The 278,952-nt window shown below is 37.1% G+C and overlaps 35 protein-coding genes, 2 long non-coding RNA genes, 1 other non-coding gene and 3 pseudogenes across 41 annotated transcripts in view; 23 read left to right on the top strand and 18 right to left on the bottom strand.

The window, feature by feature from the left end:
* LOC137710665 (protein EDS1-like) overlaps positions 1-1,638 on the bottom strand; it is a 2,872-nt gene extending 1,234 nt beyond the window's left edge. The window contains exons 1-2 of the mRNA XM_068449753.1: positions 1,258-1,638; positions 1-611 (exon numbers count right to left, since the gene is read on the bottom strand). The exon at positions 1-611 is cut by the window's left edge and continues 142 nt beyond it. Of these exons, the coding sequence (XP_068305854.1) occupies positions 1-611; positions 1,258-1,602 (956 nt within the window). The 5' untranslated portion in view covers positions 1,603-1,638. The remainder of the gene's footprint in view (positions 612-1,257) is intronic.
* A 10,250-nt stretch (positions 1,639-11,888) lies between these two features.
* LOC137710743 (two-component response regulator ARR5-like) lies at positions 11,889-14,593 on the bottom strand. The gene is made up of 5 exons (XM_068449856.1): positions 14,265-14,593; positions 14,087-14,163; positions 13,899-13,976; positions 13,706-13,776; positions 11,889-12,470 (listed from the first exon to the last, which is right to left on the bottom strand). The coding sequence occupies exons 1-5, from the start codon at positions 14,425-14,427 to the stop codon at positions 12,176-12,178; spliced, it is 684 nt and encodes a 227-aa protein (XP_068305957.1). The 5' UTR covers positions 14,428-14,593; the 3' UTR covers positions 11,889-12,175.
* A 7,396-nt stretch (positions 14,594-21,989) lies between these two features.
* Positions 21,990-24,536, top strand: LOC137711564 (uncharacterized). Its single transcript, XM_068450816.1, has 6 exons — positions 21,990-22,719; positions 22,899-22,950; positions 23,064-23,153; positions 23,634-23,698; positions 23,815-23,976; positions 24,072-24,536. Exons 1-6 carry the CDS (start codon positions 22,072-22,074, stop codon positions 24,126-24,128), a joined length of 1,074 nt encoding a protein of 357 aa, XP_068306917.1. The 5' UTR covers positions 21,990-22,071; the 3' UTR covers positions 24,129-24,536.
* An 869-nt stretch (positions 24,537-25,405) lies between these two features.
* On the top strand, positions 25,406-25,477 carry TRNAD-GUC (transfer RNA aspartic acid (anticodon GUC)). The gene has a single exon. It is a non-coding gene; the product is annotated as a tRNA-Asp (tRNA).
* A 181-nt stretch (positions 25,478-25,658) lies between these two features.
* On the top strand, positions 25,659-27,262 carry LOC137711563 (uncharacterized). Its single transcript, XM_068450815.1, has 3 exons — positions 25,659-25,789; positions 25,907-25,995; positions 26,889-27,262. Exons 1-3 carry the CDS (start codon positions 25,760-25,762, stop codon positions 27,040-27,042), a joined length of 273 nt encoding a protein of 90 aa, XP_068306916.1. The 5' UTR covers positions 25,659-25,759; the 3' UTR covers positions 27,043-27,262.
* Positions 27,263-27,442: 180 nt separating this feature from the next.
* LOC137711561 (anaphase-promoting complex subunit 8-like) lies at positions 27,443-30,572 on the bottom strand. Its single transcript, XM_068450814.1, has 4 exons — positions 30,353-30,572; positions 29,963-30,272; positions 27,841-29,091; positions 27,443-27,718 (listed from the first exon to the last, which is right to left on the bottom strand). Exons 1-4 carry the CDS (start codon positions 30,436-30,438, stop codon positions 27,629-27,631), a joined length of 1,737 nt encoding a protein of 578 aa, XP_068306915.1. The 5' UTR covers positions 30,439-30,572; the 3' UTR covers positions 27,443-27,628.
* A 936-nt stretch (positions 30,573-31,508) lies between these two features.
* Positions 31,509-35,792, bottom strand: LOC137710186 (protein SUPPRESSOR OF GENE SILENCING 3-like). Its single transcript, XM_068449133.1, has 3 exons — positions 35,726-35,792; positions 33,348-33,501; positions 31,509-33,137 (listed from the first exon to the last, which is right to left on the bottom strand). The coding sequence occupies exons 1-3, from the start codon at positions 35,790-35,792 to the stop codon at positions 31,592-31,594; spliced, it is 1,767 nt and encodes a 588-aa protein (XP_068305234.1). The 3' UTR covers positions 31,509-31,591.
* Positions 35,793-35,970: 178 nt separating this feature from the next.
* On the top strand, positions 35,971-37,881 carry LOC137711589 (pentatricopeptide repeat-containing protein At1g74900, mitochondrial-like). Its single transcript, XM_068450842.1, has one exon. It carries the CDS (start codon positions 35,971-35,973, stop codon positions 37,432-37,434), a length of 1,464 nt encoding a protein of 487 aa, XP_068306943.1. The 3' UTR covers positions 37,435-37,881.
* Positions 37,882-38,595: 714 nt separating this feature from the next.
* On the top strand, positions 38,596-42,012 carry LOC137710617 (E2F transcription factor-like E2FE). The gene is made up of 11 exons (XM_068449687.1): positions 38,596-38,938; positions 39,030-39,097; positions 39,180-39,232; positions 39,329-39,406; positions 39,519-39,572; positions 39,669-39,774; positions 39,908-39,975; positions 40,077-40,149; positions 40,242-40,306; positions 40,440-40,794; positions 41,211-42,012. The coding sequence occupies exons 1-11, from the start codon at positions 38,814-38,816 to the stop codon at positions 41,297-41,299; spliced, it is 1,134 nt and encodes a 377-aa protein (XP_068305788.1). The 5' UTR covers positions 38,596-38,813; the 3' UTR covers positions 41,300-42,012.
* Positions 42,013-42,829: 817 nt separating this feature from the next.
* LOC137710616 (uncharacterized) lies at positions 42,830-46,134 on the bottom strand. The gene is made up of 15 exons (XM_068449686.1): positions 45,861-46,134; positions 45,527-45,624; positions 45,337-45,437; positions 45,143-45,221; positions 44,923-44,983; positions 44,761-44,807; positions 44,564-44,656; positions 44,382-44,472; positions 44,110-44,158; positions 43,882-43,998; positions 43,644-43,791; positions 43,437-43,529; positions 43,288-43,356; positions 43,161-43,203; positions 42,830-43,057 (listed from the first exon to the last, which is right to left on the bottom strand). The coding sequence occupies exons 1-15, from the start codon at positions 45,916-45,918 to the stop codon at positions 42,957-42,959; spliced, it is 1,248 nt and encodes a 415-aa protein (XP_068305787.1). The 5' UTR covers positions 45,919-46,134; the 3' UTR covers positions 42,830-42,956.
* Positions 46,135-48,425: 2,291 nt separating this feature from the next.
* Positions 48,426-53,278, bottom strand: LOC137710376 (aminoaldehyde dehydrogenase 1, peroxisomal). Its single transcript, XM_068449334.1, has 15 exons — positions 53,032-53,278; positions 52,499-52,641; positions 52,114-52,194; positions 51,887-52,035; positions 51,518-51,610; positions 51,302-51,425; positions 51,097-51,162; positions 50,929-50,995; positions 50,682-50,758; positions 50,270-50,383; positions 49,442-49,519; positions 49,203-49,354; positions 49,042-49,102; positions 48,837-48,943; positions 48,426-48,647 (listed from the first exon to the last, which is right to left on the bottom strand). The coding sequence occupies exons 1-15, from the start codon at positions 53,138-53,140 to the stop codon at positions 48,557-48,559; spliced, it is 1,512 nt and encodes a 503-aa protein (XP_068305435.1). The 5' UTR covers positions 53,141-53,278; the 3' UTR covers positions 48,426-48,556.
* A 901-nt stretch (positions 53,279-54,179) lies between these two features.
* Positions 54,180-57,859, bottom strand: LOC137711430 (aminoaldehyde dehydrogenase 2, peroxisomal-like). The gene is made up of 15 exons (XM_068450673.1): positions 57,574-57,859; positions 57,065-57,207; positions 56,786-56,866; positions 56,541-56,689; positions 56,339-56,431; positions 56,114-56,237; positions 55,931-55,996; positions 55,781-55,847; positions 55,557-55,633; positions 55,337-55,450; positions 55,121-55,198; positions 54,882-55,033; positions 54,701-54,761; positions 54,470-54,576; positions 54,180-54,330 (listed from the first exon to the last, which is right to left on the bottom strand). The coding sequence occupies exons 1-15, from the start codon at positions 57,680-57,682 to the stop codon at positions 54,216-54,218; spliced, it is 1,536 nt and encodes a 511-aa protein (XP_068306774.1). The 5' UTR covers positions 57,683-57,859; the 3' UTR covers positions 54,180-54,215.
* Positions 57,860-66,302: 8,443 nt separating this feature from the next.
* Positions 66,303-67,849, top strand: LOC137709712 (protein JINGUBANG-like). The gene has a single exon (XM_068448692.1). The coding sequence runs from the start codon at positions 66,303-66,305 to the stop codon at positions 67,500-67,502; it is 1,200 nt and encodes a 399-aa protein (XP_068304793.1). The 3' UTR covers positions 67,503-67,849.
* A 2,282-nt stretch (positions 67,850-70,131) lies between these two features.
* Positions 70,132-71,820, bottom strand: LOC137711674 (uncharacterized). Its single transcript, XM_068450936.1, has 7 exons — positions 71,606-71,820; positions 71,312-71,504; positions 71,126-71,235; positions 70,966-71,044; positions 70,802-70,869; positions 70,468-70,534; positions 70,132-70,330 (listed from the first exon to the last, which is right to left on the bottom strand). The coding sequence occupies exons 1-7, from the start codon at positions 71,816-71,818 to the stop codon at positions 70,218-70,220; spliced, it is 843 nt and encodes a 280-aa protein (XP_068307037.1). The 5' UTR covers positions 71,819-71,820; the 3' UTR covers positions 70,132-70,217.
* Positions 71,821-83,773: 11,953 nt separating this feature from the next.
* Positions 83,774-86,076, top strand: LOC137710518 (U-box domain-containing protein 38-like). Its single transcript, XM_068449562.1, has one exon. It carries the CDS (start codon positions 84,128-84,130, stop codon positions 85,715-85,717), a length of 1,590 nt encoding a protein of 529 aa, XP_068305663.1. The 5' UTR covers positions 83,774-84,127; the 3' UTR covers positions 85,718-86,076.
* Positions 86,077-92,451: 6,375 nt separating this feature from the next.
* LOC137711081 (putative DNA glycosylase At3g47830) lies at positions 92,452-100,318 on the top strand. 2 transcript variants are annotated; one of them, XM_068450284.1, is made up of 5 exons: positions 92,452-92,840; positions 93,316-93,516; positions 93,861-93,917; positions 94,007-94,181; positions 100,183-100,318. In XM_068450284.1, the coding sequence occupies exons 1-5, from the start codon at positions 92,460-92,462 to the stop codon at positions 100,251-100,253; spliced, it is 885 nt and encodes a 294-aa protein (XP_068306385.1). In that variant the 5' UTR covers positions 92,452-92,459; the 3' UTR covers positions 100,254-100,318. The 2 variants fall into 2 exon arrangements, with proteins under 2 accessions (XP_068306385.1, XP_068306386.1); XM_068450285.1 differs by lacking the exon at positions 100,183-100,318 and having other exon boundaries at positions 94,007-94,736.
* Positions 94,957-96,472, bottom strand: LOC137711080 (peroxidase 41-like). The gene has a single exon (XM_068450283.1). It carries the CDS (start codon positions 95,932-95,934, stop codon positions 94,957-94,959), a length of 978 nt encoding a protein of 325 aa, XP_068306384.1. The 5' UTR covers positions 95,935-96,472.
* Positions 97,320-98,741, bottom strand: LOC137711423 (peroxidase 41-like). The gene has a single exon (XM_068450661.1). The coding sequence runs from the start codon at positions 98,644-98,646 to the stop codon at positions 97,669-97,671; it is 978 nt and encodes a 325-aa protein (XP_068306762.1). The 5' UTR covers positions 98,647-98,741; the 3' UTR covers positions 97,320-97,668.
* Positions 100,319-116,859: 16,541 nt separating the features above from the next.
* On the top strand, positions 116,860-121,871 carry LOC137711076 (calmodulin-binding protein 60 A-like). Its single transcript, XM_068450280.1, has 7 exons — positions 116,860-117,069; positions 117,207-117,285; positions 119,362-119,414; positions 119,527-120,017; positions 120,316-120,476; positions 120,678-120,881; positions 120,981-121,871. The coding sequence occupies exons 1-7, from the start codon at positions 116,978-116,980 to the stop codon at positions 121,596-121,598; spliced, it is 1,698 nt and encodes a 565-aa protein (XP_068306381.1). The 5' UTR covers positions 116,860-116,977; the 3' UTR covers positions 121,599-121,871.
* A 1,534-nt stretch (positions 121,872-123,405) lies between these two features.
* LOC137710185 (mogroside IE synthase-like) lies at positions 123,406-124,071 on the top strand (annotated as a pseudogene).
* A 5-nt stretch (positions 124,072-124,076) lies between these two features.
* Positions 124,077-126,228, bottom strand: LOC137711082 (uncharacterized protein At5g50100, chloroplastic). Its single transcript, XM_068450286.1, has 8 exons — positions 126,027-126,228; positions 125,495-125,637; positions 125,226-125,333; positions 124,987-125,043; positions 124,822-124,887; positions 124,651-124,711; positions 124,514-124,560; positions 124,077-124,324 (listed from the first exon to the last, which is right to left on the bottom strand). Exons 1-8 carry the CDS (start codon positions 126,175-126,177, stop codon positions 124,280-124,282), a joined length of 678 nt encoding a protein of 225 aa, XP_068306387.1. The 5' UTR covers positions 126,178-126,228; the 3' UTR covers positions 124,077-124,279.
* A 257-nt stretch (positions 126,229-126,485) lies between these two features.
* On the top strand, positions 126,486-128,678 carry LOC137711087 (succinate dehydrogenase subunit 7A, mitochondrial-like). The gene is made up of 4 exons (XM_068450292.1): positions 126,486-126,625; positions 126,724-126,795; positions 127,110-127,212; positions 128,338-128,678. Exons 1-4 carry the CDS (start codon positions 126,572-126,574, stop codon positions 128,430-128,432), a joined length of 324 nt encoding a protein of 107 aa, XP_068306393.1. The 5' UTR covers positions 126,486-126,571; the 3' UTR covers positions 128,433-128,678.
* Positions 128,679-129,156: 478 nt separating this feature from the next.
* On the top strand, positions 129,157-146,274 carry LOC137711089 (uncharacterized). Its single transcript, XR_011065033.1, has 7 exons — positions 129,157-129,560; positions 129,747-129,768; positions 135,209-135,350; positions 135,441-136,181; positions 136,437-136,483; positions 142,981-143,057; positions 143,740-146,274. It is a non-coding gene; the product is annotated as an uncharacterized lncRNA (long non-coding RNA).
* A 797-nt stretch (positions 146,275-147,071) lies between these two features.
* On the top strand, positions 147,072-151,212 carry LOC137711086 (alpha-mannosidase I MNS5-like; annotated as a pseudogene).
* Positions 151,213-152,787: 1,575 nt separating this feature from the next.
* On the top strand, positions 152,788-155,827 carry LOC137711083 (LIM domain-containing protein WLIM1-like). The gene is made up of 5 exons (XM_068450287.1): positions 152,788-153,142; positions 153,889-153,985; positions 154,090-154,124; positions 154,267-154,350; positions 155,395-155,827. The coding sequence occupies exons 1-5, from the start codon at positions 153,005-153,007 to the stop codon at positions 155,605-155,607; spliced, it is 567 nt and encodes a 188-aa protein (XP_068306388.1). The 5' UTR covers positions 152,788-153,004; the 3' UTR covers positions 155,608-155,827.
* Positions 155,828-159,309: 3,482 nt separating this feature from the next.
* LOC137711408 (uncharacterized) lies at positions 159,310-161,321 on the bottom strand. The gene is made up of 3 exons (XM_068450645.1): positions 160,862-161,321; positions 160,416-160,585; positions 159,310-159,767 (listed from the first exon to the last, which is right to left on the bottom strand). Exons 1-3 carry the CDS (start codon positions 161,178-161,180, stop codon positions 159,666-159,668), a joined length of 591 nt encoding a protein of 196 aa, XP_068306746.1. The 5' UTR covers positions 161,181-161,321; the 3' UTR covers positions 159,310-159,665.
* A 6,898-nt stretch (positions 161,322-168,219) lies between these two features.
* Positions 168,220-173,408, bottom strand: LOC137710300 (nucleobase-ascorbate transporter 6-like). The gene is made up of 15 exons (XM_068449232.1): positions 173,052-173,408; positions 172,591-172,737; positions 171,657-171,754; positions 171,363-171,539; positions 170,958-171,058; positions 170,738-170,813; positions 170,588-170,647; positions 170,281-170,465; positions 170,007-170,103; positions 169,825-169,911; positions 169,508-169,566; positions 169,309-169,400; positions 169,116-169,193; positions 168,849-169,009; positions 168,220-168,749 (listed from the first exon to the last, which is right to left on the bottom strand). Exons 2-15 carry the CDS (start codon positions 172,706-172,708, stop codon positions 168,531-168,533), a joined length of 1,608 nt encoding a protein of 535 aa, XP_068305333.1. The 5' UTR covers positions 172,709-172,737; positions 173,052-173,408; the 3' UTR covers positions 168,220-168,530.
* Positions 173,409-183,416: 10,008 nt separating this feature from the next.
* Positions 183,417-185,682, top strand: LOC137711623 (uncharacterized). Its single transcript, XM_068450880.1, has 4 exons — positions 183,417-183,555; positions 183,823-183,995; positions 184,647-184,804; positions 185,351-185,682. Exons 2-4 carry the CDS (start codon positions 183,836-183,838, stop codon positions 185,456-185,458), a joined length of 426 nt encoding a protein of 141 aa, XP_068306981.1. The 5' UTR covers positions 183,417-183,555; positions 183,823-183,835; the 3' UTR covers positions 185,459-185,682.
* Positions 185,683-188,257: 2,575 nt separating this feature from the next.
* LOC137711134 (uncharacterized) lies at positions 188,258-195,889 on the top strand. The gene is made up of 4 exons (XM_068450341.1): positions 188,258-188,733; positions 189,941-190,312; positions 190,397-195,082; positions 195,574-195,889. The coding sequence occupies exons 1-3, from the start codon at positions 188,611-188,613 to the stop codon at positions 195,041-195,043; spliced, it is 5,142 nt and encodes a 1,713-aa protein (XP_068306442.1). The 5' UTR covers positions 188,258-188,610; the 3' UTR covers positions 195,044-195,082; positions 195,574-195,889.
* Positions 195,890-196,154: 265 nt separating this feature from the next.
* On the bottom strand, positions 196,155-198,940 carry LOC137711135 (rac-like GTP-binding protein 3). Its single transcript, XM_068450342.1, has 8 exons — positions 198,644-198,940; positions 198,274-198,361; positions 197,965-198,074; positions 197,797-197,860; positions 197,363-197,427; positions 197,219-197,284; positions 196,663-196,760; positions 196,155-196,493 (listed from the first exon to the last, which is right to left on the bottom strand). Exons 1-8 carry the CDS (start codon positions 198,746-198,748, stop codon positions 196,454-196,456), a joined length of 636 nt encoding a protein of 211 aa, XP_068306443.1. The 5' UTR covers positions 198,749-198,940; the 3' UTR covers positions 196,155-196,453.
* A 5,015-nt stretch (positions 198,941-203,955) lies between these two features.
* On the top strand, positions 203,956-208,206 carry LOC137711075 (protease Do-like 9). Its single transcript, XM_068450279.1, has 8 exons — positions 203,956-204,755; positions 205,660-205,859; positions 205,960-206,140; positions 206,306-206,497; positions 206,793-207,025; positions 207,381-207,533; positions 207,639-207,743; positions 207,840-208,206. The coding sequence occupies exons 1-8, from the start codon at positions 204,158-204,160 to the stop codon at positions 207,936-207,938; spliced, it is 1,761 nt and encodes a 586-aa protein (XP_068306380.1). The 5' UTR covers positions 203,956-204,157; the 3' UTR covers positions 207,939-208,206.
* Positions 208,207-208,332: 126 nt separating this feature from the next.
* On the bottom strand, positions 208,333-211,377 carry LOC137711077 (WAT1-related protein At3g28050-like). The gene is made up of 7 exons (XM_068450281.1): positions 211,083-211,377; positions 210,913-210,975; positions 210,706-210,822; positions 209,993-210,242; positions 209,746-209,904; positions 209,485-209,636; positions 208,333-208,650 (listed from the first exon to the last, which is right to left on the bottom strand). The coding sequence occupies exons 1-7, from the start codon at positions 211,271-211,273 to the stop codon at positions 208,482-208,484; spliced, it is 1,101 nt and encodes a 366-aa protein (XP_068306382.1). The 5' UTR covers positions 211,274-211,377; the 3' UTR covers positions 208,333-208,481.
* Positions 211,378-212,913: 1,536 nt separating this feature from the next.
* LOC137711088 (uncharacterized) lies at positions 212,914-214,711 on the top strand. Its single transcript, XR_011065032.1, has 2 exons — positions 212,914-213,183; positions 214,367-214,711. It is a non-coding gene; the product is annotated as an uncharacterized lncRNA (long non-coding RNA).
* Positions 214,712-216,372: 1,661 nt separating this feature from the next.
* Positions 216,373-220,291, top strand: LOC137711084 (ubiquitin-conjugating enzyme E2-23 kDa-like). Of its 2 annotated transcripts, none has more exons than XM_068450288.1 (7): positions 216,373-216,523; positions 217,967-218,039; positions 218,248-218,327; positions 218,588-218,702; positions 219,021-219,073; positions 219,278-219,406; positions 219,966-220,291. In XM_068450288.1, exons 2-7 carry the CDS (start codon positions 217,996-217,998, stop codon positions 220,094-220,096), a joined length of 552 nt encoding a protein of 183 aa, XP_068306389.1. In that variant the 5' UTR covers positions 216,373-216,523; positions 217,967-217,995; the 3' UTR covers positions 220,097-220,291. The 2 variants fall into 2 exon arrangements, with proteins under 2 accessions (XP_068306389.1, XP_068306390.1); XM_068450289.1 differs by lacking the exon at positions 216,373-216,523 and adding an exon at positions 217,751-217,818.
* Positions 220,292-221,933: 1,642 nt separating this feature from the next.
* LOC137711074 (probable inactive receptor kinase At2g26730) lies at positions 221,934-224,041 on the top strand. Its single transcript, XM_068450278.1, has 2 exons — positions 221,934-223,260; positions 223,479-224,041. The coding sequence occupies exons 1-2, from the start codon at positions 221,934-221,936 to the stop codon at positions 224,039-224,041; spliced, it is 1,890 nt and encodes a 629-aa protein (XP_068306379.1).
* A 2,089-nt stretch (positions 224,042-226,130) lies between these two features.
* LOC137711079 (RING-H2 finger protein ATL46-like) lies at positions 226,131-227,768 on the top strand. Its single transcript, XM_068450282.1, has one exon. The coding sequence runs from the start codon at positions 226,522-226,524 to the stop codon at positions 227,602-227,604; it is 1,083 nt and encodes a 360-aa protein (XP_068306383.1). The 5' UTR covers positions 226,131-226,521; the 3' UTR covers positions 227,605-227,768.
* Positions 227,769-233,292: 5,524 nt separating this feature from the next.
* LOC137710184 (uncharacterized) lies at positions 233,293-233,718 on the bottom strand. The gene has a single exon (XM_068449132.1). It carries the CDS (start codon positions 233,716-233,718, stop codon positions 233,293-233,295), a length of 426 nt encoding a protein of 141 aa, XP_068305233.1.
* A 3,446-nt stretch (positions 233,719-237,164) lies between these two features.
* LOC137709895 (probable alpha,alpha-trehalose-phosphate synthase [UDP-forming] 10) lies at positions 237,165-242,502 on the bottom strand. Of its 2 annotated transcripts, XM_068448875.1 has the most exons (5): positions 242,139-242,502; positions 241,878-241,930; positions 238,624-240,664; positions 238,246-238,519; positions 237,165-238,154 (listed from the first exon to the last, which is right to left on the bottom strand). In XM_068448875.1, exons 3-5 carry the CDS (start codon positions 240,609-240,611, stop codon positions 237,813-237,815), a joined length of 2,604 nt encoding a protein of 867 aa, XP_068304976.1. In that variant the 5' UTR covers positions 240,612-240,664; positions 241,878-241,930; positions 242,139-242,502; the 3' UTR covers positions 237,165-237,812. The 2 variants fall into 2 exon arrangements, with proteins under 2 accessions (XP_068304976.1, XP_068304977.1); XM_068448876.1 differs by lacking the exons at positions 241,878-241,930; positions 242,139-242,502 and adding an exon at positions 241,207-241,831.
* Positions 242,503-253,878: 11,376 nt separating this feature from the next.
* LOC137711145 (uncharacterized) lies at positions 253,879-256,074 on the top strand. The gene is made up of 4 exons (XM_068450353.1): positions 253,879-254,367; positions 254,825-254,905; positions 255,289-255,428; positions 255,526-256,074. Exons 1-4 carry the CDS (start codon positions 254,059-254,061, stop codon positions 255,773-255,775), a joined length of 780 nt encoding a protein of 259 aa, XP_068306454.1. The 5' UTR covers positions 253,879-254,058; the 3' UTR covers positions 255,776-256,074.
* A 1,744-nt stretch (positions 256,075-257,818) lies between these two features.
* On the bottom strand, positions 257,819-261,356 carry LOC137709702 (spermidine synthase-like). Its single transcript, XM_068448683.1, has 9 exons — positions 261,131-261,356; positions 260,823-260,899; positions 259,932-260,054; positions 259,697-259,801; positions 259,550-259,622; positions 259,238-259,309; positions 258,942-259,143; positions 257,986-258,112; positions 257,819-257,881 (listed from the first exon to the last, which is right to left on the bottom strand). Exons 1-9 carry the CDS (start codon positions 261,354-261,356, stop codon positions 257,819-257,821), a joined length of 1,068 nt encoding a protein of 355 aa, XP_068304784.1.
* Positions 261,357-270,536: 9,180 nt separating this feature from the next.
* LOC137711594 (probable cyclic nucleotide-gated ion channel 16) lies at positions 270,537-274,326 on the top strand (annotated as a pseudogene).
* Positions 274,327-278,952: the final 4,626 nt, after the last annotated feature.

Genomic DNA, 278,952 nt, shown 5'->3' with positions numbered 1-278,952 from the left:
GTTGCCCTTTCAGTTTCGTTGTTTAATTGACAAGTAAAGAACAAGAGTTGCAACACAGCTTCGGGGTTTTTCAAGGCAAGCGGTTTCCCATTCCCGGTACAGAAAATATAAGTGCCAAAAGGTTTGTAAGGGCTTAGGTTAATGAACTTCGTTACAGTTTCGAGTAGTAGATTTGGACTCCCCATCAGTTTAGAGGCGGCACTGCTTGCAACAGATGATGCACTGCTCATCACCTTTGTAAACAGATCCAAGGCCGCCTGGGATGATCCAACTGATTGACTCTTGTACTCAGAGGAGTTTGGATCGAAGAAGGGGAGGATTTTCTCGAATTCTTGTCGAATGGATGACAGAGGAGCAAGCAAAATCCGAGGGACAATGTCATATCTCATGACAAAATGTATGAAGTATTCAGACCAATTTTCTCTCCTAAGAGCATGAGAAATAATGTGGTCACCAATAAGGGGAGATCCGAAAGTCACACAGAAGAACGATCCACTGTTTTCTTTCGAGAAATTTTCCAAGAACCATATTGTGACAAACGCAGCAATTGCACCGCCGGTAGAGTGGCCAGTAAATATTATTCTCTTCTTTGCATTGATAGCCTCTTGCACCTGAAAAAATTAAGATTTAAGAGTGAATGACAACACGAATTACAATTGAATTGGCCCACATCACATCGTATTTATATGCCTCAAATTTTGCTGTAATATGCTCAACCGAAATCCGGTCGGTTAATTTAACTTTGTCCAAATATATAAATCCAAACTCCTTCGCAAGTTTTTCCACGACTAGACATATCGTTTAGATGTATTTTTAAAATGATTGAAAGTGTTTTTAGAGAAAATGGTTTTAGTTTCTAAAATCACTTGAAGTGCTTTCTGCAAGAAGTACAGTTACGTGCTTCTTACAAGAAGCACTTTAAATGTTTTTCCAGGATATATTTTTAAAATGATTAAAAGTGTTTTTAGAGAAAATGGTTTTAGGTTCCAAAATTATCTGAAGTGCTTTATGCAAGAAGCACAGTTACGTACTTCTTACAAGAAGTACTTTAAATGTTTTTCCAGAATTCACTTGCATTTTTACTAAAAATAGGTTCTAAAAACATTTCCACAAACGTTTTCAGTTATTTTAAAAACACATCCAAACGAGTTTAACAACTATAATTGCCTACTCCGTAACACAGAAACAATATCTAATAGCATTATGGCAATTCAAATTTTAAACAATTGCCAAATGTATTCAAATTTTAAACAGTACCTTAATTTTCAGCTGGGAATTGTCCAATACTTGTTTAACTTTGTCAACGAATGCTTGGTTGATAGTTGCAGTTGCAAAGTCTCTCTCTTCTGGCTTTGCAGCTGGATCATAGTTTCCAACACTTTTCAAGGAAGGAAAGAGTTCGAGATCGACTTTTGCTTCTCCAAATGGACTTTCTCCAGAAAACAAACTCTCCACAGACCAAGTTCCTGCGGGAAAGCTGATAACAACATCTGATGATCCTGCAGCAGAGTTCTCCACAAGAAACGGATCACCTGGGGATTTGTGTGCCTTGAAGGCAAGAGAGCAGCTTTTCTTGACAGTCTCCTCCCCTATATCCAGCATCTCTCCAAGCCTTTCACTTCCCCTTTTTCTGAATTTAATTTGTTGTTTTTGGTATGTTTCTTGTTGCTCTTGCTTTTATAGGAAAGCTGGAGAATGCATGGTGGACTCAAATTACAAGAATGCCCTTGAAGATTGACCAAGACTTTAGGCTTGTGCTGATTTTTGGGTGTATAATGATGGGCTTTATTGTCATTAAACCTTTTTTTTTAAAGGAAAACTAATGAAAATGACTTGAAAACTTTGAGTTTTAATGATAAAGAAAATAAAGGATAAAGTGAATAGTATTAGAATTGACTTTTTAGTGTAAAAATATGGTTTTTCGTTAAAGTAAACAATACCGTAGCTTTTCGTTAAAACTCTTTTTTTTTTAAAGCAAACGATATTATCTCTACATGCGGATGCGGGAATGGGTTAAGTCTCATAATGGCTAGCAATAATATGGTTCAAATCCGTCTTTGGCAATAATCGAACATAAGACTTTCAATTACAAATGAAGAGAAATACTATTAGAGTATAATAATGAGTGGCATCATTAAAATATTCTTTTATTGACTTTGGTTGACGCGGCTTAAATTTTATATTCTTGTACCGTAAGCGACCACAATTTCTAGGAACTGTCCTAAAAGTGATTAGTTTTTGTTTAATGTCCTAATTAACTTTTAAGGTTGCGAGGATCTTCCTGGGTGTATTCCTGCTATTGGTGAAAATTGAACTGCTTTGTTTTCTTTATTGTCATTTAGCATTTCCTTTTTTATTGACTTTGGTGGACGCGGTTTATTGACTTTGGAAGACTCGAAAAAATGTTGAATTATATTCTCTATAGACTCTTTGTCTCGTCATAGTTTGATGTTAATTTTTATGACATATTATAAAATATTATGTCAAAAACATGAGATGACAAAAATTTTTATAGAAAATCTCACTTTTGAGAGTCTCTTTAGCATTTCTCTAGACTTCTAGGAACCGTCTTAAAAGTGATTAGTTTTTGTTTAATGTCCTATTTAACTCTTAAGGGTTGGAAGATTTTGCAGGAAATATTCCTGCTATTGGCGAAAATTAAACTACTTTGTTTTTTTTATTGTCATTAAATAATGGCTTATTATATTAACACCCCACAAATTGTTGAATAAACCATACATACTTAATACATCATACATTTGATTTTTCAATTAAAAATTATCTTAATACACCCCCACATAATTCCCCATAATACCCTTACATCCCACATTCTTAATATACACCTTACATTTTCTATATGCACCCCATATTTTCTATACACCCCACATTTCTCAAATCTTATAAAGCTTTTAATTTGGACAAAAAATGGTGACTAAAATTTTGACAAAAGATGCCACCTGGGATTTAAAGCATATGTGGGTTGTTTTCAATTCCACCACTAAAACCCATGTCCTCTATTTTTAATATTTGGTGGTAATTTTTGGTGTTCTTTATGTAATCCATGTGATTCCTAAAAGATGAATACGAACATAGAAGCTTGAATAACGCATCAAAAGCAAGATTAAATAATTATCGATGTCGTCAAAATCACTAAAATAATAAATAATATGAAGTCTTACCGTATGTGAAGCTTCCGAAACATCGATTTCGTGTTTCATTCGTCAAAAATAATTTTTTCTCAATCAACATGTTTGTAATTTCATTGGTTAGGGTTTTATTCAACAATGGGGGGGTCAGAGGGGTTTTGATAGTTGAAGAAGATAAATAATACGTTAAAAGTGATTTGGGGTGTATATATAATTTTTTTTTAACCTAATTGCATAGTAGGATAAATAAGTTATTTAATATTAAATTTTAATATGGAGTGCATTCAACATTTTGCGGGATGCTAATATAAAAAGCCTAAACAATTCCTTTTTGTTAGAATTTGGTCGATGCGGTTTATTGACTTTGGGAGACTTGAAGAAATGCTAAGAAGACTCTCAAATTGAGATTTTCTATGGATTCTCTATCACATCACAGTTTAACGTTAATTTTTATGGCAATATTATAAAACAATGTGTCAAAAACATGAGGTGACAGAAAATCTCCTACTTTGAGAGAAAAAATGCTAAAGAAACTCTCTCAAAGTGAGACTCTTTGCCAACTCATAGTTTAACATCAATTTCATCCTGACAATTTAAAATATTGTACCGAAAATATAAGGGGACAGAGAGATCATAAACATTTGAGAGTCTCTCTTTAGCATTTCTCTAAATTTCTAAGAACTGTCCTAAAAGTTAGTTTTTGTTTAATGTTCTATTTAACTCTTACTGGTTTGAAATATTCTGCAGTAAATATTCCTGCTATTGGTGACAATCAAACTGCTTTGTTTTTGTTGCTTGCTGCAAGGTCTTTTACTTCCATTTTCTTTGAATGTTCTCTTTCCTCGTCTTTGAAGGAAATGTTTGTGCTTTCAGATTTGGGAATTTTCTGAGAAATTGAGCCCGAATGAATAGTAGGAGTCAGAGACCAATGATTTTTGTTTTTTAAGCTTTTCAGATTTGGGAATTTCCTAGAAATTGAGCCCGAATGAATAGTAGGAGTCAGACCAACAACTTTTGTTTTTTGTTCTACGGAAATAAAACTGATTACAAAATTTTAAGATCTAATTGGATAAATGATCTCCATGATCATAAAATGTTCGAAAAATAGCTGTTATGGTTAAAAAATTCGGATTTAAACCGCCGTCTAACTCGATTAGGTTTTATGCCCAAATTAGAACTTCCGTTCCGTTAGCAGCTTGCAGGTGCTGCCACCTTTAACCCTCTCTCTCTCTTCCCTCCCTAATGATGCTTCCTCTGCAACAACCATGGCGCTCAGAGTCTCCTCCTCCTCCTCCTCCTCTTTCAAGCCCAACAAGTTACTCCCTTTCAAGTTCAGCACTTTGTTGGATAGTGGCCAAATTAGGCTAGGAAACAAAACAATATTGATGAGGGAACATCATGATGAAGATTATGTTTCCTTGTTTTGTGGCTTGATTTGTTCCTTATTTTGTGGCTTGATTTGTTCCTTGTTTTGTGGCTTTTTCAAAGCCATAATTATTTGGCTTTCGGGTGGAAGAAAGGAGGAGAAGAAAAGAGGCTGATTTTTATTTAAATGATTGCCGAGGGAGAAGGTTTGAAAGAGGGAAAGCATCCAAAGAGATGGTGAGAGAATTTGGCTCTACCATGGGCACAGGTGAGAGAAATCAAGAGAGCTAGAGTGAAAGATCTCTTGTGAAAGAACTCTTGGGGTAGAGTGAGGCTCTTGGGAAAATTCTGTGAGTGGGTGTACAAGGGATATGGGATTGGGTTATGTCGACTTAACTCATGTGTAACTTGTACTGTTTTTCTCATAGTGAAGAGCAATATCTCTCCGACGACGTAGGCAGGTTTTTGCCGAACCTCGTAAATTTCTCGGTGTCTTTATTTCTCGTATTTTAAACTATTCAACTGTGGGTTTGTATGTTGGTGAAGATAATCAGCCAAGGCACAACAATTGGTATCAGAGCTTTGTTGGAAGCTTTGGTTCATTGAAGGTTCAGATTTATTATTCACCATGATGACTACAAACATATCGTTTTCAGTTGAGAAGTTTAATGGGAATGGCAGTTTTACTCTCTGGCAGATGAGAGTAAAGGATGTCTTGACTCAACAAGGCTTGGTTAGAGCTTTGAAGGGAAAAGATGGGAAGCCTAAAGAAATGACAGATGACCAGTGGGAGGAGCTGGAGTCGCGTTGTGTTAGCACGATTCGACACTGCATAGCTGATAACATTATCAACAATGTTATGGATGAAGATTCTGCGCCTGCACCGTGGGAGAAGTTGGAAAAACTCTATATTGCTAAGAGTTTGACCAACAAGTTACATCTGAAGATGAAGCTGTACAAGCTGAAGATGGATGAAGGCGGGAATCTCATGGACCACATGAAGTGTTCAATGGATACTTGGATCAATTGAGGAAAGTTGATGTTAAGGTTGAGGAAGAAGATAAAGCCCTCTTACTTCTTACCTCACTTCCAGATTCGTATGAGAATCTTGTGACAACCTTATTGCATGGAAAAGATACAGTAAGTTTGGAGCAGGTGCAGGCTTCTTTGGTGTCTTATGATACACAAAAGAGGAAGACCATTGTTGATGGTGGGCACGAGACTGCTTTAGCTGTTCAAGGTTGGAATCATGGAAGAAAATTGGGAGGAGGATTTGAGAGAGACAGCAGGTTCAAGTCAAGCTCCAAAGGCAAGGGACCACAATGTTATGACTGCAAAGAATTCGGGCATAAAAAGATAAATTGTCCTTTGAGAAAAAGAAAGGATGATCTTGGTCCAGGTAGCAGCAATTTTGTGGCGGAAGACTTCGAGTATGCCCTCTAGGTACTCGAAGCAACACATCTCCTGGTGATGTATAGTCTCAAGTGTTGCAGGGGTTTTGCAGCAGGTGGAGCTATGGGATTCACAGGTGATGAGATGGTCCTGAAGAATGAGAAGTGTGAGGAATGTTTGTCTGACTCGACGGGTGTTGCTGGAAATGGGTGCACTGACAAGTTTCCAAGTTGCAGACAATGAAGAGGAGGAAAACCGCTGGAGGAGACGAGGATGTGTCGAGATCCTGTCTGAAACTAAATGTTTTTTTTTGCTTGCAGCAGCTGCACATGCATTGGCAGTGACTGAATCGGAACAGGACCAACGAGGTTGATTCAGAGTGTGCATGCTGGTATGTAAGGCCAATGGACTTTGGTACAGTTTGAGTCGAGGTGGAGATCATTATGAGTACCAGAAAGTTTGGGGAATTTGATTTAGTTACCGTTGTCCTTAGTTTGTACTTTGGGTGCTTATGGTGAGTGTTGATTCGAGTCTCTGTGATGTTTTCGAATTTGGCCAAAGTGGAGATTGTTGGATAGTGGCCAAATTAGGCTAGGAAACAAAACAATATTGATGAGGGAACATCATGATGAGGATTATGTTTCCTTGTTTTGTGGCTTGATTTGTTCCTTATTTTGTGGCTTGATTTGTTCCTTGTTTTGTGGCTTTTTCAAAGCCATAATTATTTGGCTTTCGGGTGGAAGAAAGGAGGAGAAGAAAAGGGGCTGATTTTTATTTAAATGCTTGCCGAGGGAGAAGGTTTGAAAGAGGGAAAGCATCCAAAGAGATGGTGATAGCATTTGGCTCTACCATGGGCACGGGTGAGAGAAATCAAGAGAGCTAGAGTGAAAGATCTTTTGTGAAAGAACTCTTGGGGTAGAGTGAGGCTCTTGGGAAAATTCTGTGAATGGGTGTACAAGGGATATGGGATTGGGTTATGTCGATTTAACTCATGTGTAACTTGTACTGTTTTCCTCATAGTGAAGAGCAATATCTCTCCGAGGACGTAGGCAGGTTTTTGCTGAACCTCGTAAATTTCTCGGTGCCTTTATTTCTCGTATTTTAAACTATTCAACTGTGGGTTTGTATGTTGGTGAAGATAATCAGCCAAGGCACAACACACTTTCCAGCCACCTCCCCAGCCCGCACCCTTCAAATCCCTCAAATGCATCCAAACGCCGCCGTCTTCCAATCCCAACCCATTAAAGCATCCGCCGCCGCCTCCCCAAAACCTTGGCTCCGCCTCCCCCTTCTCCTGCTTCGCCCTCACCCTCTCCCTCTCCTCCCAAACTGCCGAGCTCATCCCCTTAAAACTCCAAACTTTGATCTCCGAGTTCGAATCTCTCCCTGAGCCGATCGACAAAGTTAAACGCCTGTTGCACTACGCGGCTCTCCTCCCGCCGTTTGATGACTCGGGTCGGGTTGATTCGAACCGGGTCATGGGCTGCATCGCCCAGGTGTGGCTACGGGCCGAGATGGACAAGGAAGGCAAGATGAGATTCGCGGTTGACAGCGATTCCGAGATCGCCAGGGTCTTCTGCTCCTGCCTAGACGCGTCGGAGGAGGTGTTGCGGGTCAAGACCGATGAATTGTCGTCCCTCAATGTGGGATTGTGTGAGACCCACCTAAGCTATTAACGGAAGAATGACAGAAGAGCATAAATCCTAACAGACTTAGACCAGGAGTTTAAACGAATACCCTATGACCACGAGGACCATTTATCGGATTAAGCCAGTTTTTAATTAAATGGAACCCGGGAGGGATACTAAAGAGGCACTTAAGCGTGGTATATATAAGGGTTTTTTTGTCGATTTAGTATCTCTCTACTTCTATTTTTAATTAAAGTTTTTAATTAGTTCTAATTGTTGAAGAATGTAAAAGTCTAGTATCGGTTTTACTACTAATTGCAGTAAAGCCGTGATACAACCCCACACATTCCTTGCTAAACATTGGTACGAAATGAAAGCTTAGAGAGCTCATAACCAAATTGAAAGTTCGTCGCACTTCACAGGGCATTGCTAATGCTTTTTCTTTGGCAATTCCCCTTGGGAAATTGGGACCTGGGATGTTCTTGCCATTGGGTTGCCGAGCAGCTTCAGGGAAAGGAAAAGAACTCAAAGAATAAAAATCAATAATTTTAGAAAACTATATTACATCAGGTTCAGAATTCATTTTCTGATTCCCCGGAAGATGTCCATGACACATCTGAAACAATATGTGAGTGGAAAGTTCATCAACTTCTTTGATGTTATGCTTGAAGGTTACAGTGGAGGTGACCATGATCCTACCACTTTCGCTTTCGTAGAACTCTTCTTCTGTAGTTTCAGCACAAACAAGAGAAACCATGTCTAAAAAATCTTTCACAGTAACAAACAATTGAATGGTGCACCTCCTTTGTCTCTCGAACCTCCTGCTTGGTAGTACTCGGTTATTTTCCTCACAAGCTCCATAACCCTCCTCTCTCGGCATTGCCGTTCTCTGTCAAAAGCTTCTTGATTTCACTGACACGGTTGCTTAGAGTAGAGCTCATGTGGATTAAGCTTTCATACTCGATGGTTGCTGCTAGTTCCATTGCTCAACCCTTCTAGCTTTGACAACCTTGGATTAAGTACTCTTTTCTTCGTTCTTCAGGCGTTAGATTATCTGAATTCAGTGTACTAGTTTAGCTTCTTTGAGTACTGTTTCTTCCAAAGCTGCGGTTTTGATTTATCACAAAGCCTCTTCCCTCGGATTGAGCTACTTGTTCAACCACAAAGTGAAGTAGAGCAGCGTTTCCATCAGTATTTTTTATATCGGATATGTTTAGAAGAGCACTTAGGTTGAAGCCTTGTGCATTGCCTCTATTGGCGGCTTTGAGAATTGCAAGAGCCCGCGGGTTCTTAGCTCCTTGCACCCAATTTCAAGTGTTTGCAAGGACTCCTTGAGGTGAAGGACTTCAGGATCGTAGTTTTCTGAAAGAGCATCACATTGAAAAGTGTGAATGCCGAAGGAACAGCCTTCAAAATGTGGTAGAGGAAAGATTCAGTAAGTGCTAGTTTACTAGGGTTTCCATTGAATTGGAGGAGTTTTGCTTCTTCCTCTTTGGTTGATGAAATTTTTGTGAGCTTTTCTAGTACAGCAGCACCAAGTCCTTGTCCATCAAGGAGAGCATTTACAATTTCTTTTCGAGAGATTGCGAGAGACCTTAGCACTATCACGGTGTTCAGAGATTTTCGAGTATCTAGGATGAAACCTGAGGTGTTGGGGCAAGAGTTTGGCTTGCTTGAAGCTGAAGTCAAGTGGTTATTTCTCTCAGAGGATTGGGTTTTAATCGTGGAATATCCAAGGAGATTTTCCACAAGCTCATCACCAAATCTGCGTATAACATACACAATTGTCTAAGTTATGATTAGAGCCATGACATAAAAAACAAGATAGTACGCTCATTTAATAACCATTTTAGTTTTTAATTTCAAGTATAATATAATAAGAGTGAGATTTGGTTACCTAAATTATCCGTCATTGAGTTGATCCGAGACCATTGAATGATGAACAGCTGCCATAACCTTATCCCAGTGCAGCGGCTTTAGCTTCGTTTGCCCGCCACCGATTGCTTTTAAGCCCTCCTCCCCGGTTGAAGCCTCTTCCCTACTCTTGTTGCTTGCTCTGCCTTTAGGCAGAGTCGGCGGTTTAAGTGACAAAGCCGAACCACCTGCCTTAGGAGGCAAAGGAGGCAGTAGAGGATTCTTTTTTACCACAATAGGTGGCGGCGGTGGTGGTAGTGGTGGTGGTGATGGTGATGGTGGAGGTGGTGGCAGCGCAGATTAGCTGGGGTGGTGGAGGAGGCTGTGATTCTAGAGCATGCTTTTCCAACACTATAGGTGAAATTGTTCTTCGAGATCTTGGAGGATGTAGAGAAAATGGTTTTTTACCAACTGATTATGTTGATCAAATCAGACGGCGTAGAATCGACCTTTTTTTATTCTTCATAACTAGGGTTAAACATAATCTTTAGAGAAATTGTATCAATTTGTCCAGCTTCCAATTTCCTCAAGTTACAACCACCCCATTTTCACTAACAATCAACCCCCTCACATTCCCACCACATTGCCTAAACTCCTCGCGATTCATCTCAACTTCTTTGCGGCGAAAACTCCCATTTTCCTTGCCTTTTGTGCTGCGGCGAGCAACGAGGAATCTGTAGAGGAAGAACAAGATTCCAGCAATAGCAAGCGTGGCTACAGCTACAGCTGCTGCTGCAATTGTCTCGGTAAGTACTGTTCCATTGGACTGTGGCATCGCCAGGGTTACAAACCGGAGAAACCACAAGAGAATAATCCGGAAAACAACTTCTCAGAAAAGTAGTTGGGTGACAAGTGCTTTTGTAAAAGAATAGATTACGCCAAATCCAAGGAACTGGAGATGTTGGTGGGATTTTTTCAATTCCATGTATGGAATATGGATGCTTTAAATTTGGACTCTGTGCAGAATTCTACTCCCAGCTGATGAATTTAAAAGTTTGTTGACATCATAAATAGAAAGAGTTTCGAAATTTTAATAAAAATAAAAGCCGATGAACACTAAAACGTCAAAAGATGAGCACTAGATGATAGTTTATATAAAGTTTCTTGTCGCTTTGGTATTTTTATCGTTGTGTGGTAAGTGACTTATAAATCAAGTAACTAAGAGTATTGATTTTTGCATCTGAGATTTTTTTTTTCTTTCCCAATTTCATTGTTGGTATTTTTATCATTGCCATATTGCTTCAACAAATCAAAAGCTCTTGAGCTCACCATAGATGTATGGATTTAGAGCTTGCAGTCGAAGTATATATGATCTGCATCTTTAGCATTTGAAATAAGAGTGCTACGGCATGTGCATGAGCGACTGTAAGTTGTTAATGCAAGGTGAGTCCCACAACACATAATCAATGAGCCAACATACTCAAAATGCATTCAAGGTTTACTCTCATAACAGATCAATGGTCCATCAATTGTGGAGCTAAAAATTTATACAAGAATGGGATAATATTTTCCTTTTGTTATCAAAGCATGGAGTGTAAAATAAGTTTATACAGGAAGCCTATAGTTGGCTCCGCCCTTGCGGTCCACAATTACGAATGCACAAATAACCCACTTTGCAAAGTCTCATAATCACATGCAAATACTTGAGCGACTGATACTAGCATACTCTCGTAACAAACGCTTGACCTCATGTTCAAAAAGTAGTAAGCCTTCATGGACATGGAAATCTACTGAACCGCGTGACCGTGTCCTCTGTGGACCTGAAAAAGGAAAGAAGGAAAGCATCGAAGAAACCTCATAGGTGGAATCTTATATATGAATTGGGTCCCTTTTAATCAGTGAGGCTAATGATTCAAGGGGTCTGCATCTCTCCACATGTTTACTTCAAACCTTTCCATCCTGACCCCATTGACAAAATATTTGGCACCAAAGTAGGGTTTCTGGAAGCAGCGTGCATAAACACACCACGTGAAGTTATTCCATTGTTCCAACACACCAAAGGGGAAAAATGACACAAAATCGGATACTGAATCATTTTGAATGATTGTACACCATTAGTTGGTCTAGAACCACGTTTCCCTTTAGTTATAGAAGATTGTTCGATTCACATGAATACAAGAACGATATATAATGAGTTTGATATTAAATTTTCAGATAATTTATCGGCACTTGGTATAGTTGTAGAATAGCGTTAGTATTCACATAGATGCAGAACAAAACATTAAGTTTGATATTAAAATTATCAGTCATTCTATTGGTATCCAATTTTAATTATGTTGTAGAATATTATTGAATTTATACAGATGTAAGGATGATATATATATATATATATATAGTGAGTGCAATATTAAGTTAAATCGATCATAAAATTATCTTTGTAAATATCACATCGTATGTAAATATACCACACCAAAGAAATAAAGAATATTGAGACAACATAATATTCCCCCTCATATGCTTGGGATTTTCTTTGAATGTATTGAGATTTACATATGCAAAATCAACAGAGTTCGAAGCAAAAAGACATTTTAATCCAAGACTTTCATGCATGTCTGCTCTTTCCCCCCTTCTTTTTCCTGGTCCAAGTGAAAGTTTGGTGCTGGTATTTACATATGGCAGTGGAAGAAAATTAACATAACACACAGGCAACAGGAATTTCTCTATCATACAAAATGGGGGACGGTGTGTGTCAAAAGTGAAGTTCCAAAAACCCTGATGGCAAAGACATAATCAATCCATCGTGTGCAATCTCGGTCTCTTTGATGACGAACATGGCAAAGGCGATGATGGCGACAAAGGTGGCAGCTGAGACGATGCTAGATTGCAAGCGAACGGTTGCGAAAGCTGCGGTAAAGGGGAGGGAGTTGATGATGCATTGTAGTCAACTGAAAATGTTCTTTTGTGATTTTTTTTCTCTTCAGTTTCTTTTCTTTCTCCTCCTCCCATCATGAAGTTTTTCAACCGGTTCACGTCGGAAAGCTTCACCGGCTTCACTATATAGTCCTCAGCTCCTTCCTCTAAGCATCTGTAAAACAAAGTTGTAAGAAATTGATCAGTCAAAGAATATACTAAAACACATTAAGCACCAAAAGAGAGATTATAACTCATGATTGTCCCAAAACTTAGTTTAACAAGAGACGTTCCGGCAACTATGGGATGCCACTATGGTGTCCTGAACTAATAGTACAACAACATGTGAAAAAGTAAAAACACATGACACTGTATCATCTGTCCGGGACGTTCCGCTGACATGTTAATAGTTGAATCTAATATGCATTTATATAGGAAATGTTGGGTAGGGCAAGGCAATCATGCCCATAAAATCTTCACATGGCAGATTTTGCCCATTAGGCTCCATGAAGGGCCACATGAATTGAGCCATATAACATGGGAGCTTTTATTAATTAAAACTAACATTTGCCTACACACTATGTGTGTATAAACACATTTTTTTAGAAAATGAGAAGGAGAAAGAGGGGGAGAGAACGTGAAGGAAGTGGAAGGTTTTTGTTTTAGATTTTTTTTTATTTTATTTTAATATTAAAGATATTTTAACATTGTAAGTAAGACTTCAATAAAAAACAGTAAAATTTAAACATAAAATTACATTATTGTCCATCATTTTTTTTTATGTGATAAGAAGATTAATTTGTATTTTTACCCAAAGAAGATTTTATTAATTAGTAGAGTTATGATTAATACCTGGAAAATATTAAACAATAAAAGAAAATATAATAATAATTGTTATTGTTAATGTAATTGAACCAACCATGTGAAGACTATTTTATAAGATTAGGTTGATCCCCAAAAGATTCTTGAGGAAAATGACATCACATTATTTGATGGCATTCTCATGTGGTGCCTAACATATTTTTCATAATTTAGGATAAACACCAATCTTTTTTTCCTATTATTTAAAATTTGGTCCATTTTTTTAAGAATTTTCATATCAGGTCTGCAGATCATGAAGATCAGAAACCAGAATAATCCATACTGATCTGACAAAAAGATAAAAACAATGGTGTAACATCAAAATCTCAACCGAAATTAATTACCAAATTTCCTAGGTTATAAGTCTAATTCACAATTTAATCATTCTGGCTTATGATTTAAAACAAATCAAGTAAAAGTGCGAACCCAAGCCAAAAAAGCTCTCCGCTTTGCAACGACCGGGGAACGTCATCCTTAGTCCGAAAAATTTTAAATTTAAACTAAAGTATTAGTAAAACATAAATAGACATTCTTAGTCCGAAAATATACCTATCAATTTGAGTCAGGATGTTCTCCGATGACATGATCACCACCGGAACTTTTCGAAAAGCCGATGATTCCTGTTCATATGCAAATCAAAAAATTAATCTCCAAGTAACAGCCATGATATACTCAGAATTCAATTGTAAATCATCTACTTTACTCCTTAATCGTGATTAAAACAAGATTAAAGGGCGCTAACCTTGATTTTCTTTAGCAGTTCATATCCTGTCATCCCTGGCATTGAGTAGTCCGTTATGATCAAATTCACCTTCATGTTCTGCAACCACAAAAAGACGTTTCATTTTCCGTTGGGCAACTGAGAAAATGTCAATCTTTTTCCACCATTTTCTCGGAAACCAAACAGATTCAAGGCAAAAGTTTTCTTACATCAAACCCAACCGAGCTCTTCTCTCCATCCAAGCCCAGATATTGCAGCGCTCTCGTCCCACTGTCAACAGCCGTCACTGCAAAAACAAATATCAACTCAGTTCATAAACCTACCAATCAAAAAAGATTTCCAAGAAAAAAAAAAAAAATCAAAGACTAATCCGGGGTGCACGCGTACCTTTGCAGGATGATATCTTGAGCAGGCGTTCAATGACCTTCCGGTCCACGTGGCTGTCATCCACAGCAAGAACATGCAGCTCGCCGGAACCCATCTGCGAATCACCGGAAAGATCAAAACTTTCGGTCAGATTCCGCCTGAGAATCTCGCCTGCCGTCGCCATTGAGCTTCTGAGCGGTTCAGGTGAAAATGGTCCGCGTGGAAACAGCGAAAAACACAGTGGAGATGAAGAAGATGTATGAAGAGTTTGTTGTGGCGGGTGAGAGGAAGGTGTGTGATATGTTACTGTGGGGGGAGAAGGCGTCCGAAATGGAAAATTAGAAAGAGAGGTGGGTGGGTTATGCTTTAAATAGGTAAAAGGCTAAAGCTGAGATTCTGAGGATCCGATATATCTATATGAGATTTTGTTTTCTCTTTGCAAATCTAGCAGAGAGGATCATACCGCCCCACTTGTCTATTGTCCTGTCAATCCTTATTTATTGTATATTTACTCGAGTTTAATGGATGACTTTTCTTAGTGTGGCCAGATTGTTTTTATTCGTCGACGTTTATAACACGAGTAAACAACATAATATAACACGAATAAGCGACGTGTTATATCAAGAATACATGCAAACCAATATTAATTTACACGATATAAGAATTGAATTATGGTGCAAAGGATACGAGTACATTGTCCTGATCCTCATTTTTTTACATCATGGTCGAAGTGTCCTAAATTTACGTGATCCGTGTTAGTGAAATTAGCAATAAACAATGCGTGTTTATTCAAGTGGTAATCTTCATGTACTCAAATTCGAGTTTCTAACCCTGTAATTTAAAATAATTTGACGCGGCACAAGTGCAACAACATGTGGGTAGCCTTGGTTTTGCTTGTGTGGTCGTAAAAATTCTAATCCGAGTGCTGGACATAAGATTTTTTTTCCAATCTATCTTTGAAGGACTGTAACTCATATATAAAAAATAAATCTATTGACTCGACCGACTAACCTTAATCTATGTATAAATGTACGTCAATGAAATAAAATATAGGATTGATAAATAGATTAATAATAATAAATGTTCCAAAGCAAAATTACTTATGAAAATGGCCACCGTCAAAGAAAATGTATAACGTTAACTTTGATTTGGAAGATCTGTATTTAGATTTGTGGGGTTGCAGTGGAAAGGTGTAGTCTTTTGACTTGGTTGAAGTTTCTCGGTTTCAGATTTAAATATTTCTGTTACAATCCAGTGTGCTGAATCCAACGGTCAAAACCTTAGCCAAAATGGGACCCAGTGGATTCAGACCCATGGACCCATCCATGCCTAGTGGCATATGGACAATAAACATTGTGATTACTTGTTTTGTAGCTGAAATTTCAAAGCAACTTGGTCCATGGCAAATCTTTCTATAGTGCTTGTGCTATATTTTATTTTCCATCAAATTTTCTTACAAAATCTTGAGAATCTACCGATGAGCTGCTTTCTCAATATTTTCAAACTCCTTGTTATATATGTTTTTTAAGGGACAAGCAGGTGACTTCGTCATGAGAGTCGATCGTTTCGAGAGTGACAAGTGACAAGAATCAAATTCATGACGTGCTGTGTGGAATACGGATATTGAATTCGTCCCTAACTAATGAGACACTCCGTAATGATTCCTTGTTATATATGTTAATATATCATCGTATGTAAGAATGTTTAAGATGAATAGATAATAGAAAAATATAATGTTTGAGATGAATAGTGCGAGTATATCACATTGACGGTTAGGCCATAATCACAAAGGGATAAATGACTCAAAACGCTATTAGAGAAAATGATTTTAGTTTCAAAAGCATTTGGAATGCTTTTTGTAAGAAGCAATTCAAGTGTTTTTTCAGGATTCACGTGCATCTAACTAATAATTGGTTTCAAAAATATTTTCACTAATGCTTGAAAACTTTGTAGCCAACCACCTGATGTCATCAATAATGGCAAGAAGGTTCCAAGGGACAACACATCAACCTTGGATAGCATGAATTGTAAGCCAAGATTATGGTTAGGTGATCCAATAATATCCGTCAGGTAATGGCTCGTTTGAGATTTGTTTTTTTTTTTTTTTAAATGACTCAAAACACTTTTAAAAAAAAAAAAAATTGGTTTCAAGAAGCACTTTAAGTGTTTTTCAAGATTTACATTCTAAAAATATCTTCACTAAAAGCCTTTCAACTATTTAACAACGCTTTCCAAACAAACCCTAAGTATAGCTAACCTAAATCTGTCAAACAAGTTTGAGTTATCTCCTCAATATCTTGAATGGATATGACAATGCTCTTAAATCAATCAATTCCAAAAGATATAAGATGCCATACAGTTCAACTTTTTTTCATTCCAGCACATTTTTCCAACTCTCTCATGTGAGAAAATGTTTGGTACGGCAATCTAATCACGCAATATATCAAGTACTTTTGAAAAGAATGAAACCCGTGATTTGGAGATTCTACCCACGCAAAGCTTTACGAGATCAGTATTTTATATATACAGGTCCTTTAAGGAAGGGATCCTCATTTAAAAAAAAAAAAAAAAAAAAAAAAAGAAAGACACATTCTTGATCGTTGGATTTGGTTTTAATGAAATTCTATGTTTGAAATTAAATCATAGGCTACTAATCTGAACCACAAAATTTCATTAAAGTTAAATCTAATGTTCAAAAAAGTGTCCCTATTTAAAAAAAAAAAAAATGGAAATCCTCCTTTAAATTCTTGCTTTATACATATGCAATTCTCAAATGAGCCATTACTTTGGCGGATATTATTGGATCATCTAACCATGGTCTTGGCTTGCAATTCATGCTATCCATGGTCGATGTGTTGTGCCTTGGAATCTTCTTGCCATTATTGATGACATCAGATGATTGGCTATAAAGTTTTCAAGCATCAAATGGAATCATATTTTTTCAAGAGACGAATTTTGCTACTCACCAGTGCCTTATTGTTTCAGGCACTCATATTTGAGAGTTTTATATTCCAAATTTTGCTCGGAATGCTTCTCTTTAATTGTATGGAGGTTTAACAAAACACTCCCAATAATATTCATTTTTAACGAAAAACTAAATTTATACATTTTTCTAGTACTATTCACTATACTTTTAAAAAAGAATTTTTATTAAATTTTTTTTTTTTTTTTTTACTTTTCGTTACTTTTTTAAAAAATAAAAAAGCATAAAAGAAGATATGCCTTTGCAGTTCTGGGTAAATTTGCCGATAAATAAGATAGTCATCCATTAAAATATTGGATTAAGCACCTGTGTTTCTCGAGGAGGATCATATTGATTGTTCTTTATTATAATCTTCTGTGTTTTTTTTTTCCTTTTTAATTCATGAAAGTTTGAACTTTTACGACTAATGCTGCACTCTGCTTTTTTGTTTCTTTTCATAATTTAAAAGCGAGTTTGGTATCCTGTAGTGCTTAAAGATACTTTGTCAGAAAAGAAGGCATATTTTACTTGGACTCAAAACAGCTCCCAAGTTCATTGGTGCTTGCAATGGATATGCATAAGGGAAAGGAGCCTATTAACTAATAGAGTAAATTGGTGTATTGTTTTCTTAGTAAAACGATTGCGTTAGGATGTTAAATAGTTAGTTATTAAATAGAGGGAATTAAATTTACACTAGAGTGTATAGACATTGATTTTTGTCACTGAATATTGATCTATGATTTAATTGTAGTGTCAATCTCTAAATTATTAATTTTAATAATTTCAATTTAACAAAATGTTCAACATTGGTCACCAGGACTAGGACCAACCTCGTGAGATGGCATGAATAACCAATGCTCTATTACGTCGAATTCATATATTTATTCTAATAGATTTTTAATTAAGCGGCTAAAGTTACAATTCAATCATAGGTCAATGATAAACACTCCATTAAAATGTAACCATATAAAAATTATCACTACGAAATAAATTCAGCAATTGAACTGAACATTGTAAGTAAATTCAATGGTAGTAAAATTGTAAACTTTATCACTATTAGATAGGCAAATATTTACCTAATATAAACCGATTGACTAATTTATATTGTGTCAATCGATCAACCATTCTCATTCCCGCTTGAAACTTTCAAATGTGTCACAAAAGGAAAAACCCAAATCCCTTCAGAAGATACATATTCTCAACAAAAGTAAAAGACAAGAAAGAAACGTTGTTCATCATCATCATAATTTCAGTCTGCAAATCTGAGACACAACCAAACCCTCTGATCTCCCACTCAAAAGCTTCCATATATATATATATATATATATATATATATATATATATATCTATATATATATATTTTACAGTTTTGACCAAAATCTCGAGAAAATTGAGTCAAATAATAAATTACATTTTGGATCGACCCAACTTTATAAATTAAATTTGATTTTCTTTTGGGTATTTTGATGGGAAATTGAAGGATTCGATGACGTTCAATCCATATCGCAGAGTCCCACACCGGCGGCATCAAATATGGGAAGAAATCTATGCCCAAGGGTCACTGACCCCAAATATGTATAGATATATTTATATATATTTGGTAGGGACACGGTATCTTTTGGGTGATCGATGTGGGGCCCACTTTTTCTTGCAGAGGAAATATATAGAGAAAGATTGATTATATCTGTCTGTCTTTCCATGATCTCTTTGACCAACCTCCCTCAGCATGAACAGTCAAATCTTAAATTAATAATAGAAAATTTTAACGGAAAATTATCGGTATTGTTTATTTTAATGAAAAATCATACTTTTACATTAAAAAATTAATTCTGGTAATATTCATTTTATCCTTTATTTTGTCCTTATAGTTAAAATTCAAAATTTTCAAGTATTTTTCATTAGTTTTCCTTTAGTAATACTCTACCTAAAAAAATTAATAATAATAATAGACAAGGATTGTCTGTCCTCTCAGTTCTGGTGTCCTCCTGTAAGTCACGTCAACATTTTATATTAGTATTCATTTTTGTCTTATTATCTCTATAAAAATATAATTTTATATTACTATTTTTTTTTATCTTATTATCTCTATAAAAAAAATAATATAAAATATTAACCTGATTTAATCGTGATCACATAAAACAATAAGGTACCAAAAGTGAGAATTCAGAGAATCCTTATCCAATAATAATACTCTGTTTTATGTTTTATAAAATAAAATAAGTAAATAATAATATATGGCTTGAATAATCTGATTTAATAGTGATTTGGCAAGCACTGTGGTGGGCTTTGGAATTTGAGCAGTTCTTTTTTTTTTTTTTTTAAATAACAACCGACGGTAAGTTATAGTTATTCATCCTTTTTAAGAGTCACAAGCATATTTTAACCTCTCATTCATCACAAATCTGATTCTCGGGCTTTGGAATTTGAGCAGTTGATGGACCTTGATTCTTGCAGCCGGTCGATTTTGGATTCACAGTCACAGCTGTTGGAACAGAGTCATCATCTACAATCCCTCTTACTGTTTATATTTGTGCTTTTCAAAAACGATGCAGCAGATATCTAGAAAGATACCAACACTGTTGTCATATTTAAACAAGGATAAGGATTGTTTGCCTTCCACTTTCAATGTCTTCTCGTGCTCTCTTATTTTGTATAATTACGGTTAAGCCATGTTAATATATTATATTATTTTTTTTATAGAAATAATAAGATAAAAATAAATAGTAATATAAAATGCTGACGTGACTTAACCATGACTATACAAACAAGAAGACACAGAAAGATACCGGAAGTGGCAGAACATACAATCCTTGTTCTTTAAACAAAACCTAAAAACTATTAAGGCTATGTTGGAGTGGGGATTTTGGATAGGGATTCTCTTCCTCTGTTTTTTTCTTTACCTTTTCTTTTTTTCTATTTGAACGTTCATAATTTTATCCTTTTAGACAAAAAAAGAAGAAGAAAATAAAGAAAATGTGAGATAAGGAGAGGGAAAAATAGAGGGAAGAGAATCTCCGTCTCGAAATTTTTCAAGATCTAAAGGATTGATGCCAAGTAACTAAAAAATAGATCATAAGACGTTATATAGAGTGGATTAAGAAAGCTTTTTGTGAGCATTACAAAAACATGACAGAGAGATTAACAAATCCCTCTCACATGTCTTTCTAATGCTCACACTATATTTTATAGGCTAATTAGTCAAAATGGTTCCTAAGATTTCCATAATACATCACTTTGGTCCCTAATATTGAAAATCAATAGAAATGGTCCCAAAGATTGTCCACCATCCATCATTTTGGTCATTATGTTAAAAACTTCGTTAAGTTAAGTGTCCCGGAGCTCTTGGCCTGAAGTTTAGGCAATTTTTAAAGCTTCGTAACTCAATTGTTTTTTAACCAAATTTGACCCATAATATATCGAAATGAAAATAGGAAAGTGTAGAATAAGATTATACCTATTTGGAAGCCCAATGATTGCTTGAGATGGCTGGAAAATAGTCTCAAAGTTAACTGGTCCGTGGGAAAACTGGAAAACTCGCCTGAAACTGGGTAAATTTTAAACGTTCATAACTTCTTCAATACTCAACAAAATCGAGTGATTCAAAAACTAAAATCATACTTCTTGACGAGACGAAGAGAATGGTACCTTTTTAGATGGCTAAATCATTGTGGTTTTGCCATAAAACTGCTCGAAAATGAGTTAGCCAATTTCGAGCAATTTTCTGGTCAAATCATGGCGAGTTAGTCGTCAAGAAAGGTACCATTCTCTTATTCTCTTTGATAAGTACGATTTTCATTTTGGAATCAGTCGATTTTGTTGAGTTTTGAAGAAGTTATGAACGTTTAAAATTTACCCAGTTTCCGATGAGTTTTCCAGTTTTCCCGCAGACCAATCAACTTTGAGGCTATTTTTCGGACATCTCTGGCAACCATTGGACTTCCAAATAGGATAATCTTGTTCTACACTTTCCTATCTTCATTTTGATATATTATGGGTCGAATTTGGTTAAGAAACGATTGAATTACGAAACTTTGAAAATTGCCCAAACTTCTGGCCAATAACTTCGGAACACTTAATGGAGTTTTTAACAAAATAACCAAAATGATGGATGGTGGATAATCTCAGGGACTATTTCTATTGATTTTTAATCTTAGGGACGTGATGTGTTATGCAAATCTCAGAAACCATTTTGGCTATTTAGCTTATTTTATATTTTGTGGCCCGTTCCTTGCAACACCCTCGTCCAAACATAGCCTAAAAGAATTAACCCACGTAAATCACAATGCACGATAAATAAGGTGCTCACAACAACAAGATGCTCAAGTAATAGGAAGGGGACACTGAAAAATATAGTGTATTAACATGTGTTTCGGATACACAAAAAAAGCTCTCCAAGCAATATTGTTATGATAGATTAGTAAAACAAGACACATCAACATTACACGTAATTTGTGAGGAGCCCAAAAGCCAAACTTTGCTTCAGCTAGGGAGAATTTGTTTAGTGTGCCGGAACACAATTCGGTATATTAAGTGTAATAATATAATTGTTGAAAAGTTGAAAAATAAAATTCCAACCAATTACATTATGCCACTTAATGTACAAGACGGTATTTCCGGTACATTAAAAAAATCTCCCTCAAATGGGTTCGAGAAGTCAGCCTAGCGACATTTTTCAGTCGCAAAAAGAAAGGCTAGAAAGCCCAAACTCTTAGGAAAACTAGGCCCGTTAATACAACAAGCACAAAGCACAGATATAACACAAGGGCCCTAAACCGTTGCGCAAACCGGCGTTAAGCGACGTCGTTTGGTTTGAACAGGCAAAAGAAATCAGCGCCCCGAACCGTCGCACCAGCAAGCGTTGCAAAAATGGAGGAGGAAAAAGCAGCGGCGTACTACGACGAGCTGACTCGGCGCGGCGAAGGAGCCGCCCGATTCAAACAAGGCCTCGGCTTTTCTTCCGCAAACTCGGATTCCGAAAATACCCCTGTGCGCGGCTCAGCGCTGGCGTATTCCACCTCGTCCTCCTTCCTCAGTAAGTTCGTCAAGGCGTCCAGCCCGAAGAAAGAGTCGGAGCTCCGAAATCAGGCCCAAATCGAGTCCATACAGAACAAGCTCAAGAGGAAGAGGCCCGACGCGGCGGAGGAAAGAGAAGAGAAACAACCGGCTAGGGTTTCGCAGAGAGAGAATAAGCATTCGAGGAAGCGGAGCAGGAGCAGGAGCACAGAGAGGCATTCGAGGCGGAGAAGTAGGAGCAGAGAGAGATATAGAGAAAGAGATAGGGATAGAGAGAAAAGGAAGAGGAGGAGTAGGTCCGGGAGCGATTCCGATGGAGGTAGACGACGGAGAGGGAGGAGCCGGAGTCGGTCGCCTCGGGATCGGAGAAAGGAGCGGCGGAGGAGTCCGAGCTCGTCGCCGAGGGAGAGGGGTTTGGAGAGGACCAAAGGTAAATCCGGGAAGGAGAGGAAAGGCGGCGGTGCTGATTATTCCAAGCTGATTGAGGGCTATGATAAGATGGTATGATTAGTTTGGTGATTGAAATTTGTCAGTAATCAAGCTCAAGTCTAATGGAACACTGATTTCTTAAGATGTTTACTAATTTACTTGTGAAATTCTTTATAAGATTGCTAATTACGCGTTATTTTGGATTTCGATTCTCAAGAACGATTAACAAGCTGTTCTTTTGATATGATCAGTCAGCGGCCGAGAGAGTGAAGGCGAAGATGAAGGTTCAACTGGCCGAAACTTGTGAGCTATCTGATGTTATAGTGCATTATAATCCTGTGTTATTGTTAATTAATCTCTAAGATATGGGTTTGCTTGGAGCTGTGCATTATAACATTGTGTGTTCTTAAATGTAGCTGAGAAGGATATGGCGAAAGGGATGGGCTCAGGTTGGGAAAGATTCGAGTTCAACAAAGATGCACCACTTGATGATGAAGAAGTTGAAGGTTAAACATCTATAACCACCACTGTATTTTATAAAGTGAAGATTGAATTTGTCGCTTTGCATTACTTCTGTTTTCTCAATCAGTTGGACAATCGTCTTTATGTTCATATTTTGGTGAGAAAACCTGGATATGTTTGCAGCCATAAATGCCGCTACATCTTCTAACTCGGCTGTACTTGTAACAAGAGATTATCGTTTTAGGCTAACACTCCGATTGCTCTATAGCCTTACGAAGTAATTTAGTTTTTTATATATGGCATAGTAATTATTATCCAAGATCAGAAATCTAGAGCATTGGATCAATCAGTCATCATAGGTTAGATTCAGAAAGAAAGTTGTGATTATGTTGCTCATCGTTGACATGAGAATTAATAATCCTGCCACACTGATTTATGTAGCTTTTAAGTTGTAATTGGCATATATCTTGGCCGTCTGATTAGAGCAAAGTGAGCTGATTGTGCATGTTTACCTTTTTGTGTAGCTGCTGATGATGATGCAGCACTGGTTAAGCACATTGGCCAAAGCTTCCGGTTTTCTGCAGTTGAGGTATGTCTATCTGCGATCTTCCTGCTATTTACGCATTTGAGTTCCAGTTCTGGCTTGTTAAAGATGACGAAAGTTCCGTGGTTTCTGACGTTACTCATTCAACTGTCACCGTGTAGACAAAAAGGGAGGAGCAGCTCAGATCTGCTCATGACGAGGCTATGTTTGGTGCATCAGATGATCGACCGACCATTGTGATGGATAGTGAAATTGAGGAAGAGAACGACACAAAGGATAGCAAAGAAAGTGAGCCTACAACTACAGTCCTCTTGAGTGATACGGTAAGTTGAAGATTGCTTGTTGCTAAGCGACATTTTGCTGTGGGTTATTTTTCGGCCTGTACATTATATCTGAAACGATGCTGCCATTTCTGTAGGTACTTGCAAAGAAACAAGGTTCCTGGCGTGATCGTATACGTGACAAAAGGAATTAACATGATCTGAAGCCGTAGACAAGTTGAGGGTCTGGAATGGTGACCGAAGGGGGAGACATGTATTTTGGCATGGAACATTCTAATACTAGCACTTGGATTTTGATATGAAGTTACATGATGGAGTTGACAATGAAGAAGCTTCTGCATTGAAGTTCGAGGCCGTAGGAGCTTCCATTGTCGAATCATTTATCCTGAGTCATCCCTCTGTTCGAAAACAGCATTTCTGGAGTGTGTCCCCGAGCTCACGCTCCTTGATGAAAAGAGTTCGAGCATGTTGCGCTGTATTTTGGCCGAGGAAAACAGCGGCATTGTAGTTGTATGAGTAGGCCACTAGTTGTACTTGTATTGTACGTGTGTTCGTGTATAATGTTTTAGCATGTTCTAATACAAAATTTGATTGCGAGTTTAGAGACGTGTCTGTTGAAGAGCTGAGTTCTTATCCGACATTAGCCGCTAAACGAGATCAAAATCTTAATCACGATTATCCACGTAATAATCGTGATTGTGCTATAAAGGGTACATGTTAATTCAACTATCCTAGTTTGGTATCAAAAGAAAAATCCAATTGTACAAGTGGTAATATGGACGTATTCCAGTCAAGTAAACTTGATTAGTTTCGCTTTGTGAATGAGAAAAACTTGGAATTCAACCATACAAGTGATAATATAGACTTATTCAAGGCAAGTAAACTTGATTAGTTTTGCCCTTGTGAACGAGAAAAACTTGGAATCCAACTATACAAGTGATAATATGGACTTATTCAAGCCAAGTAAACCTGATTAATTCCACCTTGTGAACGAGAAAAACTTGAAATCGAACTATACAAGTGATAATATGGACTTATTCAAGCCAAGTAAACCTGATTAATTCCACCTTGTGAACGAGAAAAACTTGGAATCCAACTATACAAGTGATAATATGGACTTATTCAAGCCAAGTAAACCTGATTAATTCCACCTTGTGAACGAGAAAAACTTGAAATCGAACTATACAAGTGATAATATGGACTTATTCAAGTCAAGTAAACTTGATTAGCTAGGCCTTGTGAACAAGAAAAACTTGATGCAATTGTGCAATGATATGAACAACCTTAATGCAGATTCTTTAATTTCTTCTTTATGTTCAATTAATTAAGGGTTGTGTTATCCACCCCACTCATTTTTACATCTCATACACCCCTGTTAATTTTTTTCGACGGCTGAAAATTAAAATTGTGTGTGAAAGAAGAATGGGAGCGTAACCACTAATTAAAAACTAACAGCACCAGATACCAACAAGTCGTTGTAGTATAGTGGTAAGTATTCCCGCCTGTCACGCGGGTGACCCGGGTTCGATCCCCGGCAACGGCGCTTATTTTTTTTCTCTTTTTTCATACGTATTTTAAGTCAGACCTTGGGGAGCTCAATCAAATTACGTGTCGCAATCTTATTTGCTGAACGGGAACTGCAAGTGGGGCACCCCAGTCCCGAGACAGCCAATCAAAATCGAGCCCTTCCAATTAGTAGAACTTATATAAACGAGGGATAAAAGTGGCGGCTCATCTTCGGTCCTCCCTTCGTTCCTATTTTCGCATTCTCAAGCCCTCATCGCATCTTTCTCTCCGGGAATCTCCGTACGGTGCGTTTCGATCAATGGCTGCGAATCGCTGGCTGAGGCCCGAGGTGAGCGCAGATCTACCTCTGATACTTGATCTTTTCCTTTCGTTTTTGGGTCAGATCGGCTTGATTCTGTTGGTTGGGCTTTTAATCCGGCGTCGTATTGTATGTATGTGTGTGTAGGTTTATCCACTGTTCGCTGCCACAGGGGTCGCCGTAGGGATCTGCGGGTTGAGTCTTTTCCGCCATATCACCATCAACCCTGAAGTCAGGTATCTCTCTCTCTCCTCGCTTTCTCTCTCTAAATTTGGACTGCAAAGCTTAGTGCTTTAGAATTAGGTTGTTGCTAATCTGTGTGTTCTATTAGGCCAACTAATGTTTTTTAAACCAAAATAAACCGATTTTGTGATGGATGTCTGGACGAAGAAAAAAAAAAAAGGAAATTTGTTCGTTCCCGCAAAATTGTAGGATCAGAAGGGTTAAGTTTCCTTCATTTATAATATTTTCTAATCCCCTCTAAATGATGAATTTTGAACCTCTCCCGAACATTTGGCAATCTCAGATGTGTCTATATCAATGGTGACTCATTATTTCGATAAATCATTTCTTCAGACAGAAGAAGATTATGTAAACACTTACTCGAAATATCAATAATCAAATTCCATTGTGGAGGACACAATTTTTTCTAAAGAATTCGCCATGATATATCCAATCCATGCATAATATCATGAAAAATGGATACAAATTTTTGGCTGCTACCTTCTAATGCATTTTGAATTTTATGAGATATCCAATGCAATCCTTCTTACCAAATGAGCCCTCAAAGTGTTTGTATACAACATGATCAGTTTGGGGTTAAAGCTCTTAAAATCCTTCAAGCTAGTGCACTTGGTAAATGTGAAGAACAACTCATGCATATGTGTGGTATTTTCATCTTGCTCAGTTGGTTCCCTTCACTCTTACAAGTTGAAAGAATTATGAATTGGATGTGGAAATAAAGGGATGTGGTATCATCCTTCTGTTTTGCAATTATCCTGGACGTCAATACCGAGTGTACTTACGCTCTAGGATTGATAAAGCCTACCCCACTTAGTAGAATAAGGCTCTGTTGTTGTTGTTTGTTGTAGCGTATAGTGATACCATCTCTTTTTTCTTTCTAAATCAGAGTGACCAAGGAGAACAGAGCTGCTGGAGTATTGGACAATCACGCCGAGGGAGAAAAGTACAAAGAGCATTTCCTGAGGAAATTCGTCCGCAACAAGGCGCCGGAAATTATGCCAGGCATCAACGCTTTCTTCACGGACCCGAGCAAGAACTGAACTGATTCGAGTACCGGTTAAGCGCTGAAAATGCCAGAGATTGAGACTACAATTGCTGTTAGTCATTTGAAATAATCTGAGTGGATGACAATGTGCACTTAAATTTGGTTTTCTTTGTGATGATTAACTGTCTTTCGAGCATCGGATAAGCTGGATGTTGCCTTCTGTATACCAATTGGTTGGATGATTTATATTGTTTTAGCATTGGCAGATTTTTATACGATTGTTTCGTGAGACAACATACGAAAAAATTATATATTCCGACTGAAGTTTTAATGAATCAAGAGAAAATTACTCCGTATGTTGATCTTGTTTTCGCACATCAAAGCCTGCTTCGTGCCTAGTTCAACAATACACAGATAGGCAACCCAGTGCGGAAAAATAAAGAACGAACGGAAGATTAAGGAAACACTCTAGAAACTAAAGCCATACATTAACAAATTGAGTTTTTCTACAGAAACATAATTAATTAACATTAATAACACAAGAACACGCTCTCAAATGTGACCGATCCACTTCAAGCTTCTCGCAAGATGTTGTGCCGAATCTGATAGAGAAGGCATCTGCCTTATACATCACGACTAAATTATGGAGGAAAGTGCTCAACATCCATTGAAGGACCACCGGCTTGTTCTATTCTCATTCCTCGAAGTAAGCTTTTTGCTGTTTCCTTTTCCTGCAGTGAAGCACAAAGAATTAAGTTACTTTCTGTTGATTCGAAACGTTTGCATATAATCCATTAGATTTCAATGTCACGTCTACGTAAGCATATATAGAGAAAGAGAAGTTGCAACTCACTGGGCCAGTATAATCTAGAAGACGGGTACAATAGATCTCTGATTCTTCAAATCTTTTCTGCTGCCTATAGTATTGAGCAAGATATAGCAAGGTTTCTACCATATTTGGTCCTTCCCTGTCTTCGGCTTCCATCCTCTCCAAATCCTTCTTGTAGTAATAAGCCGCCTCTTCAGAACGTCCAAGTTCAGAATTTAGCTTTGCTAATTGGTGCAGGGCAATCGCTTCCCTGTCATTACAATTAACTGCCCTTTTGTAACACTTCATCGATTCCTCAGTCATGTGGAGCTGTTCAGTTTCATAACACTTGGCCATAGCAATCCACAACCGAGAATCATTTGGCTGCAAGAATACTGATTTCTTGAAGTAATACAGAGCATACAAGGGCATACTCATCATCTCATAAGCTTGTCCTAATCCATACCAAGCTCGATAATCACATGGATTTATATCTACAGCATGGCGATATGCCTCAATAGCAGCTGGGGTGTTTTTCATCTCAACATATTCATGGCCCATAAGGGTCCAAGCAGACAAATAATTTCTGTTCAATTTAAGTGCCCTCCTAAAGTACACAACCGCCTTCTCATGCTGCCCTTTTAAGCTGTAGTAATTTCCGATAATACAACAAGATTCAGGCCTGTATTTATCAGTGATAAATACTCTATGGGCAAGATAACTTAGTGCAGAGTAGCACTCCTTTGCATATAACACATTGGAATACATGTCCATGTCTTCCACTCGGTAAGGGTCATTCCTGAGAAGTTCTTCAAAAATTGCTTCAACTTGTTCAAATTCCCGGAGATTGTACTGTGCCTTTGCAATTTGAGCCTGAATGTAATTACTGAAAACAAAAGTGCCCTTAAGATATTCATACTTTTTTAAGGATTCACTGTGCTTCCTCAGTTCTTGATAAGCACTTGCGAGAAAGAAGTCCTTCATCCAATGGTTATTGAGCTTAAGGCTGTTCAAGACGTCAACTGTAGTGCATAACGACTGCAGCTCCGACCAGGCACTCCAGTTCCAAGGGTAGCTATTGACAGACTCTACAAGAACTGTAAGAGCAAGACTCTTGCTGCCTTTGTCTTTGAGCACAAGACCATACAAGTAGAGTCCAAAAGGATCAATAGTCCCATTCTTGCGAAGGGTTGATAACTCCCTCTCGAGAGAAACCAGTTCACCATTTACAACATCGCTCTTTCCTAGTGGCCCCTCAAGTTCTATCATTTCTTCCTCTTTCCGCTTTTCTCCAGCCTTCATCAAGCAATAAAAAACAAAGAAAAATATACAATCATAAATTCTCAATGAACTAAGTAGGTTCTTAAAAATCAAAGATTTCTGAACAAAAGAGAAGCTTCTACTACCGCTATATGTAGCATTAAACTGACATAGATTTCTTAAAGCACCGATCAACCAAAATGTAAAATCTCAACAGATTCCTAAATCCACTTGGAGTTGTCTTTCACCCGTTTTGTTGTATGTTTAATCCTATTTGCCACATTGGATTCCTATATCTCATTATATTTCAACTAGTTCATTCATACTACATACCTGTTGACTAATTTGGCTTCAATCTGAATGTTTCTGGTACTCGAGTCTTGAGACCGTTCCATAGAAAAACTTGTTTTCTCGCATTTACGTCTCAAGCTTGTTTTTTGCAGAAAGCCCTGTGTGGCTTTCAAGTGGCACGTCAGTCTTGCTTATGGGATGTTCTCAGCCTAATTTTTTCTTTGGCTTTATGGATACACTTCTCCGAGAGTGTTCTTTGGTTATTGTGGATGCTGCACAGCTTATTTGACGTGCAGAAACAAGAACAAAATTTCTCGTTTCTCATTTGATTTTGTGCGCGAGTGAGTGAGCTTGGGTGTAATTGGGTCATAGGATTCTCGAGTGATAAACACTCGTGAGTGCTCTCTTGGAAGACTCCGTCCTCCAAACTGGACGTAGGCTTGTTAACCCTAGAGCAGTATCATCTATTGGTGCTCTTGGTTAGATTAGCTATACACTATGCATCCTCAACAATTTCAAACTTGTGAAGATTCAAATTTATGGCGAAACACACCTAAAAATCAAAAGACTAAAACTTTGATTTGCAGAGACTGAAAGACGAGAGAAAGTTACAAACCAGATATAGAGCATAGGAGCGTAAGAAGACCGACTTCTTTCCATCCTGATCTCGAAGCACATGGGCAGCTCTTCTGTACTCCCTGCAGTCAAAATACGACTTAGCAAGTAGGTAGAAATCGCCGTCCACAATGTCGTCTTCCTCCATCACCGGAGTGGACACATACGACAAGCCGGAAGCCGGCGTCGAAGTGATGTCGTTGGTGCGGAACCTGCGCCGGATGCTGGAGCTCCCGCGCTGGAATCTCGTGTTCGCAGGCGTAAACTTTACCGGGTCCTGGTCGATGATGCCGACGAGCTGCTCCGCCGCCCTGCAAATTGAAACGACGACATATCATTTGGATGTAAAGAATTGAAATTTGAATTGGGGATTTAGGGTTTTGGGAGGTACCATTTGGAAGCGGCGTAGAGGCAGCGATCGCTCAGCTGTCGAATCGCAGTCCGAAGCTCGATTCTGTAGTTCTCTTTCGAACTCATCGAATCGATTGACTCGGGTCACTCACTGGCTCAGCCAATTCTGCAACTGTTTGCCGGGGAATCTAACGACCGCCGTGAGTGACGGTTGCTACTGGCTGCCGACCCACCGCGCGCTCTCTGTTTTCAGATTTTTCAAAAACAGGAATCGAAATGTTTTGGGTTCTGGGAGGGCTTTTTAGTATTTTAACTTGGATGGGCTGGGCTGGTATTTTTGATTCTTGATTTTACATTATTACGATATACCACATCAACACATAATGTATTCTTTAAAAAATTATGATGGATAGATCACATCGATTTGTGGCACACATATTCAAGGACTAAATTGATCGTTTTTCAATTTCAAAGGCTCATGAGGCTCACATATTCAGAAACTATATGGATCGTTTTTCAATTTCGGACACCATTTTGATGGAGTGAGTCAATTTCAAAGATTATTTGGGATGAAATCCCCAAATTTATTTACTAAGTTACTACTTTCACTGGATAGTTCATTTTGTTCTAGTAGCATGGCAAATTTAACTTTGTTACTCCATTGTTACCTTCCTCGTAAATGCGCAATAAGCATTTATGGTTGGCATGAATCTTAATAGAATGGGTTAATTTCAAAGGTCATCTTAATAGGGTGGGTCAATTTCAAAGATTATTTGTGATGAATACCCTAAATTTATTAACTAAGTTACTACTTTCATCAGATATAGTTAATTTTGTTCTAGTAGCATAGAAAATTTGAAATTGTTACTTCATTGCTACCTCTGTCGGAAATGCGCAGTAAGCATTTACGGTGTCTTTTAAGGTGGGAAAATTATTGCAAATATGTAGGTTGGTAAGAGTTTGGCAGGTCGCATAATTGGATTGAATGATTCTCACATACGAGAACAACTTGCATAGAACAAGTACATCACGTGACGTTCTAATCGAATAACACAATATAATATGAAGAGAAACTTATAGTAGCGATGAACTCGTTCATGCAAGTTCTAACGCTTAATCAACCAATATAAAAGCAAACATTGAAGTTCAAATAAGATTAAGTTCTTACCAAATAAAACGAAAATCCCAACAAGAAAAAACAGAAACGAAATGTAACATGGTTCTCGACCAACAAACAAAAGAGAAATGTAAAATACTTCAGAAGTCTTGAATCGAACTTTTAATCTCGAGGAAGAGATATAACACCTTTATAGAATTCTTCCTGCAGAATCATCTCTTCCTTGTTCTCTTCCAACTGCGTTGTGATCCTCTTCCTCAAAATACGATTTTCGTCTTGCAGCTTTTCGATCTTGCCACGAAGTATTGCATTAGTTGCCTCAGCATCTTTCCTGAGCCTCATTTCTTTCGGGAGCTTGTCCTTCAGCCGAATAACCTCTTCGCTGTCCAGGCTCATCTGCCTTGTCGGCTGCAAGACCATCTCCTGGTAAGATTTTATATCGAATTTCACCCTCCCTTTATCATCGCAGTGCTGGTTGAAAGTATCCAAGTCTCGCTTGGTTGGAAAGAAACCATAGAGCTGTCGGATAAGACCTGGACGAAACAAGGCAGGATTGCGCTCCCACGCATCCCTACCAAATCCTTGTTCGGAAAAATGCCTGTGCAGCCGCTCCGCCTCAAAATGTCCCATCGCTGAGGCCTCAAAAATCAACATGCTCATCCCACAATGTCCCTGCGGACCATATGAGTGTCGAGCCTTACTAGCGTGATAATCATCAAACAAATCAAGAAGTTCCTCGGTCCCCATTCCAATCCACTTGTCAAATTCATCCTGTTCGAGTTTTGTGTTCATGATAAGCACCATCGGAGGCCAGATAACTTTGATATTCTTTTCCTCATCTTTCAGAGCTGCCCATCTGCCAAATACTTGGCCCACTGGTGTGACAGAGGCTCCCTTCAGCTGCAACTCCGCATCTATAAGTTTTGCAAGCTCTCGATGGAGCTTCACCCGCTTTGCCCCTTTAGTTTCTGCATGCCTTTTGAGGGGCTGCAGGCCATCGTACCAATCAATTGCTCCGGGACCCTTTTTGCACGCAGGGCAGTGCCATCGCCTGGCAGGATCAGCAACCTCATCCACACTTAAACGATCAAACTCATCGAAGAATTGTTTGAACCAGTTACTCTTCTTTCGAGTTTCATGACTCTTTTCACTAGAGTCAGAGTCAAACTCATCACTGAAGAGATCCTCATCCGAGTCACCAAGATCACTCAGAGGATCAGAGTTGTCCTCGTCACCATAATCTTCGGCAACAGCAACAGGAGGAGCCACATTCTTATCTTTCTTGCCAGCTCTGGATTGCCAATTCCATCCTTGGTCCAGCGGAGGGGGAATCACATTTTTCGGGGCCACAGAGTTATCTCCGAAACCACCAGTGCTGTTATACTGATTCCTTGCATTTCTACCTCCAGCAGGTTTTTGAGAATGAGCAGCTTGTGAACCACCAGCACCGCTACGCATGCCTGTGATTGGAACACCTTGGGGTGGTGGTCCCCAAGCCTTGTAACTAGAATTTTGAGGACCAAATCTGCCACCACCTCTGTTCTTCGTTTTCTTGCCAATTACCTCCCATTCTACATTGTCCTGTGCCGACTCCAGGCTAATGTTTGCTACATTCTGACTCAATTGCTTTCCTTTTGGATTTCCGCCGCCTCTTCTTGAACTCATCTTGGACAGCAATCCTCTTCCTTGACAAAGACGGAAACCTAACCTTCAATAGAGGCACCTGATGTTAGTGCAAATACCTACAACGCAATCAAAGCAAATGATCTAAATAGCCTAATGGTAGACAAGTAACTTTAGTCCTTACAAACTCAGTCAGTTGAGACTTGAGAGTTCATATCGAAACTTCATCGGCATCCAACTGTGTTATGTTTTAAAAGCCTTTCATTTCACTCTCAATTCTCCCAATTTCAATGACCAAACACATATGTAGGCCTGCACATAAGCACCCTTAAACCCCGGCAAAATCTCGGCTGTAACCGGGGTACATCCCTCAGGCAGAGGTGAAACCAGAAATTTAATGAAGAGAGGCACCTTGTAAAATTCAAAGCTCCGTTTTTTGCATATCAATGCTAATCCGTATTAACAAAATATATGCACCTTAATGAGGTTATACTCGAGAGAAAGTTTGCAACTATTTTAACAAGATTACTATCATCATTTCTCTAATAAAACAAAGGTGGGAGGGGCATGCGCCACCGCGGGGCCTGTGCTCCCTCCCCGTCCTTGTCTCTACGTCACGTGATGAGAGATAAAAAAGGGGCATACACGCCGGGTTACGCATACAATCTCTCGGAAAAACACACATCATAAATCACAAGCTAGAGAGAAAAGCTGTGAACTTTTGTAGGAAATCGGAATGCAAACCCATAGAAACTCACATTCTTCATGAACTTCTGTAAAAACTTTCACAAATCAAAAAGACAAAAATTCTGTAAACCCATCAAAATCCAATTAATAAAATTAATGAAAACAAAAAAATCCAATTGAGAAAATCTCTTCCTAACTCTGCAATTTTTAATCCTACGAACAGAATTTTTTTGATTACATAATGCCACGAACTCATGCAACAAAATTCATAAAAAATTAAGAAATTAATAAATAATAAACAAGAAATGTACCTGAAGCCAAATGAGACGATGAAGACGACCTTGGAGGAGCTCAGCAGGCGTGGTTTTTGTTGCGAGATGGAAGCCCAACAGTCCACCCACCACCTCCTGGGACGAGAGTGATGGGAAGAGTCTGTTGTGTTTATATAATGTTTGGAATATTAATTCACTCTTTTGCGTGACTGTCTCTCTCCTCACTTGACACACTCTTATTTCTAATAAGTATTTCTCAAAACTTCGAGAAAAGTGTGTCTCGACTACTTTTTTTAATATACTATGTCACGTCAAATAACCATGTAGCAAGGTCCAATGACACAAAGGCACGTCATATTAATTGCCAACGTGGAAAAGTGTCATGATGCCAAGTCATCTTTGATTGGCATAAATAACAGAAAATTTCTATTCGGACCTCGAAAAATAGCCCGCTTTGTGTGCTGCGAATCCAGTGTGTAACGTAAGATTGACCACGTGACTAGGACCAATAACATAGTGCCACGTCGATTGACAATTGGCTACGCTCCCTTGTAGGTAGATTTATTTCCTAATTTAGAGTGAGAGATTATATTCACATCCCAAATTATTTTTCACACCTTTTTAATTTTTTAATATTTTTCTATAAGTGTTAGTGGTATGTCAAAAAATATTAAAAAAATTAAAAATGTGCGAAAGAAATAATTTGGTATATATGAATATAATCTTTCTTTAAAGGAAGTGGTTTAGCTTATGTGCAACCGCGACAAGTTGTAGGACTAATGACATAATGTCAGAGCTACATTGTGCCCAAACGTGGCACATGGTCCACCTTATTCTTTCTCATTCAAGCGATAAGATAATCTATACTAAATTTATTCAAAGAATATAAAAGAGGAATTAAATACAGGACACTCGGGTACAATGACAAAGCCCCAAATCACTTATTCATCCAACAAGCTTTTGCTCTTTTGCCATTCTAACCAGTAACCATCTTCTAATCAGTGTTGGTTCTTTTTCATCCAGTCAAGATTTTGTTCTTTAATGCCCTTTAATCCGTTATATAGAAAAAGCAACCAAAACATGTACAAACAATTTCTGATTAATTGTTAACCTTTATTCCCTATTTTTAATTCAAATTTCTTAGGCGTTCCAGCATATGTGGCTCACATTTTTATTAAAAAGATGATACAAATATGGTAAGAAAAATATGGTAAGTGTAATATTTTTGGATAAAAACTTTCAGGCTTTCTATCTAGTAGAATTGATACAATGCAAGTTTGAGATTTATATATTTTCTTTTTCTACTATTTGATTTCTTGTATATTTTCTTTCATCTCGGTCGGAGACCCGTATTTAATCCAATAAGAAATGAAATTATTTCAATATCATTAATTCAATATGGATCGCATAACGTATATATTAATACATATTTATTATACTTATATATGCCCATATTCTTATGATCTAGATTTGTGCTTTATCTTTCATATTGTTCTTATTCTTAGACGACTTGAAGGTAAATTAAACCACAATTGCCCCGACCACAATTACACTACAAAGACTAGAAACATGAGAAGAGATCCTCATTTGATTTATTCCACCAAAGCCATCGTATCAAGTGATTCGGACTTTTGAAATTTCATCGAACGGCTAAAAATTATTATAGTTTTTAAGGGGTCAAAACAGATGGACCGTTGGATGAAATTTAAAATACCTGAATCATTTGATCCGATGACCTTGATGGAAGAGATCCGGAGAGGATATCTTCTCCATAAAGTCATGAACATGATTTGATTTTGACCAATGCCTTTACAATTAACCTGGGACGGGCTGGGCTCATATAGTGAAAAAGACAAATGCCAAGCCCAATTAAATTGAGCCCGCGAAACATGTTTGGCTGCCGAGAAAATAACGACGGAAAATTACCCACCCGAAATCCCCAACTCCAACCCCAGAAAAATGCTCACTTTGCAACTCAAAACTGCCGCACAGAAAAACCCAAAACCCAGTTTTCCAATTCTGCATCGGAGCCTCACCACCTCACCGTCACATCCCTCTCAAGACTCTCACTTGGCGAACCTGATTCTCAAATCCGACCCGCAAACCCTAACCCAGATTCTTCACAGCCCCGAAATCGACTGGTCTTCGGATTTTGTCGACAAAACCCTGAAGAGGCTCTGGAATCATGGACCCAAAGCCCTCCAATTCTTCAAAGTCCTCGACCACCATCCGAACTACAGGCACTCTTGCTCCTCCTTCGACCACGCCATCGACGTTGCCGGCCGCCTGCGCGACTACAAGTCCCTCTGGACCCTCGTGGCCCGAATGCGGTCCCGTAGGCTCGGTCCCGGGCCGAGGACTTTCGCTATCATCACGGAGAGGTATGTGGCTGCTGGTAAGCCTGATAGAGCCGTTAAGGTGTTCCTGTCAATGCATGAACATGGTTGCTCTCAGGATTTGAATTCGTTTAATACAATTCTTGACGTGCTTTGTAAAGCTAAGCGTGTTGAAAAGGCGTATAATTTGTTTAAGGTGTTTAGGGGCAGGTTTAAGGCTGATTGTGTTAGTTACAATATAATTGCGAACGGGTGGTGTTTGATTAAGCGAACCCCGAAAGCTTTGGAGCTTTTGGGGGAGATGGTGGAGAGGGGATTAGACCCGAGTTTAACGACGTTCAACATAATGCTTAAAGGGTATTTCAGAGCTGGTCAGATTAAGGAAGCTTGGGAGTTCTTTTTGCAGATGAAGAAGAGGAAGTGTGAGATTGATGTTGTTACTTACACTACTTTGGTTCATGGGTTTGGTGTTGTCGGGGAGATTAAGAAAGCTCGAAAGGTTTTCGATGAGATGGTTGGGGAAGGCGTGCTTCCTTCGGTGGCAACTTACAATGCTTTGATTCAGGTTTTGTGTAAGAAAGATAGTGTGGAAAATGCTGTTGTGGTTTTTGAGGAAATGGTGAGCAAGGGTTATGTGCCTAACGTGACGACTTATAATGTATTGATTAGAGGATTGTGTCACGCGGGAAACATGGATAGGGCGCTGGAGTTTTTGGACAGAATGAAGGATGATGAGTGTGAGCCAAATGTTCAGACATATAATGTGGTGATCCGGTACTTTTGTGACGCCGGAGAGATTGAAAAGGCGTTGAATGTGTTTGAGAAGATGGGTCATGGTGATTGCTTGCCTAATCTGGACACGTACAATGTTTTGATTAGTGCCATGTTTGTGAGGAAGAAACCTGAAGACCTGTTGGTGGCAGGGAAGTTGTTGATTGAGATGGTTGATAGAGGATTTTTGCCGCGAAGGTTCACCTTCAATCGTGTTCTGGATGGGCTTTTGTTAACGGGTAATCAAGGCTTTGCAAAAGAGATTTTAAGATTGCAGAGCAAATGTGGCCGTCTTCCCCGTCAAGTAAAATTGTGAGCCATGTTGGAATTCAGATTGGCTCATGAACCATGTAGATTTGAGACTCCATTCCAATCTTAACCCCAGCTACTACTGCTCCAAGGGGTTTCTGTTCCTGTTGAAGTTTCAACACGATGTTCTCGTATCGCCCGGTGTTGGAAGTCTACAGTTTGGAGGATCAGATCAGGTGGGCATTTTAGTGAAATACGATTGAAAGAGAGAATTTTTTGGGCACCCGACTTGAGAGGCTTTCACTGCTTTTGCAAGCAGTCAAAAAACAGGACTGGCCCAAGAACGACCCTCTCAGCATTTTAGTTGGAAATGAAATATCACGGAAAGAAGAACGAGAAATAAACTTGAGCGCATATCTTCTGTTTTCAAATTCGTTTTCATATAACCAGTGTTTAAAAAATCGATAAATGTGGGAATATCGATATGCAGTTTTATAAAAATATTGATATAGATTGCGGCAATTTACAATGGGCTGGATATATCATCTCATTCAGATTTAGTTGAAATTAGAGAAAAAATTCCTTAAAAAATTTGAAATTTGCAAGGGGTTATGGTAAATTTTTTTTGGTGAATCAGTAATTATCATTGATATTCATTGATTGTCTTATATTTCGTTGATATCAGTTGAATTTTGCATTTCGCCCTTTTTATATATCAATTCTTAATTTTTTGGATATTTTGATGGAAATATCGACAATTTTATGAATATTTTAAATACTGCATACAACAAGTTTATTTCAATACCACACAAAATATACAAGTGAACCAACTGCTAGTTTAATGGTACCTTCCCTTCCGTTGTTGAAGTAAGCTAAATTCGAATCCCCCTCGTATCTACAAAAACGAAATTTGAATTAGGATAAGAATTATGGAGAGGAAAAATAAATGTTTAAGCAAATTTGGCCGAGATTTGGGACCTAAATTGGGCAAAATTAGCAACCCAGTCCAAATATGAGGACGTAAAAATGAACAAAAAAAGGGAGGTAAAAGACGGTAAATTTGGCTCCATTTACAAAAAAAAACAAAAAACCCGAAACCATAAGATTTCCCGCTCATTCAAACATTTGAAAACAGTCGCCCTCTCTCTCTCTCTCTCCTCTCTCTTTCTCTCTCCTCCCCACTCATTTTTAAAACTATTTGTTCCGCAGACAGCTACGCTCCACCGCTTCGGCGCTCCCTCCCGCTGCCGCCCTTCGGATCCCCAAACGCTCGCAAATATTTCAAATTTGTAAACCCCACCCCGCCTTTTACTCCTCAAACCCCCCTTTTTCCCCTCTTTCTTAACGGTCCTTTCTCTCTCTTTCTCTCTATATCTCTCCCTCCTTCCCCCCTCTCTCTCTAGTCTTTCAGTACCTTCGCTTCCCTCCATTTTCTCTCCCTCAACCATGGCGGCTCCTCCACCCCCACCGCCAGCCCCAGCGCAATCCTCCGCCCCGGCCCCAACAGGTCCTTCCGCCAGAAACCACGGCTACAGCAGAAAGCAGAAGTCTCTCGGCCTATTGTGCTCCAAGTACTTTCTCCCTCTCTCTGTCTGCAATTTCTTGATTCTCTAATTTTCTCTCTCTCTCTCTCTAATTCTTCCTTTCTTTCAAATCGTGCAGTTTCCTCGGCCTCTACAACCGCGACGGCGTGACTTCAATCGGCCTCGACGACGCCGCTTCACGATTAGGTCTCCATCTTTCCCCGATCTCCGATTCCTTTGCACTTTCTTGTATTCATTTCGTTGGATCTAATGGTTTCTCGACTTGCAGGTGTAGAGAGGCGGCGGATCTACGATATTGTCAACGTCTTGGAGAGCGTTGGGGTCAGTTTCTCTTTTTCCTTTCTGGGTATTTTTCCTTCGATTTGTTTCGATTTTTCGAGTATTGATTTATTCATTTGGGTGGATTTTAATTTCCAGGTTCTTGCTCGAAAGGCGAAGAACCAGTATTCTTGGAAAGGATTTAAGGCGATTCCTAGTGCCCTACAAGAGCTAAGGGTATTTATCTCTCACAATTCATCATTAAGATTCAGATCTGACCCAATTCTCTCTTTAATTTTGGTGCTTTTTCTTGAATTTGGTACTGATTTGGTGTTTTATTGTGCAATAGGAAGAGGGTCTGAGAGAGAATATTTGTAACTTTGACGGCAACGAAGATCAAAAGGCAAGTTTTTTGGGGGTTTTCTTTATTGGGCTGTCCATCTGTTCAAAATAAGGTCTTTGAATCCAAAAATTTTAAAAGTTTCATTATTTTCCGCAGGGTTTGCAAATTTCAGATGAAGAGGATGATGTAGAAAGATGTGGGAGTCAACAGACCGAGAACTCGAACACTAATCTTAATCTTAAACCTATGAACCCAAAATCAGGTAAGCTTTGTTTTCGGTGTTTTTGATCTTGTTCGGTGCTTTGGGCTAAATTATAGGTGGTATTCAAATTTACTATGAATGATATTTTTGGTGATGTCCTAAGATTGTTTCTTTTATATTTCTTGTTAAGCAGATAATAGAAGGGAAAAGTCGCTGGCGCTTCTTACGCAGAATTTTGTGAAGCTCTTTGTGTGCTCAACTGTGAGTGAAATAATGGATTGTTACTTGCTCATTCTATAAAACTGTGATTTGGGTTTTATGTAATTTTGGGCTATTATTGATTTTACTGCATGAACTTGTAGGTTGAAATGATCTCCCTTGATGAAGCTGCTAAATTACTGCTTGGTGATGCACACAATGCATCAGTGATGAGAAGTAAGAAATTTGTACTTGGTTTTGTTTATTCCTGATCGTATGTTAAAAGGAGCAGAAACTCTTGACTAACTTTTGTTCAAAACTTGATGAAGCAGCAAAAGTAAGGCGGATTTATGATATTGCGAATGTTTTGTCGTCCATGAACCTCATTGAGAAGGTAAAAACACTAATTTGAATCATCAGTAGAAGAAAGAAATGAAACTTTCAAATTCAGAATCCAACTTCCGTTAACCTAAACGCTTATTATTTGGCCAAGTTTAATGTTTTGCTTCTTGTGCAAAAATGTGCAGACCCACACGTCCGATACGAGGAAGCCTGCGTTTAAGTGGTTGGGATTGAGAGGAAAGGAGGAGGTTCCTCAGGAGACTAAGAAGAGAGCCTTTGGTACAGATATAACAAACGTCAGTTCTAAGAGGGGAAAGGTAGACTCTTCTGTTGGTGGGAAGTTGGATGGGCAAAAGCAGAAGGGCCTAGTAGGTGAGGCTGATAGGAGCAATTTGGAAGACTCAAAAGATGGTTCAAAGAGCTATCAGTTCGGTCCTTTTGCTCCTGTCACTATCGCCAGAGCTGGGACTGGCAGCACAAGGAAGGTTCATGATTGGGAGAAATTGACCTCTACGTATCGTCCTCAATATCAAAACCAAGGTATCATCTTATGATTCCTCATGCTTTAGATTAAAGAATTTGATTTTGATAGTAAATATAGCTGTTCTTATCATTTATAGTTAGCTGTCAGTGATCCATTTCTATAGGTTTGAATTCACATCACGACATTGACTAATTGATAAGGAACTTCATTAGTTTTTAAACCTACAGATGATTGATGGACTCACTTTTTCTCTTGAATGATTGATGACCATCATCAGCCTAGGTGAACTTGTCTGTAGGGCCAGGTGAAAATAGTGGGAGAAAGAGAAGAGAGGTGGATAGAGAAAGAAACATGACAGGAGATTGACTAGGTGTGGGAAGAACAGAACAAGGGGGAGGAAGCTAGGAAAACGTCTTATAGCAGAAATCCAAATAAAATTTTACTGAACCATATGTTTTGCTTCATGTTGCAGCTTTGAAGGATCTGTTTTCTCATTATACGGAAGCATGGAAGACATGGTACTCCGAAGTTGCTGGGAAGAATCCAATCCGAATTTCTTGATGCTTCTCCGTTTCGACATGCGCCAATTGACTTAAGGAAATCACTTCAATTCAACTCGTTCTTGACCCGGCAGAGAAGGGATGGCCCCTAGTTGGATGCATTTCTCTCTATGCACCATGTGCTATCCTCAGGAATACTACACCTAACCGTCTTATCTTGACATTCTCAGAATTCTTTTATTGATTTCCTTTTGAATCGATGACTAGTTAGAGATGTGCTGCGTATGTTTGTGCACCTTCTAGCAAAAATGGGTTGTGAATGGTGTAAGTTCATGTTGGGAATTGGAAAGTTGGGCCAATTTTACATGACAGATTCTTGTGTGCTCAAGGTGCATGAAACTTGCAATGCAAGTCATACAAAATGTTTGATGAACAAAGGCATAAACTCATGAAAACCTCCACATATCTTCTCTTCTGATCTCTCGTTCCGGATCTTCCAAGAGTATCTTCATAGGAGTTGTTAAAATGTCCAAATCAACATTAACAGTTATAAAAAGTGGCAATAAAATTTTCTAACTAAATCTGATGTGGCATGACATGGAATAGTAGCTCGTACCCTTGCAACGTCAAATATTTTTCGTTCATTATTAAACACTTTTCCATGTCACCTATCCACCTTTCAAAGCAAACTCAAAAAGACAAAAAAAAAAAAAAAAAAAAAAATTCTTCATCATTTTTAATTCCTTTCACTTGGAATTCCAAAACCTGCAAACTTCTTCGTCTCTAACCATTTGTAGAGTCCCCCCAAAAACCTCCTCATCGCCCTTTCTCCCTCTTCGTCGTCGTCTTTTCTCTTTGCATCTCCGCTCGATCACTTACAGTGTCGGCCTGTCAAGCTCGTCTCCACCGTCAAGATGGGATTTGTGGGCCTCTGAAGAGGTGGGGTGAGGTTTGGAATATCGGGAAGGGTTGGGGTTTGGGTTTGACTCCGACTTGGGCTTCGACCTTCGCTTCGAAGCTCAGAGGCACGTAGGCTAGGATGAAGCGCTGCTTGGTCGTTTCGCGCGATTGAACCACAATTCTCAGGCAACGAAAGGGCACCGTTTCCTGTCTGCCTGGCCTAATGGTTCAGGCAGTGATGGATCTAGGAAATAATATTAGGGGGTCAGTAAGAATAGTGCGCACAGCGCGCAAATTTTTTTTAATCAGAAATAGCATGCATATCGCCATTTCATCGAGTCTTGGTAGGCCTAAAATCATTTGGAAAGACATATTGCATACCTATTAATGTATGCAAGGGGCCACACCCAAGGTATCCATAGGCATTCATCGAGTCTTGATAGGCCTGAAGTCAGTTGAAGGGCATGTATGAAGCCAACTCTAATCTTCAAAAGGGCAGCACTCATGGACATTCATCAAAGTTCGGAAGATCAGCACCTAAGGTATCTATAAACGTTCACCTAAGTTCGGAGGACCAGCTGACCCCCTTGCCCCTCATTGCATCCGCCACTGGGTCCAGGCACCGAGACTCCGATGTAGCAGACTCACTACTTGATTGACGAAATGTCACCGTTTTGAGTCGTCGGACAACAAAAACATACATTTCATCTTTTTATTTAAGAAAATATATATAATTTATTTTTTATTGGCAAACAGCAGGACGTTAATTTACAAAAAAAGGAAATTTGAACAACAGCAATGACATAGAAGAGCAGCAATCACAGAATGATTTCTTCCTGAACGCTGACGTTGAGCGTCTTATGGGGCAGGACAATGCTGTTTATAACCACCACTTCATCTTCAACTGTCACTGCTTCACCTGAATTGTCAACAAAACCGGCATTCAGACGGCGCGTTATGCAAATCGATGCTAATTTTTTTCAGAACAAGAGGATTGAGTGAAAACGAAAGGATTTATGTACCAAGGATCGTAATCCCGAGCTTTGAATTGTAATCCCCAGTAGCCTGAAACCATAGTGCCGAACTTAGAAAGTCAATCACTCAATTGCAACAAAGCTTTAAATAAATAAAGAAAGTTTATGAACTTGCCTGGACGCGAGACCATCTCCCGATTGAAGATTTCCATCCAACAATTGAATGAATAACAACTGCGTTTTCCTGAAATAAAACATCGTAGAGAAGTCAACGTGAGGTGCTGTCTTGGATGCAGTCCGTAGCCTATGCTTTTTGTTATGTACCTTAATTTCGACATTGTCAAGGATGATACAACTTATGAGCCTCGCACCAGGTCCTATGCGAGCATTTGCAGATATTGAGACATTGGGACCGATCTGTACGAGGAGATAGCAGGAGATTTAATAGATGCATCACTAATGCCAACGCTAAATGATCTGGAAAGCAATAATACATCAGAGTTACGACAACCAGTATGAGAGAAAATGTACCTTAGCACTTGGATGTACTTTTGCTGATGGATGAACATAAACATCACCGGTAATACTGGCACTCTTTGTACCATCTCCACTCACCAAGAGATGTGGATTGGTGAATCGAAATTGTGCAAGATACAAACCAGAACACTTTAGCGACATTCTGCAAGTATCAACACAAAATATTTTCAACATGGCCCAGATTGATGGGACAAGGTTTATAGCAAGACAACACCTCAGACGCAAATCTTACCCAGGAGTTTTGATCTGTTCCCAGAAGTCCAAGGTTTCATATGTGTATAACTGCTTCTTCCCTGCAAGAGGTGATAGGATATCTTGATCCAGCCTTACAAAATGTGTGGGAGCGTTCCTGTGAAATGAACTCTCTATTAGCGTTACTTTTCTATTTTAGTCAATTCAATTCGTCTGTTGCTTTTAATTCGCTAAAATAATGTTGTCTTTATATGGTAGGAAGAGAAACCTTGTTGCTGAATGAAGGGATTCGAAGCTGGAGAGTCGTCTTAAATCAGCTGCAAATAACAGAAAACAGTCAGATTTCAGCATGATGAATACCAATGTTATCAAGAAGTGAAAATAAATCTTAGTAGAAGCAATCTATGTATCCAAAAATTTCCTACCGACGAAAAATTGAAACAGATACCAAGTTCTTGTTGAAAGCTAAATTTTCATATCACTAAAATTAAAGCACATTAAGAGCACAGGACAGCCTATTCATGGTTAATGTATCACTACCTCTGTCCTTCCACTGAGTGGAAACACCTTCAACGGCGTTAAAAATGTCTGGCGTAAATATGTAGACACCGCAATTTATCCTGTCGCTGACCTGAATAAAATAAGAATATAAGAAAGGTAAGAAGAGAGAAATAATTCTCCATTGAAGCACCAAAAGCTTAAAATTCCGATCTCAAACGTACAAATGTCTCAGGCTTCTCGGTGTAATGCAACAGTTCATTGGTGACCGGATCAGCTACCAGTTCCCCAAACTGACTGGCTGATTCAGCGGAAACCTACGGAAGAAGAAAACTTAGACATGGAGAACAATAGATACATGATAATCAATAAGATTAAGAGACAACACTACAAGAATTTGCTAATGCATTTATCGACTAACCTTGATAACAAGAATTGTTCCCATCCCACCATATTTTTTGTGAGCCTCTGCAGATAAACATGGCAAAAACCAGAGATTAAGCTTTCGGCCATCCCCTATAAATCAACAACGAACAACCTGGAAATATCAAACGATACTCCCAGCAACTCATGAAACAGTTACCGAGCATTTCTGGAAGCGGAAAACTGCAGCAAACATCACAATTCAACAGGACAATGTGCGACTGCAGACAAATATACGAACCAAAATCAGCCTTTTGCCTGAGAATTAGCACATGTATGCATGGACACAACGTATTTAGCAAAAGACCTAAACAAACAAACAAACAAAAACCACATAAAACCTTATCAATTGAATACGAAGAAGTTGGTAAAAGACTAACCGGGTTGTCTTCCATGATCCGATCTCTGAAATTATAAAGTCCACCAGCTGATCCATGAGGCTTGTCTTCCCTCATGTATCTAATCGCCACATAAACGCAATGAACACTCAATAGATTAAACATCAAATCCAGTTCAATATTTTCAAGATCTAATCAGTAGCTACTAACTGGAAAACAAAAGCAGAAGCTCACACCTAACAGGGACTTTAAGCTCATTGGAGATTGAGGACACATATAACGCGAATTCACGCTCCTCGTAGAAACCAATGAGGAAAATTTGAGTGAGGTTCGGAATCTGTAATCCAGAAAGACAGTGAATTCAACTAGTATGCACACTATTAAGCCAGAAATGACAGATTTATGTACATGGTAACACGAATATACCCTTTTACAAGCGGAAATCGGATGATGAACCATTGGTTGTCCTGCTAATGGAAAAAGCGGCTTCGGAATATTCAGTGACAGTGGCCGGAATCTGGTTCCTATAGAAATTGAAACTCCGATACATTAACAAATGCTTTCCAAATTCAAAGATTGTAAGAGAAATGCCATGATTCTCAATTCTTGATTGAACAACTGAATTTAAATTTCTCAAAAATGCACAAAGCATTGAACTTTGGCAGTGAAAATTCAATCAAGCATCAACATAATTGTAAGAAACTGTGAAATGGGGTCTCATTGTTCGATCCAAAGATCATCACAGTAACTTGTTGATTACCTTTAGTGGGCCCACCCACCATGATCACAGCAACCACCTTCTCGTCCGAGCTCCCCATATCTTATGCAGAAACCCAGATCCCCAGAGCCGACGGAGACAGCGGTGGTTCTGCTAGACAGCCGGAAACTTGAAGAAAATGAATGGAGTGGTAGTAAAAAAGGAGCCCGAAGGCATAATTTATACGAAAGCCAATGGTTGGAGGTTGAAGACAATGAAGAGGGAACAAGGAAGCTTCACCAATGGACAAAAATCTGTAATTTTTCACAGCTCAGAGAGAGAGAGTAAAAAAGGGTCGGTAAAATTCAGAACGTGTGGTTTCGTGCAGACAGAGCGCCAGAGGAAGTTTCCCTCTGTTTTTATCCACTGCCTTTTGGGATGGATCAGGGGGAAAGGGAGGCGGGTGGGACCGGTGGAGTGTGACCGGACCCGGTGAGGTTGGGAAAAAAAATTTCATTGTGATGGGAATATAAGTGGTACAATACGTATTTTAATAAAAATGGTGAAAATTTTTATATTTTAAATTATTAACTTTTTAGCACATATATCTCACAATTTGTATAATGACATTTGATGTACCATCCTATATACTGATCACACTGAAAAATCTCTCGAAGGTGAGAGGCCTAGTTGTTGTGGACGTGGACACCTCACTCGCTCCATAAAAGCTGGGTGGATAAATGATGGAAAGATCTCATTCGGATCTCTTCGAACAAGATCATTGAATTAAGTGATTTGACCGTTCAAATTTCATTCAATGGTTCACCTGTTTTAACTTCTTAAAACTTGTAATAATTTTTTACCGTTTAATGAAATTTGAACAACCCAGATCATTTGATCTAATGACATCAATGGAAGAAATCGAAGATAAACTGTTTCCTAAATGGATTACCTCTCCATTCCGTTTTGGGGCCCAACAATACATACTCTTTGGGTTTTCATTGTAGTAGCAAAAATGCACGATATCAGCTCTATTGACAATATATCGATACTTGATCGATGATATATCGAGACTATCTTGCTATAATTATAGTGGGATATTGTATGACGATGTTATTTGCTACTGACTTTGTAATATGAGCAACATTGGTTTGTTTGTTAAGTAAATTTTTAAATGTTTGAAAGTGTTTTTAGGGAAGATATTTTTAATTAAATTCTTAAAAAAATGCAAGTTAATTCTGAAAAAGCACTTAAAGTGCATAATTGGTGCTTCTTCAGGAAGCACTTCAAGTGTTTTTAAAACCCAAAAATATTTTGCTCAAAAAACTCTTTTAGTAATTTAAAAGTAATTCTCAAACAAGCTCTACAATCTAATAGTATTTCTCTCAATTTGGTGATATCAGATTATAACCACAAACTCATTGCGTTAAAGGTGCATATAAAAATTGGTTGATGAATTGCCCTTGGCCATTAAGTCAGCCTTTATTTTTCTTTAAGCACTGAATTCAGTGAATTGGCCCTTTGATTTTATTGAGATTTGCCACCAAGAAAGTAGAGGTTATCATTTAATTTGTAAGAAGTTGGCTTCAAGACTAAGAAGGGGAAAGGGCGATACTTCACCTGGATGTTCAAACTTTGAGAAAGATTGAAGCTTTGCCCTCCAACCATGTGACATTAACTCCCAAACTTTGTGGTCAATCTCTTGTGGAACAAGCCACCATCGAAAAAGCCATCACAATTTATAGATCAACACTATGATGACTGGTGTCTGGGTTAACCCAACAGGATCCTCTCCGGATCCTTTTGATGAGGATTCTGAAAATATGTGAATTGTGTTCGTTCATCGTATATCGTGCGGTCAATTTTTATTAAGTACTGTTTATGTTTATTTTTAAATAAAAACATTTAAAATAATTTCTAACTGCATAATGTACGATGAATGGACACGATTCACGGATTTCCAGGATCCTCACAAAGAAGATCCGAACTTTGGGTTAACAACCATGGCCCCAAGCCAAATCAACTTTTTTTTATAAAGAAAAAAAAATCCGACCAGTCGATTCGGATCGCATAACCAACTCCTTGCATTCGAGTTCGTTCCCCCTTTTCATAAATTAGAGTAGTTTAAAATTTCCATTGCAGATTTTAAAAATTTTCAAAAGGAATTTATGGTCCCCCTACTGATAAAATAATAGGAAAACTAATGAAAAAGATTTGAAAACTTTAATTTTTAACGATAAGGACAAAATAAAGAATAAAATAAATAGTACTAGGTTTGACATTTTAATATAAAAATGTGATTTTTCATTAAAATGAACAGTACCGTGGACTTTTCGTTAAAACTTTCTAAAATAATTTGACCCCTTGCCATTAGTACACACTCCCACTCCATCATGGGCAGCCATTATCATCTCTTTTATGAGATGGATATGACTAATGAGAAATGCCAAGGATAATCATGACTCTGTATGCGACCGTAATACGCCACGACTATCAGAAAAACACGTAGGTGCAACCGTGTGTATATCCTCTTGTGCCTAACTCATCACGTGCACACAAGAGGACATGTAACTGGTTGCATCCAAGATTTTAACCATGAGTAAGCTCTGAATTCAAGACATGTGAGTCTGCAGTAAAAGAAAGCTAAAGCTTGATGGTTAAACGTATATTATGCCCAGCCAAATGTTTAAAATTGACATCCAGTTTTCCAGTTTTTAGTACATCTGCAGTTTTCACCATGCTATTTCGCGGGTCAACTTTCACAGCTTTGAAGGCGACGCGTACCAACCCCATGGATCATCAGATACATATTCAGTAACCTGCTTCACGGTCAAGTAATTATCAAGTCCCCTGTTCAAAAGAGAAGAAACTATTAGTACCATCGGCAGTTCATCAATCGTTAGCTTGCAGAAGTAACTGTCTTGTAATGTTTTGTCGTTCTCTTATGCTTAATTTGGATATGGACTGTGATCATATTAGGGCAAAAACATATGCAAGATCAATGGATTGTTATAACATAATGCCGAGAAAGGCATATACCATTTCCCTAGTTCACGCCCAAAACCACTTCGTTTGTTGCCTCCCCATGGAGCCTGACAGAAGCATGGTTGTGAGCAGTTGATCCATACAATTCCTGCTTGAAGGCCCTGCAGAAGAACAAGAAACACAACTCATAATCAGATGCTGTTTTTACGAATGTTGGGGCAGGGGATCCATTCACAAAAGAAGTACAACGAAGTCTCACCTTAGAGAAACGGTCACACCTTTCTAAATCTTTTGATATGACTGCAGCGCCTAAGCCGTAACTGTCAGAGTTCAATAAACTTCATCAGTCAAAAAGGGACAAAAAAACCAGTCGAACAAATCTCCCATTATGGACAGCGACAGAAGTAAGAGTCAACTCACTGGGTGTCATTTGCTAGTTCAAGAGCTTCGTCTTCTGAGCTAAATGTTTTGACACAAAGAACAGGGCCGAAAACTTCTTCTCTCCAGATTTGCATGGAGGTTGTTACATCAGTTATGATTGTTGGTTCAATGAAGAATCCTTTCTTTAGATGCTGCCATCCACCAATAATATAACTCACATACTGAATTTGTGACAAATAAAGATGCCGAATGGGCTTGATAAAAACATATGTTTATACCTCAGGACGAGCCCCACCACTCAAAACTCTTGCGCCTTCACTCTTAGCTGTTTCGATGGACTTCAATATTTTCTCATACTGAAACAGATCCAGTGAAAATCAGTTAATATTCTAATATTTCAATCATAAACTGGACAGTGAAATTTAAAGATTTGAACTACTTGGTGTTACTAAATGTTCAACTTTTGCAGATCTTTGCCTCTGAGAGAAACGCACATGCATTATAATTATCACCCGCAAAAAGTGACACTATATGCCCTGATGCATGTCAAACCGTAGGAACTCTATTTTAATAACAAACATAAAATACAACACATCAGCCTAAATTCATCCAAAGAAGAAACTTTTCAACAGACTGTCCAGCAAGGCTGCAACGTAAATGGCTGGGGAGTTGTTTAGCATAAACACGGCAATTTTAGATAAGAAAACACTTTCCAGATACTATAAAAATGGTTCATTAGTCATTGACGGGTAAGATTTGAAATTTATAGTGAACCCAGGCCGACACACAAGACTAGCCCGAATATAACATATTTATTGATGTCCAAAAAACTACCTACATATGTTCAAAATATTGCAAGGAACATTCACTAATTTAGACAACCCTTGTTTACATGTTTTACAAGAGTGACAACTCGAGTATCATAAGTCCAAATCTTATATTTACATACTTAAAACGAGAAAAAGATAACCAGTTAGAACTTAAGTGCTTCTCAATTGTCTAATGTGTCTCAGTGGACCTGTTTCTTTAACACCCTATCCCCAAATTCTAGAAATAGAGAATTAAAAACAGAAACAAAAAGCAACTATTGTTAACGGTATACTCACTTGCCCTCCACTAACAACAGGGCCAAGCCTGCAACCTTCTTCAAGAGGATCTGCAATCTTGATGTTTTTGCACCATTTCACAAGCCTATCCAAAAACTCTGTTGCAATGTCTTCCTGAAACAAGGTGCAAGGAAATTAATACTGTAGAATAAAGCTTGCTTAAGATGGCACTATGAATAAGCTTCTAGGGGAACCACACAACTAGAAGCGGGAAAGTGGCACAATTGATGATGTTGTAGGACAAAAGTTAATTATGATGCACGAAACCACCCACCCCCCCCCCCCCCCCCCCGCCCCGCGCGCGGGTCTAGAATTGTCTGGATTTACGTGTAATATCCACTTAGTTTAAAAGATGCGCCAATTAGTTTAAAAGATGTGCCCCAGTCCAGAATCATCTTGCTATCATACTTACATGTAATATAAGACGAGATGTTGCACTGCAAATCTGTCCATTTGTCCAAAAGCAACCGAAGGCAGTCCATTCAGCAGCTGTTTGAGTCATAGAGTAAACAATTACCATTACATTACCAGGAATAGTATGTTTATCTCATTCATTTTAGATTCATAGATTTTCTTCCTGCACAACTGGATTCTGATGGAAGTAATTTGTTATCTAAAAAACATGTAAGTCTAAAACATAGCCTTCATGAGGAACTAACCTTTGTCGATATCAACATCATCAAAAACAACAATTGGGCTTTTCCCACCAAGCTCCAGTGAAACAGGCTGCCAAACCACATTGGAGATGGTATATGAAGTTCAAATGAAGAGAACGAATGTCAAAAATATAAATGACCAATCATCAGATTACAAAGACTTGACTGTACCTTCACCAATGGGGCTGCAGCTGTCATAATCTTGCTCCCGGTCATAGTACTTCCGGTAAATGCAATCTGTTGAATATAAGTTTATTGCTATTACTGCCCCACAGCTAAAACAACCAAAGATGTCACATCTAACAAATTTGCAGGATTATAACAAGATGACTTAAATAGAATTTCCAACTACAGATTAGCAAGAAAAAAACGGAACCTTATCAACATGGGGATGAGATGCCAAAGGAGCGCCAGCTTCATGGCCCAACCCAGTCAGGATATTGAGGACACCAGGAGGAAGACCGACCTCTCTACACACATCAGCTAGCTCCAAACAAGTCCTGGAATTGATTGATAACATGATGATAGGCATAAAATGTACAAAAGCAACATTAGAGCTGAAGAAAGTACATATAAACCAAAAAGAACATACACAGATGCCAACTCAGAGGGCTTCAATATTGCAGCACACCCAGCAGCTAAGGCAGGAGCGACTTTCCATGTAGCCATTAACAAAGGGTAGTTCCTTAACATAAAAAAAAAAAAAAAAAAAACAAAAAGCACTTCATCACCTTATAAATAATAAAGATGCTTCTTAAACACTGAAAAAGGCTATTTACAAGATAAACCTATAATATCCAAAGTTTGTCATTACCAACCAGACCATTAGGACAATTCAGAATCAAAATTTAAGGTTTACAAATGAAAATTTACTTTACAAACAGGTTAGTGCAACCACCAAGGAAGAAAGTCTTACTAAAATTGAATGCATACTCGTTTAATGTAAAGAAGCAGCAAGTACCATGGTGTAATTAACCCAACAACGCCAATGGGCTCCTTAAGAACATGACTCTTAAATTGCTCCATAGGAAGAGAAATAGGAGCCTTTTGCTGTGCATCCAAACCTTCAGCAAGTTCTGCATAGTACTCAAAACACCCGGAAACATCATCCTGCATTGCATGTGCGAGCACATAAGACCTTAGGCATGATAAATAAAAATTCAAATTGTCAGAGAATCACAAGCATACTATGTCCCATGCAGCTTCGTCCAATGGTTTTCCACAATCAATTGCTTCGAGTTTGGCTATCTCGGGTTTTCTCTCTCCTATCTGCAGGCAAACAAAAACAAGAATAGCTTAAGACATCTGAACAGGGCCAAAATCTTTGAAAGGACATTACGGAAGTTAGAAAATCAACATTTGTCTAAGAAAGAGACTTGCTAGAAACACGAGGCAGTTATTCAAAAATGTTCTGTTCAGGGCCATTTCTTCTTTGTTTCTTCTTGAATGTTAAAATATCAACCTCAACACATAAAGAATCGAGACAAGTATAGCATAACAAATCTCGATTTCCCCATACTTTTCAACATCCAATTCAAGACCCGATTAATTACAATGACAACAGATCCAATACCTTAGCAGCAATAGCACGCAAATACTTGGCACGAACTGCCCCAGGCGCCGAAGCCCAATCTCTCCCCTTATTCCTGGAAAGAGCTCTCCGAGCAGCCTCCACTGCAAGCTCCACATCTTCAGCTGTAGCTGCAGGAATTTCCCCTGTAGCACATTCCACAACCAGTTCACATATCGGATTCAAGTCAGATTACAAAACCCATCACTTCATTTCCATCATTTTCTGTATAAATCTGATCGCATCATACGAAGACGGAAAAAGAGACAATCTTTGGATCCCCCACTAGAAGATCAAGCAAAATTCGACTACCCAACAATCTATTTTTTACGAGTTCAATCAAATGATTCATGCAAACCAGTTCTGCGTTAGTAAACAGAGAGCCAAAGCTTCCAAATTTAGCAAAATTCATAGGTTGAGAGCAACAACCCAATACATCAAATGATCAAATGCGATGATTAAACAGTAAAACAAACTTAGAAAAACAACCCAGAAATTAATTTAATTGACAAAAATGCTTAGGGTGAAAAAAAGACCGATGATTTCTTCAGTAGCTGGGTTGATGATTGGGATGCGTTTCTTGAGGACCGGTTCTCTCCACTCGCCATCGATGAACAGCAGCCGGCTCGGTATTTGGATCGCCATTTTTCAGCTCTCTCTCTCTCTCTCTGGTCAGTGATAGTGATCAGCAGAGATTGAGCTGAGCAGGATGATCTACACGAGCAAGCTACAGTTACCGGCTCACCAGGTAGCCCGCGAAGTCTTCGGATAACTACTTCTCTACAAAAATCGTAGCTAACGACAAAATGTAGAGCGCTTGATATTTTCTAATTGACTTTAGTTATTAGTTTGAGATCCTGTCACAGTAAGACATGTTTTTAGTTGTGATAGAACCGGGCATCCGGTTACGTTTTGAAAAAGGAAAATCAAATGCAAGATCACTTAAATTACAAATCATCCACAATATTATATTCACTAACTACACATGTAAGATGTTTCATAAGAGAATGAGATCCACTCCAAACCCATATACCCCAAGCCCAAGGACGAAAAGATCGGGATCGTTCAAGACAAGAAAGAGATCTTAACTGCTCACGTTTTTGGGGTTTTATCGAGTGGGCAGTGAGATAGTCTAATAGGGGTCGTAAGATTAAAATTAAGTGATCCGGATCTCTTAGTCCACAGACTCCGAACACAAAAATCCAAAGTGAATCTCAATCATTTCGTAAAATTGAATAACAAGATTGCCTCTCAAAGTTCCAGTTAATTTTATATATATATATATAAAATAATCCTTCTTATTTTCTTCTATATAATAACCCTTCTTATTGCCTCTCAAAGATCCGCAATATTATATTTACTAACTACACATGTAAGATGTTTCATAAGAGAATGAGATCCACTCCAGATCCATATACCACAAGCCCAAGGACGAAAAGATCGGGACCGTTCAAGACAAGAAAGTGATCTTGGCTGCTCAGGTTTTTGGGGGTTTATAAAGTGGGCAGTGAGATAGGCTAATGAGGGTTGTAAGTTTAAAATAGAGTGGTTTGAATCTCTTAGTCTGCAAACTTCGAACACAGAAATCCAAAGTGAATCTCAATCCTTTCATAAAATTGAATAACAAGATTATCTCTCAAAGGTCTAGATAATTTAATATATATATATATATAATAACTCTTCTTATTTTCTTCTATATGGTTTGGGTTTTTCTTTCTTTCTAATAATAACTCATTTCCGAATCGTCCTCTAGTGGAGGTGCCTCGAACCAACCCCAGGGTTGATCTGATACGTATTCAGTAACCTGCTTGACGCTCAAGTAAAGCTCCAGTCCCCTGTTGCGAAACAAAAATACCACCATTACCCTTTTTCCCTAATCAAAATCTTAATATCGATTACACAACATTAAATCAAATTATCACAAGATTAATATAACTAACACAATGCTGAGATTGAGTGAGAAAATCCATTTACCATTCCCCTAATTCGCGCCCGAAACCGCTTCGTTTGTTGCCTCCCCATGGAGCCTGAATGAAGGATGGCTGCGAGGAATTGATCCATACAATTCCTGCTTGAAGGCCCTGCAGAACGTCACAGCAACAAAATGCTGCTATTAGTACTCTCTCTCTCGTCACGTGACATACTTGACGAGAGAGATACTAATAAAGAATATACAAACAGTTATATGTTAGTTCTTAGTCTCACCTTAGAAAAGCGTTCACAGCGTTCTAGATCCTTTGACATGACCGCGGCGCCTAAGCCATAACTGTCAAAGATCAAACAAATGTCAGTAAAAAGGAACCATAACAAGGAAACTAAAGAGGAAGAAATTAAAGTGTCGAGAAAGAACGAAATGGGGCTAACAAGAATAGGAGATTCAACTCACTGGGTGTCATTTGCTAGTTCAAGAGCTTCCTCTTCTGAACTGAATGTTTTGACACAGAGGACAGGCCCGAAAACTTCGTCTCTCCATATTTGCATTGACGGTGTTACATCAGTTATGATGGTCGGTTCGATGAAGAACCCTTTCTTCAGATGCTGTCAGTGCCATCCATTTTTTCACAAAACATGTCAAGTTTTTTTATAGGGGTTAAAGACATGTATTATGTATGGGTTAGTTTATACCTCAGGACGATCCCCACCATACACAACTTTTGCTCCTTCACTTTTAGCCGTTGAGATGAACTTCAATATTTTCTCATACTGAAACAGATGCAGTGAGGATTAGATAACACTTCCTTCGATCGTGAACTTAAGAACGATACTTAAGATCCTACTAAACGTGACACATTTTAGCTTTTCATCGCAGGCAAACGCAGAAAATGTTGACAGTTGATTTACCTGGCCTTTGCTAACAACAGGGCCAAGCCTGCAACCTTGTTCCATAGGATCTGAAATCTTGATGTTTTTGCTCCATTTCACAAGCCTGTCCATAAACTCTGCAGCAATGCTTTCCTAAAATCAATATGCAAGGGATTAATTAGTACTCTATTATAAATCTACGCAACTCAGAACGGACTAACAGAAAGTGGTGCAGCAGCAATCGTACTATCATACTTACGTGCACTATGAGACGGGAGGTTGCGCTGCAAATCTGACCATTTGTCAAAAAGATACCAAAGCAGGTCCATTCCACAGCTGTTTGATTGAATCATAGAGTAGTAGATAGTTAACATTATGCTCATTGGCTTTCTGAAATGATTCGTTTTAGACACAAACATGGATGGAATCCGCGTGCAACTAGTTTCTAACGAAAGCAATTTATTTATCCAAAGAGGTGCTAACCTTTGTCTATATCAACATCCTCAAAAACAACAATGGGGCTTTTCCCCCCCAGCTCCAGTGCAACAGGCTACAAAGAAAACCACATAGGAGAAGGTATACCAAGATCAAACGAAGATAATAAATTCGAAACACATAATCTTTGACATCTACCTTGATCATTGGAGCTCCAGCAGCCATAATCTTGCTCCCGGTGATAGTACTTCCAGTAAACGCGATCTGTTGAATATTAATCATATAGCAATTACAGCCTGGTGGCTAACAACTTGAACATCTTACAATTATCGAGTTTGCAGAAATTCGAATAACATAATTTGTTAAGAGAACAAGCTGAACCTTATCAACATTTGGATGAGATGTTAAAATAGCTCCGGCTTCATTGCCTAGTCCCGTCACAATGTTGAGGACACCGGGAGGAAGACCGACATTTATACACACCTCAGCTAGCTCCAAACAAGTTCTAGAATTGATGGATAACACAAACGATATGCATAAAAGTGAAAAATCAACATACCAACTGAATAAAATACATACATAAAGTATAAACCAAACAGGACATACATAGATGCCAACTCAGATGGTTTCAGAACAGCAGCGCAGCCAGCAGCCAAGGCAGGAGCTACTTTCCACGCAGCCATTAATAAAGGGTAGTTCCTTAACATAAAAGATAAGCACTTTTGGTTAAGCACTTTGGTTCCTTAACATATAAATCATTATTAAGATGCTTCTAAAACTAGTTTGAAACAAAGAAGCTGCAACATACCATGCTGTTATCAACCCAACAACCCCAACTGGTTCCTTAAGAACGTGAGTTTTGAATTTCTCTGTGGAAAGAGAAACCGGAGTCTTTTGCTTTGCATCCAATTCTTCGGCGAGGCCTGCATAGTACTCAAAACAGCTGGCGACTTCCCCCTGCATCGAATTTGAGTTAATTAGGTGCCATGACATCACATAAGATCTTATGCATAATGTCGTAAATAATAATTTCAATATATGTCGCTAGCATACTATGTCAGATGTTGTTTCATCCAGTGGTTTTCCGCTATCCATTGCTTCGAGTTTGGCTAGCTCGGATTTTCTCTCCTTTATCTGCACCAGAACAAAAGTACTAAACACTTAATACATCTCAATCAACCATGATTCATTACACTGCGACTGTTATTCAAAACTATTCGAAAGATTAGAAGATTGAAACACGATTAGCAATAATATTGGTTTAACTGATGATAACCAGATTTATGATTTCACTAACAGCGAATTAAATAGTGAGACTCGGAGACAACGTACCTTAGAAGCAATAGCGCGCAAATACTTGGCCCGAACAGCCCCTGGCGCAGAGGACCAATCTTTCGCCTTGTCCCTGGCAAGGGCTTTTCGAGCAGCCTCCACGGCGATCTCCACATCTTGAGCGGTAGCTGCAGGAATATCCCCTGCGTCCACATCAAATTCAAGTCTAGATTACAAAAACCACAATTTTGTTGATCGACCAAAAGCGCCTATTTGAAAATGCTTTTAAAATGGTTGGCAATACCTTCAGATAACCAAAAGCGCTTAATTGTTAGAAAAAAGTCAGAGGTACTTCTATGAAAAATTAGCTACAAGTGCTTTAACAATAAATTTTGTATCACAATATTATGTGTTCCTCTATCAAAACTTAAAAGTGCTTATAACCACAATTGCTTTTCAGAAATTCATTTTCAAACGAGCCCTAACTTGAAAAACAAGTTACATACCACAAATCAACATTTCGACAATCAAAATATAAAAAAGCATAGAGAGTCGAGGAAGAGAGAGACCGATGGTTTCTTCAGTGGCAGGGTTGATGACCGGAATGCGTTTCTTGAGCGCCGGTTCCCTCCACTCCCCGTCGATGAATAACTGCCGTCTCGGAACGCGGACCTCCATTTTTCAGCTAGCTCTGATGCTCTTCCAAACTATAACAAATTAATTGTTGGACTGGTGAGGGAGCGAGTGAGGTGAGTCGAATGGGATCGGATCGGATTGAATTGAATTTATGTTGTATTATTAGTAGTGTGGAATCTGAAAGTGCGGATCGCGTGAGGAGGATTTCAACGGCTGAAAACTCGACGGAAATTCCGGTGTTGAGAATGCTTCATTTAAAGAGAGCTCTCTTGAATTTTAGCGGGAGGAAGGAACGAGGGTCGTTAATTCTTTTTTAATTAATTAATTATTATTTGTGTTCATTACTATAGAACTAATGGTGGGGTTGTTGATAAACTTTTTTATGTATGTTTGTTGATTAAAATTTAGGGAGAAATTAGTTACTTTTACCACCAGCTTCACAACATATTTATAATCTTAAGTCAGAAAGATTTATGTGTAGCATATAGCTGTCAATTGTCCCCGATATGAATTTATTTAGGAATTTATAAATCGTGCACCAACAGGAACTGTTGGTAGCAAGACTCAAACATGGTGGGGCACTACACAAGACATAAACCTTACCAAGTTGGCAGCAAGACTTGAACATGGTGGGGCACTACACAAGACATGAACCTTACCAATTGAGCCAACCCTCGTTGGCTACTTTTTGTTGTATGCAATCAACAACTATATCTATATGAGTAATGCTACATTTACCACATATTTTACATCTCTCTAATAGAGGTAGTACTCACTAACACATGTGGGTCTCATCTCAATTAGAGAGATTGTACAAACAATGGTACAATTATGTGGTAAGAGTGACATATAGGATAATGTTAGGGAGACTAAAATTTTAAACTAAATGACGTGTTACAAATAGAAAATAAACACGTTAATCAATATTTAAATAATAATTTAATCATCAACGTCTGCATTATTTGGTTTACAAAATTTGGTTTTTCAAATCATAGCCCAGTCCAGACTTTGAACTTGTAGAACATATGCATGAATGCAACTTTGCAATTTGGGCTTAGGAATTAGCATTCCATTAGCCAAGTCCTGGGCGAATAGCTGGACTGGACTAAATAGTTCCTGCTCAATCTAAACGTGTACAGAGTTTATCCGTCTAAAACGATTGTGGAAATTTTTTCTCAAACGACAATCATACTGTCACGTGATGTTTTCATATCTGAATAAGCATGTGGTTCAGTCGTTTGAATTGTAGAATATAACCGTCTAGACGGGTTAGACCCGACCCGGTAGGAATGGGGACCTGACTCCGATCCTCCAATCTCAACTCCCAATATGAAAATGCTTTCAAATATAAAATAGTTGGCCATCCATACAGCATGATAAGCGAATTGGCAACAATCTCGAACAATTTTTCAGTGAACTCAGAACACGTTACTCATTTTTCCATTTTATTATAAGCTTTACGTGATTTTACCGTTTCATTATAAATTAACACGTAAACGACTACCAGAAACCACGTGGCTAAAATTTCAACAATGACAACCAGTAATTTTGCCTCCCAGATGAACAGAGATATATATATATATATATATATATATATATATATATATAGAAAATGATAAAATTGGATCATGACGTTATTTCTGGTAGTCTTCTACGCTAGATTTATGCCTGCAAATTAGATTCAGATTTTTTCCTTTTGATTTTTGGCAGATATGGTAAGAAAAATACTCACAGAAAATAAAATAAACATATTTATCATCAAAACGGTAATTAAAACAAAAACAAAAAAAGACCACGATCTGTAAATTCATGCAAATTAAAAAACGAAGAAATTAAATTCTGTATCAAGAAATTTACAAGAAACTTAAAAATCAACGCTTGGAGGTAGTCTTCTGGCACTTTTCTTTGATCCAATGAAATCCAGCGGAGGCGCCTACCTTGACCTTCTTAGCGCCGGTCGAAGCCACCGCCTTGGTCTTCACCAGGCCTTCCCCGACCTTCTGCTTGCATTTTGCGGCGACTCCGCCGTCGCCCTTGACTTCGACGGGGTAGGTGGAGTTGTTGTTGTAATCCCACTGATCGGCCCACGAGGTCTCGTAATTTGCTTTGTCTCCGTTCATGATTGCTCTCGAAAAGTTGAAGCCGGAATAAATCGGCGGAAGAACTCGATCGATTGGGGAGGATGAGAGAATTGGATTGGGATTTTGGGAGGGGTGGAAATTTTTGGAGAGAATTAGAAACGTGAATTTGGGAAGGGTGGGTTTAAGATATTGATTTTATAGGAGTTGGTCCAAGTTTGAAAGAGATCTTTTTCGGTCTCTTTTACCAAAGTCATCGGATCAAGTTATTCGTATCTTTAAAATTTCATCCAACTGTTAAAAATTATTATAACATTTAAAATATCAAAATAGATGAACCGTTTGATGAAATTTTAAAAGTCCAAATTACTTTATCCGGTAACTTTAATGGAAGAGATCCAGAGGATCTGTTTCCGTCCAAGTTTAGGAAATATAGAATTGATAGGTGGACTAATCTTAAATCTGGACGCGTGCTGGGAACCTAAATAGAAATAGAATATATTAAAGGTGTTGGGACACGTGGATTGGTTTGTATTTCAACGATTTCACTTTTGGCCCTTTTTGAATTTTTATGACAATAATGCCCTTATCTCATTTTTCCAATTCTATTTTATTTGAAGAGTGAATGGAATATTTGACCATGAGTATTATAAATGTAACGCATGGGAAATGGAGTGTGTGTTTATAAGTATTTTTAAAATGATTGAAACCGCGGTTAGAAAATAAAGAAATATTTTTTTGTCTCAAAGGTATTTGAAATGCTTACATTCTAAGTAAGGATTGATTGCCACTTAGTATTATGGTATAGTGATATTCTTCTTCACTTGGTGAGATATCTGGGGTTCGATTAACCATATTGTTGTTAACTCATTATAAGGTTAAGCCCACATACTTTTCCTTAATGTCATTTTAACAACACTTTCAAACGAACTTGATAAGTACACATTGTTTTCACTATCTTGCACACTATTTGACACTATTTGTTTTCGTTTGTTGGCTATATTACTTATCACATTTATAATTTATTATAAAAGGTGTGCAACTTATTTATGAAAATTGACATATAAACAACTATTCTTCTTTTATGTGTCACAATATACTTTGATTTGGTTGAAATTAGATACGTGATGGACCCTTACCATCCATCTTCGTCTACTAGGGGCCTAACTCTTGGATTTAGATCTCATCCGGATCTAAATTGTAGGGATCCTACAGATTTTCGCATTTTAATCATTCATCGTGTATCATACGGTTAAAAATCATTTGATTTTTTATTTATTTAAAATTAAACACAAATAGTACCTAACAAAAACTGACCGCACGATGTACGATAAACAGTTAGAAATTCCCGCAAAATGAATCCGGAGAAGATCTTCTTCCCTAACTCCTAACCATTTTTCGGTCAACCAACTCCTCATAAGTCCTATATACAGATTTATGGATCACTGATAATGCAACTCACAAGGGCAAATTTGTCAATCGGCTTGACCTAACTGTGTATTTCCAAAATCCTTCTCGAACAATCCAGAACAAGACTTTTAACCCATAACTGTCACACCGTCATTCCCACAGAGTCGAACAAAAAAGAATAAAGAAAAAAAAATGCCCATGAAAGTCCAAATTTCTATGCGCCCTTACTTCCCCGTTATGTGCTCATAGGCTCATAGCCTCCAAATTTCACCAATCACACCGTCCATATTTTAATATTTCCAAGTCAAATTAGGGAGCCCGTCACTCAGTACTACAATTCAGTAGTATTATTCTTTAATTATAATTTTTTAAATAAGAGATTTTAGATTTGATTCTCGTAAAAAATGAATTTAAATTACATTATTGCGAGCTCATTATGAGGTTTAGCCCACTTCCTCACTCCTTAATGTATATAATACCATTCAAAAAAAAAAAGTCACACCTGGGCTCCCATCAAATGACATGTTAGATAAGGTAACGTTGGGAAAGAAAAATCATATTACTTTTAAGTAAACAATGATTACGAGCACATTCTATACTTTCCAATGTTCTTCATGTCGATAGTTATGTTAATTATTCCTTATGCAATTTTATTTTCTAGCTACAGACTGACTACCTCAAAGTAAAATCAATTGAGATAAAATAAATAAGTGCAAAAGGAAATAAAAAAATAAAAAAAATTAAGAGTGTGAAAATCGTTAATTTTTTTTTTAAGAGATCTAATCTGGAGTCTTGGGCCTTACTATGTGTGCCCTGGGCTAAACTTAGCATTGATGTCCATGGGTCCTAACATGGACAAACTCTTATTGGGTTTTACTTGACGAAAGTTTTCTCCCTTTTTTTTTTTTTTTTTTTTTTTTTTTTTTTGTGTGTGTTTATCTGCTCTATTGTGAGGTTAGTTCATGTGATTAACATTGCATTTTTTTTTCTCTCAAGAAAAAAAAATAGTACCTTTTTTCTTTTACGGTGTATATTAACTTTGAAGTTGCTCGAGATGAGAAGTAGGAGGAGATATTTGCTCTCGAAGAAATGATTTCCAAACTCCCTCGTCATTTCTTTGTACTTTTGCTCTTGCTTCTAACCACATATTTGAATAAATCAATAGTGAATTAAGATACAGAAGCAAGCACAGTAATTTTAGGTGAAAGGTAAATGTGAAAATCATTTCCTTATTCCCGATTTGAAAAAAAAAAATGAAGGTACAACAAGGGTGTTTGAATATACATTCCACTTTCATGTTGCTTTCATCATTATATGTGTGTGTGTGTGTGTGTATGTATATATTAATAGATTTCAATCCTTGAGGTTGAGGTCCCCTCTTTCTCTCCCACTAGAAGCTTCCGGTTGGTATAATTAGGCTGTCGGAGAAAAGGGTGCTTGAATGAATGAATTTAAAGGTTTAATATGGTTGCATTATTGAAATGAAAAGAAAATGCTTCGTTTATATATTTTTCTGAGGGTTGTTATCGACACTTTAAAAAAGTTCATCTTACAATTCTGAAATCACAATTTTCCTCTTATATTTTTCGCGTTCTTTTGATACAACTTCATTGTTCATTATACACGACATGAAAGCAAGACGAGAGCATGCCGCCAAGCACCCATATATGCTAGAAAAAATTGGGTAAGAGTACCTCACCACATTATCCGTAAGGCATTTTTTTACAAAATATCATTCGACAAACTTTGATCTCATCATGTGCGAGAGCTGCCCTAGTAATTGTCTTATTACAGTTTCTATCGGTATATTGTAGGATGTACGATTCTTAGGAGTCACTCAAAAAATGTATGCACTATGTCTCCAAATACTAATCCAACAACAAGGTGTTTGGACCAAGATCATGAACCAATGTTCGATAACAAGGGCCACTACCAAGAGAGAGACTTTTCTTAGCTCATCAGTGCCAATTGGTTCTCTGCTTTTCAAAGGAACAATTTGGATTCAAAGGGACAAACATCCACTTCGGATCTTACTGTCGGAAGCCCAAAGAGGCAAAGACCATGTAATCCAGACCCCTCAAAATTGAATTTGACGGTCCCCATTAACTCATTTCGCTAGCTCACCTCACACAAACTAAGGGCTGCGATTTATCTTTCACACAAACCAAAGGTTCTGATTTCCTAGTCCTTAAGCTTCGGACATTAAAGTTCGAAGAGGATCCAAATTCGATTCAAAGGGATGACAACCACTCTTCAAATGATTTTCAAACCATTCATAAAATATCTTAATACGTTGAAGAAAAAGGATCCAACTCTAAGACATGAATAACCTAGTGGTGTTTATACATACACTAAAGTTCGACTCTCGTCTTCACTATTTCTTTAGCTTCAATCAAAATTATAGCCAGATTGACAACTAATAATTGTAGCGAAAAACACTTAAACAAGCAAATTATAGAAGGAAAAAAAAAACTTCTCACATATATTGCAACAATAGGTGTAATAATAGTTCGATTCTCATCTTCATTGTCACTCGAGTTTTAACTCAAGAAACCAAAAGAGAATTATTACCGTAGTCCGATTGACAACTGACAATACAATAACAATCGAGCGATGTTTTTTTTTTTTTTTTTTTTTTTCTCTCTGTTCAAAATAGGGCTTCAAAGTGCAATTAGAAAGTAAATGTGAAATCACACCATCACTTAATTGCCATAAAATGCGCATAAATACTAAGCTGATCATCTTTCAATATTGCATCGGATCACAATTAGCACCCACAAAACATCATTCTAGTGCTCCTACTTACTTCTTTTCTTCTACCTTTAGACCCTCCCTAAAAGCCCCATTGGAGGTCGGAGGCCAAATCTCCACCGAAGAGAACGTTTTTACGTGCGCCAAAAAGCACCATCATTTGTTAGCCCAAAAAGACGAAGTGTAAACAATTGTACCTACAAAACCAAGGCACTAATACAAGGGGAGCTCAAACACTTGTCACTCTCTGATAGCTCCAAAGGTTCCATTCATGGGGTGGGTCCCGCATGGGAGTTGAATACCGACAAAAAAAGACCACGTTGCCGGCAATGAAAGAGACCATCAAGCAATTGTGCCCTGCCCAAGGCCAATGTTGAGCTCACATGGGACTACTCTTTCTTTTTGTAGGACTTTGATTACATATTAGGGCAACCCATTAAATGAAATCGAATTGTAGCGTTCGAGCCCTGTAATCAGAGCATTAAAATGATTGATCATATAATGGAGGTTGAATTTTAAGTCCAATAACTACCTAAAAGAATGAAACCAATAGTCATAAGGATGTGTTTAAATTCACGTCATAACGACGACATGTAGGTTGTAATTATAGTGTTGACTAAATTCTCGGATCATATTATTCGTTTATCGTATTGATGAGGTCAAATTAAATGCTCAACATAAACTCGCTGAATCAAATTAAGCACACACGCCCAAACCCATTGGATTAGAGTATCGAAAAAGAAATCAAATCAGCAAGCATTTTTCTCACTCGCTTATAGAAAACCTTAAACTATTGTTGGTGATTGGGGAGTGGATGGCTCTGCTCACCTGCACATGCCCTAAGAATTAGACTAATCTTTCGGCCACGTATCATAATTAATTAGGTTGCAATCGGACCTTAAACTTGGGTCACGAACCAGATTAGTGTAGGTGGAGGGAAATGGTTGGATGAGTAGAGCTTAATTTCTCCACCATAAAGGGGAGAAATTGTTATATAAATATAGTGGAGGGACAGACTCAGTGGAAATGGACAAAACTTATCAATCAAATGGGGACCAAAATAGTTGAATCCTGCCCTGTTTTTTCATAGGTCCAAACTCTGTACACAACCATCTGATTCTGGGCTGGTTTGGTATTGCTGTGTTTTGAAAAAAAACTGCTTCTGCTGTGCTGTGAGAATAAGCAGCTGTGAAATAAAGTAGCAAAGTGTTTGGTAAACTTTTTTGTAAAAGTGCTTTTGAAAAAAAAAAAAAAAAGCAGTATTAGAGTGTTTGGTAAACTTTTATGTAAAACAGATGTGAAAAAAAAGCCGGTTTTTCAAAGCTGGGTTTTGCAGCTTCTTGTTTTTGGCTTTTTTTCATCCAAAACTGTGAAAAAAAGCTGAAGCTGAGTGTTTACCAAACACAAAAACAGCTCCCAGCTTTTTTTTATAACAGCTTTTTTCAGAATCACCTCAGTACCAAACCAGGTCTCTGTCCTTAGCTACATAGAATTGCAACGCTAATGTGACGGTGAATCAAATTAATCATGCGGCATACGAGGGAGTATAAAACATGTGGCCGTCTTGTTATTGGATTGGACAGTGGTGTTTTGGGGGGGTGTAATATGTGTTATACTGTCATGTGATGCTATTAACTCACGTGTTATAATATAGATGAACGACATAGTTAATATGTCATTGAGCTAGATTATGACATGGATCGTGTTATTCACACACCCCTTTCTATCTTTCACACACACCTCTAGATTTTCGACTATCGAATCGAATGACTTGAAAAGTATAGCGCCACCCTATAAATAGAATGAGGATCCTCTCCATATCCTCTTTGTGAGGATCCTCCAATCACATCCATTCATCGTATATCGTGCAATAAAAAATTATTAAAAATCTTTTTATTTAAAATTAAATATAAAGAGAATCCTCATTCTTATAAATAATCCCCTAATAATATGAATCGAGTGATAATAATAATATTATGAGGCAGAGCGCCAGCCACACCGAAAAAAGTCCTCTTGCATTGGAGGAAGAGAAGTATTGCATCATTTGATGAAAATCATGATGGATGCAAATCACAATGCAGAATACTAATTCCTACGCTTCACTTCCTTAGAGATTTTTCAATGTGATCGGAACACGGGATGGTACACCACGTATCGTTATATAAATTGTAGGATATGTGTGTTAAAAAGTTAATAACTTAAAAAATATAATTTTCCATCACTTATATTAAAACACGTGGTATACTATCCGTGTTCTGATCCCAATAAAAAAGTTCTCCCACATCCCACCTTCATCACTTTCGCCAACAGAATCTATTTGTTTATATTTTGCAGCTTTATACATCCCTCCTAAAAATGCTCCCATATTCTTTCCATCCTCTATATAATAACTCATTTTCTTCTCCCTCTCCCTCTCCCTGATCATGGAATGCTACTCATCCGATCAGTACCCAGCCAATGACCTCTCTGACCAATCAGAATTTCCCTACATTTCTCAGCCAAGTTTCCAGTCAGTTCCTTCGCTCAACTCACAAAACAACTTTCCAACAAACACTTACCACCACTGCCTCACCACCTTGCAAGGCCACAACTCCTACATATCCTCTCTAACCCTAGCCGGAAACTTCATCTACACCGGCTCGTCCGATAGAGAAATCCGGTCTTGGAGGTGCAACCCTTTACTGGAATTCGACAACGAAAACACTACTCATCATGATCACAACATGGTGGCGGCAGGAAAGGGTGCAGTGAAGTCCCTGGCTATTTCGGGTGATAAGCTCTTCAGTGCTCATCAGGACCACAAGATTCGAGTGTGGAAAATTGACAGCCAGGAGCCCGGTCTCCAAAAGTGCTCGCGGCTAGCCACGCTGCCAACGCTTGGTGACCGCGCTTTGAAGCTCCTGATGCCAAAGAACCATGTCCAAATAAGAAGGCACAAGAAGCGCACTTGGGTGCATCATGTTGACACAGTGTCTGCCCTAGCCTTGTCAAGCGATGAGCTGCTGCTATACTCGGTTTCATGGGACCGTACACTCAAGGTTTGGAGCACAGCAGACTTCAGATGCTTGGAGTCTGTGAGAAATGCACATGATGATGCTATAAACGCAGTAACATCGTCTAATGATGGATATGTTTACACTGGATCAGCAGACAAAAGAATAAAGGTTTGGAAAAAGGACTTCGGAGAGAAAAAGCACTTTTTAGTTGCTACACTGGAAAAGCACAATTCTGGAGTGAACGCACTAGCTCTGAGCAGTGATGGGTGTGTGTTGTATTCTGGTGCATGTGACAGTTCCATTGTGGTTTGGAAGAATAAAGATGGGGGTGGGAATATGGAAGTTGTGGGTGTGCTTAGAGGTCATACCAAGTCAATATTGTGCTTGGCTGTGGTTGCAGACTTGGTGTGCAGTGGCTCTGCAGATAAAAGTATAAGAATTTGGAGAGGGGTTAATAAAAGTTACTCATGTTTAGCAGTTTTGGAAGGGCATAAAGGTCCGGTTAAGTGTTTAACTGCTGCAATTGATGACCTTTGCAGCTCATCTGACTCCTCTTGTGTTATTTACAGTGGTGGTTTGGACTGTGACATCAAAGTCTGGCAGGTCCTTGTTCCTAGTGACCTCTAAGACTCCAATTTACTTTTCTACAAGAAGAACTTCCATGCACTTGAAATTTTACAGTGACGGTATTTAAAAACAATCACAAACTTTTTTACTGTTCATGTAAAAAATGTGTGATTGTATTGAGATACCGTCACCATGACATTCTAGATTAAGTATTGTGTTAGCTAGTGATTTGGTTTCGTTAGGGGAGCAGATTATGTCTGTACTTTCTCTTCTATAGCTCTAGAGGCTATAAACTACAATATCATAAAAGAGAGCAAATAATTTATGAGCTTTCTCTCTGTGTGCTCTAATTATTGGACGGAGTTTCTCTATCACAACCTGCCTGTGGAAGTCACATTCTTCTGTATCTGGCAAAAATATTAAAAAATCTAAATATTTATGTTTGGCCTTCAGAGGGTGACAGATAGAAAACCCACCTCACAAATGAGAAATTGGAAAAAAAATATGGGAAAATCCAAATACGGTAGAGCCAATAATTGACTAATGACCAAATTTGATGTAAATCCCAACTCAAAAGGCTAAATCTCAGATTAAAAATAAATAAATTAATGAAAACTGGAAACACTTTCTTAAAAGTGGCAGATGACATATGAGAAAAATATCACCTAAGAGAGAACACTCTTCTGCTTAGGATTGGTGTAGAGAGAGAGAGAGAGAGAGAGAGAGAGATTAGTGAAACTCACTCATTATCTTGTTAATCTCACCTTCCATTGTCCACATTCTCAATATATATCTTCCTTCTGCTCTAAGTTGGGTTTATTTAGGCAGCTAAACCAAGATTATCTTCTAAATCTACCTTCAGGCTTCTACAATAAGAAGCTTCTTTGACAGGAGCAGGTAGCCAAAGCAGTATCAATCCAAAGCTGATTAATTAGAAATCCACCTACTTTAATATTTAATTATTAATTTCGTAAAACATTTACGTGGAAGTTTAACATACTAATGTTCTACCATTATGTATAGAGTAAACTGCCGATATGCCCCCCTGAACTATCACTCAACTTTTGACTTCCCCCCTGAACTTTTTAATTGGAAAATTAAGGACTTGAACTAATTTTTTTGGCTGATTTACCCCCTGCTGTTAATTTTTCATTCATTCCATCCAAATTTCTGTTAAATGGAAGCATGTGCATAACAATTGTGGGTAGTTCGGTCGCTTCATTCATTAAAATAATTGAAAACCTTAGATTTCTAAAATATAAACCTATGCAAATATGTGTGATTCTATAACTTTTGTGTCTAAAGGTCTAGTGAAGTGACGCTTTTGTCCACAAAGGAGAGTTATGTGGTGTGCACATGATAAGAGTTAACGTTAATTTGGATGAAATCTATGAAAACCTAATGGTAGGGGGGAAATCGGCCAAAAAAATTAGTTTAAGTCCTTAATTTTCCAATTAAAAAGTTCAGGTGGGAAATCGAAAGTTGAGTGATAGTTCAAGGGGCAAATTGGCAGTTTAGCCTTACACACACACACACACACATATATTACTATATTAAATAAGTCTTATTAGTTCCAAACCTGGAACATAGGAGAAGTTAGGTAACACAGTAATTTTTATGTTCTCATGACAGAAACCACAACATTATTCTAACCTAATTAATTTTTGTTCTTCTTTATGTCTCAAATCACACTGTCTGCTAATTGCTACCCTTTAAATATTGTTGTTGACCAAAGAGATGAATAATACGTATGAGATTTACCTCCTTTTCTCTGGGATCATAACACTTTCTCAAATATAAGTATCATATTAAAGAATAGGTACGAGGATTGATGATCTAATTTGGATAATCTTGAGTACAGGTGTCTGCTGTACAGGCGAAGCAAAACGAGTTACTTACGTCAAACAAGGCCTTACAAGGTAAATCCTAAGTTTAATCTTGATTACTTGCATGCTTAGCCAAGATTTCAAGCACCCAACTTTATCTAATTTCCCTTGAGTTGTGCTACAAAAAGGTGAGGTTAATGCCCAAACTTTCAGTTCAAAAAGGGGTGGATGGTGATGGCCAAAGGTGGAGCATAACACTAAAGTACGTCTCTGGACCATTACAAATTTACAATTTACATAGACGTCCAATGTCCTTGTGTGGAGAGAGAGAGAGAGAGAGAGAGAGAGAGAGAGGCCTCATGAAGTACAGATTGACCTAAAAAAAGTTGGGGAGCAATGAGATCTGCAGGATGTGAGAGGTCGGTAGAGAAACCTCGGGTACAATTCAACCAATGTGTAGGTTAGTTTACCACCAGATGAGGTGTCTAATGACTCAGCTAGCAGTAGTGTAATGGTTTAAAATCAACAATTAGTATGGCACTGAAAAATTCATACTGAAATCTCACCTTATGAGATTATCCTAATATGTGTTCACTTCCAACTTTTCATCAGATAAGTTCTCATTCTCTAGCTCGAGTTCGATTTTTCTTTCTACTTACTATGTAGATCGGTTCAACCTCCTTTTGTGTTTCCTAGAAAGAAATAGAAACTTGTGTGAATGTTACTTTTGTAAAAGACTCAGAATGGAAATCAGGAAAGTTCACTTGGTTTATCGACACAAAATTATTTGGAGACACGCCTGCAATCTCAGCCAGAAACAATGACAGGAACTTGCAAAATATAGCATTTCATTTCCAAAGCAGAAGGGGTTACATAAATATCTGATGAATGGGGAAGGAACGCCAATCCAACTATATATAACATTAGAAATGGGGGCATCTGAATTATTTTACAGAGGTATTTTCTCTGGAGTACCTGGATCACGAGGATACTTCCTTGGCGTAGGACTAGTTTTCAAACATACGATGGCAGTTCTTTGTCCATACGGGCTGTGCGATTCCACTGGATACAAATAGAGGTTACATCAGTAAACATGTTTATCTCTCTCTCTCTCTCTCTCTCTCTCTCTCCCTCCCTCCCTCCCTTTACCATCTATACATGATAGGTTTGTCAAGTTTTCAAATAGAGATATGACATGCCTGTGCATTGTTGCAATACGGAAGCACCCAAAATCTGAATTGCTTTTTCTGCATTCCTAACTTCCTCCTGTTCAAATGTGCCAAATATGCAGAGTACTTAATATTTCATATCTAATAGTTTAATTGCAGATAGAACAAATGGGCAATTTGTCGTGCTGCTGAAGTTATTAAAGGCATAAAAACTCCCTAGATAGAATATGCACAACCCAAGATTGTTAAAGAGTTTATATAGCATAGCTCTATCAGTATCAATGGATCGGTATGGTTTTTGTGGCATTTTGTATACAATTTCAGAAAGAAATGGTTAATATGATAAGGCTTTTCGATTACATACCTGAGGATCGTGACCCTTTGCAGCAACAAACAAACCGCCAACGCAAACCAGAGGAAGACAGTATTCAGCTGACCACCAAAGTAACAAGAATCAGCAACTCACACATAGCAATGAAACTCTTGAAAATACACATAAGAGATCAAGACAGGAATTTTCTTTCCTACCTAAAACTCTCATTTCTGCAACCGCTCTGGCTACCGCTACATCAAATTTTTCCCTGAAACAAAGAGCCTGCCCCAAATTCTGTCCTATAAAAAAAGTTCATATCCTTAATTTGACATCAATAGAAACCAAATTATATCTGCGAAAAACACGAAACAATACCTCTGCTCTTCCTCTTACAACTTGAACATTCGACAAACCAATGTGACCGACAACATGCTCCAAGAAAACGCATCGCTTGTTCATAGACTCCATGAGGGTCACTTCCCAACCTACCCACCAAAATATGAAAAAACACAAATTTCCAAAAACTTCCAAAATCCGAACTTTGAAAAAACAGTTACAGACCTGGGCAAGCAATGGCTAAGATCAACCCCGGAAGACCTGCACCGCTCCCCACATCGACAATGCTGAGACTTTCCGACGGAACTTTACAGTGAGAGAAATATGAGTTTCTGATAGGGGGTATGATTGCGAGCGAGTCCTCAATGTGCCTCTCCATTACCTCATCCGCCTCCTTAACAGCTGTCAAATTCATTTTCTGAAAGTTCAAAAATTTCATCAACTGGTAACTTGTTTTGATTTTCCCACCATTTTCTCTGCAACCAAACAGAGGATAAGCGCAAGGAGAGAGAAAATGACCTGGTTCCATTGGAGGAGAGTGTCGACGTAGAGATGGACTTGCTCTTTTTGGCGGGAATCCAACGTCTCAAAGTAAGAGAAGCTACGAATTGAGGTGGCGGTTAGGGTTTTGGGTCTGAATCTGTACGGACAGAGCGTCGTCGGATTCGATACCGGAAGGTGTTTGAAGAAAGTCCCCAAAGAGAATGGAACTGCGCAACGGCTAACTAACATCTTTGCCGCGCTCTCTGCCTCGGTCTCAACGAATTGTCATTTCTTATTGCGAACCAAATTGTATATGGGCTTTTATTTATTTCATAAATTAAATAATTTAAGCCCGAGTAAGATTGTTGGGCTAAGAGACTGTAAAACTTTTATGGGCTCACTTTGGTTCGGCCCGACTACTCAATTCATTCTACTTGTACACAAAGGCCGAAAAGCTAGTATGAATGGTAGAGCTAGTGCGGAACATGAGCTCATCAAACAATTTGGATTCTTAAAATTTGATTTAACGTCTAAAAACAGGAGTCCACTTTAAAAGTGATAATAACTTTAACCGTTGGGTCAAATTTCACGGACCCGAATTGTTTGATAAGGAGGATTATGTGGAAGGGATTCCATTTTGTAAGGCTGCCTGATTAGAGCATCTTTCTTAACAACTGCATTAGACATAATATAAGAATAAAGTGGACTTGCAAAAGATATTTGGTAGGGCTATCTAATCGGAACATCCTTCATATTTAGTGGGGATTGCAAAGAGTCAGATGAATCAGAATACAGAAATACAACAACAAAAGAAATTTGATCGATAGGAATAAGGCCACTTTTATACTGAGTTAAAATTGCGTCTCATGCTTTTGTGAGAATGTATGTTATGTTATGAATGGTAGGGCACTACTACACAACTTCTACTGTGTGCAATGAGCATGCTCTGTTGTCAGAGAGATTTTTCAGTATACCCGAAGCATGGGGATGTATGCTACATATTATTATAGAATTGGAGAAACAGTTGGAAAAATAAAATTCTAAAATTATATAATAATATATGGTGTACTGCTTCATGTTCCAGTCACACAAAATTTCTCCTATTATCAGCCTAATGTTCGGTGTGTTTATAATATTTTTGCAACAGGGGCGGTGTCAACCCACTTTCTCAATGTAATGATGATATGTAGTAGGTAAGGATTCAAGGGAATAAAACGCACTTTTTCCTGCCTCTTTCACTCCAACCTTTTTCTTTTGGTAAATTTAACTAACCTAATTGCCCTACTACATGAACGTTGTGGTGAAAATTTGGTTTTTTTATGACAGATTTGTTATAAACTGCCAAGCAATAGTCATCATCTAAACTTGAAATTTACGTGAAACTGGGTGTATGTTTAAAAAGTACATGAAACTGGATGTAACTCCGTGTATCCGTTTCTATGCTCATGTGCGGATACACGCATAGGGCATACATCCGGTTTTATGTTTGTTTCACAATTCATCCGAACAAAATGGATCTTGTTTGGAAAAAATAAGTTAGAGAAATGCAAGGGGGACTATCTCAAAAGTTGGACTCTCCATAGACTCTCTGTCATCTCATGTTTTTGATATCTCGTTTGTAAGTACTTTTAAAATTGCTAAAAATGTTTTTAGTGAAAATATTTTTGGAACCAATCTTTGATTAAAGTACAAGTAAATTCTAAAAAAAAAAAAACTTAAAATGCTTCCTAAAAAAAGAACATAACTAATGCTTTTTGCAAAAAACAGGCTTGACATCCTCAATAATTTATGCTTTGTATGGGAAGGGAATAACAGAAAGTGGTGGTGACATGAAACATGCACGAAATACTGTGAACTTTTGATGTTTTGGTTTTGGACTCTGTTTGGGGCTAAAAAGATTTGAATATCCGGGGATGTCTACTTTCTTTTTGCTAGCTAGGGTTTTCTTTTCCGTCGGACTACATTGGTTGGCAACACCTACAAAGTGGAATAAAGGTTGGTTCCAGTGCAGGCTTTATCAGGGTCAAACACAAAGTCATTGTTTTCTACCATGGAATGACCCTAGCTTCTCTTTGATGTTTTAGACACGTATATTCCTAATATTACAAGGAGAACACCTTATACATAACAGAACATAACGTATTCACTGTCATGTGGCGTTCCAACCAAATCATGTTGTAAAAGACTCGCACATGACATGTACAATTAGACAATGAACGTCACATAACAGTCAACCTATTTCATGTAAACCATTCTCAACAAGGCTTCTTTGGTTGGTTAATATTACAAGTTTACAACTGTCATTTAAGACCAATGTTGTTTAGGCTCACTGTTTAAGTATTGGATAGTTTCTTGCAAAATTTTCTTGATACAATAATGAGCAGCTGCAAAACTATAATGAGTCAATTGGATCGATACATGCGAGCTCAAGCATGTTTTCAGGGAGCCGAATTGTTTAGAGAATTGGAGCTTCAAAAGTATGCTTTATTTGGGAATCTTGTACTTTGTGATCTTTACGATTTGCAATTATTACACTAAATTAGAAAAAAAAGAGTTTCAAACTCGAAAAATATGAGCAAAAATTCACATTCTATCTACTAAGATTTTAAATTACAAGGACCTGCTTCGAGCTTCTAGCTTGCAATTATAAAAATAAGAAAAGACCACTTTTGTTTTTGACAGGAAGGAGATTGGATTACCAGCACATTTCTGTCCACTTCTACTTAACAAAATGATTCTGACGGAGTAGGGCATGCATATTCATGTTATCCTCACAAGGCCACAATTTCTCCCTCAATTGTGTATATCTCTGATCACTGATCTCTCTCTCTCTCTCTCTCTCTCTCTCTCTCGTTTATATTATTTGATTCTGTTATCTCTGTCATTCTTGATCAGTTCTAGATTCCTCTACATTTTTAATTAATTTCTTATTATATATTGGTTTATATAATATGTATATGTTGGCCTGCCAATTGCCTCTTTAACCAAAACCGATAAAGCTTTGAGGGTTTCATCAACTCTCTACATACAGTCGGATACAGTCACAAACAGCCTTTTACTGTAGTTTCCCAAAAAAAAAAAAAAAACAACCTTTTACTGTAGTCAATTAAAAATGGAGAGCATGTATAAAGAAATAATGAGGATTCTTGCCGGATCCATTTTGTGAGGATCTCAGAGATCTTCAAATCATATCCGTTCATTGTATATTATACGATTATAAATCATTATAATTTTTTTATTTAAAATTGAATATAATCAGTACCTGATAAAAACTGGTCACACAATATACATGAACGAATATGATTGGAGGATCCAAAGAAAATCCTCATTATTGAAATCCTCACAAATAAGTTATGACGAGGATCCTCTGTTGTAAAGAAAAGAACTCGAAAATTTAAGATGCAATGTACACACCATCTAAGCTTTCTACTACTTTTGGAGTCTCTCGTTATATAGGACCTACTCTTTTTAACTTTCTACCAACTCTTTTTAACTTTCTTTTGTACAATAATTTTTCTGTTGAATTGTTATTTAATTAGAATTTATTATGTATATATGTAATATTACAAGACAATATATGATATTAATGTGGTGGTGAGGGTAGATATATACAAAGATATATAATTTCTTCACTAAAGCTACAATTTTTTTTTTTTAATAATGAAAAACACTAAAATTATACTATTGAAGAAAAAACAATTAGCTCATGAATCCAGTTGTTATTAGGAACCCTTTGGTATTGCATCCAAATTTAAAAATAGGTAATTCAGATTTTTTTTTTTCTTTTCTTATAGCTAGTGTGATTCTTAAACTAATACCTCATCTACACTAATTAGGTACAATCTCTTTCTCTTAGTAAGCAAGTATTAAAAGCACATCTCCGACCTTAATATCAAATTTAAGAGTAAGTGACCATACATTTTTCAGTCGGTTCCTTAATTATTAGGGTACCAAGTAAAATTTTTAGAAATGTAGAATTAAAAGTAGTCTTTGGAGGAAGTTGATTGGGGTGTAGGAACCAAGGAGTCCAACAAGTGAAGAAACTTTTCATTGTGATCGGAACATGGGTGGTATACCACGTGTTTTTATATAAGTTGTGAAAATTTTTATTTGTTAAGTTATTAATTTTTTAACACATATATCCTACAATTTATATAATGATACGTGATATATCATCCCTAGAGGGGGAGCGAAATGTGCAGTCGCACAGGGCTCCAAATTTGAAGGGACCCCTAAATTTTTGTCATCTAACATTATGTAATAACGTTATATATTTAAAAAATTACTTTTGTTAGCACTTTAAACCGCATTGTGCACTCTTTATAAGAATATTTTTTTTTTCTAAATATAAAAAACTTGGAGTAAATGAGATATTTTGAGTGTCAATAATAACATCCTGAAAAGCGACAGTTTCTTAATTTGATAATATAAGCACGTTATATTTTCAAGTGAACTTTAAAGGTTGAGGTCTGATGTTTTTTTTTTTCATGTTTGGCTGTTTAAAAAAAAACTATTTTTTATTATGTAGTGAAGGTTATGTTTGTAGGTCTTTTTACTCATCATTAAGGACAATTGTAAACATGTAATCAATGAGTGCTAAAGTTTGTTTTGATTTTTTTTTTTGTGAACAAATGATATTATCTACTCGAAGAGGGTGGGGGAGTGGGCTAAGCCTCACAATGGGCAAACAATAATATGGTTCAAATTCGTCTTTGGCAAGAATTGAACATAAAACCTCTCACTTACAAGTGAAGAAGAATACCATTAGACCGTAGTACTAATTGGCTTTATTTTGATTTAAGTGAATGTTATCTAGTATCAATACGTTGTCATACTTTTTTATAACTTAAAGGCTTTTTAGCCAAAATGATTCATGAGATTTGCATAACACATCACTTTGGTCTCTGAGATTGAAAATCAATAAAAATGGTCTCTAAGATTGTCCACCATTCATTATTTTGGTATTTCCATTAAAAACTCCATTAAGTGTCCCGGAGCTCTTGGCCGAAAGTTTGGGCAATTTTCAAAGCTTCGTAACTCAATTGTTTCTTAACTAAATTCGACCCATAATATATCAAAATGAAGATAGGAAAGTGTAGAATAAGATTATACCTATTTGTAAGCCCAATGGTTGTTAGAGATGACCGGAAAATATCCTGAAAGGTGACTAGTCCGCGGAAAAACTAGAAAACTCGCCGGAAACTGGGTAAGCTTTAAACGTTTATAACTTCTTCAATACTCAACGAAATCGAGTGATTCAAAAACGAAAATTATACTTCTCGATGAGAAAAAGAGAATGGTATATTTCTTGATGTCTAATTCGCCATGGTTTGGCCGAAAACGGCTCAAAAGTGGCTAACTCAAGACCAAGACAACCACTTTTGAGCCATTTTTTGGGCAAACCATGGAGATTTAGCCATCAAGAAAGGTACTATTCTCTTCATCTCGTTGAGAAGTATGATTTTTGTTTTTGAATCACTTGATTTCGCTAAGTATTGAAGAAGTTATGAACGTTTAAAGTTTACCAGTTTCCGGCAAGTTTTCCAGTTTTTCTGCGGACCAGTCACCTTTTAGGATATTTTCTGGCCATCACCGGCAACCATCGGGCTTCCAAATGTTCTAATCTTGTTCTACACTTTCCTATCTTCATTTTGATATATTATGGGTCAAATTTGGTTAAGAAACGATTGAGTTACGAAACTTTGAAAATTACCCAAACTTTCGGCCAAGAGCTCCGAGACACTTAACGGAGTTTTTAACGGAATGACCAAAATAATGGATGGTGGACAATTTCAATGACCATTTCTATTGATTTTCAATCTCATGGACCAAAGTGATGTGTTATGCAAATTTCAGAGATCATTCTGGCTAAAAAGCCTAACTTAAAACTATATTAAGGAGGGCTCCTTTTACAAATTTCAAACCGGACCCCCAAATTCTCAAAGATGATCCTGATCATCCTGTGTTCCGATCATACTGAAAATTCTCTCTAACAAATGTTGCAGGAGATTCCTTTTTCCATATAGAAAATGCAAAAATCTTTTCTTAGGGAACAGGAGCTGGGGGGAATGAAAAAGCAACCACACACCAAAGGGCTTCATAATAATATATAATTCCTCGATCTCCATCGAGAGAGAGAGAGAGAGAGAGAGAGAGAGAGAGAGAGAGAGAACAGCGATGGCACACAACAGCAATAGCTTGGATTTTTGTTCAAAGTTTCAACACAACAACCAAACAGCAATCATGATGCTCTCCTCCAAGCCCTTCCCTCTGACTCTCTACCACCATCATTACCCCCTCACCCCCACCTTTATCATCGTCATCATCACCACCACCACCACCATCCACCAACCCCACCACCACCATCATCTCCAACACTACTCAGCACCTGCAGGAAACCTACTTCTACCTCTGCTACTACTGCTGACAAAACAACAAGCAGAGGCTGATCAAGATCAACAGCAAGAAGAGGAGGACGAGGAGGACGAGGAGAGAGCTGGCATAGGCCTTCACTAGTACTGCTACCTCTTATATATGAGATCAAAACCCTACTTATTGTATGAGTAGGGTTTCTCGGACAAGGGTTATCCAACTCTTTGGCTGAAGGGGAATCAAGCGTCTCGGTCCGATCATTTGCTACATCAACCCTAGCAAATCCACACATACCTTGCTTGTTCTGAATTTTTGGCTACCAACGTATTCTGAATCAAGTGTTTTTCTTCACTTTTAAATCTCTCTTTTACTTAAGTAATTAAGTTCTTTTCTTTAATTACATGTTCAGATGCTCTACTTCAACTCGTATCTAATTAGGAGTCTTGCTGTGTTGATGCACTGCAAACATGTGAGAGCATGATTATTATTGCATTTCGTTTCACTTTGTTTGTAAGATTCTGTCTGCATACTGTTGAGTGTTTATAATTAATGATGTGGTCTTATTACTAAATTTATTTTATATATTCTGAAGGATCTTCCATTTCTCAGTTTCTAAATTCCGTGCACTAGCTGTTATTCGCAGTACTACAAGCCGGCCTAAAAAACAGTGCATGCATCTGTTAAACTCGCTAGGGTTTGGTTGATTTGGTTTGACTCTCAGAGTCTCATGGCAGCTGTGTGTTTAATTAGATTAATGGATTTAATTAACGTGGAGACTGATCTGGGTAGCTTCTTAACATTATAACATAATTAAGCAAAGAAAAATTATATTTGAATCCATATAATCTCACTTTACACCCAACTTAAACTTTAAACTCAACTTAAGCTTTAAATGTCAGTAATCTTGTTTACCCTATTGTATATTTATCATCGAATACAAGATGAAAATAGCAATAATTATCAACAAACTAACACCCCATATAATTAAACCTTTACCATCACACAATCTTTCTCTTGCATTCTATTTAGATGCTCTCAAAATGAAAAATGCTCTTTTTAACGGATTGATGGTGATTTTGAAGTTTTGGATCCTCTAAAAGGTATGAATCGATTTATGCAAATTTTTTTATTTGATTTCAATTATTTTTGTCTAGAATTTAAGAGTATATATTGCGTGCAAAAAGACTTTATTAGTCCAAATCAGTGTGTGAAACAAAAAGAAAAAAAAATGGATTTATGCCTAGCCTAGCTTTTACGGTGAGAAATAGGAGAGGTTGGAAAGAAAAATGGGTCTTTGATTGGTGGAATTTATGCTGAAATTAAGGTTGCAGCCATGCGATTTTCCATGGATGGCATATTTCATTCCAGATTAATGCCTAGTCAGAGAGATTAAATTTATAAACAAAATTTTGTAAATTAAATGACATGAAATTTGATAATTAGATTATTACTTAAGCGTTATTAAACATGCTCATTTTCTATCGATAACATATCAATGGGTTTACAAATTTTGTGTCCTAGCATAACTCTTCATTCTAACATGTTTTCTACTGTAAAGCCTGCGAAACTGTTCGGTCAGAAGGACTCCACCTAATGCATTTGCTTCATTCAGCAAAACTCCACTGCCGCCAACCCCTTTCTTCCCGCTCGTCCGACTGCTCATCCTTCTATCTGATTTCCTTTCACTTTCCCATCGACCATAAACCCGAATTGGGCTAAATAGGTGTAAAACTAAATTTATATGATTTAAATAAAATTATAAGGATAAAGAGTAAGTTGTGTGTAGAGAGATATTATATGAGTTCAAATAAAAATTTTCTTTAAGTAAACACAACTTAATTATTCCAGCTGTTATCCAGTTTGAATTTTGAATCGATCCATCATATTCACAACCTTTTTCATATGGGGGTTGACGATTATGAATTGATTATGTGTCTTTCACGTTAATTAGAATCTAGGGGATGAAAATTCTATGTTTCTATAGTCTTTGCTTAGAAAATAAAGAAAATCCAAGTCTACGAGCACATGATGTGAAAGTTATAGAGTCGCTTCAGCAACACGATACTAATTACACGGTTATTGTCTTCAACTTAACAACTTGTGCAATCTAATAAGTACGGAATTTATAAAAAAATAGTGAAACCGCTTCATCAGGTTTCCAATATAAGACACGCTTCAACACATGAGTGTTCAATGTTCATGTCAACACACGCGTATTTTGCTTAATTTGTTGAGGACAGAAGACATGGCGTGCTAATAAGGAAGACATTTTGCACGATTGTGGAGAAGCCTGGTTCTTGTTGGTGAAATATGCACGCCACATTCTTGGTTTATTCTGTCCTCTTGCATGTCATGTTTCTTTCTCGGCCTACCGAGGAGATTTTGTCCAAAGCATGCCCTTCACTTTCAGTCTGTTCAGAATGGTAACCAGTTTGCATACTGCATGTGGATTGTCCCTTACATATATGGAAGTTCAAAGATATGGCACATCTTTTTAGGTTACTTAATAATGAGTATGAGTTTTTTACTTAAAAATGCTCGTTGTCGATTCATAAAATTTCGTGTTTATAATTAAAATCATTCATATTATAAATTACTCTATAAAAATCGTATTTGAAAAAAAGAATCAACTAAAATTAAGGTCGTTTAGTCATTAACTTATATAAAAACAGATGAACGGAATTGATAAAAGTATTACGAATCATCTATGTATCTCCTACAATAGATTGACTAAACGACTTTAATTTTAGTTCATTTTTTGCAGAGATGACCTTTATAGGGTGATTCATAATATAAACGATTCTTATCATAGTCACAAAACTCTGTGATTAAGTAGGAGTTCCTACTCATCCTTAAGTAACCACACATTATTCGTAATTAGCTTAAAAAAAATTTGAAATGACAAATAAACGTGCATTTCATATGTTCTTATCAAAGATTTGTATAGACTTGATCATCAAAATTACCTTTCCAGATCAAAAGCAAGAGAGTTGTTTTTTGCATATTAAGAGGGGCAATGCATTTTTTTGCACAAACCCAATATAACCAAACGTGCACAAAATTTCTACAATTTCTTCATGCACGGGTGATGTGAATTTTTTTTTTTAGTTCAAGGAAATAGTACCGAAACGCAGTGAGTTAAAAGAGTAAGACAATAACTATCAGGGCAATTTTGAAAAAAAAAAAAAAAATCCTTAGATCGTTGTGAAGGTTTTAAGTATTTGTAGATAATGGTATTCCGGCAGCGCGACCTTGATGACGCTTTTATTTCATGATTTTCATGATTCGGTTTCGAATAGATGTCTGAGAAAATTAAGAGGGAGTAAGTACCAAAGCCCAAGCCCAAGCCCAAATAAAATGTCTTTGATATCCTTGTGACTTGTCCGTTCAGAACCCATTCCAATTGAAGCCCACGAATCTCAGAAAAGCAAAAACGAATTTGGAGCTCACACATTCAAGCCCACTGCAAATGCAAGCATATCATACACTTGATTTCCACGAAAATCTTGAGCTTTGTATGTTCCAGTGAACTTTCCAACCTTTTTGAATTGGTCATTTAGCATTGTTAATTGGGATCTTTAACGAAAAACTCTCAGTACTGTTCATTTTAACAAAAAATCATATTTTTACACTAAAAAGTCAATCTTGGTACTATTCACTTTACCCTTTATTTTGTCATTATCGTTAAAACTCAAAGTTTTCAAGCTATTTTCATTAGTTTTTTTTTTTGTTATTAATATTAAGAACTCATTTAGAATAACTTTTAAAATGACTGAAAACGTTTTTTATGAGAGTGCTTTTGAAGTTAATCCTTAGTAAAAATGTAAGTGAATCTTACAAACACACTTAAAGTGTTTTATGCAAAAAACACATAACTGATTTTTTTTGTAAGAAGCACTTCAATTTCTTATGAAACTCAAAAACATGTTTATGAAAAACGTTTTTAGTTATTTTAAAACTATTTTAAAACTAGCCTGAGTTGCTAATAAAGAGAGGACTTTTATTTATTATTATTATTATTTTATTATTTTTATTTTTATTTTTTTTGTAAATGTGGCGTCTGCCTTTAAACAAATAAGAAATAAAGGTCTTCTTTCACTGTCACATTACATATGTAAATGTAATTGAGGAGAATCTGGGCGTGTTCCCACTCTCAAACAAACTTGTCAACGTTTAACTTAATTTACAATTTTTCAGATGGCCCTTTGTGTCTTTGAAAGAGCTACGATTGTTTGGATTTGTGCAACCACGAACTGTAGGAGTTCATCGATTTGTCGGATTTTTTAGTTTTTTTTTTAACCTCACCTATTTCGAATCTTAAGTGTAAATGGGAGAATGAAGTAGTTTTTGGTACATTAACGTGTGTTTGGGACTGAGTTGCTAAAAGTGTTTTCTGAATTTGTTTAGTGGCATAAATCTTAAAAGAGCTTATAGTTATGGATCACATAATCGTTTTATAAGAAAGCACCTAAAGTATTACTTTCAAGATTTTTCCATGAAAAACATGGTTTTATAGAACTTTCTACGTGTTAAACATATAAACATAAGTGCTTTTTACATAAGCAATTTTAAACAAACCCTAAATTTTACGGACCGTATATATTCTATACTCATTCCCCAAACAAAAAAGTTGAAGATACGTTGCGGTGCATTAGATTGTTCCAATATCTCGTCTAATGAAACTTTCTTAATTTCTATCTAATTGTAGTTGAATGATCTTCAGTTATTTCCCAAATCCACCAGATTAGAGTTTCAAACACAGAAATAGTAGTAATTCATTAAGTTATGGCCATGTTCAACTATCTGCTTAATAGTTGACCAATAAATAAACTATCTTCTTAATCTATACACACGCACATAAATGACTATGCTCCACAGTTTATGGAGCGAGATTAATGATTGCATATCAATAGTTATACCAACAACATATTGAAACATTTCCAACACCATATTGATGTCAACTTGTCCATAATATCAATAATACGAATGACACATCGAATATCCGGCTTGATTAACGAGATCCCTCTTATAAAATTTAAGAGGGTTCTCTACTAAAGCTACATGCAAGTTTGCCTGACTTGATACAGCTCTGGTTTGACCTGGTTTGGCAGGCTCAAAAATCTGCCGACTTACAGTGAACTTTTAGGGTTATTGAAGCCACCAACCTGGCACGTGAGAGTCCGTGACAAGGACTCTTTCAAACTCCAAGCTCTCACACAATCTCTATCTGTGGATTCATAAGCTTCGCATACGTAGTATCCTACGTATGACTAGTAGTTGAAATACACAATTTGCTAGGAATTTAATTTTACCATTACAAGTTGGCATCTGTTTTTGTAAGGGATCTATTATATTGTGACATTTCATTTCTTACAGACTTTTCAAATCGATTGTTTTTTATATATCGCAACGGACGATTCTAACGTTTATTTTAGGAGTATGATTCTCTCCTATTTAAATTAGGAGTTTTAATGAAAAACCCACGGTACTGTTCACTTTAACGAAAAATCATATTTTTACACTAAAAAGTCAATCATGGTATTATTTACTTTACCCTTTATTTTATCCTTATCATTAAAACTCAAAATTTTCAAGTCATTTTCATTAGTTTTCCTTTTAAATTATCTTTCCCTCTAGTCTTCTATTTAAAAAATAAAAAATAAAAAAAATAAAAAACACACTTGCAAGTTTTAATTGCAGATTTGTTTAATGTTAATCTATAATTAATGAGATGGATTAGCCAATTATAACTTGAATAAGACTATTTAAGAGAAATATCTGGTGTTCAAATTGTGGTATGAGGCGAAGAAGACACTGCTTTACCTAATATGACTAGGTTTATCAAAATGCATCGTTAAAAAACGACACACGAAACACAAGAAAACCCCGATAACGTTTACATTTTCCCACCCCAGAAACAAAAAACAAGAAAGTGGGTTTCCACAAGGGGATAGTTGCCAACGCACTGACTGGTCAAGCAAACAGCTCACACAGCGTATACAACAAGACCAAACAAAACCCAAAGCTTCAGAGAAAAAGCAACTTAATTAATCAGCTTCCAGTACCCTACTCATGTGACCATGTCCAACACAACAGCAACACAATCCCTCAGAAACCCATCAGCCCAAAATTCCAGAGAGGTCTCGTAGCTCCGCCGCCGCAACCTCCACCGTCTCCTCTTTGGGCATGGGCGGTGATGGCAAGCACAGGTGGAAGATCTCCTTCTACCGCTCCAATTCCGGCTCAAAGAATCCCCCAAAGGAGCTCTTATGCCCCATTTCCGGGTCCTTAATATCCGACCCTGTCGTCGTCTCTTCGGGTCAGACCTTCGAGCGCCTCTCCGTCCAACTCTGCCGCGAGTTGAGCTTCTCTCCCAAACTCGAAGACGGGACCCGACCCGATTTCTCCACCGTGATTCCCAATTTTGCCATCAAGTCTACCATCCAGAACTGGTGCGACCGCAACAACGCCCAGCACCCGCAGCCACCCGATTCAATCGCACTCGAGAAGGCCGTACGGGCGCTGATGGAGAAGGATATGGAAGACCCGGGAATTAGGGTTTCGGAGCGGGAGCTGCTGAGGGGGATGGCGGAGAGGCCGCCGGTTAGGTTCATGCACGCGGCGACCGAGTTGGGCCGCCGAGTCGACCATTTCTATTCCAGTTCGTCGGAAGAGTCGGTGGTCATCCCCTCGGCGAGTCCCCCCACTCCTCTTCCCTTCGCGACCTTGCCGTCGTGTTACTCCTCGTCGTCTTCCTGCGAAATCACCGCCGAGCTTCAAACCCTAAACCTTAATTCCTCGTCGCCGGGATGCGAGGAGGAGGAGCAATTGATGACGAAGCTGAGAAGCTCCGAGGTAATCGAGCAGGAGGAGGGGGTAATTTTACTCAGAAAGCTCACGAGGACGAAGGAGGAGCTTAGGATTTCGCTCTGCACTCCCCGGCTGCTCTCCGCCGTCGGATCGCTGGTTGTCTCGCGATACAGCACTGTGCAGCAAAACGCCCTCGCTTCGCTGGTGAACTTGTCTCTGGAGAAGCCCAACAAGGTGAAGATCGTACGGTCAGGATTCGTCCCGCATTTGGTGGATGTATTGAAGGGAGGATCCAGTGAGTCGCAGGAGCACGCCGCCGGCGCGCTCTTCAGCTTGGCGTTGGAGGAAGACAACAAAATGGCGATCGGAGTGCTCGGAGCGTTGCCTCCGCTGATGCACGCGTTCGTGAGGGCGGAGAGTGAGCGGACGCGCAATGACTCGGCGTTGGCGCTCTATCACTTGACGCTGGTGGAGAGCAACCGAGTCAAACTCGTTAAGCAACACAACGCGGTGCCAACTCTGTTGGCCTTGGCTAAGTCTCCGGCGTCAACGGGCCGAGTTCTGCTGATTCTGTGCAATCTAGCGAGCTGCAACGAGGGGAGGTCAGCCATGCTCGACGCCAACGCGGTGGAGTTTTTGGTGGGGATGCTGAGGAGGCGGACAGAGTTGGATTCCGAGTCGACCCGGGAGTACTGCGTGGCGGCGCTCTATGCGCTGAGTCACGGGTCGATGAGGTTTCGCGGGCTGGCGAGGGAGGCGAAGGCGGTGGAGGTGTTGTGTGAGATCGAGAAAAGCGGGAGCGAGAGGGCGAGGGAGAAGGCCAACCAGCTGTTGATGGTGATGAGAGGGAGAGAGGATGAGCCGAATTGGGACTCGGTGCTGGACTCGGGTGCTGGAGCTGGACTCGATCCGACTCGGTACCGAGTTGTGAGGAACTTGCATAATGCCAACTCAACCACGTTTTAGTTTTTTTTTTCTTTTTATTTTTTAATTATAGAAAATGGGCTTTTTGTATTTACGGAGTAGGTTTAAATTATAATATCAGCGCAAAAAAAATGACTAATAAAAAAGAAAATGTAATCGTCGCCAAGTCGACTCGTTGAGTCGTGACTCGGTACTGAGTTTGGGATACGGCGGCGGGTGTAAATCATTGGCGGGGGAATGGTCCACGTCTCCTTTATTTTTGTGTTGTCTTTTTGCGTTTTTGTTTAGTGTTAATTAGTGTCTGTAAGTAAGGTTTAATTAAGGATTTTGGAATGTGATGTGCACATAGATTTGCTTCAAGAAAGGATTGATTGGATAAGAACAATTTAGAAGTTTGCTTTTCTTGTGGCCTTGTGCATTTCTTTTTCTTGGTTGAGGATTTTAGTTGTGCATTGCAAAATTAAAGGTAAACAGTTTCGTAACGTTTTCTTAAGTGTTCCAAAAGAAGAGATTACTAGATTTTGTAGTTTAGTTGCTCTGGATTCTATGGTCCCAAATGTGCCAAAAACATATTGTTCTTGTTAACACCAAAATATATGTTTATGTTTTCATGATTGTCATGTTGGTATTGTGGGAGAAGCGTTGTATATACCAGTGGAAATTTGCCTCACAACTTAATGTTGTATAAATTGGTGCAATTTGGCCTTGTAGCTGACTAATGGTTTATGAAGGATGAAAAAAATGGAAAAGAAAAAAGAACGGATTTTGTGTGAGAAACGTTATATAGATGGTTAAAATTTAACCTCGTAACCGATTAACTTTATAAGATGGAGGAAAGAAATGAGAAAAATAAATTGGTAATTGGCAAAAAGGTTGTGTGGTCCATAATGCAACTCTATGGAGGCATCCATGTTGCTTTTTAACTTGTAAGACATAGATATTTTCGTATTCAACTTCTTTTCAATGGTTCGGAATTACTTAATAGTAACCAGAAATGAACGATGAAAATTAACTAGAAAAAATCAAATGATAACAATTATTTAAAAGTTTGGACTACATGATAGGCTAAATTATCGAAGACAAATACGTCCATCTTTAGGCTCTTGTCCTTTGGCATATTGTCTTGCATGTTGGTTGGTGTTGGAAATGTGGTGTGTGCTCATGCCTAATTTGTTTAATTAGTAGTTGCTAAACCCTAATATATTATTGCAAGAAATGAAGAGAAGGAGCTTTCAGTTTTGGACTAAACTGTCCCTCCTTGTTTGTCTAACTATCAGATTCGTTTGTTGATTTTTTTTTTTTTTTTTGAATAACTGTTTGTTTTGACCAAACAAATTGTAAACTTGCCGCGATATTTCCCCTCCCTTCCTTCCATCGACGATTTGCTCCTTTCAATCCACCTTTTAAAATGTGGTAGTTTGCTCTTGAATTGTCAAATTTGTATCATGTTCAGTTATGTTCTACTTTCTCACTTAAATTAACAAACATAACCCTTATTTGATCGGAAATATGATTGATTTGACAGTATGTGAAAAATCGACTCTTTTTAATTTTTGCATATTAAAGAGGTTCATAATCTAAAAGTTGAAGTAGTAAAGTAAAACACTATACTAAATTTACGGAACATTGCCAAAATTTCCCTTATTGTAAGTAGGATTATGAGCCCTTCTATATCATGTTCTTTTTAAGGGAAAAAAAGAACCAACAGGTGGCTTCGCCGCGGTAATCTACTGCTAGAAAGACTCATAGAGACATTTTGTCTCCCATGACCACCATCCATGTTGCTATATCAATTTAGAATTTTGCTTTTTTGTTGCTTTTGGCGTTTCTTTTTCTTGGTTGAGGATTTGCAAAAGAAAAAGGTGAACAATTTGGGAACTTTTTCTCAAATGTGCCAAAACAAAGGAGATTATTAGATTGTAGTTTAGTTGCTTCGGATTTTATGGTCCCAAATGTACCAAAAACATATTGTTCTTTTTGTTAACACCAAAAATATATTTTTTTTTACTATTGTCAACTTGATATTGTGGGAGAAACGCTGTATATATTAGTGGAAATTTGCTTCACAATTTAATGATTTTTATTGTGCTAGTCCACTAGAAGCCTAGAATGTTGTATAAATTGGTGTAATTTCGCCTTGTAACTGATTAACTTTTTATGATGGATGAAAGAAATGACAAAAAAATGGATTTTATTATGTGAAAAACATTATATAGATGGTGAAAATATCATCTCATAACCGATTAACTTTTTAAGATAGAGGAAAGAAAAGAAAAAAAAAAGTACATTTGTAATTGGGAAAAAGGTTGTAATATGGTCCATGATGCAACTCTATGGAGGCATCTATGTTGCTTGTGAACTTGCAAGACATAGACATGTTCATATCCAATTTTTTTTCAATAATTCAAGACTACTTAGTAGTAATAGGAAATGAACGGTAAAAAATTAACTCATAGAAATCAAATGGGGGAAATTATTTAAAAATCGAACTACTTGATAAGCTAAATTATCGAAGACAAATCCCTCCAAATTTAGAAAGGGAATTGTTATTAGCACTCCAAAAATCTCATTCTACTTTCCAAACTTTTTATATTTGGAAAGAAAAGTACATTTATAAGAAGTGTAGAATGAAAATTTTGAAGTGTCAATAACACTTTCCTTTAGAAAATTAGGTTTTTTGATTTGATAGTATTGCTCGTCCTTTGGCATCTTGTTTGCATGTCGGTTGGTGTTCCCGTGTTGGAAACGTGGTGATGATGAGGGGTGGGTGCTCAATTGCTCATGCCTAATTCTTGTCTTTCTATATGTAAAAAGAAGATCAGTTAATGACTTCGTCACGGCAGTCTACTATTTCGGAAATCAAAAAGACTTATAGATGAATTTTAACCTCTTCATGCCCATTACCTACTATCATGTAATTCACTAGTATAAAAAATCGAACCTAAAACGTGCCGTGTAGAATTCGTCCCTGACCTCTCGGATACCCCATGATGATTCCTAATTCTTGTCTTTTGAGTCTTAATATTTTTATTTAATATTAGTTCATTATCAATCCCATGCCTAATAGATTGCTTAACAATGAAATTTGTTTAATTAGTAGTTTTTTGTATTGAAAGAAATGAAGGGGAAGAGCTTTCCGTTCTGGACTAAACTGACCCTATATGTTTGTCAAAATATCAGATTTGTTGCCCCCACCCCCAAAACACAAAAAGTCAAATTCGTTTGATGTTAACTGTTTGTTTTGACCAAACAAATAGTAAACTTACCACGATATTTCCCCTCGCCCTTCCTTCGATCGATCATTTGTTCCTGTCAATTCACATCCATTCTCCATTTTGCCTTCTCGTCATTCAATTTGGTTTTCTAGTTTACATAATCATTTTTTTTCTTTTAAAATAGAAAAAAATTAGACAAAATTAGTTTTTGAACAATAATCGTGAGCGATGTACCCACTTTCTCCTGAATGAGTGAGGACCATTACATCCAACTCAGTGAGCTCATCTCGGATCCCAGTGGACGCCTCAGAAGCGGAACTATTGGAGACCGGGGGGGCCCCTATAGAACAACTTCCCTCAGATGGAGAAGATTCCGAAAAGGAAATCTCAATCCAATCGTATGTCCCTCCTCTACCAAATTTATTGATAATAAATGTAAGTAAATAAAAAGATACAAGCGGAGGACTATACCAATACCTACAAAGACAAAGACGATCAACCAAAATGATAATAAAGACAAAACGAAATATCACGAGCATGAATAAAGGTTACAAAATCTGAAATCGTAGACCACTAATAATAATCATAACTAATTGCTCCAAATGAAGCTAAAACATGAACAACAAACATAATCAAATGCGTCAATTGACTCTTAAACTGTCATATTTATATCATGTTCAGCTAGTGTTCCTCTTCCTCATTTAAAAACATAATCATTATTTGAACGGAAATATGATTGATTTGATGTTATGTAAAAAACTAAAAATCTAAGAAAGATGATCCTCTCCGGATCTACTTTGTGGGGATCCTAGCATTCTAGTTATTCATCGCACATAGTGCGGTCAGTTTTCATTAGGTACTATTTGTATTTAATTTTAAATAATAAAAAAAGTCAAATAATTTCTGACCACACGATGCATGATAAATGGTTAAGATGTGAGGATCCTTAGGATCCCCAACCTCTCGGCCATCTCGTGGTGATTCCTAATTCTTGTATTTTGAGTTTTAATATTTTTTATTTAATATTAGTTAATTATCAATCCCATGCCCAATAGAGTGCTTAACAATGAAATTTGTTTAATTAGTAGTTGCTAAACACAATAAATTATTGAAAGAAATGAAGAGGAAGAGCTTTTTGTTTTGGACTAAACTGGCCCTATATGTTTGTCAAAATATCAGATTTGTTGCCCCCACGGTCCCACCCCAAAAACACACAAAGTCAAATTCCTTTGATGTTAACTGTTTGTTTTGACCAAACAAATAGTAAACTTACCACGATATTTCCCCTAGCCCTTCCGTCGATCGATGATTTGCTCCTGTCAATTCACATCCACTCTCCATTTTGCCTTCTCGTCATTCAATTTGGTCTTCGAGTTTACATAATCATTTTTTTTTCTTTTAAAATAGAAAAAGATTAAGCCAGATTAGTTTTTGAACAATGATTGTGTGCGAGGTAGCTACTTTCTCCTAAACGAGTGAGGACCATTACACCCAACTCCTCACATGTCCCTCCTCCACCAAATTTATTGATAATAAATAAAAGTAAACGAAAATATACAAGCGGAGGACTATACCAATACTTGCAAAGACAAAGACAATCAACCAAAACGATAATAAAGACAAAATTAAATGTCAAGAGCATGAACAGAGACTACAAAATCTGAAATCGTAGACCACTAATAATAAGCATAACTAAGTGCTCCAAATGAAGCTAAGGCATGAACAACAAACATAATCAAATGCTTCAATTTACTCTTAAACTGTCAAATTTATATCATGTTCAGCTAGTGTTCCTCTTCCTCATTTAAAAACATAATCATTATTTGAACGGAAATATGATTGATTTGACGGTATGTAGAAAACTAAGGAGGAGGATCCTTTCCGGATCCATTTTGTGGGGATCCTAGGGATCCCCACATCCTAGTCATTTATTGTACATCGTGCGGTTAGTTTTCATTAGGTACTATTTGTGTTTAATTTTAAATAAAAAAAAGTCAAATAATTTCTGACTGCATGATGCATGATAAATGTTAAGATGTGATGATCCCTAGGATTCCCACAATTTGAATCCAGATAGGATCCAAATCCGAAAACTAACACTTTTTATTTTTTTATTTTTTTATAGATTAAAGAGGTTTATAATTTGAAAGTATTAAAAGTAAATTAAAACACTATACTAAGTTTACGGAACATTGCCAAATTTTCCCTTATTGTTAATAGGCTCATGAGCCTTTCTACATCCTTTTTTCTTTTTATTTTTTTTATTTTTTAAGAAAAAGGGGACCAGTTGGTAGATTTGTCAGGGCAGTTTACTTTTTCGAGTGTAGGGAAGACTCACATAAACATTTTAGCCTCATTGGCCACTATCGTGTGATTCATCAACGCTAAAAATCGAACACAAGATGTACAATGTAGAATTTGTACCTGAATTCGTCATCAACCACTGAACCACCTCATGGTGATTTTTCTCTATCATGTTCTAATCCATTATGATGTCTCTAAAGCCTAGAAGGGATTGAGAATTTTTGTTTGGTCAAAAAGAATGTTTGCGCATGATTTCTCTTCAATTGCACATTACATTATACATGTCAAAGATATGGATCTTTCTGTTTGGCTATAAGTCAATGGTTGGATTCCACAAAATTGTTGGTGAGTTTATGACTTTTGGGGTTGTATAGCCATTCCTAATCATTAATTTAGGGCCAGAGACTAAGATAAATAAATTACAAAAAATGTGTTTAGTTCACGAATTAACAATTTATTTGGGTTGAGGTTTTCGATGTCAGGGATGTTCTTTTTAGGTATATATTTTTTTTCTAAAATTGTTGATAATCTATTGATAAGAAAAATACGATTACATCACAATTATAGGAAGGGTGTCGATTAAGCACATATTAACAATATATAGTTCGAAATTGTGAAAAAGCAAACGACAAGGCAATTACTGATTTAGTCGGTTTTTGTCATGAATACTCATTGTTGGAGATTAAACAGTTGTTATCTTTAAAGTACACCTTGAAAATTAAATTTCCTTAAGTTTTCTCAAGACGTCTTTTTTTTTTATTTTTTTATTTTTTATTTTTTATTTCCATTACACAATTAAACAAATTCCTATCAGTTAGTAATACGGTTTAGTGGTCATCACTTGTAAGTAGAAGATATTAAGTTCGACTTTAGTTGATAGCGAGTTTGATATTAATTATTATGGTTGGTTCATGTGTGGCGTAATCCAATATCTCACAAAAATATTGTTTATTAAAAAGTAGTAAAAAAATTCTTAATTTTCAAAGACCAACTTTTGTTCTGTGCAGTTCATTTTTATGAGTGAGCGGTTGAGATTTAACAAAATATAATTTAGTTAAATGATTAAATCTCAACTTTTCTCTATTGTCTTTTAATGCGTTGGAGAGCAAAGCTCGACCTATTAGATATTCGACGACCCAATGAACTGATCCAGTTAGGCCCAATTCATTAAATACCGATCGGGCCACAGACAAATCCAACGGGGCCATAAACGCCTATCACCATGTCTCTCACAACAAGAACAGAGCTTCTACAACAACAAAAAAATGCCGAAGACTCGCAAAAGAAAGCAGGTGGAGGCTGAGCAGAAGCCAAAATCCGCAACCAAATCAGCCAAAACCGCCAATCCCTTCAAAGCGACGGCAAAGGACCCGTACCCGAATCACCCCCGACCCACCCGAGAAGAATGCTTGTCCGTACGCGACGACCTCTTGGCCTTCCACGGCTTCCCGGAAGAGTTCGCCGAGTACAGAAAGCAGAGACTGATGGCTTTTGAAACCGACGGCGCCATGAATTCAGAGCCGTCAGATCGGAAAGAGAGTGTTTTGGATGGGTTGGTGAGGACTCTGCTGTCGCAGAACACCACGGAAGTCAATTCCCAAAAGGCTTTTGCTTCTCTCAAATCAGCTTTTCCGACTTGGGAAGATGTAAGCTTTCTGCTTTCCTTTTGAGCTTTTGATGGTTTTGGAATTCTGGGTGTGATTGCATTTAGGAGATAATGGTGGGATTGTACACTTTTGGAGCTAATATTTGATGGGTTCTGTTTGTTGTAGTTAATTTTCTCGTCTTTTGGTTTATTGGGTTCTTGGAGACTTGCTAATTTGAACTGCTCGCAGAAAACACTTTTAGTGCTTCTGTTAGAAGTGTTTTTATTGTAAACGTGTGGACATTTTTTTATAAAAATGGAAGTTCTTTCTGGAGAAGCACTTCCATATACACACTGGCTCTTAAACTAGTTTCCCTATAATTTCATCTACTTTGAAGTATGTAGGACTTCATTAAGTTGGTTCACCATTTAAAAGTTTCAAACATTTTGTTTTGGGTTTGTGGTAAGTGAGATTTAGATTGATTTTGAATTGTCTGCATTGATTTTGAATTGTGTGCTTTGATTTTCCGATCAAGGTTCTTGGTGCTGATTCAAATTCCATAGAGAATGCCATTCGATGTGGAGGCCTAGCCAGGACTAAAACGTCGTGTATTAAGAACATGTTGAGGTGTTTACTGGAGAAGAAAGAAAAGTTGTGCTTGGAGTACTTGAGAGAGTTGTCAGTTGACGAAATTAAGTCCGAGCTATCTTGTTTCAAAGGAATCGGTCCCAAGACGGTAAGCTTTCTCTTCATCTGTTAGCATTGAGCTGCTTTGCTATGCAGTTACATGCTTTACATTCAATTCATTCTGTTGTAGTTAATTCTTCTTTTAGTTCATCGCTAATGTAGTGATAAATTAAGTGCTCTCAACACCTTCATCATGTGCTTTCTTTAAATATTGCTCAAACGCAGATAAACATGAGAAAAACCATAACAGCTCTCTTCTTCCTTATCATCTAAGCCTCGATATAAGCCATAATCTACATTTCGATTTTGTTTTATGTTGTTGTATGAGTTGATAAATATAGAGCATACACTCTCTTAAATGGCTTTAGATAACACTAGTGAAATGGATGATAGGTGGCTTGTGTTTTGATGTTCCAGCTTCAGCAAGATGATTTTCCGGTGGACACGCATGTGAGTTAGTATGATGGTTCAAATACTTTACCATCATATACATTTATGCATTTTTTTTTGAGTTTTGGCATTCAATTTGGTAAATGCAGGTGTTCGAGATTGCAAAGGCTATTGGTTGGGTGCCAGCTGAAGCGGACAGGAATAAGACGTATCTTCATCTCAACCAATGGATCCCGAATGAACTCAAATTTGACCTCAACTGCCTTCTGTATACTCACGGCAAGCTCTGCCGCAAATGCATCAAGAAAATGGATAGCCAGCAAGGTAAGGAATCCCATGATAACTCCTGTCCTTTATTACGTTACTGTCAGTAAATTGTAGAAGTTGCAATGTGTTGCCTTCGTCTAGGGACAAAATGTTAAACTACGGGAAGGGGAATTCAAATACGGAAACTTGGGTGCATAGGTGAATGCTTTTAACCACCTAAGCTACAAGTCACTTGCTGACAAAATGTTTAGTTTAACCCCCCCTTGTAATTTCTGATTAAAAACACCCTTATTATAATTTATTTGGAGGAGAAAAAAATTTTCAAATATCACGTAATCATCAATATATCTTTATTATCATCACCATGATACATAAAAGTTTATTAGTGTGCCAGGTACACTGTCTGGTATAGAATATGATGTGTTATATGCGAATTTTTTAGTGGGTGGGAAACACTGCCCGGTACAACAAGTGTTATAATGCAAGTGATTGAAATATTATTATTTTTTTTTCCAAATATCCAACTCCTTATATTATGACACTTGGTGTACCAGGTTGTGTTCTCGACACCGTGAAAATCTTTCGCGTTATAAAAGTACTGTATACGTAAACCACAACCGTCAATCAGAGTACTGTGTGTGCTAGAAAATATGATAAACTCCCAAATATGATATAATCAACAATATATCTTCAGTATCATCACCATGTTACATAAAAGTTTATATAATATGACAATTGAATTTAAAAAAAAAAATATTCCCTCACTTTTACTCTCCGGTGAATTTAATCCGTGGCTAATGATATCTCGTGACGATAATATTTTTCTTCAACATTAAGCGTTAATCGAGTTAAACGCATCACACCTGTGCCTGACCTCACCTTTACGTCCAGTCTTAATTCCATGATGGCTAAGCTTCTCCATAGCATGAGAAAAAGCTTTGAAAAAGGCAGCCTGGTTCGTCGAGTACAACTCCACAAAAGGTCTCGTCCTCGGGTCCTTAACAAGTGCATGATCCGTAGCCAACAACCCCAGCCCTCTCTTCAGATTCTGATAATACATGTTATCGAACTTGCCGGGCGTAATCACATCGTTGAAAGCGGACATGGCGATGTTCGTTTTGTAGTCTGCACAAATTTTCTTGAGCCCTTGAGCATAGTTTGGGTACATGTCAGGATCTGTTGGTGTAGTTTTGTTGTAATTGAAAATCCGGTCGGTGAATTCTTTGCAGTGAGAGAATCCAATTGTGTGTGCACCGGATAAAGCCACCATTTCTTGGAGTGTGAAGCCTTTTGTAGCGAAGAATTTGATCATGTCGTCTAGGGTTTGGTTGCTTCTTGGGAGATTTCCTTCCACTAGTGAAGATTTGGAAACCTGTCCGTCTTTCCGTCCCAAGCGGACTTTGTAGAACGGACCGCCGACCATCGTGACGAGGTTGCGGGTGGCTAAGGCGAGTATATCCGAGCAGGAGACAATGCCGGGGCAGGCGAGCTCGAGGGCGGTCTTGGCACGTGCCACGAGGTCAAAGGCGTCTGCCGAGAGGGATTGGTTGATGTCGGCATCACGCTCTGCAGTGTTAACGTAGTTGGAGGAGATGAGGATGGAAGCGTCGCAGCCTTCAACCATGCAGTCGTGGAAGAAGAGGCGGAGAGTGCCTGCCGCGGTGGTGGGATTGGCGATTTGTTTTGAAGTCACGGTGTCACGGACAATGCTCTCGAAGTCGGGGCATGTTTTTTTGTAGTAGTCTATGGAGAGCTTGGATTCGGAGAAGGGAATGGCGAGGAAGAGTAGGAAGAGGATTGGAAGAGCCATGGATTGAGAGATAGCTAGCTAGAGAGGGAGAGAAATGATTTGGTGTGTTGTTAATAATGTCATAGAAAATCAAACATGGGTAGGAGAAAAGTGAAACAATTTTGAAGAACTTTGAGGGAAACTTGTTTTGTTTTGCTGAATGAATGAAGAACTACGAATAAGGCTGGAAATTTATACCTGATAGTCCAACAGTTCCATGAGGTGTGTACAGCTGACTAACAAGTAACAACTTTGAGCTCGATCGACGATTCTTAACTGAATAGAAGTATCTATTAAGCAACTTGTCAGTTAGAACTACTACCCGGTTTAGTTGGCAATAGCTAGCCTTCTACAGGCTTTTATTAATTCGATTCAGTTTTATTCAACCCTAATATGCTTCCTGCAACCCCACATCCAATTTTTGTTCCCAAAAGTTTCCATTTTCCCTTGGAAATCATAAGATCACACATAGCAATGGCAAGCATGAATTGTGAAATGGGTGATAGGCAGCTATGTGTCGTGTATTTTGATGTTCCGACTTCAGAAAGATGACTTTCCGGTGGACACACCACGGTACTTATTGCCATACATAATTGATGCGATTCTTTTGAGGCTCAAATCTTCAATATGCAGGTGTTTGAGGTTGCAAAGGCTTTGGGTTCCTGTAAGTACACATATTATGCTGTTTTATATTTCTTAAGATTTCATCACATCTCCTCGAAAGCTATCTCGAAATCACATTGTAATGTATAAATACTCAAATATCGTATACTCATATCATCTGGCCGAATACCATGTCGCATGGATTGTCTTCGTATGCTGCTGCTTTGGCCATATTCGTATCTGCTCCATTCAATCCGGCATTGCCATGTCCATCATCGCTGGGGGTCACCGTACGCCCGGTTATTCAGCGAGTCGTTCAGTCCATCATCTATGTTATCTCAATCTTCCGCCTCACCTTGCCTCGTCATGTTGAACTGCTTAACTATGTTGGGCAGACTTTCCGCCTCCCCCGTAACAACAGCCAGTTTCTTTGATAACTTTCTGCCGCTCAGTTTTTCCTCAGTTGGGCACACACTAGGTGAAACTTTGTTTCCATGTTATATTTATGGTTGCGAAGTTTTTCTTTCAAATCGGCAATTTCACTCTTCATAATTTTGAGGGATGGAAGATCCCTTGTTTGGTATTTAATCTGAAAAAAAATATGATGTTTCCCTGCATGCCTCTCTATAAATTTGATCGCAAAGGCTTTTCCTGATAAGTATTTGATCATAGCAGACAATTACTTAACATTTGAGGTGACATATATAGTTGTCAATTGATTTGAGAGATCTAGAATCCAACTCATTCATCATAACTCCTAGAACACTATCTCAAGTCACATTGTATAATGTATGAATACTCAAATATCATATAATCATGAACATATGAACCATCTTTATTTCATCATCATCATCATGTCACAGATCGAAACAAATAAGAAAAGAATGAAAAATAAAATTAAAACAGAAAGATTTGTGAAAACTCTCTTGTTTCTGTAGTGATGAATTAAAACAGAAAGAAAGAACTCTCTCTCTCTTGTTTCTGTAGTGATGAATTAAAACAGAAACATTTGTGAAAACTCTCTCTTGTTTCTGCAGTGATGAATTAAAACAGAAAGATTTGTGAAACCTCTCCTCTCATTTCAGTGTCATCTTCTTCTTCTTCTTCTTCTTCTTCTTCTCTTCTTCACCTCATCCTTAATGAATATATAATCTAAGCCTGAAGCGAGTTAAATGTGTCGCACCTGCGCCTCACCTCTCCCTGATTCCCGGTCTTAATCTCATGACGTCCAAGCTTCTCCATTGCAAGAGAGAAAGCCTTGAAAAATGCCGCCTGGTCAGTAGAGTACAACTCCACAAGAGGCTTCGTCCTCGGGTCCTTAACAAGTGCATGGTCCGATGCCAACAGCCCCAAACCCCTCTTCAGATTTTGATAGTACATGTTATCGAATTTTCCTGGTGTAATCACGTCGTTGAAGGCGGACATGGCAGGATTAGTTGTGTAGTTAGCGCATGTCATCTTCAAGGCTTCGGCGAATCTAGGGTTGATTTCTGGGTCTGTTGGAGTAGTCTTGCTGTAATGGAAAAGCCTGTCAGTGAACTCGATGCAATGAGAGAACCCAATTGTGTGTCCACCACTTAAAGCAACCATTTCTTCAATTGTGAAACCCTTAGCGGCGAAGAATTTGATGATGTCATCCATGGTTTGGTTTGCTCTTGGCAAGTTTGCATTAACCTTGGAGGCAAGGGAAGCCTGTCCATCTTTTCGTCCCAACTCGACGGTGTAGAAAGGCCCACCAACCATCGTGACAAGGTCACGTGTGGCCTCGGCGATAATGTCTGCGCACGAGACAATCCCCGGGCAGGTAAGCTCTAGGGCGGTCTTGGCGCGGACTACCACCTCAAGCGCATCTCCTGACAGGGATTGGTTGATGTCAGCATCGCGCTCAGCTTTGTTGACATGGTTGGAGGCAATGAGAACGGAGGCGTCACATCCTTCAACCATGCAGTCGTGGAAGAAGAGGCGGAGAGTTCCTGCAGCGGTGGTTGGTTGGGCGGCTTGCTTTTGGGACGCGGTGTCTCTGACAATCTTCTCAAAGTCTGGACATGTTTGCTTGTAGTAATCCTTGGTGAGTTGCGATTCGGAGAAGGGAATGGAGAAGAAGAGAAGCAGCAGTATAGGAATAGCCATGTTGTTGGAGAAAGAGAGAGAGATAGAGAGAGAGACGATGACGATGACGACGATAGAGGAAGATCTCAGGGCTTGTGATGAGACCTGCTTCTTCCTCTGAGACTTTCCTGAATGGAAGTTGGAAAGAGAAGGCAAATTATGTATAGTAGGTTTCAGAAAAAATGGAGGAAAGGGGAAGAAGGGGGTGCGTGTTTGATTTGTGGATGGGAGGGGTTTTAGGGGATTTGATGTGTTGTTACTACAACTACCGTGCATGCAAGGGAAGGGTTGAGAGAAAAAAGAACTGTTTAAATTAGTTTGCGTACTATTTTTGCATGGAATTGTTGTTGGATTTGACATTTGAGTGTGCATGTGGTTTTTTGTCTGCTATTTTTGCATTGCATGTAGTTTTGGTTTTTTTATTTGAGCGAGGAGTGCGTTAGACCAGAGAGAACAGCCATGCAAACGATCGTAGAGTCATGGATGCAGCCTCCAATTCGTTGTTGAATGACATATGATTGTTGTCAAGATTGTATCCGTACAACACAAATCGAAATTTAACTGCTCTACAGTTAATCATTCGATTACTTGTGAAGCAAACATGAAATACAGAATATATCTACATAAATATATGATGGAGACATCAATCAATCATCTTAATCAAAACTATGAGCTTGTTTGGATGTGTTTTTAAAATGACTGAAAGCGTTTTTAGCGAAAATGTTTTTGGAACCAATCATTAATGAAAATGCAAGTTCATCTTGAAAAGACACTTGAAGTGCTTTTAGAACAATTCTTCAAAAACACTTTTATTCATTTTAAAAGTATTTCCAAACAAACTTTATATATTTGTTCAATTTCAGCATCAACTTAATTGTATGGTGATATTACCTAGGCTAACGATGTCGTTATAGAAATGTCTCAAGAGATGATCTATATAGTAAAAAGTGTCAATCATACTCATGTGGAGTTCTTTACCAATTTAATTAGGGTAAGCTACATTTTATACCTTCAAATTTGGTTACAATTACAACCTCATAAAACGTTTTTAATACATTTTAATTTCATACATTCAGTTATTAACTGTTTAATAGCCCATAATGGAGCTGTGACTATCTAGGGTTAAAGGGCAGCAGCTCCTTTATATAAGGCAGCAGCTGCTCTATTGGAAGAAAAAGGAAGAAATGCTTCCATTTGTTGGTAATCACTCGTATAAAGATATTGGTGCTATTTTTTGTGGCTTTTGGAGAGAAAAGATTTGGTATGTATTTTTATCTTTTCTATTTGTATTTTTTTGAGTGAGAATTATTAGGTGTACATAGAATTTGGGATTTGAGAGTTAAACTCTAGTGTAATCTTTATTTTGATTATTAATGGAATTTCCTCGCTGTTTCTGAACGGGACGTAGGTTTACACCGAATCAGTATAAATACTTGTGTCATTTGAATTGTTTATCATGTCATATTTTTCAGTTTCAGTTTATTAGTTTCATTTTTGATGCTTCTGCACAACAGTATCTGATACAATGTCTATGTTTTGTTGTTTCCCTCCTTTCAGGTTTTATCACGCATATGGCAACTACATGGTCCATGCATTTCGGGTTAGTTTTTGTTCATTATTTCTTGTAGGTTTTGCACTTCCGTTTGTATGATATTAAAACTGCATTCTTTGCCGCACGATGAGCTAAAGCCACTTAATAAAAGTTTCACCGACTCTCTTAATGATTCCGTACCGAAATTCAAATGTGGTGTATCATTAAATGTTTCATCATATTGGAAAATCTCTCGAAAATAGAGATTATATTCACACTCCAAATTATTTTTTCCATACTTTTATTTTTTAATATTTTTTGACACACCATTAACACTTGTAGAAAAATATTAAAATTTTAAAATGATGTGTGAGAAGTAATTTGGAATGTGTAAATATAATCTCTCTAGCGAATTCTGAACCGTACCGGTTCTGTACTAAAAAGGCTCAAATCAAAATCTTGTCACGTTGGGTACTGGAAACCTAACCAATCCTAAACACGTAAGTACGGAATTAGGCCTCACATATGCATTCGTTCGGTAATCCCGAACTTAACCAGAACATATTAATATATATATATATATATATATATATATATATATATATATATTCCTTTTTTAATTTTAAATTAAGATTTAAGAATTATATTGACCATCGGATTGGTATCTCAACCATCCAATTTCAATTTCTCAATCTCTCTTAGTTTCTCACATTCATGGTGTCACATTATTGATTTTCTCGAACCCTTTCTCATTTCTCTCGAGTTCTCGACGCTTGCCTCTCCTCCGCCCACCTTCTCCAACTCTCGACTACAGCCACCACATCGTCCACACCATACTCTCTCTCTCTCTCTCTCAAGTTATCAACTCCGCCTCTCATATCTCCCTCATTCTCGAACCCCAAAATCGAGGTATTTGTTTTGAAATTTATGGTTTTGATGAAACTCCTCAGGGAGAGTCTGATGCGGATTTATATGTGTCAAATATCAATGCACATGACTTCTCGTCTAATTCATACAAAGTGATACTCCTGAACCATATTGAATTTTTTTCAAAAATTCCAAAATTTTGGTTCGATTTCAGTTTTCAAAATTTTGTCCCGAAGGGGATCAGTTCGAGATTCAATTTTACCTTTTCGGTTCGAGATCCTGATCCGAACCAGCCCTACATGACACTTATGGCTCGTTTACTAATCTATAAGCAGATTGAAAGAAATTGAATTATGGGCAATTCTCTTCTACATGTCGCTAGAGCAAATGTCAGTGTTAATATTGATGCATAGATTAATGTTTTCTACGTAAGCCATTCTGAAACTATTTGACTGAACCCTTAAGTAAATATTAAAAAGATTGTCCATGCTGGCTCGTTTATTCTAAAAATTTACAAATATTCTATAGCCACATACAAAACAATTAAATTTCTAGAAAATAAATTTTAACTGCAATCACACTTAACGAACTAATGTAATACGAAGATGGAAAATTCTAATTACAAGGAAGTGATCCTTCTCTTATTAGAATACCGTAATAGTGGCGATTGATTTGTCATAAAACTCAAAACGTGTTTATGCCTCCATAGAAATAGAAAGTTGAAAAACAAAGTATACTTTTTCTACTTTAATTACCCTTTTTCTCCTCTATACTTTGTTTTTCAACTATCTGTTTCTATGGAGGTGGAAGCTATTCTGTCAGAGTCGCAGGCTGCCTCACTGGGATTCTACTCCACTAAGATTGTTTCTTTAAGTTTATTGAATGTGTTTTGAGTTTTATGACAAACCAATCGCCACTCTTACGGTACATTAGTTCGTGTACTTGCAGTTAAAATTTATTTTCTATTATTGTTTTGTATGTATGAAATCCCGTCCCTGAATTTTACTATTTAAAATTATGTATTTTGTATTCTTAGTTTCAACGCGTTTATAATTATGGTGTATAGTTTTTTTTTTCTTTTCCGATAAGTAAAATGACAAAAACGCCCTTAATGAACTAAACGGACTTTTCGAGGATGTATTTAATTCCTATATGTTTTGTCACTTTTATTTACATATTTGGATAGAGTTCGACCTCACGAGTGCGTAGGCCAAAACCGTTCGTCAAATGGAACTATAACAAATGAGATATAAACGAGCAAAGATAGAGGCAAAATGGTCATTTGACCATTATCTGGAGGGCTCCAGATTTGCTGGAGCATTGATTTGGTGCCACATGTGTGGCTAGGATGGAGAGATGAGGAGACAAACGAGGGAAAGAAGGGAGAGACGGGCCAATCAGGAGGGAAGGAAAGGACAGGAAAGGAGGGAAGGAGAGAAAAGGGAACCGGTCGACCCAGTCTTTTCCCTTTAACCCGCGACCCGATCTGATGGAATCCATGATTCCCGACACCTTTCATAGCGATTTTTTGGTGAATTGAAGCTACTCACCCCTTGGAATCAACCTAACATCCTTTCCTCTTCCATTTCCTCTAAAAAACCAACGGAATTTGGCCTTGATTTTGCGAAAAACAAAACGTTGGATGCGACGAGTTCTTGGCGGCGATTCACCAAACTGAAAGCTAACTATGTCAACCACCATCACCAATAGACTCCCTTCAACCTCAGGAACAAAGCCTAAGCAGTGGCTGAGGTGTCGGAGTTCATCTTGGGGTCAAATCGAGAACACCCATTCCTAGGGTTTCCGACGGATCGATGGCATTTTGCAGGTGTTTCCCGGTCGAATTAGACTTTGGCCTAGGTATTAAAGTTCTTCCCTGTAGTACCACGTATTAAAAAAAAAAAAAGAAGGTTATATATATATATATATATAGTTGTATGTTGGGTAATTATTTTTATGTAATGATTTTATTATATTTCTTTTATGCAAGAGCCTACTTTCGATATGTAAAATAGTTTCAATGTAAAATACTTTTTGCTACAAATTATTTCAAAAAAAGATTAGCTAGTAGTATTTCATGTTCATATGTAATTAGAGATATTTTTAGTTTGAATTGGAGAAAGGAATTATGATGAGTTTGGCTTGATATTTTTACCAAATAAGAGTGAGTTGGCAAGTTTGTAATCATTAGGATTCTAAGAGTTAAATGTTTGGTGATGATTCATTCCCTCCAAAATTGGAGAAGTGGGATTCATAATCATTAGACTTTGAACGTGGCTTTTGAGTATTTGTCCACATGCATGGGAATGATTGATTACAATTACAAGATGTCCAAGTGTTGCAAGACAAAGTGAAACCTGTCCTTGAGGCTTAATGGAGGAATCCATTTCTTCATCCATAAAAGCAGAGGGAGGAGAGAAACGGAGGGAGAACACCACCACATCACCAACAACTACACACGGGGAAAAAGAAACAAAACCTCATCTTCTTCATAGACCACTCTTCCCACCATCCTTTTCTCTCACCTTATGTTGTAAAGGCTCTAGGCCATCTTCATTGTATTTTTTTTATTTTTTTTTTATTTTTTTGTAAATCTTTCTTGCATAGTGAAAATACAAATACAAACACAACCTTAATGGACATAGCCAAATTGGTGAACCACTTAAATCTCCATGTTCCTTTATCTAAGTGCAATAAATTTGAGTTGAGCAAACCATTTAAACACTGAGTTATTAAATAGAAACATAATGGAAAAGGAGGATCTACAAAAGGAAGAAGTGCTAACATGTTGCTTATCATTTATATTAAAGATTGATTATTATTTTGTTATTAATATTGTGATTATACTACTCTTGTCACTAATCAATTTGATTTATGTTAAAGCTGACAGGCTTGTTAAAAAAATATGAGTATTGATATTTATGTGCACATGACATATACATATGCATTGCAAAGCAAGAAAAAGAGTTGTGTTGTGTCAAATGCTCACTTGTGTATAGTGTTTAAGTTGTGAGGATATTCAAGGGCTGAAGTTTGCCTTGAATATAAAATAATGAACCTTGTATATGTCAGGCGTAAGGTGCAAGGCTTGAGTATACAAATGGGTTGATTATAAAAATAATGAAATCTTGTATATGTCAGGCGTCGAGGGAAATGCCTGTTTAATAAAGTGGAAACTGATAATTTAATTACAAAAATTGGGTTTAAGGGATGAACGGGAGTTAACTCATATTCTAAGGTATTTGGAGTCAAGTGGTATAAGCATGATGTTGGATGTGCATGCTTGGGTGCCTTAGGTATGTGTTGACGGGATTGGAAGTGAGTGAGTACATTCATGCATCTCAATGCATGCATTTTATGTATTTGCAAGAGCTACTCATTTCAGTTATTATTTTAGTTGGTACTTTTGTTATGAATTAATTTTGTATACTAATATTTTATTTCCACTCCGTATTCGATATATTATATGTAGTAAACTCAAGTTTTATCATGTAAGAATTTGTGATGTGATGTAGTGTGTTTCAGTTATTGATCTATTTTATTTTATTTTCCACCATATCTTGGTTGTAGAATTTATTTCTATAGCTAAGATATGGCTCACACCCTAGCTCGTGAATAGTCTTTATTTGCGGGTTGGGGCATGACATTCCCCTTATTGTGTTCTACAATTTTGTAAAATTTGGTAATTTTTTGGGGTTAAGTGAATTTTCCGGCAAGTTGGGATGGCTGGCTGCCGCATGAAGTGGCGCGTGGCCCGAGGACCCACTTGACCCTTCTTGGCTAAATTTGATACCTTGATTCCATATGTGACATCCGATGGATGGAAATCCCATCGTTCAAACATAGTTTCGTTAGGATTCGCCACTTGATCATTATAATTTATAATCATCGATGATCCGACCATTAGATCGTCACCAAACTTTAATGTGTTATAGTACATAATATTTGAGGACCTTAGGAACTTACGGATTGGGAATCCGACATACGAATCAGGAACTTACGGGTCTGCCACTTGTTTGGCTTATGGTTGACGTGTAGTGTGGTACTCTATGTTTTCTGCTAGGAAGTGTTTTACGAAAAGTTCAGAGTTTAACAAATGGTGAACTACGAATGACTTAATCTCGTCGAAGGGTACGTGGGCAGTCTAACAAAGAGGTTAGATGCACCCATAGAGCAAACGAAAAATCACTACACAATTCAAAGCTTGAGTTATGCTTTGTCCCTATCCAGGAGGCGGGGTATGTTAGATATACGGGGTACTTGGTGACCTCGCGTGTCAATTGTAATACCCTGAAAATCTAAAATATATGAATATGTGGAGTAAATCGAGAATAAAATAGATTTATGGTAATGAAAATTTGATTAGAGAAATTTTAGAATTTTGTTTCAGGGATTTATTATAATTTACGTCGAAAAATTTATCGATAAGTGGAAAAGATGAAAATGCACTAGTTGACTAAATGTAATTTTACGAGGACGTATTTTATCCTTATATATTTTATTGTATTTCTTGATATAATTGGATAGAGCTCGACCCTACAAAAGTGTGGGCGAAAATTGTTTGTGAATCAGAGTTGAAATGAAGAAATTAGAGGCTTACAAAAAAAAAAAAAAAAAAAAAAAAAAAAGAAGTCTGGAAGCTACCAAATGGCAACGTGAGAGAGGACGAAAAGGAAAGAGGCGGGAGAGAAGAAGGGGGAAGGAGGGCCAATCGGGTAAGGAGAAAAGGATGGGAAAAGAGGGAGAAGTGGAAGAGAGAATCGAATCCCCTATGACCTGTTGACCTGACCTGGTCGAATTTTCCGATTTCGGCCACCATTGACGACGCGACTGGTGCCAAAATGATCTTTACTTCGAACCCAATCATTCTACTTCCTATTTTCATCCGAAAATTTGATGAAATTTGGTGGATTTCAAGAGAAACCTTATGAGGGGGCGCGACAGGTTTGGCTTTGATTCACCAAAATCTAAAGCTAACTCCATCCGTCACCACCACCCATAGTCTTCCCTCAATGTCAGGAACAAAGCCCAAGCAATGGTTGAAGCGTTGGAGTTTTTTTTGAGGTCAAATTGAGAACAACTATTTCTAGGGTTCTTAGCGGTCCAAGGCTAATTTCAAGTGTTTCCCAGCCGAATTTGACTTCGGTCCAAATATGAAGGTTGTTCCTCTCATTGAAATCTACTTGCCTATAAAATTTGGTAAATTTTAGAGTTTGTCGGAAAATTGGGTTTCCGTTCGTCGAAAACCGCCACCTACGGCGGTGCGTGGCCAGTGGGCCGACGCTACATTTTCATCTTTCTTCTTTCTTCGTCTTTAAGTATTCTGCAATTCTTACATGGTATCATTGCCGTAGGTGAATCCAAAGATTCCGCATACTATCTGATACATATATTTCTTTCTCTTAATCCTCTGATTTGTTAATTTTTCTGAGATTTCTGGGCTCATCAAAGTCCTGATACTCAAGATCCTCGTCTCCTACACAATTGCCCACCAACTATTCGATAAAAGTTCGAAGTCAAGTACTCTCTTGTTGTTGCACCAATGGTTACCGCAACGCAATTGCATATTGTGCAATCACCCATTACAAGTCTCATCTCTACTGTGTCGTCTTCTGTTACAGTCAAATTGGATGATTCAAACTATCTTGTATGGAGTTTTCAGATCAATCTTCTGCTCGACAGTCATGGAATTCTTAGCTTTGTCGATGGGTCCAAGCAATGTCCACCAAGGTTTCTTGATGAATCGAATATTGAAGGGGTTGAAACTGATGCCTATCAGGTTTGGAAAATGCATGATCGGGCTCTTATGCAGCTTCTCATAGCTACATTGTCATCTACTGCGATCTCTTGTGTGCTTGGTAGTACAACTTCTCATGCAATGTGGACAAATCTCAAAGAAAGGTTTTCTACAGTTACAAAGACTACCATTTTTCAGATGAAGACAAAGCTTCAGAACATACAGAAAGGGTCCGATTCAGTATCTGTCTATCTGCAAAGGATCAAAGATGCCAGAGATCATCTTGCTGCAGCTGGTGTTCGATTTGATGATGATGACATAATCATCCTTGCTCTAAAAGGGTTGTCTGCTGATTATAATACATTTCGGTGTGTTATTAGAGGCAGAGAGAATGAGATTTCCCTGAAAGAATTTCGATCACAGCTTCTTGCTGAAGAAGCTATAATTGGACAGTCTTGTGAATCTTCCTTGTCTTTTAGAACTGCAATGGTTGCAAGCACTCAATCTGAAAAAGGCAAAGCTCTTAGCCTTGATCACAGTTCATCTCAGTCTCAGGGATTTGACATTGGGTCTTCAAGCCAAGGCTACAGTTTCAATGACGGATCTACTTCTAATGGATTTCACTCTGGACAAGGGTCATCTTCTCCAAATGGCTCTGAAAATATTAATGGCAATTATGGCAATACAATGTCTTCTGGGGGATACAAGGGGACACATTACAGAGGTAAAAGAAGAGGTAGGTTTCAGTATAACAATGGTCCCAGATTTCACTCTCTACCATACAATTTTAGTCCTGGAATTCTTGGCGCCCCAAAAGCTTTTCAACACACCTGTCCTAATCATCCAAATGCGATTCCCACTTGTCAAATCTGTAACAAAAAAGGTCATGTGGCTGCAGATTGCTTTCAAAGGCATAATACATCAACTGCTGGACATGGAGCAGCTATTCAATGTCAAATTTGTTGGAAGTTTGGACACTTTGCTACTCAATGTTATCACAGAACCAACTTTGCATATTAAGGGAGACCACCCTCAGTTAATCTCACTGCGATGCAAGCAAGTCACAATCCTTCTCCATCATCTGAACAGTTCTGGGTTGCGGATACTGGTGCCACATCTCATATGACTTCAGAGCTAGCGAATCTTGACATGGCTAATCATTACCAAGGCACAGACACAATAACCACTGCCAGTGGTGCAGGTTTGACAATTTCTAATATTGGTACATCTACACTGCAAGCTCCTAGCCATATCTTTACACTGAACAATGTGTTGCACGTTCCTAAACTTTCACAACACTTATTATCCATATATCAACTCTGCAAGGATAACAAGTGTAGATTCATATGTGATGATATTTCCTTTTGGGTTCAGTACAAAATCACAGGGAAAATTCTTCTCAAGGGGCTGTGTAAAGCTGGCTATTACCCCATTCCGTTTACGTCTCCACATCAGAAACCACCTGCATCATCCACATTACATGCATGTTATCTAGCCCAACCAGTTACTACAAGTATATGGCATCAACGCTTAGGGCATCCCTCCAATAAAGTCACCTCTGCAATGCTCCAACACATCAACCCATCTGCATTCACAGATACCTGTCACAACATTTGTACTCCTTGTTTAGAAGGCAAATTTACAAAGTTGTCTTTTTCTTTTCCTGCAACTAAGTCTGTAACTCCATTAGAGGTTATTTATAGTGATGTATGGGGACCTGCCCCTGTGCTGTCATTTGAAGGGTATAGGTACTATGTTAGTTTTGTGGATGAATGTACTCGATACACATGGATTTTTCCATTAAGAAATAATGCAGAAGTTTTTCAAATCTTTGTTAAGTTTCATGCCTACTTAAGTACCCAGTTTTTTGCTCATATTAAAATCTTCCAAAGTGATGGTGGTGGTGAATTCATCAGTCATCAATTTCAACATTTTCTCACAACCAAAGGCATTTTGCATCAAAAATCTTGCCCATACACTTCAGAGCAAAATGGATTGGCAGAAAGGAAGCACATGCACATTCTGGAAATTGCCATCACCTTATTGCAAACAGCTACACTTCCTTCCAAATTCTGGTTCTTTGCTTGTTCCACAGCCATTTATTTGATAAATAGAATGCCTTGTATTTCCTTAAAAATGCAATCCCCTTACCAGTTATTATTTGGTCAATCTCCACCTCTTACACACCTCAAAGTATTTGGGTGTGCTTGTTACCCTCTCTTAAAACCTTATAACAGCTCCAAACTCCAACCCAAAACCACAACCTGTACATTTTTGGGATATCCAGCCAACTACAAAGGTTTTATCTGTCTAGATGGGATCACAAACAAAATCTATATTTCTAGACATGTTCTCTTTGATGAAACACAGTTCCCATACTCCACCACATCATCTGCTATATCTCAGATGCCTCCATCCACATCCAAGTCATTACTTCATTCATCTGCACCATTCATACCATCATTTTCATTGCATAATCATGTCACATTACCATCATCTCCTCTCCATTCATCTTCATCTCAAGCCTCAGAGTTCTTGAGTCCAACTTCATCTAGTGCCACAGATTCCTTGCCTGCATCTACAACCTCAGCGTGTTTTCAACCACAATCATGTACAGCTTCAGAGTCTATTCAACCCTCTTCACTGCATAATTCCATGTCACTGTTACCCTCTTCACCCATAGCATCTAGCCCTCATGTTGTTACACAATTCCCTATCCCTGATGATCCTGATTTCCACCAAGACCAACTAATTGTTGATATTCCCATCCATATGAATCTGCATCCAATGCAGACTCGTTCCAAAAGTGGCATTATCAAAAGAAAGGCTTATTCTGCACCCGTGGCTCTCCCTTCACCACTTCTAGAACCCAAAACATTCAAAGCAGCTGAAAAAATGAAAGAGTGGCAGTCTGCTATGCAAGAGGAAATTGCTGCTTTACATTCTCAACAAACATGGTCTCTTGTTCCTCTTCCACCCCATAAAAATCTTGTTGGTTGTAAGTGGGTGTACAAAATCAAAAGGAATGCAGATGGTTCCATCTCTCGATACAAAGCAAGGCTTGTTGCAAAGGGGTACAGTCAGGAGGAAGGCATTGATTATGGTGAAACGTTCAGTCCAGTGGTTAAACCTACAACCATTCGATTAATCCTAGCATTGGCAGCACAGTTTCATTGGACTTTTCGACAACTGGATGTTAAAAATGCATTCTTACATGGTTTACTCAATGAAGAGGTGTATATGGAACAACCTCAAGGCTTTCAAAGTTCTAGTCATCCCTCCAATTATGTATGCAAGCTTCACAAATCTCTATATGGTCTAAAACAAGCCCCTCGAGCCTGGAATGAGCGGTTCACAAGTTTTTTGCCTGAATTGGGGTTTCAACAGTCTCCAGCCGATCCTTCTTTGTTTGTTAAACATACATCACAGGGCATAGTTGTTCTCTTGCTTTATGTGGATGATGTGATTCTCACAGGGAGTGATTCCCAGTTGGTTTCAGATGTTATTACAGCTCTCACTATGGAATTTGATATGAGGGATTTAGGAGTTCTGAACTATTTCTTAGGGCTTCAGATTCAATACACTTCTGATGGCCTCTTTGTTTCTCAATCCAAATATACCAAGGAGTTGATTGACAAGGTTGACCTTCAAGATTGTAAACCTTGTGCTACTCCTTGTCTTCCCTATCACAGACTGATCAAAGATGATGGGAAACTTTATCACAGTCCTGACCAGTATCGTAGTATTGTAGGTGCACTGCAATATCTCACGTTTACTCGACCTGATATCGCGTTTTCAGTTAATCAAGCTTGCCAGTTTATGCACAATCCTATGGAATCCCATGTCATTGCAGTCAAACGAATAATTCGGTATCTCAAAGGCACTTCGGAGTATGGTATTAGATTTCAACCAGGACCACTCTATCTGCACTCCTATAGTGATGCAGATTGGGCTGGAGACCCCAACGATCGTAGGTCTACATCTGGTTTCATTGTGTTTCTTGGTTCCAATCCAATTTCTTGGGCTTCAAAGAAGCAACATACTGTTTCTCGGTCTTCCACAGAGGCAGAATATCGAGCTCTTGCCATCACTGCAGCTGAGCTTGCCTGGATCCACCAATTGTTCTGTGATCTTCACATTCCTTTGTCCTTGCCTCCCATGATACATTGTGACAATGTTTCTGCCATCGCTCTATCCACCAATCTAGTGTTTCATGCTAAGTCCAAACACATTGAAATCGATTACCACTTTGTGCGAGAACGAGTAACACGAGGAGATCTCCAGATTCAACATGTTTCTTCATCTGATCAGTCCGCTGACATTTTGACTAAGGGTTTGTCTGCGCCATTGTTTCAGTTGCATTGTGGCAATCTCATGCTCAGCTCCTACACGCATGAGCTTGAGGGGGGATGTAAGAATAGTGAAGTAAGAAAAACCAACCTCCAAGTGAAAGATAAATCTATGGCAGAAATGAATGACACTTGTCAATATCCTATATAGTTTGTTATAAGGTAGTTAGACAGCAGTTAGTCCTTAGCTTAGTAAGAAGGTTTTGTAACTACATATAACAGTTTTGTAAACTGTAAAGAACTGTGGAAAAATAACAAAGTCTCTTCTTCTCTCTAAACCTGTTTTCTCTCCTGACTCTCTCTCTCTCTCATTTCTTCTTCTTTCTTCTGCGTTCTTTCTTCTTTCTTCGTCTTTAAATTTTCTGCAATTCTTACAGTATGTTGGGATCAGGACGTGATAGTATGTCCATTGTAGAATAATTATAATTTTTGAGAACAAACAAGTCTCCATGAACAAATTTTTTAATATTTATTTTAAGGTTCAGTCAAACAGCTTGGCAATGGCTTAAGTAGAAAACATTAATCTATGCACCGATATTGGCACTGACATTCCCTTTGGTAGCATGTAGTAACTAACATATCTGATTACATAGATTTTGGGTTCCCTTCGTACTCATGCATTGCGCTGCGCTCCCGACCATCAATTGGTGGCGTTATTTCAACCGTTACCTCAAATAAAAGAGAAATGTCTTTACAAGAAAAACCGCTGGAAACAGAAGACAGACAAAATTCTTTGAAGAAAAATGAATAGCCCGGAAACAGAAGACCGGACAAATAGGAGACGTCCTACTAAGAAACCCCCGCAAAGTAAATTGGCTACTCTAATTTTAACTTGCTTTTATTTTTTTTCATCGATTTGTAATCTTGAAGGAAATCTGAACTGATGTCTTATGCTTTTTTTGTAGGCGGAAGTATCTATTTCTTCTGTTCGACGATTCATTTTTGGCTGAACAAAATCATATTTTCACGACCAAGGGGCCTCCCCTTTCAGTGTTATGTAGTTGGCACGAAAGTCTTCATGATGCCTACATCGATTCGATCTGGACTTTTCTCAAGCTGTTTATCTAACCTAATTAATTAAAAAAAAAACCCCTTGGTTTTTTTCAAATTTAGTTGCATTTGATACTTTGCAGGTCAGTGCAGTATGCCATTACATGCTAGTTCATATTGGTCATGACGTTTTCAGTTGTGCAGACCGGAAAGCAAGCACGACAAACAAGTGCGACGTCGATGCAGGTATGTCCACCTACAGCAGTGAATTCGTGGGAATGTGGCGACCAACAAGTTGAGAGTGCTTGCCACGTCCCAGATGCTCGTAGTGACCACAAGTGTTTGTCAGACGATGAATGTGGAGTTGACTCAATTAATTGCAGACGAAGATCGTGTTGCATGGCTGGCTACTGCGGGCTATGGTTGTTCATATGATTTTCATGGAAGAAACCGGAGTTGTTTCTGCAGACAAAAAATAAATGTAATTTCTGTAACTGGAGAATATAGGAATATACAATACACACCTGTGTGATACATTGAGAGAGAGAGAGAGAGAGAGAGAGAGAGAGAGAGAGAGGAGGGGCCCCGGGGGGGGGGGGGGGGGGTGGGGGGGAGAGGAATACATGGTTTGAAGTGAATAGCAGATTATGCACAATATCAGTTTACCCTTTAGATTTTTACAAAAAATGTACCAAGTTTTTGGGTGATGATGTATTTAGAACTTTAACGAAAAATCACATTTTTACACTAAAAGGTCAATCCTGGTACTATTCACTTTACCCTTTACTTTGTTCTTATCGTTAAAACTCAAAATTTTCAAACCATTTTTATTAGTTTTCATTTTTTTCATATTCCATCGTTGACTTTGTTTTTTTGGTTGGGAAAAATAAATTTATTCAAGATAAAAGAAAATAAATAGAACAGATTGTCAAAGCAGCTTATCTTAAATCTTAACGTGAGAGTTAAGAACTAGAGTATCATCTTAAAAAAAGAAACGGTGCCTGAAATCTTAATGAGATAAAATTAAAGAAAAAAGGACAAATGAACAATGTGATTAACTAAATGTTAGTAAAGAATTGAATATAAAAAGAAGGTAACAAAGAAATACGATCGTGTTAAAAACATTTTCAAATAAATTATTTATAGGCATTTGTTAACACTCTAGAAGTAAGCTCACTATATGTATAAATCTTGTGTTTAACGTGTAAATAAGTTTGACAAATTTGTCACCATAATTCGTTTTTAAAATTAAATTTGAAGAGTTTCGAACGCAAAACTTTACTTATTCTTATTCTTCATGATACAATCGTCATCACTGTTAGGACCAGTAACTTATCAAGTTAGCATGAGTAATGCCTAAAAGATATTCTCAAATGATCATATAACAAGGGTGGTGCTTGGTTCACAACACAATCGCCATCACTATTCATACACTTATTTTTATCTCTCACATTCTTTTTAATTTTTGATTGTCAGATCAAATGAATTAAAGATTAATAGAACAATGAACAAGGGTGTGTAGGAGATAAAAAGAGATATGTGAATAGTACTACCCTATCACAATAGGAGCATTTTTACTCACCACCTTAAATTTTGGTGTATGCTCACCATATACCTAATTATCTGCCACGTGCCCTTTCCTTTAAGTTTGGTTAATTTTTTTTTCAAATTTAAAAAAGTAATATTTAATGTGAAAGTTAACTAGAATTAGATGAAATGGCACATGACAAATGATTAAGTATATGGTTAACATACACTATAGTCATGGCAGTGAGCAAAAATTCTGGAGTAACATTCTCTCCCCTCTTATTCTCATTTCCTTTCCTCCCATCCTCTCACACTTGGCTTTTTGTCTTATTGTCTTTATAAAAAAAAAAAAATCAATATAAGATATTAACGTAGTTTAACCGTAATCATTCAAGTAGAATGAAAGGGAATGAGAGAGAGATCAGAAGGAGAAATAATATTTCTCCAAAAATTCCAATAGCGCATGCTTTCTCACCTACTGGGCCCACTAACTCGCCTGCGGGGCCCACTCACTCGCCTAACAAATCATGAACCAATCACGTGACCCACTTCATGGACGCAGGCCCACTGGTCCCGTGAAAGAAACGAGAAACGAATTGGGCCCACTCGTTTTAATGCAACCAGGCCACGGGCCCACCGAAATTAGTATAAATATTATCCGTTTTTGACAAAAGTTAGAAGGTAATGCCGGCAACGAGCATATTGATGGTTTTTTTATGTCCTCATCACCAACGTTAAAAACGCAAACTTTGTGTAATGACCAACATCTCCCCTCAAAGTTCCACATGTTGTTGAATGTATTGGAGCGGTGACAGAGTTAACATGGGGTCATTGGTTGTCCTTGATCTTAATAATTTCGAAAACTTCATGGAACGGTGACAACTAAGATAAATTAAATTACAACCCTCTCCTCATACTTATTCTATTTTCTTTTATCATATTTGTCTACCTTTTCTCTCTTCTTTTATGCGACTCTACTGTGCGATTATGTGCTCGATGAAATACTTTAGTTGAGAATCCTTGACAGTTTTCAACATTACTCTACAGTATCCTGCATTTACTCTAGACAAGCCTCTACAATAATAGTAGTTGTCAACATATGTTGGCATAAACTTTCAACATATATTGACAGTAATTGACAAGTGCTTATAAGGTGCTCGACGAAATGACTCAATAAAACATTTTTTTTTATTGATATTATGATCCCATTATTTGAAAGTCATGTCGGATGGCATTTTCGGTATTTTGCAATTGTTTTCCAAGTTGTGCACGGGAGGAGTGTACTAAGGGTAGGAAGATTCGTGGAAGTGGGATGGAGTATCTTGTGATTTCTGACATTTTGGACATTTCGGACAAGCATGCACGGAGCACGGTGTGCTACTAGTTCTTCTTACAACGTTTATGATTCCTTTTGGATATGTTTGTAAAAATCCACTTTATGATGTTGATGTAAAGACAAAAGATACGTTATTCTTGAGAAGAGATTTTTTAGTATGTCTAAAACACAAGTACATACGTTAGAAGTCATCATATATATGTTTATATGGTGTATCATTCCGTTATAATGTATATGCCCGTATTCCGACACGTTAAAAAAAGATTTCATGACATGTTCTTGTGACTGAGTTGAGAATGTTGACGAATCTTTAGATCGACCGTACCCAAAGGGCGAGGCAATTGATAAGGCAAATTCGATTTATTTTCAATAACTAGCGTTTTATCGTCGTAATAGATAAGGCACCGAACGAGTTGCCTTATCGAGTGGAAACGTATCGACTGGAAACGTGATAAATGAGGAAGGAATTTTTTGATCCTTTTACTTTCTCTGTAGTTTTAAGCTTATTCAATTCATACACCAATTATTGTGTTTTATTTTCCATGTGGAACCTTATTAAACCATGAGAAATGCTAAAGAGATTATTTTAAAAGTGAAACTTTCAATGGACTCTTTATTATCTTATATTTTTTACATTATGTTTTATAATATTGACACGAAAACTTACGTAAACAATTAGATGTTAGAAAGTCCATGCACATATTATAACATGGTAAAGAAGGACTTCATGTTTCCTGAATTAACAAAAAAAAAGAAAAAGAAAAAAAGAGAGAGACTTTAGGTTTTTTCCTTAAGATAACAAGGTTCATTGCCATGCCAGTTGTATTATTTTTATTATTGTAAGTGATATTCTATATTCTGGAAATGAGAGTTTAAATCTAAAATGTAATGAGTTGATGAGGACCTTAATTTTCAGGGCAATTCATCACTTGCCATCCCAATTTATTAGAAACACACTATTCATATGTTTTTAAACATTAATGTACTAACTAAAATCACCACTCAATTGACTCAAAATGTCTTTGGTAATCATCATCCAACACTTTGATCTCCTTAATTAGCTTGCGAATTCCTCATAACTCCGTGAAATTCCCGTTTATAAATGACAATAATGTTGAAAATTTCAACAATGGTATTTGCTACATAATCTGTATTCGCTAAAGCGATTAAAAATTTACGAATTTTGGCTTGCTACCTAATAAACTTGTGCACAAATCTTGTTACTTGCTATTTTTTTTTCTTTCTAACAAACGATAACGTTAGTTGGTTAATTATTAGTTATTAAGAGAGAGAAGAATTTGCAAGAATTAAACTTGCATCAGAATGCATAAACATTATTACTTTCACCGAATCAGGGTGAAAGACAATAATCATGAATCACATGACTCGCATGACAAAACAACCACAAGGACCCGCTGGACATATAAGCTGATGAGTGATCTTACTTTCAGTTGAAAAAATAGCAACCAAAAAAAAAAGCAAACAACGACACCCATTTGGCCGCTCGCCCCGCCCCTATCAATCGTTTTAAACGCGCTTTTACGGGCCCACGCGCCATCATCTCCTATCTCTAACGCTCTCTCGTCTCCTCCTGCACCCGCGTGAGTATCTGTCCACCGCGAATGCAGCGTGACAATGAAAGAAGAAGCCACAGAAAAAGATGGCTTTTCGGGTCGACGAAGAAGCATCCCGGAAGCAGCCAACTTTTTAATAACCGATAGCAACAGCCTACATGGCACCGCAAACAGTACTTGGATAGTACCAAGATTTGGATTTTTCTCATTTATTACCGCATTTATTATGATAATAATAATAATAATTATTATTTTATCCATTCTATTTTCCGTTATTTATATATGTGGATCATTAAAAATAATTGTATAGCCTGCTTATCGAATGTTGTTGCAGTTTTTTATGTTTGTGTAGTGACAGTGGCAGTGGCAGTGGCACAGCCAGTGCTTCTCATTGCTTGTTACTGGTGAGCTTGGTGTGCTGGGTGTTGCTGGGTTTCGATAATGTCGCTGAAGAGGCAGCATGATGATGGCAAGGGTCGGTCGGATGGGACTGGTAGTCCGGAGGACAAGCGTCGGAAGACCACTTTCCAGAGGTTTGAGTCTGTAAATCTTATTTGGTTCTTGATAACTATGATGTACTAATAAAGTACTATAGACCAAAATAAACTGATGATAGTTTTCACATCTATTTTCTTTCTAAGTTTCTAATGCCTTCATTACTGGTTTTCAGCGTGGTTCTGGAAACGATGAGATTGCACAAAGTCCAGCACTTACTGGAGCCACTTCTTGAGCGTTTGATTCGTAAAGTTGTAAGTGTTTTCCTGTTATGAGTACATCCCTTGGAATTCAATTCTCTTTAACTAAAACTCATCATGGTAAATTTCTCTAACAAAAACCCAATGGCTAGGCTCCAACTAAGCAATATCCATAATTTTTCTTTTTTTTTTTAAATTTGGCCACAAAGTCCGTCCCACTCCAGCATTGCTATCATGAGAAAAGACTTTGAGGATAATTGTTTGATAAACAAGAAAAATACAATATGTCAGGGGGACATGAGGCCAAACCTAGATCATTAAAGAATTCATAACAACAATTGAAAACCTTTTTTAGCAAAACCTATAACTAGGAAGCTTAGAAAGGTTATGAGAATAAACAACTGCAGCACAAGGAGGGCATGAATCCCACCAATGGACACTGGGGTGATCAACACCATAATTGGCCAAACAATCAGTAACTTGATTACTCTCTCTAAAAATATGAGAAATCTTAGAATAAGCAATATCCATAATTAAGTTTGGCAAAATTTGTATTTTTGGATGTCTAAATTACCCCTAATAACACTTACTTTGGGTCTCTCACTTATTATCTACATTTTTCATTCAGTTATATGTCTTCAAATACCTTCCGGGAATTTGGAAAAAAATTTAAATGTCATGATTCCTATGCATTTAATAACAAAAATTTACATGATGCCAATGTTCCTTGTATAGTTGTTTTCACATGATGCTAACAGGTACATTAGTATATCCTACAAATATAAAAAAGTTATTTTATTCAAAATTATCAATATTTTAAATATAACATAGGTGAATTATTTTGCACAACATATATATAATAACAATATAAGTTCCTAGTAAATTATGTAATGATACATGCAAAATAATTTACCTACAAAATAAATAAATATTTTTATTCAAAATTAATTCAATACCAATATTTTGCAAAAAAAAAAAAAAAAAAAAAAAAAGAAATATATAAAACAATTTACCTACATGCAACATAATTTACCTAAAAAATAAAAGAATGTCGATTGATTGGAGACTCTATATAATACTAACAAAATGTGGCTAGTATATATGTAATATCACATGAAAAATAATTTACCTACAAAATAAATAAATGTTTTTAGCCAATTGATTCAAAATTAATTAATTACATATTATTTTACATAAAATTATAGATAAATTATTTGCATGCATATATATAATTTTAACAAAATATGCCTAATACATACATGCAAAATAATTTACCTACAATGATTATCAAACAAATAAAAGAAATGAAACATATGATGGTAAGAGAAGTATAAAGTATATAATTTTATAATAATAAGGCACTTATTTCCCACAATTATGGTGGATTATTAAATTCATTAACATAATTAGAGTGTTGTGGCACAATTGTAAATAGTTTGAAAATAATAGGTATTTATTTGTTTACATGGCAGTTTACTTCAAATTTGGGTTATATTTAGATGTTTAAAATGAGATAGTTTTTTGTCAAGGAAATAAGTGTTGCATGGACTTATATCTAAAGAACCGTTTTCTTTATGTATTGGATTAAGTAACTGTGTAATTTTCACCATTGAGCTCGAAGCCTCGAGTTATGTACGCGTTTTCGCTCGACTGTATAATTGTAATACAGTTTTGTATGTTTGAAGGGGTTGTATATGATTTCTGAACTTCATAAGTACACGACTGTACTAAAATCAATTAACTAAACTGAGCCGTTGTAGCTTGCTGGAAATTGTAAAATACCACCATGCTTTGCAAATTTTACCACCATGCTTTGCAGGGTGCAGCTAACGTGCATGGCAGCCCACTTTGTGGTCGCATTTGCTCTAGCCTGACACCATCTCAATATTTTGCCTGTTCGATGCCAAGATAAATTGGATTCACATTCATTCTCTGAAGTTTCTTAGGCCTCAAGTATACCTTTGAGGGTTATATTTATTTACTTCAATTTGATGTCCCTGCAAATCGTAATATAGTAATTGATTTTCACGTTGCAGTTCAATGCATGCAAACTCGATGCATCCTTTTAGTATCTATCGGTGCTGCGGCTTTAATTGAATGTTATATAATTTTGCTATGTATTTTCATCAGGTTAAAGAAGAAGTTGAGGTGGCCCTAAGAAAGCATTTGAACAGTATGAAACAGTAAGATAATACTATAAACTCTAAAGCTTTGAGATGTAGCAATTTAGGGCCAAAATCCGTAGTTTCACCTTGCTATACAATAGTTTTATTTATGTTTTACGTTTCTATTCAGGAATTGTGGGAAAGAGACGCATCATTTTGAATCAAGAATCTTAAAGCTACAGTTCTTAAATAATATCTCTCTTCCGGTATTTACTGGAGCTCGGATTGAAGGAGAAGAATGCTCTAGTGTACAAGTAGCTTTGGTTGATTGCTTTAGTGGACATATCGTCAAATCCGGGCCTGAATCCGCAGCCAAGGTGGAGATCGTTGTTCTCGAGGGTGATTTTGATGGTGAGGAGGGTGACAATTGGACACTTGAAGATTTCAAGAATAACATTGTAAGGGAGAGGGAAGGAAAGAAACCTCTTCTTACAGGAGAATCAATTTTGAATCTTAAAGATGGAGTTGCTCTTGTGGGTGAGATTTCTTTTACTGATAATTCAAGCTGGACAAGGAGCCGTAGGTTCAGGCTGGGTGCAAGAGTTTTAGATAACTTCGATGGAATTAGAATAAGAGAAGCAAGGACGGAATCCTTTATTGTCAGGGATCACCGTGGAGAATGTGAGTTCTTCTCATTTGGTTTACTTATAAATAAAATTGTGTCTCTAAGGTTCTTGCTAGAATAATGACACTAAGATCAAGTGTTCCTTCACTGTGTTCATCGGACTGGCCAAGTAGTTAAACAAAAAAAATTCAATGTAAAAGTTATCCGTATATCATCGTAATATCTCCTTATATTGGATGTAGTTACCTTCTTATATGTTCATTTTGCCTTATCATGCATGCCTCGTTGCCTCCAGATTAGGATCAGCTAACTAAAAATGCAATATTATAACCTGAGTTACTTCTTGTTCTGCAGTGTACAAGAAACACCACCCTCCATGTCTGCTTGATGAAGTATGGAGACTAGAAAAGATTGGTAAGGATGGAGCTTTCCACAAGCGGTTGAGTCGGGAAAACATCAACATCGTGAAGGATTTTCTCACCCTACTCTTCTTAAACCCTTCAAGGCTCCGGAATGTAATTACTGCCTTTTCTTATCTTCGATAAATTTACTTTTCCAATGCTTAATAGTTTACGCTGCGAAGTTTGAAGCTTAGTTGTTATCTTGTGCATTTAAATGTTTCATCAAAAGGAAATTCTACTTGTTGCAGCAGCCTTTTTCAACCCTTCACAAGTATTCTAGTGATTGTAAGGGTTTTTTTGGGTGAAAATTTGCAGATCCTTGGGACGGGTATGTCCGCTAAGATGTGGGAAGTCACTGTGGAGCATGCTCAGACATGTACACTCGATAAGAGGATGTACTTGTACTGCCCTCCCAATTCACAGCAAACTGGTGTGGCCTTCAACATCGTGGGGCAAGTGATGGGACTTCTGTTGGAGCGTGAATATGTTCCTATTAGTAAGCTGTCCGAAGCACAAAAGGTACGCTACCTATCATCTCAGTCCACTCGCTTTTATCTTTTTTTCCTTTATATTTTCTCAAGTCATGTCTGATTTCGTATGATCAAATATTGTTTTTAGGTTGATGGCCAGCACTTGGTCATTTCTGCATTTCAACACTGGGAAGAAGTTGTCCCGTTTGAAGATGAAGCCTCTCTTATAGCTGCTGCTTCCAACTTCACCAATGTTCTTCACACATCGAGCTCTCCAAGGTCAGGGGATCTTGACGGAAGCAAGTTTTTGGCTTCTCAAAAGATTGATGGATTTGATTATGCACAGCCATCTGCCTCTTCTCCAGATATCATCTCTTCCATGTACTCGGTGGGTAGCAGCAGTGGCTTGGATGATTATTCCTTGCACAACATTGACGGACTCGGTCTTAGATATGACCAGACTCTGAGTTTCCCAGGTCAAGTAGCGAACTCCCTGATCTGCGACTCTGACCCCATGGTCCAAGCTTTATTTGATGAGGATCATCTGCAATTTTTCGATGCTGATCTGCAGTCACAGAACATTAGTTCAGAATCACAAGACCTACAAAGCGCTGTAGATGGCTTCTTGTTGAGGCGTTCTACAGCTGTTGCGATATCAGATAGGGCTCAGATGAGATGGACAAAGCTATTCAGTGTGCTGAAGTGGTTCTCAATTAGGAAGAGCGTTGCTCTGAAACGAAAATTTCGTGATATTCGAAGATACTAGTAATCTAATGTGAAAGATTGTTTGGTTACAGTTGCATATACCGTTTAATGCTGCCCGTATAGTACTTACGTGTGCAGGTAGAGAGAGATCTCTTCGGAGGTTTTGTTAGATGTTAAATGTATCTGGTAGTTCATGTTCTTACCAGTTTCTTAGTTCTCTTGGCCAGTGGCCAGAGAAATGAACTCTCATATCAAGTTGTTAGCTTGTAAATATGTACGTGCTTCTACATAACTTGAATGAAGTCATTTGTTTAATAAAAGTATCCTTTTTATAGCTTTCTCTCTTCATTTAAGCGAGTTTTCGTGTATTTACCTTGTTCCTAACTCGAACTTGGAGTTGTTGGGACCATTGCAGAAACCAATGCCCTGTTTGGGAATGTTTTGGAAAGGCTAAAAGCGCTTCCAGATAACCAATACGTTGTTTTTACGGTGTTTGACAGAAAAAGTACTTTTGGATTTTGAAAGCATATTTTGCGCTTCTAGTGAAAGCGTTGAAGTGCTTCTTACATAAGCGGAAGCAATCCCAAATGGGTGCTATATAATCCATCAGTCCATTCATCTTTACTTGCATGACGAGGGAAGTCATGAATCGGGTAACAGAAAGAAAAGAAAAGAAGAATATGGGATCAACTACAGCTTCCTCTAGTTGATTTGATTCCTAATTGTCTTCACGAATTTGATTAGGATTTTTATTGTGGAACTTACAGTCTTCTTTATTCCTAGTTGTTTTCGCATATCCAGCTCAAGGGCACATAAACCCACTCCTCCATTTGCCAAACGTTTAGCCTCCAAAGACCTAAAAACCACTCTAGCCACCACCCCTAACACCATCAAATCCATCTACGCACTGGCTGTGCGAATTGAACCCATCTCCGATGACTACGATCAAAGCGGATTCAACCAAGCACCAACCCAAGCAGCCTACTTACACTCATTCAAAATAGTTGGTTCGAAAACCCTAGCAGAGTTCATATTGAAGCTCAATGCCTCAGCAGGCTCACCACCTGTCAGTTGTATTGTGTATGATTCACCGCTTCCACGGGCACTTGACGTGGCCAAAGAGTTCAAAATCTACGGAGCTGTGTTTTTAACCAACTCAGCTTCTGTCTGCTCTATGCACTGGCGTATCGTAATTCGCGGTCTGTCGTTGCTTGTGATGAAAGAAACTTATGGGTTTATTTTTTCAGGTAGGTAATAAATGAGTGACGTGGGGTTTTGATATTATCTGCAAAAAACGATTACAAAGTGTACTGGAGAAAAAAGAAGAATCATGGAAACTGAATATTTATGAGGCTCAAAAATTGTAACGATTACAAAGTGTTTATAGAGATGAGGCATAGTGATTTTCACACTTTCGTTTTCTACTTCTACTCTCCTTCTCTTTTTTATTTATTCAATTCAAAAGTTAGGAGGAGAACAACGAAAAAAGAGAGAAGTTTGAAAATCACTACCCAACAAAATTTATAATTGATTCTGTTTAACAACGGTGTTTTCCATGATAGTAATGCTGAAGTTGACTTGACATTATTGTTTATTTAAAAAAATAAAATAATTGATTCAATTTATGCATATTTATCTTTGAACCATAAAAATGGAGTATTATTGCTTTGATGAAGATATATTCATTGCAATTGCTTTACTAATTGGAAAAGTAGAATAAGGATCCGGAGAGGATCCTCATTCGGAAAAGTAAAACACTGATGCTATTGAACCTTGGCTCTTTTGTCAGTCTTACCAAAAGTGTGTGTGTGTGTGTGTGTGTGTATTGAAAAGCTGGTGAATGAAATGCTGGGGTTTTGGCCCTGGCGATGGTGGGTCCCATGGTGCCATCAGCCTACCTGGACCAATAAATTGAAGGAGACGGAACCTGTGGTGCAAGTATCTGGAGGCCAAAAGCATACAAGTGCACTGGAGAAAAAAGCACTTTAAAGTGTGGTTTACGTCTCATTTGGAAGCATGGCAGAGACTGCTGCTAAACAGGTTGAAGAAATTAATTGCATGGGGAATGAAAGCAAGTAATCTGAATTTCCTGTCGGTTTGCCAGATGACTTTTTGGAGTCAGTAGGTGAAGCTGGGTTGGTTGTGCCATGGTGCAACCAACTGGAGGTTCTAGCAAACCGATCCGTGGGTTGTTTTGTGACTGACTGCGGATGGAATTCAACGTTGGAGGGGTTGAGCCAAGGCGGCCGATGGTGGTGATGCCGCAGTGGAGCGACCAGCCGACTAATGCAAAATTTGTAGAGTTGTAGGGTGTTGGAGGAGAGTTGAGAAAAATGAGGAGGGGATTGTGAGTAGGGTAGAGAGAGAGACGTGTGTGAGTGAAGTCATGCGAGGAAAGAGAAGTGGAGAGATCAACTGGAATGCCTTGAAATTCATGGAGAGAGCCTGCGAAGAGATCTGTTAGCGTAGGGGGAAAATCAGATGACAACATAAATGAATTTGTAGCAAATCTTTCAACGCTGAAGGAAGGCTAATTAACCAAACAAACTGAAGCATTGCAGAAATTCAGCGTATCGACGTTTTACATTCATCAGATTGTTTACATATAACTCTGCAAAAGAATGTATATGTGAAAAATTATACACCTGCATGCCCTTCTATAATATTTGTATAAAAGCCAAAGTTATGGAAGACGATGGAAGCAACCTAACACGAAACCTTCAAAATCCCGACTGGTGCCAGTTACTCTGGAAGTTTACAATCTTTTGCATCTTTACATACTTCTCCCTGTATAGGAAAACAGATAATGAGACGTGTGTTAGCACCAAATGGTTCAAATATTTCAAATTCTTAAGCGTTTCTGTGAAAGTTGATAGCTGCTGTTAACATAAGCTTATGGTTCCATTCCCATTCGGATTCAATTAAAGGTGTTGAACGGTAATAGAACTGAAATCCATGCAAATGAACGGTGCTTACCTTGGTCTTCTTTCGCAACTCCAAAACCTCTTCTAGGGGTGGCCGGCCTAATGCAAAAACAGGATGTCAACATCATCTAACAGAAGTTTATATTAATCATAAGATATCTGGGCAGCAGAGTTAACAAATTAGCATACCTGTGATTTGAAGACGATATTTAGCCCAAACGCCATATACAGCACCAGCTATTGTTGCAATCTGTGAATAAATTGTTTTCCCATTAGACCACCAGATAAAGATAACATACTATTGTAGATCATTTAGTTCTACATGGCGGAAAAGTAGATGAATCAAAAAAGGAGACTCACAGGTTCGTATTTGGTTATGGCATATACCCATCCGAGCCCCACTTGCTCGTAGAGCTTTCTGAATGCCTGCAGCAGTTTTCATCAGCTTTATCCATCTCCTGGACAACTCAAGGGAAAACTGTATTCAAAATAGGGAGCTAAAACGTGGCACGAAAAGGGGCTTACTTCGACATCAGTGACCACAGTTCCATCAGAGAGGATGGCGTGAATGTTTCCCATAACCTAAACAAAACAACACAAGAAAGTGTCACTAAGTTCTGATGTATTTGTCCAAAACATATCATATCATCTTTCTATGTTTCAAGCCAGGAAATTTAAATTGGATATTAAAAAGAGGAAATACTGCCGATGATATAATTTGGTTTCGTAAATCTTAGCATCAAATTTCAATAACGCAAACTTACAGTCTTGTAGTCCAGCCCTTGATTCTCCTCTGGCGAGTAGTCATCTGAACTTATGTCAACAAACTTGATGGTACCATAACGCATATTTCTCTCTCTCAGCATGTCCACCTGCCAATATAACGCAAACTTCAGCACACTCGAAACCATCAAGAACAAAAGGACTTTGTAGCTTCATCCGTACGAAACTCATCAAACAAACGCTAATTACATTATAAACAGAAAAGTAACAACAGGGATATATAGACGGGTGTTTGAAGGTAAGGATCGACCTCTCGCATGCATAAGGGGCAATCCCCGTCATAGAGCATTTTAATCTTCCAATTCTGAGGTGTTTGTTCTTGATCATTTTCTTTCTTTGGAGTTATAGGATCTGCAGCTGCCCCACTTATAGCCCTTACTGAAGACTTAAACCCTACAAATACATCATACATACACACACATATGCATCATAAACTGAACTATTTGCAAACCATAAAAATTTGTTTTTGATTCCATGGTCTCAAATAAAACCAAACCAACAATAATATACTAAATCCAATAACCCTGGACATTGTTCGGTTACATCCTACCAATAACAAGTTGACACATATGCATAGATAACCCAATAAATTACACATAACGAAATATTTCTACGCACATATCAAACTATGATCGCCAGGAAAACAAGAATTAAATGAGAATGGCATTGCGAAACAAAAATTTCTACTAAACAGACAATAAAGGAGCTCCAAACCTTGTGCGGCTTATTGTCTGTTTAGTGTCTGTGAGATGGGTAAATAGGATAAATCAGTCACAACTCACCAGGTTGGTTAAGAGGAGGAGCCGATATGAATCTTTGGGGTTGAAATTGATGGCGCTTGAGTTGTTGGAGAGAGAGAGGAACTGAAGAGAGTGAAGGGTTTCTTTGCCTTCCTCCAATTTTACATGCTAAAGCAGCTGCCCTCATTGCCATTGCTTCTTCTCTTCTTTCTGTAATCAAATCCAAAGCTATTGGGATTGAAATTTTGGAACCAAAAGGTCCAAAGTTAGTTTGCTTGGACTGCCCTGGTTCATAACTACCATGTATACGTGGCAGTCTGTCCTCCACCCATAAACATGACACGTGGCACGAAGGGAAAGTAGCCCCAAACCCGCTGTTCCAAACAGTGAGTTCTGTTGCTCTCAAACAAAACAAAAAAAAAAAAACAAAAAAAACAGCGAGATAGATATGGGGTACTAAAATAAATATGGCAAAGTATGGGGTTATAATAGAAAAATAAAAAGCACAAAAAATCGCCCTGATAGCAAAAGCTCGAGTCTTTGCGGAAGTATTTGGTAGCTACTGCTTCAAGCTCCGGTTATTGACTATGGCGTTCCTGCTCCGCAATTCCGTCGCTTCCCATTTCCAATCCCACTCACAGGTGCGCTTTCTCTGTCTCATACGTTCGATCTGTAACGCCGTAGTTTTGATTTGGTTCAGTATTTCCTTTCTCCCTAACTATTTCGGTTTAACAATCAGAGGGGGCAGAACGATTCGCTTTCCCAATCGCGCCGCCAGTTCCACGTCGAGCCAGGGCCTCGCGAGAAAGCTGTGAGTCTCTATCTTTCTCTCTCTTAATTTATTCAGCTATGCAGGATTGTTCGGATTTTGATTCGTTTGGGGCAGCTTTTTATTTCATCTTGTATCTGAGATTCGGCCATGAAACTTCGAGTTTAGCATTTTCGATAGTTGGGTAGCAAACACATTTGAGCATACAGCTTAAAGATTTTAGCTTTAGATTTATTTGTGCAAATTTTGTTTATTTATTTGATTTTGATGTTTGTTAGCAGCAGGGTGAATGTGTTTATTTGATTTCGCTGGTTCAATTGTGCATTTGGGCTGGACTGAGTTGTTTAAATTTGCAGCTCTTGGCACCGGACCCATCTTTAAAACGGTTCAAGTCGCATAAGAAGGGCGTGGCTCTAGTTAAAAGACTTGGAGATGTTCTTACCATTGTTATCGTTGCTGGTACGCAATTATTTTGCTTGAGATTTAATCAGATGGTGTATTAGTTGCTATGCATAAGCTTAATTTACCTTGATACTTTTGATAAGATGTAGCCATTACGCACTCCTCTGCCTTTCCTAAATTAGGTTCTAGTTACCGTACATTTTTTAGATTTCTTAGATAATTTTTTATGGTTTCGGGGATGTGGTAGGCAGGAAGCCGCGGTTTCATCAGGAAGAAACCGTTTGATTATAAGGTTAATTGTCTGATTATTTACCTTTTCCATGTTTATACTATATGATCAATTGATTTGATTGCATTTATTGTCTGATTAGTAAAGTCCTCAGTAAGGCTTTGACAATTGACAAAAGAAGGGGTTGGGGTTACAGTTGTTTTAGCCTCTTATAGCTTAAGCTTGGAATATGCCCCTTAAGGATGAGTCGCAAGCTAGAGGGGTTCATTTTCCTGCTTCCCTCTCCGCCTTTTTTAGGGTTGCAAAGTTTGTTTGTATTCACAGATGCACATTCACAGACTTATAACGATATCCACCTTCAAAGTGTGGGTTGAATTTGCTGTTTCTTATATTCGTTGAGAAAAATATGATTACTTTTTCCATCTGTGAACGTAGCATGATAAACAAGGGAAAATAGCAATCAGGATCATTAAGACCTGATTAGAGAACGATATTCGGTGGTCTGAATTGTTGAAATCTGTTTTGTATTTTAACAAATTAACTTGTGTTCTATAATCCAACCATTCCATATGTGTTTAGGGTAGTGCTATTCACACCCCCATTTTTACTTCCCACACATTCCTTGTTAATATTTGTCCTTTGATTTTCTTCAATTCATTCCGTTTGACGGCCGGAAATTGAGAAGGATGTATGGGAGGTAAAAAGGGGTGTGTTGATAGCACCACCCTGTGTTTATAAGATAGGTTGAAAACACTTGATTGAGTGCATTTCTTGATAGAAGGCAATAATGGACTTCCTTTTAATTGTGACTTTTAATATTGTGCCTTGAATTGGTCAATGTAATTGTGTATGTGTATTTATGTGGTTATACAAATTGGATATATCAAGGAATTAGAGTCTTGTTTAACTTGTTACAGTGTTCCAAGTACTCATGTGTTTATGATGTTTATCAGGCGCCTGCTATGAAATATATGTAAGAGCAGTAATGCGAGAAGAGGCTAGGCAACAGGCTAAGGAACAGGCAGGGGCTTCGGGTGCAAGCGCATAATCAAGTGTGTGTGGGGGCGTATTTCTTCTGGCAACCATGTGGAATGCGTCTATATGCTGAATAAGTAGAAAACAGATTATCCTGAGCTGCTTTCGAAGTATCTGTTTCTGATCTCTATTAGGTTTTGTTTCTTAATAAGATTGTCAATTCTATAAAAATCGTAGAACAAGATGAATGCAGTTGAACACTCTTTGTGTTTTTGTAATGAATGTTTTGCTTAATTTTAAACCATAATATCCTTCCTAAGCTGGAAATGCAGAAGAAAACGTTACAAAACCTTCACCCTTTTCGTGTTTGCAACGGGTACTTTGCCGATACCCGTTGAAGAGGTCGAAATTGGCGATGAGTTGGTGAAGATGATAAGTGAGTTTGCGTAAGTTCAATTTACTCTATCTTGGTATCTGAATTTGTAACCAGCGTTGCAGGGTGACCAGTGATTGGATTAAATGATTGTGAAAAGAGGAAAAGATGAATGTAGGAGGATTGGGGTGTTATGCAGTGGAACCTAAGAAATGAAAAGGAATATGATTCCTTCTTCAATTTTATTTTTCTCTTTCCTCTCATTCTATTTGTACAGTTACGATTAACTCACATTAATTTTTTATATTATTTTTTTTTATAGAGATTAGATGCAAACTTTTGTCTTGAGTTAACTTCTTTTGAATTAATTTCACATTATGTTGTAAAACATTTTTGTAAACATTTCAACAAAACAAATCAAATTTTGATACCAAATTTTTTCTTTACAAAAAATGTAACTATAGTGGCTACATTATTGAATTATGTCATGTCTATGTTATGGCTTTATTATTGGATTATGTCATGCCTATGTCATGATGAGTTATTTCTGATCAAGATAAGATTTCAACTCCTTGCAATCATTGGATTAAATTTTCTTATTGCAATCTCATCCGTCGGATTGTTATCTATATTTTTATCCTTTCACTGTAAAATTGAGGTGTCTATCTCTTCCACATCCATCCTATTTTCTCATCTCTCTCTTTGGCATTTATCCTATTTTCTCATCTCTTATTTCTCTCTCTTTAGCCTGCATCAGTTCCGACTTCTGCTGCCCCTCTCAATGACAATTGCAACGACGAATCAATGAATGGATTTTGTTCTTCTGAGGTAATTAAGAGGGGATTTTGGTAAAATTAACTAAAACATTTAGTTTCCCTAATTTTGAAGATCATTAGGGTTATGTAATTTTGTTTTTGTGTGTGTTCAACTTAACCTCTTTTTTCGGACTAATTTGCAGATTATCAGTTTAATTTCTCATGTTTTGTTCTCTTTTATGTTGTTATTGGGTTACAGGTTGAAGAATGGGCGATGAAAGGTATGATTTTGTCCCCATATTTTGGTTTGATTTGAATTATAGAAGTTTAGGTTGAAAGCTAAATGCTTGTTTCGTTGGTTTGCAAGAATGTCTCTTACAAGTGCTTTAGGAATTTCTCATCCTTGTAAGTGATTATTTGCTATTTTCCTTGATGAAGTTGAGGCTTGTTAGTCTTTGGTAGGGTCCAGGTAACTCACTCTTTCACCGACTTGAGATTAGGGCCTATTAATTTAAAAATATCGTAATCTTGCCATACATAATACTTGTGCTTAATTGGATTCTTATATTTAATTTGTGCATTTGCCTTCAACGGTATAGTCAAAATGAGTAAGAGATTCTCAATACTCTATCTTGAGATTATAACGTTCAAACAATACCTTCGACATCAGTCGGAAGCATTGTGGAGATGCAAGGTTATAAAGTTTGCCGAATCCAGGCATAACTTATGAAACTGCTTAGATGCTAAAGGAGGCTTGAATTTTTCAATGACCTAGTCTCTATGTTGTATCCCCCTGTATGAGCCGTACTGGTTATTGGCAGGGTTACCACGAAGTAGTCCTTCATTTAACAATGGTTGGAGGGTATGATGTTGGCGAAGGGAATGGTAGAGTTGTTTAATATTTCATAGGATTGACATAACATATCTAGCAGCTCTCGGTGTGATTAAATCTTAGTGGAATTTCTGGAATGATAGGACTTGTGGTCATTTTAGCTCGAGAAGATGAAGAACCTTAAAAAAGAGTTTGGGATGACTCAAGCAGAAATGTATCTACGTGATAGAGTATAAGAATCCCCTGTTTTGATAGATAAGCAGCTATATATTTTTCTTAAGAAAGTCGGACGCTGTGAGGTAATTAAACTCAATATTAAGAGAAATTTCTGTCTGATTCAACCTAAGATCTCTCATTCACAAGTGAAAAAGATTACTACCAGACTGTAGTACTGAGTCGTTCACGTATTCTTAATGTTACATGGATTTTGTTTTGAAGCTGTGGTGGGGACGGAAGGGCTTTAAGCTAACCGACGAGCTCGACAGCTACGCGGGGCACCCACCGCACCAGGCCTTCAGCAAAGATTTAGCTCGATTAATAGGCTCTAATTTAACTTTGGGTAGATTTATGGGCCTTCACTTTTTGCTATTAGCAAAATTTGAGGCCCAGTAATTGAGAAGTGAGAACCTTTGGGGCCTATAACTAAATTCTCAGTTAGATCCAATGTATATTTGACGAGAAACAAATGTTAATTTCCAAGTAAAATGCTTATCGACCAAAGAAAAAGACAAGTAAAAAACTTGGAGCTTGTTTGGTATCCTTCGCAGATCCAATTTTTAGTTTTGCCAATTTAGGCTAGTTCTCAGAGTTAACAAAGTTAAATATTTCAAAAACTCGTTAATTATTTATATCAGTTTCTAGGGAGATCGACCTTGCTATAGAGTCATTCTATACTACTGTAACTTGTTCTCTTGCAAGAATTTTCTATGTTTTAAACCTGGATGTTTTTCTAAGTCTGTCTTATTTCCCTTTTTTTGTTCTTTGGTTGCTGTCAAATCAATGTGTTACCTATTATACGGTTATACTTGCACAAAATGCAACAGGAATCTATATATCTATTTATACCATTCAGAGCTGGGGACGGTTTGGATTGGTTTTGTTCTGGTCCAAACCACGACCCAAACTGCAAACTTTAGTTTGTTTAGTTTTAAAACATAAAAGAACCATAATGGTTTAAAACAATATGTAATAGGTTTACTAATGTTGCAATGCGATTTGGTTCGGTTTGCAACTTAACATGCACAAAGCACCAAATGAAAATTGTTATGTCGAAATAGTGTGAGAATTTTCTTTAAACCCATCAATTTATAAATATTCATCATCAAATTACAATTCGATAACTTTAAAATACTTAATTTCACAACTCAAATCCTCAAACTTTCAATCTCATAAGTCCAAAATAATAAATTACAACAAAACATAAGCATAGTACAAAAACAAAAGTGGTCCTGAGTTTGTCCACCGTAAATTATTTTGGTCATTCCTCAATACATCTCCAATTGAAATATTAAATAAAAATTCCTAGTTAAACTAAAATTGGGACTGCAAAGAAAAATGCCCTTTTGAAGACCAAACTGGCAAGGCTTCCCATGACTAAGTAGTTCATCTCTGGGATCCAAGATCCAATCAATCTCTTTTATGGGTGCATCATGCATGTAAACGGTCATTGGTTGGTCACCAGGAGTGACCTTAGGCTGGTAATACAATGATAGAGAGCGCATGTATTAAATATTGTGTTAGTTTTGTGTCTAAATTAACATTAATATTACTTTATTCATATGTTTCAATAAGCTGTAAGTGTATGATATGGCTAGTTATCTTTTTTTTGGCAGGACATTGGTGCAAGTGTGATCGGGTATGTTCTTAATTATAGCACAGGTAAAGCTACAATCGCCTTTGATGACCAGAAAGCAACAAAGGAAAACTTCTTCCAATACGAACTAGAATCCGATGAAGCTGAGAACGCCAGAGATTACAGCTACTACACTTCAAAGCATGTCATAGCAGCATCCTAAGACCCCGCTTGTTCACACGCCATATGGAAGAAAAACATGTTTCTTTATTCTATGAAGAATTCAGCTGCAAATTCGAGGACTGGAATATAGAGGAGCATATGGTATCAAAAAAAGAACGAATGTCCTGGTGGAAAAAATCCATCAAGTAAGTCTTTTTTTTTTTTTTTTCCTTCTATGTCATAATTCAATTTTATCATAACTATAACAATGTGTGTGTGTGTGATTTATATATGAGAATCTTAAAGATGATCCTCTATATCCACAAGGGGCTGGTTCACAAGGGGCTTGTTCATAAGGGCTTGGCATACCGATCCAGTTATGTAATTCAAGACGGTGAACTAAAACTCGTTAACATCTAAGGTAGTCTAGAGAAGCTAGAACTTCTAGAGTCTCAAAAGATGAAAAGGAGTGGCCTCACAAACTTTATGACCTTCCTTAGAGAACATGTGTCAGCCAATTGGACGGACATAAACTTGTTCTTGGACTATATTGCCAACAACACTAGGTAAGGATACCTAATTTATAAACGAGTTTGTGTGTCTACATAGCATTATTAATTTTTATTCTTAATTACATAATTTGTATTTGTTTATTCTCTTTTCCTTAAGCTAGTCCGACCGTGTTGCCAAAAAACTCATTAGACATCCATTTATGATGAATACCCCTCATGAAAGACTTAGGTACTTTAACGATGTATTCCAGGCCACAGAAAGCAACACTTGCATCAATCTTACCGCCTTCAAAAAGACATTGAACCAAGATCCTCGTTTTAAACCGTACAAGAACTGGACTACAACATACAAGGGCCATACTCTGTACACTAATTTTTCTCGTGAGCTTAAGGGGATTCAGGTGAAAACCTGTTTAGCCTCATTGCATTTTTAAGGCATGTCTACATACATTGTGTTACAAAGAGTGCAGATTTTTGGGATATCAATGAAGAGATTGCTCAACTGTGTCCTGGGCTTTTAAAGACGTGTGCACGAGATCTTCGTGATGAAGGACGAATTCTACATCTCTTAATTAAGGCTTTTGTGATAAATAATGGCGTAAGTTTAAAATAATAATGAGATTAAAAGAATAAAAAGTATTTGTAATAAATATTAAAAACAATTGTTCATGAATTTAGTTATGTAAGGAAGAATCAAAAGAACATAAAAAAAAAAAAATCCTTGATTAAGAGATGTATAATTCGTCCTTCGTCACGAAGATTTCGTGCACACGGCTTGAAAGCCTAGGACACAGTTGAGTGATCTCTTCATCAATATCCCCAAAATCTGCACTCTTTGTGACACAATGTATGTAGACATGCCTTAAAAATGCAATGAGGCTAAACAGGTTTTGACCTGAATCCCCTTAAGTTCACGAGAAAAATTAATGTACAGAGTATGCCCCTTGTATGTTGTAGTCCAGTTCTTGTACGGTTTAAAACGAGGATCTTGGTCCAATGTCTTTTTGAAGGCTATAAGATTGACGCAAGTGTTGTTTTCTGTGGCCTGGACGGTTTAAAACGAGGATCTTGGTCCAATGTCTTTTTGAAGGCTATAAGATTGACGCAAGTGTTGTTTTCCATGGCCTGGAATACGTCGTTAAAGTACCAAAGTCTTTCATGAGGGGTATCCATTAGAAATGGATGTCTAATGAGTTTTTTGGCAACACGGTCGAACCAGCTGAAGGAAAATAGAATAAAAAAGTTCAAATTATGCAAAGAATAATAAAAATTAATCATGCTACGTAGACACACAAACTCATTTATAAATTGGGTGTCCTTACCTAGTGTCATTGGCAATATAATCCAAGAACAAGTTTCTGTCCGTCCAATTGGATGGCACATTTTCTCTAATCATAAAATCTGTGAGGTCACTCCTTTTCATCTTTTGAGACTATAGAGGTTTCAGCTTCTCCAGACTACCTCGGATGTTAACGAGTTTTAGTTCACCATCTTGAATTACATAACTGGATCGGTATGCCAAAGCCCCTTGTGGATATAAAGGACCGTATTTAAGATTCTCCTATACAAATCATATATATACATAGTTATAGTTATGATAAAATTGAATTATGAGATAGAAGAAGGAAAAAAAAAAAGAGACTTGATGGATTTTTCCACCAGGACATTCGTTCTTCTTCTGATGCCATGTGCTCCTCTATATTCTAGTCCTCGAATTTGTAGCTGAATTCTTCATAGAATAAAAAAACATGTTTTTCTTCCACATGGCGTGTGAACAAGCGGGGTCTTAGGATGCTGCTATGACATGCTTTGGAAGTGTAGTAGCTATAATCTCTGGCATTCTCAGCTTCATCGGATTCTAGTTCGTATTGGAAGAAGCTTGCCTTTGTTGCTTTCTGGTCATCAAAGGTGATTTTAGCTTTACCTGTCCTATAATTAAGAACATACCCCATCACACTTGCACAGATGTCCTGCCAAAAAAAGATAACTAGTCATGTCATACACTTACAGCTTATTGAAACATATGAATAAAGTAATGTTAATTTAGACACACAATGTTTAATACATGTGCTCTCTATCATTGTATTACCACAATATTTAACACAAAACTATAACCGGCTGAATTTGATACATAAAAAAACGCTTGGGTACTTTTGTCAAAAAAAAAATTTTAGAATTTGTTTTATGATAAAAAGAATAGCATATCAAATTAGGAGACGTGGTGTTAAAACTGCTATGAACGTGACGCCGAACTGCTATGAACATGGCGTCAGTCTGTTTGTGTAATTGCATTCATATTCAAGGTTTGGATTGACCCTTTTGAATCTGTTGTCATTTTTCTTTGTTAGGTCTTTGCCATTTTGTGCCGTTATGAATTTCGGGACCTTTTTGATTCATGAGGTGATATTGTTGGAAATGTGCAGCTTGTGGGGATGAGATGGTCTTCAGTGTTTTATGTTGAGAAAATAGCAACAGTGCAGGGGCTCTCCCTGTGCAGCTTGCTTCTTTACAAGTTACGGCCGAAGATCTTCACCGACGATTCTGAAGCACACCGATGATTCAAAGGTATAACAAATATCAAATCCAACAATGATACAACAACAAACGAAGATATTATTTCAGTTATCCGCGCTGACTGGATTGCCATCTTGACAGCCTCGCCCAGCTTGATTCGCAGACCCACCGAGACAAGTCATTGAGAGACCAAAAACACATTAAACTTCTCTAACGCAATATTTGGGATTTCCATTAAACTTCTCTAACGCAATATTTGGGATTTCCGATTGCGAACGGTTGAAGAGCAATCCTGTCCCATTCTGTCATTCTGAATTTCGGAGACTCCGCCTCCTGCCGCTCCTCTGTCCTCTTGACTCGAACCCTCACATCTCTTTCGACTCTCTCTCTTCAGCCCACCTTCTTCGAGTCTCTACCCCGGCCAGCTACCACACCATACCCTCTCTATCTTGACCACACCACATTACGGAATCTGGTCATATTTCCAGGCTAACAGAGTATTTGGTTCATTTGGGGAAGTTGGAGTTCTGTCTTCTTTAAACTATCTCAACTGATTTGGAGGAGTCTCAAGAGATGCTTATCACCACATTCGAAATTGTCTGATGATGAAACAATGCATATCAAGACTTCAGATTCTAGTGTGTGTGATTTCCACATAGGACATTCTGGTACACTTCGTATTTGTTTCAGCTTTATGCCGTAAGTTCATACTTTCTCCTCCTTTTTTTTTTGTTTCTTCTTTGTAATATTAAGTTCAATATTCCAAAATTTTGCTATATGGTTTATTGCAACTTCATTTGATTTCTGAGTATTTCACGTCTCATAAAATGTGAGGATTTTGAACCTGGAGAAGAGGAGAGTTTTCGGTTGGCTCATAAAAAGGTGACTACATATACATCTATACGATATCTTTTTCTTTGTTAAATACCTTTTATCAATAGAAACCAATTTTTTGTTTTGAGGCTAATGAGTATGAAGGAATTTAGCTACATTCATCATTTGTGAAAACAAAAAATTGGATCTGAGAAGGAAACCAAACAAGCCCCAAGTTTTTTACTTGTCTTTTTCCTTGGTCGACAAGCATTTTACTAGTCTGTGAGCTCTTGTTTTTAATAATAAAATTGGGTTATTTCACAGGGGAGAGCCAAGAAGAACAATGCCTTAGATGGTTTCATCTCCATGATGTAAGTTCATTCCTTTTTCTAATCTAACTTATGCACATTTCTTGCTTCTAGATAAACGGAGGTGGGCTTTAGCCGAACTGTTCTTTTTCTTTTTTTAATGTGTGAATTGGCACAATAACCCTTAATCTATCTTGCACCTCCACATGTGTAAACTTTCATGGAAGCTCCTTATGATGGTAGGCATTCCTATATAACGGTGCCATATTCTATTTCTCTTGCCTTTGTTAAACTGCTGTTATAACGTATTGATTGATAGGAAACTGCAGTTATACTGATCACATAAATACATTTTGGTTTTGAGTCATTTTGGACGCTCTTTTTTAACGGTTCTTCATCTTCTGGAGATAAAACCAACACACACACAAACACACACAGTGAGAAGCCTAAAGTTTACAGATTACGATGGTTGGTACTGAGGGGTACGCTGAATATTTAACATCTGTTCTCATCACTAGTTACAAAAATAAAGGAAGGAGGAAATGCAGAAATGTAGAAAATGTTTTGCTTAATTGTAAACCGTATGTCCTTCCTAAGCTGGAAATGCAGAAGAAAACGTTACAAAACCTTCACGGTTTTCATGTTTGCAATGGGTACTTTGCCGATACCAGTTGAAGAGGCTAAAATTGGTGATGAGTTGGTTAAGATGTTAAGTAAAGGAACTTAAGAAATTAACAAAGTGTTTGGGTTAATATTTGAACTTTGAGCTGCAAGTGTATGGAAGTCCAAAAACACCAATTAAAGGAAGATTTGCCCGAAGGTCAGCATCAAGCCCAGAGACAATGCATAGGCCATGTGCCTATGATTTAAAAGTCAAGTGATGGGGACTAACTCACCATCAACCAAAAAGTACTTTTCAGTGGCAATACAAGTAAAAAGCTGATGACTCACTACCCTTCAATAGCTTTCGGGCAAGAGTAAAGCTACTGCAGTCGGGCTAATCTGCCTATAAAAGGAGGAAGAAGTCCCAGAGACAAGGACACTCAACCAATCAAACAAACAAACATACAAACTCTGCTCTCAAGCCATATTTGCATCTAAAAGTTGTAGCCCATATCTCAATCCTTTTCAGGATCATTCCCCACAAAAGCCATCTTTTGTCTAGTTTAGAAGCTCTGTTATCACCCATAATGGTGTAGTATCGATTCCCTTGTGTAAACTTGTTTACCATCCACACCTCTGTAGCGTATAAACCTTGTAAACTCGAAAGAAAAGTGATTGCAAGAAGTTCAACCTTACCCGACAAGGTGAAATCTTGGTCCAAGCTCTTTGTTCTATAAGTTAATAGATCTGCTGCTTAATGTATTCTCAAGCATGTATTCAAGTCGTATCCATTTGCTTTCCTACTTTAAGAGTCTCATTTGTGCCTGGATCTGGTCATTTTAATGGATACACCTTCATTTAAAACCAATCAAGAACCGAGTTGATGACTTAAGTGGATTTGGACTTCCCTTATTCAAATATACAAGATTATGAACTAAAAGTTCTTGGTCACAAGGCGAGAAAAAGAACTTGATGTGGACTGAACCCATCCACGACAATCCTTTGATAACAAGAAGTCCAAGTAACTTGGGGCACAAGTAATCGACTAAACACAGTTGTTCTACATCTACTATACTGAGATAGTAGTGGCACGCTTAGCACTTGGTTAGTTTTGATTGCGAGCCTCAAGGCCTACACCTAAGGCCCTACAAAGGCACCTTTCAAAACTAACTATATCCTCTTCTTGCAACACATCAGCAAGCAAGAGCCCGATAACACATCCAAAGTGTCAATCCCTTGGGAAGCTGTGTTGAGAGCTAAGGAGCCATCTCCGAAGATATTTTCGCCCGAACACAAAGCACCAACTCTCAAACCCTAGAGTCTGTTCTTCCTCAAGCTTTGATAGAGGTGACTTGAATTACAAGCATTAAGAAATACAATGAGCATACTGGGTTAGAACAATTTTGGGTAAATTACACAAAATTACCTCAATTATGAGTTAAACCACAATTTCATATCTTATGTTTTAAACATTGCAATGTCGTATATCTTAACTTATGAATTCGTTGTAATGTTAGACCTTTGTTAAATTTTTTTGTCAATTTAACTTTTAAATGATGACGTGGTGGAAATAGACCGAACTGAAATAAAATAAAATAATAATAATAATTTTTATTTAACAATTAAAATTAATTAAAAGAAATTTCTCTTCCCTTTGCCCTCCGCCTCCCTCTGCAGCGCGCTCACCCCACTCCCTCCTCCTCTCTCCTCGCTTATCTCTCTTCCCATTTTTTCACAAGTTTAAACGAGTATAACCCGCATCCCAAAACCTTATTCACAATGAAGTTCTGTCGGGATGATCGAATTGGTGGTTTATCGGAGCTGGACCATGCCGGAACAGTGTCAATATTGGGGACGTCCACTGGCGGCCTAGAAAAATCTGGATGCAGCAGCAGAAGGAGGCGAGGTGGCGGCTGAGCAGGCTGGGGCAGCAGCTGGAGGTGGAGAAGGGAAGGAAGCGGACGGAGGCAATGGAGGAAATCGAAGCGAAGATAAGGTGCTTGACACAAGAGGAGGCGTTGAGAATAGAGAGGGATTACAGGGAGGAGCTGAGCGCGTTGCAGAAGGAGGCAGACTCTGGAAGCTTGGTGCAGCAAGCATGCGAAGCTTGTGGAGCGGATTGCGGTCATGATTCGTAATCATGGGTTTAGCAGTAAACCGAGTTAATTAAAACTAATTATGTGGTTTGGTTTTGGGAATTTTACTTGAATTAACACTTTCCTCAAGTTGTCATCTTTCATTTGTCGAACGCTCCCTTTAACAAGCTACCCTGCCTCAAATTACAAACCCTAACTCCATTATCTTCTCCTACGATCAATAACGCCCAAACCAGCTTGCAACACTCAATCACAGCACGCCTCATCAACTTCACAACCACCCCATCATCTCCATTGTCGCCGTCACCAATCTCTTTCACAGCGACAACCAATATCTTTGAGCTCGAAACGGAGTACATGGCGAAGAAGTTGACCGACCCGGCAAGCTTAAAAGAAATCCCATGATGGGCATCAAACAAAACCCCCCATTTCCCATCAAATTTTAGCCCCTTCTGGGTGCCTACGACTTGAGCCCTCACGATTTGTCTCTGACTCTACAACGAGGGTGGGTGCCCTAAGTGAAAATGTGAACAAAGAGAAGCGAGGAGACAGGAGGGAGGACCGTACGGAGGGAGAGAATTTTTTTTCTTAATTAAATTTAATTGTTTTTTTTTTTTTTCAGTTGGCCCCTCTCCAGCCACATCATCATTGAACAGTTAAATTGACAGAAAATTTAACGGAGATCTGACATTACAACAAATTCATAAGTTGAGTTTTGACATTGCAATGTTTAAAATATGAGGTATGAGATTGTGGTTCGACTCATGGTTAAACTAATTTTGTATAATTTATCCAACTATTTTTTTTTTCCAAAAAACACTTGCTCAAAAGCAGCTTCAATAAAGCACCTTTATCAGAAGTACAATGAAGTTTTAATAAAATTGCAAGCGTTTCTTGGAAATGCACTTGAATTGTTTTTTGAAAAATCACTTCCAAATGCGTTTTTGAATCAGAAGCATTTTTACTAAACATGATCAGAAGTGTTTTTTTACGACTTAATGGAAAGCCAATATTAGAATAGCCAGACATGGCAAGTCTAAGTCACAAACGTTTCATATCTAGAAAGTGAAGCCAAGTAATTAATTGAAGGCAAATTAGTTCACAATTTACTGACTAATGTATACTATCTAAATATTTTCCGGTTACACAATCTAACTTATTAGAACTTGTTTGGATATGCTTTTAAAATGACTGAAGCCAACCAATACAATCGCTATCACGTACATAGAAAATGGAATCGCAGCCGGCCACGGAAGCTCATACTGACGGGGCCAATTCCCTACAAACCTCTTTCTGGATTTCCTGCACAGAAAGAGGGAAAACAAATTAATAAATTAGAAAAAAAGCCCACAAAGTATAAGTTTTATACTAAACACTTTAAAGAGCTCAATGAGAGAAGGAAAACCTCTCATATATGCATTTTTCATGCTCTAATTAATTCTTAGTTGTGAAATTTTTTGGGTGTTATAAAGTAGGGTTTTTTTTTTCTCAAAAACATTTGAGTTACAAGTGTTTTTCAGTAAAATATGATCTTGTCTCCGGCTGTCAGCTCATATGTGAAAAGCTTAACCAATACTATCGAAACCCACCAAAATACAGTCAAAGTTTGAACTTACTGAAAATCTGAATCATGAAATTTAGAATTTCCTAAGTATCCTGATTCAGATTTAAACACACCAAGAGCTGCCAGATATATTATGTCAATCCTATTAAATACTATGCGACTCTACCATCCCCTTTGATGAGTCGTACATAAAAAGATGTGAGGGACTTCGCCAACATCATACCCTCAGGAATAACTTAACAAAAAAACGGTTAAGGTAAACTCCCACATCATGGACTTTAGAATCCAAGGCTTTGTTGTTCTTGGCAGTCTCCTGTGAAACGCAAATTTACTATAAAATACTAGAGCTCAAAGACGGGTAAAAAATTTAAGACCCATTCTAACCCTGGGCTAAAACCTATAATTCCCCTCCCCCCAAAACCCAACCCAACCCAACTCATAGCTTAAAACTAATCTAAAACCTAAAACTCATCCCAGGGCCAAATATTGGCCTAAGTTTAGACAACAAATTGGAGTGGACCCCAGCCAGTGTGAGTGCACCACGGGTTGTGAAGCCTAAACGCCAGCCTAGTGGGACCCCACCCATGTGGGTGTGTCCCGTGGCTGTCACATCATGTCAGTAGCTGTTGGGCTACTATTTTCGATCCAACGGTTGATTTTAAAAGGGCCGTTGGTTCCACGTTCAAATTTTATTTATTTATATAATTATTGAATCCAACAGCTTAGATCGAATATAATCAAATCTAACGGTAAAAAAAAAGATCTAACGGTCCAAATTTAAATCGAACTGCTAAAATAATTGAAAAAAATTATTTAACTCAAAATTCACCCAAAAACTCTATAAATACCTATGTATTTGTTCAAATATCCACACAAAACTCACTTTTCTCCTACAATTCTTCCAAATGATGGGATATTGAGGATTTTTAGGAAACAAAAACACTTTCGAAAGTTGAAAGATTGGTGAATATAGAGGATGATTGAAGGTTGAAAGATTGTGTGATCAACTGATATTCAACCTGTGTTTATATAGAGGATGATTGATGAAAGTTGAAAGATTTGTGAAAGTTGAAAGTTTGGTGAGAGTTGAACAATTGGTGAAAGTTGAAAGTTTGTTGAAAGTTGAACAATTGGTGAAAGTTGAAAGTTTGGTGAGTTTCATGTGTTGATTTAATGATTTTTCAATATTTATTGGAATTAAATTACGATAGTCTACATTATGATTTTTCAAGATTTTTCAATATTTATCGGAATTAAATATTTTTAGATTAAAATGTTCATAAAATTAAATTACGATAGTCTATATATATATTTTTTAAAAAAGTTAATTTAAGAAAAAAATTAGCTTAATTTAATTTTTTAATAATTCCGGGCTAAAATTTTAGGTCATAAGAGTTGGAGTAGAAAAACTGTTTTTGAGTTAAAACCTAAATTTTCTAGACTAAAAATTTTAAGTTTTGGACCAAGAGTTGGAGATAGTCTAAGATGTTAAGACACATACACGATTGATTTCTTTTGCTAGAGAGGTATTAACAAATAAAAGGATGTCATGCAAACACATTTATTTATCACCCTTTTCTTAGTCATCTGAAAAACCTCCTCTTTTCTGGGTTCAAGATCTCTGCATTCTCTGAGGCACGAAATACTCAGAAATCAAATAAAGTTGCAATCCGTAATATATAACAGAATATCGACCATTAAAATTTAAATAACAAGGAACGGAACGTTCAAGGAGAAACTTACGGTGTGAAGCTGAAATTAATATCAAATAACCCTTTTAAGCCACCTTTGGCACACTATATAATGCGTATTAATAATACGAAGTACAATGCTTGATGCCGGTTTATATGAAATAGTTATCGGATTAAATAGCTCGGATCCACCGTGAATGCCCTAAAACCAACGGACAATTTAGTCGCTCTCTCCTTCCTCTCCAGACGCACACTTAGTCCTCTCCAGACGCTCTCTCTGCGTCTCGCGCGCTTGCTCTCTCATGGTTCGTCTTCTCAAATGCCTTCTTCTTCTTCGTTTTCCATCTTATCCAGTTCATCTTCTCATTTTTCTTCTTCTTCCCAGGTTCCGCCCCTCCCTCTGTTCTACCCCTCCTTCTATTTTTTTGCAATTTTCTTTCAATTAATTGAATCTAGTTATTGTTTTCTCTCTAATTATGCAATTGATTAATTAATTTTGGGTTTTAATTAGAATATTCGAATTTTAGGGTTTGCTGTTGGGATCGAATTTTAGATTTGTTGTTGGGTTTTTCAGGTTGTGTTTTGTGTAATTGTGTGTGTTTGTAGGTGTTGTCATGGCATCTAAACGCATATTGAAGGAGCTCAAGGATTTGCAGAAGGACCCCCCACCTTATGCAGTGCTGGTATTTGCTCCTTTTCCTTGAACAAATCCCTTGTCTTTTTATTAAATTTGGATCCCATATATATAATTGGCTTAGAATTGTAGATGGTAGTTCTAATTGTAGCTAATTAGTAGGGTTTTTTCGATGATTTCAACTGTTTCCATCACAGATTTTTAGCCAAAAATTGGCCCCTTTTCATCAATTGAACAGAAAAGAAAAAAACTGAAATTTTAACCCTTTGCTTTATTGATTAGGAAATAAAGATGTAGCAAATTTGTGGATGGTCCATTTGGGAGCGAAACAATCCTCCTTAAATGGTTTAACTGACGTAAAAAAGTGATGGTTGGAATTCTCACATTGTAGCTGGTTTTGTATAGGTCTCGTATGCTGGATAAAGCAAAGGGTTAAAATTTCAGTTTTTTTCTTTTCTGTTCAATTGATGAAAAGGGGCCAATTTTATTGATTAGAAAATAAAGATGTAGCAAATTTGTGGATGGTCCATTTGGGAGCGAAACAATCCTCCTTTAATGGTTTAACTGATGTAAAAAAGTGACGGTTGGATATTCTCACATTGTAGTTGGTTTTGTATAGGTCTCGTATGCTAGCTCATGCATCTTATGTTTCTAGGGTGTAAGCATATTTTGATCACTTTACTGAACTTGACATACATTCATCTTGTGGGTTTCTCTTTCATGGATTATAGGTCCTGTGGCCGAGGACATGTTCCATTGGCAGGCGACAATTATGGGACCTGGTGATAGCCCATACACAGGTGGTGTTTTTCTAGTTTCAATTCATTTCCCTCCAGATTATCCATTCAAGCCTCCAAAGGTACAAATAGAAAAACCGGGTCCTCATGTTTCTATATGTTGTTGTGGTCATGTTCCTCCATACAGTATCATTATTGAAACATGAGCTTTTGTGAGTCATATAATGGGTGAAATGGATTCCTGCACATAGTCTTTAGTTATCTATTCATACATGCAGGTGATATATATTTTGGGTACTTGGAAAACAACAACACTATATTTTGTTAAAAGCAGCATGCTAGCTGCAGCATGTGTATATTTTGGTACTTGGACAAATTGCTTCTTACTGAAAGCAAAGCAGCAGCATGCATATATTTTGGCTATCTGGACAAACTGTTTCTTACTAAAACCAACTTGCATTTGTATATTTTGTGAACTTGGATATGTGGTTGGATTAATCTATATAACGTAACGACTGTAGTTGTGTTTTGTGAACCTTCTTTTATGTTATTGGAAAATATTTTGAATTTGATGTATGGAATTTACTAGTTTTCTTTGTTATTTGAAAATTTGTGTGGTTTTGAATAGGTATAAATATGAGAAAAGTTCAACAAACAAACAAAGATTTGTCAATTTTTTTTCTTCCCTTTTCTTATCCGGTTCAGTACCAAACACAATATAAATAATACGGCCATTAGTCCGATATTGCATCAAACGCCTGACTAATTTAGTCAGTACATTCCGGAGGCTATTTATCCTATTCGACAGAAATAGTTAATACAGTTCGAGCTACCAAACAATGCCTTAATGCGCAAATCACAAACACTAGAATGTAATGTCTTGATATGCATACTATTAAATGCCGGAAAGAAGACTGGTTTCTCTAAAAAATAGATAATACGGCCATCATCCTCTAAATTAAGTAATTTGATTAATTAATTGATTAACGAACATTTTATAAATTGCCACTAAGTACTACAGTCTGGTGGTATTCCTCTTCATTTAAAAGTGAGAGGTATTAGGTTCGAATCTCATATATGGTGAATTCGATAACATATTAGGTTGTCCATTGTGTGATTTAATTGAGTTTGAACTCTATTTGGACCCCAAGTAGCAGATTAGACCGCAAATTCTTGAGTTGCATTTTAACTTCTATTTAGATTAATACTAACTTGTATTTAGACATTTGAGGAATGACTGAAATCAAGTTTTATGCTGCAAATTCTTGAGTTGCATTTTAACTTTTATTTAGATTAATACAAACTTATTTCGGACCCTAGTTTTTTACTCTTCTGCCCTAGTTTCTTCCTTGTTTCGGACCCTAACTTTTTTCTCGCGCCTTAAATTTTTTCGTTATTTCGGACCCTAGTTTTTTACTCGTGTCCTTATTTCGGACCCCTAATTTCTGTTACTTGGTCAAAGCCTAGGGCTACAAAGTATCTTGGTGTGCAAGAAGACGCAACACTAGGGTTGAGACTATCTCATGCCTTATAAATATTGAGCTTGGGTGCTTAGCCTGCTTGTACTTTAGTTTTATCTGCTCTAAAATTTTTCTTTTCGACTATCTCTAACCATGGAGGCAGAAGTTGGTCTGTCAGAGTGGGATGGTGGCTTATCGGGATTCTGTAAGATTCTTTAATTCTTTTAAGTTTTTCGCATTTTGAGTTTTATGGCTGCTCCAATTTGTCTTTTCTATGTGTTCTTTTTCATGCTCGTGCATGGCATTGTGCCCGTTGCCATCAATTTGCGTATTAAATCGTTAACACCATTAAATATTATTTTCTAGCAAAAGTAATTTGATTATATGTGATTAATTGGCATTGATTCTACTCTAACTCCACATAATCTTACTATTTTTGTGTAGTTAAATTTGTAGGCTACACTAAAACAACAAATTAACAATAGGGGCAACTTTTCAGGGTTCCCTCAACGCCACGCAATTCTTCCCTCATATATCAGCACTAGTTGTCATCCTGCTGGCAAGATTTATCCACATGACGCTAGCGTTCCAGTTGGGATTTGTATGTGTGGCTCTGGCCATTGCCACCGATTGGTCACAGTCATGGTCAAGGACAATGGAAAGGGAAGAGAACATGCCAACACTGATAGACAATTCGACACCGAAAATAAAGGAGCGGCAGCCAGAAAATAACAAGGGCAGTAAGAAGAAGAAGTGCATAATGGAAAGAAATATCTAAACTGGAGAAAATAAAGGAGGCTTATCGAACAAACACGGATCCGGATGAGGTAGATATATTACCAAATACACAAAAATTACACATTTTCTATTAAGTGTAGTGCACATTAGTTTCATAAATTTTGTGTTGCTATAAAACATTAAATTGAATTATATGACATTTGTATAAATGTGCAATACTATTTGTAGGTCTTCGGTGCAAACGTGGTCACATATGTGAATGACAATACAAACGGTGTTTCCAAAATCACATTTGAAGACCATATAAAAATGACAGCGAGGTATATTGAAGAAGTAGTAGTCTTTCTGTGGTCTTCAAATGTGATTTTGGATACACCATTTGTACTGTCATTCACATATGTGACCACGCTTGCACCAAAGACCTACAAATAGTATTACACATTTATACAAATGTCATATAATTCTATGTAAAGTTTTATAGCAACACAAAATTTATGGACACGCATTTTAAACCAATGTGCACTGCACTTATTAGAAAAGATGTCATTTTTGTGTATCTAGTAATATATCTACCTTATCCGGATTTGCGTTTGTTCGATAGGCCTCCTTTATTTTCTCCAGTTTAGATATTTCTTTTTCCATTATGCACTTCTTCTTCTTACTGCCCTTGTTATTTTCTAGCTGCTGCTCCTTTATTTCGGGTGTCGAATTGTCTATTAGTGTTGGCATGTTCTCTTCCCTTTCCATTGTCCATGACTGTGACCAATCGGTGGCAATGGCCAGCGCCACACATACAAATCCCAACTAGAACGCTATCGTCATGTGGATAAATCTTGCCAACATGACGACAACCAGTGCTGATATATGGGGAAGAATTGCGTGCCATTAAGGGAATCCTGAAAAGTTGCCCCTATCGTTAATTTGTTGTTTTAGTGTAGCCTACAAATTTAACTACATAAAAATAGGAAGATTATGTGGAGTTAGAGTAGAATCAATGCCGATTAATCACAGATAATCAAATTACTTTTGCCAGAAAACAATATTTAATGGCGTTAACGATTTAATACGCAAATTGATTGCAGCAGGGACAATGCCATGCACGAGTATGAAAAGGAACACATAGAAAAGACAAAATGCGTAAAACTTAAAAGAATCTTACAATAGAATCCCGATGAGCCACCATCCGACTCTGACGGACCAACTTCTGACTCCATGGTTAGAGACAGTCAAAAAGCAAAATTTTAGAGCAGATAAAACTACAGCCCAAGCTCAATATTTATAAGGCAAGAGATAGTCTCAACCTTAGTGTTGCGTCTTCTTGCACACCAAGATACTTTGTAGCCCTAGCTTTGATCAAGTAACAGAAATTAGGGTCTGAAACAAGGGCACAAGAGTAAAAAAAAAATTAGGGTCCGAAATAAGGAAAAAATTAGGGCACGAGTATTTGGGTCCGAAACTAGGGCAGAAGAGTAAAGAACTAGGGTCCGAAATAAGTTTGTATTAATCTAAATAAAAGTTAAAATGCAACTCAAGAATTTGCAGCATAAAACTTGATTTCATTCCTCAAATGTCTAAATAGAAATTAAAATGGAACTCAAGAATTTTCGGTCCAAACTCAATTTTGATCACATTTCCTAAAAACGCCTATCACAGCTTGGCTGCTTAAACAAAAACGCACTCAATAATAATTTGACAAGCGTCCAAAAAATTTAAAAATAAAGCCTGAACAAACAACTTGAACACTTGTCAAGTTGTTATTGGGTGAGAACATGAGCTGCTGCTGCTTTTTTTTTTCGCAGCCAAGCTTTGTTCCAATAAAACTACGAGGATGAAACTGTATTAACCTATCATTTATTCCTTTTAATATTTTTTCAATTTTGTAAAATGTTCTCTTGTTTTTTTTTTTTAGTACATCAATATTTTTATTTTTTACATTAGGGGGAGAGGGAGTTCGGTTAAGCTACACAATGGATAGCCTAATTTGATATCGTTGTTCAGGTTTGACAGATTTGTCACATATACGGTTATGTTATTCTGTAATCTAAGTATATATGCTTTGGGAATTGTTGTTAGCACTCCAAAAATCTCATTCTACACTCCAAACTTTCTATATTAGGAAAGAAAAATACACTTATGAGGAGTGTAGAAAGAGATTTTTGGAGTGCCAATAAACTTCCCTATGCTTTAAGTTATTGCAACGTTATCCTCAACTTTGGTGTTTTCTTCATGCTGTATCGTATAATTTGTCCTCCTGTCATTCTGATGCAAAAAATTTCTCTCAGCCTTGTCGTTATGGGTAACAACACTGAATTTGAAAGTGCAATTGTTTGGCTTTCCTCAAGAATTTGAAATTCAATGTCAATGCGAGGGTAAATCATCTCTTTGAGGTATCTATTGACGAGCTTGTTTTGGTTAAGTTATTCTGATATTCAAAAGCAATATTTATTGTCGTTCAGGTTCTCTTTTTCACTTGATTGCTATTTGTAGTGCAACATAAGAGTACTTGGAGGGTTTGTTTCAGCTCATTTACTTGCGACTGATTCTACAGACAGGCTGCTTACCTTGGCTGAGGACATAGGGAAACGCTTCCTACCTGCATTTAACACACCCACTGGATTGCCATATGCATGGATTAACTTAAAGGTAACGTCTGAGGCATGCTGAGCTCCAGTGTTTAATTACATGGTGATTTTTGCGATGCATGCATGATACGATTCTTTCTACTTCATTATCATCAGTCTCAATATACAGTTCCGTGTACTTGTATCTTGCATAATCTTTTCAAGAGTTCACCTTTCAAGTTTCAAAACTATATGAAATTGTTTGGTGGTTTTCTTTGTAAGAAGGATATATGACTCCGCAGCAATGCTAAATTCTGTGGACAGTGTGGATGGAGTGATGGAGAATGAGACTACTGAAACGAGCACTTCAGGGTGCGGTGAGGGGCTTTCTTTTGCGGTATTCAGATGAGGACATCAATAAATTTGACTTTCCTGAATCTCGAGATTTTTTGTATGAATTCAGGTTCTCTAATTCTGGGAATGGGAGCATTGTCCCCGATTGACTGGAGACCCCAAATATGAATCGGCAGCTTTATGTGCTCTTCGTAAATTATGGGCATGTGGAGTTCGTTGAATTTACCTGGTACAACGCTGGATGTATCAACTGGTGAATGGATTGTGTATTCACCTGGAATTGGAGCTGGTAGGTTTCGTCGGGGCTTTGAGGTCTTTAATGCGCTGCATTACAAGTATATTTAGTAGTTTACTGGGTTTCCCAAATAGTACAAGGGCCAATATTTCCTTGTGCAGTCTGTTGCCACGCCCATTCCTTAATGTATTTTGAGTGCGTAGAGTTTGATGTTTCTGATGTTGGATTATGTGTTTCTTCGTTTAGGGGATGACTATCTATTTAAGGGTCACATCCTTCTTGGAAATGAGGAGTTCTGGAGGATGTTTCATTCTGCTGTGCAGAAATATTTCAGACATGGTCCATGGTACAACATTTCTTCCTAGCCTTTTTTATGCCTTGTTCAATTCATTATTGGTACTTTCCAAGTGTTAAAAGTTTGGATTCTAGCTGTAAGATTAAATTGAGATGAGTAGGCTGCAAAGTTTTTGTGGTAACGCATATTACCATGAAGCTGATATGAGGACAGGAAAAGCAACGTATTGGCAACTTACAAGCCTTCAGGCATTTTGGCGTGGCTTACAGGGAGGGAATCTAAAACTTGTCATACTGCTTGATGATGACTTCAACCTGAGAAAGAGTCTTCTAATCCTTAGATACGAACTATGATTTAGGTTCTTGTTGGCGATATTGCAGCCGCAATGTATTGAAAAAGTGTGGAGTACTACCAGAGAGGTTACCGCAGTATTTCTCATAAGGAAAAATAAAGAAAAGAAAACTGTCTAATATGAACTGTAAAATAATGTAGGTATTTGTTCGACCATCAACGTTGCATCCCACAGAAAAGTATTATCCTCTGCACCCTGAATTGGCAGAATCAACTTTCTACTCGTATCAAGCAACTAAATGTTTGATAATTTTCTTATTAGTTATCTTCATTTCGACATGGACCTAAAAGTTCAGGTGATATTTTGTAAGAATTTAGACATTTCTGGGCCCTAAGTGACTACTTTTCTGATTTTTTGTGTCGTGTTTGTTTCTTTTATCAGATCATGGTATATTGAAATGGGGGAGTCAGTTCTAAATTCTCTGAATCTATACACCAAAGTGGAAGGAGGTTTTGCTAGCATTAGAGATGTCACAACTATGCAGTTGGAAGACCATCAGCATAGTTTCTTCCTTGCTGAGACGTAAGAGTTGTTTTTCCCTTTCACTGTGCAACTAGCGAGAAAACAACCATTGCACTTTTAACATACATCTGAACTGACGTCTTATGTTTTTTGTAGGTCCAAGTATCTATTTCTCCTGTTTGACGATTCATTTTTGGTTGACCAAAATTATATTTTCACAACCGAGGTGCATCCCCTTCCAATGTTAAGTAGTTGGCATGAGAGGCTTCCTGAACCTACATCCATTCCAACTGGACTTCTCTGAAGGTGTTGCTTCTACTTTACTGCATCAGTAGTAGTTTTTAATTGGTAATCGGTCTGTAACAAACTGAAAACATGGTTCTTGGAAAACAAAAGGAACAACAGATTTGGCAGACTCTTTTTTTGAGGCAATCTAATCTTTTTATCTAAACTAAATAAATAAATAAAATCCCGATTTGAGTTGCAATTTCGTCCCCCTTGGTTTTTTGTTTTTCAATTTTTAGCTGCATTTGATACTTTTGAGGTCAGTGCAGTATACCATTACATGCTAGTTCATATTGGTTGTGACGTTTTAATTTGTGCAGACCGGAAAGCAAGCGTGATGTGTGCAAGTATGTCCTACAACAATGAATTCGTGGGAATGTGGCGGATAACAAGTTGTGAGTGCTTGCCACGTCCCAGATGATTGTAGTGACCATAGATGTTTAACAGACGATGAATGTGGAATTGACTCAACTAATTGTAGACGAAGATGGTGTAGCATGGCCGGCTACTGCGGGCTGTGGTTGTTCATATGACTTCCACGGAAGACCAGAGTTGTTTCTGCAGACAAAATATAAATGTAATTTCTGTAACTGGAGAAATCAGGGTATAGGAATATACATACACATCTGCGTGATACATTATGTTTGAGAGAGAGAGAGAGAGAGAGAGTCCTTTAGCTCACAGAAATGTACCAAGCTTTGAGTGATGATTTATTTAATTTCATAATCCCCACTTATTTGTTTATACGTTTTTCATCTCTACTTCCATTGACCGTCGTTTGACTTTTTTATTGGTTGGGAATGGTACTTTTATTCAAGACTAGCAATCGGCACACACTCTTCACGTGTGCAACTAAATTTGTTTACATATCTAAACTACCTTAACCAGTTTTCTCTCGTATTTTCTTCAATTTCGGCTACTCCTACTTTACCTCAGATGTTCTTATTCCTAATCATATCCTTTCTCGTGTGCCCATACATCTAAAGAAGCATTCTTATCTCCGCTACATTCATTTTGTGTATGTGTTGATGCTTCATCTGTACATATAACATTCCCCTCCTGTTCTATCTACAATTTTACTTTGTCAACCTTATCAAATTCGAAACAAATGAAGTTTGAGTGGCTGATATAGTCATTTTGCAGTTACTATTGTATACTTGTGAAGCATAGCTTCGCAGGATAGGGAATGATGGCCGTATTACCTATTCGCTAGAGGAACCTTTCTTCAAATTTGTCTTCCGATAATTGAAGAAATCTCAAATCCAAATTGAGAAGACAAAAGTACGAAGCGACTTCAGATGGTTGAGTTGGAAGAAATATATACCATAGCAGTTTAGGGCACTAACCACTTGTTCGGACCCATTCTGTCATTTCTTGTTCTATAACATCTGCACTTCTACTTAGTTCTCATAATTTGGTCCCTTTTATTTGAGTTTGACTTGTGAGGAAAAAAAATCTGAAAACTATTCATACTAGGGGGCACAGGTCAGGCCACGTCCAAATTTAGTGGAACCAAACTATAACTATTTGGAAATAAAACGGGATGAGACGGGGTTAGTAGTCACATTTTAAAAAATGGAAGCGGACCGTTTGAAACGGGATGGTTCCAACGGGTCCACGAGTCCATTTCATGGTCCAATTGAAAAACCTAATGCATAATTTTCAGAAGGCAGAAAATCTAAAATCTAGAACCAAAATGCAAAAATTCCTAACTAGAACCAAAATGCCAAAATCCCAAATCTGGAATTTTGTATCCACCTAAGTTCCTAACTAGTACCAAATGCAAAAAAATCCAAGTCAGAGAATGAACAATAAAAACCCAAATCAAAACCAACTTAAGTAAAACTCGACGGATCTCCTCAGGTGGCTCTTTTGAAGGATCTCAAATTACAAAAAAAAGCAAACCATGATCGACGGAGACCTCAATCCCCTTCTCCTTCTTTCTTTTGTTTGTTTGTTTGTTTTGTAAGAAGAAAAAATCTCACCAATGCTTTGGCTAAAAAGGAACAAAATCACTTTGATCTTGCATGTAAATTAGGCGCGCGAGTTACGACAGAGAGACCGGGATTTGGTCGAGAATCGAATCTGTGTGCTAAATTATTGTTTTCCACACCCGACAGAAGGACACGTGTCCCAAATGAGGACAAAAGGTCAGTTTGCTTGGAGTTTGGTTTGGTGGAGCCAAATTCATCATGATTCATAACCTTAGATGGATATTTACCAAACTACCCCTAAGAGTGTCCAGCTACTAAATATATGATTGGGCCAAGTTCAAAAATATAAAGCCATCACCATCACAAGCCATTTCCACATTTTTCCTGTGTGTATGTCTGAGCTGTAAACCTTGGACTCAAAAACTGAAAGAGAGAGAAAGTGAGAGGAGAGAGAGAAAAGGAAAGTTTTTTGGGCAGTGGGTCTGAAAAAGTTTGTGTCTTGAGAGAGAATTTTGAAATTTGGATTGGTGGTGGGAAGAGAAGATTATTGGGTGTGTTTTTTTTTTTTGGGGTGGAGGGGGGGATGGCAACATTTGCAGGGACGACCCAGAAGTGCAAAGCGTGTGAGAAGACAGTATACTTGGTTGATCAGCTCGCTGCTGACAACAAAGTCTACCATAAGGCTTGCTTCAGATGCCACCACTGCAAGGGCACCCTCAAGGTATATATACGATGGACTTGTTTGATAAATAAAAGAAGCTATTTAGCTGCTTAGAGTGCTGGTTAGCACAAGCAATTGACTGATCTTTGGATGTGGGCATAGATCCATTGGGGATTGAATTGTAATTTTATGTCTTGCAATGCTGTGTTAAGGATTGAGATCTCTACATTTGATTCATCTGAAATTTACCTGCATTGACTCTGTTCTTGAAGTGCTTTTTCCTAAATTCTACACATTTGAGAAAGTGCTTTCTCTGTTGGTAGAAAGTAAGATTGATTTTGAATTTTGAGTTTGATATGGTAATTCACCCCAGTATCAATTTTACCCTCCAAATTAAACTTGATCAAGAACTTGTTCATAATTGTAATCAAGCCAATATTTCATAACTGTAAGGCCGAAATACTTGTTCAAAACACAGAAGGTATTGAGTATCAAGCTAAGGGAAACAACTATTCTGCAATTTTCACCTTAGCATTGAATGTTGGTAGCAATGTGCTTAGTAGATTGCCAACCATGAATCCATGATGTCTTCTAGGTTTCCGAATTGTCATATAGGATCCCAAAAACGGAGTTTTTGAAATCGAGTTAATGTTATTCAGAAACAAGGCACCTGCTTGTCACATTGAATTCTGTGTGAATGTTTGATCTTTTAAAAATGGAAAAGTTTAACTCTGTTTCTCTTGTTGTAGGTGTGATATTTACGATATGTCTGATACGTTTATCCTTATTTACTTCTGTCTGTGCAGCTCAGTAACTATTCCTCTTTTGAGGGTGTTTTATATTGCAAGCCTCACTTTGATCAGCTATTTAAGATGACTGGCAGCTTGGATAAAAGTTTTGAAGGTGATAAGCTGCTCAACTTGTCTTAACACATATTTTCGTATGCTTATAACTTCTGGCTAATTTGTAATGTTGGATTATGTTTTCTCCCTATTATTGTTTTCTAGGTATACCAAAAACTGTTCGAGAAAGATCCGATCAGGTACCTGCCTTCACTTGCTAACTCTTTTGCGTTTTCCTTCATAGAATTTTCCAAGTTAATTGAAAAAAAGTAATTTATTTATGGGATTTAACCCTTCTTTGTAGAAGTTTTTATATTTACGCTAACTATTTCCAGTACACAGACCAACAGTAAAGTTTCGAACTTATTTGCTGGTACTCAAGACAAGTGTGTTGCTTGCCAGAAAACAGTTTACCCCATCGAAAAGGTAGATTTCTATTTCAACATATTGATGAGCTTCCTCAATCCAAACTATATGTCAGCTCTCTTGGATCTGTCCCTTTCCCATAGAAACAATTGCCGATGTTAATATGCATTATTAATATATAGACGGTGTGACATTGCATGGACGGAGCCAATGAAGGCTCACTGGGGGCAGATGCCCCCACTCAAGTAATTCGTTTGTTTAGTTGCAGGCTACAATTATATAATATACACGGGCTATCTTTAAAAAAAATATATGTATCTAACATCCAACATACATTTATTCATTCTCATGGACAGAGCCAATGAAGGCTCACTGAGGGCAGATGCCCCCACTCAAGTAATTCGTTTGTTTAGTTGCAGACTACAATTATATAATATACACGGGTTATATTTGAAGAAAATATATGTATCTAATATCCAACATACATTCATTCATTCTACTTATACTCCATATCAAATATTATATGAGCAATAGTGCTCTTGTTCTGTCATTCAAACCGAAAAAAACCCTCTCCCGCCTATCATGTACTTATATTTTTCTCATCACTTTGCCACTTTCCACTACTATATTGAAATTTTTGTAACATTGGAATTGTGATACATCATCATTTGAAACCATCCTTAATATCATATTGCGTATAACCATACTATAATAAGGTTTTCTTAGTTGTTTTCGGTTGCCTCCGCTAGAAGAAATTTCGGGCTCCATCCTTGTTCATTCTACTTATACTCTATATCAAATATTATATGAGCAATAGTGCTCTTGTTCTGTCATTCAAACCGAAAAAACCCTCTCTCGCCTATCATGTACTTATATTTTTCTCATCACTTTGCCACTTTCCCCTACTATATTGAAATTTTTGTAACATTGGAATTGTGATACATCATCATTTGAAACCATCCTTAATATCATATTGCGTATAACCATACTATAATAAGGTTTTCTTAGTTGTTTTCGGTTGCCTCCGCTAGGAGAAATTTCTGACTCCGTCCCTGTGACATTGTAGAATCCTGCATTCTATAACCTGCTTACTTCGTGTTCCAGGTGGCTGTTGACGGCACATCATACCATAAACCTTGCTTCAGGTGCAGTCATGGAGGCTGTGTGATCAGTCCATCAAACTATGTAGCTCATGAGCATCGTCTCTACTGCAGGCATCACCATAGCCAACTCTTCAAGGAGAAGGGAAACTTCAGCCAGCTTAGCAAGCATGACGAAGTTAAAGAGGTGACTGAGAATACAGACGCAGAGGCTTAGTAATTCTATCAAAACTTTCACACTGAGACTGATCACTCTCACAGCGGAGTTTCCGAGCAAGAGTCCGACTTGTAGCATGTACAAGAAGATCTGTTCGGGTTCTGTTTTTTTCTATTTCTATGTAATGTGTTGCACTTTCGGGTACAAAAATTTGTATTGCTGCATTGTTGCAAATTTTTGAGTTTGAGTTTGAGTTTGAATGGATGATATACTGCAAGTTAATGCATAGTTTTCGAATAGAATAGCGATTGGCCGTAATTTCTTATACATGGTATATCTTTCATCCTCATCCTTGCCTAAGAAATCCAACTTTCTGTCACCTCATCTTAAATTTCTTAGTATATATATACATCCTTCTTCAATGTAGAAGTTGATGGACTTGCCAATAGGAGCCATGTAATTGTATTCTGCATAAAGGGCTGGTTGGTTTCTTCAGTTCCAAACAGCGAAGACTTGAAAAATTGATTGAAAACTAAATGTTGCAGACGTGCATATTGGATAGAGCGGATGTGCTTTCTCCTATACATCCGAGTTCAAAATTTCAAAACTTACTCTCACAATTTAAATTAGTTTAAACTAGATTATTGCTTGTATTTTGAAAAAGAACATTAAATGCAAGAATTATTTGAAGTGTGGAATTTTGGGCAGCCGGACCCTCGGAATTGATAGTTGATGATGATGCCTCTTTAAACATATCCTTGCTACAACTTAAAAATCGAATGTCTCATTTTGTTGTCATTACCAAACACTGTTGAAGGGTTTATTCAGCACTTATTCTAATTCAATTGGATATACATCTTACATATCATCTCAAATAACGGAAAAAAATTCAGTGTGCCGGGAACTCCCCGTACACAAGTGTCATAATACAAGTGATTTGATATTAGAAAAAAAAATATTTCCAACCACTCGTATTATGACACTTGGTGACTGGGCGTGGTCACTACACATTGAAAAATCTCTCTCAATTATACTATTATAGTAGGAATATTTTCAAATAGCATCATTATAGTAGAAAACAATATCACCGTAATTTGTATGAAGATCATCTACATATGATGTGGATATTGTCGATGTTCCCCCAATATACTAATAGCAAATAGTCTCGTATAGTCAGGATATCATACAACTAACACATCAATAAGCTATTATTATTGGTTGAAAAATGATAACCACACACTTTTTTTTCCTCCTGCGCATTTCTCGTTATTTTTTTTCCATTAAATTGAAACGAGAAGACAATGTGTAATTATCGTTTCTCAGTTAATTTTGTGAATTTCCTAAATTGATGGTGTTATTGGAGAGATCTTCCTAAACAAAAGACAGGCCTCAAACATGAGAGATTTTTTAGTATGACCGGAACACAGGATGATACACCACGTGTCATTGTACAAATGGTGAGACATATGTGTTTAAAAGTTAAAAACTTAAATATTAAAATTTTCAACCACTTATATAAAAACACGTGATATATCACTCGTATTCCAATCACAATGATAAATTTCTCCTCAAACAGTTTGTGGTGGCCCTCTAGGCCAACAACTTTTGTTGATTGTCATGGGCTTGCCCCACTTTTTCCCCCAAAAAGTCAATTTTTCCTTGGTACGCACACAAATTAAATGTTTGGAGAACCTGCTCCTATGCTAGTGCATGCTGGTTTCGCAAGAAAGATGAATGCCCCAGAGGGTTCTCTCTCACTCCGTCTTATATATAACGAAAAGTATCTCTGCAACCATTTTGAAAAAATAAAAAACAATTGTAGATTAAGTCTCTTTGAAATGAAGTAACTGGATGCAGCTAAAAGAGATAGTGAGAAGTAATTAAGGTATATTTAGAAAGAACTCAAAGTGTTCTTCTCAAGGAAGAAGTCATAGATTTGTTTGGATAGGAGCATTTTCAAACAACGTCATCACAAATTAAGAAGTTAAAGAATTTACAAAACAAAATACTTATCTATAAGATTTTTCATACAACATATTACAATATTCCTCGACGCATTTTCATGTTTTGAAAGCATTGCATTACAACTTCATTACCATTACCATCAAATATCTCTTTTTTTTATATAAAAATATATAATCATGTTATCATTCATACATTGATCTCCCATCTGATTTCTTATTCAATTCTTCAGAAATTTCATGATCAAAAATGATCTTTCAACTTTGGCAGTAGCTATTAAAGAGTTAATGCTAATGTCAAAAGCAAGTAAACTAGTGATACACCTTGCTAATGCCACCAGCATATTCAACTTTTTTTTTCATCAAAAAAACTTAGTGGCTCCATCCTTGAGTGTTCTTTAAAGGGTTGGTTACGAAAACCGCTTGCATCTGTTCAAAAAGGGGATAGCCTAGATTAAGCAACCCAACAATATTCCTGATAAATTAGGAACAGATGCAACCTAAGAGAAAAAGGGATAGCCTAGATTAAGCAACCCAACAATATGCATGGCATATTGAGGAAGTGGGCAACAATGGCAAACGCAAGATCAGAAGTGGGATTTCACTTATTTCATGGAATAATCTGAGGACCCCAGATTCATTAAAAAATGCATAAATAATCAACTGAGAGAGTAAGTTGCATGCCTAAGCAAAAGCAGCCTCGTGTGAGCTGTTTGCAATTGTCTTGTCCTACTTCAAAAGCTCTTCGTGTGAACGAAGTGGAGCAAATAAATTTAAAAAAAAATAAAAATAAAAAGGAAAAGCGAAAAGCCGTCTTTTGCTTTGTTATTTTTGGTCTGTCTTGCTCTGATACAACGAATGGCAAAAAGATGAGGAATCAAATCAATGATGTTGTTTTGTTGGGAAGTTTCCTTTTAACCTTTGCGTTTGCGTTTGCATTGGTTAGAAGATGTCAAAAAGTACGGGCTTTTGATGATTAAAGCTAACTTTGCAACCTTATATAGCTAGCAGCTTACTGTTGTTTTGTTTTGCTGATTGAGAATATTTTCTGCAGTTGGATGCTGAGATATTTCTTCCCTTTAAACATCTTAATTTTAGTATAATTAGGGAGTATGACTCACTTGTGACAAAGTATATATATTTGTCGCGTGTTATATACGACGTGACATGTTTTTATTTCACTCTTTACTTAAGTTACGTGAAAAAAAGTACAATATTTTATACGTAGAGGTATGGAGGACGTGTACACCTGGTCCAGGAATAAGTAAGCTTTCGGGTAATTATATGAAACATAAGGGACATGGATATAATTACACTATCCCTAGATCTGCAGCCTGACTATGATGGCTGTGTGCATGCAGCACGATATGATAAAACTTTTACTTTTTCCATCTCTTCTTGACATATATAGCAGCTTTCGTAGAATCAAAATTCTTTATCTGAAATTTTGTACAACAATTTGGTAGTTGTCTGAAACTTAAACGTAGCCTGATTTGGAGGAGATTAATTCTTACATGTAATGAAGGATAAATCTCCATCACTCTATCTCTCGCTCATAAAGTCGCGTCATTCAATCTCACTCATCATATCACTGCTTTTAATTCAAGAAATATTCTTACTTGTAATGGGATGAATCTCCATCACCTTATCTCGCTCATTAAATGCGAAATGATATAATGAGTGAGACAAGATTAGTGATCTGTTACACTAAAATTTTTCTCTTGAATCTTGATATGAACAAATTCTGAACCGTTGGCCATTATATATTCTGGTTCAAAAGCAATCTGCAAGGTATGATTCGTGAGCTAGTAAACTAAATTTATTGAACAACTATTAATTAACCAAATCAAACCAAAGCAATTTTCTTCTTGAACTAAACTTTCATTAAAAAAAAAACAATCTCTTCACTAATTAATTCTAGACATTCCACCCCTTTCTGTACACAACTTAACCCAAATCCCTTCACCTGAAGACCACCCCTTTCTACCTGCACTCTTAAACGTGCCCTACTGGTTTTTCAAATCAAAAGAACTCCTCATGCTGCACATCAGGGGGAGCTTTGATCTTCATCTTCTGCAGGTGGAGTACTGATTGATCCACTACTTCTCCGCTGAGTCGCTTACGCGTCATGTGGGAAGATTAGGAGAAATTGATATCTCAACTTGCAGCCTCTGAGATGCTGTGTAATGAGGGCTGCCACGTTCTTGATGTTGTTGCTGTTCTTTGTCGGTATCCTCCTCTCTCACGTTTGTTATTCACCTGTTGAAAATGTTTGACATGATTAATTAGATAGTGGTTTTCTCTTAATCAGTATATTAACAGCACAACTAATCCAAATTAATATTTATTTATTTATTGGTTCTTTCAATTATTTATTGATTATATTTGTTTATCCATTTAGCACAGTACTGAAGGAAGTTTCAAAGCATTTTATAATTTTGTTTATTTATTCATCTACTTAATGATTTATGCCGTTACAGGAGGAAAACTCAATGCTCTTTCCCGATTTTATGCTGATATAACAAATCAAGGAATCTTCTTTGGTTATGAACTTGTCTAAATAATTTTTTTTTTTTTACTAAAAACATGATTAATCAACAAAATGAGATTGACCACTTCAAGCACAATCAAAGCTCAGCTCAAAAGGAAGGAGCTTGCAGTTCAGTGCTTAAGAGCGTTAACTCTAAATCTGAGATTTTGTGTTCGACTTCCGTTAAAAGGAAGGGGCTTAAGTTTAGTAATTAAGAGCGTTTGACCCTAAACTTGAAGTTTTGTGTTCAACTCCTAGTTGATTAAGAGATTCACCAATTGTAAAAGAGAATCTATTCGAAATGTGACAGAGGGATTAGATGTACGGACCTAATTAATAATCAAGGAGATAAATTTGTTAAATCAAATTTTAATTACCTGGATGTCCTTCTCCAGCAGCTCAGAAGTCTCAGATCTTCTGCCTGATGTCAGAAATTGCTTCTCTCTCATCACCCTCTCTACTTGTGGCTGCTGCTCTCCTTCCACCTGATGATTGTTATTTCTCTTCACCTTCCCTTGTTTCTTTGCCCACAATCCCTTCATCACTTCTAAAAACCCAAAAACCCAGATTTAATTAAACTCACAATTAAAAAGGATAAGTGAGTACAAAAATAAGAAGATTAAACCTAACAAAGTGCGGGAATTTGAAGTAAGCTAGTTGGTTATGACAGCGTGCCAGTTTAACTAAGGGTTATGGCAATTTGTCACCCTCAGCTCTAGTTGGTAAGGACAGTGTATCATAACCACAACCATAACCAATCCTTAGTTGCCGGCTTAGTTGGTCAAGGCCGCCCCGTTGATTAGAATAGTTTAGAAGTGCAAACCTTGAGTGGCGATGAGTCTGTAAACTCTGCCAAGAACAAGAGATTCGGTTGGCCTGAGGAGCTTTATGCGCGTCACTCGAACCGAAGAAGCCGTATTCTTGTTGTCGTTTGGATTCGAATTCTTGTCTTTCTGGTCACCACCAGTGTCAGTGGTAGGATTGGAGGGACACAAGGTGGTGGAGATGAGAAGAGCAACATAGTGGCCAGGGTTCATCTTCATGATCTCACTTGCACTCACTTCCCCATAGAACTTCTCTTCCTTCCCACTTGGGTGTTGTACTACCAGTGTTGCTGCATCAATTGCCTGACAATTTCCCATTTCTCCCTCTCGTTCCTCTCTCTCTCTCTCTCTCTCTCTCTCTCTCTCTCTCTCTCTCTCTCTCTCTAGAGTGAAGTTGAAGAAAAGGGAAGGGAAGATAGGGGAAAGAGGAGGTGGTTTGAGCTCTACAACAAGCTCTTTATAGCCACCCACCAACATCCACTTACCATCCCTTGCATATCCTTGCTTATATTACTTCTGTAATTAAGGTCCAAAAGATAATTAAGGTCTGATTAGGGTTAGTTTAGTGATTTAGGTCCAATTTTCTATGACGTGGAGATATGTAATTGGGTGGCTGGACAAAAGAGAAGTTTGGACCCTACGAGGGTGGTTGCTTAATAGATGCTTTGTAAAAACAATTAGATGCTTAACAACTGCGACAAGTCGTCTAACGTTTGGGCGTTACTGCCACTTCACCAGATGAAAGAACAGCATCACAACATTATGTTTCTCCCACGCGTCTGTGTTGATAAAAATGCACGCAACAGTCAAAAAAATTCCTAGGTATTATCGATGCTACTAGATTGCATAAAAATTATCTACACTACTAGATTTTTATTGTTCATGCCGAAAATGAAATAGTCATGGAAAAATTAAATATTATGTTTTTGTTCATGAGGATCGACTTGTGTCGAGGCTTAGAATATTATGTTTTAGTTCCTTTTTCAACCAAAGAATATTATGCTTACGTTAATAACATTGATTGAAAGTTTGATTCTCACTTCCCAAATCTCGTTTCACCACATTATTGGTTTTGTTCTATATATTTACATTTTAGGATGATATTAGAGCTAGATTATAAAAACGATTTCATATGCTCTCGCGTCTTAGCGATGAAGAATAAAAAGATATTATTTTAGACCAAGTTTGCTTACAGCAAATACGAATTAGAATCATTTTGACTTTCGAGTTTCTTGCGTTTATTAAACTATGACTATGAAAATTATTTCACTTCTTAACTTTCTCACATGTAAACGCATATTGAATTGAAAAAAAAAAAAAATTGAGTTTACATTTTAAAATTTGTAATCAAATACCAAAAATCAAGAATTATATCAACTATAACCACCACGACATGATCCAGTGGTTGGGGACAAATACTAGGCTCGTATTCCACACGACACGTCTTGAGTTTGATTCTTTTCACCGGTGAAAGATGGTGGCCAAGAAGAGGTTGAAATGCCTCAGTGGGTTTTTCCAGTCCCTAAAAAATGGACTGACGTGACAAAACCACCAATTGGTCTCCTTTTAAAAAATGAATTATATCAACTAGGAAGTAGGGATACTATCTTACCTCTCATATTTCTACATTTTCCAATTCCCTCTTCTCACAATTATGTTAAGTAAACATGTACTCTTATACCTTAATATCAAATTCAAAAGTAAGTGACTATTCATTTGGTCACCTAATGGGCAAGAGAACATTCACGTCGAATTTTTCTTCCTCAATAACTGAATATATATTTTTCCATTTTATTTTTATTTTTTACCGTTAAATCTTTACTTCATAACGAAGGCCTTAAATTGTAATCCACATATGGTTCCATCAGAAAACTAAGACCTACCAACATTGTGACTTTTCAATTCCAAAACGTATTGACAAATTTAAAAGCTACCAATAGCATGCCCCATATAAATTAATATAATTCTATAGGACCACAAATGAAAAAGACCCCATGAATATCAAAGAGCATCAAACAATAATAATAATAATTCATTTTATTATATTCCCCTATTGCACGCCCTCATGCCTAGCGTGACACTGTACCAGAAGCCATTAGACCACCGGACCAGGACGCTGCCGTTTTGTTTCGCATTGCCCATCAAACACGACCAAAAGAGAAGAAGAACAAAGCGTGAGAACTGTTTCCAGTTTCAGTTTTTAGGGTTTCGTACAAAACCTGGATAAAAACGTGAAGAAGCTTTGCGGTTTCTCTGAGGGAGGTGGTGTGGCCTCATAGGTCATGCTGCTGAAGTAGCTAGGATTCCCTCTCCTCCGATTAACCTCTCTTTTACTCTCTCTCCTCTTATTTAAATGATCACGATTAAGTAACGTTAACATCTTGTGTCTTTATAAAGAGAGAAAGACAAAGAGAAAAATGATAAAGGATGGAAGAGAGAAGGGAGGAGTTTGGATGGAAGACAATCTTACGATCCCATGTTATTTGGATTCACAGTTTGACAAGTCTCAGCTTTAGACACGTGACATAAGTACGTGTCGCATGCATGTGAGCGGATCGGGGCTTCGGTCGCTGTGATTTACCGTTTACGTTACCAAAGGACTTCCCTTAAGTGGTAGCCAAAGCTCTGGCTTCTGGCTTTCTGCTTCTGCTTTTTTTATTTTCTTTCCATGGCGGCCAACCAAAGCAACATCTTCAGATTAGAAAAACAATCTCCTGCGCATGCTCATCTTCTGCCATGTTTATTTGCTTAAACTAGGGAAGTCAGAAAGAGTGGCGATAAAGAACTCGAGTAGGTAAATCCTAACATATAACTATACATCTCAGTATTTATCGTGGAGTTTAGTGTATGTCATACATTGTTATATGATAAAAATTCTTAAGATAATGTATATTCCCCAAGTATAAATTAAGAATTTGTAATGCTGGAAATGTCTTAGTTTCACGTGTGTTAGTAAACGTAGAGAAAGTAAACATAGAAAATATCAGAAACCGAAATAGTTGGAATATTTATTTCAACTATTTTTAAGTACATAAACATGTCATTTTTATAGATTGATCAATACCTCTTGTTTTTATATCAATAGTAAGGAGGGATCAAAACTTAGGAAGAGAATCCAAGACACTTTCTTTTTCAATAAAACATTATTAAAAATTCAAACTTTAAACATTTCAAGAACGAGCCTCAAAGGGATGATGCTAACAGACCATTTAAGACCATATGATGTGGTAATTAATGGTTGGGTTTTTTGTTTAAATCATTAAGAAGATATTCAACCATCATCTGTCACGTTATATGATCTACTAAATATGATCTCCCTAACATTTTTCATCTAGAAATAGCATGTAATACAATGCATTCGTTCTCTTCATTATTTTCTAATAAGATTTTGACAAGCATTATTTGAAGCTTTTAGGATTTAGAGGTAACCACTGTGTCATATGATTGCTTAGGGGAAATAATTGTGTTTCAAAATACCTCGCCATGCTTGACCAATTGCCATGATATTGCAATGGGGTCGGGACCACTGTAAGGTTCCATGCTCGGTTGTTGATAGGAGCAAACAATAGTCATACTACAAGATCAAGGAAAAGTGGAACCACCACTCTATCTGATTTTTCTGTCTCTGAAATATGGCTAGCAATTGATATGGTCTCTCCTATTCTGCCTTAAAAATGATTTTTGTATCAACTTTAGTCTTACAAATTAATCACCAAAATCCTATATTATTTTAAATTAATATTATTTTTAGTTGCAACTAATTTTTACGCAAGATAATGTTTTTGTTTCTCGGAAGGAAGTTATAAGAACGGATGTTAGATCCCACATCGTCCAGGGGAAAGGATCCTCTATGCTTCATATGTACTCTCATCCCTATAGCACGAGGCCTTTTGGGAATTCACTGGCTTCGGATTTCATTCGAACTCCGAAGTTAAGCGAGTTCGGGCAAGAGCAATCCCAGGATGGATGATCCATTGGGAAGTTCTCGCGTGAGTTCTCATAAACAAAAACCATGAGGGCGTGGCCAGGGCCCAAAGCGGACAATATCGTGCTACGGCAGAGCCGAGACTATTGATGGGGGCGATTCTTGACAGTATTTTTTTTATACAATTTTTTACATCTATTATTGTGGAGTCCACTTCCTAATATATTTTAACGATCCAGATGTCTATCTTTTAAAACATCATTCAAAGATTATCCTTACAAAAATTAAACAAATCCAAAACTATTAATACATTTTCATTTGTACGGAAGGAAATTGACGAATGTGGTTATACAAAGGAACCCTGAAGCCTTAATTCAACGGTCATATATAGTTTCAAATTTAGGTAATTTTTGGTAGACATGATCTTTGAAAGAAAATCTAAAAAATAAACGATTTGGGTCATTGAAATACATATTAAATAGGCCTCACAAAAACTTGTGTAAAAAGAGCGATGTCACATATCCGCCCCTTAGTTAATATATATCAAATTGCAATGGCTAGATTTGTACACATATTTTGACTATTTTATGATAATCGAATGCAATGCCTAGATTTTTACACATATTCAAGTCCATAACAGTAGGAAATATATAAAAATCGGTTATTGGTGTAAATTACTCTTTGCACTTTCTTGTTTTACATTTGTGCACATGCTTGGCCAATCTCATGTGAAATCAAGATGATATCACGTGACAAATTGTACATTTCAAAATCTTGAAATACTACACATGACAAGAGGAGGTATTCTGATTATGATTAACAAGCATATATTTAGTGGTAAAAGCTTGCAAATCCAGCAAGAAATCCATTAAAACTTGGACATCTACCTGGGAAAACCCACATTAGTATAGGTGCAATTGGAGGGGAGAAACAGTAATCATTCAGCATCATACAACTTTGACTCTTGTAACTAGATCTTAATTTCTCATAATTAACGAACTAAGATCATTGCTTAGCTTTAATCTTAGTTAAATCTCATACTAATGCAAAATTTTCATCAAGTTGGTTCTTCTGTGTCCTAGATCGTAAACATTATATGAAAGATATTGATCAACATATTATAACCAAACCAAACCAAATCCATATATATAATATATACATATACACACACAAAGAAAGAAAAGTGACAACTGGAGTGGGAAAGTCAAAGTCGAAAAAATGATTCCTCACTTCTTTCTCTCATTTAAAACGAAAATATAACAGCTGTAACTAGATAATTTTTACTTCAATCCCTTGATATGCTTATGTTATCCATGCCAAAAACGAATGGATTGCAATCGACTTCCTCTCCCTTTTCATGAATTGAAAGTGGGTTGATCGTGGATAGGAACAGTAACAATAGTGTTGGTCCCATTGCCATTCCCTTGGCATGCATTCGACGTTGTCTCTCTAATTGAACCTCCCACCAAACAGCAGCACCTAGGAGATGAGTACTTTCTGGGAATTTTTGTATGATCCGACTTGTTTTTTGTTTCTTTCCCGTTGTGTATTAATTTGTAGGTCCCTTGCATTGTCATTTCCATTAGGCAATAAAACGTTGGATTTCTATTAATTTCCCATACCAAACAGCAGATAGGATGTTGGGAGATTTGATTAATTTGCTGGTTTTTGTTTCTTCTGGTTTTTTGTACCCTTAATCTGTGACCAAAAGCCAAGAAGATATCCTAATAAAATCCTCTCGCCTGTATTTTAAGTACTTTTCTCTTTTCTTTTCTTTTTTTAATATGAGTTTTGACGAAACGGAAATGTTGCTCCTTTGTGACTGAAAGTTTATGTGTTGAAATCGTGAAAACAGTCTTTTTACAAAATAAGGATAAGGCTATGTACGACGTTGTTCCAACCCTTACAAAACGGAAAGTGTTGTTAGTTTGGAATATCCCCTTCTTTTTTTCTTTTTTCTTTTTTGAATTATTAAAAATAAGTGCTTAAATTGGTGAAGTGATCTTCGAGTAAGACACGTCTCCTCTTTCTTCCGAACATAAGGATTTTTATCAAATTGAATTAGAGAACTTTAACAAAAAACTTCTGGTACTGTTCACTTTAACGAAAAACCAAATTTTTACACTAAAAAGTCAATCATGGTACTATTCACTTTATCCTTTATTTTGTCCTTATCATTAAAACTCAAAGTTTTCAAACCATTTTCATTAGTTTTCCTATTGAATTATGGGTTGTCTAGTTTATCACCCTTAATCATCACCTTGGAAAATTTCTTCTACTTTTTGGGAGATTTTCAGATAATTTAGAATGATGCCAGCTTCGATTCTCCATGTGAATAACTGTGAGTCGGATGTTAATTTGTTGGAGATCGACAGACTCAATCAGCTGTTAAATGTTGATGCATTACAAGATGAGCGACTGAATCTAGTACCCCTTGAGAATAATTAACACATTTTGAATTTCTTTTTAACCAGGTTGACTGTTTGTTTGTTCAATTAACCAATGGTCAAGTGGCAAGGATGAACATATGTAGTACAAGCTGGTAGGTTGGAATCAAAGAATCTCCCATCCAAGAGATACCTATGCTCTGATCTGCTTACTAATTGGAATGGGATTTCAGTGGGTCTGGTGTAATTGGGCTCTAAGAAATTGTCTGGATCAACCACACTACAGTGGGTCTCACCATATTTTGGGTCCACCAATAACATAGATCTCAATTGAATTCATTCCAAATCCAAAACTGATATATCCAAATGCTGCTCCAACTTGTTGGATGGACCACAAAATTTTTGTATGTTATGTTCTTTTCTTGGTCAAGAAAAAAAAAAAACAATCTAAACTGCGAAAAGGGGAAATTGGTCTCGATTTTATTGAGAGGAGCACATTCGCTTTAGTTAATGTCGTTACGCACCGTTTACAGTTCTATGGTACTAGTTAACTAGCCAACACATGCAAATGCAAGACATTGAATTTCTTGGAAATGCAAAGTCATGAAAAATCAGTAGCATGTTTAAGATCTTTCAGCCAAATCCAAACAAACTCTAATAAGTTCATCCAAATGGACTATAGGACTATCTTCTGTGTATGACAATCATTAAAGCAAGGGAACTTTAACAAAAAACTTCCAATACTGTTTACTTTAACGAAAAACCACATTTTTACATTAAAAAAATCAATCATGGTACTATTCACTTTACCCTTTGTTTTGTCCTTATCGTTAAGACTCACAATTTTCAAGCTCTTTTCATTGATTTTCCTTTAAAACAATGGATTGGTTGGTGTGCGTTCGCAAATTCAACGAACAAGGATCCAACGATCAAGAATCTCAACGTATTCACAAAAGCATACTAAAAAATCACCGACTTTAGACTCGCTTACGGAACATGGAAACGTTAAGCGGGAACACTTTGGCAAGACCAAAATTTCCGAACGTGATCGAGGAAGTGTTGACATTCAGAGTGTGCCATCAAACTTCCAGATGTCTTTAGACAGTGAGTAGTAATATCAAACATATGAAAAAATGAAATAAAATTGGAGAGCACACAACTGCTTCAGAGCTAACTTTAATCGACACCCCCAGTTGGATTTACGATCTACAACAACATCCTGTTTAGGGAAAGATAAATCTTATATATCAGCAAAGAAACGGAGGGATCGCAGAAAAGTTATCGAGAACTTGGGATGGATATCAGTACACACCGTAACCCGGCTTCCCCTTTAAAAACTCCAAACCACAAGCTTCTTCATACGGATGGGAAGTACTTGTTTAGATTGAATGGCAGCGAATAAAACTCCTCACTCCTTGAATCTCCCTTGAAGGACCGGAACTTGTTCCACCACGTTTTACCTCGGTCTTTCTTAACTGAACTATCCTTTCGGTGCAGCGTGTTGTCCAAGAAATATGCGACACAGCCCGCGACAAAAGCTTCTGATTGTAGAGGGACATTGATCATATCATTGAACTGCCAAAAACAGGTGAGCATTTATGTTAGTGAAGATCATAACAAATAATTGCATGATTCAAGGAAAATCTATACGGGTTTTTTACAATAATTGCATACCCATCTTCCTCCTGTGTGGACTGGACCGTAACCGTTGATGGCGGTGTACTCATTGAAGTACTGTGGCACGGACAAGCCAATGAAGATAGAGAAGCCTAATATGAACTTTGTTCGGAAGGTGTTCAGGTTGCAGAACTGAAGAAAGCTAAGACCTCCGGCACCTGTGAATGCATGATTAAATGGAATAAATACATCATATAATAATCTGATATAAAAATGAATGAGCCATCTATCTCTGCTAGCACATGTCAAATGAGCTGGACATACCAACATACGCAAAGAACAGACAGTACAAAGCAGCGAAGATTGGCCCTGGAATCGACGCGAAGAGTGCTCCAAATTTGCCTGTACAATGATGAAATGTTGAGTAACAGAAACAAAACAGTCGCAAATAGTTGCCACCATTACATAAATTATAATGTACAATCAAATCAGAATACCTCATACGTTAATAACTTACCCAGAATGGAGAAAAATATCATGAAACCAGCAGATATTTGCACAACCCTTCGACTGCCAACACGCGTCAACGCCAAAAGACCAGCATTTTCACTGTTCAGAGACAAAGGGAAGCCTCAGAACTAAGGGAGAAACTGTAAATTTCACTTAATGAAGTAGGATGTTTATACAGCATAAATGTTTACTATTGAGAGTCTTACACAGATACTGAAGATCCGGTCACAGTTCCAAACAAGCCCGAAACCAGAATGCCAACTCCCTAAGAAAAGCATTTACACAATTATTTACGCAAGAGTGCGAAGTGTTTTGGGAGAGCATGATCATTCGACAATTCAAAATGCACAACTGAATCCAATAAGCAGGGAGAGAAAATACAACTGCATTATATTTTGCTCTTCAGTATAACGGAAAGATAGCATTGATAGATTGATACACATTCAGGTTTGGAAGCATCAGAGAAGTTGACGTCGAAGAAAATCGTAGAAAAATAAAATTCACACATAGATAAGCTTTATACCTGCCAACCAACTCCACGACTCAGAATAGCAGGTGGCACTGGAGTTGCACTAGCAAATCTTGACACAGCAATGAAGGCACCAGTGGACTGTTTTATCAATTAATACAGAGTAATGAAGATTATGAATTTTGGCTTATCAACTAATATCAGTTTAAGAGAACAAGAAGGTAAGGAGCACAAACCTCAACAAGTGCAACTAAAGCCGCTGCCATCATAGCAAAGGCTTCACCAGCATCAAAGGAAGGTGCTCCCCATTGGAAGGGATATGGAACTCTAATCCTGCAAACCCCGATTCTAATAAGGATTCATTTCCAACAAATGTTGGTACCAATCAAAACGTAAGCCATGCTAGTGACCAAATATTTACTATTTAACGAAGACAAATCAAGGATTTAAACTTCATATCATGTCTTAAATTCCTGTTAAAACTGTATTAAGAACACATTTCATACTAACCACGGAGCAGCATTTATAAGTCCAGCACGATCAGTACGGCAGCTTGCCTGTGTTTTTGGGCCAGTACCATCGTATGCTCCACCAACAGTGAGTAGGTGAGCATATATCCACACAATCACCACGGAAAATATGACAGCGAAACGATCAAATATAGGTTTTCCTCTGTGAATTATGTGGGGCATATACTGCATCAACATTGCAAAAACAATATTAGCCTTACAAGAATAATTTTCCCTAAGGTTATCAAGATAACAGCCACAAAGGCAGGAGACATAATAAGGATTCAAACACGTTTAAGGACCATCACCTGAGAAATAAATACTACAATGACAAGTTCTGGCAGTCCAATCTCCACACATTTGGCAAGCTAAATATCCAGGAGAAGCATTAAGAAATAATTGTCAGAATATTATTCACCATAATTATGCGCCCATACACATCTCAGAAGAACACTTACCACTGGAAAACCTAACTCGTAGAGTCCAAAACCAACCATTGCTACCAAAGGAACAACTGAAAGTGGGCTTAAAAACCTGAAGAAAATTTTTTTGTAGAGCTTTAATCACCATGACTTTTTAAGCTTAGCAAGAAAACTGAAATATTTCTGTATGAATCTCAAAAGTACTATACTAATTTTTCTAACAACCATAATTGAGTGCCACTTATTTAGAACCAACCTTACAACATTACGCCAAAGGCCACTGAAGCCTAAGACTATCTGAAGAGTTGAAGCAACAATAAGAGCACCCTGGATTGCCCGCATTGTCCTTTTAAATTTCTGAAATGAAAGACATTAAAACATAGTCACAAGCTGCAAGCCTACAGTCAAGTATCTGCAGATAAACATGAGAATTGTCGATATTTTAATGCATAAAACTCATCTTCCCTTTAAAATTTAGAAAACAATTACTGTTCTAGTAAGTAGTACATCAGCACTTAGTGTATGCCTTCCAGCAAGTTCATTTGACACATATCAAAAACAACTACGGTTACCTGATGAATCCTTTTGTTATGCACCAGGTGACAAACAATTAGGTTTATAAAATGACTTCAAAAGAAACGGGATGGACTTCAGAACAAACCTCTATAGGGTCTTGATTATCACTGAATCGACCAGCTAATATGATGGAAATTGTGGTCGGGACAAACGTATACGACCCTCCAATCACTGCTGGTAGTCTAGTCCCAAACAAAGTCTGTTTCAATGTGTTCAAACCAGCAACAAAAAGCAGGGTCTGGATCACCTTGGCCTTCTCTTCCTATAATAATAGCGAGAGACACGTTTATACATATATACAGTTGGTCAATTTTGAAGACAAGTACAATATATGGCTTATGTCAATTAGAATTTGTGCAAAAAGTTCTTTGGATCTTACATTTCCTCCTCCCATCTGGGGAACAAGAGCACTGGGGATGAGAACTGAAGTTCCAAGCATCACAAGGTAGTGTTGAAAACCAAGGAGAATGGCATCGGCTGGACCAAAAATGAGCCGTGATTTTGTTAAATCATTTATGACTAACAAATGAAGTAATAACAGGATTTAAGAGTAATGACGTTCAACTGCACTGCAAAATTAAAATTACCCCATATCTGAAATGTGACATGTTCAATTTGAATTCCTTTAATTCCTTAATATATAAAGGCGGTAAAACAGGTAACCAAAGAGTAACGGAAATGCTTTGCCAAAGCCGAAAGAAGAAACGAGAAACCATAGCGGCCATGATAGAATTTTACAGGTAACCAATAAACAGAAATCGAAAGTCAAACTGATTCCCATCAAATTAGCATTCGGCACATCGCTTAGCTTCCGACTAATGAAAAACAAGATACCAGGTTCCCAAAAATAGTACCAACACTTAATCAGTAAAGCTACCCAAGCAAAGAATAGATAAATAAGCAATTAACAAAATATAGTAAAGATTAAAACAAATCCATCCAGAAACGCAATTCCAAAAAGAAAAAGGAAAGAAGGGGAAGAAGAAAAACAGTAAATTTTTAAGAAAAACAAAAGCACATAGAATTTCGACTTTCTATTTCTTTTTCAAAAAGTGGTATCTACCAAAGAAAAAGCTACTTTCAACAATTAAAATACAGGAATCTCGTGCCCTAAATAAATAAATTAAAGAGTGGAATTATCTAACACCCGCTTCAGATATACCAAAAAGATCCAAAAGAATCACACCCAGAAACTAAAGATCCGCCATTTATCTTACAATATCATTAATACGTGAAAAACAGCTTAGAAATTTACAATCCCAAATAGCAAAACAAGTAAAATAATTATTGAATGTAGGATTAGAAGCACTCACGCCATGGAGGTGGACTTGTTATGCAGTAAGAAATGTTGGGTAGCTGTTCTTTTGGTGGATGTGGTTGTGGCTCATCCACTTTTGTAGCTCCGCCGCCGCCTCCGCCTCCGCCTGCCATGATTACTCCTCTGAACTTGCTTTATCTCACTAGAAAAACACCAGAAACACTATGAAAACCCAAATCTAAGCAAAACCCAGATCCCAAATCTAGCAAAAACCCCCCACTGAAGTGAGCAGAAACAGGGGGAACAGTCAGCAGAGTGATGATCCAAAAGATTGAACAAATCACATGTATAACCCACTAAACTACCAAATAATAGAGATGGGAACTGTGAAAATAATTAAAAATTAGAAAGCAGAGTGATGGTGTAACAAGAAGCTTGATGGAGTGTTCATAGAGGGAATAATAATTTGCACAAAGAAAATAATCGGGAAAAGCAGAAAGCCAAGCAGAAAAGCACCTTTTTTTAAACAGCAGCAACAAGCTGAATCAAAAGCCAAAGTATATGGAAGTGGGAAGCTCTCCTCTGAAGTCAAAAATCCATGTACCCCACCACACACCTACAAGCTGTTAGCTCAGATGGGTGTAGAGAGAGAGTATATAGAGAGAGAGAGAGAGAGAGGAACAAATCCAAGTGTTTAGAGGAGCAAAAGCACAGTAAACCCAGTTAAGAGGGGAGGAGGTGAAGATAGAAGAGGAATGTGAAATGATATACAAAAGGAAGTTGAGATTGAGGGCAGCAAAAATGGATTATTGTACTCTTCACTTTCTCTCTCTAGAATGTTAAAAAAGGGTCTCTCTCTACGAGCTAATTATCATTGAACACACTACCTACATGTGCAGCTCCTTCTGACATTAAAATACCCCCTACCAAACCTCATTTATTGATCTCTACAGAAAATAATTATTTACTAATACCATAGTATAGCGTAAAAGAAGAAACTTTGCAAGAGATTATAAGAGGTTCAGTTACTATCATATTGTCATTAGTTTTGTAGAGAAATCTCAACTTTCTTCAATTTATATGTACTTATAACATAACGAGTTTAAAATTTATTTGAGTCTAAGGATTGATTTTTATGAATTATGATGTTTATCTGTATATATAAACGAAAAATTTATAAATAGCGAGTTTATTATTTGTTTTAGTCTCAGGTTTGATTCTTATAAATGATAATTCAACTTTTGTGAACAATAAATTCAATACTTGATTATAATCAGTTTATTGTGTGACTCACCGTCTCTTGACATCTTTATATAAAGTTTTTCTTTGATTAATAAAATTATATGTATTTATTTGTTTGGAGGTATATTTGGGTGTTTCTTTCTTCTCTCAGGGTGGTTCAGCTGTGCAAAATGCCAGAGGGAGGCTTACCCGTTGAAAGCAAAGCCCTGAAAGCACTGATTCAATTCATTGTGTGAACGAGTGAAGAGAAAACGACGCCGTTTGGGTTTGCGTTGTGTCAGATAAAGGTCCCTTTCTTGGCAATATCAATAACCCGGTTACCAACATCCCCTAAGATTTGATGATTTTGTTGAAAGACGTTAATACCCTTTTTTTTTTTTTTTTAATAAACGATATTATTTACATTAAAAGAAGGAATAGATTAAACCTCATAATGGACTTGTAATAATGTGATTCAAATTCACTTTTAGTCAGAATCGAACATAAGATCTCTTACTTACAAATGAATAGGAATACCATTATATCGTAGTACTAAGTGGCAATATCCCTTAAATTATAAAAAGTGAATAAACATCATTAGTTACAAAATAACGAGAGAATTATTATTGGGACTCCAAAACAATTCCCAATCCTAGAATAAAATGTAATGAAAATAACTGAAAAAAATTTAATGGTGATAAAACATCACCCTGGTGTAGATTAAAATTTTTAAACACAACAATCATTAGAAGAAAAATTTGGTGTGTTCTTCGTTTGAGATTTGATATTACCTTTTAAAGTTCAACCTCTAATGAAATAAAGTGTGCTTAATTTGATACAAACAGTAGTCTACATATTTGGTAGTAGTCGTGACCAACAGGCATCGATGTCGCCTCACTAGTAACAAAAGAGCTTCAAGCCCGATTTTTGGCAGCACATCCCTCACACAAAAACCACTCAAGGAAGGGGGTACGGGGAGAGCTACATGCCCAAAACCTTTGACTCTTCTTTGTGGGTGCCCGGAGCCCCTCATCTTATTATTTTGTCGTCGTTCATTAAATTGAAATTTAAATTTAGAAAATGAGACCACATTCATTTAACTAACTTGATTACGTTTAAAATTTTGCATGTAAGAAAATATTGTTTTATTGGTCACCAAAAGTACATTTATACGGGGGTCATTTTGGTCATTTGAAGCAAAATGATCACATGGTGCCTGTACTAGATGAATATTGAGGCCCACAGCAAGGGGCCAATGGGGAAGGAAAGGACGGCCGACAAATTCTCTTGTCCCTAATTCCAGTCAATACCTCCCCCAATCCCTCCTGTTTCTGTCTCCTCGCTCTTGACTGCACATTTGCATTTCTTCTCCTCCAGCTGGAGAAATTTTTAAATATGAAGGAAATACGAATGGTATATTATGTATTTTAATGTAAGCAGTGAAAACTTTTATTTTTTAAATTATTAACTTTTTGACACACAAATCACATCATTTGTATAATGACACGTAATATACCACCTCGTGTGCCAGTCACATTGAAAAATCTCTCATCTAGCTGGCACCTTTTACCATTTTCTTTTCTTTTCTTTTCCTGCGATTTTTAAACCCCCATCTGTTTTTTTTCCCCCTTAAAAATAAGAACAATTGATGACAAGCCTTTTAAGGGTCGAAAAGATTCACATATATATTTTAGCCTTCTTTGATTACAAGTCTAGTCACATCTGTTTGATTTCCTTTTTAATTTCTTGTTTTTCAAGCAATCCTATAGATAACGACACACATTAACCCTTTTTCTTCTCCTACTTTTTTGTGTCACAAAGTAACCTCAAAAGTCCATTTTTTTGTCTATAAAGTCCACTTTTTGTCCAGAAATTCCTTTAATTCACCACAACGGTCAGTTGTAATTATTTTTGTCAACTCCCTCAAAATAAGTTATGTTGAAAAGACTGTTACTACAATTGAATTAAAGTTAATAGATCATTACTCCAATTGGAGTAAAGTTAAGAGATCATTTCTTCAATTGGGTTGTAGTTGACTAAACATTGCTACAATATTTTCATTTGGTTTTTCATATTTGCCTCTTGGTTCAACTTCACGTATGTGACACATAACTCATTTTGACAACTGTTCTAACAGAGTTAACGAAAATGACTATATCTACAAGTTCTGATGAGTTAAGAGATTAATAATTACAAAATTTTAGTTGATTCAATTGAATTAAAGATGAGGAACAAATGCCATATTCCGTTATATACCTACGTCTCTCTTTTTCCCTCGTTGAGCAAAAAATAGAGAGAAATGATTAACAATTGATGATAGGTAATGCAGACGCAACTTTGGAGATGATAATCTAAATGGCAATCAAACATGAGTTAATCAATAATTAGGTGTTAGTGTGGTCTGTACTGAAACAAGTGTTGCCATTACAGTCCACTGATTAACTGCTGAAGTAATTGTGATAGTAACACATATAAAGTTGATATATAATATACATTATATATATTACAAAGTTGATATATAATACATTATATATATATATATATATATATATAGATTAGGAATTCTGATTCTATTGTGATAGTAACACATATAATTCATTTTTGGTAGTACAAAAGGGGGATTGACCCAAAAATTGGATAAGGTATCAATTCGGCGCGTGAGGTTGATTCAAGTGTCTTCTGTAAACTAATCGCCTATTACACGGCTCATTAACTCTGCTTGTGGTGGGAATGGCCAGTAAAGGTCATTGAATTTGACCCATGCTTAGTTTTCGTCCCTAAATTCTCATATTAATTTCACTCGTCTTCCAACTTTGTGTTGCATAAATGCTCATTTAGTCAAATTTGTCTTCTTTTCCGTCAATTTAAGGGTATAGTGGTCTTTTCGTAAAAAAATTAATTTATTTAAAATAAAATAAAAAGAGCTTGGCTCCTTAAGGTTAAGAAGGAATTCCTACTCAAATTACTTCTTGTCCTAAAATTTCATGTTTATGATCAGAACCGTTCATATCATAAATCACTATATAAAGATCATCTTTGCAAAAAATCAATTAAAACTAAGATCGTGTAGTCAATCCTTAAGAAGTTCCCACTATAAGAACGGAATTCTGTAAATAAGTCACGAGGTATTTGAAGAGTTCTTCCTCAATCCTTGAGGAGCCAAGTCTTTCTCTTTAAAAAATAATCTTTTCGTATTTTTTTGATGAAATTTCTATTTTATCCCTGAACTTAACGGAAAAGTTGACGGAATTAACGAAAAAGACTATTAGTGCAATAAATGACATAATTCGAGGACAAGATAAACTATTAGTAGAGTTCAAGGACGAAAACTAAACTCATGGTATAAATTAGGGACCTTTACTACAATTTAGCCTAATAATATACATATTTTCATACCCTGTATCGTATTTATTCGATTTCAAATCTAGGAGTTAAGCGTACTTTGATAACTTTATGTAAGCTAGGGTTTGAATTTTTAACAGTGATAGTGGAAAAGTTGATAGATAAATCACATTTACTGCCATTTTACCGAACAGTACATAAGATTTTCACTTTATACGGCTTCTCGTTCAATTCTTTTAAAATTGTTGAATCATTTTTCTCGTTCGAGAATCCATCTGCAAAAACCAATTACAGATGCTTCTTAAAAGTCATGACCGGTAAAAATTCTAATTTTGGTGTAAAATGTAACTCAAATTGTTACCAAGATGGAATGTAGAGAATACGGAGAGATCTATTGGAAGTCAAAATATACAAAAAAAAGTCGGTGCGACCTGCCAATGCGACTCCTCTTCTCTCGAAACACTAATTATTTTGTTTGAAGGTCTTTTTGGCACTATTCGATACATGGAATTACTTTTTGGGATGTAGCACATCATGTATTGCGTAGAGATAACGTGTACCATACGTACTATCATCAACAATATTGAAAGAACTAGAAACGTCGAGTTCAAATTAACTATATAACTTATTCAATACTAATGCGGGACGTGAAATAAAAATATGTATTTGCAGCATAATAATTTACGGGGAGATGAAAATATATGTTGGAATAAAAGCTGAGTCATTTTTGGCTTATCAAATTAATTTAGTTATGTTATCACATCTTAGATCGGCTCCATCGCAGCACGATATTGTTTGTTTTGGACTTACCATTCCCTTACAGTTTTGTTTCTGGTAACTCACGAGCAACTTCTCAATGGGTCACCACTCATGGAATTGTTCTCGCCCGAACTCACTTAATTTCGGAGTTCCGATGAAATCCGAAGTCAGTAAGTTCTCAAAATGTCTCGTGCTATATGGAGGTAGGCATGTACATATAAGGCACATCACCCCCTCTCCATTAATCGATGTAGGATGTAACATATGTAACTTTCAATTTTACGTGACTTTAATTCAATTGTAATTTCAAATTCTAAATGTAACTTACAAGTGCTTATATCCCACTTCTTGTTGGAAGGTGGGTGAAAATTTGGACATTTTGGTTGAAGGAAATATTTAGAGTGTTTTCTCTATGTTTTTGTTCCTTTCTCCTGAAAGATTGTTTAGGTTTTGTTTCTAATTCTCTGCGGTTGTAGAATAGTACTAGAACGGGCTCTTTCAGAGTTTTTAGGCATTTTCTTACACTAAGAAATAGTGGAAACTAAATTTCAATTCTCATTTCATTTTATTTCATTTCTTTTCATTGTATTTGCGTCAATTAACTTATTTAACATGGAACTTAAAATTCAAATGTTCGAGTATTAGCAGCAATATTTTAGTGAAAAAAGTTAGGGGAGCCAAGCCTTGTGGTAAAAGAGATCAATGGAGGTCATTATGTGATGTTGGTATCATGATAGCGTAGATTGAGGAAAGATTGGTTGTTAACTAAAAAATTGCATCGTAATTAAAAAAAGTTGGGATGAATCATTATATTACCTCAAATTTTCTGCACCCACATGACAGCTTCAATTATGCCATATTGAAAGACTAGTGGATATATTGATTGATATATAGACCAACTTTGTCAACATTTAGAAAAAAATTATAAAAAGGTTCAAATTTTCACATAGCATGTTTTGAGTTCGAATCCTAACGCTGATGAGCCAAAACTATAACGGTTAGAAAATATTAAAATGTCTATATGAGTATTCCAAAGCTCAAAAAATGAATTATCAGGCAAAACCACCTATTTGTCTTTTTATTTAAATTAAAAAATTTAAAAGTTCACATGAGGAGGGCAAGAAAAGAATAGTAGAAAAAGAAATTGCACTATGGGAATATATTTCAAACAAAAGGGAAGAATCTTTGGGAATATATATAATACAGGTGGAGCTGAGTAAGTTTGTTTTTTTCTTTGTAGTGCGGTGGAAATTGGATTAGGATTCTCTCATGAGCTTAGAGATTGAGCCTTTTGAGCAAATTAGACGGTCTGTTAGATTAAAATTCAACAGCTACAATTATTATAATTTTTAAATAAATTTTCTATTTGTAACCATTGAATTTTAATCCAACGATTCATATGATTAGGAGAGGATCCTGATCCGTAGATTTCTTGGACAAAGACAAGGACGGCATGTCGAAATCATATTGGTAGGAGCTTTTTAAAATGGATTCAAACCCCACCTAACTTTAATTGAAGATTAAGATTGAGATAAAGGGACAATCTTGGCCAAATCATAGAGAAACTTTTTGGTGCACCAATAATACTGTTTAGTACACTAAAGCCTTGTTTGGTAACTCAAATTGTACTAATTATTTATGTCAGATAAGATAAATAATCATCGGATAGTACTGATTAAATTAATCAGACGTTTGGTATATTATCAAACTAATAATCGTATTATTTATATTATGTTTAGTATTGAACAGATAAGAAAAAAAAATTTGACAAATCTTTGTTTGTTTGTAGGGGTCAGAGATGCAGCGGCGGAGAATTGGGAGGGAGAGAGGGGGAGGGATCGTACTAGTAAAGATTGCATTTGAGGCGGCTATTCCATTTGGAGAAGGATCTGGGGATGGTGAACTTGGAGAATAATTTAGAGAGAGGGCGTGGCGGAGACAATCAGTCGACCAGAGGGCATCGATCACATCCTCCGCCGTGACGTTGCCCCAATCCATTTATGTGGCGGCGCTTCAAAACCCTAGCTAACACTGAGCCGAACGGAGAAAAAGGTGAAGATTGAGGAAGGAGGACACTACGAAGTCGAAACGGTGGTTGGGTGACTGAAAAGGAAACAAAATCGTCGGGAAAGAAGGGATCGGAGGGAGTTGGGTGGTGGTGGGTTTTTTGATATGGAAATTTGAGGAATTGGGGGAAATGAATATATGCTGGGGAAAGAGACTGGACCAAGTTAACGACGAGAGGGATGATGGCGAGAAGGTCTATACCCGACTGATAATCCACTTCCTTTGGAAGGGTTTATTAAGAAGGTGAATACCGACTATCCTATCCGACTGCTTAAATTAATTCGGCGACCATTTAATACGAGAAAACACCAAACGGACGGCCGGATCAGTACTATTAGTCCTATCTAATCCCTTATATTACATGTCAAACGAGGCCTAAGTGTTATAACATAATAGTTGGAAACTTGAAAGAGAAAAAAAAAATCTAACCAATGTTATTATGACATTGGTTTTATTGGGACGTGTTTTCTTGAAAAATCTCTCTAAACTATAATGTTGTAATGATGGAGATTTGTAAGGATTTGTCACTCAGTTGGTTGTATAAGTGTTTATTATCAAGTTTAAACATACACTCACCAATATTGACATTGCTAGTTTCAACCTGTATCTTTCATCTTGACTTTGTGCGCTTTTAGCTAAAAAATGCTTTGATATCGATTGTTGTATTACAAGCTCCTAAACTGTAAGTCCAAACATACGTCTCTTCAACTTAATGATTGAGGTCAAAGACTATGTAGTCATGGTGTGGAGTCTCCTTTTTGTAACAGAGCATCGAACCCTCGATATGGAAATAACTTGTGTAGTAGCAAGCCTAATGGACTATGTGGTTTAATCCTAAAAGGACTGTTGTAAACATTGGCATTGTGAATTTTACTTCATCTAACCAATCATATGACATTAATATGAGTATATGATAACTTTTGTTACCACAATTTATTAATAAAAACAATAATATAATAGAAAAATACTTATTTTTTGTGACAAATAAAGTCAATCATTATACCTCAACGTTATATAATGCACTAATTTTCAGTTTTACAAATCAAAACTGAAATTAAGACTTTTAGAGGGCGTTTGTTTGCCCTCACTAAGTGGGACTAGATTGGACATGACTAGCTGTTAGTCCAATACCTTGTTTGTTCTGTGCTGTAATTAACATTAATGAGACTACAGGGGACTTGCATGGACAAAAACCTCCGCTAAAAGGTCTTAGCGAGACCCCCCAATAACCATAGGACTCCTAAGACCTCCTTCTGCTCTTCTCCCTACGTTGCTTACTTTCTGTCCTCACTCCAACCAAATCACACCACCAGACCACCAAAAAAAAGAGAAAAGGAAAGGGAAAAGAAAGATGGGGGAGGGAATTAAACCAATAAAAGAAACGGGAAGCATCTGGAAAGGAAAAGAAATAGAAAAGAAAAGAGAAAATAAAGAGGGTGGGGGAGAGAGAATTAAAAAAATGGCGAAAAAAAATATTCAGATCTCAAAAATAATTTCGTTCGATATTGCATCAAACACTTCATTATTCTTATTATGTTTAATCCAAGCCAAGCTAGTCTAACTTAGTCCTTAAAACTAATCCAGTCCGAAATAATTAGGTGCAACAAACGCACCCTTAAGGGTTCGTTTGGACATGCTTTTAAAACGACTGAAAATACTTTTTGTGAAAATATTTGTGGTACCAATCCTTAGCAAAAATACAAGTGAATATTAGAAAACCATATAATTTTCTCAATAGAATCTTTCAATCATTTTAAAGCAATTTAAAACGAGTCCTGAAACTATTGATAGTTGAATAATATTATAGTGACAAATGAAGAGTTGTATTTTGAAATATTCAAAAAAAATTCCAACGAGAACTTGATGAAGTTAACAACAGATCACGTACTTTTAAACCTTAAGTTATTGTTGTATTCCCTCTGACTTCTCTTCACCTTCTTTAGTTTTGCATCCAACTAACTTTACACTATTTACACACGAGGTTTTATGTTGGACTCTCTCTTCTTTTGTATCGATTGTATAAGAAAAGTGATAGAAATGTACGAAAGTATAAGGGTAATATCAACATAACTGAAACTAGGAGGGGTGATAGGGAGAAAAAAAAGAAAGGTGCATGAGCATGAAGGAAGAAAATAGGGGACAGAACGTGGGCGTTGCCATCAGAATTCTTTGGGAGATATACTCATCATCGAACCCTAGCATTGATGCTGGGGACCACATACATGATAGAAAATGTTATCAGGCCTTTTTAGACCTTTTCTTTTGATAGTTAAAAGGGAATCTTGTTCCTCTTCAGATTTTAGAGTTTAGAATCGACGAATCAAGAAATTTAAATTACTTATTTCAAATTCTATGAACTTCATTAATTTATTTTACTAGTTCATTTCACACAAACCAAGAATTTGGATCTCTCTCTTCCTCTCTTGAACAGTTTGAATTTCTCAACCCGTCAGCTTCAAACTGCAATATTCGGAAAGAATGTTAATTCATAAAAAGGAGAGAGAGTTGTTTGGTGCTTTTCCTCTCTTCTCTCTCACTCACTCACTCTCTTCTTTTTATTGCCTTTCCTTTCCCTTTTCATCGAAATTAGGGTTAGTGGTAGCTCCATCTGTTTCTTCGGTGGGATTAGAACCACAAGAAGGAAAAAGAGAAACCAAGTATAGTATTATACTCATGGTCCCCATATTTTAACTCACGTTATTGCTTTGAATTTGATATTCCAAAGAGAAAAAGGAAAGAAAAACTGTTACGCATTTGCACTACTTTTCATGAAATTTAAATAATTTAGTAAACCCCAATTTAAGGAGAGAACTTTTGTTGCAGTCAAGACATATTTCTACAAGTATCACCCGTCTAATAGATGCTTACAACATGTTCAAAACATGCATTCTTCGTCTAATATGTCCAGTAAATTCTTGCCATACAAAGTATTTGGTTTACAAGAGAGTTCAATATCCTATATAAGGTACTAATATAGTTCAATAAAGTAAACGGTACTAATAGTTTAGCTTGCCGAAGTATATTCGGGTTAAGTCATGATTAGGACAGCGTGCTCAGCCCGTTGCACTCAAGCTTGAGTTCCTTCCCATCAAATTAAGGTAGTTTAAAATATGATCTTCTCTTAAAACATAATTCAGACACCCAAAACTTTGAACTAATGATTACACAAAAACGTCACTTAGCACTAAAGTCGAGTTGTACTCCCTTTCACTTATAAGTGAAAAAATTTAGGTTCAAATCGTTTATTATGAGTTTGATACTAAGTTATTATAATCTGCTTATTGTGTGACTCTGTTTGAATTTCTCTACAGTATAAATATACCATTGTATTATAAAAGAAAATCCCCAATAGCTCAAGGCCATTTAGGATTAGGCCTTTTTTGGTTAATGGGCTTAGTTGTTTGGTTTTGGTCTAATAATTGGGCCTTCATTTGTTATGTTTGGTTTTAATACAATGGGCTACATATGGGCTCTCTTATTAAACCCATTACCCGGCAATGCCCAAACGACGAGAAAGCCTCTGAAATTGCCATAGCCAGAGTTCCCATCAGTCTTCAGTCCTCAGCCTCCACCTCCACCCACCACGACCCGAATTCAGGAGCCCCAAAAGCGCCGCCGTCAACCTCCGCACGTAAGTAGTTTCTGGGTTTTCCCCATAATCTGTATTGGTTCACAGTTTCCGACCACCGGTTGGATGCGTGTTTCGTGTCATTCAATGGTTTCTGAAAGCAGAGCACTCTATGTGTCTGCGAAAATGCCCCAATGAAAGATATCCAAAGGGGTTTTTCTTCGTGTTTGTTTTGGACTTTCAGCGTGAATGGTCTTAGTCTTGTGTTCCAATTAGAGCGTTTGATTGTTGCCGTTTAGTTTTCTGATGTCCTTGCATTGTGTTATGCAGCAATCTGAGCACGATGATCCAGGTGGCAAGGTATTTCAGGAGAACACTCTTTTCTGCTGCTAAATCGGAAACTTCTGCCGCGGCTTCTGCGGCTAGGACGACGGAGTACAACCCTCTCGAGGAGTTCTTTGAGAAAGATAGAAGCCAAGAGGAAGAAAAGCCAGTTGTCTACGGTACATTGTTTCCATTTGCATTGTTTCTGGTCGTTAATAACATATGTACATTATTTTCCCAGTTTCATGTTTCTGTTGAAAGAAGTTAATTTGATTAGCAAATACGAAATTGTATATTGTTTTTGGAAATTCGAGCTATTATGCTGATTCAGTGTATGAAAAAATTGTTAATTAAGCACAGGTGAGGGTTTCAGCAACAAAGGGTATAAAGGGTTTGAGCTATTGGAAATGTTTATGCTTCCCTTACGAGTTTTCATGTTAGTATACTCACATTGAAAGAGATCTTTTTGGATCAGTTGCGGGGTAGCTGGGTCCTTCATTTGAGTGTATAATTTTTTGCAAGGTTTTAAGCAGAAATCCTAGCACAGATATGGAGGTTAAGCATTACTTTACATGTTATTACAGTTTTCTAATATGTATTCTCTTTTCAATTGGTATGTAATGCATTCAATGATAATTACTTTAAGTGTTTTTTTCTTCTAACCTCCATCCTTTTCTATTGTTTTACTCACTACGATACACTTTTTACAAAAGTTCAACCTTTTTTTTATGTTCTGATGTCACGTAATTCAATGCATTTCTACAAGACTTTGGATGCGATTTGTTTAACTTCACTTAAAATTCTATTATTGATACTTTCCTCGCTGTCAGGTCGAAGTTGGAAGGCAGATGAATTGCGTCTGAAGTCTTGGGATGATCTCAATAAGCTATGGTATGTTCTGCTTAAGGAGAAAAACATGCTGATGACTCAACGCCAGATGCTTCAAGCGCAGAATCTCCGGTTTCCCAATCCTGAGCGCCTTCCCAAAGTATGACCCTTTTCTTTGTGTAATTGTATTATTTCAACAAAGAGATACTTGGGAAGTTTTTCAAACATGTTTCTTTGCATGAATACTTCCTTCTTTTTCAACTCCTACTTCTTACTTTGTCACTGTATTCTCATCTATTTGTCTGGTATGTCAGTTAACCAGTGCCATTACCTGGCTACTCAGTTTTATATGAAATTCTGAAACTTTGAGAAGTTAATAAGCTACGCCTGTGCTAGAACCATGTTGCAGAAAGTCTTTCTTGATGTTGGATTCTCTACATTTGATTATTAGTCTATTAGATTTGATTTATTTACTTGTTTCTTTATGTTGGTGTGATTTGACTTACATTAAATGTGAAGAACTATGAGTTGAACTGCTGGACTAGCAAATGTTCGTTTTCAGTTATGCTTTAACTGGTTGCTAATGTTCCTGAATAGGAAATAAAAGGAAGGGAACTATAATTTGTACAATCATATAGAATTCATTTTGTTGCTGCAGTCAAGTTCCTTTTTCTTCTCTCGTTACTAATGTCATTGTGAAATTCAGGTGAGGAAGTCGATGTGCCGTATCAAGCACGTTCTCACCGAGAGAGCGATCGTAGAACCAGATCCCAGGAGGTCTGCTGAGATGAAGAGGATGATAAATGCTCTGTGATAACTTCCACCTTGTGGATCTCCAGAGTCAGCGTGCATTGGATATGCCGGGTCATTGCGAATGCTGCCTTCTTTTTCTCCTTGTAGACTAGAACTAATAGTGATTCGATATTGTGAGCTTAGGAGCAACGTGTAATCTGTTGTTGAATCTATGATGGTTTGTCTTTTGCGTTTTGAGATGCAAATGATCAATACTATTTATTCGAATTGCATTCGAATTGCTTTAAAATGTGCTTGTTTCTCCAACCATCTATATTTTTCCACATGTTAACGCTTGTTAACAAATCCTTATGATATATAATGTATAGTTTGGCCATGACTTGATACCCACAAGGTGCCTAAACTAAGGAAGGAAGACAATACTTGCTTGTGCTTCATGATGCGAAGAAATAGAGTTAGAGTTTTAGAGAAACTTCAAAAATGTGATCAGACCACTCTCACAAAAGGAGCCACTTTAACCTCTTGTGCTAGTGACTAACCATCAGACATTAACTATCAGTCACAGTGATTTATAAAATATAATCTAAAAAGATTTTCTCCTTTGGATTTGAATTTTTTTTTTCCAGTGTGCCAGGAACACAATCTAGTACACCAAGTGTTATAATATAAATGGTTGGATTTTTTTTTTCAAGTATCCAACCACTTTTTAATCACTGTTAAACAAATCCTTGCCTAGGCGTTAGGCAGCTGGCCACCGTCATGATTAATGCCTAGGTGTTAAAGGGCGCCTAAAATTGTTGAGGCGACCGGTTAGCCCGCCTTGACCTGCCTAGGCACCCGCCTAGATCACAACTCACTTAGATAGAAAGCAGATAACTTTCCTTTTGCATTTTTTTCTTTCAATAAAGTGTAAGAGATTTGTTGCATATGTAAATGAACACACAATATATCATTGTTCTCCATATTTTTATTATGTTTCAATACTTCATAATATATACGTCATTCTATTTTGTAGTTTATGATGAAATTATATATATTTTAAGTATAAGTAGACACTTATTTACACGAAATATAATAGATATACTTAAATCAGCTGCCTATATGCCTGCCTAACTGCCCATTTAGGCACTAAGCCCCAACCTGTCGCTCAATAGCACCTAACGTTTTTCAAAACATTACTTGTAATATAACAACATGATCATGTTCCAACGTCCCGAAAAATAAAATAAAAACATATTTGTTTATTTATGAAACCCAAAAAGGCAGATAGGTACAAAGAACACATAGTTTATATAGAATCCGGATCCTCGCTGTGAAGATCGAAAGATTCGTGAATCGTATTCGTTTGTCGTATATTGTACGGTTATAAATCATTTTAAATATTTTTATTTAAAATTAAACATAAATAACATTTGACAAAAACTAATCGTCCGAAATACGATAAATAAACATGATTTACAAATCTCTAAGATTCTCATCAAAAGAATTCGAAAGGATCACGTTGGATTTATATAGACAGAGAGAGCAGGGGGTGTGATGCTTACGTAAGCAACAAGCTCAGAATTCCCCAAAAAAATAAAATAAGTAAATAAGTAAAAATAAAAAACAATTAAAACTTTTCATGGCAGAGACAGAAACATTCACATCAGCCACCACTTCCCGCCTTGCTTTTAGTAATGAGTGCTGGAAAAACCCAAGACAACCTTAACTTCTACATCATACTCTACTCTCCCTCGCGTTTGAATTGCTTTTACTAACTCCCCACCCCCCAACCCAAATTACCATTTTCTCCTCCCTTGACACCTTAACGGCTTGACCTCACCCATCCAACCCAACTACTATCCTCTCACACAAACTAGATTCTTTCCGAACCTTAGTGTCCAGAGTCTAAAGACCAGAAAATTCGAGTTCTTAGTTTTTGTGAAAGAAGAGCTCTTGGTCCGTGTGAGGTGGGCCATCAAAATGTGTTAGTGTAGACCGTTGAATTCAATTTGAGTGATCTGCATTATCCGTTCTTTGTGTTCGAGACAGAGAGATTCGAAGTAAATCTCTGTCCCTCTCACACGCAATTTCTGTCAAGATACTGGGAGACCTCAATAAAATGAGTTCATTGACATTTGCCACTTCGCTTCATTAGTGTATTATAATTTTTTTACTCAACAATGTATTATTGAGCAAAAAATGAGAATAAATTCGTTCTATTTTTGCTGCTCTTCAAAATAAAAATACTGTCCCTTTTTTTTATTTTTTATTTTAAGATACTACGAAGAAAGCCATCAATTGAAACTAACTTTGTAAACCATGTAACATGATTGTTTATAACTAAATTAATTTTTAATTAAAATATTTATTTATTTATTTATTTTTTAAGATACTACGAAGAAAGCCATCAATTGAAACTAACTTTGTAAACCATGTAACAGGATTGTTTATAACTAAATTAATTTTTAATTAAAATATTTAAATTAATGAACTTGTCTAAAAAAATTGATGTCTGTAACATTATTTTTTATAGAAGCAAAATCCAAAAAAGTTCATCACTTTTGTAGTCACAGAGTAATCAATGACCAGCAGATGCCCCTGGAAATCCCAAAAAAATCAAAAGTCAAACGGGGACAAAACGGTCAAACACAAAATCCTAGCCACAGTTCTCAGTCCTGCAAGTGAATCCAGTCCAGTCACATATAATAATTTCTTTATCTTAAAATATTAGGGGGCACATTGTTTTTTTCAAACCACCCGCGGGTGACGCTACACTTCACCCTGCCCGGTCTGCCCGATCTGCCCGCCTGCCCACCTGCCCGAGACCCTGCAGCTTTGCCCTCGCTACCAAGTACCCAAGTACACCTCTGCCTTTTGCTTTCTGGTTCCTTCTCTTCGACGTTCTCTCTCTAACTTCTCTCTCTACTGTAGATCGAAAGGCGGCTCGAAATTGGGACTTATCGTTGGATCTGAGCTTCAATTAGATCGGGACTTGTTGTGTGTAATCTATAATCGTCTCAATTGGATTCGGAATTCGGAGTTTCGCTGCGTTTGGGGGCAAAATTAGGGTTTCATTTCAGGGGAAGCGGTCGATCCGGGGATTCGCGGACGGCGGACGGGCGGAGAGGCGTGGAAAAGGATGGATTTTGGTGGGAATTGAGGGGCGAGATTGATGGTAGTTGTTGGAATTGAAGGCGGGATCGCGGCTGTGAGTGGGGAAAATGCAAGGCTATGCATGGGAGGGGAGGTGAGGAGAGGAAACGGAGTTGGCACATGTTGACAGTACCCACGCGTGTATCCGTGGCCGATGGTTCTTCTTCATCATCCTCGTCTTCGCCCAATTCGTTTTTCAAGGTTTGGCTTCTCTGCTGGTTTCTATGATCTGTTGATTTTTGGGTCGGGTTCGCGTTTTATTTGCTTTTCGGGTTTTTGGATAATGGGTGTGTGATTTTTGTGTGGTATGGTGGGTGTTATGTTATCAGTGGAAAAGTGAAGTGGGGTTCTGTGAATTGCTTCGTATTTTGCTTGTTTGATATAGAAAACAATGTTATGGATTGAATTTTGTGTAAAGATGGATGTGTTGTTGACTTGGGGATAGATAAATGAGAGAGTTGCAACATGTTAGATATGAAAATTACCAAATGAAACCGGTTTTTGAGATTGGGGAGAGGACCGTAAAAGGGAAGGTGAACAGTTGGATTCGTTGTCGTATTTTTGGTGTGATTTGTAGTTGTGAGGGATCTCTATCATTGGAGAGGGGGTTTGTAATATCGTGAGTGGGAATTATTTTGTGGGGTGCCGTATTGTGTCAATCGGTTTTGGGAAGAATGTCAATTTGGTTTCAAAATTGGAAGAGTGATACTTTTTAAGGGTTCAGTTAAGATCCCTTCTTTATAATGAGGGGTGATTTTTCGTCGTTGGGTCATTCCCGGTCATTGGTTCTTGGACAGTGACCATGAGGTGCAGAATATTGATGAGTATGACATTGTTTGGGATAATTCTCTGCTCTGTATGTAAATTGGATAACTTTCTGTTTTGTATGTAGCATTTTAATTATTTGTTTGGGATATCATTCATTTAGATAAATAAGTTACGATGAGTGATAGATGCAATGAATCTGCTCGAGAGTTTTTCCTTTATTGTTAAATGATTACGTAGTCTTAAATTTTTCAATGATAGTTCTTTATTTTTCTTGCTGTTGTTATTTTAATGACTCTTCTCTAGAAGGTACAGCAAAGCATTCTTTGCTTGGGGGTATTTCCATTTTCGTTCTATAATTTTGCATTTGAAATGGACTTTCAACGAAAGTCTGTCATACCTGTAGATTAGTTGTGAGAAAGCTTCCTCTTTAAGGGGACCTGAGAATGGAAGTGCTGCTTGGGCATGGTGTTATTCTTGGGAATCGTCATCATAATGCTCCTCTAAAGTTCTGAACTTCATTTTGTCATGCACATTATTTGTGGTGTATGCTGATTTTTCAAGATGTTTTGCAATTTTTTGTTTTCTCCAAATGCCCATGCTAACCAGCATAATGCTCCTCTGAACAACTTCGTTTTTGTAGGACGGACGTAAGATCAGTGTTGGCGATTGTGCTCTTTTCAAACCACCCCAGGATTCTCCACCCTTCATTGGAATAATTCGTTGTGTGACTACAGGCAGAGAGAACAAGTTAAAATTAGGTGTTAATTGGCTTTATCGACCTGCTGAAATAAAGCTTGGCAAAGGCATCCTGTTGGATGCTGCGCTGAATGAAATTTTTTATTCCTTTCATAAGGATGAGATTCCTGCCGCATCGTTACTTCATCCGTGTAAAGTCGCGTTCCTTCCTAAAGGTGTTGATCTTCCGTCAGGGACTTCATCTTTTGTGTGCCGGCGTGTTTACGACATCACAAATAATTGTCTATGGTGGCTAACTGATCAGGACTATGTGAATGTGAGTTTTGGATAATTTTCCATTTTCTGTATTGTGCTCATATGTCTAAACATTCAGGGTAGTTGATATCATTTCTTTTGACAGGAGCGACAAGAGGAGGTAGATCAATTGTTGTACAAAACTCGAGTAGAAATGCATGCAACTGTGCAGTCTGGTGGCCGATCCCCGAAACCAATGAATGGTCCAACGGCAGCATCACAGGTAAAAGTTGAGTCAGATGGTGTCCAGAATAGTGCCTCATCTTTTTCCTCTCTAGTGAAGGGGAAAAAAAGGGAGCGGGGCGATCAAGGTTCTGAACCTGTCAAACGAGAACGCGCTATGAAAATGGATGATGGGGATTCTGGCAGCTTTAGACAGGAAAGCACTATAAAATCTGAACCTGTCAAACGAGAACGCACTATGAAAATGGATGATGGGGATTCTGGCAGCTTTAGACAGGAAAGCACTATAAAATCTGAACCTGTCAAACGAGAACGCACTATGAAAATGGATGATGGGGATTCTGGCAGCTTTAGACAGGAAAGCACTTTCAAATCTGAACTTGTCAAACGAGAACGCACTATGAAAATGGATGATGGGGATTCTGGCAATTTTAGACAGGAAAGCACTTTAAAATCTGAAATTGCCAAAATAACAGAAAAAGGAGGGCTTTTAGATTCTGAAGGGGTTAAGAAATTGCTGCAGCTCATGTTGCCGGATGAAAATGAGAAAAAAGTAGACTTGGCTGGCCGGTTAATGCTTGCTAGTGTCATAGCAGCCACAGATAAATTTGATTGCCTTAGTCAATTTGTGGTCAAGGGTGTGCCAGTATTCGATGAATGGATCCAAGAGGTTGGACATAAAGGGAAGGCAGGTGATGGGAATGGACCCAAAGATAGTGACAAATCTATAGAGGAGTTTCTCTTGGTTTTACTTCGGGCGCTGGATAAGCTGCCTGTTAATCTTAATGCTCTGCAAATGTGTAACATTGGAAAGTCTGTAAATCACTTACGGATGCATAAGAACTTGGAAATACAAAAGAAAGCAAGAAGCTTAGTTGATACATGGAAGAAACGAGTTGAAGCTGAAATGGATGCAAAGTCCAATTTAAATGCGGCTGTCTCCTGGTCTGCAAGACCACGCCTCCCAGAAGTTTCTCATGGTGGAAACAGACATTCTGGTGGATCTGCTGATGTTGCCGTGAAGAGCTCAGTCACACAGCTTTCTGCATCCAAATCTGCTTCAGTTAAGCCTGTCCTTGGAGATAGTACCAAATCTGCTTCAGTATCCCTGGGATCTTTGAAATCAGTTCCCTCACCAGTGTCAGCAAGTTCTAACTTAAAAGATGGACTGCCTCGAATTGTTGCTGTTGGCGTCACAGTTGATCTTCCCTCGACAACTCCGAGGGATGAGAAAAGTAGCAGTTCTAGTCAATCTCACAACAACAGTCAGTCGTGTTCGAATGATCATGCAAGAACTGGAGGTATGTTTGGGAAAGAGGATGCGAGGAGCTCTACTGCTGGTTCAATGAATGTGAAAGTATCGGGTGGCTCTTCCCGACCTAGGAAATCAGCAAATGGCTTCCCAGGACCCACTGTCTCTGGAGTTCAAAGAGAAACCGTGTCAAGCAGAAGGTCGTCTTTGCACAAGAATCCAGCTCCAGAAAAATCATCACAGCCTGAATTGACGAGTGAAAATGTACTGGATGGACCTTCTGCTGAGGGAAATGGACCCAAGTTGATTGTTAAGATTCCAAATCGTGGTCGCAGTCCTGTACAAAGTGGCAGTGGAGGTTCGTCTGAAGATCCTTTAAATACTATTTGCAGAGCTGCTTCTCCCATGCAAAAGGTTGATGCTTATCGAGCCACCGTTGCCGCAGATGTGAACAACGAGTCATGGCAAAGTAATGATTTCAAAGATGTATTGACTGGATCGGATGAGGGAAATGGGTCCCCAGCTGCTGTTACTGATGAAGAGCATTGTAGGCCTGGTGACAATCATAAGAAGATTGCAGAAGTCCCAAAAGCTGCTTCCTCGTCATCTGGGAATGAAAAGTCAGGGAACTTGCAGGATGCTTCCTTCAGCTCTATACATGCATTAATTGAAAGCTGTGTGAAGTATTCTGAAGGTAATGCCTCTTTGTCAGCTGGAGATGAGCTTGGTATGAATCTGCTTGCTAGTGTTGCTGGAGAGATGTCTAAATCTGAATCTCCAACTGATTCACCTCAAAGGTCTACCCCAGTATCTGAGCATCTCTGCAAAGCCACTGATTCTAGAGTCAAATCACCTCCTGTTGATGAGCTTGCTCGAGATGAAAGTCTGTCTATTGATGGCCCTGATGATGAATATGAGAAGCATGGTGTTGCATCCACTACTTATGGGGCGAAGAATGGGGTTGTCAAATCTTCTTCCTCCCTGCCTCCTGAACAGTCTTCTGTAGCAGAGGACACTGGAAATCTATGCTCCTCCAGTAGAAATTTTCATCAGCCTGCAGAACCCACCCCAGAAAGCCAAGAAAAATCTATGGAAGTTAAGTTAGCTCCTTTTACTGCTTCCCCTCCTAGTACAGTTGAGAAAATTATGGGCGGTGAAGGATTACCCCTTCAAGACAAAAATGTGGTTGGTGGAGCGAGTGCTGATGGCAGTTCAGAAAATAAGGTCAGTGATGTTAGTTCGAGGGTAGTAGTGGGGAAAGAAGCCATTGAAGAATCTTCCTTGCACCCAGAGTTTGATGTTGATGGTAAGATAGAAACTTCAAGTCATGAAGGGAGTGTTCATACGGAGGAGAAACCATCTAGTTTAAAGAGGCATTCTGAGTTAGGGAAAGGAACCTGCAAAGAAGTGCTACTTTCTTCTGGTTTTCATAAGGGTTTGATCTCAGAAAATGTCAGTGAACTGAAGGCTGAAAAAGATGATGAAAAGGATGGCCGGAGTTATTGTAATCAGGCTGAAAATCACCGAATTGATTCAGAAAGTAATGGTCCTGCCACTTTGAAAACAGAAAATAATGATCTTACAACTCCTGAGGGTCGAGCTCTAGGTGGCTCTAATTCTGCTGCTACTGATAACACCGGTGAACATGTAGAGGAGAATATGAAAAGTAAAGAAGCTAATGATCAAGTTGTTGAACCTGGTATTACCAATGTTTCACCTGATATTCCCATGCAAGAAGTAGAGGAGTATTTGAGGCCTAAGAGATCTAAGTTAACCAACATGGAAGATGAAGAAGCTGAGGAATGTACATCTACAACTGCAGATGCTTCTTCTGTGTCTGCTGCAGGGGCAGCAGATGTGGATGCAAAAGTGGAGTTTGATTTGAATGAAGGCTTTAATGCCGATGATGGGAAATATGGAGAGCCAAATAACTTGACAGCACCTGGATGTTCAACAGCTCATCGGTTGATTAGCCCGGTTCCTTTTGCTGTTTCTTCTGTATCTAGTGGCCTTCCTGCTTCAGTTACAGTTCCTGCTGCAGCAAAGGGGCCTTGTGTTCCACCAGAGGACCTGTTGAAGAGTAAAGGGGGGGAGGTTGGTTGGAGGGGATCAGCAGCTACAAGCGCATTCCGGCCAGCTGAACCCAGAAAAGTTCAAGAAATTCCATTGGGTACAAGTATTTCAGTTCCCGAACCTACACCGAGCAAGAAAGGACGCCCAGCTTTAGACATTGACTTGAATGTACCTGATGAAAGAATTCTTGAGGATATGGCTTGTCAAAGTTCTGCTCAAGAGACATGTTCTCTTGCTGACACAATAAACAATAAAACTTTTGCAGGTGATCAATCGATGAGTATTGCACCCGTTCGCAGCTCTGGAGGTCTTGACCTTGACTTGAATCAAGTTGATGAGGCTTCTGAAAAGTGTAATTATCCATTGAGCAATAGTCGCCGAATGGATAACCAATTCCTATCAATAAAATCAAGTGGACCTGTCAATGGAGAAGTTAGTCTTTGTAGGGATTTTGATTTGAATAACGGACCTGTTGTTGATGAGTTGTGTGCTGAACCGGCAGTGTTTAGTCAGCATAGCAGGAGTAGTGTGCCATCTCAACCACCTGTTTCTGGTTTTAGGATGAACAATACAGACGTAGGGAATTTCTCATCATGGTTTCCTTCAGGCAGTACGTATTCTGCAGTCGCAATTCCTTCAATTATGTCAGATCATGGAGAGCAACCATTTCCAATTGTTGCAACTGGTGGACCACAGAGGATGTTGGGTCCCCCAAGTGGTAGCAACCCTTTCAATCCTGATATGTACAGGGCGCCGGTGTTTTCATCTTCCCCAGCAATGACCTATCCTTCTACTTCTTTTCCGTATCCAGTTTTTCCTTTTGGAAACAATTTTCCTCTGCCCTCGGCTGCTTTTCAGGGCAGTTCAGCAACATATCTTGATTCATCATCTGCCGGGAGGCTCTTTCCTGCTGTTCGTTCCCAGTTGTTAGGACCCACTGGTGTGGTTTCGTCCAGTTACCCAAGGCCTTATGTTGTTAATCTTCCTGATGGTAGCAATAACAGTAGCGGGGAAAGCAGTAAGAAATGGGGAAGACAAGGCCTTGATCTCAATGCAGGGCCTGGAGGCCCAGACTTAGACGGGAGAGATGTGACATCACCTCTTGTCCTGCGGCAACTGTCTGTTGTCAGTTCACAAGCCCTGGCTGAGGACCAAGCAAGGATGTTCCAGATGCAAGGTGGCACCTTTAAAAGGAAGGAGCCCGAGGGGGGTTGGGACGGCTATAGACAGTCTTCGTGGAAATAGGCGTCTCTAATGGAAGAGTTTGGCGACTCATGAAAGCTTGTAAGTCTTCTATTATGTAGTTCTCTCTCCCGTATGCAAGCTCTGGTAACCTGGTTTGAGGGATCAAGAAATGTTTTAGGATTTCATAGCCGGGAGTTTCTCTGCAATCATCTTTCTCATTTTGTCGTACAGCTTCAGAACTTATGAATGTACAACATGCTTTTTAACTGTCCTTTGTAACATAGGTTGATCTAGTCTCATAACATTAATAAAGAAAGTGATGTCTGCGTGTTTTCGTTGGGGAAAATTGTGAAAAATAACGTTAATGCATTGTTATACAGTGTTTTCTCATGTGTATTCAAGGGAAATAGAAACAGGAAGACTCCAGAAAACAGATCCGGTGAAAGAGAAATTGAACCATGTAAAAGAACTAGGTTTTTCGCATCTTGTCCTCTGGAAAGAATTGAAAATTTGTGTTGTGTTTAACTATTTCATTAATGATTTTGTTGTCAAACCTAAGATATTTATATTTCACTCTCTTCATTTTCCAGTGCTTTGAGGATCGGCATTTGGTAAACGAACTCGCACGAGGTCATTGTCTAAGCTTGTGTGCTTCTGGAGGATGGGCGGTAAGTGAGTTATTTGATGTTGTTCATGGTCTCCGACCCCCTCCCCGTTGATGTGTCAGTTGTAATCTTGAAAGATAAATGAGTTCTTCAAGCTGTTTGTTCCTTGAATTTGTCATGGGCGGAAATGGTCTTGTTTCCGCTTTGTAGATATTCTAACAGTTAGAAAACATACCGTGGTTCCCATACACAATCTTTGGTGCCCCTATTGGTCTTCAATGCATTAGATATAAACTGAAAATGATCTTCGTCGTTGCCAAACGTATACATTGTCGATGCTCAACTGCTCAAAACAGAAGCTTCTGTGTGTGGCACTGTTGGTTGTTAAATTTATCTTTTTGTGCTCTCGTTACTGTGGTTTGATGTTGTATCGTAATTTTCTTTAAATTTCGCTTGTCAACCGAACTTGTAGCTTTTCTTTCTGGTACAAGTCTTTCCAGGAACTTCATCGTATGATGCCCGCGATTATGCCAGATTATGCACGGTACCAATCGCTCCGCTGAATGTCTCGTAATGCATGATTGAATGTCTCATAATACATCATTTTTGCACACAGTAACTTTACAAATGAAGTAGCATATGCAAACGTAAACCCGAGCTTATAGAAACTATCGGTGTTACAAGGGCATCTGTTCTTTTGGTATCTATAGCGTAATACGAAATTAGTAGAACGAAAGAAGCCGGTATGTTCAGATATATTCCGCGCACAACCAAATGCACAGGATCCTCAACAGCCTGACGGTGAATGAAGCTTTAACTGGCACTAGCGCGACACGAATCGTGATCAAAACGGAAGCGGAAGTTTTCACTTGAGACACACCAGCCTCCGGCCGCAAAGCATGTTGCTGCAATTCGACAAGGGCCGGATTATTCCCAAGAACAGAAACTAGGAACCGAGATAACACTCGGAACTCGAAAGGAAAATCATAGAGCTTATATACGTATACGACACTATCGAAATGAGGATGTATAAATTAGCGCAGAATGAGACATGAACGAAAGGAAGACACTCACACTGGGCATCCTCGACGTTGCTTTTTCTTCTTTTCCTTCTGCTTCTGTGGCGGCTTGATAACCACCCTGATCGCAGCATCGAAGACTGCTTTCACATTCTGCAATTGAAACGTGAATCGGCGCGTTAGTGTTACGCAATACGCAATGAGAACAATTTTAAGGAAATCTACCATGGACAGTGAAAGCATCCAAAGGTTCGAAATCTTTGACAATTTTTGTGAAAACTGGCACTATGCTCATAAGACATTTTCAGACCAATCTCAAGGTTGACGAACCGAATTGGTTGAGGAAAATGATCTGGAAGTTGGTTTAAAAGCCAAACTAGTGAATCGTACATTGGCAACTATTAAGTTAGGGATCTTCTAAATGCTTGCAGATTAATCACTTATCCGTTTTCTACGGATCTTCCAAACGCCAGCACATTTGCTCGTGTTAGTTTGACGAGAAATTAGTTGGTTTTATCTTACGCAAGTCCGTAAACTAAGCAGTAAGCAGCTACTTGTAAACTGACCAATTTACTGGCCTTATGAGAATGTAAGTACTATATTATACATACCTGCTGGGTTTTTGAGCTGCATTCTATATAAAAAGCAGCACCAATCTGTTTTCGCAGCTCCTCACCCTGGTTATTTAGAAGAATGATCAGTGATATTACCCGTTGTTGCACGATGAACAAAGCAATCTTTACTAAAAACTACACCTGTGCAGTGGTCACAGGTACCAATCCTGGGTGATCAGCCAAATACTGCTTATCCTGTCGAAGATCTGCATATCCATTGCAAACCATCTTTAGATCCAGAAGATGATATTGCTGACTCCAGATTCCATACCATTAAAAATGACTAATCATACAGCCTGCATGCGCGGTTAATTTAAAGGAAAACTAATGAAAAGGACTTGAAAACCTTGAGTTTTAACGATAAGGACAAAATAAATGGTAAAGTGAATAGTATAAGGATTGACTTTTTAGTGTAAAAATGTGGTTTTTCGTTAAAGTAAACAGTACCGGAAGCTTTTCGTTAAAGTTCTCTTAATTTAATGCTTCCCGGCATTATCATTGGTACAAAATCAAATCCTAACCAGAAAAAAATAACTCCGGACTGAGTTTGGAAAAGTAGTAAGCATTGAGCTTACCTAATTTGGTGCCGGCAAGTACTACTGGCACTCCGGGAGCATAATGCTGGAGTTCAGGGATCCACTGACCAAGAAACCGAGTGTCAGAAATAATAGATACGACACAACAGTGATAGATTAACAAGAAGAAAAATAGAAGGAGAAACCAAATTTCTCAGTTGAATGCACCTTTTTCAATACATTCTCATAGCTCGCACGGCTAACTAATGAGAAAGCTAAGACAAAGACATCTGCCCCTCTGTAGCTCAATGGCCTCAACCGATTGTAATCCTCTTGCCCTGTGAAAAAAATGAAACAGATACGTAATACAACTTGCTAAATTTGGCAAAACTATGTATAGATAAAGCCAAAAATTTACGGGTTCGGAAACATTTTGCCTCAATTTATGACATTACAAACAAACAAAAACTAGAACAATGAACACATTTATATAAGATGAAATTGGAATATGGGTAGGAGAGAGTTAAAATATCATACCAGCAGTGTCCCATAAGCCTAAGTTCACAGTAGTGCCTTCAACCACCACATTTGCACTGAAGTTATCAAACACAGTTGGTATATAGTCCTGATGGACACAAAAACAATTGGAAACCAAAACCAAATTACTTGGGAAAGAAAAAGGGGGAAAAGCAAAGCAATTTGTTTAGAGAGAGAAACAGAGAAGAAAGAGAGAGAGAGTGAGAGAGAGAAAAGAGAGGGGTTTCTGTACTAAAATCTTGAAAACCAGACAAAAAGCTGCAAAACCCAGATGCATAAACACATAAAGTACTCCAAAAATCCAAAAAGTCACACAAACTAGTTAAATTTGAGAGACCCAGATGGATATTTTTGGCAGAAAAGAACATACAGTGGGAAACTTGTTGCTGGTGTAGCAAATCAGCATACAGGTCTTCCCCACAGCCCCATCTCCCACAGTCACACACTTAATGAACCTTGAAGCGCTTGAAGCCATTGGAAGCCAAGAAAATACTCAGAGAGCTAGAATCCACACTTAGAAAACGAAAAGAAAAGATGGGTTGCGGTTGGGTTGTTGGGATATGCACAAAGTTTATGGCTTTTTGATTCGGCGGGAGAGAGAGTGGCTCATCTCACATGATTCCCCTCACTCATTCACTGTTTCCTTCCTTATAGCTGTTTGTTTAGCTTTTTGCTGTTGGGGTTACTTTATTTTTTTCTTTTTTGGTTATAAATACCACAATAGGAAAAATTAGCTTTCATTTTGGAGTCTTAACACAATTTCTTTTAAATCATTTTCTCTATTTTTTATAATTTACTTTGGAAGGTTTCTTGTTTGTGAAGGAATTGGTAAATCCTTATATTCTATGTGAATATTTCAACCTCAAATTGTTGACTATATATGTACACTTTATAATAAAATTCTTAACTAGAGCACAAGATGACACCAAAATAGAGAGGGATATCATACTTTTGTAAGCATGGCTTGACGAACGTAATAAGGTTGTCATATCCAAATATCTCTCTCCATGAGAGTTTCCTTCCATTACAAACAAATGGAAAATAATAAGTAATAATGTCAATGAGGGTTAATTGAGTTGGTAAAGATCGTTCTCTTTACTAGACCAAGGTCTAGGTTTGAGTCCCGTCGTTATCATCTCTCTTAGTGAGCAATCTATAAAAACCAAAAAAAGAAGCTAAGACCTCTTCTGTAAGTACATAGGGTAGCCTTCTCTCCCCTTTTAAAACTTATAGAAGGGGACACTAAGGCAAATTAAATATGTCATTAAGAACTTAATTATGGTGGTATAAGATGTAACTCAAAAGCTTCTTTCAGCTGTTGTCATATATATGACTCATATATCTCAAAATAAAATAGCATCACGGGGGGAACTAAATCAACATAATGCATGGCATTTAAGAAGTTTATCTGCAAACCTAGCATCATAAGCAACACCTAGTGGTGAAGATTGGGATCAAAGGATGTTTACATCATCTAAAAACGATGGACCACAATATAAATACACTTAAGTTACACCTACTGCATTACTAAACTACTAGAATTTATAGATATTTGCAGAGTATAAGGACCACAAATATTATTCTTATGGGGTATCCCTAATATATATGGGTCTACTGACTCAATTTATATGTTTATGGAAGTGATTCTCGCACACTAGAGAAATGCTAAGGAGACTCTTTTAACAGTCAGATTTTTTATAGACTCTCTGCTACCTCATGTCTTTGGCACAATGTTTTATAATGTTGGTATGGAAGTTTACGTTAAATTATGAGGTATCAGAGAGTCTATGGAGAGTCCCCCTTTAAGATAGTCTATTTAGCATTTCTCTTCGCACTATTCTTTTCTCTGTGTATGTTTCTACTATTTTCTCTTATATTTTAGATTGAATGAAACAAGAATACTTAACGAACAATGAACGTTAACAAAACAAAGAGTACTGAGGAAGAAAGTACGAGTGTGAAAATCATTTTTCTTTATTCATGTCCTAGTTTCTCTCGAAAACCTGACATTGCTCATTGGCTTATTACAACATCAAGATTAATTGATTCTTTTATCTATATAAGGAAGAAAATTCGAACAAAATACTCCTAACCACTGAAGCTACAAACTTGTTGGATCATAATCCATTTGTTGATATTAGGGGGATTAAATTTAAGATCATGTGGGAGAATTGAATAAGCTTCTACCGCGTGCGTTGCATTTTCTTCTTTGGGCCAAACAAAACAAGTATACCACCACCGTAAACATACACATTCAAGAAAGATTGAATTCATGTACTCTGAGGCATGGAAGTGTAATAAAAACATACAGCACAGTGTTGCAGTTGCACCAGCATCAACTGAGCCAAAATTTGAGAACTTATTGGGGAGAAGAATTTACATATAATGGGTTCACTGTTATTGTGACGTCTTGTTTCAATAAAATAATGACGTGTAAGCTTTTCACTACATGTCGTTGTTTTAGTAGATGGAGATGCCACGTAACAATGAACTTGTTCCATGTAAGTTGGTTGCACCAGCCATCAAGAATCAACTAAGCGAAAATTCGAGACCTTATCGTAGAGAATAACTTACATGGAACAGGTTCACCATCACTGTAATGCCATGTTCCAATAAAATAATGATATGTATAAGTTTTTTACCACGTGTCTTTGTTTTAGTAGATAAAAATATCACATGATGATGAACTTGTTCCATATAAATTGTTTTCCCACGAACTTATTCCATATAAAATTGCTTTCCTTATTGTGTGTCTGTTATGCTTGAAAGTGTAAACTTGGGACAAAGAAAGAAAAGAAAAGAGATGTCGTAGGTAGGTTTGAATTATTGCAGATTAAAAGGGATTGTTTGGTCGGAGGGTGAAGTAAAGTTTGAGCAACATAATAAAAAGGGGTCGCCCACAAAGTGGGTTAGATAGATATAATTAGTAGAGGGAATGACGATTAAGAACTGTTTTAGTTTTGTTGCCTTTCAACAATGCGATATTTTAATTTACAGAACAAGAGACTCAAACTTGAGCATCAAAGAACTGACACACAACCCTAACCTAACTCAAATATGCACTTTTTAAGTTCTACTTTGTTGTTAAGAGCCATGTGATTTGACATTATGTTGTTCAACAACTACCATTCATTATTATGATGAGCAAAGCATTACAGGTTCTGATGTCTCCAAATATTGCTACCCAAGTGTGCTTTGTTAGTTTTGTTAAGTAATTTTCACACTTTTTACGTGGATTTTCAGAGTGAGTGCAGTACCAAATGAAGGTGAAAATGCACAAAAAGTACTAGGTGATTCAGATTAACTCTCTAGTTTCATTGTTGCGCTTGTTTTCTCGGTACTGATCCATCTTCTACTTTCAATTTGAATAAAATTTTCAAGTTGATTTTTATTTTTCCATCAGCTTGAATTGAATTTACCAGGTTATCCAATCAATTCAAATCCTTGAAATCAAATATGGCCAAAGAGTAAAACTACTAGCAAGAGTCTCCCAACCTAAATGCTTAAGAGAGTTTACCACGGCAATTGAGGTCGTTTGGTTAATTTTTTTTTTCCTGTACCTTGCTCATTACGTGACTACAAGGTATTGGTTTCTTCAAGAGCCCAGTGCAGACTAGCAATACCCAATATATAATCCTTTTGAGCCCTGGAATTTCATGGGCTGCACAATCAATGGACTTGTACATTGGACAATATAGTTTCCAAAGGTGATTGATTCTGCATCCAAGACATAGGCCCAAAAAGAGAACTTGGTGATATGGGGGGAAATTTTGTTTCCCTCACATTTTTTTTTATTACTAAGGGGAGGCGGATGGTTGAAAAAACTTATATTAATTTAAAAGAGGAGGGATTTCGAATCTAGGATGCATGGATAGAAACCTAACTGTTAAAAGTAAATTTGTGCACATCTGCAGATGGAGGCGATAATAAGTCGGAATTACCTGTAAAATCATTGATCAGAGCACTATATATCTCAAGGTTGGAGAATCAAATCATTGATGTAGTTCTATAAAATGAGTGGTGTAATGTGTTATACATCGTGAACCATCCTTAACGAAGGTGTCTTGACGTCGGTGTGTTGGAGAGATAAATCGCAATGTCTACGCATGGCGTAGACGAACAGTGTCTATAAGAGGGATGAGCATTGGATGATTGCGAGAAGTCTATGTTATGGGATTCTAAGAGATGATCAAAGATAGGTCGTTCGACAAATACTCAAGCTAGAGTATTTATAGATTTTGAGACCTTGTAGAGAGAGTAATTCTTATTAAATCAGGAAACTATCTAGGAGAAAATTTAGGATAAGATATTCAATTCTCTTAGGATTATGATTACGTTGCCTAATCCCAAGATATCCTAATTTGACATGAATTAGGATTTCCTTACCTGAGAAACAAGTTGTACAGGTAGCATACTTAAACCTAACTTGTCAGACTAAGGCTGTCTGACTACGTATTCTGACTTGTTAGCCAATCAGAAGAACTTACTCCGATTATGACTATGAAGCCTGACTAGTCTGATAGTTTGAGAGTCATAGTCTTTGGGCATTCCGGTCTTTTTTGCCACATGAGATGCCATGTGTCAGGGGTCCAAAATTCATGCTCCCACTCCAATATTCTATCTACTAGGATATTAGAATGCATACTTACAACTCATTCACATCTTAACACTAAGAATAATGTAGTACTATATGAAAGTTTACCTCGCCATTACAAGTGGTGGTGTTTTGCTCATCCGATTGAACTTAAACATTTGATCACTTGATTTCACAAATTCCTAAACAAAAAGGAATGGCCGTTCCCCAAAACGATCTTTAACTCGAGATTGACTTTAAACTCATATACTTCAAACTTAGGGCTCGAAATTCTAGGGTTTATGCTAGAATTTGAACTATAAACGTGCAAGGGCGGAGTCAAGATTTTTTTAATAGGTGAGTTGGCTAAAATAATTACCATAAAGTAACATAATTTTTTCTGTACCTACATAAAATTATATAATAATACATAAATATAAAACTCTAAAATCTAAAATGATAATCCAAACTAACATAACAGGTAATACAATTTCATTTTTTCTTAAAAAGTCTTGCATTCATATTAAGTTATAGTTTTTATTAGAATTGGGTACGCTATATAGAAGTATAATAGGTTAACGTAGGTCAATATATAAACTATTAGCGAGAGTTCAAACTAAAGTTCCCTAGGCTACAACCCACCTTAATCGCGAGTGTAGTTCCGCCAATGTAAACGTAGACTCAGGTTATACCCAAATTACAAAATAACCCTAAGCATTGGACATTCGACATAAATATGAGCCTCATATCAGTACCTCGAGCCTTGAATTACAAACTCTAAACATCTAACTTAACACTTAAGCGAAAGCTGAACTTCATGTGTCAAAAACTAAACCAAACTTAACCCAAACATAATTCTGAAACCTCCCAAAGTCCCAAGAAAAAACCAACTCGTGAATTTGTAGCTTAGAAATTTCTTAGCGTAATTAGATCAATGTTAGCCAAGAACAAAGCAATTGAAATTAAGAAAAAATTATTTGGAGAAACACTTAGCCAAATTTGTTGACCGTTTTCAATTTTTTTATTTTTTTCAAATTACTTATTTTACGAGAAATGCAATAATTACCGTTAAACTGGAATTGGAGGAAGAACTCATAAAAGTTTCAGTTTTGAGAGAGTGGCCTTAGCATTTGCCTTATTTTACACATTTCACCCTCCCTCCAATTGCCCTGCACCGTCTTTTTCCCGCAATTTCTTCCCCTTTCTGTCCTTCTCCATCTAAATCCGACCAGTATTTACGCCCACCCCCTCCTTTTGCAGACACACAGAAAACAAACCCTTTAAACTTTCAGAATTCAAAAAAAGCCCCAAATGGGCAAACGAGGCCGCAAGCCCAAAACCCCCACCCGGGAAACCCTAGATTCACCCGCCACCGCCATCGCATCGCCAACGCCACCGCCGGTTACGACGGCCACAACCGCAGTCGACGACGTATTCTCCGTCAGCAACGTCGAGATTATCGAGCAGCCTCAATCCTCTCAGCCCCAACACGGAGGTCGCCGCCGCGGTCGACCCAAGAAGCTCCAAAAGCTCTCCGACAATCCCGAGGCCATGGCCCCTTCCCGGAGGATCCCTCGGGCGGTCGACAATGGCGACCACAAGGGGGCGGTGGGCCCGTTGGTGACGGTTTCGGATCCTGGTGAGGCGTGGGAGGCCGTGGCGAGGGTGGTGCCCGCCATGGATGCGGTCGTGAAGGTGTTTTGTACGCATACAGAGCCGAATTTTTCGCTGCCATGGCAGAGGAAGAGGCAGTACAGCTCGAGCAGCAGTGGTTTTGTGATTGGTGGGAGGAGGGTGCTGACCAATGCGCACTCTGTGGAGCATTATACGCAGGTCAAGCTCAAGAAGCGTGGCTCTGATACTAAGTACTTGGCTACTGTTCTCGCCATTGGCACCGAGTGCGATATTGGTATTCAAAGCTTTCCTTTTTCTGTTCTTTTGCTTTTTTTGTTATCATTGTTTAGTACTATTTAAAATTTCACTGATTTTTCGGAATGGGGATGATTTATTGGGTAGAAAAGCTTCATACTTGCTGCTTAAGGGGTTGTTTAACTTGGTTTTTTTAGTGTTTGTTGTGCGTTGTTCCGTAGTGAACTTTGCGTGGTGAAGATATAGGAAGTGATTTGTTTTTGGAAGGGAAGGAGAATTTCCATGTTTACCTTAGAAGGTGTTATGGAGTAAAACAGTTAGATATAAGGGATATAGAAAAGCTCAGAATAAATTGCGTAGTAAATGAAGGCATATGGGATGAAAAACTAATGCAACAGATGAATTTCGTATTGCTAATACTTTATGAGATTTCACTGATTCATGATGTTTATAGGAATGGGGATGATTTATTGGTTAGAAAAGCCTCATACTTTCCGCTTAAGGGATTGTTTAACTTGGGGTTTTTAGTATTTGTTCTTCATTGTGACGTAGTGAAATTTGCGTGGGGGAGATATGGGAAGTGATTTGTTTTTGGAAGGGAAGGAGAATTTCCATGTTTACCTTAGGGGGTGCTATGGAGTAAAACAGTTAGATATAAGGGATATGGAAAAGCTCAGAATAAATCGCGTAGTAAATGAAGGCATAGGGGATGAAAAGCTAATGCAACACATGGATTTCGTTTGTCATGTCAATGTGGGGAAAGGTGTGAATTTATCTCAACATGGATGGAAATGGAGGGATTGCGAGTGAATGTTCATGCTCATTGTGTATCAATTCCCATTAGTTGGATTAATTAAACTAATTATGGAAATCAATTTTTGGTGACCAACTGAGCATATGTAGATATTATATAATGGAAAACTGCTGTTTATATGATGTTGCAGCCATGCTTACTGTTGACGACAACGAGTTTTGGGAAGGAGTGTCACCAGTGGAGTTTGGGGATTTGCCTGCTCTTCAAGATGCCGTTACAGTTGTGGGTTACCCAATTGGGGGAGACACAATTTCGGTGACGAGTGGTGTTGTGTCACGAATAGAGATTCTGTCCTATGTTCATGGGTCTACTGAACTTCTGGGTTTGCAGGTAATGAGAATGTAATTCTAGCACTTCTGTTGGACATCTAGCTTATCAGCAGAACATTTTTCCTAATGTCATGTTTCTTTCTCTTTGGATTTTTTTCCAGATAGATGCGGCCATAAACTCTGGAAACTCAGGTGGGCCTGCTTTTAATGACAAGGGAAATTGCGTCGGTATTGCATTTCAGTCCCTTAAACATGAAGATGCGGAGAATATTGGTTATGTCATACCAACACCAGTTATTATGCACTTCATCCAAGATTATGAGAAGAATGGAGCATATACAGGTAAATTTGTTAAATTTGATGTGTTCTAAGTATTTAAATTTATATAAATCATCATTGGCATAGGTTGTCTTTCTATGTAATGTAGTTACATCTTCGAGCCAGCGGTACCTAGTATTGCTAGTTCTACATGTACTGTGAATCTTATGATTGTCTATAATGTGCTAGGATTTCCAATTCTCGGAGTTGAGTGGCAGAAGATGGAAAATCCTGATTTGCGTATTGCAATGGGCATGAAACCTGATCAGAAGGGTGTTCGTATAAGAAGAGTTGATCCCACTGCTCCGGAATCTCAGGTTCTGAAGCCATCTGATATCATTCTCAGCTTTGATGGAGTTAAGATTGCCAATGATGGAACAGGCATGTGTACTTCTTATATTCCTGCTATGTACATATGTATTATGGGTATATGTTTATGGCATACGTCTATAATTTGTTTAGCAAGCGAAAAACTCGCATTCATAAAAGATTTTGTTGTTCTTGCTATTATTTGTTTGTTACATGACCCTTATGCTGGTTCTTATAACACTGTTGATAAGTAGTGAAGTTTCACTAATATAACATGTGGCATGTTTTACTTTGCTGTTTCCCTTTGTTAAATTATTATCATACTCTATGTGACTTAGCACTTGATGTTTTCCACTATGATTTTCAGTTCCTTTCCGGCATGGAGAACGCATAGGTTTTAGTTACCTTGTCTCTCAGAAATATACTGGAGATAACTCAGCGGTTAAAGTTCTGCGCAATTCTGAGATTCTCAATTTTGACATCAAACTTGCATCCCACAAAAGGCTAATCCCAGCACACAACAAGGGCAGACCTCCTTCATATTATATAATTGCAGGATTTGTTTTTACAGCTGTGTCTGTTCCCTATCTTCGATCTGAGGTTAGTAGCTCACCTTTAATCCCCTCTATGAACTTAAACCTTGTTTTTACATCTGCTTAATGGATGTTAAGGGATGGGATTTTGATTAATTAGTAGTGCTTGTAACTATTGTGCATCTACAGTGTCTATATGTATGGCTCTGCTCCTGTGTGTAAGTAATACTAAAATGATCTGGCACAATGCGTTAACATGACATTACTCGATTTCCATCTTTAGATGTTAGCCAGACATGGCTATATGTGCGTGTGCGCCTGCGTGTGTAATTAATATCTTAAAAGTTTATGATAATGCATCTGAAATTAAGATCAAATTATGCGTGCTATCTTAATCCAATTGTTTCTGCTTGTATTTACAGTATGGAAAGGAATATGAATTTGAAGCTCCTGTCAAGCTTTTGGACAAAATGCTGCATTCATTGCCACAATCACCAGATGAGCAGCTCGTCGTCGTTTCGCAGGTGCTTGTGGCTGACATCAACATCGGTTATGAAGAAATAGTGAACACCCAGGTCTGGAATTGCACTCTGCTGGATTTTGCTTTATTTTTGGATGTTAGCCGCTGAATCACTTCAAATAACCTGTTGTTGGATGACTCACTGTGTATGTTTGTGTAGGTTCTTACTTTAAACGGTAAGCCTGTGAAGAACCTTAAGAACTTGGCAAGCATGGTAGAGAGCTGCGAGGACGAATTTTTGAAATTTGATTTAGAATACCAACAGGTTCTCGCCCTCTCTCCGTCTCACCCCCTTCCCCCTCGTACAAATTTGCACATGGTTTTCTGTCTGTATCATGGCTAATTTCTGTCATATATCCAGGTGGTTGTCCTCCGAACAAAAACTGCTAAAACAGCTACTCTGGATATTCTTGCTACACATTGCATACCCTCAGCAATGTCCGATGATCTGAAGACTTGACGTTGGACCGAACGCATGCGGATTTTTTGTAGCCCCTCCTCTACAAGGTCCCAAATAGCAACGGTGGGACTCTGGAGGAGGGTAGGCATACTGGCTATAGATAACTCAATTGAGCATGTGCAGCTCCCTCGTTGAGATCGTTGTATTTAACCCTTGTTTCAAAGGTATGGATGTAACCATATGAGGGCATAAAATTGAAGAACCGCCCTCAAATTTTGTTTCTTTTTACGAGTTCCCTATAAATCATGAGGCACATGTTTAACTGCTAGTGCTTTACTCTCTTTATTTTTTAGATTTGAAAGGGGATATTTTGCTTATTGTTTCTCTGCAGAAAGTTTCCTAATAAGAGCTAGCCTGGTAAACCAAAAAATTGACCCCCAAATTTTAAAATTCGAAGTTAAATGTGAAATGTATTTGCAAGGAGCTTATAAATAGTTCAATTAGGTAAGAGCGTTTATCAGGCGTTTGAGACTGAGTTCGAGTGGACCCGTCTGATATCGCTTTTATAAATGTACACGTATATATAGGGGTAGGGAATGCAAATCATACATGTGTGTGGGTCTTGAGGAGAGGCGTCGTCTGTTGCCGATCATCAGCCTCATGCGAGTCTTCAAACTTTTCCTCTTTCTTTTGGTCCGGACCATTTTGCTCTTTTGATTGCGCCCATACTACCCCATAGAAACCCACCACAATTACCACTGCCCCAATCACACTGCCATAAAAAATTTATACAATTAAATTAAGAATACAACTATCATGTTTTACCAAGGATAATTATAACCACATACAGTCCTCTTACATACTCATTTTTAGTCCGTTCCTTGTTTATGTTTGATTCATTCAAGGTCTGAATTTCTTCACGACCCGTTAACCCGACATGAAATGAGATGAAAATAACAAGTTTTGAGTCAACCCTAACTAGTCATTTCGTTACCTGGTCATCCGTTAAGTTAACGGATTTTACATGAAAACGACCCGGTTTTCCAGGTCTAGACAATCATGACCCGCTAACCCGATAAGAAATGAATTCTAGGTCAACCCGTTAACGAGTCAAATCGTTATCGAGTCACCTGTTACGTATCCGTTAATATAACGAGTTTGACACGACACGATCCGTTAAGATAACGAATTTATAATTCAGAGACTAAAGTTTCAATTGGATTAAATTTAGGTTGGTTATATCCACACATCCATTTTTACTCTTACACACCTCTTGTTAATTCCTTTGATATTTTATAATTCATTCGATCCGAAGGCCGGAAATTAAGGGGATTGTGTGAGATGTAAAAAGGGGTATGTGGATAGCACCACTCTAAATTTAAGGACTAATGCTCCAATTTTCTCTATTTAGTCCAATACCAAAACTTACTAAGCAGACACATAAATTCAGATGTGAATTAGGCCAATTGATCAGACAAAAGTGCCTATCCTGTTATTTAAATTGAATTCTCTTTTCCGTAAATTAGAGTTGTTTAGAATATATATCGTTTTGTGAAAGGCAAAAATAGAATGATAAAATAAGGTAGTAACGAGGGCGGTTTGTTACCTTCCAGTATAAAGTGTGTCACCAAGGAAGATGGCACCCATTAAGGCAGCAATGGCAATCCCTAGAGGCTTGAACATAGCCACAAATACAGGTCCTTTCTTTCTTATGCACCATGTTTGAGTAGAGAATGTTACTACACTTCCAAAAACAGCCTGCACACAAAGATCAAATGTTGCAGATTATAACTCGCTCTATGTTCGGTTAAAAAAAAGTTGCAACATGAGCTCCCCAGGAGGCCTCCCATCCTAATTATGCGCTTACCGAATAGGCGATCGCTGCGAGCTCCAAATCAAGTTTAAGTGCCCAGGCACTTGCATTCCTTTCTACAAAGAAAGAAAGTATTGCACATTGAATGGTCCCAAAGAAGCAATAGAAGGAGACTATGGTCATCTCCGATGGGTACCCCTTAAGAACTGCTGCCTTCAGACACAATGTGAATTACTAACATCAGTGCCATTTCCGAACAAAGTTCATAATCGAAAAGAAGAGTTTCACATCAAATTTTAACCTGAGCGGTGTTCCATATCGAAAGAGATAAGCAAGCTGTTGTGATAAAAAGGGCTCCAGTGACCCAATTACTCAGTGGAAACACATCAGAGACAGATGGGTTTAATTGAGAAGAGTCAACAGTTTTGATTGGAAACAACACGATTGGAGGACCTTTAACGAAAGTGACTATCAATGCTCCTGAGATGGATACCAGAGTGCCCAGAATTTTGATCTGGCTTCTTAAGCTTCTCAAATTTAACTTCTCCATTCTATAAGCAGACACAAAATCTTAAGTTCTCATTACCAACATTCTTCCCTTAATCCCCAAAATTCCCTTTAGGCCTCATTCGGTGTCTGGGATAAGATTTATTGGATAACTCACTAGAGTCAACCTATATTGAAGGAAGAAATGGACGACAACGGCCAAACCTTGCCCCAAGTTGACGGTAGAAGAAGGACATTATTTCGATAAATGGAAACTTATCCCTTCCAATCTTCACGAAAATGGCAAGACTGGATGGGATAAGTTTCCTTTGTGCCTAATTCGTCTAGTTTCCTTCACGAAATATTATTCTTCTTCTACTTTAAACTTCGACAAATATTGGGACCCAGACATCAGTGTCTTCCTTCAACAATACATTGAATCTAGTGATTTATCCAATCCATTCCGATCGACACTAAACGAGGCCACCAAAGTAGTTCATTAATCTGGTGTAAGGAAAAGAGAGCAACCTGAAGACGACAGCAAGAAGGAAAGTGAAAGCCGGGATCAAGTTGCTCAAGGCAGATGCAAGAGTGGGGGAGCTGTAGCTTACTCCAGTAAATATACAATTCTGCATCACAGTTATCCTGCCAAAGAAAAAAGATTTGATGAAACCCAGCTAACCCACATGCTTAATAGTCCTACCCAAGTGGGGATTTTTAGATCAAATCACATACCCAGCGAGGCTGAGGAGGAAGAATTTACAGAGGACGGTGAAAGTAAGTGGTGGCCTGTTGTTTCTGCAAATAACAAGAAATTAATCAGAACAATTTGGTGAATTTAGAGAGAGAGATAGAGAGAGAGAGAGAGAGAGAGAGAGAGAGAGAGAGGAGAGAGAGAGAGCAACCTGTGGATGATGAAAGAAGAAGGGAGGAGGATGAGAGTGGCAAGAGCATTGGAGTAGACAACAAAGACAAAGTGGCTCATTCCTCCGGACATGGCTGCTTTACTAAGTGTGGTTAATCCCACGTCCAGAATCTCCACCACCACCATCGCCGCGAACGGCAGCAACTCCCATATTCTTGACTTCATCCCCATTGATTCTTTCTCTCCACTGAACACTCTCTCTCTCTCCACGGAAATGGCAGTCTTAGAGAGTAGGTGAAATGTGCAAGAGAGTAGCTGAAATGTGCAACCCTCTGGTCAAAGCGGAACAATTGCACAAATTAATTAAAGGCAAAATTAGTATCCCCTGTTTTTCTATATCATTTGAAAAAATAATTTTAAAATTTATCATTTTATCTGCGTGATGTACTTTTCCTTATTTAGTGAAGATATTAGTAATTAAACTATATTTTCTCTTTTTTTAAATGTGTTTTTTCGATCACAGTTTTTTTTTTTTGGTTATGCAAACATTTAATATTATTTCTTTTTCCAAATGGTTTTTTCTTTTTCAAATAGTTGGTGATCAACCTAAAAACTCTGTGTAATTTTTTTAATTTTTTTTGTGAACTATTTGAAAAGGAAAAAACCAATTGAAAAAAGAAATAATATTAAATGTTTGCTTAACCAAAAAAAAAAACTAAACTGTGATTGAAAAAACATATTTGGAGGAAGAGAAAATATTGTTTAATTACTAATAAGGAAAAGTGCATCATGCAGATAAAAAGATAAATTCAAAAATTATTTTAATTTAAAAAAATAAAGGTGACTATTGGTTAAAGTACTTTAATCAAATTTAAAAAAGGCACATATGTTTAATCTAAATGATATAGAAAAACAATAGATGATTCTAATTTTCCTTTTGCATAAATACTATTTGGACTTTTGTACGTGTGCGCATTTATCACCTACAAATTTTAATATTTATTTCTAGGTATGCGCAACATAATACAAAGTTCATATGGTAATAAAAAAAATTAAAGGTTCAAGCGGTAAATATGCACACCAATAAAAGTCCAGATAGTATTGGTGCAAAATCCTCTTAAATGTATTACTACTACTACCACCAAAATTTCTTGAAAAAAAGTTGCTTATTGTAAGTGGGTACATGGGGTTATCTTTTTAGAGGTAGTTATATCACGAGAATAACATGCATGGCAAGAGTATGATAAAATTATGACTTTTCACATTAATATTATGATTACATGTATCCGTTTATTTTCATATAACATTATATTATTATTAAATAATATTCGATAACAATATACTCGTGGACTTTCCACTTCATAACCCCTAGACTACCTATAAGTAACAATGGAATAGGATTGACACAACAAAATTACAATTTACTTTTGTTGTGTTCACGAACCTTAGTAAAAACAATTACTATTTTAAAATCGTCTACCTAACATAAAATGATGCGGTCAAACATTTAATTACGTTTACGCCTTACATAACATGATTAATGAAACTCACAATTAAAATTGACAATGGTGGTACAATCACATCAAAATTAATTTTGGTGCCTAAATGTCGAAAAAAAAAAGGGTTCCCAACACTATTCTAAATTTCCGGCCATTAAATCAATTAAAATGAAGAAAATCAAATAACAAAAACTAACACAAAAAAAAAAAAAATTATTTTCTTTTGAGTAAAAAGTAAAACACTTTTGTGCTTTGATGGGAGTATGTAATAATGGATTTAGAGACGTGGGCCCTATTTGGGCCTAGGCATGAGTTGGGCGGATCTATATGGGTTATCGGTTGTTATCAATCGGGCTCAGCCTCTAACTCCAATAACCCGCGAATCCGACCCACACTTACCGCCACCGACCCGCATTCACCACCACCACTACTTCCAATTCCATTTTCCTCCACTTTCTCTCTCTCTGCCTACATATTCTTCTTCTTCTGGTTTCCAATTTCGGGTTCGCGATCCCAAATTGATTTGACCATTTTTCGGAAATTCGCACGTTCTGTGTATGGAGAAGATGAGTGAGGTCGACCCCACGTTAGAAGTATTCTACGAGGAGAAGAAGCGGGTCCGGAACCCTTGGGTACCAGTTGGTAACCTCCCACTTCGATTCGTTCACTATTTTGCTACAATTTGTTTTCTGTGATTGTTTTGTTTAAATTTTGAGGTTTGATATGAGTTGGGGTATGCATATTTGATCGTAAAGTTTCGTGCTTGTTTGAATTTTTGGTGGATTTGGATATCTAGAACTAATAATTTGGAAAAGTTTATTAATTTTTGGGATAATAAAATTTTGATGAAAAGGTATTAGTAAAGCTTCTTCCTTGGTTAATTTATTAGGAAAACTAACAAAAGTTCAAAAAAATTTTAGTTTTAATGAAAAAAATGACAAATAAAGGTGTAGTGAATTTTGTAAAAATGTAAAAATGTGGTTTTTCGTTAAAAATAAACAGTGTTTAGTTTAATTTCAATCTTCTCGCGTGAATTCTGTCTGCTGTATCCTGTATGTGAATTTGGAGAAGACTTCCGGCATTTTTCTAGGTATCCGGTGCAGTGGCAACGTCTTAGTTTGTCATCGACGGTAATTGGTAAATATTACGTTGTCTTCATTTGACAATGTGGCAACAGTCTTGTGTCGAGATGCAAGGAAGTTTGTCACTTTGACATGAAACCTATCCCTTGCTGTTAGGTCCTGTGTGCTGACCGAGTGAAGGTTAGCTATGAGACTGGCGTTTTTAGTGTAGTCGGAACTGGATGTTCAATCAAGTGTAGACCATTGTTTATCATACAAATGAGATTTTATGGGAAATTTTAAGAGAATCCGAAAGGGGTGCCATTGAGAGATGCTACTTAGTTTGCGGGATTGAAGACACTCAGGTCCTCGAAATATGTGGTAATAGAGATGAATTAGAGCTGTGTGTATGCTGGATTTTATGGTGTGGGTAAAAGACTGAGGTGCATTGGGATCTTAGGCTTTGGAGAAACCCTTCAGCTTGGGAAGACGACGATGAGTTATAGTTAGGAAGTCCGTTTCAAAGTGTGTTCTTAAGTTTCATAGCTTTATGGATCGTCTTGTGCTTCCAGTTTTCCCGTGAACTTGATTTAAAAAGAGAGAAAAATGTTCTCTTTTGTGTAGGGTTTCAAGCAACAAACAAGTAATTGCGACATTTTGATAATTGAATGATGCCAAATTCGTGTTAAAGCTGTGATCTGCTTTGCTTTTATTAGTTAAAATGAGATTCGTTTTGGTTAATTACTAAGAACTAAACTTTTCAGGGGCTATGTTGACTGCTGGCGTGCTCACCGCCGGCTTAATCAGTTTCAGGCAAGGCAATTCTCAGTTGGGGCAGAAGCTAATGAGAGCTCGTGTCGTTGTCCAGGGTGCCACAGTGGCTCTTATGGTTGGCAGTGCATACTACTACGGGGAGAATCCGTGGAAGAAATCGAGTTAAATCGTTTTCTTCTATTATTTTCGTTCATGATTACGGTTTCATTGTTGTTTCATTCATGTTGAAGCCAAATTAGGTTTCCGTGAGTTGCATAGCTTGCGCTAAATAAGTAACACACGTATTGCTGTTAGTACTAAATGATATCAATGATTTAATCACGGCTCGTTTGTCACGCCAGTGGTGTAGGCATGTAGCAATGTTTGGGTTTCCGTCTATGATTCGTTTTCAACCTTAAAGGGTAAGAGGAGAGGCGAGAAGAGGATTCGAAACTATTATATTAATTTAGTGGAAGGGAGAGTTCGAACACGAGACACGAGTTGAAACTTCACATCTTATCCATCAGGATATTGAACACATGCATTGGATGCTTGATGTAAACTTGAGGATGTGAAAACTTTTGGCAATTGCATTTTTTTCCTTCCTTCTTCAAACAGGGACCATCTGGTGGTTTTGCCATAGCAAATTACCCAAATTACCCTTTAGATGGTCGAGAAGACTTATATAAGCATTTCAACCTCCTTGGCCACATCATGTGATTAATTAGCGCCAAGAATTGAATCAAGACGTGCATTGTGGAATACGAGTCTGGAACTCGTTCATAGCCATTAGGCCACCCTTTGGTGATTAAAGTAAAATCAATGGTGGATTCAGGAAATAATATTAAGGGGGTCAGTGCAAATGGTGCGTGCGATGCGTAATTTTTTTCTTAACAGAAATAACATGCATATCGTCATTTCATCGAGTATTGGTAGGCCTGAAGTCATTTGGAAAGACATATTGCACACCTGTTAATGCCTCATTTGCGTGGGTAACTAACATGTTTCAAGACTGCTCACATATAAATGCTTAACAAAAAAACACACTTGCCTTGAACACACTAACAATGTTTGATATCATTGCATCCCATTAATATGTCTGTCCAAGAATGATGATGCTTTGTTATTCTTTGAGATCACATTTCATTTACTTTGCATTTTTGGAGAGTTTTTTACTTGTTTCTTTTTTTCTGCCTACAATTGTAATCACAACCAACAAACAAGCCAAAAGTAAATAATATTAGGAATAGACTGTAAAGGGGCAACACCTCTCTAATGCATTTTATCAAGCAGTTGAAAGACATGTATGAAGGGCAACTCCAACCTTTAAAGGGGCAGCACCTAAGTCATTCATGGACATTCACCAAAGTTCGGAAAGTCAGCACTCAAGTTATTCGTGGACATTCACTGAAGTTCTGGGGGTTAGCTAACCCCTTACCCCTCAATGCATTCGCCTCTGAGTAAAACCAATAATTGGTTTCATTCAATTATTTGATTTAACTATGAAGTTATTAAAAAAAAAAAAAAAAATCGAAATGCACATCCCACTATTTTAACAAATTAAAATATTTTCAACAAAATAAAACAAATTACAAAAAATTCAACAAAAATTATTAATAGTTTTGCCAAAAATTAATAATAGTAACATAGAGAATTAGTGATTAAAACGTTCCATATAAATAAATAACAACAATAATATACCAAAATTAGTTTTTGGGTTTACCATTATAATCGGTGATTAAATTTTACTCTGTAATTATCAATCAAATTTATATTTGCAACCACCAAATAAAATTTTAATTTGAGACCACCTCAAGTCTTGCTTATGGTTAGGAGAGATTAAAATACCTCTATGAGTCTTTTTTCGATCTCCGAAAAGGATGAATAACTGTAGTTTATCACTAGTTATATATTTTTTTTTTTAACAAAAAAGAAAAAAGAAAAAAAACAATCTTGCTTGCCACGTAATAACACTACCATTTGAACACGTGCGTGTCGACATTTGCCCCACCTCCAACTCTCTCTCCCTCTATCACTCTCCTCCTCCTCCCTCCACCCCTACCCGTAGTTTCTTCTCCAATTCCATATTCTCTCAATATTCTGTTTGTTTCTCGGGAAAATCTTCAACCAGACAAGAAAAGGGTCGCCCCGTTAAATAAGTAGCTCGTGTAAGATACCCAGTTCCGATCCTCTCTCGCTATTTTTTTTTATTATTTTATTTTTATTTTTCATTGACAATCTCAAAGAACAAAACTGTTTCTCTTTTCTTTGTATATGATTTTCTGGGTAGGTCTTAGATCTTCAAAAGATTACAGCTTTCTTTTAATTGTTAGACTTCACAAGCACTTATGAAATTGATTCGCAAAATCTTTTCAATTTTAATGAAATTTTTTGGTGAAATTTTTGGAGGGGGTTGTATGCGTCACTGGGTATGTCTAATAATTTGGAAATAAGAAATTTTGGAATCCCATCATTGCTCAAAGTTTGCATCTTCATTATTCTGTGCAGAAAACAGTGGCATTGCATTTATCTGATCATATTGTGATGGCCGAATTTTAAAATTTAATCCCCCATGAGTGTGATCTTCCAAGATTTCCCATAAGTATGCTTGCATTAACAAACTTTCGGATGATAAAATATGTTAGCTTGGCAATGTAGTATATCGAATTGCAAGGAACCGAGCTTTTGGCTTTTTGTTTAGGGACTTACTATCCAAGTTGAGCTAGTCAGTTTGATGGTAGCTTGTTATGGTTGTGGTCCAACTTTAGGGGAGGCAAATATTAAGGAGAGGTCTTAGTTTGTACTTGGTGGCGAGGCACGGGCAATGCATTTAGATTCTGCAATCTGATGTCATTGTCGTATTATGAGCTAATTTGGTGTTAGTATATGTAACAAAAAACTTGTTTAAATTACTTCAAAAAAGTGGTCTTTGAAGGCTTTCGACTCGGTGGTTTAGTTTTGTAGGATATGCTGTTAGTTCACAGGCAGTTGGTGTATTGACAAGCTTTACCTGTCATCTGGAAGATGGTCCTGTGACCCTTAAGTTGCACTTGTTGAAATCTAAGCTCTAATATCATTTTTGATTTTTCTACTTTGTCCTGTTGATTGATACTGTTGAACTAATGCACAGAGAAGCTCTGTTAGTTTTAATTGAGGTGGCTTTCTTTATGCTGCAACATCCAATGAGTATAAAAGTCTCTAACAAAACGCACTACTACATATATAGGCTGGTATGATTAATAATGTAACATAGGTCTGTTTCTTTGATGGTCATGGTTTGTGAAGAACAGTTCCCCGTTTAAGCAGACTTTTAACTTGTTTAGATTGTATCACTGATTTTGTTTATGTAATCTACATATATGTGTTTACCTTGATTTTGGACATCCGATTAAAATCTCATGTTTTTCTTACTTCTGCTTCTACATCACCCTTTATTTTTGCGATTCTTGTTGATTTCTGGAAGGTCAGTGGACCCTTTTCTTGTATATTAGACTGTTTTAGTTTCAACCATTATACAATATATCTAGCTAACCCACCAGACCCTATGGTTATTTAATTTCTTTGAATTTTATTTCCTTGAAAAGTTGATTACTTTAGTATTCTTGTGACAGGTTTGGGAATTTAATTTTAATAAGCTAAGATGTCTTCTCCAAGCAAGCGGAGAGAGATGGATGTCATGAAGTTGTAAGTTGTTTGTTACTATAATACCTCTAACCTTAGCATTCTGTGTTTCTTAAGGTTGGATTTCTCCCTTTGGTTTACCGAATGGGTATCTACGGTCTCTTTGGTAGATGTAGAATCAGGTTGCTAACTTCATCTCTGGTATGATATAAAGGTTTGGAACACTATTTCTAATGCTTTTGTTTTCCTTTCTTTTCTCAATGATTTTCAGGATGATGAGTGACTATAATGTGGAGACAATAAACGATGGGCTAAATGAATTCAATGTGGAATTCAATGGTCCAAAAGAAAGTAATGTCTGACACCCCTGTTTATAGGCCTTCATTGCATAGAATTTCACATGTGTTTATATGTGGGGGCATTAGGCACGTTTAACTGAATTTGGTATCTTTATTGCCTTGTGGTAACTTTATTGCAGTTTACTCTTAGATCAGAAATGCGTTTTGCTTCTTATATTTCCACTAGGCTTTTCATCAGCTGAGGCTCTTGGCATTGTTTTATATGTCATTCTTTTGGTAAACTTTAGTCTCTATGTGATGATGTGGTTGCAGGCCTTTATGAAGGCGGGGTTTGGAAAATCCGTGTTGAGCTTCCTGATGCTTATCCATATAAATCTCCATCTATTGGCTTCATGAACAAGATTTTCCACCCGAATGTTGATGAGCTGTGAGTATTCTTCAGTTTTAGGATCAATTTTACCTCACGTTTCATCCAATTCAATTATTCTCTAGGAACTTTTAATTATTGCTACCAGTGGCATGCCGGCAGATTGGGTCTAAAAAAGGCGGAAGTATAAGTTTATTTAGAAATTTAGATGCTGTAATACTGCTGTTGATTATCAAATGCTTGAATAAGTCTGTGGTTTTGAAAACATAGTTTCTAATTTATTTCTTTTGCAGGCAGCAGGACTTTGAGTAATTGTTTATTGGTTATTAACTTGTATGTACTGACTGTTTTTTTATTTCTTTTTTTCCGTAATTGCAGATCTGGTTCTGTCTGCTTAGATGTAATTAACCAATCATGGAGTCCAATGTTTGGTAATTATCATCCCATTTTAGTAAAAATTCTGACCCTTGTTTTCCAATACACTGCTGAAGTGTTGGTTTTGTGTCATTATACTCTCTTCCCTGAGCCGGTGATGTTTCACGGTTCTATTCTGTTTCATTTTTTTTTTTTTTCCTTTCTTCATTTGATTTTTCTTGGATTTCTCACATATATGGTGATGTTTCTTCTTGATGCAGACCTTTTAAACGTTTTTGAAGTTTTCCTTCCACAACTGTTGCTTTATCCAAATCCTTCAGATCCACTCAATGGTGATGCAGCATCATTGATGATGAAGGACCGAAAACTCTACGATCAGAAGGTCAAAGGTAAAACTTCATCTGCAATTAATATACCTTCCTTTCAGTTATGTGCTTAAACTAATGAAAAACAATTCCTAAATTTTTGAAACTTCACCACAAGCTCTCTCACAAATAACATAGGGATATTAGGAGATGGACCTTCCAAAGATGAGCCTATGTGTGAAGAGAGCTCTTTATTGTAATTAGATAGTTCCATACCCTCCCTACCTTTTCTTGGTTCCTTTGACCGTGTCTGGAGTTGGAATCCCAATATCGTCTCATAGCTGTGAGTGTGACTTCTGCAAGATGGTCCACGGACCATGACTTCACTAATTACTAGTCTATCTCCCGTGCCTTGTTCATTGCTTTCGGACTAATACTTGCTTACAAGATTCCACTGAATTTTCATAGTAAGCTAGTTCCTTCCGCTTCAAAGATGTTACAAGGAGTATATTTAGAACTTAGAAGCTATTCTTCCTTGGTTGCTCACACAGCATAAGCTAGCGAGAAAATCTTCTATATTCTCACGGGATTTTTATCATGTAAAGCTTTCTGTTTACATTTTTCCAATTTGATTTGTGGACAGAGTACTGTGAGCGATATGCAAAGAAGGAGCACATTACCAATACAACACCAGACGAGGAGAGCGATGAGAACATTAGCGATGAGGAAAGCAATTCAAGCGACGATGAGATTGCTGGACATGCAGACCCGTAGTGAACTGCAGGTGCAGGGGGGAAACATTATAATCCCCCATTACTCGCTTACGATTTGAATTATGTTTACTACCGATATTTGTACGACTAGATTAAAATTTCTTGTAAAAATTATGAATTGTGTTGAATAATCTGCTTCTGTTGTTGGTTACTGAACTATTTTAATGTTATGAAGAAGCACATTGGATGATGAACATGTAGAAATGATCCAGACACAACTATTTTTTGTGTTTCTTTCAAATTCCTTGAGATGCATATAGAGAAACAAAAGCATACCAAGCAAAATGTATAACGTTTGTTTTGGTCGAAAAATAATATTTGAATTACTCTGGGGACAAGTTAAGTAACGTTGTCTATGATGAACTTGAGGTTCTCTGTTTGGATCTGCCCTCGAGATTTTGTGTTCAGATCTGGATTCAACTCGAGGTTCAATTTTGGGTCTTTACTCGAGGTTGTGTTTGACTCCACTCTCATCGCATGTATAAAATAGAAATGACTATACTTGGATACATACCATTTCTAAAATATACGACTTATTATGTGACTCAATACTATTGCAACACCTGTCCATTTAATATTCATGATCAAACACCAATTCCACTTTCTAATCATAACCAAACACCTCTTTTTTCAGTTTTCGCTTACCTGTGCGGTTGCAAATTGATCAGCCTCATCTTCTTCCATGTCAATCAAAATAAAACCTTCCATGATTCACTGCCAACTTCCTCCCCCGCTGCCATGGGTACCACGACAAACAAGGGGACGATCCGACAGAGGTGACAGGGTTGTGTCGACGGAGGATAAGGGGTGGGAACAACGGAGGCAACACAATAAGGGAGAGTGCTGCCTTTATGTGCCATTTGCCATGCTCATCCATGGTTGATTTGTCTTCAACTTAACCTAGTCGGTCACAAATCACAATCTTATACCTATATTTAAGCAAATTATAAAACAACATTAAAACTAATTGAAAGTTACAGCCTTGGCACTTGGAAATTAGTATTGTCTAGTTTAGAAATTAAGAAAGTAATCCGATTTGGAGGGTCTTTACAAGTCTATAGCAAACAATACTTGTTTAACATATGTCAATACTAGGACCAGGTTACCATCGTTAATCTCGGAAAAGATAATACTTGGCTCCTTACATGTAATAAATCATTCTACATTACAAACAATGATAGTTTGATATGTGCATAAACTTTTGATCAGGTTTTAATAAGTGATGTAATTGAGATCCTCTCTGGATTTCTGTGTCTGAAGCTGATGGATCTAGAGATTTTAACTACTTATTTTAAATCTTCTAGTCCTAACTAGTTAAACCCATTGGCCCACGTTATGTAAACCAAGAGTCTCATCTCTCTCTCTCTCTTCAACGGCCCGAATCTTCAAATTCTTGAACTTTGGACATAGAGATCTGGTGAGGATCTCGACTCATAAGTGATATATACATGTGTCCAAACAGTACTGTGATTTGCAAGCAAGTACAAATAACCATATTCTTTCTAGGAAGGCTATTGAAAAAGACATGCCATCAAACAATTGACCGTTTAAAACTGCCGGCAAATATTCTTTTTAAAATCGGTAGACTTTAGTGCAAATTGTTATGAGCCTTACAAAAACACGCAGAAATTTTCAAACTCTCTGTCAGTGTTCATCCAATTGGCACCAAGTGATACCATCAACAAACTTCAACATTTCCATTTGTTCCTTTCTTCTTGTTCTTGCAATTTCAATCAATGAATCTCACTTCATAAGGAGGATACACCAAATCTGAGAGCCATTTATTTCCCACACAAAAAAAAAAGCACTCTAATTTATACATTAAAAAAACACGAAAAATGGATCGGATTTCCATTTGGGCACTCGCCATTTTGATCATTCTCGTTATCTTTCCGATGGCGGATTCAGAAGATCAAGAGTGGACTCAGATCAAGCAAGCCCTGGTGCAATTCATGGACAAACTCTCACCGGCCAATGCAGCGTCCAGAGACGGAAATTGGGGTTGGAACATGAGCTCGGATCCTTGCATAGATAAATGGGAAGGTGTGACGTGTGACAGAAAGAATTCTGTCAAGAAAATAGTCCTCGAAACCTCGAATTTAACGGGAGTTCTTGATGCAAACTCTCTCTGCATGGTGAAGTCTGTTGGTGTTGTGAGCCTGAAGAACAACAACATAACTGGTCTGCTCTCAGAAGACATCGGAAATTGCAGAGATTTAACTCACTTGTACATAAGTGGGAACCACTTTTCGGGTGAGCTTCCGGAGTCGCTCTCGCATTTGAATAATCTGAAAAGGGTTGATATCTCCAGCAATAACTTCAGTGGTGTGCTTCCTGATTTTGCAAAGATTTCAGGGTTGATATCTTTTCTTGCTCAGAACAACCGGCTTGATGGGCAAATCCCGGACTTTCATTTCTTCAACCTCAAGGAATTCAATGTCTCCAACAACGACTTCAGTGGCCCTATCCCTGATGTCAATGGACAATTCGGAAAAGATAGCTTTTTAGGTAATCCTAAGCTGTGTGGAAAGCCACTGCAAAATGAATGCCCTCCTGCAATACCAACTCCCGTAATGCCAAAGAAATCGAAAAAGTCCTCATCCAAAAAGCTGTTACTCTTCTCAGGATGCATAGTTCTTGGCCTGGTTGTTGTTTGCTTCTTTCTCTTCAAACTTGCCATAAAAAAGATCAGAGAAGACAAAGAAAAGGGCAGAAATAAAAAGATCGCGGCAAATGATGCTGCTAGCACTGTGCCTAGCAATACTATTTCTTCTGGTGAGTTGATGGCTGGTGGTGGTCATAAGATGGCAGAGTACTCGTTATCATCTGTTGAAAGTGGAATGGCACCACCGCTCGTAGTTCTCACAAGTCCATTGCTGAGGGGGTTGAGTTTCGAGGAATTGCTCCGAGCTCCTGCTGAACTGCTTGTCAGAGGGAAGAATGGAAGCCTCTACAAAATCATGCTTGATCGAGGGCTTAACTTGGTTGTGAAGAGGATCAGGAACAGTGGGATTTCGAGGGAAAAATTCAAGACTCGGTTGACACAAATCGATCAGGTTAAGTGTCGAAATGTCTTACCAGCTGTTGCATTCTACTGTTCCAGACAAGAGAAGCTCTTGGTTTATGAGTATCAGCCTAATGGCAGTCTCTTTAACCTTCTTCATGGTAAGCTAAGCTCGATGTGATCAATTTTTCGCTACTTATATATCTCAAATCTTAAGGCTTGGGGACGTGAAATTTCCTAAAATATAACTGGTTATTGTACTATCCTCTCCACACGCTGTGAAGCGCCTGTGAATAGGCTTTTCTTACGGCACGTATTTTGTTTACGATCAATAAAGTAAATTTAATCGAATTGCTCATGATTTTTCGGTGTCACACAGAATCTTCAAATGGACAAATATTTGACTGGGGAAGCAGACTAAGTGTTGCAGAAATCATAGCTGAGTCATTGGCATTCATGCACCAAGAGCTACATGAACATGGCATTGCTCATGGCAACCTAAAGTCCAAGAACATTTTGTTCAACACGTCCATGGAGCCCTGCATCAGTGAATACGGAATAATGGAGATCGAAAATCAAGACCAGTCACACCTTTCGCCAAACAGCGGGATTGAAAGTTCGAATGCTGGCCATGCAGGAAGCACGTTCAAGGGTGATGTCTATGGATTTGGTGTGATACTTCTTGAGCTTCTGACAGGGAAGCTGGTGCAGCAAAACGGCTTGGATTTGCCCAGGTGGGTGCACTCGGTAGTTAGTGAGGAGTGGACTGTCGAAGTTTTTGACGGGGCTTTGATCCAAGAAGGTGCAAGTGAAGAAAGGATGGTGAAATTGTTGCAGGTAGCAATGCGGTGCATAAATGAGAGGCCAAGTATGAGTCGAGTTTCGGCGATGATCAAGTCGATCAAAGAGGAGGAGGAGAGATCTGTGTCTTCTGATCCATAAAAAAGAAAACATTTCAGAAGTTGCAGCTCACTTGTTGGAGGAATTTGATTTCAAACGTGTTTGTTTTGGGGTTATTAGATGATGATATTGTTATTGACCTTGTCTTTGTGATGAGAAAATTCTAACACGGGGAGATGAAGTCACTGTATAGACCAAAAGGTAAAACAAAATGGACTGATTCAATATCCACAGGAAGCCAACAGGTTCCTCTCCGGATCCTTTTGGTGAGGATCATGGAAATTCGTAAATTGTGTTTGCTCATTGTACATCATGTGGTTAGAGATGTACGATAAACGGATATGATTCATAGGTTCCCGGAATCCTCACAACGAGGATCCGGATTCCACAGAAAGTCCAAAATGTCTGAATATGTGTCATACAATGTACAACCCTCTACCTTATTGATTGTTAGATTATATGATAAAATAAGAGTCTCACACCATTATCAGAATGCTTAATAAAGCACGTTGGTCTGAGAAAATGTATGACGAATTTTCAGAGAGACGAACCGATGGTTCCACTTCTAACAACATCGATATTGTTCATAACTTGGTAATTACTATCTGTCCAATCAGTCAGGTATGATGTTTTATCACAGAATGCCTAAAGGGGAGCCACCCAATCATGTGGCAATACAAGCTCGTCCCCTGGCTCTGATACCATGTAGAATTTTCAGAGAGACGGGCCGAGGGCTCCACTACCAACAACAGCGATACTGTTCTCAACTTGGTAACTACCACCTGCCAAATCTGTTAGGTGTAAGGTTTTATCACAAAAGGCATCGGTGTTAGTTGGAATAGTGTAATTATATTTAAACTCTTTTTTCTTTCTTTCCCTCACTGCTGTGAGATATTCAACATTACGTTTCATAACTAACCGTATACAATTATACGTCTATCTCTCTCGTCACATTATGATGCGAAAAAAACTCTAGAATCTCTACTCTGACCTGCTTGCTAAGTGGTTATCAACAAACGTCAGACAAAATTAGTCAAACCAATGGAGGTAGCATTCCAAAAACATGATTAGTCATAATCACCTGTGTTTAGTGGATACAATCATGGATATGATTAGGTGTTAATAATTGCCAGGAAAAGCAAATGTAACCCTACCATTTGATTTTGTCCAACCTCTGAGACTTCTGTTTTGTCATCATTTCAAAGCCAGGAAAAGCTTGTTTGGTCACTGGCGCTCACCCCCAGTACAGTAAGGTGAAAGATTTGCATGGATACATGACTTTTTACCTACTGTTTTTACTTACCCACTTCATATTTACAGTGGTAGATCATTCAGAGTTTCATGCCAGGATTGATGGAAAATTGCCTGATTAGCAGGGAGGATTATCATCATTGATGGGTTGAGGATAATAATTATGATTAATCGTGAGGAAAAAGAAGTCACACTGGTCACTTTTGGACAATCAAAACCGAGTGGTTGATGGACCTCCTTCAGCTTTTCAAATGTATGTGGCATATAGGTCTATATCACCATACATACGAGGGAGACAAGTCTAATGCTTTTCTTAGGTTTGTCTGGGATGATGCCCTACAGTTTTAGTTCATCAGCTTAGTAATTTATAGAGAAAAACTTAGCTATCGCAAATCGCATGTCACGTGATGAGAGATAGAGGATAAAATTTTATTTCATATAAGTATTGCATTATGGAAAACTGTAAGCTACTAAAAGAAAATTTTGGACAAGAGGCCCAACCTCGTCTTTGTGCGATCTCACAAGAAAGAGAGATTTTCGCAAGAAAGATGTGGTCGGGCTTCTTCATCCAAGAATTTTTCGGTTGTTAGTCCTGTGATTCTAGGCTTTGTAGACTTTGATTTTTTTTTAGTACTTACAGATATTCATTGCGAACACATATTTAGCCGTTGGAATTAAGCTAATAACTTAAACTCAAATTTTTCATAAGTACCTACCGAAACTCGATACCAAGTTACCAATACATAACACATTTAACGATTAGATTTGATCCAACACCCTAAACTTAAATCATATCCAAGAGTTAAATATTGTAGTTGCTCAAGAAAAATTGAAAGTTCATCACAATGGGCTAAAAGAGCCTATGGCGTTTTCATTCTCGACAACACACTTCACGCATCACTCTGCAAGTCTTCCTTCTGACACTTCTGTGGCGCAAAAAGGATTCAAATCAGACCGTCCAGACCCCATCATCACCAACCAAAGACCCTCATCAGTTTCTAGTTCTGGTCTCCATTCGCACCCTCCACATCCAAAGGTAGGTCCTTTCCAATTCTACCACCTCAATAATTCTTCGACAACCAATTTTAAACCTCTCAATTTTCCACAAAACAACATTATCTCTTCACACATATGAGTAATTAATTTGATTAGGTTTCTGGTCTGCATTGCATTCGTACGTCTAGGTGTGAGTACTTTGCTCACCCTTTCCAGCGTCTAATCTGAGGAACCCAGAAAGAGTACTTTGTTTTGAGCAAAACCCATCTCCTAAAATGTCTAGAAAACTCCATGGATTGGAGCAAAAATATGGTAATTTGATATATCCACCCCCCTTATTGATATCCCCACCAATTCCATCTTCTTCTTCTTCTTCTTCTTCTTCATCTTCATCTATTGCCAGTATCAGTCCAGTGCTTCTTCTAGTTATAGTAATTGTAGCTGTTATGTTTTTCATCTATGGGTTTGCTCATTTGCTTTGGAGATGTCTCACAAAAAGGTCATCTTCCTCCTCAATCTTCCATTCCAATAGATACCCGGAAACCTCTGGCTCTCGAGCTATCCAAAGGCAGCTTCAGCAGCTCTTTCGGCTTCACGATTCGGGCCTCGATCAAGCCGCCATTGATTCTCTCCCTGTGTTCTTCTGCAAAGACATTGTTGGTTCAAAGGAGGAGCCATTTGATTGTGCAGTTTGTCTGTGTGAGTTTTCTGACCAGGACAAGCTGAGGTTGCTTCCTGTGTGTGGCCATGCTTTCCACATTGATTGCATTGACACTTGGCTTCTTTCGAATTCGACGTGCCCCCTTTGTAGAGGAACCCTTTTGGGGTCTGGGATTTTGTTGGAGAATCCGGTGTTCGATTCCGGTGGTTCTAGGGAGACGTCAAATGCAGTTGTGAGTGATGGGGAGAACATGTGTTCGAGCGGTCGGAAAGTTTCGGTTATGGAGGAAAGTGTTGGTGAAAAGAGGGTTTTTTCTGTGAGGCTTGGGAAGTTCAAAAGCTTGAATGAAGGTGGAGAAAGTGGAGGGAAAGTGGGGGAGAGCAGTAGGTGTAATTTGGATGCTAGGAGATGTTACTCAATGGGTGCATATCAGTATGTGGTCGGCGATTCAAATCTGCAAATCGCATTGTCCCATGATTGTGATGCCAAGCTTGCCAAAGAGGGAGTTGGTAATGGGAGCTTCTCAGTTACTGGGAATTTGGAGGGGAAGAAAATCAGTGGCAGGCATAAAGGTGAGAGCTTCTCAGTTTCGAAGATTTGGCTTTGGTCTGCAAAGAACAGATTCCCGGGTTCTTCGAATGCTCAAACCGGTTTGCCTCCTTTTCGTGTAATTTCTCCCATCAATGCTGAAACATGAAATGTGCAATTAAGCTTAGTACTGGTAGTAGTTACGATTTTCGCCATCTCGTTGTACAACGAATGCTTAATTGTAAGTTAAATTTAGCAAGGGTTTTGTTCAGTAGCGGTGTTGGGAATTTGTACCAGTTTCTAAGTGTTTGGATTCCAGACCAGGATACAGAAAACGGGACTTGCATAATCTGAAAACTAAAGCCTCATTTCTTTAGCAATTGAGAAAAGCGTTTCTTTTCGAAAGCAAGAGCCCTTTCTTCATAAGCAAGAAACATGCACATAGACCATAATCAAAGTATCAAACACAAGAAAGAGGCAGATGATCAGTGCTTTTGCTACTTCATTCTGCAGCAATCTAATCGTGATCAAGAAGCACTTTTCAAAAAGATCGCGAGAAGCACATAGCCGAAGGTGATTCGTTTTCCCTTTTTTATGGGGAAAATGGTATCGAATTCATCATTTTCTGTCGAATGGACAAAAAACCTCAGGAAAATGGTACAGAAACCTTATTGTTCTGTAACTATATGCTTTCCATGGGGATTATATACACATGGAAAGGAAAGTGTTTGCAATCGATAAACGAGTCCAAGAATGTTTTTCGGTTGTTGCAATTTGCAAAGATGATATGAGCATATATCCAAGACTTTTCCTTCCTAAGGACAAGATGAAGCTCGCTCGATACTTTGCCTAGTTGTTGTTGGCTACCTACCGTCTCTCGCCCTCTCTAAGGTATTTTGTCAAGCCTCTCGTCCCATAGTAGCCATACTGCATACTCTCGCTTCTACTCAGCCTCGTCCTCGTTGAGGCATTTTGTCAAGCATCTCATGCTATACTAATCATACGCAATGAGAATATTAATTAAACATTACACCATTCATATGCATAACATAATCGCTGCGGAAAAGCTTCTGGAAAAATCAATGGGCTACCCTTATGTTTGGTTTGAAGTTTTTGGGCTATATACAAGCAAGGCCCAGATTTTATTTATTTCCTTGAAGCGAGTCGTTTTTCTCCCCCTCCCCCTCCGCCTTCCTTTTCCCTCTATTTCTCTCACAGCCAGTCAGTATCCGAGTCCTCTCTCCGTCGTTCTCTTTCTCTCTCTAGAAATGGGGTGGCTGAGCGATCCACAGCTCGAGCCTCGAGACACGAACATTCCCCAAAAACAGTCACAGCCCAAGAGCTCCTAAATTTTTTCGAGTCGAAACTCGGCCATGACTCAGTCTTTGCCGTCGAAATCAGCATTGATCACCAGAACTGGAAGTCACGCGGCTTCGACATCATGCAGCATATCTGCAACGTGATAACAGGAGATATGAAGATATGAAGGATCAGATATCGCTGACATTTGAGAACCTAGAGAAAGAAGCTGAGGGGTGGTTCGAGGGTGTAACTGCAAAGGTGGTGAGCATTACAAAATGGCGTCGGCTTGGTACCATGTAACTTATCCCCCACTGTATTTCCGAGAAGACGCGCACTGCCTTAGCTTTCCATGGATTGTGGTGGGTGATATTTGACATAAAAGTCTGGCGAAAATACAAATAAATTGAACAAAATATAAAATGAAAATTAGGAGCATGGCTCACCCACTCGGTTCTAACTCTCGTTTCTTTGCTTCCTCTGAAAATGATCTGCCATGGCGGCCACCAGCCCCATCAAATCCTTCACCTGTTCGTCACCCACTTCTCCTGCAATTTTTGTTTCCACTAGTTTTTTTCATATAGCCTTCAATTTTCTCTAAATTTACCCAACTCAGCCTCTTTTTTTCACTCGTGCTTTCTAGTTCATAAATGGAATATGTGGAGCAAAAAATAATCTCCAAAATCCACAAGGCGATAAGTGGACTTTTACTTTAGAAATGTAAGATTGTCTTCATTAAATGGGTAGGGCTCTCAAACGTCCTCACACATAGCTTAGTATTCCTGAAAGTTCAGGACGCAGACTACAACAGTTCCCAACTCGTAGAGTTAAAAAGTCAAAGGTATTAAAGATAAGGATTTACTACCAAATCCAATCTTTAATACAATCCTAAATGAAGACCAACACATCGAGTAGAGGAAATTGTAGCAATGATCCCTCAACTTTAACCTAATTGGAGTAATGGTCACTCAACTGAAAATCTATGACCATTAGTCTCTTAATTTTTCAAAATATGCAGCTATAGTCTTTTTTCGTTAACTCCGTTAGAATTTCCGTCAAAATGAGTCACGTGCTACACACGTGAGGCTGAATCAAGAGGCAAAGATGGAAAACGAAATGAGAAATATGGTAGCAATGGTCTCTCAACTTTGACCCAATTAGAGAAATAGTCCCTCAACTCTAACATAATTGTAACAATGGTCCTTCCAACATGACTCAATTTGAAGGAATTCTGACTGAGTTGACGAAAAGGACCATAGATGCACGTTTTGATGAGTTGAGAGACAATTTGCTACAATTTTCTCCATCAAGTAAGAATCCCTATCACCATTAATTAAGGATATTCCCATCATCATTCCAAGATATTATCTCCTAATTAATATCTTGAATTTTTTTTCCTTGCGCATCCTACGAATGACATAACTTGACCAATAGGAAGCCTCATGCGGAGGGCAAACCCCTACACCCACGGCCGACCACCTCTTCCTATATATACCTTCATCTCCACCAAATTTTGTTAAGCTTTTACGCATACATGCCCTAAACACACACTATTTTCAAAGAAAACTAACTTAGGCAGTAGATCCATTGGCTAACCTCCCCTCCCCATGGGTGCGTGAGGCTTTGGTCGTTGATCGAATGTACTAATTGTTTTATACGTACAAATCCGTCAAGACTGAAGACGGTTGATTTTTACTACCACAAAGTAAACAAACCTCTTAATTCTAAACCATTTGCTTTTCCATTGGAAAATAAATTCATACAAAAAAATATAAATTTAAAATATAGATGATAATAAGGAAAGCAGCAATTCAATTTAATTGCGGAGGCGATATTTTTTATTTTTTTTTCCATTTATTGGGGATTTGCCTAATTCTAATGGACCAAAAAATCAGCAAATTGGGCTATTCTTTAGGGCGGCAGAGAAAACTATGGACCAGAAGTTTGGGTGTCGAAAATTTTTAACAAAGGAAGAAAGGTAAAAAGGGGTTTTGGTAGAGGTAAAAGTGAAATAATAATAGTGAGTTTAGTAAGGTATTAAAACCTTAAAAACCAAAAATGCTACTCTTACAACATTTTTCATACCGTATTTGTATCTCTCTAATAGAAATGTGATTCACATATGTTGGTGTGCCCCACCGCACAATCTAATGTAAATTTTCGTAATAACATTATAAAACATTGTGCAAAAAAACATAAGTTGACAGAGATCCCATTGAGTTTCACATGTCGCATTACTCTTTAAAAACCTTGTTTTGAGTGTGTGAAGTCCACATGATAGTTAATAAGTGCAAAAGCAAACCAAAGACGATAAGCGGAAAATATAACTAGCATTCCTCGTAAAGTTATTAAAAACATACACTGATCCGATTAGTTTTGACTGTTTAGAAAAGCAACACTTTTTTTTTTCTTTTTTTGCAAACAAGTTGACACTAAATTACAATGCCAGGAAAAGCAGTCTTGTCCTCTAATAATAAATTTAATTTGTATTTATCAAAATTGCAAAACGATAATATAAAAATATTTATTAATTTCTAGGAAATCCTCCAAAATCTGCACGATATTCATCAACCGGTTTCATGTTAATTGGACAATCCTTCATAGTATCTGACAATTCTATAAACCCAGCAACAGCCACAATCTCAAACAAAAAAAATAAAAAATAAAATAAAATACTACAACGAGACATTGTATACGTATAAGGACAAGAGTTTACTCTAGAATCTCCATCTCCCAGTTTCATACTAAAACTATAGAGCATATAGATAATCCAGATTCAATCAACTTTCTCGTGTACAAGAGATGAATGGGTGTAAAATTCGTGATTAGAATCGTCAAGTTATTGCCTTTTTCCACCAATATGATTACAATCTTCAAAATGCCAAAAAGAATTCATCTAAAACCTAAACATTCCTAATGTTGAACATGTAGTTGTATCACTCGTTCAAGTTTCAACCTTTATACACTTAATTAATGCAAATAGTACAAGGTTAGGTCCCATCCCATGTATTAAGATGGTTCTTTGATTGACATAGTCCTATGAGTGCTGCAATATAATTAATGCCCAGAATACAACATTGTCAAACACAAAGCCGCCTCGCACTTTTCCTAGTACAATGGAAAGTGGCAACCGACAGAGCCATTGAATAATCCAAACACAATAAATACAGCAAAATAGTTTGATGTCTGCTAAAGCCCAGAACACCAATAACCTTAAAAACAGCCCAAAAGCAAGAATCTTTCCAATTTGGCGCAAAAATTAAGGCAACCCAACTGAGAGAAAAACATGAAAATTTTTAAAAAAAGCAATAGATCAACGCACGAAGAAATAGATCAAAGTGTGAGAGAAACAACATACCCAGGGTTGAAACCTGAGGTTGAAGAAGGAGGAGCTGGCAGACAAACACAAAATGCAATAAGAACCCAGCATAATCACTCTCCCATTCCCAAATTTAAAAATCCAAACAAATAAATAACGAAATTTTAGACAAGAGAAGCTTACCAGAAGACGGACGCGAGCCGGAGAACGCGACCTGGAGAACGAGAGAGATCACTGGGATTGAAGCTTTCTGATTCGGGCTTTGCGAGAGCGTGTTGAATGCGAGAGGGGTGCTAAAAGTGTGAGGAAAGGAGGGCAATTTCGGGGTTATTGAAAAATTCATTAAAGAATTTACTGTTCATCCGTGTTTTTCAATAAGCTGGTTTTTGGAAGCTGCTATTTGCAGCTTTAGGATTTGGACTTATTTTCATCCAAAACTTTGAAATAAAGCTGATTTAGAGAGTTTAACAAATATCAATAACTCCCCCAATTTTTTTTGATATCCATTTTTTTTTTAAATCACTAATCCCAAACTAGGGCTATTTTAGAAAAGCGACATTATTTATTTTTTTATTTTTTAGCAAGCAAGTTGACACTAAATTACAATGCCAGGAAAAGTAGTCTTGTCCTCTAATAATAAAATTAATTTGTATTTAGCAAAATTGCAAAACAATAATATAAAAAATATTTATTAATTTCTAGGAAATCCTCCAAAATCTGCACAATATTCATCAACCGGTTTCATATTAATTTGACAATCCTTCATAGTATCTGACAATTCTATACACCCAGCAACGGAGGCAGATTATCTGCCCTCATTTGGATGACATTCTCATTCTCTCTTATTTTATACGATCATGGTTAAACTATGTTAATATTTTATATTAATTTTTTTATAGAGATAATAAGATAAAAAATAATAAAAATATAAAATATTAACGTATTTTAACCGTAATCACACAAATAGAAAAAGATAGAAAGATCGTCCAAACAGGAGGGTAGATAATCTACCTTCCCCAGCAACAACCACAGTCCATACAAAACAAAATAAATAAATAAATAAAATACTACAACGAGATCAACCAAAACGATAAATAAAAAACGGCGGCGCCACGTCAACGTCACGGTCAAACTTTCCATCTTCCGAGCCAGGTCACTCACTAGCCATTCCAGCTAAATCATAGATTTTCACAAAACATCCCCCCCGGGGCGCACGATAGCCGTCGCGGCGCAATTTCTTCACCCGTACACCGCCACGTCTGTGCCCGATTCCGTCAAACCCCCGGACTTTGCCTGTTGATGAAACGAGGCGTACCGGACCGAGAAATTCCGGAACCCCACGACTTCGTCGTCTTCGTCGACCGGGCCCTCGTCGAAGTTCAGAGCGTAACTCAAGGGATCGTATTGGAATTTCCCGTAATTGCCGGCGCCGGCACCACGGCCTATGCTTCTGCTTCTGTTGAATCGGCGGATGAAAGTCTTCCACCTGGGGCCGGCGACGATCTCGGACCACTCTCGAAGCTTGTACAAGGCTCTGATGCCTCGGGACCACCACCGTTCGTCGTTTTGGAAGGTCCGCATCCGCGACCACGACGACGGAAGACAGAAGCAGCAGCGCGAACTTGTTCCTCCATGGCCTATTGACTCCATGTCAATGTCCTCCATGACTATCGAAGAGAGAGAGAGAGAGGGGCTTTGGAAAACCCCCAATTGAGAAATTTCGTCGCTCTCTGCGAAACGGGGTGTTTATACAGGCGCCGTTGAGAAACGGAAGTTTGTAACGGAAGCATGAGGTGACCGGGGACTGCCGGTGACCATTCTGACTTTTCTGTGCACGGAACGACCTGTCGTGTGGTGAGGTTCCAGTTGTGCCTTACCATTATGATTTTTTCCAGTTGTGCCTTAACCATTATGATTTTTTTTCAATCTGATTTGACGTAACGATAATTATCAACTATTATATGTTTAAGAGTGGAGTAACCTAACTTACGGGCATAAATGGGGAAAAAATGTTCATGCTTACTTAGAATGAAAGTGAAATCCTATAAAACTAATAGATTTATAGAATTTTATATTATGATTCATATTATAAATTATTTGATAAAGATTGCTTTTATAAAAAGTTAATTAAAATTAAGTTTATTTAGTCATCGAACTGTATAAAAATAGATGAACGAATTGGTGAAAATATTACGAAAACCATCTATGCATTTATTACAATCGATTGACTAAACGACCGTAGATGATTCCACCAAATTCAATCCTTCAAGAGTGAGGGATAGCAACCAAAGGAAATCGTTTCCAAGGCTAGCTGGTTAAATTGATAAGTCGTGTAACAATCAATTTTTGTTCCTTTTGCCTTGATGCCTTCGTCTTTCGGCTTTAGGACTAGCTCAATCTTCTTTCATAAAAGCTATTCAATGAGCGACTCTGCAAAAGCTAGAGATGCTCATGTCTTACCTTAAGTTTCTCATCAAGTTGCAAAGATATCTTTATATTGTGATTTATAATATGAACAATTTATAATCTCAAAATTCTATGATTCGCACGCAAAAAATTTTAAGTAGAAATTCCCAGAGCTTTGAGTAGAAATTCTGTCTCTTTCTTAAGTAATAAACAAGAATGATGCTGTTGTAGGTGACGCTTGGGGTAGGAACGTGTGGGTCCCAATTAGGTGAACTGACGAGAAACTTAGATTAAAAACAAAAAAAAAAGATGAACGGTAGTGATTAGGCATGATCAATTCCAGTGCTGCCATAGACCAATCATTCTACCTTTTTTTGTTCTTCATCCTTTTATTCTTTCCGTTTTAGTATTATGATGAGCGTGTAGAATACGTGTATGTATTCTAGTTAATTTCTAAATTAATATGGTTATTAACCTCTTGAATACGACAACATATTTACACTAAGATCATCTCCAAGCCATGGTATAAAGCTTCAAATATAAGTTTTAAAACCCTTCCAAACCATCTTCAGTCATGGGCTAAAATAAGTCATGGGGAGAAAATAAATTTCTGGGCTAGATTCTCCCCATGATTTAAGCATGGCTTAAATTATTCTGGGTCCACCAAACTATTATATTTCAAACATTTTTTTTTGTTTTTACTTATAATCTAACGGTTATGATAAAATGAGATCAAATATAATAGTAAAAAAAAAAAAGATTTGACAGCCCAAAATTAAATCTAACGTCTAAAATAATTTAAGAAAATTATTTAAATCAAATTTAACTTGAAACTTTATAAGTACCTATGTATTTGTATGATTTTTAGTTACTTATCGAAATTTAAATATTTTTAGACTAAAATGTTCATAAAAACAAATTAAGATAATCTACATAAATTTTATTTTAAAAAAAAGTTACTGAAAACAAAAAGTTAGGCCAAAATCATTATTTAATCTTCACGAGCTAACATTTTAAGCCACAAAGGTTGGAGGAGAAAAATAGTTTCTGGCTTATGACTTAAAATTTTCTGACTTAAATAGGTTGGAGATCGTCTAAGGAGTGAAGAAATAAATTGGTTGTGAACTCTCCATTCTCGGGATTCAAACATAATACTCCTCTTCACTTAAAAGTGAAGAAAAAATACCACTAAATCTAATACTAAATAGCTGGTTATAAATCTTTAGCAAAGAAAATAACTCTGGGGCCTGTTAAACTAAAAGAAACTTTAGGACGCTAGTCTTACAGAGGCGAGTATATAACTAAATACAATAGGGCTCATTTCTTTGTGAGCGTCCGATCATTTAGTTGATCAGTCTGTTGTCCCCAAACTTTTTTGTCACTCAACAAACAATAAACCGTACATGTACCGCAATTTAGTGCCTCTGTATTATTTGTTTAAGGTCTTTGATTTTTGAGTAAAAGTTTATATTTAGGAACATGAGAGTAGGAAAAAAGTAAACACATTGGCACCAACCATATTGGTTGAGAGAATTTGAGGTAAAGCTTATGGAGAAGGACAAATTGGCCACTGAGGCCAACTGAAAACGACATCAGTAAAGCCTCTTAGCTTAAAACGACCAGAGGGAATCAAAAATATTATGACACATACGACATATTCAAAGTACGAAAAATCTTATGCGAACAGGTGCGTGAAAGGCTATAAAGGCTAAAAGTCAACTCTGATGATCTCTAACTTCCAATCCATCACATTTTCCAAGCCTGTGAATCATAAGAGATTTGGAGCCGAAAAGGTATGAAGAAAATGCATGAACACGGAAAGAACATGGAGAAACTACACAACTGAATCAATCCAGTCACTTCGCGCCGGAGTTGATGCAGCAGTAGCACAGATTTTATCGGAAAAAGATGTACCGGCATGACACTTAGTGGTTAAGTAAACAACAACAACAATGCATAATTCGACTGGTTATATAAATCATAAAACGTCATTGCACTTTGTTTTGCGTCAAGTCTTTCGTGATGCTAGACCTAGGCCATGATAATCACTTTTTGATACTCCACCACCCCACCGGCGCGCGTGGGGGGGCGGTGGGATCAAGAACAGCTCAAACAAAGTTGTATCATAATATGTGTCCACTATACATAATCAGGTAAGGTAAGATCAGAACCAGTGCACTTCCAAAACAAGCATTTCCGGTGTTCGAGCAATCCAATAGTGGTTTTAAGAGAGACTACGGTGCTCCACGATAAGCGCCTGCTTATTTAAATTCTAACTTTAGCTTGTATTACTCGACTTGCTCACTACTCAAACTTTCGAGTATTGAAAAACATAGTTCATTAAGTAAAAAGCAAAAATCTAAACACTTTAGTAATATGATGCAGCATATACCAAAGAAGAATATAACAAGAGGCAATTTCTACTAGCCCTCTACGACGAATTGAAGTCCCGTTGTTTTGTTTAAGATTTCAATCAAGGAAAAAAAATGAAATTTGGCAAAATTGGCGCTTTTGTCAAGCGGTAATCAAGTGGAGGGCAAATTCTAGTATTCCCTCGTCAGATTTGTCGGATTCACGTAATTGTGCAGTCACACATGAAACTACACAGCCTGAATGCATGCTTCCCGCTCCGAACTGGATGACTTCATTTCCTGTGAAAGCTCCTAAAAACGACATAAACTACAAGTGTAATTTGGGACTGTAAATTATAATTTACTCACTTCCATATCCGTTCAGAACGTGAGGTGTATTTGCCAGAGACAACTTGCAGTAAAAACTATGAATTCACAAAGAAAAGAATCGAGTATCATGCAAGTACAAAGCCACTTCAAATTTACAAACAAATGATGCCCCTTGTATCTATATGTAAAAACTACTATTGATGAAATAGAAAACAAGTTTTAACCTGTGAACTACGAAGGTAAATCCCATCTAGTTGACGAGAAATTTTTCAGTATGCTGGAAACACGACCTGGTACATCAAGGGACATAATATAATTAGTTGGAAATTTTCGTTTTCTAAGTTTCCAACCAATTATCGTCTTACACTTCGTATACTGGACCATGTTCCCAACACACTGAAGAATTTCTCCTCGTTGACATCGCCACCGCATAATCCATATGCAACCATTGACATCTTCAAATCCGCAGTAATCCTTTTGTGATCATCGTTCTCTTTGAAAGAAACACCCAGAGCAGCATCATGTCCGGCTTTCCACCATGCAAAGAATAGGTTAGTGTATCAAAGCATAAAGAGTTAATCCGCGATTCCTTTGTGTGTACTTGTATCATCAGAAGAAAAGCATCCGTCGATGTTCTTCACTACCCTAGGCACGTTGATGAACAGTGGCAGCTCATTCATCTAAGATAATATTCTCGAACGGGACTTGAATTTCCCCACCGCACCTTGGCTTGAGACTTGAATCGGTTGTCAGGCCTTTAAGCAATGTGACGACATCCGCTGTATCATCAAGGTAGTACCTGGCTTTACTAGGTTTTTGTCCGACAGTGCATGCAAAGATCTCAGGAGCTGCAACTTGAGATGAACTATACGTTGTGCAGCTTGTGCCCGATATGCTTTCAAACATGTCCTCGTCTGATCTATCATCCCCGATGCACAGCACAAAATCTGGCGCATTCCCATTACCGATCATCGTGGAAAGAACTTTCTGTGCAACTAAACCTTTAGTAACTCCCTGCAGTTTAAGAAGCCACAAGACATCCTTTAGGCCACAATACAAACAGAGAAATGCAAAAGTGAGGAAAGAACATTGAGAACGTATATACCTGTGGCTTTACTTCGACAATATGCTGGCCCTTTTTAACAACTACAGGCTCATTCGCAAGTACATTTTCAAGATGATCCAGCAACTCCATGGCCTGGCACGATCCAAAATCAGGATCAGCATCTAGATGGTGCCAAACCAAGGCGCTCTCCTTGCTCTCTATGTAGGAGCCATCAGTCGCTTCTGTATATAACTTCATCACAGGTTCTGCAATTTGCTTCCAATCAAGATCTATGGCTAAGGAACTGGTTTCCCAGCTGGACGTGCTATTCCATCTGTGACATGATAGAAGTGAATGCGGAATCAACACAAGAATAGACAAAACTAGTAGTCACAATGAAGTATATAAGTAAATTTATATGCACATGTAAGAACATACCTCATGAAGTATCCATGCTCAGCTGCTATACCAAGATTCTCACATTGAGCAAACCATTCGCTAAGTGAGTTTTGACCCCTTCCGCTCACTATAAACACAGTGTTCTTGGGGTCGCTGCAAAGGTTCTTCAGAACAGATATGACTTCAGAACTGGGGGTCTTTACAATGGAAGATTCAGGCATTATCGTTCCATCATAATCCAAAAATATTGCCCTCCTGTTTGTCCTCTTATATGCAGAGAGGATATGGTCAATTGAAAGTTTCCTAAAACTTGGAGAAAGTGACAAAATTCTGAAATTCAGACCAAAACCAATTCCCCAGCAACGTTTTCTGTAGTGATCTTTGCATGCTCGCTCCAAATCCTGTACAAAACTGCGGGACCAGTAAGCCACATCGTGGGAGCTAACATACCTAAAATGTTTCTCATGCCGCAACTGCTTTTCCAAATCAGGCATTGTGAGAGCCACGTTGAGTGCATCAGCAACAGCTTCAATGTTCCACGGGTTCACCCTGATAGCTCCACTCAAAGATGGAGAGCAACCTATGAACTCTGAGACAACAAGTGTACTTGTACGAGGGGAATCAGAGGCAACTCCAATAGCTTTATCCAATTTTTGATTACCCTGCCTGCAAATGATGTACTTGTAGGGGACCAGGTTCATTCCATCCCTCACAGCATTAATGATGCAGCATTCTGCCAAAGAATAATAGGCAGCCTTCTCATAAAAAGGAACGCTACGGTCAATCAAAACAACTGGTTCGTAGCCTGGGAATCCAAAGACTCGGTTTATCCTTCTGGTCACTGAATATGTTTCCCTTTTTGCTTCCTGAACATCCTTCCCCGTGCTTCTTGCAGGATTCAAAATTTGAACCAGGACTACCTTCCCCCGCATCTCCGGGTGCTGCATCAAAAGTTGTTCCATGGCCATCAACTTCAGACTGATGCCTTTAAATATGTCCATGTCATCGGCACCAACAATGATTTTCTTCCCCTTGAACTGCTCTTGAATCTCTTTGGCCTTCATGGAACAAGAGGGATGATTTAACGCAGATTCAAGTTGGCCCATGTGTATCCCCACCGGCAGAATCTTAATGTACACTGTGCGGCCGAAATATTCAAGTCCTATGTAGCCCCGCTTAGATTCATATTCAAGACCAAGCATTCTACTACAGCAAGAAAGAAAGTGACGAGCATAATCAAACGTGTGGAATCCAATCAAATCTACATTTAGCAGTGCTCTCAGAATTTCATCTCGGACAGGAAGGGTCCTGTAGATTTCTGACGAGGGGAAAGGGGAGTGGAGGAAAAAGCCAAGCTTAACTCGTGTAAAACGCCTTCTCAAAAATGTTGGAAGAAGCATAAGGTGATAGTCGTGAACCCATACAATATCATTTTCAGGATTGATCACCTCCATAACTTTATCGGCATACATCTTGTTTGCAGAAACATATGCCTGCCAAAGTTGCCGCTCAAAGCGATTACTATGGTCCGGACACATTGGCAGCATGTAGTGAAAGAGAGGCCACAAAAATTGCTTACAGAACCCATGATAATACTTCTTATGCAGCTCCGAAGGAAGGAATGTCGGAACACAATTAAACTCCTCCAGCAGTTTCTGCGAAACTTCTTCTTGCTCACTTGCATCTATGTCAACCTTCAGAGAACCGACATATATAACCACAGTACCAGATGGAAAACCATCTTTGAGTTGCAACAAAACTGGATCCTCATCCAAACTGAAGTACCATTTCCCAGATTTTGCATCCTTCTGAGCATGTAGAGGAAGAAAATGCGCCACAATGATCTTCTTCTCACATATTTCCGAAGGAGGAACACTTATATCTTCATCAACACCGTCACTGCTTTTTACATCAGGAATAACTCCTTCAAGAGTCATCACCCTTGGGAGGTTTCTAGGAGTCTGAGGGAAATTCAACACGTCCCCGGATGACAACTCCAACAAACTAATGCAAGATCTTGAGAACATTATTGCGGTTATGCGCTGTTACGCCAATTTAATGACTTGGAGCTCTAAATAATCTACAATCAAGAATTTTGTGCAAAGTAAGAACCTATAAGAAATGCAGGAAAAGACTAATATGCAAAATAATGACTATAAGATGAAGCCGGCATAGCAGCATCCGGAAAAGGCTTAAGAACAGACATTCAATTAATTATCACGGGACAGAAAATTATTAGTAATTGGTGCAGCATCCGATCCCTATCTCTAGACAAAGAAGATCACAAAGCTTAGCAGATTGAGCAGAGACTTGTAATGAAAACACCATTCTTACAGAGCGATTTGTAAAACCATTTGCATCTAATTTCACAAAAAGTACAGCATGAACTTGCTCCAAGTCCTACAAGACTTTTCAACCACTGCACATTTTAAAAAGTCAAATCTGCCGAACCGACTTGGCTATCTATTCCAACTAAATTCAAGAAATCAAAGCATACCCAACAACAAGAAGAGATCATCAATCAAACCCATATACAGAAAACCAACAAAAAGAATTAAAAAAAAAATATAATACAAAAATACTAAATGGAAGCAATATACTAAAATGTATGCAAATAAATACCTCGTTTATAAACTTACAAGCAGATTCTGCAACAATGGTGTTTTTCACATCCTAAGCCGTTTCTAAAATCTTCAATTAACAAAAATAATCTTCAAATCAACTTCTCAGAGCAGCGAAATCGAATTATTTCCGAAATATAAAAAAAAAGTTGCAGTTTAAATTGTATCCATAAAACATGAACTTCGCACAGACACACACACACACATATATATCCTCATTTGCATCAAGCTTATCTGTATAAACATAACGGACGCAAGGAATAATTTCCAATAAATGCAAATACATATCTGGTTCGGCTATTATTCAAAGGATTCGTCCTTATCTCCGATCATTATTCATATTCTCACGTAACAAACTAAAACAAGTAAAAATTAAAATCCAAAAACCATTACTTATCACTGCAGCTTTTGCAAATTTTGCTCCATTTTTCTCAGCAGATTTAATTCACAAACGTATATTTTGATAATATTCTACCTTAAAACTCAAACTTTTTTCGATTTAATAATTACCATGATAATATTTTACCTTAAAGATTCAAACTTTTATCTATTTATTATTTAACTCGATGCATAACACACCCTTTGAGCAAAAGATTTTATCTTTCTCGATTAAAATATAAATTTTCTATGCGAACAAACATAACTGGGGTGATTGGAAGTAAAGAGATTAACCTGAAATGAAGTCGGACTGATCCAACAACAAAGCTATGTGAAGAGAGAATATCCTGCGAAAACAACTTACGCATTTAGAGATTGAAGACAAATCAAATAATAATGGGAAAGAAAGTTTCCGTTTGGTTGCTGAGAAAATAGAAGAAAAACAGCTGTGTCATTTCATAGAAACTGAATCATAAAGCCAACTCCCAACAACCAAAAAAGCACGAGTATTGATTTCCCTTAAATTATCAGCAACCCAGAAAAAAGAAAACTCACTGTACAACTCGGAGCTGTGAACGAGCTTGCAGAGAGAGAGAGAGAGAGAGAGATGGATAAAAGAGAGAGAGAAGGTAAGGCCGTGTTTGATTTTTTTTATATGGGAAAGGGACCTCAGAGGAGGTGTATGTTAGGTTGGAAACCGGTGAAGATTTGTGAGAGTTTTTAATGGTTTCAAAACTGACTAATAATTTAAGAAAAAAAAAAAAATTTATCGGAAATATTTGGATGGAGCTCCGTTTTGGGGTTGTGTTGTAAGTGCCTTAAATTGTTTCGTTCAACAAAGGTAGCTCGTGGAGCCTCGGAAGGCAGATTAACAAGCGTAGAAAGTCAAAAAAGAAGATATATATGGAAAGATTTAGAGAGAGAAACAAGATAAACAAGATAGAGATAGAGAGAGATAGAGAGAGAGAGACTATGGTTATGGTTGGATTGCAAATACCTGGTTGGTCTTACGTTGTAGTCCTGTGTTGTGCCTTTCTTCTTTCACTAATGCCACCTCCTTTTCATCTTTATTTCATATCTACCCCTACTCCAAAATTTTCCACTTTTTATTCAGCGAGTCAGTTTAACATGCTACGTTACTTAATTGTTAATTTAAATTATTGATCATTGTACATTTTTCTAAATCCAAGCAATAATAAGGGTGTGAAAATTCTTCTCAAAATTAACCAATTAAACTATAGACCGTGTATTTTCAAATCAGCGTGAAGAAAATTCTTTTAATGTTTGTCTATGATAGATTCCAATTCATTATCTATAATGGAACCATATCCGTATGTCTTGCGCCTAACTTCAGCTAAACTCCAATTAATGCCATATCTTTAAAGTTTGGTATAATAATCATGTTCACATTCCACCCTCAATTAGTTTGACATGTCAATGATGTATCTATCGGGTAATGCTAGATAGATCAATTTTCAGGGCTAAATTTTATAAATTATATAACGTGGTTGTTGATGATTGAGTTATTACTTAAGCGTTGATTAACGTGCTTATTTCTATTGGTGACACATCACATGATTTGCAAATTTAGTTTAAAAAACTAGTCCACCTAGCATTCCTCTTATACAAATTAAATAGGTTCCGTTTGTTTAAGACGTGAAATTATCTGATAATTAAATATTGTTTTGTATCAACATTGATAAATTATTTTCAATCTCTTTATTTGTGTGCATATGTGAGGAAATTCTAATTCACAATCCATATATGTGTGTGTGTGAGTGTGTTGGCATCATATATATCCAAAAGGCTAGTCAACCATAACCAAACCCACCATTAAACCTCTTTACACAAGAATACAAAAAGGGGATATATTCACAAATTAGTTTGCCAACTATTTCTGTAAATAGATATTCATTCACTGAGTAACTCTACATATATATATATATATATCTCTCTTTTTTGAGGATTCAAAACCTTTTCAGATATTGCAGTCCCAAATCAACAGACCGCGTAATCTATATAATTCAAAAGAAAGATAGATTTGGACCTTTAGTTTTTATGAATTGGGCCAACAGAATGGTCTAGTAGAGGCTATAAGATTTGAAATGAGTAGTCAAAATTACTCAATTCGTCAATTACAGATTGCGAGATTGCGAGACGTGACTCATTACCTAGATAAACTAGCTTGGCCTACAAAGTAATACAATGGTTATAGTAGGTAAAAAACCAAAAACCTAATTCTTTAGGTACCAAAAAGGCAAACCTAAATAAGTAAATAAAATTATAATTTCAATATTATCCTTCCCCCATAGTGTTGTTTGCATTTACCAACTTTGTGTTGTTGTTTTGTGTTTAAATAAAAGTTTGACCATCCCTTGGTACCTTAAAAAAACAAATAAAAGATGGGTTGGGATAAAATAATCCTTGCATGCGGATAAACATAAAATAGGCCCACAAAAACTAGTGTTTGGGGTCAAATTTTTTTTTAATTGGACAATTGGAAACGTGTGCGGAAAAGTACCACTATTGTGACCACTATATTTAATCAACGAAGTGACCTTTTAATTAGTCACATTCATGTATCATTAGTAGGGTTGTTCTATACACACATCTATTTTTACTTTTTACATATTTTTTTAATTTTCGACCATCTGATCGAATGAATTAAATAAGATTAAACGACATAAATCAATAAGAAGTGTGTAAAAAGTAAAAAAAAATGTGTGGATATCATACCTCTATTATTATATAATCCAACAAGAAATCTCTTAGCTTCAAAGACCACGACGAGGCAAAAGGATTGCAACCCTTTGGAGTTGCTTGCAAAACAAAAAAATTCCATTGTTGGTGAAAATCTTAAAATACCTCTCTACTTATCAACAGCATTAAAACACTCTATCAATAATATGATGTGGTTATGTTTTGCATGGCGGGCTTATAGAGATTAAATTTGTAAATCAAATTTGGGAACTAAATGATGTGTTATTAATAAGAATGAGCACGTTTATCAACGCTTAAGTCAACTTTCATGTCATTCGGTTTTCCAAATTTGGTCTTTCTAGCATTACCCGCTAACAGAGTCCCTATCCATAGCTCAAATTAAAAAGTGCATCAAATTTTTTTTTTTCCACATATATAGGTATGAAAATTGTTTTTAGCACTTTAAATATCTCATTTTGCACACTAAATTTTTTATAATTAAAAAAAATACATTTATGAAGAATGTAAAATAAAATTTTTTGAATTGCTATGGCCTTTTGGCTTCTGTACGTCACTTTAATTAATTAATTAAAGATTTAAAGGAACCATAAATCAGCTCCAAGTACCAAGCCTTAAGACTTTAATTAATTAAAGGGATCATTAATCTGTTCTTTTGGAAGTATATCGCTGTACCTATAAACCTGAATTTCGAAGCAATTTCCCAAGCTGCACAGTCTGATTTCGACGTTCCATCGGCCCACTCCAGTCGTCCACCCAGGCAACCAGAGTGGGATTTGGATCCCATCCGATCCAAATGGTGAGAATTTTAGGAATTTTCAGATGTTAGTCATTTTTCGTATATTGTACAGTACAAAATTTGATTTTTTTTATTTAAAATTAAACATAAATGGTACCTGACGAAAACTAATTGTATGATATAAGATGAACGGTTAAGGTATGAAGATCCCTAAGATCCTCCAAAGTAGATCTAGAGAGGATAATTTTCTGCCAAAGTGACATAGTCCCAAGCGGCACTGATAATATATTGTATGTCTTTTCTTCAAGTAATATAATATGATGCGAGGGCAATGAGTTCAAGCACTTTTTAAATATTTTCCTAATATATGTTCGTCTATTGTCATTGTCAAAATATACATTTTGAGCATTTGGCTGTGGGCACTGAAAAAACTCAAGATCGGCCGTGATGTCTTTCTGGTATTTAATATCTCCTATTTGTAGTTATATGATTTATCCTTTTCGTGGCAATGAGTTCTCATTGTCTGAATCTGCCAATAACTTTAAGACTGTAATCCCAAATTCAATTTTCCCACCAATATGATTGATTCGATTGAATAAAAGTAAAAAATTAAAAATTTCTTAAGTATCTAAATATTATCTACATGTGTACTTAGAGCAGTTCTACTCCTAACACAAATGTGTCAGCACCCAGTGTATTTATCCATTCAGTGAATAGTAATAAACCCCAATGAACAGTAATAGATCAAATGCATCTCCACCCCTAACAAAAAATAGCCTAGTCCATTTTATTAAAATATTATTATTTATTATAAAAATAATAAAAAATAATTTTATTTTTTAATTTCTGACTTTATAAAAAATAAAATAATAATATTTTTATTTTCTCATTCCCACCATCCCTGCACTTCCCTTCCTGTCCACCTACACTTCCCTTCCATTCCCACCGCCATTGCATCCACACCAAATCCACACCACTTCCCTTCTCATATTCCACACCTCTTCCTCATCCCCACCGCCGTCCCCCTACAATTCCCTTCCATTCCTTTATCAACTTCACCGCCTCTCTCCCTCATTGACACACCACTTCATTCTTCTACCATGCACGCACTCTCAACTACCATCGCCTCCGCCCTCTTCCTCCAACTCTAAAAGAGCAATGAAACCCCAAACTCACCGCCTATCCACCTATCACCATCACCCTACCATACCCATCACCGGATTCTACGCCCCCTACCTAAGCAAATGCCTCATCGACCTCGACTCCGTCGCCGCCGCCGATCACCATGAACCCTCGGCCCAAAACCCCCATTCCGGAGAAGCAAGTCATGTTCCGGAACGAGATAGGAATTGTCGTCGGGCAACACCCTTGACCCGACTTGGCGGGGAAAAAAAGAAAAAAAGAAAAAAAAAGGTGGTTGATGTCACGCTGGCATCAGATGGGCCCGTCCTAAGGTCTGTTAATTCTGAGCTGGCCTGGAGACCAGTTTGGGCTGGTTGCCAGCCAATCTGCTGGCCTGGAAAGGCTTTCTTAGGTGCCGGGCCATTTGTTTGGCTAGGTGCCGGCCTATCCCACCCCTAGTGGAACTGCTCTTAGGTCATCTCCAACTGACCCGGTCAAAGGGTCATAGCGCTAAAAATAGCTCGAAATGACACAAAAACAGTATCTAACTGAGGGCTAGACCAAATGGATTATGGGCCCCACCAAGCCAAAACCACCAAATCAGGTCAGCGGGCTGACCATTTCAAGCCAGCTAGCCAGCCTGATGAGCCTAGCCCACTTGCACTCCAACGGTAGCCTAACGTCAACATAACGTCAGGTAGCCGTTGGAATTTGATTTTTTTTTTTTGGACAAATACCTAAGTCATTCCTACACCATTTCTCACATATTTTTCACATTCCATACTATCTTACCTCATTTTATTTCAATTCTTCACATTCTATTCTCTTACATCTTCCAATAATCTTTCTTTTAATTTTTTTTCAAGAATTTTCAAATGGCCACATCTACAATGAAAGGAAGGGCTTGGACTTGAAATCCTATCCGAAAAATTATTGAGATTATATAAAGATGAGAAATCCGGAGGCTAATTCATTTAACCACAAGTGGCACTCAAAATATGTCCAAACATCTTATTTTAATATGATAGTTTAATTTAATTAACCATATTAATTTAATTAAAATAATAAAATATATATTAATTATGTTTGAACTATGGCCTTTTAGCCCCCTCGGTTGGAGATGAGTTTTTTGTCAAGGGACTATGTTTGACCTATGGTACTTTGGCCCTCTCGGTTGGAGATGGTATAAAATATGGTTTGACAATATTCATTAAAATATAATTTCTTGCAGAACTATAGGGCTAAACATGGCCCTTTGTCTCTCCTTCAGTTAGAGATGGCTTTACAATGCTTTATAAAGATACATATGAGATGAAAGAAAAAAAATGTATGAACTAAGGCTCATAAAATATTATCCCATTACCCCCAAAATGAGTGGATAACCGTGACTTATCATTAGTTATCCCTCTTTTTAAATAAAAATAAAAGTATTATCCCATTACCTTAAGAAGCGAGTGTATTATGTGTTTTCACATGAATTTTTTTCTCTATTTTCAAGGAACAATTACAAAGCATCTTATTTATCTTGTGGCAAAGAGTTCTTGAGCAACAATTGCTTATTCATGTGCCAAATAGTCGTATCTACTACATTTATATTACTCACTTACATCAGTGCCAAATAAACACAACGCACACTCAAACGTCATTCCATCGCAATGCATGCGTATGCCACTGCTAACACTGTTCTTTTTGGGAATTAAGAGTAAGATAAAAAAGAAAGTAGCTGCAATAGTTAATAACTTAATATGAAAGTATAGCAATTGGGTAAAATGGTAAAGAATTGAAATGAACTGCCACCCAAATGTAGAATGAAGGTCGTAGTGAATATCATGGTATAACGGTAATCGCTTTCACTTGGGATTGAATGGTCTATTTGAATTCGTAAATAACAAATTCGATATCAATTTATTATTTTGTTAATATAATTATATCTAGTAAATTTATACGTCTCTGTTGGTTCACCACTAATAATACTAATATTGTCCTAACTTAATCATCTATAACTAGGTATTGAGTTTTATCACAAATGATGTCGGTGATATTAGAGGTGAAAACTCTGGTATATTAATTGTATATTATTTTGTCAGATAACCGATGTGAGATCTTATTCTTCAACACGCCTCCTCATGAGTGAACACACACAAGGTCACAAGGTAAATCAATTCCAACATCGGGAACATTTCAAGTAATTGTACTGGCACTAATGCAACTTTTGAGAGCCCGATCATCATTCAAGACTAGAACCAACACAACTTTTTAAGGGCCCAATCATTTAATATCTTTAAGCTGAAGCTAGTGCAGCTTTTTGAAAGCCCAACTTAAGTTGGTATTTTCGAGTATAGTAAACTAGGCCGAGAACATGTTGAAAGAATGGTTTGCTTTGATATCACACCATGAGACCCATGCAGGTCCTCAACCATATCACCAATATTGTCAACTTAACCGCATATTACTAGGTGTTGAGTTATTATATCACAAAAGATCTCGGTAATACTAAGTGTGAAAATTCCAATATATTAATTGTATATGTCATATGACCGTGCGAGATCTTATTCTTCAACAATATCATTATATAAAAAAGAACATTTACCAAATTACTTATGGGGAGATGGGCAGTAAACGCGGCTGCTCGACCACAAAGCTTTCCTTCTGTCACGGTGTCGCCCATTTGGATAAGATCGTTTTGTTCGGCCTTTTAACATTTTCACATTTCGGTCCGTTATGTTTTTACCCTTTTCACTTACCGCCCAAGTGAAAGCCGTGAGAAATCTTCACGCGCGAGTAGGTCGGTGCGTCATTTGTTGAATCTTTATGCAAACGATTTGTTTGTCAACGGAAGCGATTTGTATAATCAAAACTCGTGACACCACCAAAAAAGCTCTTGTTAAATTAAAAGGGAAATTAACGAAAAATTTTAAAAATTTTATCATTTAATGAAAAGTTATTTTTAAAGGTATAATGAATAGTACTAGGAAAAAGTATAAATGTGATTTTTCATTAAAAGTGAACAGTATCGAAAGTGTTTTGTTAAACTCTCTAAAATTAAAAGGTTGTTCCTTTGTAGTTTAAATCATTTTTCAGTTTCATATTTATGATTTGAATTTTTCAACTTTGAGTTATGCAGTTAATAAAGGTTGCATTTGAAGTTGAATAATAATTTTTGTCAATTAGCTCACTAACATTATTGTCGGTTTAGCGGTATAATGCTCACCTGTAAGTGAATGATTTTTCTTATTCGACTAATGGGTTTGACAATTAATTATTATTGACAAATTTGTGACTTAGTTTAATTTTGTGGCTAGTCTTATTATATTGTATTAAAAAATATCAATCGAATTGATGCATGAAACTGCAATAAAGTCACACAAAATGACAATAATTAGCTAAATTGGCGGAATTTTTTAGGAAAATGTACGATATTCATTAAAATGAAATGAGGACTATCAACCTTAGCTATTTACATTAGTTGAGATTTAAAAAAGACATGAGTTGGTGTCTCTAGAATTATTAGAAAATACATATAATATGTCCCTTTTCTAAAATTGAAAAATCTACTTCTAGAGAAAAATGAAATAGTTACAAAACATACGACTATTTCACCAACTTTTCAACTGTAAATGTGGGAAAAAAAAATCAAGGTGCCAAGTACAATAAGTGTCATAGCATAATTGGTTGGAAACACTTTTTTTAAATTCCAACAAAATGTATTATTACACTTGGTATACCAAGCCGTATTCTCAGCGCATTGAGAAATCTCGTGAATGTGATCTTTCATAGTTTCATTTGAACTCCAATATCTTATGAAATTGATTTTTGGCCACATGACGACAAGTTGGCATAAATTTCAAACAATTGCAATAAACGGATACCTAATTGACGAAGACTATAGAGGCAAAAGTAAACTAACCTTAATTAGTCAATTATTTGTCTAGCTTAACAAGGGACCAAAGGAGGCAAACTTGACTTTAGATTAATTGAACATCAGATTAATTGAACAGCGTCTGCATATGTTTCCAATTTGGTGGTAGACAAAGTCTAAGTAGGTTTGGCCTCCTCAAGTGAATACAAGAACTCAACGGCATGATAAACGCTAATTTTTAGTATTTTCTTGCGTGATTGCTTATTTGTTGGTAAGTTTAATCTCGGATCAAACATGATAATCAACTCTGTTTACGATGAAACTTTATGTTTTTCCATTTTGATTCAAGCAACATTCGACTTTAATAGAAGCCACTAAAATGACGGTTCGAACTTGAGTGAAATTGACGACCATAAAGCGTAACCAACTTAGATACACAAAAGTCTGCATCAAAATTCATGGTATATAAGATTGGATTGAATAACTCATTATATTTCGTATGTTTGAAAGAAGAAAAGAAAAAACTTCGTCTATGTTGGCTATAAAAAACGAATTACTCACTACTAAAACTTATAAATTCTTTTAAAGGGAGACCAGTTGGGGTCTTTACCACTACAATCCATCATTATTGGGGCAGAAATGACTCACAAAAGCATATTTAAGCCTCTCTTTAGCCACCATCGTGTGATTCACCAGCATCAAAAATCGAATTTCAAATATGTCGTCTGAAATACGCTTCTTAAATTCATCCTTAATCACTAGTAGTTCTAAATCTTATCATAATAGGTTGTATTTACATGTTATCTAATTCAATCTAATCATAAGCACCTAACGTTAAATATAAGGCAACTTGGCATATAGATGTAATGATGAGCAAGCGTAAGTCCTTCCTGGTGTCACGAACTTCAAAGCCGATAAAATCTAGGAGACATGGATCTCTCTCTTCCCCGTCACAGCCTATGACGAAGCCAAAAGCCAGTGTGACCGTATTAACCTCATCTTATATTATCCTATCCCATTCCTAATTCCCTAACCCGATTGGATTGGACCCATACCCATCCCATTTCCCAACCCTTGTTCTTTTCCAGTACGGCAACATTTTCTTTTCTTCCAATCCAGTCCCGCATGCCGACTTGTTCCAATCCTCGTAAGCGCTTTTCACAAACGGTGACCAATTCCCTCTGGCTTCCCTTTGACAATGGACATTTATCCACGTGATCACACTTGTTTCCTCGTGGTTGGTCGGTCCACCGTCGGGGCCCACGTTATGATGGTACTAAGATTTTATTTTTCTTCTGGCATGTGGGGGGAGGCCCCCACCACCTCTTACAAATCTTCGTATGTGCAACATTTTTGGAATTAAATCGTGTGGATATATGGTTGTGAATATTTGTACAATGCCAGCTGGATGTGGTGGGCTCCCATTAGGTAGTTGTAAGGTCATTCACATTTGTAAAGTGCGGCAAGATAACGTGTTCGCATTAGATTTACGATTGGTTTTCAGTTGTGGTGCTTTATAAAAAAAAAAGAAGTTTATTAAAAAAATTTCGAATCGAATATGTTTAATAAAACAAAGAAGCGTTTATTTTTAAAATGTTATTAATAAAAGTAAAAAAGCAGAACCAGAGCCTATGACTCTATATGCTTTTTAAAAGGTGTTCTTTTCAAAGCACAATGAACAATGCCTATTTAATGAGATTTTTAAATAACAAATATATCCTTGCATATTTCACAAAATTCTGATCTTTACCCTTGTATTATTCTCTTTGACGATTATTATATCACATTAAATATTATATTATTTTTTAGACATTTAACATATTAACAGGAACTTTACGTAAAAATTTACCAAAACACTCAATCGTTATTTTTTGTTAAAACAACTGTTTATTCTCACAACAACATGTAAGCAGTTTTTTTCTTAAAAACATAGCAAATACTTGCTTTATTAATTTCCATGACTTTTTGAATCTATCACTTTATTTTGATGTGATAAAAAAACATTGTTGCCACATGTCATATCAGAATGATATAAAGAGAGAATTATAAATTTGGGGAGTATATCAGACCCCTCCACGTGGCCATCACCATGGTTGACAATCGGAATATTCGGATTAGGAAGGGAATTACATGAAGTAAAATAACAACTCACCTTTACTTTCTGTAAACAAATATACTATTTCCCAGCGGAAAATAAAAAAAGGGAAAAGGCGAAAATATAAAAATAGAAAAATAAAATAATATTGTTGCATTTGAGACAGGGAAAAGGTGGGGCCGACGTTATCCGATGGTCCGTGGTGGGCCAGCCACGTATAGTAGTCTCGTGCCGTGTCGCAGGCGGAGGAGGCGAATGCGTGGGGAGAAGAGTCGCCCATTCCAAATTTGCAATTGCATGCACATACAGACTGGAGAGAGAAAGACTATAGAGATTAGAGAGAGAGAGAGAGAGAGAGAGAGAGAGAGAGAGAGAGAGAGAGAGAGTCCTTATCCGTTAAAAAGACCAAAAAGTTGACAAGCCGGCGGGTCCCACCAATTACCCCGTGTCCGATGGTACCATCCGGTTCTTATCCGTTCTTTCCTTCCAGCTGACGTCGCCCAACTCTGGCTAAATGAGAAGGTGATGACGTCATTGGGAGTCGGGGATTTTTCCAACCAAGTATAAGCGAGTTGGTGAGAAAATTGGAAAAATCAAACAAGATCAAAGAAGAAGATATTGCGTCTTAGAACTTATCCGTTGATTTTTTTTTTTTTTTTTTTGTTTTTTTAACAAAAGTTAACAAATTTAATGGGTTGAATTATTAGATTGACTTTTAATTTTAGAACTGTTTACATGTATTCAACATAATTATCGTCTAACTGTTGATATCATTATATTTCTTGAGATTATCTACATTAATGAGAAGGGAGCAGACTTAACTTCACAATAAGTTAGCAATAATATGATTCAAGTTCGTTTTTGGCGAGAATCTAATCTAAGATATCTGATTTACAAGTGAAGATGAATATCACTTGACCGTAGTGTGAAGTGACAACCATATCGATATTTTAAACATGTTAAGTATTAAGTATTGTTAAAGATTAAGAGAGTGGAGACCAACATTCTGGAGATAATTGGTTGGACCTTTTTCGGCTTAGGTATTGGGCTAGATCTGGATATAGTCAATGAATTGGGCTAAATGAGCCCACATATTCTGACCTGCATAGAAACCCAACTTTAAGGGCATTTCCGAAAGATTACCTCAAATGCTTAGTAACGTCTAGGCCTGTAAAAAGGGACGAGGCCCGATGGGCCGGTCTGAGCCCAATCTTATTTTTCGAGTTGTGGCTGGCCCGGCCAAGTCTTAGGACCGGGCTTATCCAGCACCATTTGAAATAGGAAGGGCCTGAGCTGGCCCATGATCTGGATAGGCCCCGTCCCTTAGGCGTTGTTCTTAGACCCTACGCGATATAGAAGAGGACGTGTGAAATTATTCAAAACCTATCCAAGAATGTTCAGACCACATGACCTTTCAATTCATGTCGTTAGGTTGATAAGCACCCACCAAGAATTCATTCCACGTTTAATTTGTTCCAGATTAATTCAAGAGCACTCATACGTTTGTTATGATGAATTGTCTATTTATCTGATACATTTAGATAATTAAACGATATCCGGTTATAATTTTTTTTTTTTTGTAAAAGTAATCTTCAAATTAATATTAAGAAATTGACCAGTTTCGTTTATAAATTTTCTATAGCATAGTAGTACAATCTAAACCAAATAATCAAAAGATGGCCAAAAGCCCAAGATAACAAAAGCACATGACATAAGCCCAAAAGCACATATTCCAACATAATCCTAACGAGATAAACTGTCTCTCATTCCTTAATCAGCGCTTGAATTTAATGAAACTCGACACTCAAACTGTAATTGCCCATCAAGCTTTCCAGCTGACATCAAACAATGGCAGATCCTGATTTGTAACAAACAACAAAAACTCAAGCTCTTAAATCTGACCACCCCCCGGGCCAAAACCCAGGTGGGAGTAGGTGCAGCCATGCCGGGCCCTGGTCCGCACCTCATGTACGCCATGGGTTCGGGCCTGGCTCTGACCACCCTCAGCGGTGGCAGGTTCAGCCCCCACCACACCCTCTTCTACACGGTCAACGCCTTCTTCGGCCCCGACATCGGCTCCTTCTCCGAGTGGCTCGACTCCGTCTTCGGCTTCGGGTTCGGCTCCGAGCTCGCCGACTTGGTCCACGATCCCATCTTCTATTTCCTCCTCCTGGGTCTTCCTCTCTGTTTTCTGTACTCGTGGGTTTCTGGAGTTTTTCTTCGAAGGCGGGTTCTTGATTCGTTTTCTGGGGTGAGTTGTCGTTTTTCAGATTTGGGGTTTCTATTTTTGGTTGTGGGAGCTGGGGAACTGTGAGAAAATGGAAACGAAGTTTGAATCTTGGATCTTTTGGGTTTCTATTTTCGGACTTTAGTTGTCAGTTTTAAGATTTGGGGTTTCTATTTTTGGCTGTGCAGATCTTAGGAGAAAATCAAAGTAGGATTTCTGCATATGATCTGAACTGTGTGATTTACTTGATCAGATTAATGAACATTAGCCTCATATGAATCATATGCTCGATACTGGGAAAGGGGAATGAGGTTGTATTTATTAAGTGAGATTTGTTTTGGTTGTTTAATGTTGCTTTTAAGGTTGTTCGTAATTGTAAGATTTTGTTGGAAAATTACTGAACCAGAATCTTTGTTTTGATCATTCATCATTAACACAAGTAGTGAATATGTCTGTCATTTCTTGTGTTTTTATGTTACAGGTGCCCCTTACTAAGAAGCAATGCTTCTTGCTGGTGTCAGCTGGTTCTTTTTCACACTTCTTCCTCGATCACTTGTTCGAGGTAATATTGAGACGTCGATCAGCTCTTCTGCTCGAAGATCCTAATTCAATTCTTTATCGATTGTTTGTTCTATGAAGAAGAACCAATGACTTGTGTTTTGGAGGGTTAACATTTTAGTTTTGGTTTGTTTTCTTTTCATTAGGGGTTGATGTAGCCATAGGAGAAAAGGTCGTAATATGATTCTTAATTTCGGTAGTAGCGGATGTTTAGAGTCATAATTTGACATCGAATATGTATCAACGGAGTCTAAAGTTTAATAGCGCCTATGTGCAAGAACTTTGAGGCTCATCGATCCACATGTAATTCAGTCACGGAGCATAAATTCATGTTTTCTACTTCCCTTTTTGTCTGTTTACATTTTTATATGTCCTTTCAAATTGCAGGAGAATGGGCATTCATCAGAGTATACATGGATTTTGAGCACTGGTTGGTGGGAGGGTCGAGCACCGGTTAATCCAGATGCTGTTGTTGTAGTTGGCATTTTATGCATCATCTTAATTGGCGGATTTGTATACATCAACAGGTATTTATTTGAGGCACTCCACATACATCTGGTTCCTCTTTCCCTAGCTCGCCACAGGTCCTTTACGTATATGTTGATCACTTGTTTTGGCTTGCAGAGTTAGGCCTCACAGGTCTATTACCAAACAATCGATACAATCAGCAATTCTAATTGCTATCGTAGCACTCCTGTACAGCTTATGGTGTGCAAGCCAAATATTCTGGGTAAATCCACGCCGGCCAGCAGTTGGCGAAGAGGCTGATTATGGGGTTCTCGTGTTTCTAGCGAAATATTTCTTTCTCCCTCACCTTTTGTGCATTTTGTCCATGCACCCAAGAGATCTTGAAGCAGAGCAAATCCCACCATAAACACCAGTTACATTTACAAATAGAGAAATCCCACTTTTGTTGTCGAATATAGTCACGACGAGAGCTTAAATTATGTTTGGAAGAAAAATTCTCAGGTCTTTCCACGGCGGTTGGTTTTGTTGTGTAACACGTACCTTCGGTTTTAGGTATTTTCTACACCTATACGGTTTTGAAGAGGTTACGGACTCCTATTTGTACCTTGTAAGCCCCGTAATGAAGTTTGAATTCTGCTATATGCTTCCTTGGTTGTAAGGTTTTTGCATTGAGAATGTTTGTTGAAGAAATGAGGATTCAGTTTTTGAATATTTGGTTAAAATAGTAGTAAAGATCCTGTTGAGATCATGTCCAAAGCAGAACCTGTTGAAACTACTGTTTGTTTTCATGACATCTTGGAACCGAAATCCTTCCTCGCGACAGACAACGTAGCGGTGTGCATCTGCAAGAGCTAAAACAGAGGAAAGTATCTTAATACAGCCATCTTAATCAAACGATCCTCGCACCTCACGCTCTCTGCATATCTCTACCAAGCTCAAACTTAAAAAGGTTTTTCAGTGTGACCGGAGCCCTAATGGTACACCACGCATCACTATACAAATAGTGGGATATGTGTGTTCCAGTCACAATGAAAATTACATAACTAATGAAATGATTCAATATTTTGGTAGGTATCCTCCGAAATATACCTAATCGATTGAGAACTAGGAACATACCTATAATCTGAATTGGGGTCTAGGGTTTCCCAACCATTACGTGTAGCCTCCAAATAGACGATTTTATGTTTAATTTGTCAAAATAAGTTTTTTTTTTGTTTTTTCATTGGTGTGTTTGTGCTTTTAATGGCTAGGGTTTTGTTTAACATATTTGTTTAACAAAGGAAGGTGGAAATAAGGATGGCAATGGTTCGGATTGGGAACGAAAATGTCATATTCATTCCCATAAATTATGAAAATGAACCATGTCCATATTTGCAAATTAACCATCAGGGATTATAATCATACCCATCGAGTAATAGATTTCTCATTGTTAAACGGTTATATCTATTTTCGTCAATGTGAAATATTTATTCGTTCAACTGGCACATTATAATTTGATACTAATTCTGCCATTAAATATCCACACCCAAATCATCAAAGACATAATTAAACAAATATTTTCTTGAGGTGTTCATGATAAGCCAAATAGGATAGCAAATAAGGCAAATTGGTGAAAAAAAGAAAGGGATGACAAAAGCAAATACAACAGCCACTACAGACGAAGCAATTTATCAAATAATTTCAATACTTGTGAATGTACAGAAAAATCATATATTTTATATTATATATAAAATTCGAGGCGGACTCTGGGATGGATACGGATTGAGAACCCTATAACCATATCCTAAATCGTAAACAAATAATATTCACAATTTTTTCTTATATCCGAAAATACCCAAATTTTCATCCTCAAATCCATCCTACTCGGACGGTTATCTGGTTTAATTACCATCTCTAGGTGGGAGTGGTTTGAGAACTTGAAGAAATAAAATTCTTTGTATGCATATGATCCAAAATTAAAAATGACTTGGAATGTATTTAGAATTTTACGTTTTAGGGTCTAAATTATTTCATATTAGGGAATATAAGTTATTTAAAATTTAGTTTTTATGTAAAATGTAGTCAACAAATGTGTAGTGTCAATAAAACAACACTTTCTAAAAATCTTCACTTCAACCAATTTCTCAAATAGAAGTAAAGATGACACTGAAAGAAATTGAAACTCCATTTCAACAGTTCATCACGTTGTCCTTTTGAGATCATGTCCCAATTGGAGCCAATTTAGAATACAGTTCGTTTACAACATAGCAACGAACTTATATGCCCTTGACATAACATACGGTTTAATATCTTAGTAGATAAGGTGTTGGATTTCTACCCATATATTTTGGGTTCGAAACTTTCCCCTTCTCTAAATTATTAATAGTTTTAAAGTCTCAACCTCCCTTTAGTTACTAAAAAAAAATTTGTACAAAAAACATAGCAACGAAGAACTTCATAAATATGTTCATCACATCTGGAAACCGATAGCCTTTTCTGCAAAAGATGGCAGTCGAAACGCAGCAGTGTGGATCTGCAAGATGGAAACCAGAGGAAAGTGAATCCATTCGGAACCCATATAAGCATCCAAACATAGGCTCAAATTAATAGTTCTGAGAAGAAGAAGTTAATTAGTGCCTCTGAGTTGTAGAACTTGGGAGGTCCCTTTGCCACGCCATAGTTCTCTTGATTTAATGGATTTATAGGGTGTTTAAAGTCCACGGTTGGTCCTTCCTTCGAGCAAAGCATGAACCCAATGATCCCACTAAGAGCAGAGATTCACAAGCCTAATTAGTAGTACATTAGCAAATACCAAATATAATAATAGGGTTTTTTTAACCTTTAAGAAGGTTAAAATTTAAAATAAACCTGGTGTTAGATTACATATTGATTATAATCCATTGATGTGTCCTTAATTCAAAATAATTAATGTGTATTTTATTTAAAGTCTTCCATTAAATATTTAAATTTATTAATGAACAATTTTTAATTTTTTATTTAACATTACTCAATTAATGTACCGAAATATTAGTACCGAAATGTATGTATCAAAATATATGCACCGAAATGTATTATATTAAATTAATGTACCTAAATGTGTGTACCGAATCGTCTGCACTGAAATGTTAGTACCGAAATGTGTTATTTGAATTAATGTACCTAAATATTTGTATCGAAATATATGTACCAAAATGTGTGTACCAAAATGTGTGCATTGAAATGTATTATAATGAATTTAATGTACCTAAATGAAGAAGACAAAGTATTATATTGAATTAATGTACCTAAATATATTGTATAACAAAAATTAATTTATCTAAATTTTACAACAAAATATATTACAATAAATGAAATAAAAATAAAATTTTTAATGAAATAAAATCAATACATTAAAAATTAGGAAGAAAAAGAGAAATAATTAAAAAAATTAAAATATAATTAATAAATGAGGTTATTAATGTCTCAATGGACTAAAATTAGATTTTGATCTTACTCATGATTTTAATCTAAAAGTTATCTTTGCCAAGGATTAAAAATGAAGTTTTCTAATAATATTAATATGAGAGTTAATAAAATGCAAAGGGACCTCTTGCCTTGTATATGCAGGAACTGTTGTCCAGGCATAGTTGACGGAGCCCTTGAATATTTTGCGGCAGTTTGCTACGGTATCGGCAAAGTTAACAAAGTCTTCGCTCCAGAAGCTGTCCGCCGGGGTAGACAGCACACCGCCGGGGCGAAGAGCCCTTGCAACTGATTCCAGGAAGTCCTTATCAGAAAGTTCTTTTGCAGTAGCACCTGTAAGGGATTTCAGTACGTATATTGCTGTGAGGATCTGGAAGTTGGATGTTTAGAACGTGATGTACGTTTAATATGAGAAGAAAAAAAATACCCATGCCCTGGAATGCATCAATTATAATTGCATCATAGGTGCCTTGCGGAACTGACTTCATGAATGCAACTCCTACATGTTTGTCAAAAAATAGTTAAGGCACAAATAAATGAAGTAAAAGAGACTTATCAGTAGGCCAAAAGCAATGTCTTGCAAAGGAGGACTTTTATGCAACGGAATATCACTATCACAGTAACCGAATCAAATTATAATGCAATGTGGAAAAGTAAAAATGCGATATTGGATTGGGATATAGCCACAATGACATCCTCATTGAAAGCAAGTTTCACTTCTTCTAAAGTTATACCATACCATCATCTATGTGTACTTGCACTCTGGGATCCTTATATCCCACAGCTATGTCCGGAAAAAAGCGCTTATAAACCTGAAATACCAAGAAAATTTATCCAAGGAGGGATGTGTACATGTATACGAGAAGTTTAAAGAAAGCTTGCTCACATCTATCACCATTGTGTCAATTTCGCATATATCGATTTCTTCAACAGAAGAGTGACGCGATATTTCCCTCAAAATGCCTCCATCTCCGCCTCCAACAAGCAAGACCTGAGGAAAAATTAACCAAAACAGTATTGGATAAAAAATGATCAAACAGGTTAGTTTTAGTAATGCTTGTTTTGCAGGATGATGGGTGACTATGAGAGAGAGAGAGTACTAGATGAAGAGATGAGTTAACCTTCCTTGGGTTTGGGATAGAGCAAAGTGGGAGGTGAGAGAGCATTTCCTGGTAAGCAAATTCATCCCTCTCTGTGAGTTGAAGAAAACCATCCAAGATGGCTACCTTGCCATGCTCTGATGACTGTAACCAAATTAATGAAACAACAGAAAATACACAATTGTACATGAGGGAGGTGATATTATTAATTTACTGATCATGTTGTAGTTTATAATAATGTGTATCCATTTGTTGAAACTAAATCAGACCATGTGAGATATTAACACGATATTATAACACATAAATTAATAATACATATGTACAACTAAAAATTTCTTTAGTTAACATGCCATTTGATAACCATTTCGTTTACAGTTCTCAGTTTTCATTTTTTGTAAACAAAAAAGTGAAAATTCGTTTGGTAACTACTTTTAGTTTTCAAATTGAAAAGCAAAGAGTGAAAACTAAAATGCAAAATTTGAAAACTCAAGAAAGTAATTTTCACATTTTGATTTTTTGAAAATTGAAAATAGTTACCAAACAGGTTTTTATTTTATTTTTTAAATCGAAAATCTGTTTGGTATCTACTTTTAGTTTTCAAAAGAAATGAAAACTCAAAGACAAATTTTGAAAATTAAAGAAAGTAGTTTTCATTTTTTTAATTAAAAATAGTTACCAAACGGGTTTTTAATTTTTTTAAAAATTGATAATTACTTTCATTTTCCAAAAAGATAAAAACTAAAAATTGAAAGCTAAAATTTAAAAACTCAAAAAAAAGTAGTTTTCATTTTTTGGTTTTCAGTTTTTAATTTTTGGTTTTCCGATTTTTTAAAATTGAAACTAAATGAGTTTTCATTTTTACATTTTAAAAAAAGTGAAATAAAATTTGAAAAATGAAAACAAAATAATTACCTGAAAAACAAAAAGATCTTGAAACTCTGACTTCCCATGAAATAAGGTTTTCTCCATCTTATATAAATGTGCCTTCCCTGCACCGTATATATGTAGACCAAAATGACCAAAATCAAATCACAATTAGTTGGCATATAATGTCGCATGCAAAATACATATTTAGTAAAGTGTTATTCACATCATTTTTACTTTTCACACATTCTTATCAATCTTTGGCCATTGATCTTTAAAGAGATGTGCAAGAAGTAAAAATGAGTATATGGATAACACTATTTTACTCGAACGGAGATTGATCAATGCTTAATTACCAGGTCCATCTGTGGAAACATCAGCATACCATCCTGCCTTAGTAAATGCAACACTACTAGGTATGGCCTCTGCCTCCTCCTTTCCATTATTATCAAAGACCAATCCCATCTCAGCATTACCATTTTGATGACCATTTGCAGCTACACTCATTATTTCAACATCCTCCACAAGGTTTTCGTCAACAAAACCTGCAAAAACAGTAACACTACCGTTCTTCTCAGCCATGATTATCGGTTTCCAGCTACATATGATCCTGGTATGGCTCTGTGTTTATATATACACACAGACACAGACACAGACACAGACACACTCACACAGACACATGCATGCCTCTTTGTGGCTATTAGCTAGCCAGGTCCCTTGTTGTACGCTACAGTATTTCCTGGGGCAATAAACAGGCACCTGCAGATTGACAAATGCATGGTCCTAGCCAAGTTGTGTGTATGATTGCAACTTAATTGACACGCGTTAAATATGCATCACGTTGTTATTGACAGTTGAAGGTAAAGCTTGAAAGCGAAGAAATCGGAGAAGAAGAGAGAGTAACTATTTTTATTTCAATTGAATGTATTACAACCTTCTGCTATACTGAAGGTTGTCAATTCCTTATACAGCCAACATTACATGTCACAATTACTACAATACCCTTCTAACAGCCACAACTATATTAACAAGGAGTGTGCTATCCACACACCCCAAATTATTTCTCACACACCCTTGTTAACAAGGGGTGTGGATATCACACCCCTATTAACAAACTATTGCACCAGAATAATGTCATGTGTCATTACAGTTATATCAGTCATTAGTTGTCACTTATTTTCGTCTAACCTAATCCTTAGTGTGATGAGGGTGTTGGTTTTTTTGTTTATTTGGAGAAATTTTTTATTATGACCGGAACACGAATGATACAACACATATTTTTATATTGGGGTGAGAAATTTTACTTTTTAAGTTATTAACTTTTAAACACACATATACTATTTGTATAGTGATATGTGATATGCTATTCCGTGTTCCGATCACACTGAAAAATCTCTCATTTATTTGGGGCCGCTTCACGTAGCACTGCATGAAACTGGTATAAGCAAAACATAAACTTCCGTCACTTTAACCGCCAAGGGTCCTCCTTTCTCCCACCCTTTCTCCCTCAGAAATTGGAGAAGAATAACCAAATAAACGGGAAGACTTCTTTTGGATACAAAGGATGTTCTTTAACTAGCTTATTCACACTCTTCATTCTAATGGCGAATGTTGGAATAATTCCCAATCCCATGGACAGTGCAAAAAACTCTTAACTATCAGACATGAAAAATCTTTTGATGGAATTTTGATACGTACAAGGATCATGTTTTTTATGAGATTCTAACGAAGCACAATTGTAACTATTATAAATATCAAACAGCCTTTCAAAGCTTATACATGGCTTATTTTAAACAGGCAAGTAATACAAGACTTAATTAGTCCAAAATTGGATAGACAGAATTTTAATTTCTATCTATATTAATAGCAGATTTAAGAAAATTTTCCACGATGTATATATTTTTCTTGGTCAAATTTTCAACGATGTACGTATATCTGAAACAATATTGGGTAAGTTGTCATTTTCAAATTTAAAGCAAAGCAATTGCATGTTATCGACAAGAAATTTCAACGAGAAAATTATGGAACACAACCATATATATAGTTTGCATTTATATAAAATTAATACACATAATCGTGATGTTTGGTTTGGTGTGTTTGGATAGATTTTGTTGGGGTGGTAGTGGTATTTATATATGGCAAAAAATATCCTAATAACGATCTATATTGTCCACCGTCTTCTTATTGGATGTTCACTTGTGTTGTGTCAGCCGCTGAGTGTACCAACTCCATTAACTTTGGACCCATTAATCACGAATCCCCTCCTCAGCTTAAGAGGTGCAGCCTCTTCAGCAAATCACACGGATAATTGGATTTTGATGAAACGGTTACAAGAAAGAGATCTCTCTAAAAATTATAATAATTGTAACCGTTGGATCAAATCTAACGACCAGTGTAATTTGCTCAGGAGACTTCACCCTCAAGAGGGGATCCTTTCCAATTAATCACCTTCTTTGCAAAAGATGGCAAACAAAATGCAGACATGAGTACCTGACCAATTGGTGTCGGCAGAAATTGAGAGATAAAAGAGAGGATGTAGAGGTTAAATTCCATTTAATTAATTAGAATTTGATTGGGGTACCTCTGTGTTGTAAAATTTCAAGGGCTCTTCTGCAACCACAAAACTATTGTTGGGGTCTCTATTGGGTAGACAGGATTTCCGAAAGAGGAATACCATATTTTTATGAGTAATGATATTCATATTGTATTTTTATACCACATTTTCATACCATCTTATGTGGCATTTGATGTGGACAACCACATTATTTGAAAAATTTGCAAAACTCAAGGAAATGAAGGAGAAAGACTCATCGTATACTACAATCATCATTTAATTAACTAGTTTTTATTAATTATTAGTTTATTAAATAATGAACTAAGTTTAAAAATCTGATTAATTCAAATGATGTGGTTGTCCACATCAAATGCTACCTAAGGTGGTATGAAAATATGGTACAAAAACATGGTATGAATAGCATTACTCTATTTTTATATCATATTTCTATACCATCTTAGGTGGCATCTGATATGAATAGTTATATCATTTGAAAAAATTGCAAAACCCAAGCAAATGATGGAGAAAGACTCATCCTATACCACAGTCATTATTTAATTAACTAGTTTTTTTTAATTATTAGTTTATTAAATAATGAACTAAATTTAAAAATCTGATTAGTTCAAATGATGTGGCTGTCCACATTAAATACCACCTAAAATACTATAAAAATATGGTACAAAAACATGGTATGAATAACATTGCTCTTTTTGAAATCCACCAGTGGCCCCTCCGTTAAGCAAGGCAAGAAGCCAATCACCCCACTGAAATTAATTATCGACTGAGAGAGTAGTTAGAAATTACAAGTGTACAACTAGATAGTAATGTGATACTTATTTTCCGCTCTTTAATTGACGAGGTCCGCATCTAAAAATGTATAAAAAAACGTACATTTATATTTTTATTTACATCTTTTAGCCGATAGGTATTTTACATCTCTCTCGTTGGAGATCTTTCCGGCCAACAAAAAATGAAATGCTCATTTCAAAGTATTTTGCATCTTTCATTAGAGATGCTTTAGAAACCGTTTGATAACCATTGCGTTCTCAGTTTACATTTTTTGAATTCAATTGTTAAAATTGAAAACTTTTTTGCTATAACTGATGCAAATAGGAAATTAAACACTCAAAGCTACTTCTGGAAATTTTTTAAAAATTTGACTTATTTTGATTTTTTTTTTTAAATTTGACTGCTGCAAATAGGAAATTAAACACTAAATCATTTTTGATATTCCATTGATTAAAACCTTATTTATTTTTAATTTTTAATCAAAATCCTTAGGTTTTAATAAATGTCATTAATTATTTCAATAATAAAATATTTTTTTATTTCTAAATATATTCATTTCGTTTTAGAAATGTTACATTTGATGTATTTATATTTATGGTTAAATTTTTCATCATATATTTTTATTTTTCACTTTGTACCAATTTTACTTTGCAGCCCTTTTTTAATTTGTACCAATTTTCTTTTCAGTTTTAACTTGTATCCATGTATTAATTTCTTTTTGTACCCATATTTTTTAAAATTTTATTTATATTTGTGCCCATATTTTTTAATATATTTTTACCTATTTTTAATTTTGTTTAATGTACCCATGCTAATTATATGTATTTATTCTATGTTTTAAACTATATCAACAGTTATTTTATAAAATATGTTAATAATTATGTGAGTACATTATTTGCTATAATTTTGTGAAGAACAATATTACTTTAATATTTAATTTTAAGTATTTATTATATTTTAAATATATTATTTGAATTTGTTTAAATTTCATAATTTGTGGGAAATTAAATGCATAAATGCATGAGTTAAATCTTTTAAATGATGTTAAGGACCTCGATCAAACTATTTAAACAAACAAAATTTTAGTATAACAATTAAGTTGATTAGAGACTAGAACTAAAATGACATATATGTATGTATATAATGTATGCATGCCTTGGATATGCAGGACCAATTGTCCATGCTTAATGAACAGAGCCCTTGAATATCTGGCGACATTCTGCCATGTGTTGCCCAATGTCTAAGGAACCAAATCATATGCTCTCTGCCTGAATACACATGACTCCGCCAGATCGCAGAGCTTTTGCCACCAAATCAAAGAATGGAGTCTTGTAAATGTCATGACCTGGCTCTGTATGCATGCATGCATGCAAATAACAAATTATATCGATCATTTCGTATATAATAATAATGTTTAATTTCTTGTTAGACTTAAATTGAAAGACTGTAAATTCGAACCAGAAAAATATGTTACAAATAGAGTCAAGGAGAAGCCTGTATATACTTACCGGATCAAATGCATCCACTATTATCGCGTCATATGAACCTTCGGGGACAGACTTGCAGTACCTACATATAGAACGTGAAGGACAATTGCCAGCTTTGAAAATGGTCCACCAACATAAATTTGGGAGACTGATTGCACACTTTTTCAGTTAACCAAACTGCATATCCATCTGACATTTAGTACTACGATCTAGTAGTATTTTTCTTCATTTATAAGTGAGAGGTCTTAGGTTTGATTCTCATCAAAGAAAATTTTAAATCACATTATTACTAGTCAATTATGAGAATTAGCCCACTCCCCCAACCCTTCATGTAGGTAATATCATTTGTTGGAAAAAAAAAAAAAAAACTTCATAGCCATCTTAATTCTAGCTCTTTATTTGTTAATTCGATGTACCAAATCGGTTGATTTTGAAACAACGTAAATTTGATCGTAAATCATACACATACAAGAACACAACAATATATCTTGGTTCACTTCAAGTTGAGGTTGAGGTTACGTCCATACCGGTGTAGATCCAGTTTCACTATATGAAATGAGAGTTATATTGTTGTTGCTAAAGGGGCTAGGGTTTGCCCTCCTTTAAAATGAGGGTGAAGGATCCCTTTTATAGAATAAGAGTTTCCTTTCCCTCTTATAGACATAGTGAACTAAGTAATGATGCTAAAATATTGAGGCTCAATATGTAGTGAATTACTTTAACTCATTTTGACTCAATTGTAATTTTTGAAAGGATTTATATCATAAATGATTCTTGAAATTGATCTACACCATCAAGATGGTCCCTGAAATTGAAAATAATCAATGTAATCCTTGAAAATAGGTGTCGCAAATAAATGTGGTCATTCCGTCACAATTTTGTCAAAACGTCTGTTACATGTTGACGTGGCACATAAATAGGGCCCACAAGATATAAGAGTTTTTATCACAAAGGTCCCGAAAATTGACTCACACCATCAAGTTGGTCCTTGAAATTGACCCCCCATCAAGATGGTCCCTGAACTTGAAAATCAATCAATGTAGTTCATGAAAATAGGTGTTGCAAATCAATGTGTCATCTCGTTATAATTCTGTCAAAAATTATGTCATGTGTTGATGTGGGTTCAATAATTAATTAAAAAAGTTGTCAAAAAACTTCTTTGCACAATGAGATTATCTCAAGGCAGAGCTCGCCATTCTCCGCATCACCAAGATCATCGGAGAAGCGCCTAATAAGCTCTCCAAGGTTAAGATTGTGAGGTTGTCGATCGCCCAAACATTGACTGTAGAGTCACAAAAGTCGTCACCAATCCAAGTTGTCACCAAAGGTAGTCTCGATCTTAGTCCAATTCAATGAAGGGTGTGAAAATGAGTGTCTTAAGAATATATATTTTTTTTATCTAGAGAAGAGACGATAAAGGCTACCACAAATGAAGGTAGAAAAGTATGGGTTGGGATCGAAGGTGATTGTAGGACTGAGTTTTTGGGTTGACAACTTTTTTAATTAATTATTAAATGACTAGACATATTTCTAATTTATTTTTTATTTACTCAGACTTGTGGCCCTATTTATGTTCCACATCAGCACATAACAAAATTTTTGACATAATTATGACGGAATGACTACATTGATTTGAGATATCTATTTTTAGGAACTACATCAATCAATTTTCAAATTTAGGGACCATTTTGATGGTGTGAGTCAATTTTAGGGACCATCTTGATGGTGTGAGTCAATTTTAGGGACCATTTGTGATTAAAAAAATGATTTGTGGGACCCATTTATGTGCCACATCAACACATAACAGAATTTTTGACAGAATTGTGATGGAAGAACCACATTGATTTGCAACACCTATTTTCAGGAACTACATTGATTAATTTTCAATTTCAGAAACCATATTGATGGTGTGGATCAATTTCAGGGACCATTTGTGATAAAAACCCTTTTTAAAATTCTAGAAGGGCAATTCGTGGTATTTTGAATGCTTCAATATTTTGGAATGCTCCCTTTATATATATTTTTTGAAATTTTTAAAAGAAAGTTTATGGTATTTGAATGCTTCATTAGTTTGGAATACTTCCCTTATATGTGTAGAAGAATAATCAAACAATTAAAACTAAAAAATAAAAAAAAAAAAAAAAATAAAAAGTGATATTGGGTTTAAGAGAGTGAAAAACAAAGGGATATAAATTGTAGTAAAAGGAGGATGGGGAACCATTTAAAAGAAAACGTGCAACAATAAAAAAGATGGTGGGACCATCTTAAACTTTTTTAAGCCGAAGTAGGACATCTTAAATAAATTGCGCAATTAAAATGATGATAGGACCAGAGGCGCGAGGCCGACTTAAAAAAAAAATTTAGATTTCGGCGTAAGACTCGGTCAGATTTTTATAGCTTCGCTTGGTCCCGCATAGGCGTTCATTTAATGTGCTTTTCGATTTTGTGGCCAATTAGGAAGAGGTTTCACGACTTGTAGATTTTTTTTAAGAGAGCATAGTGGCAGATCGTCACTCCTGGACTTTATTTCCGGCGAGGGAAGGGGCGGTCATCTCTTCATGTCCCTTTATAGGTTCATCTTTGATGTTGGAGACCATTTATTTAAATCAAATTTTGTAAATCATACGACGTAGTTAATGCTTAGATTATCATTTAAGTATTCATTAATATGCTTATTTTTTATTGATGACATATCATATAATTTGTAAATTTGATCTAAAATTTAATCTGTCTATCATTACTCATGTAACAAAGAGAAATAATTTTCTTTCACATGATATGCGTGGACTGTTAATTAATTTACCTGAAATACCATCGTACTTTGGTACTCGGACCTCACTTGAAATAAGAATTTTCCTACCTTCAATGGGGTCCATATGTTGTATTGTGCTTCACGTGTAACTGGACTTCCGGTTGTAAATTAGGTGTGTTTGTATTAAAATTTACCTTTGAACAAAAATATAAAAAAAAATAAAAAATAGTGCTTGCCCTACAAGATTAAGAAATATTATGAACAAATTGGCTTTGGAACATAGTAGGCTTACAAATTCGTCCATGGTAATTTCTCACCACTTTTTACCAGGATTATACTATATACTGATATACATAACTCCCTTGTTTGAAGCAGGAGTTACTCGAATTGAAAACAATAGGATTCCAGATTTTCAATATGGTAAAGTAATGAAATTTGACAAATTAACACAATGCAACTTTTAAAATCATATTAAACAAACTAAAAAAATGTATTGTAAAATTTAAAATTAAAAAAAAAAAAAAAATGAAACTTCATGTCAAATGAAACCCACCTGGCCATATCGGACAAAAATCAGAAAACCCTCCAGGAACCTTTGGATGATCATCAGTAAGATCATCATCTGCAAGTTCTTTAACATTGTATTCTGTTCCAGCTGAGATTGGTGGAAGGGAGACTTCACTATCGCCATTTCTGACGACCACAACTGCTTCTTTTGGCATTTTAGCATACAAATTATATTCAGAGATGTTGTCTGCTCTACGCAACAAAACCAAAACCAAAACCAATTTGTCCAACTAATTTTGTCTAATGGGTTCTCTGGGTTGTAGTTAATTATTTGTCAAAACTGAGGTGGCTCTGCTTGACAAATAACCAAGCTATATAGTGTTTCTGTGGGGTTGCTAAACCATTTGCTCATATGTGCATATTTATAGGTCCTAATGAGGGTGAGGAACCAATTAAATTATATACAAGGAACACTCTCTTCCAAGGGAAATTATGTTCTACATGGCATCATTTGAGTTACTAGTATAATACTAGTTTGATATAAGGAATTTTTTTTATAAGCTCACTGACTGCTGTATGGTGTTACTGATTCATATACACCTTGGTAATGAAGACTCTGGGATGTGATATCGTAGGTGTATATCTCTCTATACTTACTATTAGTAAATAAATACTCATTGGCAATTATAGTGTGTAAAATGTCAATTATACTATTTCATCCTAATTAATAAGTTTGATAATGAACCAAAAAAAAAAAAAAAGAAAGAAGAGAAATTAGTTAGAATGATCAATTTTTGACATTTGGTTACATAAATGATCAGTTTTTATTATGTCATTATTATATCATCGTCGTTCGGTCGTTAATGTCATATAATATAATCAATATGTTATCAATATGTTATCGTTACTAAAAACTTATCATTTCTGCAACAAAATGTAAAAAATAATCATTGTAACTAATTGCCTAAAAAATAATGTCTATAAAAGAATTAGCTATATTTTTACTCCTCCACTTTTCCTCTCCCACTATTTTCCCCTTTGAATTTAAATTCCTTCATTATCAAGACACATACATAGTGGTTGGCCTCTAATCTAGTAGATGGTGAGAACATCGGATCAAAAAAGCAATATGAAATTTGGAAAACTACCGTTCTACACTTTGAGAAAATTGTGTGGAAAAGCAAAAGTACATACTGAAAAGAGGTGATCTAATTATAGGGGCAATGTAAATTTTTGGATCAAAAAGGGGAAAAGGGACACACACCATTTACTTTAATCATATAAACAATAGAATAATATCGTGTATTTTCATATAAACAAACATGTGTTCTTCTATGTAACATTCTGAATTCCTTTCTATTTCACAAATTCAACAAATTTAAACATTGTGTTATGATATTCGTTACAAAATGTGCTTTAAAAAATGCAAGAGAGAGATAATAAGAGTTTCAGTCTTCAACTCAATTTTTTTTTCGTTTTAATTACAACAAATTACAAAATGAAAAGTAGAAAGAGAGAGGAAAAAAAAAAAAGGCAATGAACATTTGGCGCGTTTTTCCCGTTCATGTAACGGTCATGAAAACCCGAAACCTCAGCCTTCCTCTCTTATTCTTTTTCTTATTTCCCCCACAAATCTCTCTCTCTCTCATGGCTAAATCTCCAAACGCCCAGAGATGATGCACAGCTTCCAGCCATATGCCGCTGCCTCGGCTCGATTCCACAACTTCTCGACCCCATTTTCCCTCAACACGAAGATCCCGTGGTGGTACCAGATCCTCGACCCAGGATCCGAACGCGTGACCCAATGGAACCACATCTTCTTTGTCATATGCATCGCCGGCCTTTTCCTTGACCCCCTCTATTTCTTCTTGCCCACCACGTCCAGCGACCAAGCCGCTTGCATCCAGATCGACATGGGCCTTGGCATCTTGGTCACCTCGCTGACTTCTTCTACATTATCCATATCCTAGTCAAATTTCGAATTGCGTATATAGACCCTGGTTCTAGGGTTTTCGGGTGGGGCCAGCTCGTTAAAGACCCCAGGGCCATCGCCATCAGCTACCTCAAGGGCGACTTCTCTATCGATCTCGCCGCCTCCCTACCACTCCCACAGGTAGTTACTCAACAATGATTTCTACACTCCCACTGGTAGTTACTCAACAATGAATGTTCTAGATTATTCTAGTAAGCAAGTGAGGTGGTTGGAGCATGCTAGACAATTCTAGCATGTTATTAAGTTGATGGAAGAAGCTAGAGAGTACTAGCTTCCTTGGTTGCAAATTGAAAGATCTAGAAGCTACAATTTTGTGGCTAGTCTAGAATTATCTAAGTTAGAGGTTGGTAGAATATTTTAGAAACTAGAAACCAGTTCTAGTTTGTAGAAGGAACTAGAAACTAGTAGAATGCCAAGCCTTCACCTATAAATATGGGTGTAGTGTTGTAATCAAGTAACCAAGTGTGAGTAGCAAAGGGTGTCCAAAGCTAGAGTTCCACTCCAAGAGTGAGAGTGAGAGTGTTCCACTACACATTGTGAGTGAAGTTTGGAGTGATAGAAAGTGTGTGTTATACTTTCTTGTATCCATCAAGCCTTGTCTTTGGCTTGGTAAGACTACTCTTGTTGTACTCATCTTTTCATATCGTGAAGATTGATCGTGGTTCCGTGGACGTAGGCATAAATTGCCGAACCACATAAATTCTTGGTGTCCATTTTCTACTTTACGTTGTGCATTCTCTATCTTGTAGTACCGACATTCCTAACACCTTTTTCTCACCTTTTTTTAGTTGTTGCCTGAATAAATCAAAGAAGAATCAAATGACAGAAACAAAAGGTGCAGTGCAAAATGAGAAAACAGGTGTGCGGGAATCCTTTCCCGTACAAATTTGGTGTACATTTCTTCAGTAGAGGTGGATCTCGATTTTTCGATTACTTCTACTTTTCTGTTTTTAACAAGTTATTTGTGCATATGTGTTAAACTATAATTTGCAGGAAGTATCCAAGCAGTGTCCAACGAATATCATCAATTATGGAATATAATTTATTTTGTTTTGCAGATTATGATTTGGTTTGTAATTCCCGCAGTGAAAAACTCAACAGCTGCTCATGCTAATCATACCCTTTCTCTAATTGTGCTCATGCAATATATTCCTCAATTTATTCAACTTTTCCCTCTCAACGGGCAAATAACTAAATCGACTGGCGTTGTAGCCAAGACTGCTTGGTTAGGGGCAGCTTACAATCTCGTTCTGTTTTGTCTAATTGCACATGTAAGAACCTGGCCAGCTAGTTATATCTATGTGTGTGTTTGTGTCCCATTTTTTTTCCTTTCAATTATTAGTACGTACTTACAATTTGACAATGACATCTTACGTTGCTAGATTGTTGATTTTGATATCATTGTTTCGATAAGCTCTTCTTCGAATATTTGGCGCCAAATTGGTGGTCTGACAACATAAAATGCGGGATAATAACTGATCCCTCAATTTACTATGGCGCGCCTTATTTAATTTGGTTTGATTGTTACAATGGTTGTTGTTCTTCAGTGCAGATTGTTGGAGCTTCATGGTATGTGCTGTCCATTGGACGGCATGACGAATGCTGGACGCAAGAATGTAAAAAGGAAGTGAATAACACACTCTCCATCCTGTAAAATTTCGTTTCTTGATTGTGCCAGTGCCGAAAACTGCGAACGAAAACTTTGGCTAAAAATCACAAAACTTTGGAATGTTTGCGGAGGCTTTCACTAATGAGGTTGCTTCTGCATACATCATGGAAAAAAATTTCTACTGCCTTTGGTGGGGTATGAGAAATTTAGGGTATGCTTTGTTGTTACTAGCTCAAGCCAAAATGCATTTTTTGCTGTTATATTTGGATCATATAATACTAGTTACTTGTCGGTCAAGGAATGAATACAGTTGAAAATTAAGCAAGCTATTTGTGCTAACTCATGTCTTGTACTCATTTCGCGATTCGCAGTTCATACGGACAAGATATTAAGCCAAGCACTTTGATCAGTGAAACCTCATTTTGCATTCTCATTGCCGTTCTTGGTCTAGTTCTCTTCTCACATATCATGAGCCAGATGCAGGTATAATTTGCTCAACGCATCTACTACATGCAAGAAAATGTTAATCTAGTTCTAATTTTTCCTTCGCATGGTTCTGATATATTCATTACTTTTTATATAAACTTTCTGATTTCTTCAAGACCTATCTGCAATCTGCAACGATTAGACTTGAGGAATGGCGGGTAAAAAGGAGAGACACAGAGGAGTGGATGAGGCACCGTCAGCTCCCTCCGGAGCTGCAAGAGCAAGTTCGTCGGTTTGTTCAATATAAGTGGAGTGCCAGAAGAGGTGTAGATGAGAAAAACATTTTGCAATCCTTGCCTGTGGATCTCCGCTGCCAAATCCAAAGGCATTTATGTCTTGCCCTTGTTCGCCGTGTAAGCGTTATGTTTGGGAGACTGTCAATCTATACCATTGATCACATGCTGACACTTGCTGATAAGCGTAATGCAGCTGAATTTATAAGTTGTTGGCACTGATCGATTACTGATTTGAATTCATGAGATTGAAAGGTGGTCTAATTTTCTTTAGTTTTCAGGTACCCTTTTTCGCACAAATGGACGATCAGCTTCTAGACGCCATATGTGAACGCCTCGAGTCATCCCTAAATACCAGGAACACATACATCATCAGGGAAGGTGATCCTGTGAATGAGATGCTTTTCATCATCAGAGGGCAACTTGAGAGCTCCACAACTGATGGTGGAAGGACAGGGTTCTACAACTCAACTACCCTCAAGCGGGGTGATTTCTGCGGCGAAGAGTTGCTCACATGGGCCTTGATGCCTACATCAAACCTTCCATGTTCGACACGCACAGTGAGGTTCCTAACCGAAGTTGAGGCATTAGCACTAAAAGCTGAAGACCTCAAGTACGTTGCCAATCAATTCAAGCGCCTTCACAGCAAAAAACTGCAGCATGCTTTTCGGTACTATTCACACCAGTGGAGAACTTGGGGGGCATTAGCACTAAAAGCTGAAGACCTCAAGTACGTTGCCAATCAATTCAAGCGCCTTCACAGCAAAAAACTGCAGCATGCTTTTCGGTACTATTCACACCAGTGGAGAACTTGGGGGGCTTGTTTAATACAAGTTGCTTGGAGAAGGTTTAGGAAGCGAAAGTTGGCAATGGAGTTGGCAAAAGAGGAGGAGTACTAGCATGGCAATGGCAATGGCAATGAATCAAGAGTAGGGACTAGTAGTATAGGAGGTGCTAAGAGGTCATCGTCTGAGGCGAACTTGGGGCACAGTATTCCACTTTGGCCGGCATTGTTGGCTTCCAAATTTGCTGCAACCACAAGAAGAGGGATTCAGAAAGTGGCATCAGTTATTCACCATGATGAAACCAGTATGCCCAAAAAACTGTTCAAGCCAGATGAGCCTGATTTTTCAGCAGATTAGTTGAGTATATAATAATCAGAATCCTTTGATTTTTGCCACAATAAATACCAAATAGACTGACTAGTTATGAGGTTACTGAGATCAATTCTTGTAACTATTAGCCAATTATATATGTTGATGAATTAAAATATACAGGTGTGTATATATATATATATATATATATATAGAGAGAGAGAGAGAGAGAGAGAGAGAGAGAGAGAGAGAGAGAGAGAGAGCGAGAGAGAGAGAGAGAGAGATAGAGTTTGTATTGCTACATATTCGGATCTGATAATTTCTAGTTTGTAAAATGTAAGGAAACATGTAATGGAACTGAGCAAGTTTTATGACTAGTGAATGAACCAGTCAGTCAGTCCACTACAACCAGAGTTTGATAGCGTTACTTCTTTGGCGATGGCAACTTCCATGACACGGTGGTGGCTAATTCACCATCGTTGTCTAGGAAGGACTTGATCAGACGAGTGTTTGTTATAGACTTATAGCCCTTCAACATCGTCACCCCATGTTGTGTACAAGGAACAAACACTAGCCCAATTTCGTATGGGTTGCAAAGACTCCAAACCACTAAGTGCGGCACCTCCTGTACCCTTTCTCCTTAAACTTGCTTTGCAATTCCTCGAAACCAGCCTCATAGCCTCCAACGTCAAATTCAACGTAGTTGTCAATGGTGTAAATCAGTACAACTTGAAAATACAAATGGTTCTTCAATTACAAGAAACATCGAAATGAAAAGCAAACACGGGGCCAAAGTAATTGAGAGGGGATGACGTTACTTAACAATTTCAATCCCCTTTGGCTTTAGGTTTTGCTTGCAACTACTGAATAAGGTACACTCTTCTCATGGTTGAAAGTTGCATCAAACTTCAGGATCCTCATAGCATTATTCTATCTTGTTTTGGATGCTGAATTGGGCTCCTAGATAGAATTGCCTTCCTGTTGTTTTCACTTCAATTGAAAAACTTTGGGACCACCAACCAAACTAAAATCCAAAACCAAACCAATTATTCTGCGAGTCCAACAAAGATTGTAAAGTAGTGATCACAACCCTAATTTCATAATATATATATATATATATATATATATATATATGTGCATGACTCAAGTGTCAAATTTGACTTGGAAAGTGTCAGAACACGTTTAGTAATGAGTTCGATATTAAATTGTGACCCATTGTAAAAATATTGTCATATTATATAACCGAACAATAGAGTTGATGATTGTCATAGAAAGTTTCAAGTTTACTCAAGGTACGAGATTTTGGGATGTCATGGTGGAAACAAATGCCAAGAGTGTAGTAAATTCACTTGCTTCAAATGAAGAGTGAAATTAATGGTGATCATGGAGTTCTCCTAGTTGAAGATACCAAAAAGGTCATGTAGGATATTTTTAGGTGCTTTCACTTGCCATTGGCTACATCCTGTAATTTGTGGCTCATGAAATAACTCAGTTTACGTTCAACTCAACTTGTTGAATTTTTTTGCGTGAAATGACAAGAAGTGATTGATCCCTTCGATTAAATCTATATTGCATTGATGAAGTGTCGTGGTACTCTCTTCTTTTGACCAGATTTGGATTACAGTCTTTAATTTTCTTTAACTTGTGTGATGATCATAACGTCTGTGGTCATATTACTGCATGCAAATTTTGAAAACACCAACACCACCGGAGGGGCATTGACTTATTGAAGGGTGGGGTTTTATTTGTATGGTTTTGTCAATTGATCCTATTGGTTTGTTATGCATGCCTTTATTTTCAAATTTGGTGGGCAGTGGATGCATAAGATTTTTATCAGAGCAAAGTGCACAATAATTCGATTCAACTGAACTACATACACATGCAAGAACATTCACCAGAGATAACTGACCATATAACTACCTAATTTACATATTCTATTTTTTTTTCTTTCTAAGATTTATAAAATATTAACTCGAAGAAAACACTAAAAACAATGAGAAAAAACCCGAATTAAAAAGAAGTATGATAGTGACTTCCAACATTGCCATGCCATATCAGTAACCTAATACAATAGTATATCTATTCTATTCTATTAAGAGAACCCTCCTTGTCAACTTTTTGCCATTTTTTTTTCCAATTTTGCCTTCACTTTTGATACACATAAGCATGACAAAATAGTAATTTTGTATCTTTTGAGAGAATGACAATCATATCCTCATTTTTTCCTATTTTACCTTGACTTTTGATACACAATATTTACATAAAAATGGCAAGATGGTAATTATGTAATATAAAGAAAAATATGCTCTTATTAAGATATCTCATCATCATTGTCTCATACTCTTTTTAAAAAATTTAAAAACTAATCACACTCCTTAATAAAAAAACAAAAAAGAAAATGAAATTGTTCACAAACGAAGTGTGTGCTGATCTTCTAGTGTTTTATTATACCAAATGATGAATGAGGATCTTCTTTGGATTCTTTTTGTGAGGATCGTCTATTGATCTTCTGATCGTGTCCATTTATCATATATCGTGCGATCTAAAATTATTATAAATTTTATATTTAAAATTAAACATAAATAGTACTTGACGAAAAATGATAGCATAATTTATAACGAATGGACACGATTAAAAGATCATTTGAATCCTCACAAAAGAGGAGCCTCAGAGGATTGTCATTCCCAACTGATTACCCACCAGATGAATGACATTTTCTTTATATATAGGACTTTGGACCTGCACAATCATGTTACCCTCGAATAACTCCCCTTAATCTTATGTCCCTAAGTGAGAGAAAATTTTCATTGTTACTAAAATACAAGAGTGGTATACCACTTATTTTTATATAAATTGTAAGAAATTTTATTTTTAAAGTTATTAATTTTTTAATAAATATATCTTACTATTTATATAATAACACGTAATGTATCATTTTCTATTATAACCACATTGAAAAATCATACAGAAAACTTAGATGGTATTATAAAATTAATAAATGAGCCTTTCGATGGTAGGCCAACGTTGCCCTCCTCTGTTTGTTTTTCCCTTCTGATAAACAACTGGCACCAACCATATCCTTTCACACCAAGTTAAAGTGATTCCCTATCAATAATTATGATGGTTTCTTTTCGAAATGCAATCATTTTAGTGGGTTTTAACAAAACACTTTAAGTACTGTTTATTTTTAATGAAAAATCACATTTATACATTTTTTTGGTATTATTTATTATATCTTTAAAAATGATTTTTTTTATTAAAAAAGAAATTTTTTTGAAATTTTCGTTAATTTTTCTATTATTTTAAGCACTTTGTAAGGGATAAATAGCTTTGATGATTAATGCATATATTTTTTTAAACTTATTGTGTTTCATGTTTAAATTCCCATTGTGTAGCTTAATTTGTAATATCATTTGTAATATCACTTGTAGTTTCACTTGTGATTTAAATTCTCATTGTGCATCTAAATTCCAAGCCACATGATGAATTAGATGAATACATCTATTTTTTTATTCTACATACATTACTCGTATATCCAATTTAAACGAAACAAAGGGGCATACTCCAAGACGACCGACGAAACCAAGAGAACAATGTACTTGTGTATCTGTCTAAGCCCAATAAAGTTTGGATTCATGAAATTCACGCATGTGGGAAAAGATACCAACAAACTTATTTGGGTGGGTGATGAGAAGAATATTAAATAAACTACTTTTTTTTTTAATTTTTTTTTTTATAAATGAGAAATGCTAAAAAGTTCTCACAAAAGTGAGATTCTTTATAAATTATTTGTTATTTTATGTTTTTTTGTATAATATTTTATAATTTTGGCACTGGAATTGACGTTAAAATTGTGAGGTGACAGAGTTTTATATGTTGGTACGAGAGATGGTGTTAAACTGTAAGGTACAAATAATTCACGAAAAATCATACTGGTGAGAGAGTAAATTAATATATGGGTGTCTGATGAATCAACACGATTCAGCCTCATAATGCCCTTCCCTTAGTATTTTTCTTTATAAATTAGTGTGTACTAATCAAGGTTTACAAGTGACGAAAGAAAGAACCAAAGGTCTCGAGGAGACAGGGATATATGACCTGGGAATCAATCAACCAGGGGTAACGAAGCTCGTTCACGTCACTAATCGTGGATGTGCTCACACGATCAAGCCAAATGCTTTATTTTAGAAGGAGAAACCACTCTCTTCAAATGCACAAGGCAAATATAAATTTTTATTCATCCAAGACTCCCTAAACATATATATGGAGTCCTTTAAATAGAGACATTACAATACCTCGCTCATAAACTGTAAAGTTTCCTTCACATCCACAATCTTTACTTGGTGCTCAACATTCAAGAAACTACCTTCAAGTATCTCACTGATCATGTGAATAACAATATCATCTTCTAAGAAATTGTACAAACTTGAGGAGTATAACTTGCTTACCTCACTACCATCCTCATCAACTTCATTCACAAAACGATTATTGACTTCATCTTCATCAATCAATGTACTCATCGTAAATTGGTGGTAAATTCCAATCGATGAAACTAGTTTCTTCGACACTGTGCTCTTCAAACAGATTGTAAATCACTGCCATGGTCTTCAACCGCAACAGATAACCTGCTCTGATGCCACTTGACGCAAGAAAAAACCAAAGGTCTTGAGGAGA

This window comes from Pyrus communis, chromosome 12, assembly GCF_963583255.1.
Source record: "Pyrus communis chromosome 12, drPyrComm1.1, whole genome shotgun sequence".
In the NCBI taxonomy this organism is placed as follows: Eukaryota; Viridiplantae; Streptophyta; class Magnoliopsida; order Rosales; family Rosaceae; genus Pyrus; species Pyrus communis.
Note: the sequence above shows the minus strand (reverse complement) of the source record. Positions and strands in the feature narration are given on the sequence as shown.

Excerpts from the sequence above, each read along its gene's own strand:
- LOC137710376 (XM_068449334.1), bottom strand. The coding sequence starts at position 53,140 with ATGGCGATCCAAATACCGAGCCGGCTGCTGTTCATCGATGGCGAGTGG. Across the intron at positions 52,036-52,113 it reads ACGAAGCTGCATGGGACATA|GATGATGTTTCCGGGTGTTT; the intron begins GTATGCTTGTGA and ends CATGCAATGCAG. Across the intron at positions 48,648-48,836 it reads GGGCGTGAACTAGGGAAATG|GGGACTTGATAATTACTTGA; the intron begins GTATATGCCTTT and ends TCTTTTGAACAG.
- LOC137710617 (XM_068449687.1), top strand. The coding sequence starts at position 38,814 with ATGGCGGCTCCTCCACCCCCACCGCCAGCCCCAGCGCAATCCTCCGCC. Across the intron at positions 39,573-39,668 it reads ACGGCAACGAAGATCAAAAG|GGTTTGCAAATTTCAGATGA; the intron begins GCAAGTTTTTTG and ends TATTTTCCGCAG. Across the intron at positions 40,795-41,210 it reads TCCTCAATATCAAAACCAAG|CTTTGAAGGATCTGTTTTCT; the intron begins GTATCATCTTAT and ends TTCATGTTGCAG.
- LOC137709712 (XM_068448692.1), top strand. The coding sequence starts at position 66,303 with ATGGAATGCTACTCATCCGATCAGTACCCAGCCAATGACCTCTCTGAC.
- LOC137710616 (XM_068449686.1), bottom strand. The coding sequence starts at position 45,918 with ATGGGGAGCTCGGACGAGAAGGTGGTTGCTGTGATCATGGTGGGTGGG. Across the intron at positions 44,473-44,563 it reads CCGAGAAGCCTGAGACATTT|GTCAGCGACAGGATAAATTG; the intron begins GTACGTTTGAGA and ends TATTTTATTCAG. Across the intron at positions 43,357-43,436 it reads TTGACAATGTCGAAATTAAG|GAAAACGCAGTTGTTATTCA; the intron begins GTACATAACAAA and ends GTTTTATTTCAG.
- LOC137709895 (XM_068448875.1), bottom strand. The coding sequence starts at position 240,611 with ATGTTCTCAAGATCTTGCATTAGTTTGTTGGAGTTGTCATCCGGGGAC. Across the intron at positions 238,520-238,623 it reads GAGCATGGATACTTCATGAG|ATGGAATAGCACGTCCAGCT; the intron begins GTATGTTCTTAC and ends ATCATGTCACAG. Across the intron at positions 238,155-238,245 it reads TTGTCGAAGTAAAGCCACAG|GGAGTTACTAAAGGTTTAGT; the intron begins GTATATACGTTC and ends CTTAAACTGCAG.
- LOC137710184 (XM_068449132.1), bottom strand. The coding sequence starts at position 233,718 with ATGGAGGACATTGACATGGAGTCAATAGGCCATGGAGGAACAAGTTCG.
- LOC137711087 (XM_068450292.1), top strand. The coding sequence starts at position 126,572 with ATGGCGTTCCTGCTCCGCAATTCCGTCGCTTCCCATTTCCAATCCCAC. Across the intron at positions 126,796-127,109 it reads CAGGGCCTCGCGAGAAAGCT|CTCTTGGCACCGGACCCATC; the intron begins GTGAGTCTCTAT and ends TTAAATTTGCAG. Across the intron at positions 127,213-128,337 it reads TACCATTGTTATCGTTGCTG|GCGCCTGCTATGAAATATAT; the intron begins GTACGCAATTAT and ends GATGTTTATCAG.
- LOC137711076 (XM_068450280.1), top strand. The coding sequence starts at position 116,978 with ATGTCGCTGAAGAGGCAGCATGATGATGGCAAGGGTCGGTCGGATGGG. Across the intron at positions 120,018-120,315 it reads CAGGGATCACCGTGGAGAAT|TGTACAAGAAACACCACCCT; the intron begins GTGAGTTCTTCT and ends CTTGTTCTGCAG. Across the intron at positions 120,882-120,980 it reads AGCTGTCCGAAGCACAAAAG|GTTGATGGCCAGCACTTGGT; the intron begins GTACGCTACCTA and ends TATTGTTTTTAG.
- LOC137711408 (XM_068450645.1), bottom strand. The coding sequence starts at position 161,180 with ATGGGAAATTGTCAGGCAATTGATGCAGCAACACTGGTAGTACAACAC. Across the intron at positions 160,586-160,861 it reads CAGACTCATCGCCACTCAAG|AAGTGATGAAGGGATTGTGG; the intron begins GTTTGCACTTCT and ends TTGGGTTTTTAG. Across the intron at positions 159,768-160,415 it reads TGCTGGAGAAGGACATCCAG|GTGAATAACAAACGTGAGAG; the intron begins GTAATTAAAATT and ends CATTTTCAACAG.
- LOC137711075 (XM_068450279.1), top strand. The coding sequence starts at position 204,158 with ATGGGCAAACGAGGCCGCAAGCCCAAAACCCCCACCCGGGAAACCCTA. Across the intron at positions 206,141-206,305 it reads GAAGAATGGAGCATATACAG|GATTTCCAATTCTCGGAGTT; the intron begins GTAAATTTGTTA and ends ATAATGTGCTAG. Across the intron at positions 207,744-207,839 it reads TTGATTTAGAATACCAACAG|GTGGTTGTCCTCCGAACAAA; the intron begins GTTCTCGCCCTC and ends TCATATATCCAG.
- LOC137711077 (XM_068450281.1), bottom strand. The coding sequence starts at position 211,273 with ATGGGGATGAAGTCAAGAATATGGGAGTTGCTGCCGTTCGCGGCGATG. Across the intron at positions 210,976-211,082 it reads TCTTCTTTCATCATCCACAG|AAACAACAGGCCACCACTTA; the intron begins GTTGCTCTCTCT and ends TGTTATTTGCAG. Across the intron at positions 208,651-209,484 it reads GACACACTTTATACTGGAAG|TGTGATTGGGGCAGTGGTAA; the intron begins GTAACAAACCGC and ends TTTTTATGGCAG.
- LOC137711081 (XM_068450284.1), top strand. The coding sequence starts at position 92,460 with ATGCCGAAGACTCGCAAAAGAAAGCAGGTGGAGGCTGAGCAGAAGCCA. Across the intron at positions 93,517-93,860 it reads AAGGAATCGGTCCCAAGACG|GTGGCTTGTGTTTTGATGTT; the intron begins GTAAGCTTTCTC and ends AATGGATGATAG. Across the intron at positions 94,182-100,182 it reads GAAAATGGATAGCCAGCAAG|GTTTTATCACGCATATGGCA; the intron begins GTAAGGAATCCC and ends CCCTCCTTTCAG.
- LOC137711074 (XM_068450278.1), top strand. The coding sequence starts at position 221,934 with ATGGATCGGATTTCCATTTGGGCACTCGCCATTTTGATCATTCTCGTT. Across the intron at positions 223,261-223,478 it reads TCTCTTTAACCTTCTTCATG|AATCTTCAAATGGACAAATA; the intron begins GTAAGCTAAGCT and ends GGTGTCACACAG.
- LOC137711623 (XM_068450880.1), top strand. The coding sequence starts at position 183,836 with ATGATCCAGGTGGCAAGGTATTTCAGGAGAACACTCTTTTCTGCTGCT. Across the intron at positions 183,996-184,646 it reads AGAAAAGCCAGTTGTCTACG|GTCGAAGTTGGAAGGCAGAT; the intron begins GTACATTGTTTC and ends CCTCGCTGTCAG. Across the intron at positions 184,805-185,350 it reads ATCCTGAGCGCCTTCCCAAA|GTGAGGAAGTCGATGTGCCG; the intron begins GTATGACCCTTT and ends TGTGAAATTCAG.
- LOC137711589 (XM_068450842.1), top strand. The coding sequence starts at position 35,971 with ATGCTCACTTTGCAACTCAAAACTGCCGCACAGAAAAACCCAAAACCC.
- LOC137710300 (XM_068449232.1), bottom strand. The coding sequence starts at position 172,708 with ATGGCAGGCGGAGGCGGAGGCGGCGGCGGAGCTACAAAAGTGGATGAG. Across the intron at positions 170,466-170,587 it reads TTGTAGTATTTATTTCTCAG|TATATGCCCCACATAATTCA; the intron begins GTGATGGTCCTT and ends ATGTTGATGCAG. Across the intron at positions 169,010-169,115 it reads TCTGTTCTTTGCGTATGTTG|GTGCCGGAGGTCTTAGCTTT; the intron begins GTATGTCCAGCT and ends ATGCATTCACAG.
- LOC137711423 (XM_068450661.1), bottom strand. The coding sequence starts at position 98,646 with ATGGCTATTCCTATACTGCTGCTTCTCTTCTTCTCCATTCCCTTCTCC.
- LOC137711561 (XM_068450814.1), bottom strand. The coding sequence starts at position 30,438 with ATGAGTTCGAAAGAGAACTACAGAATCGAGCTTCGGACTGCGATTCGA. Across the intron at positions 29,092-29,962 it reads GCTCCTATGCTCTATATCTG|GCTGGAGAAAAGCGGAAAGA; the intron begins GTTTGTAACTTT and ends TGCTTGATGAAG. Across the intron at positions 27,719-27,840 it reads TTCTAGATTATACTGGCCCA|GAAAAGGAAACAGCAAAAAG; the intron begins GTGAGTTGCAAC and ends GCTTCACTGCAG.
- LOC137711083 (XM_068450287.1), top strand. The coding sequence starts at position 153,005 with ATGGCAACATTTGCAGGGACGACCCAGAAGTGCAAAGCGTGTGAGAAG. Across the intron at positions 153,986-154,089 it reads CTTGGATAAAAGTTTTGAAG|GTATACCAAAAACTGTTCGA; the intron begins GTGATAAGCTGC and ends ATTGTTTTCTAG. Across the intron at positions 154,351-155,394 it reads CAGTTTACCCCATCGAAAAG|GTGGCTGTTGACGGCACATC; the intron begins GTAGATTTCTAT and ends TTCGTGTTCCAG.
- LOC137710518 (XM_068449562.1), top strand. The coding sequence starts at position 84,128 with ATGGGCGGTGATGGCAAGCACAGGTGGAAGATCTCCTTCTACCGCTCC.
- LOC137711674 (XM_068450936.1), bottom strand. The coding sequence starts at position 71,818 with ATGTTAGTTAGCCGTTGCGCAGTTCCATTCTCTTTGGGGACTTTCTTC. Across the intron at positions 70,870-70,965 it reads TGCAGAAATGAGAGTTTTAG|CTGAATACTGTCTTCCTCTG; the intron begins GTAGGAAAGAAA and ends TTTGGTGGTCAG. Across the intron at positions 70,535-70,801 it reads CAAAGGGTCACGATCCTCAG|GAGGAAGTTAGGAATGCAGA; the intron begins GTATGTAATCGA and ends ACATTTGAACAG.
- LOC137711082 (XM_068450286.1), bottom strand. The coding sequence starts at position 126,177 with ATGGCAATGAGGGCAGCTGCTTTAGCATGTAAAATTGGAGGAAGGCAA. Across the intron at positions 125,044-125,225 it reads AAGGGCTGGACTACAAGACT|GTTATGGGAAACATTCACGC; the intron begins GTAAGTTTGCGT and ends TGTTTTGTTTAG. Across the intron at positions 124,712-124,821 it reads CCATAACCAAATACGAACCT|ATTGCAACAATAGCTGGTGC; the intron begins GTGAGTCTCCTT and ends ATTTATTCACAG.
- LOC137710186 (XM_068449133.1), bottom strand. The coding sequence starts at position 35,792 with ATGACTTTATGGAGAAGATATCCTCTCCGGATCTCTTCCATCAAGGTC. Across the intron at positions 33,502-35,725 it reads CATCGGATCAAATGATTCAG|CATTGATATGCAAAAAACGG; the intron begins GTATTTTAAATT and ends AATACGGATTAG. Across the intron at positions 33,138-33,347 it reads CAGGCCTACATATGTGTTTG|GTTAGGTTTCCGTCTTTGTC; the intron begins GTCATTGAAATT and ends CCTCTATTGAAG.
- LOC137711084 (XM_068450288.1), top strand. The coding sequence starts at position 217,996 with ATGTCTTCTCCAAGCAAGCGGAGAGAGATGGATGTCATGAAGTT. Across the intron at positions 218,328-218,587 it reads ATTCAATGGTCCAAAAGAAA|GCCTTTATGAAGGCGGGGTT; the intron begins GTAATGTCTGAC and ends ATGTGGTTGCAG. Across the intron at positions 219,074-219,277 it reads ATCATGGAGTCCAATGTTTG|ACCTTTTAAACGTTTTTGAA; the intron begins GTAATTATCATC and ends TTCTTGATGCAG.
- LOC137711563 (XM_068450815.1), top strand. The coding sequence starts at position 25,760 with ATGGCTGCGAATCGCTGGCTGAGGCCCGAG. Across the intron at positions 25,790-25,906 it reads ATCGCTGGCTGAGGCCCGAG|GTTTATCCACTGTTCGCTGC; the intron begins GTGAGCGCAGAT and ends ATGTGTGTGTAG. Across the intron at positions 25,996-26,888 it reads ACCATCAACCCTGAAGTCAG|AGTGACCAAGGAGAACAGAG; the intron begins GTATCTCTCTCT and ends TTTCTAAATCAG.
- LOC137711080 (XM_068450283.1), bottom strand. The coding sequence starts at position 95,934 with ATGGCTCTTCCAATCCTCTTCCTACTCTTCCTCGCCATTCCCTTCTCC.
- LOC137711079 (XM_068450282.1), top strand. The coding sequence starts at position 226,522 with ATGTCTAGAAAACTCCATGGATTGGAGCAAAAATATGGTAATTTGATA.
- LOC137710743 (XM_068449856.1), bottom strand. The coding sequence starts at position 14,427 with ATGGCGACGGCAGGCGAGATTCTCAGGCGGAATCTGACCGAAAGTTTT. Across the intron at positions 13,977-14,086 it reads AGAGCTCGGTTGGGTTTGAT|AACATGAAGGTGAATTTGAT; the intron begins GTAAGAAAACTT and ends TTGTGGTTGCAG. Across the intron at positions 12,471-13,705 it reads ATCCTGACTCAAATTGATAG|ATGCTTAGAGGAAGGAGCTG; the intron begins GTATATTTTCGG and ends TTTGTTTTACAG.
- LOC137711430 (XM_068450673.1), bottom strand. The coding sequence starts at position 57,682 with ATGGAGGTCCGCGTTCCGAGACGGCAGTTATTCATCGACGGGGAGTGG. Across the intron at positions 56,690-56,785 it reads ATGAAACAACATCTGACATA|GGGGAAGTCGCCAGCTGTTT; the intron begins GTATGCTAGCGA and ends AATTCGATGCAG. Across the intron at positions 55,451-55,556 it reads CCTCCCGTCTCATAGTGCAC|GAAAGCATTGCTGCAGAGTT; the intron begins GTAAGTATGATA and ends TATTGATTTTAG.
- LOC137711564 (XM_068450816.1), top strand. The coding sequence starts at position 22,072 with ATGGAGGAGGAAAAAGCAGCGGCGTACTACGACGAGCTGACTCGGCGC. Across the intron at positions 22,720-22,898 it reads TTGAGGGCTATGATAAGATG|TCAGCGGCCGAGAGAGTGAA; the intron begins GTATGATTAGTT and ends TGATATGATCAG. Across the intron at positions 23,154-23,633 it reads TGATGATGAAGAAGTTGAAG|CTGCTGATGATGATGCAGCA; the intron begins GTTAAACATCTA and ends CTTTTTGTGTAG.
- LOC137711134 (XM_068450341.1), top strand. The coding sequence starts at position 188,611 with ATGCATGGGAGGGGAGGTGAGGAGAGGAAACGGAGTTGGCACATGTTG. Across the intron at positions 188,734-189,940 it reads CGCCCAATTCGTTTTTCAAG|GACGGACGTAAGATCAGTGT; the intron begins GTTTGGCTTCTC and ends TCGTTTTTGTAG. Across the intron at positions 190,313-190,396 it reads CTGATCAGGACTATGTGAAT|GAGCGACAAGAGGAGGTAGA; the intron begins GTGAGTTTTGGA and ends TTCTTTTGACAG.
- LOC137711135 (XM_068450342.1), bottom strand. The coding sequence starts at position 198,748 with ATGGCTTCAAGCGCTTCAAGGTTCATTAAGTGTGTGACTGTGGGAGAT. Across the intron at positions 197,861-197,964 it reads ATGAGAATGTATTGAAAAAG|TGGATCCCTGAACTCCAGCA; the intron begins GTGCATTCAACT and ends TTTCTTGGTCAG. Across the intron at positions 197,428-197,796 it reads ACTTGCCGGCACCAAATTAG|ATCTTCGACAGGATAAGCAG; the intron begins GTAAGCTCAATG and ends ATGGATATGCAG.
- LOC137711145 (XM_068450353.1), top strand. The coding sequence starts at position 254,059 with ATGCCGGGCCCTGGTCCGCACCTCATGTACGCCATGGGTTCGGGCCTG. Across the intron at positions 254,906-255,288 it reads TCCTCGATCACTTGTTCGAG|GAGAATGGGCATTCATCAGA; the intron begins GTAATATTGAGA and ends TTCAAATTGCAG. Across the intron at positions 255,429-255,525 it reads GGATTTGTATACATCAACAG|AGTTAGGCCTCACAGGTCTA; the intron begins GTATTTATTTGA and ends TTTGGCTTGCAG.
- LOC137709702 (XM_068448683.1), bottom strand. The coding sequence starts at position 261,356 with ATGGCTGAGAAGAACGGTAGTGTTACTGTTTTTGCAGGTTTTGTTGAC. Across the intron at positions 259,623-259,696 it reads TTGACACAATGGTGATAGAT|GTTTATAAGCGCTTTTTTCC; the intron begins GTGAGCAAGCTT and ends TTGGTATTTCAG. Across the intron at positions 257,882-257,985 it reads CCAAGTTCTACAACTCAGAG|ATCCACACTGCTGCGTTTCG; the intron begins GCACTAATTAAC and ends TCCATCTTGCAG.